The sequence below is a fragment of the Ctenopharyngodon idella genome, chromosome 12 (genome assembly GCF_019924925.1).
Source record: "Ctenopharyngodon idella isolate HZGC_01 chromosome 12, HZGC01, whole genome shotgun sequence".
NCBI lineage: Eukaryota > Metazoa > Chordata > Actinopteri > Cypriniformes > Xenocyprididae > Ctenopharyngodon > Ctenopharyngodon idella.
Genome location: NC_067231.1, coordinates 3664394 through 3877500, shown reverse-complemented (window position 1 = coordinate 3877500; position 213107 = coordinate 3664394). Strand labels below are relative to the sequence as shown.

General features: G+C 36.9%; 10 protein-coding genes across 41 annotated transcripts; 7 read left to right on the top strand and 3 right to left on the bottom strand.

The window, feature by feature from the left end:
* Positions 1 to 4441: 4441 nt before the first annotated feature.
* zgc:92313 (uncharacterized protein LOC436869 homolog) lies at positions 4442 to 14220 on the top strand. Of its 2 annotated transcripts, XM_051914759.1 has the most exons (8): positions 4442 to 4721; positions 4825 to 4985; positions 5098 to 5121; positions 5206 to 5291; positions 7013 to 7092; positions 7218 to 7489; positions 13203 to 13363; positions 13467 to 14220. In XM_051914759.1, exons 2-8 carry the CDS (start codon positions 4940 to 4942, stop codon positions 13722 to 13724), a joined length of 927 nt encoding a protein of 308 aa, XP_051770719.1. In that variant the 5' UTR covers positions 4442 to 4721; positions 4825 to 4939; the 3' UTR covers positions 13725 to 14220. The 2 variants fall into 2 exon arrangements, with proteins under 2 accessions (XP_051770719.1, XP_051770718.1); XM_051914758.1 differs by lacking the exon at positions 4442 to 4721 and having other exon boundaries at positions 4728 to 4985.
* Positions 14221 to 15473: 1253 nt separating this feature from the next.
* mapk7 (mitogen-activated protein kinase 7) lies at positions 15474 to 25444 on the bottom strand. The gene is made up of 7 exons (XM_051914752.1): positions 25337 to 25444; positions 24431 to 24744; positions 23117 to 23282; positions 21622 to 23036; positions 18810 to 19906; positions 17375 to 17508; positions 15474 to 16300 (listed from the first exon to the last, which is right to left on the bottom strand). Exons 2-7 carry the CDS (start codon positions 24741 to 24743, stop codon positions 16147 to 16149), a joined length of 3279 nt encoding a protein of 1092 aa, XP_051770712.1. The 5' UTR covers position 24744; positions 25337 to 25444; the 3' UTR covers positions 15474 to 16146.
* An 846-nt stretch (positions 25445 to 26290) lies between these two features.
* vkorc1 (vitamin K epoxide reductase complex, subunit 1) lies at positions 26291 to 29918 on the top strand. Its single transcript, XM_051914761.1, has 3 exons — positions 26291 to 26895; positions 28050 to 28159; positions 29278 to 29918. The coding sequence occupies exons 1-3, from the start codon at positions 26705 to 26707 to the stop codon at positions 29493 to 29495; spliced, it is 519 nt and encodes a 172-aa protein (XP_051770721.1). The 5' UTR covers positions 26291 to 26704; the 3' UTR covers positions 29496 to 29918.
* Positions 29919 to 35040: 5122 nt separating this feature from the next.
* On the top strand, positions 35041 to 45966 carry LOC127523714 (chymotrypsin-like protease CTRL-1). The gene is made up of 6 exons (XM_051914757.1): positions 35041 to 35104; positions 40314 to 40485; positions 40594 to 40868; positions 41753 to 41904; positions 42193 to 42427; positions 45677 to 45966. The coding sequence occupies exons 1-6, from the start codon at positions 35065 to 35067 to the stop codon at positions 45811 to 45813; spliced, it is 1011 nt and encodes a 336-aa protein (XP_051770717.1). The 5' UTR covers positions 35041 to 35064; the 3' UTR covers positions 45814 to 45966.
* A 3154-nt stretch (positions 45967 to 49120) lies between these two features.
* On the top strand, positions 49121 to 118481 carry LOC127523711 (uncharacterized). The gene is made up of 11 exons (XM_051914753.1): positions 49121 to 49499; positions 49582 to 49677; positions 49867 to 50002; positions 50102 to 50223; positions 50316 to 50594; positions 116651 to 116746; positions 116884 to 117016; positions 117154 to 117278; positions 117372 to 117650; positions 117762 to 117854; positions 117955 to 118481. Exons 1-11 carry the CDS (start codon positions 49308 to 49310, stop codon positions 118105 to 118107), a joined length of 1704 nt encoding a protein of 567 aa, XP_051770713.1. The 5' UTR covers positions 49121 to 49307; the 3' UTR covers positions 118108 to 118481.
* Positions 50779 to 58331, top strand: si:dkey-32n7.7 (transmembrane protease serine 9). Its single transcript, XM_051914754.1, has 11 exons — positions 50779 to 50850; positions 50979 to 51111; positions 51233 to 51357; positions 51449 to 51727; positions 51841 to 51933; positions 52032 to 52167; positions 52320 to 52346; positions 52757 to 52952; positions 53438 to 53706; positions 53833 to 53978; positions 57045 to 58331. The coding sequence occupies exons 1-11, from the start codon at positions 50809 to 50811 to the stop codon at positions 57405 to 57407; spliced, it is 1809 nt and encodes a 602-aa protein (XP_051770714.1). The 5' UTR covers positions 50779 to 50808; the 3' UTR covers positions 57408 to 58331.
* LOC127523702 (integrin alpha-X-like) lies at positions 59354 to 172946 on the bottom strand. Of its 30 annotated transcripts, none has more exons than XM_051914714.1 (31): positions 172239 to 172257; positions 169920 to 170037; positions 164069 to 164172; positions 163888 to 163958; positions 163473 to 163587; positions 163223 to 163359; positions 162981 to 163126; positions 162396 to 162546; positions 161110 to 161260; positions 160891 to 160964; positions 159988 to 160105; positions 159761 to 159894; positions 158897 to 159043; positions 158575 to 158775; positions 158271 to 158404; positions 158044 to 158180; positions 157059 to 157210; positions 156841 to 156861; positions 133510 to 133620; positions 132749 to 132822; positions 132476 to 132617; positions 132210 to 132308; positions 132055 to 132134; positions 131824 to 131910; positions 130516 to 130594; positions 130272 to 130367; positions 130094 to 130174; positions 60722 to 60832; positions 60407 to 60520; positions 59722 to 59844; positions 59354 to 59633 (listed from the first exon to the last, which is right to left on the bottom strand). In XM_051914714.1, the coding sequence occupies exons 2-31, from the start codon at positions 170021 to 170023 to the stop codon at positions 59544 to 59546; spliced, it is 3384 nt and encodes a 1127-aa protein (XP_051770674.1). In that variant the 5' UTR covers positions 170024 to 170037; positions 172239 to 172257; the 3' UTR covers positions 59354 to 59543. The 30 variants fall into 30 exon arrangements, 28 of the variants coding, with proteins under 28 accessions (XP_051770674.1, XP_051770675.1, XP_051770678.1 ...); XM_051914715.1 differs by lacking the exons at positions 130094 to 130174; positions 130272 to 130367 and adding exons at positions 61009 to 61089; positions 61183 to 61278; XM_051914718.1 differs by lacking the exons at positions 130094 to 130174; positions 130272 to 130367; positions 130516 to 130594 and adding exons at positions 61009 to 61089; positions 61183 to 61278; positions 61404 to 61482.
* On the top strand, positions 110331 to 116455 carry LOC127523713 (uncharacterized). Of its 2 annotated transcripts, XM_051914755.1 has the most exons (11): positions 110331 to 110663; positions 110950 to 111071; positions 111214 to 111492; positions 111609 to 111704; positions 111796 to 111931; positions 114839 to 114969; positions 115081 to 115350; positions 115436 to 115531; positions 115744 to 115879; positions 115967 to 116089; positions 116182 to 116455. In XM_051914755.1, the coding sequence occupies exons 1-11, from the start codon at positions 110501 to 110503 to the stop codon at positions 116190 to 116192; spliced, it is 1563 nt and encodes a 520-aa protein (XP_051770715.1). In that variant the 5' UTR covers positions 110331 to 110500; the 3' UTR covers positions 116193 to 116455. The 2 variants fall into 2 exon arrangements, with proteins under 2 accessions (XP_051770715.1, XP_051770716.1); XM_051914756.1 differs by lacking the exons at positions 115744 to 115879; positions 115967 to 116089; positions 116182 to 116455 and having other exon boundaries at positions 115436 to 115601.
* On the top strand, positions 120295 to 128764 carry LOC127523717 (trypsin-3-like). Its single transcript, XM_051914760.1, has 3 exons — positions 120295 to 121402; positions 121493 to 121638; positions 126930 to 128764. Exons 1-3 carry the CDS (start codon positions 121072 to 121074, stop codon positions 127281 to 127283), a joined length of 831 nt encoding a protein of 276 aa, XP_051770720.1. The 5' UTR covers positions 120295 to 121071; the 3' UTR covers positions 127284 to 128764.
* A 1737-nt stretch (positions 172947 to 174683) lies between the features above and the next one.
* Positions 174684 to 197070, bottom strand: LOC127523708 (integrin alpha-X-like). The gene is made up of 30 exons (XM_051914749.1): positions 196954 to 197070; positions 195511 to 195622; positions 191909 to 192012; positions 189610 to 189680; positions 188920 to 189034; positions 188680 to 188807; positions 188380 to 188531; positions 187452 to 187602; positions 186074 to 186224; positions 185850 to 185923; positions 184602 to 184719; positions 184379 to 184512; positions 182899 to 183039; positions 182581 to 182781; positions 181509 to 181642; positions 181276 to 181421; positions 180971 to 181119; positions 180366 to 180497; positions 180203 to 180276; positions 179944 to 180085; positions 179586 to 179684; positions 178657 to 178736; positions 178419 to 178505; positions 178240 to 178318; positions 177978 to 178073; positions 176739 to 176825; positions 176485 to 176595; positions 176266 to 176379; positions 175766 to 175876; positions 174684 to 175656 (listed from the first exon to the last, which is right to left on the bottom strand). Exons 1-30 carry the CDS (start codon positions 196991 to 196993, stop codon positions 175573 to 175575), a joined length of 3417 nt encoding a protein of 1138 aa, XP_051770709.1. The 5' UTR covers positions 196994 to 197070; the 3' UTR covers positions 174684 to 175572.
* Between the last annotated feature and the right edge of the window lie 16037 nt (positions 197071 to 213107).

Here is a 213107-nt window from a genome sequence, read left to right as displayed (position 1 = left end):
AGACCTTCGTAAATCTTTGGAACGCAAATTGAGATATTTTTGTTTAAATCCGATGGCTCCGTGAGGCCTGCATAGGGAGCAATGACATTTCCTCTCTCAAGATCCATAAAGGTGCTAAAAACATATTTAAATCAGTTCATGTGAGTACAGTGGTTCAATGTTAATATTATTAAGCAAAGAGAATATTTTTGGTGCACCAAAAAAAAAAAAAAAAAAAAACGACTTATATTGATGGCCGATTTTAAAACACTGCTTCAGGAAGCTTCAGAGCGTTATGAATCAGCGTGTGGAATCAGCGGTTCGGAGCGCCAAAGTCACGTGATTTCAGCAGTTTGGCGGTTTGACACGCAATCCGAATCATGATTTGATACGCTGATTCATTATGCTCCGAAGCTTCCTGAAGCAGTGTTTTGAAATCGGCCATCACTAAATAAGTCGTTATTTTGTTTTTTTGGCACACCAAAAATATTCTCGATGCTTTATAATATTAATATTGAACCACTGTACTCACATGAACTGATTTAAATATGTTTTTAGTACATTAATGGATCTTGAGAGAGGAAATGTCATTGCTGGCTATGGAGGCCTCACTGAGTCATCAGATTTCAACAAAAATATCTTAATTTGTGTTCCGAAGATTAACGAAGGTCTTACGGGTGTAGAACGGCATGAGGGTGAGTAATAAATGACATTATTTTCATTTTTGGGTGAACTGACCTTTTAAGAAAGACCTGTGAGCTTCGAGGTTGGTAAAGCTTTTTTTTTTTTTAAAGCCATCAGCCCGCATTATTTCAACTAATTTTTTAAAATAAAAATGTGTGTAACAGCGGAATTCCTGGTGAAAAACTACATTACCCATGATTCTGCAAAGAATCTCCACCAATCAGAGAATTGAAACAAGAAATTTGCGCCAAAAGAACTCTTTAGTATTAAAGGGTTAGTTCACCCAAAAATGAAAAATCTGTCATTAATTACTCACCCTCATGTCGTTCCACACCTGTAAGACCTTCATTCATCTTCGGAACACAAATTAAGATATTTTTGATGAAGTCCGAGAGGTATATGACTCGTCTATAGACGGCAATTTAATCAACACTTTCAAGGTCCAGAAAGGTACTAAAGACATTGTTAAAATAGTCCACATGACTGCAGTGGTTCAACCTTAATTTTATGAAGCGACGAGAATACTTTTTGTGCGCAAAAACAAAACAAAAATTTATTCAACAATATTCTCTCTTCTGTGTCATTTTCATACGTTGTTTACATCAATCGCTTCCAGGTTCTGCGGCTACTCATTAACTTCACTGTGCTAACTGCGGCACCTACGTAAGGATAATGACAGGGAAGAGAAGAGATTATTGAATAAAGTTGTTATTTTTGTTTTGTTTTTGCGCACAAAAAGTATTCTCGTCACTTCATAACATTAAGGTTGAAACACTGCAGTCATGTGGACTGTTTTAACGATGTCTTTAGTACCTTTCTGGACCTTGAAAGTGTTGATAAAAATTGCTGTCTATGGAGGAGTCTCAGATTTCATCAAAAATATCTTAATTTGTGTTCTGAAGATGAACGAAGGTCTTACGGGTGTGGAACGACATGATGGTAAGTAATTAATGACAGAATTTTCATTTTTGGGTGAACTAACCCTTTAAAAATCTGCCCATTCCCATGAAGCACTGCAAATGATATGATTGGCTGCTTCAGAAAGCTTAGTTAAATAACTTGTTGCATAAACTGCTGAAACTGATTTCGGACAGACTTCTGAGGCAGAATTTATGATCAAGAAAGAGCTTTGATAATAACCCTCTACTGCACACGTTGATGGCACATGAAAAAAAAATATTCCACATCATTTTTTGGTTCATTTGGGAACATTTTATTGATAAAAAATTGGCAACGTTGTGCAACAATGGTACAGAATCATAGAGAAAATTATCATCAAAATCAAATTAAAAAAAAAAAATGTCAAGAAATCATTAAGTAAAAAGGGGAAAACACTTGAAAGACATTGATATATTGAATTTGATACATGCATCTGTATCATGTACTGTGTCATGCCATATAATGTACTTCATGTAATAAGATTTCACTCCGTGCGAAAACTTCAAAAAGCACTTCTTCTCTGCTGTGAAATAGTGGTGTATGTTACAATTTTTTCACATCACTTTGTGTGTTTCTGCACACCCAGGAACCCTGCATCTTCACACATTGTGGCCAATGTGAGGTATTGTCCAAAACATCCTCAAAAAGTACCCCTTATCGCACAACGTTGCCCTGAGGCAACGAAAAGAAAAACTGAATATCTGAACAAGCAAAATAAAAAAAACTTCATAAAACCTGACAAAAGTCTTCTCTACACCTTCATACACACACACATATTTTTTTATGTACAGTTCGTGTCATTTTAAATAAGATTACTAAAGCAAATAATCTTGCCTTCTTCTCACACCATGTGCTCCTGTGACCATGTGTCAGAACAGGACGTCCCACCTTTAAATGGTGTTTGATAGTGACACCCACACCTTACTGGACTGTTCTTTGGTACTTTCTCGACCTTTCTAATTGGTTGTAATCATTTAAAGAAAAAATCACTAAACATAGGGCTTAAGAAAACTTTCCATTGCCTGAGGGCAACGCTGTGCTGTAGAGGGTTAACTAAGCAAATATTTCATATTTAATATTTACTACAATATTGATGTAGATAGATAGATACTTTATTAATCCATTGCAGGAAATTATGTTTGTTACAATAGCAGCAATCACTTAGTCCTTGCTCACAGACAAACAACCAACGATCTATCTACAGAATACAAACTAAAAAAAAAAAAAAAAAAATTATAATCAAGCACACAGTACCCCCTAATATATAAGCTAAAAACATAATATTCCCTAAGATAAAAAAAAAAAAAAAATACACAGATAAATAGCAGCAAAATATTATTATTGCACATTATAAAGTCTGATTGCAGCAGGCAGGAATGACTTAAAATAACATTCAGTCCTACATTGAGGTGGAATCACTAGACATGACATTAAAAGTGGAAAAAAATTGGTCAAAAACATAGGCTATTTATACACAAACTGAACACCAACCACACTTTCAGATGACATGGGGAATTGGGGAATATCATAAGGATACATCTATGGTGCCTTCAGTAATCGATTAGATGAAGGTATCTCAGTAGACAGGATGTGACATGATCATGATTCGGACATGCTTTGTTGCTTTTCTACCTCCTTATTCTGGCTGGGGAGGCAGCATTTTTCAGCTTTCAGACATAACCAAAAGGTCAGTCTTAAAGGGATAGTTGACCCAAAAATGAAAATTCTCTCATCATCTACTCACCCTCAAGTTGTTACAAACCTGTATGAATTTCTTTCTTCTGTTGAACACAAAATAAGTTATTTGAAGAACATGGGTAACCAAACAGTTGATGGACCCCATTGACTTTTTCATAATGGGGTCCATCAACTGCTTTGGTTACCCATATTCTTCAAAATATCTTCTTTTGTGTTCAACAGATACATTTGCGTTGTAAGAATGTACAGGGAGATTTCAGATATAAAAATGCTGACTCGTTGTTTTCTAATGAAAATCACATGATTTCCTATTAATTCAATAGATTGTGAGGGAATACCCATATGGCAACGTGGCGACTTTACTTTTTTATGATGTCATGAGCAATCCAGATTTCTATATAGATCACTGATTGCATGCTTATTTATACTTTTCGTTAGTGCATACATAGCCATGTCATAAAGTGGGATAATGTACAGTCAACTGGTTATTATTGCAGCCCTTCAGTGCTTCAGTGGTCCTGATCACCCTGTGAGGGTTTATTTTAAATAATAAAGAAACAGTAATATCATAAATTATTCTTACTAAATTGAAATAACAGTTTTTTTTGCTTGCATACTTTGTAGAATTTATAATAATAATAATCATTTATAATTGCTTTTTCAGCTGTGAAGTCCTGACTGATTTTAACACTTTAACATGTTCCCACTACAAAATTACAAAGTCATGAACGCCAAATAAATATAATGGTTCTTTGTTGTTGATAACTTCCTTTGCATTACGTGTGGAGGACAAGATATTTAAACCTGTTATACCTGTTTCTCAGTCATGTGATAAGGGACTGACTGCAAAACTCGTTTACAGTGTCCCTTCAACCCACACAGCCATATTAAATGACATGACAAAGTCTAAAATGGAAGTAATCTAGTAGCTTTTATATGGAAAATGATTAAATCAAGGATTTAAAGCCACCGCAAGGCAGAACTGTAGACCTTGAAGCTTTACTACATTGGTCTCAAACTCAATTCCTGGAGGGCCACAGCTCTGCACAGTTTTGCTCCAACCCTAATCAAACACACCCGATCCAGCTGATCAAGGTCTTCAGGATTACTAAACTTTCAAGCAGGTGTGAGTTGGAGCTGGTTGGAGCTAAACTGTGCAGAGCTGTGGCCCTCTAGGAATTGAGTTTGAGACCACTGCTTTACTGATACTTTGTTGTTTAGATTAAACACATTGTGTTTACTGAGGACCTACATTTGAAACTTGTACTCATTAGTCACTACTGACACCTTGCCCTACCGCATTCTCGGACAAATTCCCGAAACAAAACAGAGAAACCAAAACTGCTAGAACTTAACATGTGGGCGGGATCTATACGCACTCTTTGAGGAACGGACGCTCCTGATTGGGCATTGTGGGACAGGTAGGCAGACCATTTGAAGAAATAAGCTCGGTTAATGTTTTTTTTCGTAAGCGAAACTTCAGACGTCTCCGTATTCACTATTCTTCCGACCTCTTCGACCAAGGCAGTGAATATTTCTAGAAAGATCCGCGTTTTAAAGAGTTGCGTCGATCGCCTCTGAATTATCAACAAAGTTGAGCTCTTCTGAAGGCGCCGCGGAATACAGGTATTTTGATAAGATGCGGTACACCTCATGTTATTGGACTGTCTTCGGCATATTGATTGGTAGGTGCACATCTTCTAAAAATAATAGGCTAAATGTTTCTAATGGATATATAGGCCTAATTAATGTTGAATTGTAACCTCGTTGTTTTGATTTCTGTTGGGCGCCATTCAGGGTTATGGATGGGCGAGGCTCAAGGTAAGATAAATTGACCTAATTTGTACTAGAGTGGTTTTGTGAGAGGAAAGCAAACAAGTCACCAGAATCATGTCTCTGTCTCAGAATGTGGTCGACCAATAATGACGAACAGGATTGTTGGAGGTTCTTCTGCGTCAGAAGGCGCTTGGCCTTGGCAGGTGGATATTCAGGTAATAATGGCAGGCATTATGAAAGTAAAGTTTTGAAGAACTGAGGCAGAGTTCACAGGCTTTCGTTACATAATTTATTTTGGTCCTCATACACAATTCTATAAAAAAAATATACATAATTTGACACATTAATAGGATAGTTCACTCAAAAATGAAAATTGTCATTTACTCTCTCAAACTGTTCCAAACCTGTATGACTTTCTTTATTCTGCTGAACACAGAAGTAAATATTTTGAAGAACGTCAGCAAACAAACGGTTGATGGGCGCCATTGACTTCCTTTAGTATTTTTCCATGCGTATTATGAAAAAAGTGTAGATAAAATAAGGCTTCAGTTCTACAGCTAAATTTAAACCGTACAAAAGATACAAAAACAAAACAGTTACTTAAACTTTTCATAAATTTATACAAATACAAATTTGCAAAGTGAACTACATGTTTTAAATTCCCTGTCACAGTTATTCCACAATTCCACCTCTTTGACAAATATAAATCTATTTTCTTTTTATTTGTCCTTGCCCTATGGATCTTGACTGAATCCAAATATCAGTCAAACCAGTTTTCTTAAATTACTTAATAGGTAAGGTTTAGGATACATTTTGAATAGACCTTAGTCAGGTTAGGCGGAATATTGAATTGAACGCGGATTAAAAACAAGGCTGTGAGGGATAGACTTACAGTGTTTACGGCAAGCACTGCATAAAGGTCCTATATCACATAATTTTTACAACTCACACCTTTCAAAACTCTTTTATGGAGTTTTTGTCTACTGAATTTATTTCAGCTGTTTTGTCATCAGTATGTTGTTAAATAAAAGCACAGTACTTCTATCCCTCGCAGCCTTGTTTTCATTCCTGTCAAAAATTAAAGGATTAGTTCACTTCAGAATTAAAATTTCCTGATAATTTACTCACCCCCATGTCATCCAAGATGTTTATGTCTTTCTTTTGTCAGTCGAAAAGTAATTATGGTTTTTGAGGAAAACATTCCAGGATTTTTCTCCATATAGTGGACTTCAACGGCTACCAATGGGTTGAAGGTCTGAATGTCAAAGTTGCATGTTGCAAAGTTGAATGTTTTAGTGCAGCTTCAAAGGGCTCTACACGATCCCAGCTGAGGAATAAGGGTCTTATCTTGTGAAATGATTGGTCATTTACTAAAAAAAAAATTTTATATACTTTTTAACCACAAATGCTCGTCGTACACTGCTCTGCGATACGCTACACATTACGTAATCAAGTTGGAAAGTTCACGCGCGACGTAGGTAGAAGTTCCGATCCAGTGTCTACAAAGTGAACGTGCAAAGTCAAACGCCCTTTACAAAAAAAGGTAAAACAAAAATGTTGGATGATTTTGAAAAATGAGATGGAGTTTTTCGCTCTACTGCGGTACTTCCGCCTACGTCACGCGTGGCCTTTCCGACGTGATTACGTAATGCCTTTTGAAGCTGCATTGAAACTGCAATTTATACCTTCAACCCAGTTGTACCCCAGTGAAGTCCACTATATGGAGAAAATCCTGGAATGTTTTCCTCAAAAACCTTAATTTCTTTTCGACTGAAGAAAGAAAGACATTAACATTTTGGAGTAAATTATCAGGAAATTTGAATTCTGAAGCGAACTAATCCTTTAAATATGGCGCTACATTGTTTAAGGTCTATTGTCTGTCGAATCTGGTTTCTTATCGATATCCCCCTGATCGCTGGCTGATTTATACATTTAGTCTGACAGTCAAGGACATGTGTGTGGAGGAACTGTCATCTCGGAGAGCTGGGTCTTGTCTGCTGCACACTGTTTTCCCAAGTAAGTTTGGATGCACCTTTTTTTTTTTTTTTAACACCCATATAATCCTTGTTTGTTTATTTTTTGGCTTTACATATATATTTAAACAATTATATACATATAAACAATTTCTCCTTTCTGTCCAGCCCTAACGACATCTCCTCCTACATCATTTACGCGGGCCGACAGCAGCTGAATGGCTGGAATCCGGACCAGACGAGCCATAGGATCCGTCACGTGGTGGTTCCACTGGGTTACACAGACCCTCAGTTGGGTCAGGATATTGCTCTAGTAGAGCTAGCCACACCTATTGTGTGGTCTGACCGCATTCAGCCTGTCTGCTTGCCAAATGCCAATGCGGAGTTTAACAGCGACATGAAGTGCATGATCACTGGATGGGGTAACATCAGAGATGGAGGTGAGTGAGTTAACTTATTTAAGGGTGCTTTCACACTTGGTTTGATCGCCTGGTCCAAACCCAAGTTCATTTGCTCCCCTCTGGATTGTATTATTTGGGTTCAAACTGCATTGTGTTTGCATCTTCAAAGCAGCTGTTGCTTGGTATCGAGGACGCAGGAGAAGGCGGCAAAATGCATAGCATTACTCACCTTGCTTTTATATTTTGGTTTTTGCACCTTTGTTTTTTTTTTTTTTTTTTTTTTTTTTTTTTTCCAAAAGCGTCAGCAGCACATAATGCCAGTTCCGTCTATCTGCCATGAAAGTACCGCAACTGTTCTAAAGAATGCATAAGTTACATTCTCCATTCTCTCTCTTCTTGCAGTGCGTCAATCACACTTGTCAGGAAAGTGAGTGAGAACACAGACAAAAACACCGTTTTATCACAGAATCATACGTCATCAATAGCTGTTCACTTCCGTGATTTAGTACACATGAACCGTACTCCAGACCACCATTTTTAAATGGACTTAGTTACAGTTTGTGTGTGTGCACCCAAGTTCCAAAAACAGCGTTCACATCATCCAAACAAACCGAACTCATCAAACTGTCAATTGAACACGGGTGCGCACCAAAAGTGTTTAGTGCACCCTAAAATTACCATTGTGCACATAGGGGTGTGCGATATACAGTGCATTCAGAAAGTATTCAGACCCCCTTCACTTGGAGTCCACCTGTGGTAAATTAAATTGATTGGACACCTCTCTATGGGCCTGTTTACACCTGGTCACTTCATACATTTTTACAGATCAGATTTGGATCTGATTTATCAAAATGATTCTATTTACACTTGGCCACATAAATGTGTCTCTGCAAAACGGATACAAATCCGATCTTCGATTTCCATGCTATATGCAAATTTAATGGATTACACGTCAATTACTACCTTTACATGTGCACCGATAATGCGATTATTTCTCATAATCGGAGTAAGGTCTTAATCGCAGTAAGAACATTTTCATTACTCTGATTATTCGCTAATAGGTGAAACACTCAGGCATACAGTATGCATGTTACTGGCCATTGTTTTAATCTACTTACATAAAATTCAAAATACATTTTATGGACGTACTGGATATTATTTGGCGCCGTAGTGAACATCGCAATGCCGGGTATGCCTAAGCTGCCGTCGCTTTCTTCGCACCTTGTGGATGAAGATACAGTGCAGAGACTTCAGAGAGTTTAGCGATTTTGGTGGTGAAGAGAAAACTTCAGAATAACGTCACGGAGTTCATTCACGGCATCTGTCTACGTCCAAGCACATGCGCACTTTGGTTAGTGCGGGAATAATGCGATTAAGATGTTTACATGCCTGTATATTGAGATTTTAAAATTGCCATACACCACCTAGTTTAATGCGATTATGGTTACTATGATTATGAGCTTAATCGCATTACTTTAATTGAAGTATTGCATTTACATGAGGTAAAGTTTAATTGCAATAGTGCCAAAATCCCATTATAATCACATTATGAGGGTGCATGTAAATGCACTGAATAAAAGCAACAGATATGAGCTGCATTTAATTTATCATGAGCTAATTTCAAAATCAAAGGCCGCAAAAGTAGAGAGAGTGGCATCAGCATGGGTAAGATCATTTAGTTTCATTACTTTTAATGAAGATGATTGGTTTGAGCATCTGCGACTTAAAGTTTAGTTTGCAGCAGTTTGTGCGTCTGCTTGCTGAAGAGATACTTGGCTGCTCATCTGCGGCAATGCGTGTTGCAGTAGTGCCGTCATATCTGGCTGTAACATGTTATTAAGCCTATTACACTCTCTCACGCGTTAATTTTTTAGCATTTTTGGAGGAGTAAAATTTACATATGTGGTTTCAACAGCCAGATGCATTTAGACTTGTTCAGTTTCATCTGACATGTGTCCCAGACCACCTCCTAGGGTGGTTTGAACGATCGGGTTTAAATCAGTCTTGAATGCATTTCGGAGGGCATTTCACGATCGGATAGCTGTCCAATGACAGAAAATGCATGAAATGACCAGGTGTAAACAGGCCCTATAAAAGGCCTCATAGCTGACAATGCATATCAGAGCAAAAACTAAACCATGAGGTCAAAGGAACTGCCTGCAGAGCTCAGAGCTTGTTGCAAGGCACAGATCTGGGGAAAGGTACAAAAAAAAACTGCTGCACTGAAGGTTCCCAAGAGCACAGTGGCCTCCATAATTCTCAAATGGAATTAGTTTGGCACAACTGGGACTCTTCCAAGAGCTGGTCGCCCAGCCTGACTGAGCAATCGGGGCAGAAGGGCCTTAGTAAGAGAGGTGACCAAGAACCTGATGGTCACTCTGACTGAGCTCCAGAGATCCTGTGTGGAGATGTGACAAAGTTCCGGAAGGACAACCATCACAGCAATCCTCCACCATTCTGGGCTTTATGGCAGAGTGGCTAGACAGAAGCCTCTCATCTGCTTGGAGATTACAAAAAAAAGCACATGAAGGACTCTCAGACTGTGAGGAACAAGATTCTCTGCTCTGATTAACTGTTTGGCCTCAGTTTTAGACGTTATGTCTGGAGGAAACCAGGCACCGCTCTTCACCTGCCCGAAACCATCCCAACAGTGAAGCATGGTGGTGGCAGCATCATGCTGTGGGGATGTTTTCAGCAGCAGGGACTGGGAGACTGGTCAGGGTTGAGGGAAAGCTGAATGGAGCAAAGTACAGAGATACCGTCAATTATAACCTGTTCCACTGCGCTCAGGACCTCAGACTAGGCCGAAGTTTCACCTTCCAACATGACAATGACCCTAAGCACACAACCAAGACAACACAGGAGTGGAATGAATGTCTATGAATGTCCTAGAGTGGCCCAGCCAGAGCCCTGACTTGAACCCGATTGAACATCTCTGAAGAGACCTGAAAATGGCTGTCCACTGATGGTCCCCATCCAACCTGACCGAGCTTGAGAGGATTTGCAAAGAAGAATGGCAGAAAATCCCCCAATCCAGGTGTGCAAAGCTTGTTGTGTCATACCCAAAAAGACTTGAGGCTGTAATTGTTGCCAAAGGTGCGTCAACTAAGTAATGAGTAAAAGGATCTGAATACATATATAAATGTAATTTCAGTTTTTTTTTTTTTTTTTTTTTTTAAATAAATAAATTCAGACAGTTCTAAAATTTTCACTTTGACATTATGGGGTACTGAGTGTAAATTAATGAGAAAAAAATGAATTTAAATGATTGTAGTAACAGGCTGCAACATAACAAATTTGAAAAAAGTGAAGGGGGTCTGAATACCTTCTGAATGCACTGTATATCATCTGCAATAATATCGTAATTGTTGTTTTAACGATGTACGATCTGACATTATCAAGTATATCCCTCACACACACCCAGAGAGTGCATACAAAAACGTGAAACTGTTCATAACTTGTTTGACGTAGACTCAAGTACCTTATATCGTTGGAATCCTTAGCTTCATATTTATATTTAATTTTCATCTGGACAAAATTTTCCACCATTTTGAATTTGTCCAAAACCGACTTTTGTAAACTGTCCTAGGTTTTTCGCCTGATCAGAACCAAACAAGTGCAGAAATGTTCTCTGGAGACTGAATATCAAAAATTATCAAAAAAAAATAAAAAATTTGATTTATGGTCGTTAAGCGGTGCCAAAAGGTTAGAAATGGGTGGGGCCACTTTTACTAAAATGGCTATAACTCTTGAACGGAATGAGATATTTTCACCAAACTTGGTATGCTTGTGTATGGGCTCAATCTGTGGTCACAGTAAAGAAATGGCGGCGTTTGGACACTTGGCGGCGCTATAATATGAAAAAAACAACAACCCTGAAAACAGCTATAACTATGCAACCGTTAGTCTGATTGACTTGAAAATTGGCATGCAGTGTCTTGGTCCAAGGAGCCATGATTGTCTCTGAGGATATTGGCGTATCTCGAAAAACATGTCCGCCATTGGCCAATGAAGTTTGAGCACCTATTAGACAAGTTTAACAGAGGCCGATCGGAACGAAACTTGGTGGGTATGTTCGGCTCATGGTCCTAGAGGTCTGTGAGAATTTTGAGGGGGGGAAAAAAAAAAAAAAAAAAAAATTGGCCACTAGATGCCGCTAATGAGTTTTACGCCTCTGTAATCATGTGGTGTTTCACACATCTACACAATATTCATATCATTTGATATGAATATTGTGAACTCCTCATACTGAACAACCTCAAGATCCACTGCTGTCAATCAAATTGTTCATTAAATATTCGCAATTATGTAAAAAAAACTACTTTTGCGAACTAGTCCTAGGTTTTTCACCTGATCAGAAGTGCAGTACAATTTTCTAATCAAAAAAAAAAAAGTTGAACTTTACCCTTTAGGTAGCTATAACAGGATCATTTAGAAAAGGGGCGTGGCAAAATATACTCAAAAGCCTATGTTGGTGCACATTATTACACAGAAAATTCATAATCTCTTATTAAATTTCACTACTGTTCAAAAGTTTGGGGTCTTTTTTTTTTTTTTTTTTTTATGTTTTTGAAAGGCTCTTCTGACCAAGGCTGCATTTATTTGAACAAAAATGACAGTAAAAGCAGTAATATTGTGAAATATTTTTTACAATTTTTAAATTACCTGTTTGCAATGTGATTGTAAAACAATGTAATTTATTCCTGTGATCAAAGCTGAATTTTTTTAGCATCACTACTCCAGTCTTCAGTGTCACATGATCCTTCAGAAATCATTCTAATATGCTGATTTGACGCTCAAGAAACTTCTGATTATTATCAGTGTCGAAAACGGTTGTGCTGCTTCATATTTTTGTGGAAACCATGATACATTTTTTTTATTTTTTTTTTTTTCAGGATTCTTTAATGAATAAAAAGTTTAAAGGCCGTGACACACCAAGCCAATGTCAAAGAACTAACGCGACAAAGCCAATTGTGTTGCCGCCTTGTGTCGGCAGCGTCTGGGACAGAAAGCTGCATGTGAACACACCGCAAAGGCGACAGCTGACTGGCAACTAGAATGTGTGTTCTGCGCCTGTGTGTAAGGAAATAACTATCTATATCAGCAAGTATCAATAGTTTATATTTGTAATTCAAAAAGAGAAAACCAACCTAGGACTGCAGATAAACAAAGCATAATCAAAGCAGTGCTTGCTTACCATTTTGAATATCAATCATGCTTATCACTTTCTTGGCTCATGTTATTATGTAAATATTTGCAAATTGGAATTTTCAGGTAAGATGACGTAAATTAGAACAGCGTTCTGTCTGTACTGTCTTGATTTCTTTGCTCGCTTTCATCACTTTTGCTTTCATTCTCGTGCACGGATTCATTTGCTTAACATGAACAGCCATGAGACGGCCCTGACGATGTGTGAAACACAGCAAAAATGAACTCGACAGATGCGTACCGGTGGCTTGGTGTGTCACGGCTCTGAAAAAAGAACAGCATTTATAAGAAAGAAAATTATAAATGTATTTAGTGTCACTTTTGCTCAATTTAATGCATCTTTGCTGAATGAAAATATCCAATTCTTTCAAGGTCAGTATCTATGTATTGCGTGCGTAGCGTGTTGACAATTTACCACAGACAATAAATAAATAAATTCTCATCCCCTCAGTGTGTATAAAAAGAGGAGACAAAAGCAATTTCAAACATTTTTTTTTTTTTTTCCCTCTCAGTGCTTAGTCTTATCTTTTCTCGTCTCTTTTAGTTGCTCTACAGGGGGTTGGGCCATTGCAGGAAGTCCAAGTGCCAATCATTGACTCCAAGACTTGTCAGGATATGTTTCTGATAAACCCCACAGAGAATATTGACATCCGCTTTGACATGATGTGTGCTGGCTACCAAGAAGGGGGCAAAGACTCCTGCCAGGTGAGGAGCACTGAGTGCTGGTGTATGAAATGCAAATGCACATTATTTGTGCATTGTTTATGGTCATAATACCTGTCTGTTCTCTGCATGCATGCTTTTTCAGGGTGACTCCGGTGGCCCTCTGGTGTGTCAGATCAGTGATGGTAGTTGGGTGCAAGCTGGAATTGTGAGCTTCGGTCTCGGCTGCGCTAAAGCAAACCGCCCAGGAGTCTATGCCAAAGTGTCCAGCTTTAGTAACTTCATCCAAAACCATGTTGGAGGAGTCCAGCTCAAGAGCGCATCGAGTCACAACTGGGCTGACCGGGTCATGGTGCTCATCAGGACTCTAACTCTGCTGGTATTGGTACAGCTGCTGAGATAGACGCACAGAGAAGCAGAAAGCCCACCCCAAAATACCGTCCTACATAAACAGGGATTATAATGCCATAAGAGGCTTTTTAATCATTTTTTAAACAACTTTATATTATGTAGTTTCCTACTTTGTTTGTACCAAAGTTACACAAACAGACACAAGACACATGAATGATATCACTTGATTGTTATAATCATCTTTTAACTATCTGAAATTTGTGCAAGTGTAATGATTAAAAATGCAATTTTTTTCAACTGGAACAACTCGTCCACATAATGACATAATAAAATATTGAGCCAACCTTTTGCACAGTAATTATAAATGTTATTTACCTTTATATCAGGACGTGTAAAAGTTTTAGCTCTTGAACAATTAAATGTTTAAAGAATTAGTACTTTTCTAGAGTCAGCCAGTTGTATTTTGGTATCTCTTGGTGACTGTTTCTCTTGAAATAATATTGTAAATAGATCTTTGTAATAAAGTGATTTGTTTTTTTTGTATTTGATATTTTGTATGCTTATTTATGGTAGAGGTAAACATTACTGACCAATCCTATCATAGTAACTTTTGCCGTCTGGCCTTTTCTCAGACAAGCTTCTGTGTTGTCTAATGCAAGTCTATGGAAGATATGTGTTTTAAACATAATTAGAAATTATCCAAAAATATGATCCAAATTATAACAGTGACACAAGGTACCCAGAGAGGATACAAGCAGTATTTGTTTCCCAAATCTCAAAAATTGAATGATGCAACAGAAGAGAAAACACCTACATTTGCTCCAAGGTACTTACTAATTTAAAGGGTTAGTTCACCCAAAATTGAAAATTCTGTCATTAATTACTCACCCTCATGTCGTTCCAAACCCGAAAGACTTTCGTTCATCTTTGCAACACAAATGAAGGTCTTTTTGATGAAATCTGACAATGACAGCTATGCAACTGAAACTTTGACGCTTCAAAAAGTTAAAGAGATCGTAAAACTAATCCATATGAATTGAGCGGCTTATATGATGAACGGATTGAATTTAGACTTTTTCACATAAACATTTATCAACTCACACATCAGTTGTGGTAAACTGAAGCTCAAGCATGCGTGCTTGATGCGTGAGAGAACCACTGAGGTTCATTCTCGTGTTACGCAGCACGTTTGAGCTTCCGCAAAAGGTTTGTTCTCACGCGTCAAGCAGGTTCGGTTGAGCTTCAGCTTATGTTCACTGATCAATGCTTATATGTGAATAAAAGCCTAAATTCAATCTGTTCATATAAAGCAATCGTGTCTCTTCAGAAAATTCTCAATTCATATTAGTTTTACAATCTCTTTATGAACTTTTTGAAGCTTCAAATTTAAATTGTCTGTCAATGGAGGGACAGAAATCTCTCAAGATTTCATCAAAAATATCTTAATTTGTGTTCCGAAGATGAATGAAGGTCTTACGGGTTTGGAACGACATGAGGGTGAGAAAATAATCACAGAATTTTCATTTTTGCATGAACTAGCCCTTTAACATAATTGAATTTATGTATTGATTCGGTGACTTTCAAATGAGGCTTCTCATTTTTTATTTTACAGAGAAGCTTTTGACTTTTTCATCACGTTATTGCATAACCACTTTTTAAAACGAAAAACAACAGACAGAAATGCTTTGAATTATGCAAGAATTTTTGCAAGAATAACAAGGGTGTGACTTAGTATTAATATGCAAATTCACCTTGACTAAGTGCCTTCTGTGTAAAAAAACAACAGAACATTGCAAAGGAATGCGACAAAATCCCTTTGAGAGCTTTATTCAAGACAACAATACTTTTTCCGTTGCTGGTGTAAAACTGAACAAATCTGCATGTTGGTGCAGCAAGTGTCACTATTTTCTACAAGGCATTCATGCAACATCAAATGAAATGTTTTTCTACTCTGCACTACTTTCTACAGTCTCCATTGTGCTCTGCTGCCCTTATTGTGTTTCATCACAGTAATACTGCTGCCCTGGTGGCGACTCCTACTGTAGTGTACTAAAAAATAGCTTTAAACACTGGTCTGCTAAACAACAGCTGTTATTTCAATGCTGTCGGCTTGAATGTTCTTTAAAATCAGCTGAATAATTCCAGGGTGAATCAATGGCACTAGCACAGCTGAACTCTTCTTCCCTGGATCTGAATTGCTTTACGATGGCACTGAAATTCCAAGAATGGAAGCACCCTTAAGAACCGAACAGCATCATACTTTAATGTTGGCACAAGTAAATAATGTATGTGAACCCATTAAAGATAAAGGCACTTTTCTGGGTAAGACCTTAATAATTTGGAGCCTCAAAGATATTCTTTCTACCCACGCTAGGTCTAGTACACTGGTAGACAATATAGCTATCAAGTTCCTCTGTTCACGGACCTCAACCGGTTCTACGAGGGGATGGAGATGAAATGCATGTACTGGTGTATCAGGTATCAGGAAGCGTTGAGTTGTCGGAGAGGATCATGGGAGATCCGAGCTGGAGCTCCTGCTGAAGTGACTCCATGTCAGCGGGGGTCATGCGGTGTACCTCGAGCCAATCAGAGAGCAGGGATGCAGACAGGGGGGCCAAGTCATTGTGGCTAGTGAAAACAAGAAAGGAGACCATTGAAATGTACATTTATTTACTTTAATACAATAAGTAAACGCTTTTATCCTAAGTGACCTACAATAGAGGAGCATTAGCAATTCATCACAGAGCCAATTATATTCCCAATATGTACAGTACCGGTCAAAAGTTTGGAAACATTACTATTTTTACTGTTTTTGAAAGAAGTCTCTTATGCTCATTATACTTTAAAATATAATTTATTTCTGTGATCAAAGCTGAACTACTACTATTAATTAAATAGTAAAGACTTATATTGTTAGAAAAGATTTCTATTTTGGATAAATGCTGATCTTGTTAACTTTTAATTCATCAATGAACTATGAAAAAAGTATCACAGGTTCCATAAATATATTAAGAAGCACAACTGTTTCCAACATTGATAATAACGGAGTATCAAATCAGCATATTAGAATGATTTCTGAAGGGTCATGTGACACTGAAGACTGGAGTAATGATGCTGAAAATTCAGCTTTTGTATCACAGAAATAAATTATATTTCAAAGTATATTATAATATAAAACTATTATTTTAAATTGTAATAATATTTCACAATATTACTGTTTTTTTCTGTATTTTTGATCAAATAAATGCAGGCTTGATGAGTATGGAAGCTTGTTTCTGCCACTAAATAAAAAAATGAAAAATGTAATTGCGACCTTTTTCCTCACAATTCTTTTTTCTCGCAACTGCAAGATTTAAACTCAGAATTGCGTGTTATAAATTCAGAATTGTGAGATATAAAGTCGCAATTCTGACTTTTTTCTCGCAATTGCGAGTTCATATTGCACAATTGTGACTTTATATCTCACAATTCTGACTTTATATCTCGCAATTCTGACTTTATAACTCGCAATTGTGAGAAAAAAGTCAGAACTGTGAGATAAAAGTCGCAATTACCTTTTTTATTTTTTATCTCACGGGGGAAACAAGCTTGTTTCCAAATTTTTGACCGGTACTGTTCACAAGAGTCAAGCATTGTAATTTGCAGTGACTTACAGTTCAAAAATAGAGTGTGCACTTTGCGGTCACTGAGAATTGAACTGACCTTTCCCTGAGGTCGGAGTGCTGGAGTTCAGTAAGAGACTGAGTGAGGAGGTCATCGAGGTCGAAGCCTACACCGTATCCAGCTCCACTGCCTTTTGGGGTCACTGAGAAAACCGGAGGCAAAATGTCTTCAACCTGGCAGGGAAAAGGACAAAGTTGAGATTAAAGAGAAGAATGAAACAAATGAAAGAGTTTAAAATCAAATATAAATATATAAGGAATATATAGTGTGCAAAGTAGTGATTATGTTTTCCAAACATAATAAAGGTCACATAAATATGGAAGCCAATTTCAATCACAAAGTAAAAATAAAAGGTAACTGCAACTTTATTTCTCCCAATTCTGACTTTATATATCACAATGTGAATTATTATTTTTAACTTTATCTCAAAATTACATTTTTCTTCATTACCCTGAGATAGAAACAGGCCTCCATACATTTGTGAGAGCAAATAATAAAATTACATGGCATGACTTCTAGGGGCTACAGGTTTAAAAAATAAATAAATAGTATATATTAATAAAATAAAAACTAGATAAAAATGTTTGTAGACAAACTTTAAGTTGGCTTGAAAAAGCCGGTCCAGAAAGTTTGAAATAGTTTTAAAAGCCTTTCAGTTTGAAATAGTTTAAGTTTTAGTTTAGTAGTTTTAAAAGATAGATAGATAGATAGAAATTGATAGATAGATTGATAGATAGATAGATAAAAAGAAATATAATAATGCATGGCATAACCTCTGGGTGCTACAGGTTTAAAAATAAACAAATAAATAAAATTCACTAAATATATAAATTATAGTAAAAAATAAAAATAATAATGCATTGCATGGCCTCTTGAGGGGTATAGGTTTTTTCAATAAAGTAATAATAATAATAATAATAATTATATATATATATATATATATATATATATAAAAATGGATTAATGTCCATAACCTTACTGGTTATTTGTGTTTACTGGATAAAGGTTTTTTAGATTAAGTTTAATTGTTGTTGGTCTTGATTTCCATTTCTTTGTCATATAATGGCCTTTGGAATTAATAGTTTTAAATGATTATATTTATTTGTGTACAATAACACCATCAATTATGGCTTGCGGTCACTGTTTACTTTATATCTTGCTCATGTAATATTTTGGAGCAGAAAACGACTAGAAACTACAGAAATGTCCATGACATTTTAAGATTTGACTCCTTTCCATTTATTTTTTAGGCCTAGAAATATCCATTTTAAATTTTCCTAATGGTTCCAGGTTATCCATGACCACGATAACTCAATAACTCAAATTAAGTGTCGTGTTGAGATCAGGTGTCACTTTTCTAAGGGATCAGAGTTGATTTTCATCCGGCGGACAATGAAACTCTATAAAAATAAATGAATTCATATGCTCGCATTGAAAGAAGGCTCACAGTCATATATTATAGATAAATCTTCACCTGTGACTTTGAGAGCTGCTGCGTGACGGTGTGGATATCAGGAATGCTGTTTGTTGACTGTCCCGTGTCCGTGAGACTAAGGCAGGGTTGAGCTGCAGCTCCTGGAGGCTGTTTTGAAGGGCCCTGTGAATGAGAGCCATTCTGTCGGTCCCCCAAAATGCAAAGTTTGTCCAGGGTTTGAGGACCATCGCCGGTCTCTGGATTCGTGCTGGTGTCCGAAATACCAATGCTGGGGTTCAGGGCTGGTGGTTTAGTCATAAAAGGTTCCAGCGGCAGCAGCTGGATGTGAGCGTTGGACTGTGGGACGGGCTTCTGCTGGGGTTGCAAATGCGCAAAGCCTGTGTGAGCGGGATTGTTCAGTTCTGGTGGAGTCTGGTGGGTTTTGTGTTGAGGTGTCCCTGTCCAGTTCTCAAGACCAGTGAACATTGTTCCAACACTCAGAAACTGAGGTTTTAATATGTTGTTTTTGGCAAAGGCACATGGGGCCGTTACCACACCTAAACCGCCAACATTTCCGCCTCCTCCTACTGCAACTATGCCAACGTCTCCATTCTGAGCTGGCCCTAAAGAGACAGGTGCTGCATCATGGGTCGGAGTTGGATGGAATATTCCAGCTGTGACACACTGTCCCATTTGAGGCAGCATTTGTGGCACTTCGTTGGGTTGTTTTGGCGGCAATGATTCCCCTCCGACTGAGTTTGTTTTTACGAGGTTGCTTCCTGTTGCTGGCTGGATTTGGACCGTCTTGCTCTCACTGGTTTTGGCACCATTGGTTTCTGCGGTCTGCGATTTGTCCACTCGGTTGTCCATCATTCGTCCCCAGCGCTCCAACAGCTTCTTGTCATTGTCGCTGAGTAAAACGCCACCCAAAGATTCTCCTCGTTTCCCCTCCTTTTTCTCCTTCTCTTTCAGCTTCCTCTTTCGCTCCATAGCACGCTCTTGCCTCTTCCTCCGCTTCTCTTCCCTCTCTCGTTGTCTCTCCTGGGCCGTGACTGGCTTCTTATGCTCTGGACCAGAGTTACAGGAGGAGAGCGACGAGGATAAACTTCCGGCAGCTTCTCTAAGTAAATCTATACCATGAGCTGCAGAGCCTCCATCTGGGGAAGAAAAAAATCAGTACAATGTTATCATGACCATTTTCTTGGATAAGAGAAAAATAAATTAATATCATAAAACTAGGCAAGTAAAAAAAAAAAACCCCGTTTTTTTTAATGTTGTTTAAATGTCTATGTGGTGTTTTTAATATGATAAAATACATCGACTTTGTAGATGAGCCTGTATAATTCACTCTTCCACTTCTTCTGAATCAGTTTCTGGTTCAAACATATATGGCTGAATTAAAGGGTTAGTTCACCCAAAAATGAAAATTCTGTCATTTATTACTCACCCACATCCATAAGACCTTAGTTCATCTTTGGAACACAAATGAAGATCTTTTTGATGAAGTTTGAGAGGTTTCTGTCTCTCCATAGAGATCCAACGCAACTTCCACTCCAAGGTCCAGAAAGGTAGGAAAAAGACATCATTAAAGTACTCCATGTGACTCCAGTGGCTTAAACTCAATTTTATGAAGCAACATGAGTGCTTTGTTTTTTGCACAAACAAAAAACAACAAAAAAAAAACATATTTTACCACTTTATTCACAAAATAATATTATCCAAAGCGTGTTCATGCAACAGTGCCAGCTCTCGCGTGAACACAAAACACATGAGTCTCACAATTGGCTCTCGCGAACGCGCATTCCAGATCAATATTTTGAAAGTAAAGTGGTAAATTATGTTTTTTTGCGCAAACAAAGCACTCACGTTGCTTCATAAAATTGAACACATGGAGTACTTTTACGATGTCTTTTTCCTACCTTTCTGGACCTTGGAGTGGTTGTTGCGTTTGATCTCTATGGAGAGACAGAAACCTCTCAGACTCAGCGATCTTAATTTGTGTTCCGAAGATGAACGAAGGTCTTACTAATGTGGAACGACGATCAGGGTGAATAAAAAATGACAGAATTTTAATTTTTGGGTGAACTAACCCTTTAAACCAGTATTTCCACTTGCCACTGTGCAGTGTTTACTACAGAAAAGTGGATCTCTGAACTTGTGTGAGTGAGTGGGGGCGGGGCTAATTTGCATATTCATGCTTCCATGTATACTAACTGAAACAAGGGTGTAGAGTTACATTCAAGCTATTTTAAGGCATGAAAGGCATGTAATTTATTTCTGTATATATATATATATATATATATATATATGTGTGTGCGTGTGTGTGTGTGTGTGTGTGTGTGCGTTGGCTCAACATCATCAAAAGTGACAATGGCTTAGGCATAGAACAGCTGAAAAAGAAAGTGAAAGTCCTGAAAGTATGGCGAGAGCCAGCCCATCGGATCACCAAGAGTCGGATACGACTGAATGGCTAATCATCATTATCATATGTGTGTGTGTGTGTGTGTGTGTGTTAAATATAAAATATGTGTGTTTAAATACAAAAAAAATAATTTTATACATGAATTAGTTAGATTTTATATTTTAGGAAGAGGCATCCTCACATGGGGATCATCATATCTGGAGTCTGTAGCATCAAAGTTTGAAAAACTCTTAGGCCCGGTTTCACAGACAGGGCTTAGATTAAGCCAGGATTAGGCCTTGGTTCAATTAGGACATTTAAGTAGCTTTTTTAAACGTGCCTTAGAAAAAAACATTACTGGTGTTCATCTTGAGACAAAACAATGGCAGCGACATATTTTAAGATATGTAAAGTATTTATAAATATTAAGTAGTCTATGGCCACACACACACACACTGCAAACTCTCTCACCTCGAGCCTTCTGCCTTAGTGCTGATTTGAGCAAAGCAGCTTTGAGAGCTGCTTTTGTGTTATCTGAAATTGCTCCCTCTTTTTTTGTGCCTTCCCCGGTTGCCGCTTTCCCTCCTTTTCCAAGGGAACGAGAGAGGTTTTCAGAGAGCGACTGAGCTTGGGACTGTGTGAGCGAGAGTGAAGGCATAGACTGCGGAAGACTTGAAGTGGGCGGAGTCTGAGAGATGGGATGGGACGGAGGCATTTGTTTGGGAAGAGTGTGATTGGACGAGACAAGCTCCTTTTTTGTGCAGTCCGTCACTGGTTCAGTAAAAGACGTGTCCTTGTCTGTGGGAGTGGTCAGATCTATGGTTTCAGGCTGGCCGTCAGAGTTCGCGCTGAGCATGTCTACATCCTGGCAGCTTAGCGACTGAGCCAAATGTGGCAAAATGTGAGTGAGATGATGTCGGGCTTGAAGCTGAGTTTGTGTACCGTCTGTTGGTTTGTAGTTGAGATTGTGCTGTTGGCAAGTTTGTGCTGTATCATTCAGGTTTTGAGACTGTGGAGCCGTGCAAAGGGTGTTACTGGAGACGCCGACCACCGCTGAACCAGAAGAATGGAGCGGCTTAAACTGGATCCTCTTCCTGACACCCAGCTTCTTCTTATGGAAGTCCCCGATTTCTGTTAGTATAGCTTCTTTGATTTGTTCTTTGCCCATGGGCTGCCGGTCGAACTCGAAATCGAAGGCGGGAACGCACACTGGCTCGTCGTCAGGGTCATGGTACTTAGCGAGGTAGGGGTGTTCTAGCGCCTGACATGCACTGATCCTTTCACGAGGGTCAAAGCGGAGCATCGCGGCCAACAAGTCCAGCGCACTGGGCTCGGCCTGTGGATACAGTGCTGCAAGCGGTTCTGCCGTTTTTGAAGGGAGGCTCCGTACGTAAGAGCGCACCCGGTCCGACCCTATCGTGCTGATGATGCTCTCGGGCGGCGTGCCCAAAACCGAAAGAATCAGCTGCAGCTGATGCACATAGTTTTTCCCCGGAAACATCTGCCTCCTGCCGAGCATCTCGCCGAAGATGCAGCCCACAGACCAGAGGTCGATGGCCAAGCTGTAGTGGTGCAGGGACAACATGAGCTCAGGCGCGCGGTACCAGCGGGTGGCCACGTACTCAGTCATAAAGGAACGGGACTCTTCGGAATGGGACGCGCTCAATCCACGTGCCATGCCGAAGTCACCGATCTTCAGCTCGCAGTTTTCATTGACCAGCAGGTTGGACGGCTTGAGATCGCGGTGAATGACGTTGGCCGAATGAATGTATTTCAGGCCTCTTAACAGCTGGTACAGGAAGTAGCGTGTGTGTTCTGGAGTCAGAGGTTGCCGGGAGTGAATGATCTGATGTAGGTCGCTCTCCATGAGGTCAAGAACCACGTACCTAAAGAACGAGAGACACTTTTAGAACATCATATATGAAGAGAGAAAATGTAGTGCATGCCATTTCATAGTCAAGCTTACACTGATTTGAAAGCCGAGTGAGGGACCACAGGCTGGAGAATATCTTTAATGGCGATGATGTTGTCGTGTTTGAAGTGCTTCAGAATCTTCAGCTCTCTCAACGTGCGTTTGGCATTCGTCACAACCTCAAAGGCATTAGGGATCTTCTTTATTGCCACCTGCTGGCCTGAATGCATAAATAACATTAGATTCCTGTGAACTGGCATCGCGTCAGTTACACTTTTTCCGTAAGTTGAATAGGCAAGGCGTAGGATGTATCGTAAGCTTTCTGAACTGCAAGTGTTTTACACTTTCTTTGTATGTTGAATACGGAAAACGGTCTAGCGAAAGCTAGATATTTTACTTCATAACTTGTTAAATATGGATTTTTTTAATTATTTTTTTTTACACAAACGCATCGCTTCACTTCAGAAGGCCTTTATTAACCCCCCGGAGCCGTGTGGAATATGTTTATGATGGATGGATGTGGATGGATGCACTTTCTTCAGCTCATACTCGTGAACCCTGTTCACTGCCATAATAAAGCTCGGATGCATCAGGATATTTATTAATATTTCTTCGATTGTATTAATCAGAAAGAAGAAAGTCATATACACCTAGGATGGCTTGAGGGTGAGAAAAGCTTGGGCTAATTTTTATTTGAAAATGAACTAATCCTTTAAGTGTGTTCATTCACCCCAAAATGAAAAACCTAAATTTAATCTGTTCATCATATAAAGCGATCGTGTTTTTTCAGAACATTTGGACTAAACTGCTCAATTCATGAGGATTAATTTTACAATCTCTTTATGAACTTTTTGAAGCATCAGAGTGGTAGTTGCGTGGACTCTCAATGGAGGGTCAGAAATTGCTAAGATTTCATAAAAAATATCTTTATTTGTGTTCCGAAGATGAACGAAGGTCTTACGCATGTGGAACGACATGAGGGTGAGTAATTATTGACAGAATTTTCATTTTTGAAATTTCACTAGTTTAACATGATCAATTCACAGCCCTAATTATAATACATTATCTTAAAAATATAATACTTGCATAAAATAAGTATACAAAATATACATATTGCATTTTAATAAACAGCAAATAATGTCCCTGGTAATAATAATAACAATAATTATTATCATTATTACTACAGCATTATTAGTATATTATTATTATTATTACAATACGTAATAATCATATATTAATAATGCTGTAGTAATAATACTAATAACAATAATATATTAATAATGATGTAATAATAATAATAGTGGATTCTAACGTCAGAGATTTAGTCAGATTATTTTAAATCATAGACATGCATCTTGGCACCCTTACCATTGTCTCGTCTTCGGGCTGATGAGACGACACCATAAGCACCTGTGCCAATGGTCTCAATAACGTCATATTCTTCGCCAACTTCAAACTTCACATCTAAGGAGTGGGCTTTGAGCAGAGCCAAGTTCTTATCTGCAACAGTAGTTGTATCTGTTACAATGGACGTGTCATCGCTAGGTTGAGGGGGTCCTTCTGTAACGCTTCTGTGATGGTTGTTGTCAGTGTCACCCTCTCTCCTGCTGTTGCCCTCTGAGGCTTTACGGGCCGGCACTGCTTGAGTGTCATTTGTCTCGTCCCTCTCATTGGATGCCATTCTGAAACAAAACAGTCAGAGATCAGTTCTAGGGTCAAGATTGTGATTTTTGCTTTCTGTTCACCTTATTTTAATGGACTCTAAACGTCTCTTGGACAATATCGAAGTTCCAGACAGTTAATGCACAATCTAACTAACCTTTCCTTTTAATCAGTAACAAAACAGACAGTAATTTACAGTAGCCTATTTCAAAAGCAGCACCACTTTCATGGAGCACATTTTTAACCCTTTGTTTGAAATAATAATAATAAAAAAAATCCCCTTATCCTCTGTGTATTTAATGTTTTAAGAAATACAACAATGCAAGGTGCACACAGAGGTGTGAGTAGCTTAGACGTGAAGCCATAAAATAACAGAAACACACATTGCTAATCACTTCTTTGTAATTGCTCATTACAACATACTACAGGTCCAGCAGGGCGTATCTGTCGTTTGTGAGCAATTAATCCTGTTTATTTGCCGCAGGGACGTGAGAGCCTACTGGCCCCAAAATATCTTTAAAGATAATATATTCACCCTTTCTTTCTTTCTTTTCATGTTATAACAAAGACAAATAAAAGCATATGTTGGGTTATGAAAGCGGTAATAATTACCTGTAAATATATAGAAGCAGTGGGAATTCGGAGCGGTTCTTTCAAAGCATGTCTATTCTTCGCTATCACGAACCAATGTTTTACTTCCTTGTATTCTTCCGTATTGTGTTTGAACGGCAGCAAAGCTACCAATCGTCTCTATGCTTGCAAGTGGATTAACCAATGGGATTCGAGAACATGCTCGAGGGGCGGGCTCTTTTGAAGTGTGGAATAGGGTCATTCTTTGGGCGGCGTCGACACTGATGAATCGAGTGTAAATAAGAAAGACGCGCACTTGCTTTAGCATGTTAAACTACTATATAGTAATTTCTAAACACAAAAAATGGAGACCCAAACCTGCAGAAATTAAACACAAACAAATAAATAAATAGGCTAAATAAATAATAGTAATATAAATTAATAAACAAAGAGTCCTGACTGAACTTTATTTATCGATTTAATATAGAATATATTGTATAAATATAAAACTATTTTTTTTTACACGTATACATGAGTAAATTCAAGGAATAAATGTAATTAAAAAGGAATTGTCTTTGTTTTATCAAGTCATATATTCCTATTCCTTTAATTAATTCCCTATTATTGCATTTATTTATTTATTTACTTATTTGTTTTTAATTTCTTCACATTTGGTGTCACCATACAACAAAAATACATTTGTTCACAATATTCGAATATTTAACAAACACGTGGAATGAATCATCCAAACCGGATAGGGCCAGTGTTTACATCATTGTTTACATTGCCAAACGTATTAATCTAACTGGACACTGACCGTCCGCGCGCGAACCTTCTGCACCATCCGTCCAATCAAAGCGCTCGCGTCGGTACATACAAAGCAAAAGGGCTGGATTTAAATATTTACTTTACTAGTCAGTGCATGTTATCTCCCATCAGTCGGACTTTCCATCATACTTTTCTCAGCACTGATCAGTACAGATGATTGGGCATGTATTAGAGTGTTGTGGTAAATTTAAATTCAAATGTCAGGTACAAATATTTGCACGTAATAGATTAAAACGATTATATTTTTATCCGTTGAATGTTTATGGATTTACTGGGATATGAATGGGGCTTTAGACAATCTGAGCCGCGAAGCGCCCCCTGGAGGACAAAACGCATCACCCCATTGGAAACCGTTATAGTCAGTAAAATCGGTTGTCACGCGTTTGACTTCTTTGGACCAATCACAGCTCTTGCCTCAGGCTTTTCCACGTTGCAGTATATTGTGACAAGGTGGGAGTCGAACTTACATATTCTACAGTTACACGTTGCACGTAAGAGTAGCAACTTTAGTCTACAAGTCTACAAAACAGGCTTTTGTAAATTAGGTAATTCGTTATAAAACCTCTTGACACTGTCACTGCAATGTCCTCGAGCCATTCAGCTACTGGAGTTCCTAAATGGGAATATAGCGTTCGCCTCATCCTCTGTTTTCTGGGTTTAGTTCTGTCGGTTTACGCGCTATACGTCGAACTTTCCCGGGAGAATGATCCCGAATATCGCGCGATGTGCGACCTGGGCCATTCCGTGAGCTGCTCTAAGGTCTTCACCTCCAGGTAAATGCGTTCATTTCAGTCGTGGCAGTTTTCATGCATCTAACTTAGGCTATAATTAATGTGAATACAGTAGCCTACACCATATTTCCATATTTCCCCAGTTGACTGATAACATTAAGAGTCACAAAATTTTTTTTCTGTTTCACCTTTTCTAAAATGGTATGTTTAAATATGCAAATAAGGCGTTATCTAATTAAATCTGCACATATTTGAATACAGACAGAAAAAAAAAAAAAAAAAAATCACCATGTTTTTAGGAATAAAATGTTGCATAAAATTAGTCAAATGATATATGAACAAACCCCCGTGTGAAAATCTATAGGTATAAAAATGCAGTGTTTGGTGTTGCTGCTGCTTAAGTGGAGATTTCTAACTTAGTTCATAAGAAAAAGACTAATTTTGAAAACAAAAACATATATGTAGGCCTATTGTAATTGAAAATACAATAAATCAAACACTTCAAAGTTTAATTTGTGTTTTCTTTCCAGAAAAACGTTATGAAAAGCTAAATAGGCCAAAATGTACCAGTCCATGATTATTTTTAGAAATGCACTGATACTACATTTCTCCACCGATATCGATAGCCGATAATTCAGAGTGATATCGGTCAGTACCGATAATTTGGAGTTCTGCCTTTTATACCACCTTGTAAATTAATGATAATTTCATTATGATTCTTAATTAATCATTATATTTTTAATTATTATATTTTGAAAGAAATGCAAATAAAAACTTTATTTTCTCCATTTCTTCAGCTTGTTTCAGAGTAACTGGTATCAGTTATAAACAAACACATTACTCAAATTAATATTAACACATTAACTAAATTCTGATGATTAAATTAATATTTCTTAACTTTCTGAATGTTATTAATTCATATAATTTCTGTTAATATTGATTAACAAACTGGTTTCTTAGCACTTTCTTTACACAAAACACAAATTCAGTGCATTTTCCTGCCCTCTTCTTATTGACAGGATATATCGGCCCTGACTATCGGCTGTTTTTAAAGTATTGGCCGATAGTGTGAAAATTTGCTTTTATCAGCCAATACTGATTATCTATAATTATTTTGATTTTATGGAACCTGCAAATAGTGAATATTTACAGGCAAATGATGTTATCAACCCCTGAAACTTTGATCCTTCTTTCAGATGGGGACGTGGATTTGGGCTCGTCCAGATCTTTACTTCCAAAGACAGTGTGTTGAATCAGCCAAACAGTGTGCTGGGAATCATTTTCTATATGCTGCAGCTGGGTTTGGGTAAGTGCTGTTAGGACACTAATGATTTATACAGGGTCAACAATAACAAAATATCAAACCAAGTGACACCTGCAAATAAATTCTAATTTTGCAATTATTGTATATACACCGATCAGGCATGACATTATGAGCACTGACAGGTGAGGTGAATAACACTGATTATCTCTTCATCACGGCACCTGTTAGTGGGTGCATATATATTAGGCAGCAAGTGAACATTTTGTCCTCTAAGTTGATGTGTTAGAAGCAGGAAAAATGGGCAAGCGTAAGGATTTGAGCGAGTTTGACAAGGGCCAAATTGTGATGGCTAGACGACTGGGTCAGAGCATCTCCAAAACTGCAGACCAGTCAGGGTGCCCATGCTGACCCGTGTCCACCACCGAAAGCGTCAACAGTGGGCACGTGAGCATCAGAACTGGACCACGGAGCAATGGAAGAAGGTGGCCTGGTCTGATGAATCACGTTTTCTTTTACATCACGTGGATGGCCGGGTGCGTGTGCGTCGCTTACCTGGGGAACACATGACACCAGGATGCACTATGGGAAGAAGGTAAGCCGGCGGAGGCAGTGTGATACTTTGGGCAATGTTCTGCTGGTAAACCTTGGGTCCTGCCATCCATGTGGATGTTCTTTGACACGTACCACCTACCTAAGCATTGTTGCAGACCATGTACACCCTTTCATGGAAATGGTGTTCCCTGGTGGCTGTAGACACTTTCAGCAGGATAATGCGCCCTGCCATAAAGCAAAAATGGTTAAGGAAGGGTTTGAGGAGCACAACATTGAGTTTGAGGTGTTGACTCTGGCCTCCAAATTCACCAGATCTCAATCCAATCGAGCATCTGTGGGATGTGCTGAAAAACAAGTCCGATCCATGGAGGCCCCACCTCACAACTTACAGGACTTAAAGGATCTGCTGCTAACATCTTGGTCCAGATACCACAGCACACCTTCAGGGGTCTAGTGGAGTCCATGCCTCGACGGGTCAGGGCTGTTTTGGCAGCAAAATTGGGACAAACCCAATATTAAGAAGGTGGTCATAATGTTTTGCCTGATCGGTGTATGAATTATTGTCTGAAGGGGACGTGCAAATGTAATTTTGGTCTTTTTGGTTACAGGTCAGCTAGTGTCCAGCAGATCAGTGTTCTTCCTCGTCATGTCCTCTTGGGTGTCAGTGGCCGGATCAGTGTATCTAGCTGCCATTCTTGCATTCGTCTTGGGTGATTTCTGTGTGGTGTGTGTCTCGACCTACATCATAAACTTTGCACTTCTCTACACAAACCTAAAGAGAAGGACGGGACTGGAGGGACACCTGAAGAAAGCGAAGAGCAAATAAAATCAGTGCTTGTTTTTGAGTTTGAAAGATATTAAGGATTAAGCTGCCTCTAACATCTGGGGGAAAAAGAGAAACATGCAATAAAATAAAACATTTTACAGATGATTGAAAATCCTGGCAATTTGCAAGCTGGTAGGAGTAAAAACAAAAAAAGTATATGGTAACAATAATCCAGATGTCACATGTTCATGAACACAAATAAAGGAGGAAACTTCAATTTTATTATTTATCAGAATGATGAAAGAACATCTTCACAGAGGCGATGATACAGTTACCAGACAGTATGTTTTATGATCATGTGATTTATATCCAGGTCAGACTGTTATGTGCACAAGTAGCCTAATGTGAAACTGAGATCTGATCAACATTTGATTAAAGCTCTGTGATGAACAGATTTTCTATTAAATGTTAAGTGTATTTGAATTTATGTTGTTTCCAATTAATGCTGCTGCCTTCAGGTTTTTAAAGAGATACAGATAATTTTACAGATAATAATATTATTTTCAGCATCTGGTCCACTTTGTGACCTTAAATAAACATAAATAAAATGAAAATTATAATAAAAACAATGGTATTATAACATAATTTATTTCCCTTGTGTATTGTACTATATAATTTAAGATGTAGTCATACTGTATATATATATATATATATATATAATCTGATGATTTCTGAAGAAAATGTACCAGCCATGAAAGAAATACAATGCAATACACTTCATTTTATATGCTTTATTATTATTATTATTATTAAATATTAAATCCTTTATTTATTGTTTTCCTTAAAGGGTGACTTAAATGATGTACGATCATCCTAAATATTCTAATATACTGTTTTGTAAATATTGCACATGCACTTTGACCTGATGCCTGTCATTTCAGTCTATATAGTTAGTGATCGAATAGCGACATCTTGTGGTCAGAATATGTCATGTGCTTACAGCATGATTTTGTCACATGGATATTATTATTAAATATATATTAAAATATCATTAACCTGACATAAAATCAGTGGAAGTCTATGGAATATCTTCACTAATATAGTCAAACAAACGTGTGTGTGTGTGTGTGTGTGTGTGTTTTATGTAAATAACAGTACCACTGTTATAAAGATCTCATTAATTTACAGTACATTACAAGCAGAATTTCTTTTTACTTTTTGGCCATATAAATATCAGCATCTGCACCAAATTCCATATTTTTGCCCAATTTAGGCCTCCTTGAGTGTCGCTTCTCACTATATCACACTATATGAGCCATAAAACCCTGATGTATAAAATTTGATACAAAAGATAAAACACATATGCAAACTTTTTAAAGATTTTTTTAAAAAAAATATGTTAAATACATTCTAAAGATATAAACAACAACAACAACAACACAAATACTTATTTCATATATCAGGTTTTACAGGGTTAATGAATTCAGGGTTTGTTACTGAATTACACACAGAGAGAGAAAGAGAGAGAGTCTTGTGAATGACGTCACAATGAGAGTGACGCACCGCGTCATAAACATGCAAAGAATGTTTGGAATCTGCGTGACGTCAGCTGCAGGACTGCTATTTAAAGGACGGATTTCTCTCTCAAGCTCACAGTTTCTCATCGATCGGACTCATCAGTGTTTCTTCAGTACTAGAGCCCCCTGCAGGGTTGTGGTGGCGGGTGCAGGGGGCTCGATAGCGCCGCAGATGGTGGATGTGGTGTAGTGTGTTGTGTGGTGGGGGGTGTGACACAGTGATTGACAAAAGGAGGACGGGGTGCTTATTCTCTCTAATTAAATGAGCATTAATGGTTTATAGCACCCCACCCCACCCCGCCCTTCAGATTAATGCTTGTTAATCACTGTTTACACCTGCTATAAACCGTATTAATAAAGGAATTGTTGTTTAATAATAATAAATGGTGTTGATTTTGTTTTTAAATGTCATTAATTGGTAATTTGGATTTCTCTTTTTATCACTCCATAAATCTGAAAATATTGCCAACAGCCAGGAAAAAAATCACCATGTTTCTAGGCATAAAATGTTGCATACAATTAGTCAAATGATATACAAACTCCTGTGGGAAAACCTCCAGAATATTATTGTTCCAAATTATTGTATCAAAGATGACCTTGAATATAATATGTATATAAATATATACATATAAATATAAAAGGATTTTAGAAGACCAAATCTTGTCTTTTATAAAGAAAATGCTTTATTTGAAAATAATTTTCATATTGCATATTTTTTCATATTTTAATTTTTGTTTTGAAAGTATGGTAAATACTGATAAAATGTACTGACAATCACATTCAGAAATAAACACTTTACAGGCATATACCATAAAAATATACATAGATATTTACATACCAATACCAATGAAACTGGTATTGTCTATAATATTGTTTTATGGTAATATTTACCAATTACCATAAAAAAAATGTATAATAGATATTTCTGCTGATTTCTGAAGAAAACTTAACAACTCAAAATATTATAAAACCCACAATTTTAGCATTGTGCACAGCACAACCACAATTTGAAAGGCAAACAAGGTGTGAGTCCTAAAAAAAAAAAGAAAAAAAAAGCCAGAACTGTCTGTGGTCTAGTCACGTCTCACAGAAGCTAAACAGGGCAGTCAGTAGGCCTGGTGTCCCTACAAAATATATTTGAAATCAATGGTATCATAAAACAAAACAGTGCACATGCCAATTCATTCAGATTACAGCCTAACAAGATGAAATCTGAGTACGTTTTGTGGAAGTTTTAATAGATATGAAGGATAATTAAGTGAATATACATTTGAGAGAATTTTTTTAAAGCTTTGATGCCATTAACCTTGCAAGCTTTTGCAAATCTACCGACTATTTTTCCTTAAAAACCCAGGACTCATTGTACCACAATGTCTGGATGAAATGAGCGGAACTTGCCTGTAGTGCATCTACCTTGTACTTCAAAAAATGATAGATAGCAGTGCTGTGCATCATTCAGTAAGTATGCTTTTAAATTACAATTCAGTTTCAGAATTTTGCATGGTGTATTTTCGTACCTTGCAACTGACAAAAAAAAGCACACCTAATCATGATTGATTGGGATGTATTTAAAACTACAGATATCCAGTGATGTTTTCTCATCGTTTATTTTAAACCCAGGAGAAGAAAATTATACAAAACTTCCCTATTTGAAGCACTATATGCAGGGCCGTAGCTGGAGTATCTGGCTACCCTAATGAGCTAAACTTAATTTTCTCTTGAAGTAATTAAAGACCCCCTGTGGTGAAAATCAAGTTTTTAATGTTGTTTATATGTCTGTGTGGTGTTTTTATATGTTCATCTCTGAGATGCGTGAGCAAGTGGAAGAGCGGGGCTAATTTGCATATTCATTGATCCATGTATACTAAGTGAGGCAAGGGTGTAGAGTTACATTAAAGCTATTTTAAGGCATGAAGAATTTTGTTTTTCACAGGAAAAAACGTTTGTGTGTACTCAAAGATGAGTTTTAAGTGATAAAATTATTGACTACAGGGGGACTTTAACAAAAAAGATAATTTAAGGTGACATTGCTGAGACTTAAAGATGCTGAAGCCCTCTTTTAAACTGTTGGTTTTGTTCTAAAACACCAATAAATTAATGAATTGTCATAACACAGGCTGAACATTAGACCTCTGCCAAAAGTGTCGGTCCCCAAAGGTCTGGCGACCCCTAGAAATGTCACCACCTTTCGCCCCGCTAGCGATGACCCTGACTATATGCAGTCCTAATTGCTATTTATGAATATTTTCATCATTAAAAATGTATAAATTTAGCAAATGCTTTTGTCCAAGGTGATTTAAACGATCTCCTTTTACCAGTGAACACAAATATTCCATTTAAAATCACCTCATATCAAATATAGTTGACAAAAGTTAAAGGGCCTTTGTGTCATTGCAGTATTCTATATTTGACAAGAATAAACAAATGACTAATGAAAATACTTTAAACTTGTTTTTTTTGCATCATTTAGTGTGTAACAAGTACTTTTTTCCCTTATGGCATCATGTACCACAGTTGCCAATATATGTAAATTAAATACAAATACCAGTAAACAGTTAAGGATCAAAATGCAGAAACAGCTGTTGGGCTGAGGAAATATAGGGAAGTTATCTGAGTTCCTGGATGGAAAAGAAGGGAAAATGAGAGGGAACAAGTGCTGCTTTTTCCATGTATGAAATAACCTTGTTTTTGACTGAACAGCAGAGTCATTAGTTAACTGATACTAAAAGTAAAACTAAAACAAACAATAAATAAATAAATAAAATGGTGCTTGAAATAAAATATTAACTAAAATAAAATAAATATAAAAAATTTACTTATTTTATTTCAGCTAGTTGCATTTCTTATTTTAATGGTTTAACTTGATTTACTGAAACAACTAAAACTAAAAGAATAAAAACAATATAGACGTAAAAAAAAACTTGTAATTGTAAAATTACAAAAGATACAACAAAATCACTAATTAAATGAATTTAAATTAATGAAAATGAAAATGTAGACCTTCTGTAGAGCTGCTTATAGCTGAAATTAAAAGGAAACAGTGGAAGATATGATTATTTTAACCTTCAATCTGCTGTTCGCTGTTTAGTTATGAGATCATGAGAGATGGTGCACATCTGCAAAAGTTTATTTCAATAACACTGTGAGAGGTTTCAGTTAGTAAATAAGGTCTGCATTAGCTAACATGAATTAACAATGAGCAATATAAAGCATTTATTAATCTTTCTTAATGTTTAGTTATTAAAATATAAAAGTTCATTGCTTGTTTGTTAGTTTACAGTACATTAACTAATGTTAACAAATGCAAGCTTTGATTTCAAAAATGTATTAAATGTTGAAATTAACTAAGATTAATAACTTAGAAGTATTGTTTATTGTTAATTCATGTTGACTAATGCTATTAATGTTAACGAATGAAACCTTTTTGTAAAGTGTTGCTAGTAAGGTTTTAACTTCATCCTTATAATTTTTAATTAATCATGTATTACATCAGTCAAGACCACGTACATTATTTTAGCATAGCACTGACTGTATTTGTTCTGTGTAAACTCTTTTTAAATATATATATTTCTAGCCTAATACTAAGAAATTTCTATCCAGGAACAGATCATTTGCTTATATGCTGTAATATGTCCTTAGTATTCAGAGGACAGGTACACAGAGACCTTCTGTATAGCAAAAGTTTTGCATGCTAATATGTATATTCATATAATGCCATGGAACAGTGTATAAGTTGTACAGTGTATATTCAAATTCTTGTATCAGTGATGTACATGATGTAATTCTACATAGTAGATTTGTTTAGATGTCATTAGCGGATAGAGGACAGAAGTGACAAAAACAGCTGTGTAAATACTGCAAGGTATGTAAGGGATTTTCAGAGATTATTTGACTTCATTCAGTACATATGATTTATCAGTGTTCATAACTTTTTCATAATTTTTTTGCTGTGCATTTTATATAATAATTAATGTTTGTATATTTCTATATTTATTTCCTCCTCTGCTCCTCTCCAGTTTTAGACCAAACCAACTGAATCTGCTTTCATTACAATGGAGTATCTGAAGTATCTGACGCTGATATTTCTCATCAGTAAGTGTTTCTCAGTTTTTGTCAGTATTTAAAACAAGTCTGTTTTAAATAAGTTTGTCAATTTCATGGCATTTTTACAGTAGAAATGAATGCAAATAATTCAGTTCAATGACAATACAACAGGTGTTTAAAAAAAGAATTAGGTGGCAAAAATGTGTTACCGTTTTTAAATTGCTTTGGTGCAATTTTCACAAGCAAGCAATTTTCAAAACTCTTAGTACTAATATCACAACAGATCATCAACAGTGCACTTTTTTCAAACGTTTCAGCATATTTTCAATTGTGTTAGTACAATACACAAAATCACAAAGTTTCCTTTTCACAACACAAAATAAGTGATTCACCTATATAAATATTTCATTCACAGTAACTGCCTTTCATAATGCTATTACTATCAAACTTTTGATTTGCATCTCTTCTCGTTCAGTTTAATACATTTGTCTATTATTTAATCCAACTGAACTTAATGGTTAATCAATGGATCATTTGGTACACCTATAGATTTCTATAGATATTGATTCTTTAGGCATAGTTTCTATAGAACTTGTTTGCATTTTCCGAAATGGATAACCAAATGTAATGAATTCTTTTTATATTATAAGCAATTTATCTTAGATGATTACCACAATTGTCAAAGTGAGTGTGTGGGGTCATGGTAAACCCTGCGTTGTGAACCAAATGTCCCCACTAGGTCTAAAATTACTGGTATTACCATCCTTTTGGTTTGGACATTTGGTTCACAACGCAGGGTTTTTTTTTTTTTTTTTTTTTGGTCCCCATGAGGGACAGCTTATAAATCATACGAAATTATATTTTTATAAAATGTAAAAATGCAGAAAGTTTTCTGTGATGGGTAGGTTTAGAGTTAGGGGATGTAATATATAGTTTATACATTATAAAAATCATTATGTGGAAACCCAACGTGTGTGTGTGAGAATGAGAGAGGGGGGTGGGGGTGTTGAAATTTGTGAACACAGAGCAGGATAGAGTGACTGTATAACTGACTGTAAGGACTGATTGTATAACATCAGACTGATTAGAGGCATTACCATGGTATAGAGAGACTGCCACAATATTGTAACTCACCCTTCATCTGTAAAGATCAACTACAGTATATATTCAGTCATATGGTACAGTGAGAACATTTACTGTATTGGCAGCACTCTCTATTCTACACAAAACCTCACGACTGTCATACTTCACACCTTTTGATAACACACTGAATAGATATTGTTACAAACATTATGGATTTTATGTCAATTATGTAATTTAGGTAATGTAAGTGCATTTTCTAATGTGGCATCTGTAGCCTGTGTAACTGTAATTATTTCAGCATCAAGGGTGATTTGAAACATGTATCTTGCATTGTTTGCTATTGAATTAACTGAATGTTAAAAGTACTAAACTGAAAGAAGATCATACTGTTGTGTTTCTGTGATTAAACCAAGTGTTCTCATTACATATCACAATGATCTTGTGTTTTGAAACAATGATTATGTAGAATGAAAATATGTACAACTAGAATGAAAGCTTGAGATGAGGTTTTGAAAGAATGACTAGCTGTGTTAGAAGTGTGATCAGTTTGGAGTTTTGTACTAAGAGTTTTGAAAATGTACACCTTACTTGTGAAAATAGTACCAAAGCAAATAAAAAAACTGTAATTCAAGTTCAAAATGAGTTCAAAGGGCAACTAACTAAGCACAAAGAAAAAAAAAAACAATTTCAGGTATTATTAAAAAATCAAATGATCTCAGATTATTTATTCATTCATACACATGACTTTTAAACATACTTTCAAACAGGTAGCCTATAATCATCTGGTTGTAGAGTTCATCAGTTGTCTTCATAGCATTATTGGTGTTTTATTGGTGTGTTATAGGTGTGAATTTTTGGAACAAAACACTAGGAATGGCCAATCAGGATTTTTACAGCCAACACTGATCACAGATTTCTTGTCATCTTGATTGGCCAACATTATCAATTTATAAAGTTTTATGCAAGTTTTCTGCTAGTTCCTTGAATATTTGCACCCCCTGTTGCTACATATTGCATAAAACTGGGATGGTTTTAGAGCAGGTGTTTTGTTTGCAGTGATGTTTGGCAACACTGCTCTGGAACCTTGATTAGGTTGCACTGCATTTCCATTTTTCACCACAGGTATACATTGGAAAAATGTGGGGCACAATTGAGCTCATAGTAAGATCGTTACATACATAGCCCATGTGTTTTCAATCTTTTTTTTTTTGATGAACTTTTTATTAATTTTCAAATTTTATCACATTCAAAACCATAAACATATAACATAGACACAACAAGAAACTTCCCCACTCGCACTTAAAATCCTAAAATAACATACAACATAAGCAGATAAGTACTCATAGAAGTGTAGGCAAAAGGTACCCAGATGACCTACTTCTTCCTACAACAACGGACGCTTTACTATGAGGCCACGGTTAAGTTAAGGTAAATTTGCAACTTTGGATGGAAACATAGCTAGCGGTAATTCCATAAACGCAGTGTCCAAGAACACCCTCACAAGACCATGCCATACGTAAAAATGTGCCAATTGACTATTGAGAACATTGACAGTTTTTGGTGAAGAGGATCTTTTCATTTGAAAAAGTTTCAGTGGGGTACAATGTAATCGATGAACAAAACTAAAATGAATAATTTGATTCCTATAAGCTAACATTGGGTTATGACAAACAGTATCCCAGTCAATATGTGTGTAATCTTAAGAACATTACTCCACATGCATCTGATTAAAATGGGTTTATTAGATCCTTTCAATATCTTTTTACATAATTTAGAGACCACAGAGTTGTAGTCAAGACCACCTAAACCGAGACCAAGTCAAGACGAAAACCATGTTTGTTGAGACCAAAACAAGACCCAGACCAAGGCAGGGCCAGGGTGAGACCGAGTCAAGAACAAGACCAGACCACAGCACTCCTTAAATTCATTGTAAAGATCCACATGTACTGCCTGAGAAATGTCTTATATTTAATCAATAAATACTATTAGGCAAGTTTATTTATATAGCACACTTCATACACAGTGGTAATTCAAAAAATTGCATAAAAGTACGGAGCCCCGGACATGACATGCAGGAAAAAAATAGTTGGCCAAATCATGCGCACGATTTATTAATTAGTTTCCCTCGATTTGCTAAAACGTGCGCACGCTTTACTATTTCGTTCCCTCGATTTATAAATCATGCGCATGATTTATACATCGAGGGAAAGAAATAGTAAATCTGGAACATGATTTGTTCCAGTTTATTTTGTAACCAGAGATCTTACCAAAATTGTTAAAATTGATAAAGTCCCTGGCAAACCAACACTCACATTACCCAAATACAACATCAGAAAGTCCCCCTGTACTCAATAATTTTATCCCTTAAAACTCATCTTTGATCACCAAACTTTCTGTGAAAAAAATTTCTTCATGCCTTAAAGGCACAATATGTAAGATTTTTATATTTCCGCTTGTACTGCCATAGTAACCATGGCAACAGACGTAGATAACTGCGTAATGTCTAGCTGCACGCTGTTGTTGTTTCGTTCAAACATTACATGGCAAGCAAACTTTGGGGCAAAAGGAGAAATAAAATGAGGATCAATATCAGCGTGGCATTTTCGAGATGGCGAGAGCTTTGCGACACTTCGACTTGACAGAGACGCCACTCTTTCACGTTATTAGACAAGTGAGCAAATGTAAGTTACATAAGATGAATCAATGTTATATAGCTCAACACGATTAAATGTTCGAATATCATCAGTATGACATTCTAATGTTGATCTAGCTTGCTGTTAGTCTCATACAGTCAACAAACTAATACATAGAATAACATTACAACTTTCAACACACTCAAATGCAGTTTAGTATGATAGTGTACTGTAGACCAAGTCAAACAGCGCTGCGTTACCTCACAATTTCAAATAAACTGAACTGTATGACTAGTATTTCAGCACTTCCAAATAGTTCGGTAGAACGAAATGTCCTCATTCTTTTATATCCCCCGGGACTCGTGTGTGGCACTGATATCTGTCTCTCTTCAGCAATCGCGCCCGATTCTCGGCCACGCCCTTATGTCTTCATAAAGGACATGCATTCACTCATCCATAAACATTATTTCCCCATAAACATTATTAGATCCATCGGCATGACGACAAGTTCTATGATTCCACGCTCATTCACTGCGTCATCAATCTACGCCTTTGTTATGGTTTTAAAGAGAGGTTAGCGACCCCTAGAAAACACAGATTGTGCCTGTAAAATAGCGTAACTCTACACCAGGGATTCCCAAAGTGTGGTACGCGCACCCCCAGGGGTACGCGAGCTGCCACCAGGGGGTGCGCGAGAGGAAAAATGTAATGGCGGTCTGTTTTTTTTTAAGTGGGATTTTTCCATAGAATAAAAAAAACATGAACAGTAAACATTTCCTTTGTAATCGCTTTTATTTTAAATAAAAAACTATAATTTATGTGCGCAGGAAAAAAAGTACCGCTGCTCTACACCCTTGCTTCATATAGTAGGCTATACGCGGATCCATCAATATGCAAATTAGCCCCGTCTCCACTCACACCAGCACCAGCTTGCACAGGTTAATTGTTCACCACAAGACTAGTAATGTGCACTATCAAAGTAAATAGTGTCAGTTTTGTAGACTTTAAAGGGATAGTTCACCTAAAAAAGAAGATATTTTGACGAATCTCTGTAACCAAACTTCACTGACTTCCATAGTATTTTTTTTCCCATACTATGGAAGTCAGTGGCACCCATCAACTGTTTGGTTACCCATATTCTTCAAAATATCTTCTTTTGTGTTCAGCAGAAGAAAGAAATTCATACAGGTTTGGAACAACTTGAGAGTGAGTAAATGATGACAGAATTTTTGGGTGAACTATCCCTTTAATTTGAGCTGTGTTTATGATCTTTATGATATTGTGGTTTTCAGTTTGCATAACGACGACTGTAAAATATGTATTTTTATTTTAGGTATCGTAGTGGCATTTTGAGTTTTGATATCTGGAATATGGCTACTTTTGGGCTATTTTTGATTGGCCATTGCATGGGCTAGTTTTGTTACACAGATGGCAACCCTAAAATATACACCAGTATCTAAAATACTGAAATGAGCAAAGATTCTGTAACAGCTAGATCTCAAATTTGGAGAATTATTTACAGTTTTTACTATTCTCTTCAGCACAGCGCTGTGGGGTTTCCTCACTGAGCACTGGTATTGTGGGAGGTGAGGATGCACCTGCAGGGAACTGGCCTTGGCATGTCAGTCTACACTTTTTTGACTATCACATCTGTGGAGGATCCCTCATCAGCCATGAATGGGTGCTCACTGCAGCTCACTGTGTTTCCTTCTCGTAAGAACACAAAATAGATGTATAAAGCAAATAATCTGTGATTTAATGTGAATGTGCAATTGTTAATCTCAGAGCAAACCAACTGAGAGTCTTTGCTTCCACATTCAGACCCCCAGACAGTTACTGGACTGTTTATCTGGGCAGACAGAGCCAAAACATTTCAGTCTCTAACCCAAACGAGGTCAGTCGAGGAGTCCAATCCATCATTAAACATCCAGACTACGACCCGTATCAGTTCACCAATGACATCGCCTTGCTGAGATTGAGTGAGCCAGTGAACTTTACCAGCTACATCAGCCCAATCCGCCTGGCTGCTAATGACAGTGTCTTTCACAACGGCACCACCTGCTGGTCCACTGGTTGGGAAGAAACTGGCTTTGTAGGTAAGGATAATCAATTTGATGCATTGGACTACATGTAATCTGGATTATGTAACCAGATGGGAAAAAAATAAAGAAGGACTTCTTATTGTACAACATTATATTTTAAACCTTAGTTATTATTGGTAAAGTGACACTTTTGCCGATTTATTTTCCTTATACTTTTAATTAATACACATAATAAAAAATTAGGTAACACTTTATTTGACAGTGTCCTTGTTCCATATGTTAGTTACTATAGTAATAACTACTATGACGCATAACTACCAGACCTAATCCTGAACCTAACCCTATAGTAAGCACTTGTAATTAATTTATATTTCTCAGTACTTAAATGTATAATTACACTGTAACACGTACACCTTCAAATAAAGTGTAACCAAAAATTGTACGTAACATTTACAAATATTAAGGAGACTTTTATTTTTTCTTTTAACTAATTTAATTATTTAATTTATTCATAATTTTCCTTAACATTGCTTTTCCCACCGTGGTTGTTAATTGAGCTCTGCCACATCCCTCGATCTGACTTCATCAGCTTAAAAACACAAAAGCTCTGAATTTTCGCATGAATCTTATTGATCTTGACTAATTTCATAGAATGTAATTGGTATTGACAGTCAAATATTTCACGCTTTTCATAAGACAAAAGTCGTATTTTGTTAACAGATATATAAAGTCAGCACTTCATGAATGACATTTGTGACATTTTGAGATTATTGTTCATGGAAGCTGTTTTCTATTATCCTTGAAATAAAAAAAGTTCTTAATGGCAAGAGAATAAAAAGAACATTTATTAATATTATTATTATTTAATCTGTATCATACATCGATCCATATTTTCATTAGAATGTCTCAAAAGCCTGTTTTCTTGATTTGACAATTAGGCACTCAGTCTGGAACTCTGCAGGAAGTGCAGGTAAATGTGGTGGGGAATAAGGAGTGTGACTGCAGGTTTCAAGACATCCAATTTTGGGACATACCAATCACTCCGACAATGATCTGTGCTAGAGGAGAGATGGGCAAAGGAACATGTTTTGTAAGTTACAACAGGTTATGCCACAACATTATTGAATTCTTGACTGTGATTGAGTGACATATGTTCCAAGGAGTTTTCTTTAACATGCACGGCTATGAAGCAGTTCCAGCATGACCATATTGTACCTTAATATCACTTAATATTGCAACTTAAATAACACTTGTACATGTATTATCATCATATAAGTTAAAGCTTTCTTCAACAACATCTATTCCATATTGCTCATGTAGTATCTTTTTAGATTAATATTTTATATGAATTCAGGTTCCTCTCTTTCATTATTTTTAGAGAGATTCTGGTGGTCCATTACAGTGTGAGCAGGATTCTGTATGGATCTTAGCCGGTGTCACTAATTTTGGGATTTCTTGCTACAATAATATTACACCTGACAGTTATGCCAGAGTATCCGAATTCCAAAACTGGATCTTGAAAAATGTTAATGGATCAGACATTGGATTTGTGACGTTTAAATCTGATGGGGAAGATAAGGACAGCAGCTTCCTGTGCAATGGAGAAGAGACAGGTAAGAGTGAAAACTGGGAACAATTAGGCCTAATAGTAACCAGGGCTGGATTTCCCGATAACGGTGTCTCTTAGCGCGCTACAAAGACTCTAAAGGTAGGCTATACCTTAACTAAAGTTATACCTTTTCTAGGCGTGTTCCCCAAACTGTACCTTTGGAGGTTGCTTCACATATACCTTCTTAAGTGCAGCATTACCAGGTGCTGTCTATGGCGGTGGTGCTGAATTGGTTGATATTGATGGCTTGAGAATCAATAATTCACTCTATGCAGGGGCTGCTTCACCGCATTATGTAAGAAAGCGGTGTTCTTTATAAAAGAAGCACTTCAGAAGTAGAAATTGCATTTATCAGGACTCATGGGATCTTATAAAAATCATCCAAATTGCAAACTAAATCTATATTCTAATTTATCTATATTCTGGGGGCCCCTCGAGCCCCTAGTCTCGCGTAGCCAGACCTTCAGACTGACGGCAGAAGGTCTGGACTCTGGCCCTGTCCCAAATGGCACACTTCTATGCACTTTCGGTCTTGTGGACTTACAGTGGCTGCCGCGTGCGTGTGTCCGTTAAGTCCATGAGACCGTAGTGTGTCCCATTTGTCAATTTTAGGCTTCAGAAGGGTGCTTGCGAGCGCCCCCTTTGCGGCCAATATGCGCCCTCGATGCGCACTTTTGCTGAACCCGCACTGGTGCGAGCTCTGCGGCAGACTTCTTCCCGACAGTCAAAGCGAAGTTACATCATGAAAGTGCGGGCTCGTAGGAAGGCTGTGAGTGTTTAGGGTGCCATTTGGGACAGGGCCTCTATCGCAGCTTCATTGGCCAAGGACCACCCAAGAGGACGTTTGATTGACATGTAATGCAACCAATCACAGTTTGTTTTGTTCCGCGTCATGTTTAGGGGTGTGAAAGGTAAAAGACTGACGTGCATTTAATAAATTATTCATTTAAGAACGTTGTGCAAGTTTACTGCAACAATGGAGAATGTCACATAAACTCCAGCGTTTAGTTGATCCTGGTAAGTGCTCATAGTCACAGTTGTAAACATGACGGCGTTCTTCTTTCATGAGGGGGTTTGGCGTCACGGCATTTGTTTCCAGGCGGACCATTAAAGAACACGACACACACGTCTCCCGGAAATCCTGTACAATTTAACCAACCAGATGACGACTTCGAAACTCCTGAAGTGTTTCTTTGGGTGCTTCTCAATATCCCTCCTCGTTTCGCTCCTCCGTCCTCCGTCCTCCATCCTATGACCCGGAAACCGATCGAACTCAGCCATCTTGAAGGACATCCCTCGAGCACGCTGATTCATTTTTTTTTTTGGTTTTCACGCTGATTCATTACGCTTCGAATCTTCCTGAACGGATTTAAACAAAAATATCTTAATTTGTGTTCCGAAGATCAACGAAGGTCTTACGGGTGTAAAATGGCACAAGGGTGAGTAATTAATGACAGAATTTTTTTGGGTGAACTAACCCTTTAACTAAGAACGTTTCTGGAAAAACGTATTGATGTTAAGGTACAGCTTAAGGTATAATTTAAGAATGACATAGAGTTAAGAATGTTTTGGGAAATCCAGCCCTGGTTGTATATGTATAAGTGAATGTAATCACTAGCATGAAATAAAAAAAAAAATACTTCCACAACATTTATTTAACTCTATTTATATCCTTGGTTACTGATTATGTTACGCACCTGTTTCAGTTTCTGTTGATTATCCTCCCTTGTGTATTTAAGACTTCAGATCTCACAGTTATTTGTTTGGTATTGCATACGTCTTTGTTTTATGTGGTTGTGGATTATTATTACTCCTGAGATTTCCTACAGGTTCCTGTTGGATTTATTTATTAAAGACATTGTGTTGTGTGATTATTGAACATGACAGAGCACTGAACTAAAACAAAGTAAAATGGACTATGTCTGCCTATTGTAATGTCTATTATACACCGATGAGCCATTACATTATGACCACCTATCTAATAACACGTAAGACCTCCTTTAGCCTGCAAAACAGTGGCCACATGGCAAGGCATTGATTCGACAAGGTGGTGATGGGTCTCCTGGGGTGTCTGGTACCATAATGTCAACAGCATGTCCTCCATTTCCCATACATGGGGATGATGTAGCGCGAACCCACTTTTCCAAGTCGAACCACAGATGTTCGATTGGGTTCATGTCAGGCCAAGGCATTAACAGAAATACACCATCATGTTCCTTGAACCACTCCTTGATGATTCTGGCAGTGAGGCATTGCACATTATCCTGTTGGTAATGGCCATCGCCGGCAGGGAACGTAGTTGCCATGAATGGGTGCACTTGGTCCGTAACAATGTTCAGATACCTGACAGCTGTCAGGGATTGTGCTATTGGGATAATGGGGCCTAAAGTGTTCCGAGAAAACCGCTGCCAACCTGTGTCCACCCAACAGTGCATCCAGGTGCCATGGCCTCTGTTGGTAATTGGTGTATCCATGCTTGGCCTTCGATGTGATGCACCAGGAATCTTGATTCTTCAGACCAGGCCACTTTCTTCCAATTATCCATGGTCCAATCTTGGTGATCTTGTGCCCATTTCATGCGTTGTTGGCGATGGCGTGTGGTTAGCATGGGGACCCGGCTGGGTCATCGGCTACGCAGGCCCATACGCAGAAGGCTGCGATGAACTGTGTGCTGTCACACATTTCCCTGGTCACCACTGTGGTTGCTGCTGGTGATTTGTCGCACTGTGGCCCTACAGTTGCTGTGAACAATGCACGACAGTCTCCGCTCCCCTCTGGCATCAGTGAGCTGCGGACGACACACGGCGGGATGACAGTTCGTCTTTTGGCCATCCGTGCACCACTTTTGATACGTACTCACTACAGCAGCACGTGAACAACCTACAAGGCGCACCGTTTCTGAGATCGAAGTTCTGGAGCACCGTGCCATCACAATTTGTCCTTTATCAAACTCTGATAACTCGGCAGCTTTTCCCATTCTGATAACGAACACTCAACTGATCGAAAGCCGGTCCTTGGGTGGTAAATATACTGCTCTATGAACTGCACCTGTGACAACGTTCGGTTGCCAGGCTTGCTCAATGCTCTAGGCTGGGGGTGGTCATAATGTAATGGCTCATCGGTGTATAGTATATACTGTAGCATCAGGTCCATGGGAATGCTGTAAGAGGCTGAGACCAAGTGACACATATCAATACGGGAACATTACATTTGCTACATAAACACTGATTTATGTTTTTTTTTTTTTTAATAGTTTCAAGCCTTTTCTACCCATTTGGAAATGGAGACCTGGAGAATCCCTCTCAAGATGGAGTAGTATTCTTGGAAAAGCCCTTTGTATATTTTGGACATGTTTATCAACACATTTATGTAAGCACATTGTTTTCATAAATTCTGTGTATGCATGTGTGTATGTATAGAGCATTCAGAAGGTATTCAGAATACCCCAAACCCCACAAAGACAAAGCAAAAATCAGATTTGTGATTTATTTAAAAGAAAACACTGAAATATTACACTGACATAAGTATTGTACCTTAACTCAGTTGAAGCACACCTGACAGTGGTTACAGACTTTTTGGGTGTGACACCTGGATTTGTGTGCAAAGCTTGTATAATAATAATAATAATAATAATAATAATAAAATATTTTTATTGTAAAAAAAAAAAAAATGCTGTAACCACTGTCAGAGGTGCTTCAACTGAGTTAAGGCTCTGAATACTTATAAATATATGCATTATGTGTATATATGTATTATAATATATATGATAAATCTTATATATATATTTTTTTCAATGATTCTTATTTTAAAAAAAAGTTTTAAACTACATTGAATTCTTGTCCCACAGTTGTAAAATTTCAAACCTCATATAAAATGAATGTGAAATGAAACAGATCATACACTATCCATTTGTTGAAAGAAAATGACCTTGGCTTTTTAAGAGTTTCAGTCCCTGTTTTATACTGCCAAATCTCTTTATAATGTTGTTTATCTCTGCTTCAGGTTAATATCAACGGGCATTTGACATTTGATGGGCCTCTTTCAGAGCCGGTACCCAATTATTTACTGTCGCAAGTCAACAGAGACATTATTGCTCCACTTTGGACAAACATGGACAACACTGTGAATGGAACCATCTCCTATCGTCAGGTCACCAGAGGCGGACTCTTACTAGCAGCCTCAAACCACATAAAGCAGTATTTTCCCAATCTGAACTTCACTGCCTCATTGCTATTCATTGCCACCTGGGATAAAGTACCATACTTTAACAACTCACAATCGGTAAGCTAGCCTATCTCTCAATGGAAAAAGTCTTTTTGAATTTTTGTGTTCTACACTTTATTCAAGTAATATGATTGGAAATATTGATTTGCAGGTTAATCAATGTTTGGCCAACATAACTATCAAAATTGCTCCAAACCAAGATCACTTTTAACTATAGACGTAAAACTGACAGACGAAAGGTGTGGTCACATTTACCATTGCTTTGTGAAATTTCACGGATGAAACAGTCATTTTAGTAGGATTCCATGCGATCTAGAGTGAAGCTGCTCGCAACTGATAGCTGATTGGTTTGAAAATGAATTATGTGTGAGCAGTGCTTGACAGTAGACAATGAACCTTATTTGTCGCTCAGATAATCTGGGTAAAAGAAATAGGAACACTGTTTATGAATATTAATAATGGTAAGATAAATTGCTTTTAGTTTACGGCACTGCAGAATTAATCAAGCATAAAGGCAGAATTACTCTGTCTATGTGTTATTAGGATAATTTTCTGTTTCTGTAACAGAGTTCATCTTTTCAAGTTGTTTTGGTCTCTGGTGGTTCTCTGTCTTTTGTCATGATGAACTATGGAAATATCTCCTCTACCGATCAACACTTTCAGGTTAGAAAGAATTAGAACTCTGATTGATACTAAGATAATTCTAGAGAACTTGTAAATATCTTGTACTGCAAAGAATTTTTGATTATGATTGTTTTTTTTTTGTTTGTTTTTTTTAACTTAGGCTGGCTATGGCACAGTTAACTCAACAAATAACTTTTCAATCCCTGTGCCTGATGAAAATACACTGTCCAACTCCAGCAATGTCAATGTCCCGGGACGCTGGGTATTCCGTGTTGATGGTGGACCTGAAGAGGGTAATCCTTTGACTCGGTTTAATACTGTGCAGTGACTTTTTTTAAAACCAAGTTCCACATGTGATCAAATCAGACCAATTACAACTTACAAAATAAGTAGAAAATCTTCATGACAAGTGTAATAAGTATGAATTTAAAGTCGTTGTAAGATGTACATGTAAAATGTCCCTGGTATATTTTGTACAGTTTACTTTTTGCACAAAAGTAAACTCTAAAGCATTTAAACATGCAGGATATCTAATATTAAGATGTTCCTTTTACAATGGCAGGAATTTTCTACCCATATGGAGATGACGATATAAAGAACCCCGCAGAGGATTTTGGAAGTTCTCCACTGATCACCCTGGAGCAGCCATTTGTCTACTTTGGGCTTGTTTATAATCAACTATATGTAAGCAGCATCGTCACAATCATGACACTGTACACTATCTTAGTTTTATTGAAACAACATCAGTAGCTTTTTTTTCTCCACATGAAGAATGTTAATTGAATGTCCAGATGACTGAGCTTTCACATTTTTGGTCTCAAAACAGGTGAATAACAAGGGTTACTTGACTTTTGAAGGACAGTTTTACCAGCCGTATCCCGGTTATTATTATATGTACTCGTCTGTAGATGGCATCGCCCCACTGTGGACAGACATTGACATTACACGCAAAGGAATCATCTCTTACAGACAAGTAACAGATGGTCATCTCTTGAATCGGGCCTCTAGAGACATAAACCAATATTACCCCAACCTGAACTTCTCTGCATCGTGGGTTTTCATTGCAACGTGGGATAAAGTACCGTACTATGGATTTCATAGGAGGACAGTAAGTCTCTTGTTAGTTAAATTGAACTATGACAGAAATTTGTGATAAGGAAACATTATCCCATGTTCTCTGTATTTATGTAGTAATTCCCTTTATCTTCCAGGAGTCGACCTTTCAAGTGGTTTTGGTGTCTGGCAAAAACATGTCATTCACACTCATGCATTATGGTCCGATTTCCCCGGCCATATATCCTATTAAGGTAAAGTAATTTGAAAAAGACACTGAAACTAAAATATATTATTTTCATCACTATATAATAACTGTTGATTTTAAATGAACTTTTCATCATGTTGTTATTGATTGACAGTCTGGATATGACACAAGTGAGTCAACTGATTTCTTTGAAATTCCTGTCTCTGACACCACAAACCTGCCATACACAAGCAATGTCAACGTCAAGGGTCGATGGGTATTTCGAACTGACACTACATCAGAACACAATGGTAAAGTAATTTAATAATTTAAAATACATGGTATTTATTGCATATCATGTTTAATTGTTGTTTATCATTCAAAATGTACAATAATTAATTGGTAAAATTGGTAAATTCTGTGCTGAAAAATAAACTTGTTTGCTTTCAGGACTGTTCTATCCATTTGGGAATGGGCACACACTTCAACAGTATTATGGATTTGGATTTTTTGAATTTCCGTATGGTCTTTATTTGCAAACACCATTTTCTTACTTCGGGCACACATACAACTATGTTTATGTGAGGACACTAATTAATACAACAATTTTATTTTAACAATTATTATTATTTTTTTTTTTTTTTTAGCAATTTTTACTTATACTAATCACTAAAACTATTTGTCTGTTTTATTATCTGATGTTTCAAACTCCTTTTAGGTTTACAAAAATGGATTTCTTACTTTTAATCGGCGATATTTTCCTTCAAGTCCACAAACTCTTCCAGCTTACACAAATATGGACATTGTTGCTCCACTATGGACAGATATTGACAACAGTGACTTTTACTTCCAAGAATTCAGTGGCGTCCGAGTACTACAGCGAGCTACAAATGATATACGTCAATATTTTCCTCAAACGAATTTTACTGCCGACTCAGTTTTTGTTTGTACTTGGGATAATGTGAGATATTATAACACTTCAGCAGAGGTAAGATTTGTTTTGTTATTTGTTTTCAGTTTTCTTGTGACAGTGTGATAATTTGATGTTGTCTGTTTTGTTTCCCCCCCAGAATTCCTCTTTTCAAGTACTGCTGATCTCAGGATCTGGTTTGTCATTTATTGTATTTAATTATGGCAATATTCCACAAACTGAGCATACTGCAGTGGTGAGAAACCTTTTCAAAGCCCTGTATTTTTTTATTTTCAAATTTAATAATTGCAATATTCTGGACTGTTCAAATGTATTTGTAGAGATACAATAGAATTGTTTTACAGTAATGAGAGATTTTTCTTTGTAGAATTAGCTGAATCTTATCCACAGACATGTAACAAACATATTTGTAATCATTATTTAGGCTGGATATGACACTATTGATTCAACCAGTTATTATACAATTCCTGTGTCTAACATCACTAACCTGACCCACTCCACAAATGTCAATGTTATGGGCCGTTGGGCTTTTCGTGTTGACACTTTGCCAACAAACATTGGTAATACTTTTTTTTTTCCCTTCTCCTGAACTTCATTAACGTTTAATTATTGTATATTCTGTACCAAGGCTATAGCATATGATGACCTGCTTTTTCCAGGTTTGTTTTATCCAACTGGCTCTTCGGTTTCTCAGAATCCCTGTCAAAGTAATGCAAGCTCATCAGCTCTTCACTTGCAGTATCCTTTCTTGTACTTTGGACGCAAATACCAGAACATATATGTGAGATGTTATGTTAAACACATTTCATTTAAAGTACATTGATGTATTACAAGTCATGTTGCTTCAGTTTAATCTTCAAATCTTCACTATAGGTCAACAATAATGGACATTTGACATTTGATGAACCATTTTATGAAAGACTGCCCAAGGCTTTCCCTGCCAACTCTACTAGAGACATTATAGCTCCACTCTGGGCAATGTTTGACTGTAGTGTCACTGGAAGAATCTCATACCGGTTAGTAACTCAAGGCCGTATTCTGGACCGGGCGAGAAATGATGTCCAACAGTATTTCCCTCAGTTTGGGTTCTCAGTACATACAGTCCTCATTGCTACTTGGGATAGAGTGCCCTACGTGAACAACTCTTTGACGGTGTGTAGATTGAATGGTTACGGTAATCTTCTTAAACCTAAGTTTAATTTTAAAAGGTTTGCATACATTTAGCATAGCTTTGTTAAATGAGTTTTGTTGTAGACAATTTAAAGCTGTGTTTTCTTATTGAAACTTTTTTTTTTAACCTGAATTTTCCTAGGAATCCTCCTTCCAAGTCGTTTTAGTCATTTGCAGGACTCTTTCCTTTGTCATAATGAACTACAGAAATATCTCCTCAACTGATCAAAGTTTTCAGGTTGGACAGAATAAGAATACTGTTACAAATGAAATCTCAGATAATAATAACAGGATCTTAAATAAATGTTTTTGGTGACTGGCCTATTAATTTTCTTTTATTATTATCATTATTATTTCTTTACTCAGGCTGGATATGACACAATAAACTCAAGTAATTATTTTTCAATTCCTGTGCCTGATGAAAATAAACTCTCCAACTCCAGCAATGTCAATGTGACGGGACGATGGGTATTCCGTGTTGATGGCGGGCCTGAGGAGGGTAATGTCACTGTTTAAAATAAAGAATATGACATGAAATATAACATGAAAGAAAAATGTAGGCATTATAAAATTTCCTCCTTCCTTTAAAACACTCATAATGATACTATTGGGAATATTAGGAATATTCTACCCATATGGAGATGTAGAGGATGAGAAAAACCCACAGTCGGATGATGGAAGTTCTCCACTGATCCCCTTGCTGCAGCCATTTGTGTACTTTGGCCGTGTATATGACAAAATATTTGTAAGAAGCATTTATTGATGGCAATCATTAATATATATTCCACATAGATGATGTCACTTGAAAATCCAGATAACATATTTTGGTCCTACAGGTGAATAATAATGGAGACCTGACCTTTGATGAGCCACTCTACCAATATTATCCCTATTATTTTCCTGCATACTCAACTAGAGACATCATCGCTCCACTGTGGACAGACATTTATAATAGTGGAGGAGGAACCATCTCTTCCCGACAAGTATCAGATGGTCCTCTCTTGAATCGGGCTTCAAGAGACATAAACCAATATTTTCCCAACTTGAACTTCTCTGCCTCGTGGGTTTTTATTGCTACATGGGATAAAGTACCGTATTATGGAAACAGTGAATCAGTAAGTTTTTCTTTCAATTAGCACACACATTTATTGCATAGTATTTTCATTTAACTGAACTTTGTCATATCCAATGTTGCTTGTATTAATGAGTAAATCCCTGTCTCTTCCAGGAGTCGACCTTCCAAGTGGTTTTGGTGTCTGGAAAAAACCTGTCATTTACACTCATGCATTATGATTACATTACCCCCACCTATGCTGTAGAGGTAAAGCAGTGTGGAAAATGTATAATAGTATATGATCTTTAGTAATGTGAAATGTTTTTGGATTTAATGAAGTTTTTCTTTGTTTTCTTCATTAACAGTCCGGCTATGACACAATTTACTCTACTAATTTCTTTTCAATTCCTGTTTCTGACATCACAAACCTGCTATACACAAGCAATGTCGACGTCATGGGTAGATGGGTATTTCGTGTCGACAATTCATCAGAAAGAAATGGTATATATGTGTGTTAATGAAATGTACCATCAGTTTCTAATTTTATAATTATTGTCTCAATATTGTCTCATTTGTTTGTTTCTTCAAATAGTGTGTGTAACGGAGTTGTAAGATATACTGTATGTAACATCTGTCACTGTTGTGTTTTGCAGGATTTTGTGACAGAACTAACCTTCAAGGTACAACAATTTAGTTTCTTGTTACGTAGTAAAATAATTGATACCACTGCTTTTGGTTGATAATCACTGTGCAAATAACCTAACTACAGCAGAATGTACATTCAATCTGGCACGTGTCCCTTCAGATTTTGAGGCAACTTTCAAAACAACAAATAATATTTTTACATTTAATAATTTTTTAAATGTCAACCTTATGTAAAAGTGTTATTTTTCTTGGCTGTCTTGACTACAGCAGACCGAGCTTATAGGAATTAATAATATTTATCAATATTTTATGTTGGTTTGAAAGGATTACTTTTTCATCATGCCTTTTTTTTTTTTTTTTTCTCTCGATAATTTGATAATGAGTTTCATGATGCCATCTGCAGCAATACTTGGGTAAAACAACATTGTGTCTTCTGTGTTTGCAGCCTCAGATAATCTTCCCAGCGCTCAGGTGTGTGGAAGAACCACATTTACCACCAGCAGCAGGATAGTAGGAGGTCAGAACGCTTCAGCTGGACGCTGGCCGTGGCAGGCTAGCCTTCTTCTGTACGGCAATCACTTCTGTGGAGGTTCTCTCATCAACAAAGAGTGGGTGCTGACTGCTGCCCATTGTGTTGAGGGGTAAACTCATTCAACTAAATACTTCAGCTTTCATAGATGGTTTGAGTAGATTACATTTTTCAATTGAGGAATTGATTTAACCCGGTATCATATGTGATGTGCACATTTCTAAGGCTTCTAAATTATCAACATGATCAAAACTTTGCCGAAAAATCTGTTCACAGAACACAATCTACTACATGCCTTGTAAAATGTCCACCTTCAAGTCATGGTTTACGTGTCTTTTTGCTGAATTTTTTACTGATTTTTATAAAGTAAACAAGAATAACTTTTAAATTGTTAATATTTCAAGATGAACACTGGACTGAAGCAGCTTAGGTTAACTTGATTATTCATACTTATTTTCTTTTCATGTTAAATTGTTCAATAAACTGTTCTATTGAAAAAAAAAATAGATTTTTCTTATTATTATTTCATGCGTCAGGCTTTACACATTTAACACTCTTCTTGACTACTTTCTCTGTCTATTTCTTTATCTTCCTCAGCTATCCCACCTTTTCTTTAATGGTGGTTTTGGGGCAACAGACCCAGGAAGGCTTCAACCCTAACGTAGTGTACAGAAATGTCAGGACAGTCATCAAACATCCCAGTTACAACTATCTTAAAAATGACAATGATATCGCTCTGCTCAAATTGAGCTCTCCTGTCACCTTCACTGATTACATCAGCCCCGTGTGTCTAGCAGCTGATGGCAGTGTGTTTAACAGCGGCACAGAGAGCTGGATCACTGGATGGGGAAACATTAATGAAGAAGGTGAGAATTCATTCCTGCTTCACTTAGTTACATTAAACTCAACAAGAAACACCTTTCACAATCCCATTTGAAACAAGATAGTTAGTGACAATGTAGAGTGAATAACTTCTCATGTCTTTCCTACAGTGTCCCTCCCGTCCCCTAATGTTCTACAGGAAGTGGAGGTTCCTGTAATTGGTAACAGACAGTGCAACTGCCTCTATGGAGTTGGAAATATAACAGACAACATGATCTGTGCTGGTCTACTGGAGGGAGGCAAGGACTCATGTCAGGTACACAAACCCTGTTAAAGTCACTTAGTCTCCCAAAACGTCTTGGTTGCTATTGTAACCTCCATTCCTCATGGAGGGAACGAGACGTTGTGTTGATGTAGTGACACTACGGGTACTTTGGGAACCCTAAACTCTGATACTTCATGAAAGGCCAATGAGAATTGGTGAGTGGAATTTGCATGCCACTCCCCCGGACATTCGGGTATAAAAGGTTTGTGCTGAGGATCCGAGAGAGTGTCACGACAATTTCAGCGGTTAGTTCAACATTGTGTCTATGTAGTGACAAGGGTCCCTATAAAAAACACCACAACCTGAGCTATGTTATGAGGTTGAAACTCAGGCCTAGCCGTAACCTTCCCAACACCTAGTAAGTTGCTGTAGTACCTCGTGCCACAAGGGTGTGGTAAGGATTGCACTTACGATGGGAATAGGTTGATTCAGCCGTATCTTGACTGTTTTATTTTGTTTGTTTTTTTAAATAAAAGATAAAACTAAGACCAGGGGCCTGATTTATAAACGTTGCACATCTAGAGTGTCTGTACAGTGCACACATATTTATGCCAAGTTTACAGTAGGTAGTCAACCAAAATGTCTATTACCACCTATTACGTTAAGGCTTCGGCGAGATTTTGTTCCGTCCTCTACGCGGTGTCAACTCACACTAGACGCATTTCAGAAGCGAAGTGGCTGGATTCGTGAGACCACGAGATTTGCCTGTCCGACATTGTTTCCCTTGATTTTTCGTGTTTTTAATGGCTAAATTGTTATATTTTGTCTGGTTTAATTGTGTTTATTGCTATGCCATACTTCATTTTGCTGTAGCCTACAGACGAAGTTAATACAATTAAAAGTCCAGTTATGGACGATAGACAAAGAAATTTCAAGTTGTTCAACTTCAAATCTCTTGTCGTCAATTTCTGGCCTCCTAGTGATGTGAAATATGAGCAGGCTTCTGAAACATGCCGCTGCGCAGCTGGTGTAAACACAAGCATTGACTAGAGTGACCGCGGATCAGCTCCGGTAGTCGTAACGCGCAGCAGACCTGTGCAGTGTAAATAAGGGGTGAGAGACCGTGGCGTCAAATACGACCCAGTCACATGTGGCACTCGTTCGTTAGATCAACACCAGGTGGCGCAAAGGGATGGTTTGCAACATTTCTCAGTAATGTTGGGGAATTAATTAAGATTTGTGTCTTCTGCTGTTCTAAAACACATTGATTTATGTTACACCAAAATGTTGTTTTTTGCTTACATTTTTATAGGCTATAAAATTACCACGCATCTCCATTTTACACTCAGCAACAACTATTATCCAACAGTATGACTGAATTTACATTTATGTAATATGTTTATGATGGATGGATGTGGATGGAAGCACTTAATTCCAATTGGAACAAACAAACAGTGATTTAAAGGTTTTGCATAAAAATGTTTAATCAATTAAAGTGTTCAATCCAAGCGTTTCATTTGGTTTTGTAAGTTTTATAATGTTTGAGCAGTGTGCTATGATTGTCAACCAATGGCATTATTACCAAAACATGAACTGCTGAGGAACGCATCAACGAATGCAATTGGAGCAGGGAATACAGAGCTCTTTTATTCGCAATCAACCATCTTGGCAAATATATTATTTATTTTAGTACACAATTTAATTTTAATTTAAAGGAATAGTTCACTTTCAAATAAAAATTTCCTGATAATTTACTCACCCCCATGTCATCCAAGATGTCCATGTCCTTCTTTCTTCAGTCCAAAAGAAATTAAGGTTTTTAATGAAAACATTCCAGGATTATTCTCCTTATAGTGGACTTCAATGGTCTCCAAATGGTTGAAGGTCAAAATTACAGTTTCAGTGCAGCTTCAAAGGGCTTTAAACGATACCAGACGAGGAATAAGCGTCTTATCTAGCGAAACGATCGGTCATTTTCGAAAAAAATCAAAATGTATATGCTTTATAGGCACAAATGATCGCATCACAAGTGCTTCCACCAGAACGCGATTCCATATTCTTCAAAAAGCTTACGCTGAATGTCCTACGCCTTCCCTATTCAACTTACGGAAAAAGTGTAACTGTCTGGCAGAAGCTCGATATTTTACTTAATAACTTGTTAAATATAGATATATTTTTTTACACAAACACATCGCTTCACTTCACACAGAATGCCTTTATTAAGCCCCTGGAGCCGTGTGGAGTACGTTTATGATGGATGGATGTGGGTGAAAGCACTTTATTCAGCTCATACTCGTTGATCTCGTTCACTGCCATTATAAAGCTCAGATGCGTCAGGATATTTATTAATATTTCTCAGGTTGTGTTCATCAGAAAGAAGAAAGTCATATACACCTAGGCTAGGATGGCTTGAGGGTGAGTAAAGCTTGGGGTAATTTTCATTTGAAAGAGAACTAATCCTTTAACAAGTGAAGTCTGAAGATTTCCAATTTAAGAGTATTTTTGTTTTTGTTGTTGTTGCAAGCATCATACCCAGTAATAATCAGGTTTAACAACCTTTAAAAAAAGGTTAAAGGTTAAAACCTTAAAAAAAAAAATGGGGGAAAAAACAAATATACTACTCCAAAAGTTTAACAGGTCTGTACAAAACCAGAACAAATGAGACAGAGATCTGACTGCCATATATTTGAATGATTTTGAAGTGTCTTATGCTGCATTTACCTAAGACTGCAGTTATTTGATTAAAAATGCAGTAAAAACAGTAATATTGTGAAATATTATTACAGTTCAAAATAACTTTTTCATTTGAATATATTTTAAAATGTATTTTATTACTGTGATGGCAAAGCTGAATTTTCAGCATTACTCCAGTCTTCAGTGTCACATGATGAATATGCTGATTTGCAAGAAACATTTTATTATTATCAATGTTAATAAAAGTTGATCTGCTTAATATTTTTGTGGAAACCATGATACATTTTTAAGGATACTTTGATGAATTGAAAGTTCAAAAGAACAAATCTATTTGAAATAGAAATAATTTATTTAATCTTACTTACCCAAACTCTTGAACAGCATGTCTCTTTCTACAATGATTGCATTGATTTGTATTTTCAGGGAGATTCAGGAGGTCCGATGGTGAGCAGGCAGAGCTCTGTATGGGTCCAGTCTGGTATCGTTAGCTTTGGGATTGGCTGTGCTCGACCTGAATATCCCGGTGTTTACACCAGAGTATCCCGCTATCAGGAATGGATCACCTCCTTCATGTGCAGCGATCCTCCAGGTTTTGTGCAGTTTACCTCCACTGGAGATGATTCTGACAACAGTTACACCTGTCCGGGTCTTCCTCCTCCTCTTCCTCTTTCCTCATCAATAAATACAGAACCTAAAATTCCATCTTCTGCAACATCTCTTCCACAAATGTTTTTGCTATTATATTTTCTTTTGCTTATAGCAATACTTTTCTTTTGTTGTATGTAAAGATACACTACTAAAGATAAATTCAAAAGTTTAGGGTCAGTAATCTTTTTTTCAAAGAAATAATTTTATTTAGCAAGAATGCATCAAAACTGACAGTAAAGACAGTTATAATGTTACAAAAAAAAATCTAATTAAAAAAAATGCTGTTCTTTACTTCTTTCTATTCATCAAAGAATGACTGCTGAAAATTCAGCTGTGCATCACAGGAATAAATTACATTTTAAAACATATTACAAAAGAAATCAGTTATTTTAAATTGTAATAATAAACAATGCTGCTGTTTTTACTGCATTTTTGATTAAATAAAAACGTTAAAAATAATATTGACCCCAAAATTTGAACTGTAGTGTACAAAAATAGACAACGATGTGATGCTAACATAAGTGGGGTTTGTGCTTAGTCAATTACACTGATGTAAAGAGTCTTGATCTTGCAATATTTAGTTGTTTTCTTGAATAATTTTACATAATTTTAATTATTCACTGACTTTTAAATAGTCCCGTCCCCCCCCCCATATCCTGCATTCTTTTTCTATACATTTGGAAATAATATTTTTACTGTTGAAATTACTATATAGGTGTATATAGGTATATAGGTGCATTTTGTGTTTCACAAATCACAAAAAAAATTTTACTGGATATTGATGTAGCAACATAATTTGTCACAATCAGTTGCGTAATCTGTTGATGTTTTATATGTCTTTACACCTTCTGATTTAACTTTTTTTCCAAAGGAAATAGTAAAAAGTACTTTCCGCATACAGTATGACTTCACATATGGACAGTAGGATCAATAGCATTTCAGCTGATTAAGTGTTTCTATTTTAAATAAATTATTGTTATCTTTATCTTCTGTCTATATCCTTTCATTGGGTGTAAATATTAAATACAATTTGTAATACATTTACAACACGTTTTAAAGGATATGTACAATAAAAAATATACAAAACACTTTTTAGACAATTTCATTGTGGTTGTGATGATATACTGCCTATAACTGGCATTATTTCTTTTCTTTTTTCTTTTTTTTTTTTAAATGAAAGGTGTGACTTGGATTTCTAACATTAAGATCTTAAGGAAGATCTCATAATGGAAATTTATTTATTCTTTTTTTTTTAAGTTATATTTTATGGGCTTTTTATGCCTTTATTCAGAGAGGACAGTAGAGAGCAGACAGGAAAGCATTGGGCAGAATCAGCAAAGGACTTCGAGACGGGAATTGAACTCGGGTCGCCGAGAATGCATTTACACCATATGTCGCCACATTAACCACTAGGCTATCGGCGTTGGAGAGACGTGTATTGGATGACATAGCCAGTCCATCGAAGTTGGTTCTGCATTATTGTAGTGGTGATGCTGGTCATGTTAGCTTCCTCTCAGCTGATCCTCAGAATCTTTCGTAAGGATCTTTGATGGTATTGCTCCATGGCTTTCAGGTGCCTGCTGTAGGTGGTCCATGACTCGGCACCATACAGCAGGGTGGGGAGGACAACAGCTCTGTAGACCAGGAGTTTTGTTTGGGCTGATAGGTCTCGGTCTTTGAAGACTCTTTTCCTGAGCCCGGTGTAGGCTCCACTGGCACAACTCGGGCGATGGTTAACCTCAGAGTCTTTACTGCATGTCGTCTGGCTTATAAATAAAGTTGCTGACTTGCACTGCCTTCACTTCTCATTTCAAATAGTTCTCCTCACACTTCCTGGGATGTTGATGTTACAATAACTGTTAAGTCTACTGAAAAGTGGAACCCCCCACCCCCCACCCCCAAAACCAGTTAAGCAGAAACCCGCTCGCAGTTGATTTCGTTATTATTAGGTAAATATTATACTGACTTTACCTTAACCCTAATTCTAATGAAATTATATGTGATTCAACAGACCAGTTTGGAAGCACACACTTCAGCTGTCAGTGACTGATTGTAGTTGTTTCTTCATTTAAAGCATCAGCGCATTTAACTGTACAGCAGGCCCTTTTATTTGATAAACACATTACAGAATTTGTTAATAAAAAAAGCTTATGATAATCATGCAAGCAGTATATCAATAATATTTGCATACATACACATACTATATTCTACACATTTGCATGTAAAGCCATATTTGATTCTTTAATATACCGCTATTGTGGTTGGTTGTTTTTGTTAACCTAACATTGCATTGATTGGCTCATCTTCAGCAATTTCTTCTGCGTTTTCTAGCAACTGCTTGTATTGGCTTTTAAAGAATCCAGCCTGAAAGGAAATGATAATTAAGGCATATGCATTATAACATTGAAGTTAGACAGCTGAAAATGGAAGGTTCAAAGTTGAACATACACACCTTATAGAGGGGTGCTGTGATGAGAGCCAGTAGCAGCAGTCCTCCTATCACCCCTCCACTCACCCCTCCAGTGATCACATTGGTCAGGTTCGCCTCCTCATACACCTCCACTTGAGTGTTAATCTACATACACACACATGAATACAATATAACCTCTGACAATCCACCTTCACATATAAGCATAATATCATTAACACCTGAAACATGCAAGGATTTTTCTAGATATGCATGGGTTGAAAAATGTAAGATCTAGTATATGTAAATTTACAGTGCATAACAATACAGGTTAAAACTTTATTTTTAATGTAGTTCCAAATGTAGGTTGGCGAGGAGCCTAAACATTCAGTCCTGTCAATCATCATTACGAGTCATCCCAGTGACAATATTCTTCCAGCATCCCCCCTCCTACCCATCTCCTCCTCTATTTCTCTTATTCTCCCTCTGCGCATTACTGTTATAGGGGGGTTTAACTCGGAGCTCGAGCCGAGCCTCAGGTTCGAGCCGACTTCGAGGACAGCAAGCCAAGTTTGTTTTACCATTAAGCATTCAGACTGAATGGCCAGGCGAACTTGTGAAATAAGTGTTTTCGGTTTAAATTTTATAAAATTTTATTTAAATCTTTTATATTATTTTTTTATTTTATTAAAATTTTATTTTTGGTTAATTTGTGAAGAAAATGCATTACCTGGAGAGATGGTTCAGTGTATTGAGAATCAGAGGAAAAGAAAATATATTTGCTCTCGTCATATTCCAGAGACGCTGAACTGACCAACTCAAACACAGCAGCTCTGAGTCCAGTCTAAAAGAGACACAGATCATGACAATAAGAAATGATCAAACAATTATGAATATATATATATATATATATATATATATATATATATATATCATATATATCATATATATATATATATCATATATATCATATATATATATATATATATATATATATATATATATATATGTTCTGTGATATGAATTTGCTTTAAAAGTCAGATACCTGCTCTATCCATCCAGAGCTCACGTTGCCAGATATATAATAGAGTTTCCTTTCATTCTTTATGAGAGTGATGTCACAGCTGAACACGGCACACACCGCCACAGAGCAGTTCTGACACACACACACACACACACACACACACACACACACACACACACACACACACACACACACACATAGACACAGACACACAGACAGAGCAATGTGGTCAATGCACAAAGAAGTTGAAACATGATATTTTATGGATTTGTTTTGGTTATATCAGGGAATGAAACTCAAACACTCACCACCACATGATCTTTTTTAATTACTTCCACAAAATCTGTTACAAACGGCCGCTCATCCCTCTGTTTCACACAGTCTGGGATCTAAAAAGCACAAACTCTAGTGTTTGGTTGTTTAATTTGACAAATGTGATCTACAGTAGATGGTCTTTTCCTAACGGATTCATATATACTTACCTGTAGGTTTTTGTCAGTCCAGATGAATTTATCTCCCAGAATCACTGGTACTCTGATGGAAACTTTGAATGTTAATTCTCTAAAGTCATTTTCAACCTGAAAGAGAGAAGGACATTAAAATACCATTTTTGCAATGAAAAGACACTGAAATTCAGGTTTCGATCTGATAATGTTTAATTAATGTTTATGTTCATTGAAGTGTGTGAATTTCATTCCAGTACCTTTAGGATCTGTTTGACTGGTCTATCAAGATCATTTTTCTGCGCAGTAAAATTAATATTGAGGCTTGAATCTTCATGTCTTATTTAAAATAAAGAGAAAAATGTATCAGACATTTTGGATTTCTTTACTGTGGGACAACCATTAATTCCTCAAGTTGTCTGATGAGATTGATCTGTTTGAACCGTTTACTCATCAACACAATGACATCTGGCTTTTAAGTGAAGTTGCTGACTTGCACTGCTTTCACTTCTCATTTCAAATAGTTCAAACATGAAGGAGCACAACTGTTTTCAACACTGACAATAAAAATAAGTGTTTCTTGAACAGCAAATCAGCATATTAGAATGATTTCTGAAGGATCATGTGACACTGAAGACTAGAGTAATGATGCTGAAAATTCAGCTTTGCATCAATAGAGAAATTTTTTTTTTTTTTTTTTTTTTTTTTTAAAGAATACAGCTGTGATCTCCACTCAAAAATCTTTAGGCTCTTTATTTCATATTTCTTTACATTATTCACAGGGGAACAAAACAGATGTTTCGGCTCACAGGCCGTCCTTAGTTGAATGCTCTAATCCCTCCACCGACTATTTAAACAATTACTTATTAATCTCATCCAAATTGAAGAATGTTACAAATCACTGACTTGATTGTGTTAAACAACAATTATCCCCACACAATGTGATCCTAGTAAATGCATCCACTAACAATTTACATGCAACACAAGACACAATACTCATGAAGTTCAAAATACAAAGCATGATTTCATATCTTACAAGATATGAGATGAGAGAGCGCAGTGTAAACGACTCTGTGGAATGTTTTTTTTTTTTATTAAATTGTAATATTTCACATTATAAAATGGTTAGTTCCTGTCCTTGATTCTGATTGGTCAATAGCTGTGTTTTATTCACGATAGAACACGTCTATGACCGCTTCACCCAACGGTTCTGTGTATCACTACACAACACCCTTAGCAACCACTCTTAGCAACGTATGTTCTCAATTGATATTGTTCATTGAAGCTTACTGTATTATGTAGAAGAGTGTTGTGAGAAAGAGATCGACTGAGCAACTTTATTACCTGCATTTAGATTTAGCATTTTCCTTCAGGTCAGTCCTATGTTCATAATAAAAAAATCTGTTTAAATGTCTGATGTATTATCTTGTCCTTTTAACAGTTAAGGGGTTTTCCCGTGACTGACAGCGCTAGTCAAAGCATTTGTCAGTTGCGTCTTGTTCCGTGTTCACAACAATTCAGTCTTTTCAAAATAAAAGTCTTCGCTACTGACTGACACACTCATAAAGACATTCTTTGCCGCCATCTAATGGCGTGATAACTTTTGAACTATTGCTGTTCACAGTCAGGGACAAATTTTTCCGGCGGAAGGAAGACTTTTAGAAAAAGTTTACTTCATGAAAGTTGCATTGATACATATTTCTGGCTTGAATATTTGTATTGTGTGGTAACCATTTTATAAAAGCAATAAGGTACTCGAGGCTAGTAGTGCTGTATCTTGAATAAGTCACGGCTGAAGTGGTTGCTAACAACGGCCTTCAGCCGTGACTTATTCACGATACAGCACAGCCTCTCGTACCTTATTGCTTACATATTACTGTTTTACTGTATTTTTGATTAAATAAATGCAGCCTTGAGCAGAAGAGACTTCTTTCGAAAACATTACAAAATCTTAATGATTCTTTTAAAGCAAAACCAACTGCAATTTATATATGAATTGCGGTTATTTTTGCTTTAGAACCCCAGAATTTTTACACTGAACATCAAGTGGAAATAATGTTTATTGTCAATTCTTGGTGCTGAAGCAAAACCAGTTGAGAATGACTGTTGAAAAACAAGAGCACTAACCTTATTAAGGCAATGTTAATGGCATATTTGACACCAATGCATTTCTGTCTGAATAACTGACTGGTTTGAGAGTGTTGGTCATTCCCACTGTAAGTGATGGAAGGTTTTGGTTAGCAGTAGCATTTTCAGTTATCAGTCATAGTTAAGCGATGTATTTGTACACTGAGTGCACTCAAACAGCTCACAGAAAATATATAATACCTGTTGATCTGAGCGGTGAATGCCACACTTTGATCAAAGGTGCTTTCTTTATCGATGCTGTATGTAATATAAAACACATCCTAGAAGTGGACACAGAGGAAACGATGAGTGCTTGAACAGAAAAACACAGTTGAAAAAGTGAGCTCACCTGAGCGTTGCCCTTGAGGATGGGTTTACTGATGTGGCAGGTGGTTTCTCCAAATGAACCTCTTTGCTCACTGTCCAGAGATTCACACTCCACTCTGCCCTGCTCATACAGAAAATCATGTGTAAATATTCATTCAATAATAAACTCATAGCAAATTCAATGGCAATAAACATTCCAGTTGCTTAAAAAACTGCCTTTCAGAAAAACTGTACTTGATTCGTGGACAAATTGTGAGTCTCTTTAATAAAATCATCCTGGTGTCACCTGTTTAGATGTGAATCTCCTGTAGGAAAGTCCAAAGGGGTATTTGAGGGTGAAGAGAGTGTTGTATGAGTTTTCTCCTCTGTTCTCTACAAACACTGTCACATTGATCTCCTGCATTATTCCAACCTCTATGTTTGTAGCCCTGGATCACAGAAACCAAAGAGAGATTCTCACAGTATAACAAGGATGAAAGTAATTGCTGCATCTCCATTCTTAAACTATTTGCTGATCTTTAATGTAATACAGAATAACTAATCACAAGTATTTGCTCACCCAGAGAAATTGAAATCCATCCTGAGGTCATCAACACAAATATCATCATGTCCACAGTTTATCTCAAAATCCAGCTGTGGAATGAGGTGAGATATTTAGATATACAGTACATTCTTAAATCATATATAACTGCATCACTGTATTACACTAGCCCCTGGTTTCTCAGACAAGGCTAGTCCCAGACTAAAATGCATGTTTGACCTGTTTTAACTGAACATGTAAAACATATAAAAATGAGCATAGTAAATGAGTTCTGAGTTAGATAAAAAACAACAATACATTAAAAAAAAAAAAAAAGAAAGTCAAGTCTAAGAAAGAAAGTCATACAATGCAGTAGACCTAAATGATGACAGAGGTTTCATTTTTAGTTTAGCTTTCCCTTTAATGTTACATCTGAATGATTCATACTTCTCTTACATTGTAGTCTGTGGTGGTCTTTATCTCTGGCAGCAGTATTGGCTTTATGTTTTGCAGTGTGGCAATTGGTAGACCCTCAAAAGTGAACATCAACTGATTGGACACTGGGTTCAGATCATCTTCTGAGAAAGCCTGAGTGGGCAAGAATAGATAAATGACAATAATTTACAGTAAAATCAGTATTTTCAGTTTGTATTGCCACCTTACTAGAAGGAACAAGATTTAATTAAAGCTGCAAGCAGCGATGAAAGGGCCCTCGCACCTGGGCCCACCGCCACCTGGTGGCCTTAGGAAAACAGTGAACAGTGGGTGGTATTCATTTAAGTGTATAAATAGAGGAAAACATATGGCAAAGTCATTTTGATGCACCACACTTTCTGCTGCCAACAAGTGCTGCTTTGACTATAACTGAATTTTGCCATGTAGATGCGTTCAGGTCAGGACTATTATCAAACAACATTGTATGCCTGAGTTACAGTAACTTCCTGTTTCGTGGCGTTCATCGCATACTTTAGCACTTAGCCAAGTGTTGCATGATTTAACGTGTTTCTAGCATGTTTGGTACTTCGTGGCATATTTAAATGTGTTTCTGAGAGTGAATTACAGTGTAAAGCATGCCGTTTCCTGTTGCCAGAAGGTGGCGCTATGACTAACTGAATATTGGCATATAGATGTCTTTAGGCCAGGACTCTTATCAAACATGTGAAGTTTGGGGCAGATCGGACATTGTATGCCTGACTTACAACAACTTCCTGTTTCATGGCAAAACATTGAACTTTGTCAGGCCGCCACAGACAAGCCCATCAGTGAAAACTCAAGATCTTCGCAATTTAACATCGCAAAGATCTTAAGATTAGACAGACCAAATATGATGTTGTTCTGGTTAAATCTCAATGAGGAGTTAATCACAGTGTAAAACATGACATTTCCTGTTGCCGAAACATTGAATTTTGTCAGGCCGCCACGGACACGCCCTTCAGTGAAAACTCTAGATCTTCGCAATTTAACATCGCAAAAGCCTTTAGATTAGACTGATGAAATATGATATTGATCTGATTAAAGCTCTAGGAGGAGTTTGTTAAAATTACAATGTCTGGAAATGGCAAAAGCTGCAAAAATTTTGCAGAGAAAATTCAAAATATCTCAATTCCTGTTGGGTTTTAAGATTTTGCACCCAGAGACTTTTTTGTAGGTGTTGTGCTGTTACATGTGTCTACCAAATTTCATAGCTGTACGCGAAACATAGCACAAAGGGAGCTTAATTGAAATTTTGTAGGTGGCGCTATCGAGCCATTTTGCCACACCCAATTCTGAAACCCATATCTGACATAAATTTTCACCACTTCTGATGCGTGTGCAAAGTTTCATGAGTTTTCGAGCATGTTTAAGCCCTCGCAAATGCAATTCATTTCGGAGAAGAAGAATAATTGACTGAGCAATTACAATAGGGTCCTCACACCATCGATGCTTGGGCCCTAAATATTCCCATTGAGATTTCATTCTTACAGCCAGAATAACTGACTCAGTTAATCAAAAGAGTGCGATAAGAAAAAAAGTATTGTCAAAAAGTGGTTCAGACTTACGTCTATAAAGAAACGATGACTTCTGCAAGTTTCTGCATTCAATCCAATGTTCAGCACATCACTGAGGAGCCGGTTTTTGGGTGAGAAGTTTGCTCGATATTTCTCTCGCTTGGCATCCAGCGTTATGGTGTAATTAATATTTGCAGATAGGTCTAGATAATGAACATAAAACAGTCTTACAGACATATAAAAAATAAATGGAAGACAATTTTTTACATTTCAAAAGTTTTATTTTTTCTTTAAGTGTAGTACTCTGTAAATCAAAGATAGAATATTTATATATTTCTAGCATATTTATATCAACATTGACATTCAAAAGTTTAAGAGCGGTAACTTTTTCAAGATTTAAATTATTGAAAGAAGTAAATTATGCTCACTAAGGCTGCATTTGTTTGATCAAAAATAACAGTAAATATTATTACAATTTAAAATTATTGTTTCATATTTAAATATATTTCATTTATATTTTAAATATAAAATGTAATTTGTTCTTGTGTCACATTGTCCTTCAGAAATCATTCTAAGATGCTGATTTGCTGCTCAAGAAACATTTCCTATTATTATCAATGTTAAAAAAAATGTTTTCATGTGGAATAAAAAAATACCTTACAACACATTTAACTGAATTTACATGAATTCTCTCTCAGAGAAAAAAAAGAAAAGCTTTTAAAGCTATAGTTTGTGTTACCAGCAACATTAAACAGTACTTGAAATATAAGGCTATTTTCAGACAGGTTTCCTGAACACTCCCCCTGGCTGCTATTGGTTGATCCAACAGACCCCTACCCCCAAACTAACGCTATTAGTTCAACCAATGCTGCTGAGTCGGTTGGTTGTGATTCTCAGAGAAAGGTTTTGATAGCACCACAGTGATAAAGACAGTAACCTTGTTTATAGTCGTCTCTGCAGTTTGATGACATTGGAGAAACTAGATACACATTGAAAAATGTACACACTTCAACATTTAACTACAACATAAAGGAATATTTCTAATTTTGGATAAACCTCTTATGCGGTGTCCGTATGGACGCATGGTGAAACACACTTTCATGGTGTTTTCCAGTGACTGGTCTGTTTCACTGGTTGGTATTTTGGTTGGGTTGTAAGTTACTTTGGTTTCCAAGAGCACGATGGGTCTGGACCTGAATGATCCACATATAACACATATGAATGATTATGGCTGAAACTGTGTATTTGTATATATTTTTAGTTCTTTATAGAAGAAAACAGACCTGAGAAGCAGAACTGCTCCCTTGGACCCAACAGCAATGTCAGGAAGGTTGTCTTGACTCTGGTCTAGAGAAGACTGACTCAATGAAATCCCAAAGAACCGCAAACCTGGTCGCACAGACGATCCAACAATCCTCTGTTTCATTCAAGAGGGAATGAAAGAGATAACAAAAATATTAGAATAATAGAGTCTATGAAGTGAGTCAGGGAAAAGTAATGCAAGAAAGGTGACACTCGAGGTTGAATAAATGATGACAGAATTAATTTTTATGTGAACTATCGCTTTAAACCGCCATCAACCCACATCTTTTTCACCTGTGAGTATTTTGGAATGATAACTCCATCTCTCCCATTGAAGATGTAGATGCTGCCCTGTCCATCCTCCTCTAAAGGAGCTCCAATCAGCACATCCATGAAACCATCACCATTCAGATCTGCTGGACTGGCCAGAGAAGAGCCAAACCGACCCCTCTGACCTGCCATGCCCACCAGTGTATCCGAAAAAATGAAGTTTGCCTATTAAGATAAAACAGAGAGACACAAATGTACATTTATTCAATCTTGATGAACTCTTTTTAAAAATGTTAGTCTTAATTGAATCTCCAAATAATCACTGACCCGATGTGTGAAGATGTAAACAAACACTATGCCCTCCCGGTCAGACTCCATGTATGTTGGTGCCGATACCAAAAGTAGGTCTGTATTGGAGTCACGGTTCAAATCCACCACACACACCTCAGCTCCAAAATATGAGCCAATCTGAGGCTGAGAAAAGAGGAAGGGAAGTAATATAGTTACAGTATGTATTTTGAGCTGACTTACTTTCACTCGCTTATACATTAATGTGTGAAGTCCTAGTATTTTACACAAATATGAGTGTTACAACCTTAGGAGGATCCAGCTGCTTTGGGTCCTCTCCACCAATTCTTGAAACAGTTACTTGTCCCTTATGCTCGTGTCTTGGTGCTCCCATTACTGCATACTTTGCTTCTGACATTGTTGCTATTGCCAAGGAATAACCTGTGAAGAAAATAGACTTGAAAATATTCTTCTTTTTTTTTTTGACTGGTTTATTTTGATTTACACAGTCAAAGAAGAGATCTCACCTAAATAACTGTCATGCTCACTTCCAGCTTGAAAGTCTGAATCTGAATCATTATTTGGTTTGTACAGCTGATATCCACCCTTCGACTGGAAAGCTCCCACTGCAGTCATTATCATATCTGTCTGAATGCAGATAATATTATAGGAATAAATAGAAATATTTAAGAAAGATATATTTCCAGATATGCTTACAAGCATGCGAAATCTGTGTTTTTCATTTAGTTGGAAGAGTAGTTAAACATGAGTCAAAACAGCAAACCTCGTGGATATCTATAGTTGCAAATAATGTAAATAATAATAATAATAATAACTTGATTCATTAATGCAAACACCTAGATTTGGCCTGATGCAAGTGCACTTCCAGGTTACTTTTTTCTTGCACATAAAACTTACGATTTCGAAGCAGCTTTACAAAGAATCTTACAATCTCACAAGATCTAGCAGTTAATTTGACCTGATGTAAGATTGTATTAATGATAACATTACGTGAATTGTTGTTCAATTAAATAGAAAACTGAAAATAAATGTCAACTTAAAAACTAAAATGACTATATATTATAGTGTATATATTATAGTGTAAAAAGCATGGATAGCATGCAAAGAAAATAATGCACACCCAAGGTGGTAATGTGGCCACGACGCGAAGCCTCCTCAGGTGTGCATTATTTTCTAAGAATTCAACGGCCCCGAGTCAATTATTCCACTTATACTACGGTTACCACACCTCAAGACACTGTTCCAATGTCGTATTTCAAGACATTTGTCAGGTTTTTGTAGTTAAAACACTCTTGTGTGTGGGACTAATTTCTTACGCATCTCATCCCAAGCCTCCGTTGCTAATTCCAAAACGTAATTTCAGAACTAGTAACGCAGGCTTGAGCCTTGATAGCAGAATACCATTGATACAGTTATTAACTCTCTTAAGAGGGAGAGAGAGAGAATAAGCAGCATATGTGAATTAGCCTACCTGAGTCTGTGCATCTCTAACGGCAGCAGTGTCTCTACTAATAGCGAAACTATAAGTTTATCTCAAGAACCGCACAGTTATTACCTCGCTGGTGAGTCATGTATCAAGTTGCTAAACTATTTTACTGATTAATTCACCAGAGTAGCGCTGACCAAATGTTTCTGTGCGAGCGTGTGCCCGTACTATACAGTAAGTGTGTATGTTTGAAAGAGAGAGAGAGCGTGAGAGAGTATGCACTTTCAGGACACAATAAAACGTATTTTGTGGCAAAAACCATGACAATAATTCGTCATTTTCATCGTATTGTTTACTATATTTATTTGCTTGGTCGGTGTCATTGTGGGTTTTGGTTCTTTTGCGGTTGTAGGCTGTAAGAAACTATTGAAATAACTGAAATCATTTGGCAAAGTGGTATGGAACTGCAATGCAGTCAAGACCTACTAGAACTACTTTAGCCATGCGCTTCCCTGAAAATAACTGCACACCTTAGAACGTTGGTCAACCAATCAGATTCGAGCATTCAACAGCCCCGTAGTATAAATTAAATTAAATAGAACAGTAAAGAGAGCAATTCAATGGCTTCTAATTCATTCAAGTAAAAGTATTTATAACCCACATATTTCATCTTTTTCATTTCCATACAATGTCTCTTTCATTAGTTTGGTGTGAAATAAGTTAAATACATAGAATTACATTTGATGTAAATGCTGCACTAAACCCGTCCTGTGCAAACTCCATTCGAGATGAATCTCCAGAGGTCTGGGTTCCTGTAGTAAAGAAGCAACAACACAGTTAACTATAAATTTAATATTATTTTAAATCAACCCAATGAACAAAGTAACTGTGCTTGCATGACAAATGTAATAATTGTAAAATGTAAACATTCTGTCTGTCATTTTTCATTCCCTCTGCAAACATACCTTCAATGGCAATAATGTTCTCTTTGAGTTTTTCACGAATGCTTTCCAGAGCGTCAAAATCAGTTACGTTGAACACATGATTATTGGAGGGTGAAGATGCAATAATTTCCAGCTCCCTTCTTGCTCTGTCACTATTAAAAGCATTGCCAACCTAAGAAAAAAAAAAAAAAAATCAATTTAGTTAACTAATATAGTTCAGTCTTTTTTTTTTTTTTTTTTCAACCTAGCAGAAACAAAATATAAATGTAAATCAAATCTTACCCCAATAGCATATCGTATTATATTTTTAGCTTGTGCTTGTTGAACAGCTGCAGTCAAATAACCTGGATCAGTTGATTCACCATCCGTGATAACAACGAAAATTTTACTGGCTGATGGTCTTGCACCTCCACTACTTACAAATAGCTCATTCCTATTGAAAAAGTAAATAGTACAAAATATTTAATGAACAATACAATTATGCTACTGTATAGGAGACACTGCTTGTCTTTGGAAACTTTTAAAAAAAAATCAAAAGACTTGTAGTAGTATGTGTATCCATTCATTCATGCATTTAATTCCGTATACTTTTTGCATGGTTGCTCCTATCAGTTTTTTTTTTTTTTTTTTCAATTCAACTTCACTCCAAGTCTTTCTGTCAGAAGTAATATTACTTTTAATACCATAGATAAAAGAAATCCAGTGAAATATCAGCAGACATGTCTTACACAAGTTTTCTTATAGCTCTTGCGGTGTAGGTCATTCCTCCCTGTTGAGATATCTGATTCACTGCATCTTGCCACCAGGTGGCGTTTTTGACTTGTTGAAAATTATAATGAATGACACATTCTGTAGAAAACTGTGCAATGGCAAACTGTAGACAGACAGATAGATTTAGTGCCTCATGCTATGAAAATTTGGGGTTAAAAAACATGCATAAGATAGATTATAATAAATGCATGGATTGTCATACCTGTGTATCATTGTCTATAAAACTTTTGATCATTTCAATAACAAAAGCCTTCGTCTTATTAAACTCCGAAGAATTTACACTTCCAGATCCATCCAGTAAAAAAGCAATTTGTGATATTGGGCATTCTGAAGTTGGAGATATTAATAATGGCATCATATTTTCATTTAATCTGAATAATCATGTCATACAGTATATACAGGGTTTGGTAGAATGCCATAAATGTACCTCTCAGAGTCTCTGGCACAGATCTGCTCACAACATTATCTGGACTGATTTCAAAGCACATGCCATTGTAAGTGGTTACTGCATCACAGTTCTTAGGTATGGTTGGACCACAAACCTGAGAGAAATTAAGATTTTATTTTCAACATGACAAACTCTGTGTCACAGGTGTTTGCAGGAATGCAGATGAAGATGATAAATAAAGTTTCAAAACACAAAGTTTAATAATAAATACACAAGGCAGGTGAATATGGAAGTTTATTAATGCCAAATGTTTTTGAAATAAAAAAAAGCTTGTTGAATTGCACTAATTGAAAAAAAAAAAAAAAAAAATGCATTGCATTAACCATGCTTGCACTTTAATGCATTGTATTTTTAGGGCTTGCATCTTTATGGGCTGAAATTCAACATGGACATATACTTAAGCTGTGAAAAATGCATCGGCAATCTACTGCTTTTCCTGCAGTTCCCGGATGTGTTGATATTACACTTTATTTTTACAGTGCCGTAGTTACATTGTAATTACTCAAATAAGTACTGAGTACTATTAATTAACTACATGTACTTACTATAGAGTTACAGTTAAGGTTAGGGTTTGGATTAGGGTTAGTTACTTGTAATTATGCATAATTTACTGTTATTACTATAGTAAGTACATGTAGTAACGTGTAACTACGTCACTGTAAAATAAAGTGTTACCGAATTTTCTGTCGAATGTGAACCATTGAATTTGTGGAAGCAAATTTGTAAAGCAAAATAAAATGGACTGAAAATTGCCTGTTGAATATTTTAGGTTGTATTTTTAAACAGACTGAATATGTTGGAAGTGAAATCTGAAAGGTGAATATGAATCTTCAAATTTTTAATAATAAAAATGTGTGTGAAATGTTTTGAATTGAAATATTCACAGCTTAAGTATACGACCATGTTAAATTTCAGCCCATAAAAAAATGCAAGCCCTAAAAATATAATGCATTAAAATGCAAGCACAATTAACACAATGCATTTTTTTTTTTTAAATGAGTGCAATTCAACAAGCTTTTTATTTAAAAAAATAATTGGCATTAATAAACTTCCATAGGCGAACAGGCAGGAACAAACACACTTAATGTAATGGTGACCAGACAAAGACTAAATGAACAGCAGGAACTTAAAGGGGTGGTTGATTATGATTTCACTTTTTTAACTTTAGTTAGTGTGTAATGTTGCTGTTTGTGCTTAAACAACATCTGCAAAGTTACAACGCTCAAAGTTCAAAGCAAAGGGAGATATTTTCTTTTAAAGAATTCTCTGTTTAAGGACTACAACAAACGGCTGGTAGGGACTACAACGAGCTTCTTCCCGGGATGGTGACATCATTAACCCTAAAATTTACATAAACCCCGCCCCCGAGAACATGCAACAAAGGGGTGAGGCTATGTTATTGCAATACAGTACGTAACACAAATGCAATAGCATGTCATAAAAGCAAGAAGACAACATAAGTTATAAATGTAATTCAACTAAACTATACCTGTTCTATCTTCATGAAGCATATATTGTCTGGTTCTGTAGGCATCTTACAACAGTTCCCACACGAGCGATTTATAGATTATCATGACAGAATATGCTAATCAATGACTTTAAGATAGGTAACTCCACATCAGCTACATAAATTAAGCAACTAACCATTCAGAAACGTCCTGCATTCTACATGTTGTCACTTCTTCTTGAGTCTCTCCATCATTGTCCGACTCCAGTTTGAATATAAAAGGCTGAACAGTTTCTGACATTTTCTGTGAGTCTTCGTGAGGTAATCGGTGCTGCTAACACTATGTGCTACCACAAGCTCTTGAAACCCTGCCCTCTTCTTAGGAGCACCAGTTCATTTGCATTTAAAGGGACACACACAAAAACAGAGCATTTTTGCTCACCCTCAAAAAGCGACAAATTTAACATGCTATAAAAATTATCTGTGGGGTATTTTGAGCTAAAACTTCACATGCACACTCTAGGGACATCAGAGAGTTATTTTATATCTTGTAAAAATGGCATTATATGACCCTTTTAAATACACAATGGTGATGAGATTAATGACAAACAGCTGTGATGATAGTTAGTGTCCATGGTTACAGATTAGTGGCGGGAAAATCAAACAAAGGAACAGGAACTGAAGAAATACAAACTAAAAGTTAAATAAACTAAACATAATTGTTACACTCTAATCTGGTCATTAGCATAAAATTTGGAGGTGCAAATATTATTCTTAATTATTTTGGACACCTTTTAGAATGACAGCAAATTGTATCATAAATCAATTTCTCTAAGCATTATTAAAAATGTAGAAAAACAGCACTAAGATTTATATACTCAAAAATTAACAAAAATAACATTTTTTTCCCTTGATCTTTTGACATGTAGGAGGTCATTGTACTATAAAAACATATTGTGAGTTTCAGAACTCAAAAGTTCCTTGTTAGTCCAAAAACAGCATTTATTGAAACCAATATTTTATTGAAACCTGTTTCGGATTTTGTCACATTATGACGTAATAGTGTGACGAAAGACCGCCTCTGCAGAATCAGATCGACGCCTACTTCTACGACGCGTCTTTGCCCTGCCCACTGGTGCGTTAGTGAGATGAGAAGGAGAGGAGTCAATGAATGCACAATGAATCTCTTATTTATAGTGTTTGCACTGTTAGTTATTATGAAACCATTCGTGAGAGAGCAGAAATTGAGCTGCAATGATGATCACTGCATTCACGCGATCAACAGCCTTTCTGAGGCTACAGTGCTCATCGCTGCAACCTTTCATGTGAAAGGAGCAGATATACTTTTTCCTATTAGTTAATTTTGACAGCTGTGATAGCAAAAACATAGTAAAAGATTTCGAGAGAGTTCCACATGTAGCTTAATTCTTATTTCATATGCAAAGATGTTAGCCAATCACAGCAGTGGGCGTTTACATTGAATTCTCACAGCAGACACGCCCCTTCAAACGGAGCGTTCAAATCATAGGGTAAAACCATGGTAGAAAATAGACTTTTATTTCTAAATTATGACAATTTTTGATGTAAAAATCATGCTAACATTATAAGTGCATATCAGGAAATGTTATAAAATAATAATAAAAATATGCAGTTCATGATCCCTTTAAAATATGAAACTTACCACTGCTCTTGAAGACTGAGGATCAATAGACATTGAAAGTCCAAGTGACATGTTGACAGCCTCATTGGTGACTGTTGAATAAAAAGTGGATTTTCTTTTTCTTTTTTTAAAGAGATACTATCATGGATAATAAAACTAGTGTCTTATATTACATATTTGAAAGCATCATATAAAAACTAAGTACCAGTAATGGGCAGTGGCATGCAGTTTCCTTCAGTGACAGTACAGCGATATATTTGTCCTCTTTGAGTTTGACTGAGTTGTATTAAAGGATCACTCACAAGTAGACTATGAAAGAAGACAGGAGGAATATGAGAACATGTTAAAAAAGGAGAAATCTGGTTTGGTGTGCTGTTTGGGTGTGATGCAAAAATCTATGACGTTTTATGGGAAAAAAAAGTATGGACATCAGCATAGTTTTAAGTTATTTTTAGTTAGTGTTGCAAAATATTTTTATATTAAGGAAAATCACAGAAAGGGGAAATACAGGCAAAGCATTACGTGGAATTCAAAAGCCTTACTCTTTAACCCTTTCAACTGGACCAGAACAGTCAGCAATGGCTCTCAAATGTTTTAATTGAGCTACTGTATAACAGTGACGATAGTTGGAAATTTAATTTGCTTTGCAGTTCCTTCTGACTTAAATGAAAAAAGAAACTACATTGCATAGCTCAAGTGTACAAAAATTATCCTAGAAATTCAAACAAAGGCCTTCTGTTATGTACATCGTCTGAGCTTTGTTAACTTAAAGTGCCCCTATTATGGATTTTTGAAAATTACCTTTCATGTAGTGTATAACATAGCTCTAAGTGAATGAAAACATCCTGCAAAGTTTTAAATCTGAAAGTGCACCGTATATAAAGTTATTGTCTCTCAAAAGTAAGAGTCGACTCTGAGTCAATTAAAGGAGTCATTTGTAAAATGAATCCCAAGCCGTTTCGTTGTGGCGTCACAATGAAACATTAGCATATTGCCTGCCCACTGATTACGCCAGGGAAAATTCATTTTTTTAACAATACCACAGCAGTACAATCTTTTGTTGTGTTCCCGTCATTTTACTGACTGTTTCTCAAACCTCGGGGAGTTTAACGCAGGATTCACAAAATGCTTGGTCTTAAAATATGGATCAATGCCCAGTTTATTTGGACCAGCTTGCTCCTCTGAATCTCAACCTGTAAGTATGATTAATAATTGATGTTTATATTTTCTAGCGATCGTTCAAAATTCGTAGTTTTGTAGGCTATGTTATGTTGTGTAACGTACACCCTAGTCTGTCTCCTGCTAACTGGCTAACTCACGTTTCTGTAGTTCTGCTATTCAGATGTGGGTCCAATGTTGTCTAAAAATGTGTCGATTAATACAGCTTGTCTTATTACTTGGAGTACTGATCAAGGATGGAGCACGACTTTTGTTTACAAAGTCTAATGCATTATCAGCTATTCACGTTTGTGCTTGGCCAACGTGGGAGTTTACAACATAGCTATGGGCTCGGTTCGCTTACATAACTGTAAAACAAACTGTTTTTTTCCACTGCGTTTTTATTATTACAGTAGAGTGGAGCTCTATCTGTATAGTAATAGGATGTTAAGATGCTAGTCCACGCTAACTACTTGAAGTATTCTCTCTGTAAACAGTAAACACCCATTGTATTGTCAAACAATGATATAGCCATTTTTTACTTTGTTAATAGTTAAGCTGAAAAAGTTTGTATACACATCTGGCCTAAATGTTTATCTTATGTTAGAGGTTTTCAGCTTCGCTTGGCATTCTGATACAGTTCCCACAGGTGCACTTACATAAAGTATAACAGTGACGTTACTATCACGTCTTATACATAACTAAGGTGACACTTACCATATAGAAACGTAGTGATTGCAAATCAGTTTTTGGTAAATCGCCTGAAATAAGGTCTGTGGTTAACAAAGCCTCTAAATATTTTCACGTTTTGATCTATGACATCAGTTATAACCCGCTTGTAATTTTTTTTAAACGGCGGTTGCTAACAAATTGCTAAAAGGGACTACTTCCTTTGGCGGGGACTTTAGACGTCATCATGACAAACAGGACATTTGGACAGCATTTCTCATGAAAAAGTGGATAAGTATTCATACACAGCGCAGATCATAATCAGCGAGCATGTTTTTAAATAAAGTTGTTTTTTAAATAAAGTTTGAGGAAGCTTGGTGGTGGTGACGTTGATCCGCGACCATGGTGTGCTATAGTCCGTTTATAGCCTACTGTTAGCTTTTTATATCTGACGACTTTATTTAGGCTTCAAAATGTATAAATGTTGTGTTAACTTGTAAAGATTATCTTGATAGACAAAACGTGTAAGTGTCATAACCTTTTGTTAAACACAGAGCTTATTTTTTTGCGATTTTCCAAAAGTCTATGGGAAAAATGCATAGGCTTTCGATCGAGGGAACCCGTGCGCCGCTAACTTCCGGGTTGGCCTACAAAAACACATCATCCCTGAGGTACTCTATGGGAGCGCGGTGCATGCAGTAGACCAATCACAAAGGATTGGGCCATCTGACCAATCAGAGCAGTGTAAGCTCACGGAAAGGAGGGGTTTACAGAGACTGATTCATTGAACTGCTTCAAACGAGTCGTTTACAAAAGACTGAAAACTCAGGTGAAATTAAAAGTATAAAAACAATATTAGGAACCTTAAAAAAGACATAATAGGAGCACTTTAAGAAATGTGCTTAATTGTATTGAATGTGCACTTGTCGTGTACTTCAAATCTTAAAATTATATTTAAAAAAACTTGCAGATAATATAATATTATGAAATATGATTACGAAATAATCATGATTATGAAATAATAAAGTATACTTAAAGCAAGTACTTTCATGACTATGTTTTTTTTTTTTTAAGGTGTCCTTGTTGCAGTGTAACTATATACATTTAAGTACAAAGTCATTTTAATTAACAACATGTACTTTATATATAGAGTTTGGGTTTGGTTTAAGGTTAGTTGTATGAAAATAAAGTGTTATATGTTTCTTGTTAACACTTATAAGGTTCATTAGTTAACATTAGTTAACTACATTAGTTAACATGAACTGCACTTATACAGCATTTATTAATTTTTGTTAATGTTAATTTCAACATTTACTAATACATTATTAAACTTTTGTTAACATTAGTTAATGCACTGTGAACTAACATGAACAAACAATGAACAACTTCATTTTCATTAACTAACATTAACGAAGATTCGTAAATACAGTAACAAATGTATTGCTCATGGTTAGTTCATGTTAGTTAATACATTAATATATTAAAACACATGTAAAGTACTTCATTATGATTTTAACTTTAACTTTAGTGTGTTATTTATTGTTACTTCTAAAGTTAATATATTTTAAATGTACTAAACTGCAACTTCATATAACAATTCTTTAATATTACAGCTATTAAGTCTTTTGATTAGTGGCATTAATAGCCACGCCGGTCCTGGATTTAAATATTCTGTAATTCTAAAAGTAATTCTTAAAGTATTTGTTTTCAACAGCATCAGTTTAAATGGTCAACGGTTGAGTGATCTGTGGTAACACTGGGTGAGCTCACCTTTCACCTTTCTGTATCACTTTATAGCCAAAGCCACTATTTGCATTGTTTGTGAAGTACTTCCAGGTCACAGGGTCAATGTTGAAGGCCATTATTGACTGACATACTAACAAAAGAAAAGAACATGACAAGTCTTTAAATGCTTTAAATGTAGAAACATAATGCAATGCAATACAATGATGATCGACAGACAAATAAATGTTCTTGATGAATCATATTTGATCCTCATATTTTAGCATACATGGATAATCAAGTAAACCTAAGGTTCTTCAGTACAGTAAATGTTCATCTTGAAATAGCACTGACGATATAAAATTCATTATTGCATATACTTTCTAAAAACTTTCTGAAGATTTCACAGCAAAAAGACAGGTGTGCAACAACCTGAAGGTGGAGATTTTTACAAATATTCTAAAACTACAGATCATTTAGATGGCAGAAGGCACGTAGCTGAAAGAGATGTAATGGTTAAAAGATGTGTATATGAGTTCCTAATATTCATATTGTGTTGATATTGAACGAATGGTTTTATGTTTAAGTAGCGTAATGTTATCTAACCTGTCGAATTATGATGGAAATGTAAGTAGAAACATGTAAGTAGTAACAAGTTTACAAGTCCGCTCGCCAAATGTTAGCCTAGTCCTAGATAAATGTGCGCTATTATTTGGTGCATATCCATGCTTGTGTGGAGAGCGTGCTTACTGCATGACATGAAGGCGCCGGTGCAATCACTAGCATTTAACTTAAAATACTCTGTCATTTTGGTCATACAGACAAGAGTAATGTGAACTGTAAAGGGTCCACTTTTATTTCTGGGAACTCACAATAACAGCAAAACGTTGTGCTTTTGTAAAATAATGAAAACAATCGGGATGCGATATCAGCTGTCTCGGTCTCAGTGAACTTGAGCACGTAACAAACATGAACATGAAACTCAGCATATACTTTGCTATGTATTGTATAGGCAATTAAAGGCTCACTATAATGATTTATTATGATTTTCAATTTCCCATTTTACCTATGTGGTGTGGTGGTAATCTTACTGTGGTAGTCCACCATTTGAAGGGATGTAGAGAAAACATTGTAGTATTGCACTATGTATGGCACTAAATACATTTTTCCAGTAAAGCCTAATGATTAAGGGGGGGCCTAACACAAAGAGCAGCCTAGGGGCCCCTGACCACCTTAATCCGCCCCTGTGTACAACATGATTATTGCAATGCATTTTTCACAGCTTTAAATTTGAACAAATTTAGACTATAAAGAGAATGTAAAGCTAATTTTACCTGGTGAGATCATGTAACTAGATAAAATCTTACTGCTACTCACTGTTTTTGTTACGGTTGGTTGCAGGAAGGAGCACAGACGAGAAGAATAAGTCCAAATACTAGTTTAATGACGTAATCCACAGGTTAACAGGCATAGAGATGCAACACAACTTACTCAAACGGTGAACGGACAAAGACTGAGTGAACAGGGGAAAACTAAATAGCAAACATAACAAGGTTGATTAATGAGACACAGGTGATAAAGATGAACTAATGATGAAGGCGGGAAACGGAACATGTGACCATAGAATGCAAACAGAAAGTCCATAAACTGAAACTGAAACTAAACAGACTGTGACATTACGCCCCCCTCCCAGCCAAGGCAATGATCCAAGGTGACGTCAACGGTGGTAGGAGCCTTGATGGTGATGGACTCGTGGAGATGACCAACGGTGACGGAGCCTTGGAAGGTGGAATCTCCAGCGTAGACGGAAGTCCGAGGCGGTGATGGGATGCCAATGACCTGGGCGGCCGCGACGAAGCCGCAGCGACGACTCTCCGAGGCAGAGGTGGAGATCCGGAGAGCAGAGGACGAGCTGGAGCAACCGAGGGCAGAGGTGGAGCCTGAGGGAGGGCGGAGCTTGCCGAAGCTGAAGGAGTGGAGGGCCGGAGAGCAGCGTACGGCCCGCAAGTCCGCAGTGGAGGCTTGGCGACGTCCGACCCAGGGGGAGCCGACGTTCCGAGGGAGCCCGGCGAGTCTGAATGCTCGATGGTCGAAGCCGGAGTCGAGGGGAGGAGGAGTGTAGGCGCAGGAGCCAGGTCGACGGGTCGAGGCAGGACAGAGCACGACGAGGCAGGAGGCGGAGCCACGGACTCCTGACGCCCAGAAAGAGTGACCTCCCAGCAGAACCATGATGAAGCCTCGCCACTGAGAGGAGGATGAGGTGAGTCAACGGGAATGATGGGAGGAGACGATGGCTGGGTGACAGGCTTGGCAATGCTCTGGAAATGAGGAGTGGCACAGGAACCCAAAGATGAAGTGTCCTTAATGGTAGTTATTTGAGGTGGTGGGAGAGGGAGGTTGGGTGGGGATGATAGAACTGTCGAAGAATCAGAATCATTAGAAATGCAGGGACACAAAGTATTTCTCTCACCACTCTCTATAAAACAGTCCAATAAGTCCAACTGTTGCTTGCTCTCAGTGGCGGGTGTTTGGGCGGGGCTCGCATCCATCCCCTCAAACTCCACTAGGACTCCCACGGCGATGGACGATGACGCCAGCTCACATCCCTGGTCAGACTCATGGCGGTGCTTCGGCTCCTGGGCGATGTTGAGCTCCACCTCTTCATCCTCGGGTGTTGGCTCTAGGGTCGCGGCAGGCGGAAGCTTCCAGTCTATAGGGGGCTCAGGCATCGTCAATCGCGGTGGTGACGGGCTGGGCTCTGGGTCTGGCCGGGTTCTGAATCGGGATCGCACGCTTTCCAGACACCAAAATACGGCTTCCCTCCAACTAAGACCGGTGGTGTCTGGAAGGTGGGTGGCATGGTAGAGGTTGGCCCCGATCCAGAACAGGTCCTTGAGGTTTTCATCCTCCAATGAAGTCTAGCCAAACAACAAAAGTTTGTGGCAAAATGGAAAAAATCGTGGCTTTCCCGGGCCACGGTGATGAACTTAGCCCGTTCATCAAAGTTGGGCGGTCCGTTCATCTGTTACGGTTGGTTGCAGGAAGGAGCACAGACGAGGAGAATAAATCCAAATACTAGTTTAATGACGTAATCCACAGGGTAACAGGCATAGAGATGCAACACAACTTACTCAAACGGTGAACGGACAAAGACTGAGTGAACAGGGGGAAACTAAATAGCAAACATAACAAGGTTGATTAAAGAGACACAGGTGATAAAGATGAACTAATGATGAAGGCGGGAAACAGAACATGTGACCATAGAATGCAAACAGAAAGTCCATAAACTGAAACTGAAACTAAACAGACTGTGACAGTTTTCAGTTGCACAAAAAGGAACAAAAAGGCTTAAGACTTGCAATACAAGAAGGTTTATAGAGAGTGGAAATAGACAGATATTGAGGTAGTGATGGTGTGTACAAAATAACAAATAAGTAATACAAGACAGAGAAGAAAATAAATTAATATCTTACCACAGAAGATGCATAATCTGATACAGAAGTTGTGGTCCATTATAACGTGTCAAATGTAGACGTAGAGAATACATGAGATGAGACAGTCAAGGCAATAAATGAAAGTGAAGAGTCTTAGACAGACGGACTCGAGACTAGTGTGGAATTTTCTCACTCAAACAAACCACTGACTGCCGCTGCTTCTGATTGCTCTTAGAGGAAAAAGCTGCCCATAAGCAGGGAGGGATTATGACTTGCAAAGGTCCTGGGACAATTATCTCCAAGAGCCCCCTCTCCCACAACACAACTCCCTGCCCCCCACGCCCCCTTTTTTCCGTTCTTTCCCTTGAAGGCAGGTTGGGCAATATTTTTATAAACACTTTTTTGTTATTCCTGTTGAAACTCTTTTTACACAAATTCACCAGTTCTGATTCTTAGTCAGAGGGTGCAGAGTTTACTAATGCATTTGAGTCAAACCGCTCCATGCTTGTTCATACAAAAACAGACACACGAGTATTAGGAGTGGTGCTCATCATGTATGTTTTGTTTTGTTAGGTAGTATAGTTTAGTTATAGCATCTTCCACGCTGAAGATGTTTCTTTCTACAGTTTGAAGTCCTCAGTCACCTTCAAGTAGAAGGTTTGGTTTGGCGGGCAGGTCTAATCTCCATAGGTGAAGGATTCATTTCACTGATGACGCTCCATTGCGTGTGAGACACCTAAGCAACTTCTGAATGATCATGCATTATTTGAACACTGATGAATTTGGTGTTATTGTAGATGATAAAAGGGTTGTTGAATAAACACAAGAACACAAAATAACAACACATGATGAACTCATGTCAAAAGTGTGAGTGGTAAATAAGGTCTCCTTTTCAGAGTCCTATATTTAGTGAGCAGGTCTCATTTGATTACCAAATTCTTCAGTATCACTTTCATATGGTAGTGGAATTTAGACTTGGTCTGGATGAATCAAAGGAAAGATAGCAGAGAGTCAATATAACTAATATATTTACCAGTGGTATGTATAATTAAAATATATCACATAATTAAACAGAAATACACAGTTTCATAATTACAATTATAAAACTGTCTATATAATAGTTGTTTTAACTGCAAATCCTTAATACAAACCTTCGGTTTCAATCATGTCAATTAGAGAATGAGATTTACAGAAACAGAGATTTAAAATCTCTAGTTTAGCTTTTACAACCATCATCTGTGCATTTGATGTACAGGCTAAGTCACATTCAATAATGCAGGTTTGACTGGGAATTAAGTAACTGATTGACAGAAATGCCTGCATTTCAGTTCTAATTGTTTACTCTAGATACATTTGTCATTATTCATATGTTGGAAACTGGGGGCCCTCCTAGTTTGCAACAATGCTAAGGACTGGACATAATAAACATTTTGTCCAAAGAGACCAGTTGCATTGCTGAATAGGTCTCATTTAGATTTTGAATGTGGAATTTGAATGATCAGAGATTCAATGAATTGATGTGTGACTATAGCCATGCACATGTCCTATGCATATTACAGTGTTTCCACATAGGAAGTTGACAAGATTGTAAGATGTTACAATTGTCCTATATGTATGAAGGTGAATGATGTATGCTAGATTTGCATGATGTGAATAATTTTAACCTGGATAGTCCTATGATCTATGCCAGGCAGAGATGTTGTGAGGTTGTAGTAGTGAGTGTGTGTGTTCTGTATGTTTGTGTTTAGGAGATGGGTGGGGTCTATCCTACCATAATCTGTGTTGTATAATTTAGTTCCAGTTCTACACTTGGAGGCCATGTATCTATGAGTGCTATGAGGTGTGAATGGCCTCTTGAAGTACCTCCATCCCATCTCCTACATGTCATGTGTGTGTGTCCTGGCTCAATGCAGGTGGGACCAGATACCCTTGAGTCTGGCCCTGATAATGGCAGCCGTCAGTCTGAAAGGGAAACAGACACAGAGAAAAACCCAGTTTAATCTTGAACCTTTACACAAATTGCATTTAGATAGATGGTACTATCTTAATTTTTTTGAATGGTCTCAGCCGGACAGTTGTTGCAGATGGCTTTAACCAAGATTTTATGCCATTAGGAGAAAAATTGTTTCAGTTTACAGAGACATGGATCATTATTATGATCATGTTTCTGCAAAGAAAAATGCCAGATAAACTGAGTGTTAGTGGTCAGATCTGACTGCTGGTGTTTAAGCATTGTCAGAGAATCTTGCACCTTAAGTTGCTGTTGCAGCTGTGCTTGCACAGTCTGCTGTGTTGTGAGCATTATGAAACCCAGGTCTATGCTGTGAGCATTCAATGAACTGCAAGTACTGAGAAAAGGAATCAAATCATTGCTGAATTTAAAGATTTTTGTGAGTACAATATAGAATTGGACACAATTTTCTTGATGTTATCAATTCTTTTTCTTTTGAGAATCTATTTGGATATGAAAAGAGAGGCTGGACAAACACAGTTCAGATGGAGGGCACAAAGATTGTTTTTGGTCTATAAATTTTTTCAGTCTCTTTTGAGACACTGAAAAACATACAAGAGTGCAGCGATTGCAAAGTCTGAAATAAGATCAAGGTAAAAACTATGTTTTATAAGACTGAGCCTCAGTGCTGTTTACACCATACATTGTGACATCAGTTGTGAACCATTTTAGCACTTCTTGAATGATTTCAAAGTATAGTGATTTGATTTGATGTAGTAATTCATTATCTTATTCTTTAGTTAAATTTCTCTCATGAAACAAAGACAAACTGTGCCTGTCCTCTGAATGGGTGAAACCCTCAGGCTTGGCTACAAGCCTCGCAGTGACATCATAATTATCCTTATGTACATCAGTTTTAAAATGTAGTGCATTTTCCTAATTGCAGTCTCTAGGACTTCTGCATGGCAGCAGTTCTTTAGGACTGAGAGTGAATTTTTTAACATATAATGTCTTTTGAAATTGTTTAATTTCACTGCACTGTTTTGTCCAACTTTACATTTCACACACAAAGGATTTCAATGAGAGATTTTTTTCCTTTTTATCTTTTAGTTCATCCAATCACAAGATTTATTCACAAGTTAAAGTGATTATTTGCTTATTTTCAGTGTTGCAACTTTGTCGCAGCAAAGCAAACAAACATGTAGCTGGACATTCTTTACCTCAGAACTTAGGTTTTAATTTATAGCCCTCTGTTGAGTACCAGAATAAAATTTGGATGATGTTATTCCAATTTAGGTTTCATCTCTTGTTGCGTATACAAACAAGGAGATCTTAAAATTTATAGCAAGAGATGTCTTTTCTGATCTACGCTGCCATTATCATGTCCCTGAGAAGTAATGTGGTTATCTAATTATCCAGCCCCACCGGATTTCGGTCTCTGGTCTTAAATCTGGGTATTGCCGACCCATTCTGTGTGACCCATTAAATGTGTTTATATGGGTGCGTCTTTCACTCAACACTTCTAAAAGGCAAATAAGAATTGACTTACAACAACAGCTGAAGAAAGAGAAGAGGATCACGTCTTGCTTGTTGCAAATCCCAATATTTCGCTGAAAAGATGGGAGATCACGTCGGGGTCACCACTTTGTAAGGACCACCCGTCGGCCCAACAGCAGATTCCGACAGCCTAGGCGTCAGTATAATGCGTGTATGTCTTTTCAGCGCCCCTGGGTAGTTCACTTAATTTTTAGAATTTAGTTTCAATAAAATAAAATACAAAGTACAATTCACAACAAAATATTAAAAAGAATTTCAAAGAGTCAGCATACCTGGCAAATAGAGAGATACACACAGCAATTGTGCGGGAAGTTCTGAATGCAGATTCTTCCTTGAGTGGTTTGCCAAATCCCTTTAAATACCCCAAGTCTAACAAAAGGACAGTAAACATTTAGCACCCAAATATTTATGCAGCTTTTGTTAAACCTTTTCTCGTGCCTCAAAGAGTCACACGCCTGGTTTTGGGGATCAAAACAAGTGGTTAATAAAGATCTTTACTGGGGCATCTCCCACACCAGGAGAACAGGTTTTGTTTTCTTTATTCTTGTCTGTTCTATTGATGTGGGAGTGAAACCATCTTACCAGTCGCACCAGAAGTATTTACATTGATGTCACTTAAAACAGATAAGATAACAGATTTGTGAGACTTGCATGGCCTGAGGGGAAGGAGAGGGTGTGAGGAGTCAGGAACTCAGCATGGGGGGGAACAGAGGAGGTCGAGCCAGGTGTTGTCCTGTGCTCTTTCTGGCAGATCCTCTCTTCAGATTAGAGAGTTTTATTGTTTTATTACAGGATAGGAATCTTGAATTCAGTCTTGGTAAAATCCATCCTTACACCATCGAATGTGCACTTCAGAATTTCTGCAGAAGTAGTCGGTCATTTGGGGACTTTTTGCCTACAGATTTTAGAATATGAATTTGGACCTACTACTCTGTAACGTACTGTTTTTGCATGCTATATAGTAGGGAAGTATTTGATTTTGGACGCAGTGGTAAGCAGTCACCGAGCGCCACAAATAAACAGAAGCCGCCTTTTATGGTTCCTCCTGAACCAAAACAATGAGTTTATGCTGCGTTCAAGCCATGTCGTAACTGTAATTACGAGATGGCAACCTGTGAAGTTCTACCCGGAGCTGTTCACATCCTCAGGCTCAGATTTATGCGTTTCTATGTCAACACTATTGTAGCCCCTCAAGATTGCACCGCCCGCTCCAAGCAGGACACGAACCCGGGCCCGTCCACATGGGAAGTGGGCGCTCTAACAAGGAGGCTAAAGACCGCAGTCTCTAGCATCAGTCGCTAGAGCGCCTCTTGAGATCAGGGGAGTGAGGTTTACAAGCACAACTCTTACCAGCCTACGTCTGTTACACTATCAATGCCGAAATGAATGTTCAGCAGTCAGGTGGTACAAGTCAGAACTCTGTAAGTTGTTTGTTTATTATTTTTGTAATGTTATGTGCTTTGAGACATGAGGTAATTTAACGCTGATCGGCTACTGATTGCTATCGGCCAATAATCGCTTTGGGAAGTTTGAGTGGCAGTCTCTATAAAGGCCGATCTCATAAACCGATCTCATGCTGACAATGCATAAAGATGCGCGCCTGCCGTGAGGGGTATGGCATGACATGCAGCGGCACAGTCTCAATCTCTGTCCGGCGTGGGTAAAATAATTATAATGCTAAAGGTGAAGTAAAATTCTTATTTCTTTATTAAATAATTTGAAAGTAATTTGAAAAGTAATTTGTAACTTCAAAAACAGTGTGACTGGGTCTGTGCGCATGCTCTCTTTCCCTCTCAAAATGCACAAATGGCATCACATCACCACATCGTGTCCGCACTATAAGCGAGCTACATGCTGCAGCATTGACACAGGAATTGTCACGTGCACCCTCTATGCGCACTTTTGCCAAGCTCGCACTGAGGCGAACTCCGCAGCAGACTTCTACCCAATAGTCAAAGTGCCTTTATGTCACAAAAGTGTGGAAAAAAAATGGCAGGTTTTAGGGCACAGTTCTCAAACATACGGCCCACTGGCCGAATACGGCCCACAAAGGTGTCCAATCCGGCCCGGGTGACGATGTGAACAATAACATAACAGTTATGCATGGTCCCCTGGCCATAAATCCAAATGGTTATTAGTTTTATTTTGGCCAATATCTATTCTGAACTTGCAAACAAACTGCTTTGCAATCATTTCCCAAACTGTCATTTGTGTGGAAATATTATGAAGTCTGTAAACAGGACCTTAACACAGCCACATGCTGAATACAGACGAAAAGAGAAGAACACAGATTCGCCAGCAGAGCAAATACTGTACCAGGCCAAGCTCACTGTTTGTAAAATATAGGAAGAAAAATCTAAATATTTAACTGGGGTTTATATTTTTTAATGTAACTTAGAAGGGAACTGTCTTCAGAAAAGTTTCGATCTCCGTATAAGTAGCCTATTTTATAAGCGCATCGCTGCTTTGTGTACAGCGGTAACCAAGGAAATGCTATATCGCTGCTGTTCCACAAGCGCCACCTACTGTTAGAGAGTGAATTTGCATTTTCACTCTTGAAATTATAGAATCTAATTTAAATAAAAAACAACTGCTCATGCTCAAAATGCAGTGGTGCATGTATACCAAATGGCTGCTATTTTTTTGTTGAAGGCCAGTTTGGCCTGTTATAGAACAAATAAACAGCAAAAAATTAAAATAAATAAATAAATAAATAAAAGAAAAAAAAGGCAACCGGTATCAAATTTGCTCCAAAAAAATTGGAATTGGCCATAAAAAAAATATAATAATAAATAAATAAATAAATAAATAAATAAATAAATAAATAAATAAAATAATAATAATAATAATAATAATAATAATAATAATAATAATAATAAACAATATTAAATAAAACATTATTTTAAAAATCTAATAAAGTCTTTTCACAGTAAAAACAAATGCAGATTTCAAAGGAGCAGTGTGTTTTTTTCTTGCAAATTAATGTATAGTTTGTATGTTAATATTATTGTAACTGTCAGCTTACTAAAGTTTTTTTTTTTTTTTTTTAATTCAGCCCGCACTTGGTTACATTTTTTCCCATCCGGCCCTCAACCTAAAATGAGTTTGACACCCCTGTCTTAGGGTTTAATTTGGAACAGAGCCTTAATCCATTTTTATGCACTTCCCTCGCTAAATTCCCTTTGTTTTCTAAACTGGAATCGATGTCATTGTTTATGTTGGATGAGTGCCCATTACCAGAGGAAGCTAAACAGTGGGTTTAACGAAACACCCTAAGCCAGGAATGCAAAACATCCGGCATGTCAGTGGCAAAATGACCATCTAGAGCACCAGGAGTTTTCTCGGTGAGCCGCTGTACAACGTGGGATAAATTTATGTAGCTTATCCTTCCATCAGCCCAGGCATGAATTACCTGCTGGACCCACTTTAGTCAAAATCTATTTAGTGTGGTCATGCTCAGTGCAGTGGTCTAACTTGAAATTAGGTTCTATCTGACATTTTTGTCAAAATTGAGTTATTCACATATTCTTATTATTTACATTATGTGGTGTTTGTGTGTGTGTGTGTGTGTGTGCGTGGGTGTGTACATTTTGGGACTTTCTATTTAGAAAACAAAAAGGTTCTATCTACAAAGTTGAATGAAATGCAAAAACTTTGAAGCTCACAAAACCGCTCAGAATGCAGATAGAACCTTATAATTCCAAGGTGGCGATTTGTCAATGGCAAAAGATAGCCAATCAAATCAATGGAGACAGGGTTTACAGTTCACAGAAATGAACTTTTAGTTATCCAATCATATCTGTTGAGGCAAAGTCACATGAGTTTTTTTGTTGCGCAAATGTGTTTCCATTGTAGTTTATGTGTATGTCAATTGAGCACATACATTTTTTATGAGCATTTTTAGAATTTATGTGCATCTTGGTGTTTCCAGACACTGTTTTTTATGTGATAACCCAAAATGCACATAAAAATATGTGGATGGAAACATAGCTATTGAATGCTTTTTTTTCCGTCGAGTCACCAATTAAATCGTCCAGTCAATATACATTATATAAAAACTTTGAGGACAGATGTTCATGAATAGACCCTTTAAAACCCTGATAGGACTGAGGCTTGTGAGTGCGGAGTAACTTAAGGAATAATCTTTGCATCTTTCCAAGCTAAAGGAAAAATTCCTTTTTCAATACTGATATTAAAGATGTCGCAAACAGGTTTCGCTGAACAGCTGGCTGCTAATTTCACAAAGCGACCATCCAAATCATCCATCCCCGCTGGTTTTTCTGTGTTTATAGTTAACAATTTTTGTTCCACTTGTTTTATATTTACGTTATTCAATTCAAAACATAGGGATGGCTTATCACTTATAATTTTTTCAATCAAACTTTCATTTAATGGAATATTAACAGACAACTGTCACGTCTAGTTTTGGATTTGTTCATGTTTTGATTTGCCAAGCCATGTAGCAAAGTCATGCCACATCTTTGTTTTGTACTTTGTTCATGTTTGGATTAATGTTAAATAAGCAAAGAGACATGAACATGAAACTACAAAATAAGACATGAAACATGAACAAAACCAAAACTAGGCGTGACAACAACATTTCTTCTCTTAATTTATCAACTTTATTTATAAAAAAAATCATTAAAATAATTTACAATTTCATATGATTTAGTTAAAAATTAATCACCTATATCAACAAAAGAAGGAGTTTTACTTGATTTCCTACCTATATTATTTCATTGAGTGTGCTCCACAATTTTTTACCATCATATTTACATTCACTTATTTTGCATGTAATAATCTTTCAAATGCTGCCAACGCATCATCAGGATGATCTTCCTTGTAAACATCAATCCAACATACTTTATTTACTTCCGTACAAAATGATTCTTCACAGAATCTCTTATATGGTCTTTCATAAATTACTTTTGGTTTCCCTTTAGGGACCTTTGCTTTCCTAATAATAGCTATTATGTTATGATCACTACACCCTTAAAGCACATTTCCGCAGCATAAAAATGTGGTCTATACACGTAGATGTTTTCCCACCAGAACTATTTATATTGACTCTTGTTGGTTGGTTAATAACTTGTCTTAAATTACATGCATTAATCACATTCACAACTTTACTCTTTAGTAGACAATCCTGAGACATCCAGTTATTATTTAAATCACCCATCAAATAAATTTCATTTCTAGTATCACAAACATTGTCAATCGTATCACACAGTTCATTTAAATAACAGCTTTTTGCACATGGTGGTCTACAAACCCGATTCCAAAAAAGTTAGGACACTGTACAAATTGTGAATAGAAAAGGAATGCAATAATTTACAAATCTCATAAACTTATATTTTATTCACAATAGAATATAGATAACGTATCAAATGTTGAAAGTGAGACATTTTGAAATGTCATGCCAAATATTGGCTCATTTTGGATTTCATGAGAGCTACACATTCCAAAAAAGTTGGGACAGGTAGCAATAAGAGGCCGGAAAAGTTAAATGTACATATAAGGAACAGCTGGAGGACCAATTTGCAACTTATTAGGTCAATTGGCAACATGATTGGGTATAAAAAGAGCCTCTCAGAGTGGCAGTGTCTCTCAGAAGTCAAGATGGGCAGAGGATCACCAATTCCCCCAATGCTGTGGCGAAAAATAGTGGAGCAATATCAGAAAGGAGTTTCTCAGAGAAAAATTGCAAAGAGTTTGAAGTTATCATCATCTACAGTGCATAATATCATCCAAAGATTCTGAGAATCTGGAACAATCTCTGTGCATAAGGGTCAAGGCCGGAAAACCATACTGGATGCCCGTGATCTTCGGGCCCTTAGACGGCACTGCATCACATACAGGAATGCTACTGTAATGGAAATCACAACATGGGCTCAGGAATACTTCTAGAAAACATTGTCGGTGAACACAATCCACCGTGCCATTCGCCGTTGCCGGCTAAAACTCTATAGGTCAAAAAAGAAGCCATATCTAAACATGATCCAGAAGCGCAGGCATTTTCTCTGGGCCAAGGCTCATTTAAAATGGACTGTGGCAAAGTGGAAAACTGTTCTGTGGTCAGACGAATCAAAATTTGAAGTTCTTTTTGGAAAACTGGGACACCATGTCATCCGGACTAAAGAGGACAAGGACAACCCAAGTTGTTATCAGCGCTCAGTTCAGAAGCCTGCATCTCTGATGGTATGGGGTTGCATGAGTGCGTGTGGCATGGGCAGCTTACACATCTGGAAAGGCACCATCAGTGCTGAAAGGTATATCCAACATATGCTCCCATCCAGACGCCGTCTCTTTCAGGGAAGACCTTGCATTTTCCAACATGACAATGCCAGACCACATACTGCATCAATTACAACATCATGGCTGCGTAGAAGAAGGATCTGGGTACTGAAATGGCCAACCTGCAGTCCAGATCTTTCACCCATAGAAAACATTTGGCGCATCATAAAGAGGAAGATGCGACAAAGAAGACCTAAGACAGTTGAGCAACTAGAAGCCTGTATTAGACAAGAATGGGACAACATTTCTATTCCTAAACTTGAGGAACTTGTCTCCTCAGTCCCCAGACGTTTGCAGGCTGTTATAAAAAGAAGAGGGGATGCCACACAGTGGTAAACATGGCCTTGTCCCAACTTTTTTGAGATGTGTTGATGCCATAAAATTTAAAATCAACTTATTTTTCCCTTAAAATGATACATTTTCTCAGTTTAAACATTTGATATGTCATCTATGTTGTATTCTGAATAAAATATTGAAATTTGAAACTTCCACATCATTGCATTCCTTTTTTATTCACAATTTGTACAGTGTCCCAACTTTTTTGGAATCGGGTTTGTATAACAGCAATCAACAAATAATGATTTAACAAATGGTAGCTGTACCTGTAGCCACAAAGCCTCTACATCTACAGGCATTAAATCTTGTCTTATCTTTACTGGAATATGACTTTGAATATATATGGCAATCCCTCCACCATACCTATTCCTATCCTAAATATTGTAACCATCATCTGTAAATGTCTGAACAAGATGTATTTCTGTTACTGCTAAAACATGAATATTATTTGTAATCAATACATCTGTTATTTCAGCAAGTTTATTCCTAAGGCTACAAATATTAATATGAGCTAATTTGAATCCTTTCCTAGGTAACTTAAAGCTGCAGTCCGGCATTTTTCCTCTTTGTCGCCATCTCTGTTTGAAACATGTGATTGCAGTCATATGCGGAATTGTTATCGTTACGTGCGTTGTGCATCGGCACGACTCCTCAGCGTATGAATCTAATGTTTGCTGTCAATCACTACACCGGTGTGGATACTGTACTTCAGAATCACAGATTCTAAACCTTGAAAGTATGACCAATATAAGAATTTTCACTGGAAAATATCATCTGAACAAGTAAGTAACATTTCTGCTACTTTTGTTCTGACCAACTGAGGAAAAAAGCATTAGGCCTACAATAAATCGTGCTGACAATGATGATTAAATCTAATAATCGCTTAGCTCGGATCACGCCAAACCGTGCAAATTATTATTACTGTTATACTTTGTTCTCAAATTGTTAACAATATCAGCATTGCGTGACTATGTGTATTTAGCGTGTATTAGTGTTAACTGTAGATTTCGATTTCTGTAGCCACTCCACAGTCTGAAGTCTTTTGCTTTTTGACTACGGGTAAATCTCCAGTTGTCACTGGTGATTGTCATTTGGACCTTTCTGGATTACAATCCGCCATCAAAATGATAAGTTCAATTATTTCAGCTGCTGTGAGAACAAGCTATAAATGATCCGCTACAAACAGCATCCTCACATAATAAAGCTGACTAGCCTGGACTCCTTCCTTTCTGTTTACAGACGTGACGTAATAACGCAAAGACGAACTGCTGCATGCTCGAATTTCCCGCGGAAATCCACCAGTATCAATATATTAGAAAACATTATTACAAGCTTACCGTTGTGAATCCAGCTAAGATAAGGAGATAGTTTTGAACACTGGCTGGATATGTACTTGCTCAAAAATTGATTTTGGATCATTTTTAATGAAAAAAAGTTACGGACTGCAGCTTTAAGTAATGCTGACATAATTTATAATAATTCATAATTTCATCCAATTTCCTCAAACTCACTGAAGAAAAAAAGCCTACTTTGATTTCTCATTGCTTCCATTTTTGGCATTTGATGGTGGATGTGTGATTAATTTATCATAACGAAGATAGGCTATCTCTCCTCATTCTCTAGCAGCTCTCAATTCTGGCAAAAGCTCCTTCCTTTTTAGACGCACAGACTCTGGAAAATCTTCATTCAAGTATATATTTGTGCCTTTGAGGTATTTAGCCCTCTCCAGCACTGCTTCCTTGTCTTTAAACCTAAGAAATTTGACCACAATGGGTCTAGGTCGGTTAGAATTTTCATTTTTCAACCTCCCTACACTTGGTGCTTTCTCCAGTGTAATTTTATTTTGATCAAGTTGTAACTTCTCTTCGATCAGTTGTTTTACTTTCTCTTCAGAGTCACACCATTTCTCGTTTGGAGACTCGGGAATACCCTCCACCACTATGTTGTTCTGCTTACACTGACTTTCTAAATGATTGGATTTAGCAAGACCAAAAGGGATTCAGCCAGTTTATGTATGTCATCTGTATTTGATTTACATTCAATTGAAAACTCCTTACAATTAACTTTATGTTCATCTACCTCCTTTTGAGTAAACTGGAGACTTGTCTTAAAATCCTTTAAGTCCTCCTTCATAAGTTCATCTACTTTTTGATTCATAGTAGTCATGATCATTTGTGTAAAAGTTTTATAACTATGTTCTTTTTGCAACATTAATTCTTCAAAATGTACTCTCTCTCTTGTTCTAGCAACTCCCGTACCTGAGTCAGGGAGATGCTGTCTTCACTGCTGTTATTCGCGTTCCTTGGCATGATGCAGTAACAGCTAGGCCTATGTGTACTGCGTCTTTTCCTGCACACGTCCACCCCTGGATTTCTGAAATTAGATTCAAGGCGACACGGCCTCCTGTATAGATGTTCGGCGGTCCTCTGCTCCTTGGTCAGCGGGAAAGCAATGCGGCCTCCCTGTAGATATCTGACGATCTCCGTTCAGATATCCCGCAATCCTTCGCCCCGATGCAGTCAGAGACGCTACGTCCCACAATCCGCTCTCCGGAGCCAGCCAGAAAGCAACTCAGCCTTCCCTCAGATTCCCAATTCCCTCCGATCCTCCGTCCTTAGTCACCTGGAACACGTTGCGGCCTCCCCGCAAACGTCCAGCGGCACTTCATCACAGAGTTGGATCCATTCAGCTCTCCTCGCCTGATTCTGAACGTCTTCACAGGCTTGATTTGTAATAAGTCTTTTCCTATTTTGTGTATCTTGTTGCAATAATAAAACTGTTGCAATAGTAGACGAATGATGAGTAGAAACGCAAGATAAAACACAAGATGTGGTGATCACACGCGATCACATGCTCGTCATGTCTAAGACGACTGTTCGTGTCCTCAGCATGTTCATGTCCTCAGCATGTTATATGTTTGGTAACTTTTTATGTTTGGTAAGTTTATATGTTTGGTAGGTTGGGGGTGGGGGTGGAAGCCCGTTTATTAGTAGATACAGGAGCATAAGTGTCAGAACGAACAATCAGCAGTTTTGTTGGAGGTAACTGGTGGGGGGAGGATTTAGTAGAGTAGCCTTGTTGTATTCCAGTTTGGGAAATGCTTCTTTGTTTTCAACTCTCGATTTAGCAAGTGTTGTTTAATTAAAGCATTTTTTTTTTTTTTTTTTTTTTTTTACCAAAACCACACATGAAAACCTGTAACAAGGTAGGTTGAGATTGATCCGAAAGATTGAGGTTGAGGTTGATCCAAAAGATTAACCCAAAACTGCTTTTAATACACAACAGGACCTTTTTGAGTTTAATGTTCTAGGTTATGGCCTGTGTAACTCCAGATTTTCCAAAGGTTGACAGATTTGGCTTTGGCTGATCTTGTCAAAGTGTGTTTTTAAGACTCATATCATGTCTCATATCAGCCTCAGTTTTACAGAAATGCAGTGGACAGCTAGTTGTCTGTCATGTCATAGAGTGCAAGAGAGCCACTCTTCGCTACACAAACCAGTGTCTACCATTTGTTGCAGGTTTTCATGTGTGGTTTTGGTAACTTACAGCGACAGAGGTGGGAGCTGTGCCATCTGCAGGTTTTAGATCACTGTTCTCCATTGGAGCTGCTCCCGTCAATTTTGTGTTCTACACGTGACTCTCTGGTAATGCTCCACTCTCCATCCAGATATAAAAGCTGATGTCAGTAGACAAGGGAGACGCGTACCCGTTTACACCTGGTGTTTTAATCCCTCTGTTTTGTCCACTTTCAACCACTTCTGTCCTGATTTCTTTGAAGGGAGGATCTATGGGTGGGTTTTTTTTAATATAATGGACAAAATAAGCTTGCACAGTTTACATAATGCACCCAGAGGCAATGGAAAAACATACAGATACCATCAGCTTTCATTTTTGCTCTGAGTGCATGTTGGAAATCAGGAATGGTGAGAGATCATGCTTGGTATGTTTTTGTGTTCAAACCAAACTTGGGTCTTCAGGTAACAAAGTTTAAATCCTGCCTTGCTAGCGATCTGGTGAAAAGTTGGAAGATGACAAGTTACAGAGGGAGGATAATGAGTTATTGTTTCAGTTGCTAACCAGATCTCTAGAGAAGTGTGGAGCGTAGAACCATCCAGAGTTATGGAAATTTGCAGTAGTGTGGGATCAGAGTCTAAATCTGTATCATCCCAAAAACAACAACAAAGGATACAGCAGCCTGTTTAATATAACTAAAAAAGACCAAAGTTAGCACACTCTCAAATACCCTAAGCCATAAATATCACAGTGATCTGCAGATGACACACTAGGATGAAACTGGATACACTGTCAGATCGTAACAATTGCAGTATGTTGCATGACGAGGTGCCGCCCCTTTTTACTAATGTTGATATCCTATTGAAATTCTTCTGAAGTAGTTTGCAACCATCAAGAGCAGCACAAAGTTTACTGAGCTCCCCTTATCATCTACATGGCCATTCACATGCATTTTTGCATGTTCTTCACATCTTGAAGAAAATGTGAAGTTCCTTAATTTGTCTTAAGGAACTGTTTTTTTTTTTTCCCAGTACAGATTTCCAAAGTTGTGAGAGATTTATTTATTCTGTCATCAAGTAAACTGTAACAATAGTTTAGAGTTTCCTTTCATTCTTTATGAGAGTGATGTCACAGCTGAACACGGCACACACCGCAGCAGGGCAGTTCTGACACACACACACACACACACACACACACACACACACACACACACACACACACACACACACACACACACACACACACACACACACACACACACACACACACACACACACAAAACAGTTGTGGATAATGATACTATTAAAAATCAAGTGTATCAGCTATTATTTTGTCTTATGGACTATAAACATCTTTTATGTAAAATATCCAGGACAGTACTAAATAAAAAAGTAACATGCATTTTTGTTTTTATGATCCCTCTGCTTAAGTTAAAATAGGGGGAGACCGGGGATGGTTGTAACATTTTTGACATTTCTGTCTGTATCTTGGGAGTTCTTTAAAGCTAATGCATTCAAATGTGATTAAAACACAGACACACAATTAACATAACTTAACTTTGATGAGTTTAACTACAAAGCAGTAATTGCCATTACAAAAAGATCACAAGAGATGATGCACTCCTGCAAAAGTTCATTTCAATAACACTGTGAGAGGTTTCAGTTAGTAAATAAGGTCTGCATTAGCTAACATGAATTAACAATGAGCATTTATAAATCTTTCTTAATTTTAAATTAGTTATTAAAATATAAAAGTTCATTGCTTGTTTATGTTAGTTCACAGTACATTAACTAATGTTAACAAATGCAAGCTTTTATTTCAAAAATGTATTAAATGTTGAAATTAACTAAGATTAATAACTTAGAAGTATTGTTTATTGTTAGTTCATGTTGACTAATGCTATTAATGTTAACGAATGAAACCTTTTTGTAAAGTGTTGCTAGTAAGGTTTTAACTTCATCATTCTAATCTTTAATTAATCATGTATTACATCAGTCAAGACCACGTACATTATTTTAGCATAGCACTGACTGTACTTGTTCTGTGTAAACTCTTTTTAAATATATATTTTTTTCAATTAATACCAAGTCATTTTCATCCAGGAATAGATCATTTGCTTATATGTGCTGTAATATTTCCTAAGGTACAGATACACAGAGACCTTCTGTATAGCAAAAGTTTTGCATGCTAATATGTATTCATATAATACAATGGAAAACAGTTGGAGTGTACATTCAAATTCTAGATTTGTTTAGATATCATTAGCAGACAGAGGACAGAAGTGTGTTTGTACACAAAAACATCTGTGAACATACTGCAAGGTATGCAAGGGTTTTTCAGAAATTATTTGACTTCGTTTGGTACATATGAATGATCAGTGTTTGTAACTTTTTCACAATTTATTGCTGTGCATATTTTATATAATAATTAATGTTTGTATATTTCTATATTTATTTCCTCCTCTGCTCCTCTCCAGTTTTAGACCAAACCAACTGAATCTGCTTTCATTACAATGGAGTATCTGAAGTATCTGATGCTGATATTTCTTATCAGTAAGTGTTTCTCAGTTTTTGTCAGTATTTAAAACAAGTCTGTTTTAAATAAGTTTGTCAATTTCATGGCATTTTTACAGTAGAAATGAATGCAAAGAATTTAGTATTCTCTACAATAAAACAACAGGTGTTTAAAAAAGCATTAGGTAACAAAAATGTGTTAATTCAGGGAGTTCAAAGGGCAACTAACTAAGCACAAAGAAAATAACAATTATAGGAATTATTTAAAAAAAAAAAAAAAAAAAAGATCTCAGATGATATATTTTAATACATGACAGCCTAAAGTTTCTAAACAAATACACATGATTTTTAGAAGTTGTAAATAAAACAATGATTATGGCAGTATGTTTTACAAGAAAATACTATTTCAGTCTTCCTAGTTTAAACTTTCACGTTTAACTTACGTTTTCACGTTGTGTTACTTGCTGTTTCCTTGTAACTGTTTGTGAAATTGGCTAGAAATGTCGGAGTGGAAACTTTTTTTTTTTTTTTTTTCAGTTGCCTAATAGGTCATCTGGTTGTACAGTTCATCAGTTGTATTCTAAGCATTATTGGTGTTGAGGCTGATAATATATGTATATTTCTAGATCAGACAGGACCACTTTGGCAAGTTACTTGAGTTTATTGAACACAATTTATCTTTGGCGGTATGGTTCCTTATGGGGGTTCTTGCTTCAAAATTAATTGAACATACAAGAGCTTTGACATTAACCCCACGGAACCATCAGCTTAGAAATTCATAGACAATTAAGACACTTAGTAATGTCTTTAAAAGCGAACATGGTAATCATGTAGATATGGCAGTGGGACGTCTATACTGTAGCTTGGTTATGAGGATGAGTGACTCTCAGCAGTGAGGTCCATGCCAGCCAGGACTTGAAAGCCGTAGTGATCTGAAACAAAGGAAGACGACAACCAGAAGGTGCACAATAATATGCTCATGCTTATAATGGGGAGGGAGGGAGGGAGGGTTGCGAGCAGTTTGAGCATACTTACCGAGCAGTAATGCCACGTATATATGTCCCGTGTCTAATAGGAGAATGGTAGTGATTGGAGCGATTTGACAGCTGACCGCATCAGCTGGTTGCAGCACTATGCCTATGTGGCCTGACTGAACTAACGCTGTGCTCGATTTGTATTACGGATAACTAACAATGTAAACATCAATAATCAATTTATCAATAATGGCAGCATTATTATCAGTGATTAAGGCTATCCAACAATTAGAAATAGTTGAAATAGTTATAATGCACAGCATTGAAGTATTTTGCATCGGTATGGTGAGCATTTTTTTCTCCCACTGAATAAATGTCATGCAATTCTAAGGAAACAATATAGCTGCAAGCAGCGATGGCGGGCCCGAGCCCGGTGGCACCGCCACCCCGGTGGCTTCACGGCAACTGTGCACGGCGGGCAATAGGCATTTAAAACGGGTAAACATAAAAGGACTAGAGTGAGAGAGAGAGACTGAGGGAGGAGGGGGGAGGGGGGGTAGGACAGAGAGAGAGTGTGAAAAATCCACATTCAAACCAAAATATCTGACTTCCTGTTTGTCGGAGCTAATGACTTCAAATAAGAAAGTTGTCCGGCTTAAAGAGAACAATATGTGTACCGAGTTTGGTGACTGTAGGTAAAAATACCCCCCCACTTTTGTCAAAAGGTCGCGCTACTGAGCCCCTCCACCACGCTCATTTCTAAGGCTTTGTCCATGTCTACTGGTCGACAATGTTGATGTGTGTGTTGAGTTTAATGCAATTTGAAGCATGTTAAGAGCCTCAAAAACACTGAAGAATATTATTAAAGTTTGACATGTTGCCATGGCAACAATATTTAAGATATCACAAATACATCAGGTCTACATCTGCCATGTTTTGAAATTATTGTGATGAAGTTTGAAGCAAATTGGGTAAAAAAAAAAGAGGGTGATCTCAAAGCATTTTCAAAGTGACACACTTCCTGCTGCCAGTTGGTGGCGCTATAACTTTGACTCACAATAGTCACATCCATGTGATTGGACTCCTACAACGAACACACAGCTGAAGTTTCATAAAAATCAATCAATGTATGCCGACGTTATAACACATTCCGTGTTTCCCTTTTCTCGCCATAAATCCGTTGCCTCGCCACGGCCAAACCGTTCGAGATATCAAAAATCCGCTGGCAATTTTTCATCATCAATGTCTTGACTTCATGCTGACTGAGTTTGCTGGTGATCGGATTAATCACCTAGGAGGAGTATATCAAATTCCAGAGCATGCGTTTTTCAAACAAACTCATAAAACTTTGCACACGCATCAGAAGTGGTGAAAATTTGTCTAATATGGGTTGCAGAATTAGGTGTGGCAAAATGGCTCGATAGCACCACCTACAAAGTTTCAATTAAGCGCCCTTCGCGCTACGTTTCATGGACAAGTATGAAATTCGGTACATACATGTAACAGCCCAATACCTACAAAAAAGTCCCACGTGCAAAATCTGAAAACCCAACAGGAAGTGAGATATTTTGAATTTTCTCTGCAAAAGTTTTGCAGTTTTTGCCATTTCCACACGTTGTACTTTAACGAACTCCTCCTAGAGCTTTAATCAGATCAACATCATATTTGGTCAGTCTAATCTAAAGGCCTTTGCAAAGTTAAATTGCGAAGCTCTTGAGTTTTTGCTGAAGGGCGTGTCCGTGGCGGCCTGACAAATTTCAGTGTTTCATCATGAAACAGGAAGTTGTTGTAACTCGGGCATGCAGTGTCCGATCTGCCCCAAACTTCACATGTTTTATTAGAGTCTTGGCCAGAAGACATCTACATGCCAATATTCAGTTACAGTCATAGCGCCACATACGGGCAACAGGAAATTACATGTTTTACACTGTGATTAATTCCTCATAGAGAGTTAACCAGATCAATATCATATTTGGTCTGTCTAATCTTAAGGCCTTAGTGATGTTAAATTGAAAAGATCTTGAGTTTTCGTTGAAGAATGTGTCTGTGGCAGCCTGACAAAGTCTGATGTTTCGCCATGAAAGAGGAAGCTGTTGTAACTCAGGCATACAGTGTCCAATCTGCCCCAAACTTCACATGTGTGATAAGAGTCCTGGCCTAAAGACATCCATATGCCAATATTCAGTTAGTCATAGTGCCACCTGCTGGCAACAGGGAATGGCATGCTTTGCACTGTAATTCACTCCCAGAAACACATTTAAACATGCCATGAAGTACCAAACATGTTAGAAACACGTTAAATCATGCAACACTTGGCTAAGTGCTAAAGTATGCGATGAACGCCACAAAACAGGAAGTTGTTGTAACTCAGTCAGCTTTAATTCAATGTGTTCTTCAATCCATAGCAGCACAGCGCCAGCATGAAAAGCAGAGGACAACGTGTGTGCATTTATTGTTAAGATTGTTATGATATCTGCATCTGTGTAGTTCTTTGTCATACATTCAGTTTACATAATATGATGAGGGAGCAATTCAAGACAGTTTCCTGTCCACTGTAAAATGTTTATTATTTATTTAATGAAATTCCTTTCATCTAAATAGCATGAGACTTTGTGATTTTCCTACTCTTGCTGTACTTCATACTTAAGTGCAGTAAGTATTGCTAAAATTTGTTATATTATTCATTTTATCATTAATCAAAAGCAAAACAAGTGAAAAGAAATAAAAAAGGGAGATGAAATGGCAAATGAGCTAATGAGTGGTCCTCTGCAGCCATCTACTGGTTATAGTGGTAATTTCATGTCATTTTCATCAGCCGCGGCTCATCTGTATGGGCAAAATATTTATCCAAGCATAGACCTCTATATACACTGAATTAATAATAAATTATAAATGTGTTCAGCATTCTGCAGCAAATATTTTTCAGATTTTCTAGACAAGTCATAAAGTGAGCAGGATATATTAAAATGAAGTGCATGAATTCGGCAAGCATGTATTCATGATATTAAGTGGGGCAGCCAGTCCCAGAGCCCTCCCAAGATCTACAGCGCCCCACAAATTTCCAATGTAAATCTGTGGTGAAAAATGGAACTGCAGCGTGCTCTCATAGAGAGCTGTTGGGGCAGATTTGAAGTGAAAGTGAAATAAATGCAATATTTGACTAATAGACAAATGTCTCAGAGACATTTTCATTCAATACTTTATGTACTGCTTACAGCATCTGTTTTTACAAGAATAAAGTTCAACATAAGCATATATTATTTAAATACCAATGTAGTGGGGTCTACGTTTTTTATCAGTTTTATTTTGATAAACATGACACAATACAACCCTCCACAGATACAAATACATTAACTGTTATAAAAATACAGATTTTTGAGCATTAGTGGAACTGAAGGTGTGAGAATAAACACGAAACACATATGATCGTTGTCATGCGGTGAATCCGGCTATTTGCCTGTGTTCCTGTTCCCTTTGTCGATTCTCATTTACGTTTAGTTTGAGTATGGTTATGGTACATTTTCTGTTAATAAAGTCTTCTTGCATTTATCCTCTTCGTCTGCCGTCTACCTACACCACATGTTTGCTAAAACGTATGTGACACTGATTTAATTCATAAAGTGAAGTCTATGTAGTGTTTTACTTTTACATTTTTTTTCAATTTCTTACTTGAATGCTACTGTTAAATACACCTACTATAGCTGAAATTTAAGCACTGTTTATTTCATTTGCATCTTTGTTCTTATTTTTAATAACAAAGATAAAATAATGAAATAAAATAAAGTGAAATAAGATTTTGGCCCACCTCTACTTTGGCCAAAATGGTCTATCATTCTTTTTTCTTTTATATTTTGTTACCTTGTATCACTAAATTTTTAAGATTTTTAAGGGAAATTTTTAATTTTTAAGGGAAATTAGTTTGGCTATATTACTATATCGAAATAGTCTTAAAAACTAACCCAAAAAGGAATCATGATAAAATCGTGGATCGTGATCCTGCCTGAAAAAAAAAATGATATGATATTTTTGCCATATCCCTCACCCCTAGTTTGAATCTCTCCTTTTACTTTTTAGGTGACACAAGAAAAGCTGTAAAAGGTAATATGTTTAAACTATATATATATATATATAATGAGAACTGTAAATAATTCACCAAATTTGATATATATATATCAAATTTGGTGAATTATTTACAGTTCTCATTATTCCCTTCAGCACAGCACTGTGGGGTTTCCTCACTGAGCACTGGTATTGTGGGAGGTGATGATGCACCTACAGGGAACTGGCCTTGGCATGTCAGTCTACACTTTTTTGACTATTACATCTGTGGAGGATCCCTCATCAGCTACGAATGGGTGCTCACTGCGGCTCATTGCGTTTCCTTCTCGTAAGAACACAAAATAGATGTATAAATCAAATAATTTCTGATTTAATGTGAATGTGCAGTTGTTATTCTCAAAGCAAACACACTGAGAGTCTTTGCTTCCACATTCAGGCCCTCAGCCAGTTATTGGACTGTTTATTTGGGCAGACAGAGCCAAAATATTTCAGTCTCTAACCCAAACGAGGTCAGTCGAGGAGTCCAATCCATTATTCCACATCCAGAATATGACCCTTCACAGTTGACCAATGACATCGCCTTGCTGAGATTGAGTGAGCCAGTGAACTTTACCAGCTACATCAACCCAATCTGCCTGGCTGCTAATGACAGTGTCTTTCACAACGGCACCACCTGCTGGTCCACTGGATGGGGAGAAACCGGCTTTGAAGGTAATGATGTTGAGTAGTTGTATTGGTGAAGTGTGACACTTATTTTCTTTATACTTTTAATTAGGACCCAAATGCTGTAACCTGACATTATACCTTAATGGAAAGCATAGAATGTTTCTTATCTTAGTCAAAAACAAGAGATTAAAGAGATGCAAGATTAAGAAGTGCTGTACTAAAATTAAAGTCCAGATTGTCCATTATCCATTTTTCTTTACTATGTTATTGCTATGTTATTGTAAATCATAAAGTAATCCATATTTTCATCAGATTGTCTCAAAATCCTGTTTTCTTGATATGACAATTAGGCGCTGAGCCCAATTCTGGAACTCTGCAGGAACTGCAGATAAATGTGGTGGGCAATAAGGAGTGTGACTGCAGGATTCAAGATGTCCCATTTTGGGACATACCAATCACTCCGACAATGATCTGTGCTGGAGGAGAAACAGGCAAAGGAACATGTTTTGTAAGTTACAACAGTTCCCACAACATTGTTGAATTCTTGATTGTGATTGAGTGACATATCAGCCTGTGGCACTGCTGAGGCACTATTGAGCCTTCAGATCATCTGTATATTGTTGGATCGACTGTTTCTCATCTTTCTCTTGAAAATATCCCATAGATTCAGGTCAGGCATATTGGCTGGCCAATAAAGCACAGTAATATCATGGTCAGCAAACCACTTGGAAGTGGTTTTTGCACTGTGGGCAGGTGCTAAAGTTCTGCTGGAAAAGGAAATCAGCATCTCCATAAAGCTTGTCAGCAGATGGAAGCATAAAGTGCTCCAAAATCTCCTGGAAGATGGCTGCATTGACTTTGCACTTGATAAAACACAATGGACCAACACCAGCAGACGTCACGCCCCCCCCCCCCAAATCATTATTGATTTCAGAAACTTCACACTAGACTTCAAGCAGCTTGGATTCTGTGCCTCTCCAGTCTTCCTTCAGACTCTGGGACCATGATTTCAACATGAAATGCAAAATTTACTTTTTTCTGAAAAGAGGACTTTCGACCACTGTTCAATTGAGTGACATATATTCCAAGGGGTTTTCTTTAACATGTACGGCTATGAAGCAGTTCCAGCATGACCATATTGTACTTTAATATATTAAATAACATGTACATGTATTATTATCATATAAGTTTTCTTCAGACAACATCTGTTCCATATTTTAATATTATGAATTCAAGATCCTCTCTTTCATTTTTAGGGAGGTTCTGGTGGTCCATTACAGTGTAAGCAGGGTTCTGTATGGATCTTAGCTGGTGTCACTAATTTAGGTATTTCTTGCTTCACTGGAATTACAGCTGACAGTCATGCTAGAGTATCTCAATTCCAAAACTGGATCTTAAAGAATGTTAATGGATCAGACATTGGATTTGTGACTTTTAAATCTGATGGTGAAGATAAGGACAGCAGATTCCTGTGCTATGGAGACGAGACAGGTAAAAGTGAAACGTCTCTGGTTATGCATGTAACCATGGTTCCCTGAGAACAGGGAAAGAGACGCTGCGTCCAAAGTGCTAGGAGAACGCCTTCATGTGAACCGGTGTCTGAAACACTTATTCAGTCTCGGCAATATCATATTGACCGGCGACAGCCCATGACATCATAACAATGTGACCCCCACGTATATAAGGGGCGCCCAAATAACATGTCATCTGCTTATCGTCTGAAGGGACTGTAAGCAGTCGGGCCCTGAGGCATGGCTACAATACGCAACTGACCTGTCTTCTAGCTAAACTAGTAGCCTAATCTGCCAACAACCTGTCTGTTTCCTCAGAAACAGAGTCTCTAGACACAGAAGTCTCTTGAAGAGACATCCAGAACAAGGGGCTGCAGAAAGGGCAGTAAACCAACTCAAACCGGACCTTAGAGATGGGCATCCTGGAGAGCAGGACTCAGCAAATTGCTATCGACCCTTGCAAGAGAGGGGAGTTACTCTGCTCAATCCTAGAATCTACAAAGCACCTATTTTTCAAGGCACTAAGGAGTCCGTGCACTCTAAAAAGGAACCCTTGTGAGGGGAATGCTCACAGCCTAAGGGCTGATCTAACTGGGAAGCTTTGAGGGAAGCCTTCAACCTCTGACCAGACTTAGGAAGCTAAGTACTCAAACCCATCTTCAGAGTGAGGAGAGTACCAGCTCCATCTATTAGGTCGACCAGGCTATAGGCTAGAAAAGGAGGGTGAACAAGGTTAGCCAAGCCAACAACACATAGTAGTGTGCGGTCTCAGGGAGGCCAGAGCGGCCAACCACCTGACCTTAACAAGACCTTGCTGACCGATACCCAGCTGCTGGGGATTTGCATCAGGGAGGCCAACAGTGGCCAACTACCTGGTATCGAGTCCTGACTGGATTCTGTAGGAAATTCTCCTTCAGAGGGGCCTACTAAGGCCAAACATCTTGATGGCAAATGTTCACTGGCTGAATGTAGTCATTGCTAACTGCCATGCACCCACTTGTTAGGGGCTGGCTCTCAGGAAGGCCTGCTAAGGCCAGCTACCTGATAGCAAGTCTAGCTAGCTGTCTAAAGCCTGCAACCTTGGGCTCGCCCACAGGGAGGCCTGCTAACTCTCAGAGCATCCTGCTAAGGCCAACAAACTGAAAAACAAGCAATAGCTGGTTGCAAGATACCCACGCTGCTGGGGACTCGCCCTCAGAGAGGCCTGCTAAGGTCTGCAATCTGAAGCAAACTCATGCACCTCTACCAGCAAACCTGATACTCCTGGGGACTAGCCTCCAGGGTGGCCTATTAAGGCCAGCTGCCTGGTAGCCAGTTCTAGGTGGCTAAATACAGCACCCACAATGCTCGCCTTCTGAGAGGCCTGTTAAGTAACTGATAACGAGTCTAGCTAGCAGTACCCAACCAAAGGGGGACTAGTTCACAGGGAGGCCTGCTAAGGCCATAACCTACTTATCTACTACTTAACTACTTATCCAGAAGCAAGTCATTGCTAGCTGCTAAGAACCCCAAACCATAGAGGCTTTGCCCACAGGGAGGCCTGTCAAGGCCTGCTACCTGACAGCAAACTTCTGCTAGCTGTCACATACCCAAAGTGCTGGGGACTTGCTCACAGGGAGGCCTGCTAAGGCCTACTACCTTATAGCAAGTCTAGTAGCTGAGTTAGTTTTACTATTCAAACAACGCCTGGGACCTATTACATCGCCAATGAGCAGTGTACGCAGTAAAAGCACTTTTTACCCTTTAAGCAAGGGGAGTACAAACATACACCTACATGCCCTGGAGGAGGTCCATCTGGGCCTACTACTCCAGATGAACACGGGCATCAGCTCGTGGCAATGCTGAGCTACAAGGGAGCATGCTAATTGACCAGCCTGCGGTGAAGGTCAAATACCGCTCGACCTGAGCCACAATGGTGCAGGGCAGATAAAAACAGAACTATAAGCGAAGCACTCAGATAACACCTTGTTTTACAAGGGAGTACTATCCGCCTGACCCTGAGAAAGCTACAGGGTGGAGGCCAACCACAAAGACTCTATCATGACAGAAACGATATCTGGGCCTAGAGGAGCCTAGCGAGGGCCTAACGGTAGCTCAGCTTCTGAAATGCAGGCCACAGCACAAAGCATTTACTCTTCACAAATCGAAAAGGGGGAACCCGTTTATTCTGCCTCTACACCAACCTGCATAATGCCCCAATGCAGAAGGGGGCAGGCCTTGGCCATACGACTTTCTACTGAGAGGAGGCCAGTACTAGGGATGCAAAAGGGGACTTTCACTCACCTAATGAGGGGTCAGAGGCAGGAATGCTTAGCAGACCGCCTTAACTATCCCTAGCACTTAGCCTAGGCCAGCTGTCAGGGCGGCCCTGGTGAGGGCCAGCCCAGAAAGCATAGATCTACCTGGCGCTCCTCAGAGCAGCGGCCATCAGAATCATTATCATTATCGGCCCAGCCACAGGTCTGATGTAAGAAGTGCCTGGGGTTAAAGAAGAACGGAGCCTTCTGGTCCCGTTTTTTTTTTTTTTTTTTTTTGGAAATGGGTTCTTTCATGCCCCCTCAACCTCAGTATGCAGGTCAAGAAGAAATGGAAGGCTCACTTGAGCTGTAGGATTATGGCCAGATAGAAACCGATTGTCATTCTTTTTGAATGCACGTGGTCTCTCTCCTAACGCGCTGCCATGGCAACTGTAATCTGCCAGCAGCGCGTTCCATAATCTCCAACAGCTCAGCGTACACGGGACAGGGTGGCTGAGAGGATTCAGTAAACTCACTCTCTCTATCCTCCTCAGTCATCTCCTGCTTGGCTGGAAGTGCACTCGCCGCTGGACCTGAGGATGCAGATGAAAATGCATCCTCTCGCGAGCCGCAGAACAGCGTGTGTGGTCACAACCCTCTCAAACTGTTCGGCGAGCTCCATCTGAGAGCCCCGTGATCTGAGTCTCCGCTCTGCCTCAGCACGAGCGGGACCCGAACCACCAAGGCCAGATGCTGAACTCTCTTCCCTCGAGAAGAGACCCAGACGAGAACAGAGCGTTCTTAAAGGAAAGCACTCACAGTTTGCATAGGCCGTTCCCTCGAGAACTTACCATGTGTGCTCTTCCCCCAGACAGAGAACGCACAGCTTGTGTGTGTCATCTAGTGTAAGATAGTGAGGACACGGATCCACACACTTAGTAAACCTCTCTGTGCTTTTCATTTTGCCAGATAGTGTTTCACACATGACAGTCCCTGAAGATGATGAGAGGATGACATGTTATTTGGGCGCCCCTAATATACGTACGGGTTGCATTGTTGTGATGTCATGGGCTGTCGCCGGTCAATATGATATTGGCGAGATTGGATAAGTGTTTCAGACACCGGTTCACGCAAAGGCGTTCCCCTAGCGCTTTGGATGCAGTGTGAGTTCCCTTTCGAAAGGGAAACATGGTTCTGTACGTAAGTGAATATAATTGCTTGCATGAAATAACAATGAACAATAATTTTACAGCATTTATTAAACGTGGGTAGTGTTTATTTCTACATATACTAATATATTTAATTTTTTAAACATGATATTTAGGAACAGGTAAACTTAAAAATCAGACATATTAAACAGGTGCACTTAAAAAATATTTATTTACTTCTTAGTATCTCATTTTATCAGCCAAGTATTTTTTGCAAGCACATTGTTTCCTGGCAGACTGATTAAACTTGTGCACCTCAACCTCTGAAAAATGTGTAGTAGCCAGTTAACAGACTGAAAGTGCCAATTCCAGCCAGTTCATGCCATGTAACAAAATGTGACATTACATTACATTATAATCATTACATTATATCATACATTATAAATACTGTTGGAGATTATTGTAGTTTTTTTCCGCAATATTTTGTAGTTTCAGGCATCTTCTACCCATTTGGAAATCAAGACATAGAGAGTCCCTCTGAAGATGATGGAAGCTCTCCAATAGTATTCTTGGAAAAACGCTTTGTGTATTTTGGACGTGTTTATCAACAGACTTATGTAAGAACATTGTCTTTATAAATTCTGTGCATGGATGAGTGTACATACAGTGCAATTATAAGATAGTCAGACTTCAATCCATACTCCATAATGACAAAACAAAAATCATGTAAAACCGTAAAGAAATATAATCAACATGTAATTTGTGTAAAAGCTGAATAAAAGGGATTATTATCGTATTATTATATATTATTACCTTTTGAGGAATCATTTAAGCTCAACCATTTTTAATGTTATATATTTTTTATGTTATTTCATTTTTTGTAATTATTAAAAACTGCATTTAAAATTGGATTTTATACACGTACCAAACACAGTTGTAAAAATGTTAAACCTCATATAATAAAGTGAATGTAAAATAAAACAGATCATGCACTGTACATTTGTTGAAAGAAAACAAACTTGGCTTTTTAAGAGTTTCAGTCCCTGTTTTATGCTGCCAAATCTCTTTATAATGTTGTTTATCTCTGCTTCAGGTTAATATCAACGGGCATTTGACATTTGATGGGCCTCTTTCAGAGCCGGTACCCAATTATTTACTGTCGCAAGTCAACAGAGACATCATTGCTCCACTTTGGACAGACATGGACAACACTGTGAATGGAGCCATCTCCTATCATCAGGTCACCAGAGGCGGACTCTTACTAGCAGCCTCAAACCACATAAACCAGTATTTTCCCAATCTGAACTTCACTGCCTCATTGCTATTCATTGCCACCTGGGATAAAGTACCATACTTTAACAACTCACAATCGGTAAGCTAGCCTACTTCTCAGTGGAAAAAGTCTTGTTGAATTTTTGTGTTCCAAGCATTTGAGCAAGTAATTTGATGGGTTCGATTGACATGTCTAATTCCAATATCTTTTGGTGTCTCTAAACACAAACAGATGACATCTATCTTTTTTAAGTTGATTGATTTGAAAGATAAAGTTTTGTTTTCTCTTCTAGAGTCTAGAGTGATTTTGCTCAATTTCAAGTTGGTCATGCAAATTTGCTGTGACATTGGTTTGAAAGTGACTTCTGTATGAACAGTGATTTATCCATTGCTACGCTACTGACAATAGACAATTAAACTTTTTTGCCCGCTAATTTCGCTGAAATGTCGCTACCCATAATTTGGGTGAAAGAAAGAGGAAAGCTGTTTATTAAATGATTATTTATGATCAATGAAGCACGTAAATGGGAAGATAAATTGCTTTTATTTAAGTCACTGCAGAATTAATCAAGCATAAAGACAGAATTACTCTATGAGCTAATAGGATAATTTTCTGTTTCTGTAACAGAGTTCATCTTTTCAAGTTGTTTTGGTCTCTGGTGGCTCTCTGTCTTTTGTCATGATGAACTATGGAAATATCTCCTCTGCTGATCAATGGTTTCAGGTTTGAAAGAATTAGAACCGTATCTCTGAACTCTGACACTTAAATAACATTAGAGAACTTTGCACCGCAAAGCTTTTTTAATGATGATGGTTTTTTTTTTTTTCACTCAGGCTGGCTATAACACAATAGACTCAACAAATAATTTTTCAATCCCTGTGCCTGATGAAAATACGCTGTCCAACTCCAGCAATGTCAATGTCCCGGGACGCTGGGTATTCCGCGTTGATGGTGGACCTGAAGAGGGTAATCCTTTGACTCTGTGCAGTGATTTTTTTATATTTTTTTATTTTTTTTTATACCACATCTGAACAAGTCAGACCAATTAAGTACATAATCTTTGTGAGCAGTGTAATAAGTATGAATTTAAAGTCGCTGTAAGCTGTTGGAATACAATGTATAAAATGTCTCTGATACTTTTTGTGCAATTATAATTTAGGGATTTTTGACTTGGTTAGTTAAATCACTCAACAATTATAAACACTAAATTGTTTAATCATTTAATATTAGGATGGTCCTTTTTCAATTGCAGGAATTTTTTACCCATATGGAGATGAGGATATAAAGAATCCTGCAGAGGATTTTGGAAGTTCTCCACTGATCACCCTGGAGCAGCCATTTGTCTACTTTGGGCTTGTTTATAATCAACTATATGTAAGCAGCATCGTCACAATCATGACACTGTACACTATCTTAGTTTTATTGAAACAACATCAGTAGCTTTTTTTTCTCCACATGAAGAATGTTAATTGAATGTCCAGATGACTGAGCTTTCACTGTTTTGGTCTCAAAACAGGTGAATAACAAGGGGTACTTGACTTTTGAAGGACCTTTTCACCAGTGGTATCCCGATAATTTTCCTGCATACTCGACTAGAGACATCATCGCTCCACTGTGGACAGACATTGACATTACACACAAAGGAATCATCTCTTACCGACAAGTAACAGATGGTCATCTCTTGAATCGGGCCTCTAGAGACATAAACCAATATTACCCCAACTTGAACTTCTCTGCCTCGTGGGCTTTCATTGTAACATGGGATAGAGTACCGTACTATGGATACAGGTGGACAGTAAGTGTCTTTTTGTTTAGATTGAAATAGCAGCAGTTTCTTGCATAGAAATTTGTGATAAGGAAACGATATCCCATGTTCTCTGTATTTATGTAGTAATTCCCTTTATCTTCCAGGAGTCGACCTTTCAAGTGGTTTTGGTGTCTGGCAAAAACATGTCATTCACACTCATGCACTTTGGTAATATTGCCCCAGCCATACATCCTGTTATGGTAAAGTAATTTGAAAAAGACACTGAAATCAATATTTCTATCACTATGATAAGTGTTAACTAAACTTTTTGTCTTGTTATTTGATTGACAGTCTGGATATGACACAAGTGATTCAACTGATTTCTTTACAATTCCCGTCTCTGACACCACAAACCTGTCATACACAAGCAATGTCAACGTCATGGGTCGATGGATATTTCGAACTGACACTGCATCAGAACACAATGGTACTATAATTTAATAATTACAAATACATGGCATGTATTGCATATCTTACTTAATTTTCATTTACATTTATGCATTTAGCAGACGCTTTTATCCAAAGCGAATTACAAAAGAGGAACAAAGAATTCATCAAAGAGCCAACAATCGTTGTAGTACACAATGCTAGGTTTATTAGACAACTAGATTAGGTAACCAGCTACAGAAGAGAAGAAATGCAGAGAAGATTTTTTTTTTTTTTAATTTGTGTGAGTGCATTGGTTTAAGAGTGTGGGGTGGTTACGGAAAAGCTTGCAGAAAAGGTGTGTCTTCAGCTGCTTCTTGAAAGATGTGAGTTCGGGTGGAGGTTGGCAGCTCATTCTACCAGAGAGGAACAGAGAGGGTGAAAGTTTTGGAGAGATACTTTTTTTTCTCATTGTGAGGGAACAATAAGGCATCGCTCATTCAGTGACCTGAGCTGGCTGGAGGGAGCACACACTTGTAGTAGTGGATTGAGGTAGGGAGGAGCTCTTCCAATGGTATTCAGCATTAAAACATTACATTTGATTCTGGCCACAACTGAAAGCCAGTGGATTGAGATCAAGAGTGGTGTGAAGTGGGTTCTCTGTGGCTGTTTGAAGACTAGTGGAGCTTTTCCACTGCATGGTATAGCTCGGTATGGCACAGTACGGCTCACTTAAATAGTACCACCTCGGTTGAGGTTCCAAGCGTGCCGTACCGATACTAAAATGTAACGTGTAAACACTGCAGATCACTAGAGTTGAGAGGAGAATGTCCTGAATAGTCTCCAGGTGTCTGTTTTGGTAGTAGGATATCTTGGCAGCAGAAACACTAAAGGAGAAAAAGGACAGGGGGCATAATTACAGAAACTTAGGTCTATCTTAGGTCTTAACTTAAGATATGATAAATTGATTTAGGATTTTTCACAAATTCGTATAACAGAAGCAAATCTTAACTTGATTTAGGATTCTTGACTCTATTTTACAAAATCTCATCTTATCTGTAGTTAGGAAATCTTAAACTGCTCCATCGAGGTTATCCAATCAACTGTCAGGTCTGTTACCAAGCAACCAACAATGCCCAAGCTACTGCAGTGAAGTAAACGCTACTAGAGATTAAAATGGTGTGCTTTTAATTAAGTGCTGCAGAAAGAGGAGTTTTCATAAGCTTGGTAGAAAAAGGCAGAGCCTATCACTATATTTCATGAGAGTCTGTAATTATTTCTCAGTGTTTTGTAATCAAAGTGCAGCACATCATTTGAGTGTTCAAAAAGTCTTTCCACCATCAAACATCGCTGTTCTTCATCTTGTATCATCAATAAATGTGACGCCATTCTCAGACAGGGCTATTGTTATTTGATTTTTACGGTTGGCTTTCAAATGATTTTGAAGTTAGGAAATCAGTGGAGTTGTCCTAAAGCTAAAACAGTTTTTAGGATTTTTTTTTTTCTCGAGTTAGGATGCTTCTTTTCCTATCCGTAATTAAGATAGTGCACTTAAGAAATGTCATTCTGTAATAGCTTTTGTCCTACATGAGGTTCTAACTGAAATTGCCATGGTTGCCAAACAGATCAGATAGGAAGTTAGGATCTTTCTGTAATATGCCCCCAGGAGAGAATGGTATTGCTCAGGTCAGCAGGGTGTTTAATCTTGCGGCATTTCAGCAGCTCTGAGATTGGTTCGATGGTCACGGAGGAGAGATTACAGATATTATCAAAGCAGGATGTTAATGTGAAGCATAGAGTCCGTTGCTTTGTTGATGTCAAGAGTAGAGAAGTGGTTAGTGGGGACGGGAGGGGGAGAGATGCCGAGACCACAGAGGAAAAGCATGTAGTGGACAGAAAGCGGAAGTTAGAATGAAAGGAGACCAGAGGATAGTTGGGTCACTCCGTTTCAAATCAACCAGAGGTCCCCAGCTCAAATTTTTTATTTTGTTAATATATTTTTCTGTAGAAAGACAAACATAAATAGTGATGAAAGCCAAAATATTAAATGTCACAGATGTATATTTACTGAGTAATCCACTATTTTGTAGAAGTGGGGTCAAAATGACAGTTTTCACCTGAGATTTGGAGCCAAATTAGAGGGGTGTAAAAATGACTTTAGAAAGATGGCAGCATCATTATTTTATTTTTACACTGAGATTGGTAGGTCTATTAATAAAATCCGTCGACTTTAGCAATCTTTGTTTCATTATATGCCAACAGTGACAGTTCAAAAATGGCAAAAAGCACTTGTGGGTTTTTTTTTTTTTTTTGCCTCAAGTTTGCATGCCTGTAACTGAAGAAGTATTAAATATATCTTAAAATCGTTTTAGATTCTGGTTCTTAACAAACTTAGTTACAGGCATGCAAACTTGCAGCAAAAAACACAAGAACTGTTTTTTGCCATTTTTGAACTGTCACCGTTGGCATATAATGAAACAAAGATTGCTAAAGTCAACAGATTTTAATAATAGACCTAACAATCTCTGTGTAAAAAGAAAATAATGATGCTGCCATCTTTCTAAAGTCATTTTTACTATAGCCATTCGTGTAAATTAGCTCCAAATCTCAGGTGAAAATTGTCATTTGTCAGTCAATCAATCAATCAATCAATCAATCAATCTATCTATCTATTAATCAATCAATAAATAGTGGATTACTCAGTAAATATACATCTGTGACATTTCATATTTTGGTATTCATCACTATTTATGTTTGTCTTTCTACAGAAAAAATATTAACAAAATCAAATATTTGAGCCGAGGAAGTTTCTGAAATTTGTTTGATTTGAAACGGAATGACCCAGTTGTTTAATAGTTGTTTATTGTTCAAAACATGTAGAACAATTTATTGAGTAATTAATATGTTGTGTACTGTTGAGAGTTGCAAATAAATTAAAATGCTGAAAAATAAATGTGTTTTCTTTCAGGACTGTTCTATCCATTTAGGAATGGGCACAAACTTCAACAGTATTATGGATTTGGATTTTTTGGATTTCCCATCAGTCTCTATTTGCAGACACCATTTACTTACTTCGGGATCACATACAACTATATTTATGTGAGGACACTCATTAATGCAACTGTATTTGGACTTTTTCAAAGTATTTTATCACTAGCCATTAAAAGTATTTGTCTGTTTACATTATCTGTTACTTCAAACTCCTTTTAGGTTTACAAAAATGGATTTCTTACCTTCAAATGGCCATTGTTTCCATCAAGTCCACAAACTCTTCCAGCTTACACAAATAGAAACATTGTTGCTCCACTATGGACAGATATTGACAACAGTGACTTTTACTTCCAAGAATTCAGTGGCGTCCGAGTACTACAACAAGCTACAAATGATATACGTCAATATTTTCCTCAAACAAATTTCACTGCCGACTCAGTTTTTGTTTGTACTTGGGATAATGTGAGATATTATAACACTTCAGCAGAGGTAAGATTTGTTTTGTTATTTGTTTTCAGTTGTCTTGTGACAGTGTGATAATTTGATGTTGTTGTTGTGTTTTTTTTTTCTTCAGAATTCCTCTTTTCAAGTACTGCTGATCTCAGGATCTGGTTTGTCATTTATTGTATTTAATTATGGCAGTATTCCACAAACTGAGCATACTGCAGTGGTGAGAAAGCTTTTCAAAGCTCTGTATTTTTATTCTAAAATGTAATAACTTTTGCAATATTCTGGACAGTTCAAATGTATTTGTAAATATACTATATATATATATATATATATATATTTATTTATTTATTTATTTATTTTTTTTGGTAGAAATTAACTACAGCTCCTCTTATCCATAGACATGTAACAAACATATTTGTAATCATTATTTAGGCTGGATATGACACTGTTGATTCGACCAGCTATTATACAATTCCTGTGTCTAACATCGCTAATCTGACCCACTCCACGAATGTTAATGTTATGGGCCGTTGGGCTTTTCGTGTTGACACTTTGCCAACAAAACTTGGTAATACATTTTTTTTATTTTCCTGAACTTGATTAAATTTGAATCTTTGTACCAAGGCCATAACATGCAATGACATGTTTTTTCCAGGTTTGTTTTATCCAGCTGGCTCTTCGGTCTCTCAGAATCTCTGTCAAAGTAATGCAAGCTCACCAGCTCGTGAACTTGCAGTATCCTTTCTTGTACTTTGGACGCAAATACCAGAACATATATGTGAGATGTTATGTTAAACACATTTCATTTGAAGTACATTGATGTATTACAAGTCATGTTGCTTCAGTTAAAACATCAAATCTTTACTATAGGTCAACAATAATGGACATTTGACTTTTGATGGACCATTTTATGAAAGACTGCCCAAGGCTTTCCCTGCCAACTCTACTAGAGACATTATAGCTCCACTCTGGGCAATGTTTGACTGTAGTGTCAGTGGAAGAATCTCCTACCGGTTAGTAACTCAGGGCCGTATTCTGGACCAGGCGAGAAATGATGTCCAACAGTATTTCCCTCAGTTTGGGTTCTCAGTACATACAGTCCTCATTGCTACTTGGGATAGAGTGCCCTACGTGCAACAGCTCTTTGACGGTGTGTAGATTGAATGGTTACACTAATAAATAAATGTAGTCAGGGATTGAAATAGTTTTGAAAGGACTGCATACATTTAGCATCATTTTGTTAAATTAATTTATTTGAATGAATGAATTTATTGTTTATAGACAATTTATAGCTGTGTTTTCTCATTGGAACCCAATGTTTTTACTTAACTTTTCCTAGGAATCCTCCTTCCAAGTCGTTCTAGTCATTTGCAGGACTCTTTCCTTTGTCATAATGAACTATGGAAATATCTCCTCAACTTATCAAAGTTTTCAGGTTGGACAGAATAAGAGTCTTGTTACAAATCTTTAAGACTAAGATAATAATAATAATAATAATAATAATAATGGTACCTTAAATAAATATCTTGGTCTACTGGCTGATTAATTGTTATTATTTTTTTGTTTACTCAGGCTGGATATGACACAATAAACTCAACAAATTATTTTTCAATTCCTGTGCCTGATGAAAATAAACTCTCCAACTCCAGCAATGTCAATGTGACGGGACGATGGGTATTCCGTGTTGATGGCGGGCCTGAGGAGGGTAATGTCACTGTTTAATTCAAAGAATATCATATTGTTTGATAAATAGAATGGATCTGGAAACATGGAAACAATGTAGGCATTTAAAAAAATCCTCCTTCAAAACTTTGCACACTAATAATACTATTGGAATATTAGGAATATTCTACCCATATGGAGGTGTAGAGGATGAGAAAAACCCACAGTCGGATGATGGAAGTTCTCCACTGATCCCCTTGCGGCAGCCATTTGTGTATTTTGGCCATGTATATGACAAAATATTTGTAAGAAGCATTCATTAATGACATTCATTAATATATATTTCACAGATAGATAATGTTACTTGAAAATCCACATAACATATTTTGATCCTACAGGTGAATAATAATGGAGACCTGACCTTTGATGAGTCATTTGACCAGTGGTATCCCAGTTATTTTCCTGCATGCTCAACTAGAGACATCATCGCTCCACTGTGGACAGACATTAATAATAGTAGGAAAGGAACCATCTCTTCCCGACAAGTATCAGATGGTCCTCTCTTGAATCGGGCTTCAAGAGACATAAACCAATATTTTCCCAACTTGAACTTCTCTGCCTCGTGGGTTTTTATTGCTACATGGGATAAAGTACCGTATTATGGAAACAGAGAGGCAGTACGTTTTTCTTTCAGTTAGCATGCATTTGCATAATATTTTCATGAAATGAAATTTATGGCATATCAAGAATGTTGCTTGTATTAATGAGTAAATCCCTGTCTCTTCCAGGAGTCGACCTTCCAGGTGGTTTTGGTGTCTGGAAAAAACCTGTCGTTTACACTCATGCATTATGATTACATTACCCCCACCTATGGTGTAGAGGTAAAGCAGTGTGAAAATGTATAATAGTATATGATCTTTAGTAATGTGAAATGTTTTTGGATTTAATGGATTTTTTTCTGTCTGTTTTCTTCATTAACAGTCCGGCTATGACACAATTTGCTCTACTAATTTCTTTCTGATTCCTGTTTCTGACATCACAAACTTGTCATACACAAGCAATGTCGACGTCATGGGTAGATGGGTATTTCGTGTTGACAATTCATCAGAAAGAAATGGTATATATGTGTGTTAATGAAAATTGATGTCTCAAAACATGCATTTGTTTGTTTCTTTTAATAGTGTGTGTAATATAGATATATATGGGACATCTGCCTCTGTTTTGTTTTTCAGGACTTTGTGATGTCACTCAAGGTACATAATTTTACATTGACACTTTGGTTTCTAGTTAAATACAGTAAAATAATTGATATCTCTGTTTTTCCTGAAATCATTGTGCAAATAAGATATCTATAGCAGAATGTACATTCAATCTGGCTTGTGTCCCCTCAGATTTCTTAGGCAGCTGAATTTTGAATACAACTTCTAAAACATCTTTTTTTTTTTCCTTTTAATGGTGAAATATCAGTGCTGAAAACTCGCTGTTTTGAATTTTTAGTATTTACATCATTCAAGTAGAAGTATTGTTGGTGGGGTTTTCCATTTAAAATTTCAAAAGATTAACTTATCAATCACTTGATATGCTTATCAATAACATAAAGTTTTATAATTTAGTTGAGTTTTATAAATTATTGAGATATTTATTAAATATAAGTTTAAAGTCAGACTTATAGTGCCTTTCAGTTGGCTGCTTTAATACAGCAGTACGATCTCAGGAATTACTAATATTTATCTTTTATATAATATTTATATTTTATGTGGGGTTGGGAAGGATAATTTGGTAACACTTTCTATGAAAACCATGCTTTTAATGAATTATAGCTTAATTTATACTTATTTATAAGCAAGTATTACTATTTTATAAACATATTTATAAAGGCTTATTAAGACCCATACCACATTATAAGAACAGTTATAGTTACATTTATATTATTTTTATGATTACTTATAACTCATGCATTTTCCTTTTCAATGCATGTTCATAATTCATTATACACTGATTTATAAGTATTAATTAGCCTGTCGTATGGTTCCATGAATGTATTTATAAAGATGCAGCTTGCATTGCTATAATGTTATATTATAGTTACAATGACTTTATATTCAGATTTATTTGTCAAATTAGTTAATATATTGTTATTAATAGCCGTGTTGTGTTCTTATAAATACTTATTGTGAGTAACAATAGTTACTAATTTCTATAAATGCATCATTATTGGCTTTAAGTGAAAACATAGGATGCAATTTTTCTAAATCAAGGAAATCACGAACTAAGAAATCACGAATATGTGCTCATTTTACATTTTAAGTTGCTTACTTGTAAATGTAACTAATGAACAACAATTCCTTTAATGAAATAAAAAAACAGAAATACAAACAGTTGAAAAAAGTATGTTTTTTTTAATGTTACATACTAGCAAAACACTGCAACAATATTTTTTAAGTATAATTCCAAACTGCTATAAGCAATACCATGCAAATGGCTGAGGAGATATAGTTTTTAACAAATCAAAATTACCATTCATTACCTCTAATGCAAACTTTAGCCATTAAAGACATAATAACTAGTTGATACAGCAAACAAATGTCTCTGGAACTATTTTATATGTGATCATTTATAAATCAGTGTATAAATCAATGGCTTATGAGCATGCACATTGAAAAAGCAAATGCATGGCTTATAAGTAATTATAAAAAATAAAATAAATGTATCTATAACTGTTCTTATAATGCAGTATAGATCTTAATGAGTCTTTATAAATCTATTTATAGAATAGTAATACTTATAAATAAGTATAAATGTGGCTATAAATCATTATAAGCATGGTCTTCATAGAAAGTGTTACTGATAATATTTTCATCATAGCCAACTTTCTTTTTTTTGAGAATTTTACTTGAGTAATCACATAAAATGTACATGTTGAATCAGGATTTCCCCTTCAAAAAATGATGTGCATGACATCGTCTGCTGCTGTACCTCTTGAGAAGTTTTTGGGTAAAACATCAGCGTGTCTTCTGTGTTTGCAGCCTCAGATAATCTTCCCAGCGCTCAGGTGTGTGGAAGAACCACATTTACCACCAGCAGCAGCATAGTAGGAGGTCAGAACGCTTCAGCTGGACGCTGGCCATGGCAGGCTAGCATTCTTCTGGACCGCAGTCACTTCTGTGGAGGTTCTCTCATCAACAAAGAGTGGGTGCTGACCGCTGCCCACTGTGTTAATAGGTAAACTCATTCAACTAAATACTTCAGCTTTCATAGATGCTTTCAGTAGATTACATTTGAATTGAGGAATGTATTTACGGTTTGTATATACGGTAGACTACTTTATCATATCTGATATGCAAATTTCTAAGACCTCTAAATTATTAACATGATCAAACTTTGGTAAAAATCTGTTGCACACAATCTACTACATGCCTTTTGCATTCTGACTTTTTGTTTTAGCAAGTAAAACACCTTTTAGTATAATTGTAAAAATTGGGGTATACACGTCTTTTTGCTGCAAAAAATTTACTGATTTTTATGAAGTAAATGTAAGAATAACTATTGTTAGTAATATAAATGTAAATAGATGAACATTAACTGGACTGAAGCTACTTAGATTTACTTGATTTTACTTGATTAATTTGATTTACTTGAAAAATCATTTAAAATGTGAGTATCAAACGTGATTCATCAGGCTTTTAAGGAATGTTTATGTTAATTTTTGTCAAATAAATAATCGATCAATTGCATTATACTGTATGTTTTGCCCCACAATAAATCTAAGCATTTAAATATCATCTTACTTAAGAAATATTATTGGAGGATATAGAGTGACAACTGATACGTATGTGCATTTTATGTAAGTAGTCTGTTATGAAGATCTCATTGATTAAAATTACTAGCTATCAGAGTTTAATCCTATATTTGGCCATATGATATAACATCAGCAACTACTCCAAATTTCAGATTATTTCAGAGTATTCCTCAGTTTTTCCCTCCTCACATATGAGGTTCATGTTCTCACTATATCATATGAGCCATAAACGCCTGATGTTTCAAATATGATGCTAAACAAACACACACACACATTTTTTTTGCCGACTATTATTTCATATGTCAGGCTTTACAGGGTTAAAACACTTCTTGACTACTTTCTCTGTCTCTTTCTTTATCTTCCTCAGTTATTCCATCTATTCTGTGGTTTTGGGGCGTCAGACCCAGCAAGGCGACAACCCCAGTGAAGAGTTCAGAGATGTGATAGCAGTTGTCAAACATCCTAGTTACAACAATATTACGAATGACAATGATATCGCTCTGCTCAAATTGAGCTCTCCTGTCACCTTCACTGATTACATCAGCCCCGTGTGTCTAGCAGCTGATGGCAGTGTGTTTAACAACGGCACAGAGAGCTGGATCACTGGATGGGGAAACATTGGCAAAGGAGGTGAGAATTCATTCCTGCTTCACTTAGTTACAGTAAACTCAACAAGACAGAAATAACTTCTCAAAATAACTTCTCATTTCTTTCCTACAGAGTCCCTCCCGTCCTCTAATGTTCTACAGGAAGTGGAGGTTCCTGTAATTGGTAACAGACAGTGCAACTGCCTCTATGGAGTTGGAGAGATAACAGACAACATGATCTGTGCTGGTCTACTGGAGGGAGGCAAGGACTCATGTCAGGTACACAAACCCTGTTCAGCTCCCTTAGCGTCACAAAACGTCTTGGTTACTGTTGTAACCTCTGTTCCCTGATGGAGGAAATGACAGTAGGGGTCGCAAATACCTCTTCACTCATTCAGGTTTGTACTGAAGTGTCTCAGCCATTTCAGCGGGTAGTTCAGTGTTGTGGCAGGAGGGACACAATGTCTCATTCCCTCCATCAGGGAGCGGAGGCTACAACAGTAGCACACTTCTGCATCAATAAAGTCTGAAGAGTGCAAAAAAATAAAAATAAATAAAAAATAAAATAAAAAAATTATGGTAAATTAGGAGTTAACTGAGGCAAAAGTTGTAGATAATAGTGAATATGTGTTCCCTATACTGAAGTGTTACCATATATATTACTACTTTAGTGTAGCTTAATAACCCCAGTTACATCTTTTTATTTATAACAACAACATTAATATTAACAACCGGCAAAATAAATGTACAAAGTCTAATGTTATCATATGGAGAACATAAATAAATTAAGGGGATCCTATCAACTCAAAAATAAATATAAGCATAAATATAAGCATTTGTATTAAAAACTACTGTTTTAAAAGGTTTATGTGCTGTTTAATTGGCTAAAGAGTGAAGAGAATGGAATACGCTGGAATATTCACTGGAATACACAAACATTATGCATTCACTGGAATAGGCAAACGTTGTCAGAAAAATAAACAAAACAGCTAATACATCATTGCAATTACCAGGCATGTTATCAGAATTATTAATAATGTTTTTGTCGGTCTCAATCAGTGGTTCCCAAACATTTTAGAGTAGCATACCCCCTGAGGCATTTAACATCATTCTCTCCCACTTAGACTGCAGTCACACCTTTTCCATAAGGGACAATATTTGAACTGATTTTACCTTAAACACCTTAAACTGATTTTCCAGTGCATTTTTACTTTTATAAATGCATTATAAATTAATGATTTAAATAAGAAAATGTTAGAAAAAATATGCAATGACGTTAAAAATGAAGTGACACTTTTAAATATTTAACTAAAACCACCAGTAGATGGCGGTAAGTCACTGTCTTAATGAGTGAGTCATCGAGTCATTCATTTATTCAGTAACAAAGTGGCTATATTTATGAGAAAGGTAAAGCTGCAGCCTGGAGATCTCAAAATGGGGATGGGAACTCCAAAACGGGGTGGGAGCTCCAAAATGGGCTTCCTTCCATTGACAGACAGGCATGACAGGCATGCCTGATTTTTTTCCCCCCAACCAGTTTGGCACAAACTCTGCACTACAGCCAATTCTAAAGATTGTCGACCACAGTGCTGATTTCCTACACAATGTTACAACAAATGCTAACCCCTAAACCTAACCTTCACCCTATGAAATTGACTGCAGGGCAGGATTTGCGCTAAATTGCATGCTAAAGAAAATGGCAGTTCAGGAGATAAGGAGTTAATAAGATTATTCGATATGAGATCGCCCAGCCTGCCCGTCTGTAACTCCCAGAATAGACCTCACTGGACAATGAGACCTTTTTAGTTCCACCCAGCGTCACTGCCCCCTCCTGCCCTGCGAATTTCAAGCCCCGGACGCCGCCGTCGCTTAGAACAAAGCAATACAGTAAAAGCAGTGCTGGAAGGGCTCACGGGAGAGCTCGTAGGGGATTCCTGCTTATATCCTTGAACGGAGGTTGAAAATCCAGTCTGAACTCTGGCCACGAGCTCTGGGCTCCTCTCTCACAGAGCATAATTGTTTATATAGGCATATTTTTTTTATAGCATATTTTATAACTTTTTATTTTAGATCAGAGAAACGATGTTTAATTTTCAAACTTTATTTTTAAATGTAAGCCAATGACAATTGGCTGAAGCCAGAGCCAATGGTGAAAGTCTTTGCCCGTGGACACCCCGCCCCCTTTTGGAGGTTCTGCCTACATTTGGAGTTTACGCCCCATTTTGGAGATCACTGGTCTGCAGCTGTACCTATTTGGAGATTTATGAATGGGTCACTGAATACTCTGCATGCAACCTTTCATATGCACACTGCTTCTGTGGATGCAGTCAGTTTTGACCGCAAAAGATGAGGTAGGTTAGATTGGATGTCATGTTTTTTATGGCATTAATACATACTCAGTTTTAATGTTATTTGAAGGTAGGATGGAATGAAAAGAATGGCAAAACTCATTTTGTTCGCGTACCCCCTCTGTCACCTCACGTACCCCCAGGGGTACGCGTACTCCAGTTTGGGAACTACTGGTCTAGATTATGGAAATATCTCTGACAGAGCACTGTTTTTATCTATGCGTTTACACAGAACGTCTCTCACAGTGATAATTAATTTCCACAGACCTGTAATTATTTAAATGTTTATTAATCAAATAAAGGTTATATAGTAGATGTTAAGTAGTTTTAAACAAGTGGATCATGTTAAAAGCTGCATACAGTGGCCATGCTGGAGCATTCCTGAACATCAACCCGGTGAGTGAATGGCACTGTGAACGTGACTTCCCAAGACTAATGATGAGCGTAGACAACTGAAAGAGAATTAAATTCAGCGATTTTATTTTCAACATGCACCTATTCATGCTCCTCTTTTTTTTGGGAAAGGCGCTGAGTGCAAGCAATTGCCCGAAAATTACTTATTTGTATTCATTAACGCTTGTAGCCCAGCCTGCTGCTCTGCAAATATCTGTAAGGGAGGCACTGTTCGCCAGTACTCAGTGGAGTGTGCTTGCACTCCAAGGGTGCACGGTGGGCCCTGGGATTGATATGCTAATGAAATGACATCCACAACTCAGTAGCGATCCTTTGCTTGGAGACAGCTTTCCCTTTCTGCTGTCCTCCAAAACAGACAAAGAGCTGTTCAGAGAGTCAAAAAAATTTTATACGGTCCAGAGAGATGCGCAAAGTGTGCACTGGACATAGTAAGGATAGGACTGGGTCTGCTTCGTCATGAAGAAGCACTTGCAAATTCACCACTTGATCCCTAAAGGAGGTACTAGGAACTTTGGGCACATAGCTGGGCTGGGGTCTCAGGACAACGTGAGAGTATTCCTGGCCGAACTCAAGGCACACTTTGCTAACAGAGAGCACTTGTAGGTCTCCAACCCTCTGAATGGAGGTGAGCACGGTCAGGAGGGCCATCTTCAAAGAGAAGGCGCCGAGCTCAAGTGATTGTAAGGGCTCAAACTGAGCACTCTGTAGAACTTTTAGCACCATGGAGATAATGCGTGGAATAATGCATGGTCTCTGAGGATTTAGCCTCCTTGCACCTCTGAGGAATGTAACAACTAGGTTGTGCTTCCTTAAGGACTTACCTTCCACTGTATACACCATCAAAATGGAGGGGGATAACCGCATCTTCAGCTTTTCCTGCAGAAAAGAAAACACTGAACCAATAGTGCATCTCTGTGTATTTTTTCCTCTGGAAGAACACCAATTAGTGAAAAGATGCCACTTCAAAGCATACAGCTCCCTCATAGAGAGGGCTCTAGCTTGAGTGATGGTGTCTATCACCTCTGTCCAGGGGCCAGGCATGGAGTTCCAGAGGTCTTGGAGTGGGTGCCAGATTGTGCCCTGCTCCTGAGAAAGAAGGTCCTTCCTCAGGGAATTATGCCAGGGATGGGCTGTAAAGAGTAGCGTGAGCCCCAAGAACCAAGTTCTGGGTGGGCCAATGAGGTGTAACCAACCAGATTTATGCCCTAGGAGACTCTAAAATTGTTGCAGTGGAACCATGGTTTTCTGCCTGAATGAATTCAGGTAGTTCAGCACTGACTCTATGTGTCTTGCCATGAGTCTAGCTCCATACCAAGAAAAGGGATGCTTTGCACCGGGGAGAGCTTGATCTTTTCCCAGTTGACCTGGAGCCCCAACTGGCTGAGGTGCTTGAGCACCAGGTCCCTGTGTGCAAACAACAGATCTTGAGAGTGTGCTAGAATTAGCCAGTTGAGGATGAGAATGCCTTCTTCCCTTAGTGGGGCAGGGCCAGCCTCTGTGATTTTAATAAAGATGAGAGGTGACAGGGACAGCCCAAAGGGGAGGACCTTGTGCCGATATGCTTGTCCCATGAAGGCAAACTGTAGGAACGGTTTGAGTTGAGGGAGAATCGAGACATGAAAGTAGGCATCTTTCAGGTCTATTGTTGGACACATCTTGATGTTGGACACATGTCAAAATGTGTTTTTGTGTCAGTTTATGAATGGGAGTTTGTGGAGGGCCAGATTCAATATTTGCAGATCTTGCAACCCACCAACTTTCTTCAGTACGATGAAGTAAAGGCTATAAAACCCTTTCTTTATCTCGGCTGGAGGGACAGGCTTTATGGTATCCTTTTCAAACCCAAGGAAGTGCTAAAGTTCTTTGATGATAGTGGGTTCTGGCCAGGATTTGATGGCTTCCACCTTCCCCTGGTCCATCTTGATGTCCTCTGCACTAATGATGTAACCAAGAAACTGGGTGGAGCGCTGGTGGAATGAACACTTCTCAGCCTTGAGGTAGAGATGGTATTCCCTCAGCTTGGAGAGAACTATTTGAATGTGGTGGCGATGTTTAGCCTCATTCCAGGATGTATACCAGGATGTGATCAGTGAAGACCAGGACAAAAAAATGGAGGTACTCCCGGAACACCTTGTTCATAAATCCCTCGAACACGGAGTAGGCACTGACCAGGCCATATGGCATGACCCGGTATTCATAGTGGCCAGTAAAGGTCACAAAAGAGGTCTTCTATTCGTCCCCACTCATGATCCGGTTATGCAGAAAAGAGGAATTCCAGAAAGGGCTGCCACACAGTATGAAATCAATGATATGAGTTAAATGAACGTATATTCTCCAATCGTTTAGCGTGAAGCAATTCATTTAAGCATTCAGTATTGAAGCAAGTGGAGTCTGAAGATTTCCAGTTTAAGAGTACTATTTTTTTTCAAGGATCATATCTATCAGTAATTGCCAAGTCATGATCAGGCTCAACAACCTTTAAAAAAAACTTTGGGAAAAAAGAAAAATTCTAAGATACTCAAAAAAATTAAACAGTTCTGGACAAAGCCAAACCAACTTAAATTTAATTTATGTTATGAAAAGCTGAATTTTCAGCATCATTACTCCAGTCTCCAGTGTCACATGATCCTTCAGAAATCCTTCTCATATGCTAATTAGCTGCACAAGAAACATTTTGTAATATTATCAATATTAAAAAAACAGTTGTGCTGCTTGATGAAAGTATTAATTTCTTTAAATAAATCTTAATGACCCCAAACAGTACTGCATGTCTCTTTCTACAATGATTGTATTGATTTGTATTTTCAGGGAGATTCAGGAGGTCCGATGGTGAGCAATCAGAGCTCTATATGGGTCCAGTCTGGTATCGTTAGCTTTGGCTGTGCTCGACCTGAATATCCCGGTGTTTACACCAGAGTATCCCACTATCAGGAATGGATCACCTCCTTCATATGCAGCGATCCTCCAGGTTTTGTGCAGTTTACATCCACTGGAAATGATTCTGACAACAGTTACACCTGTCCTGATCCTCCTCCTCCCCCTTCTTATTCATCCGTGAATATAGAATCTAAAATTCTATTTTCTGCAGCATCTCTTCCACAAAATTCTTTGCTACCATGTTTTCTGTTGCTTATAGCAATACTTTTCTTATTCTATGTGTAACAATACACCACTAAAGATAAACTCAAAAGTTTGGGGTCAGTAAGTTTTTTTTTTTTTTTTTTTTTGAAAGAAATTAATACCTTTATTAAAACTTTTACTTTTATTAAAATGTTACAAAAAAATATATATATATTTCTATCCATCAATCCATGTGGTCACAGGAATAAAGGACATTTTAAAATATATTACAATAGAAAGCAATTAATTTAAATTGAAATAATATTTCACAATATTACTGTTTTTACTGTATTTTTAATAAAAAATTGAAATACTAATAGATTATTTAGATTACATATATTATAATCTATAATCTAAAAATCATCAACCCCAAACTTTTGAACTGTAGCGTTTGTACAAAAATAGACAACGAAGCGATGATAACATAAGTGGGGACTGTGCTCAATCAATTGCACCGATGTAAAGAATTTTGATCTCACAATATTTTGTTGTTTTCTTCATCAATCTAACACAATTTTAATAGGTCCCTGACTTTTAAATGGTTAATTCATTACTTCCATATCCCATCCCATCAATTTCTATATATCGTCAAATGATAATTTGTTATCTTTTATTGCTGTAAATAGGCTACTATATATGTATGTTCACAAATCACAAATATATATATATTTATTTTACTGGATATTGAGGTAGCAACATAATTTGTCACAATCTGTTTTGTAATCTGATGTTTTATATATCTTTACACCCCATAATTTACCCTTTTTTCCAAAGGAAATAGTCAAAAGTACTTATGTCATATGACATCACATATGGACAGTAGGATCAATGCCATTTCAGCTGATTAAGTGTTGTACTGTTAGACTGACTGGGTTGATAAGACTTTTGTTGCATTTTGGCACAAACTTATTATCTTTATCTTCTGTCTGTATCCTTTCATTGGGTGTGAATATTAAATACAATTTGTAATACATTTACAATACATTTTAAAGGATATGTACAATGAAAATATTTTTAGAAATAATAATTTCATTGTGGTTGTGGTGCCTATTGCATAAACATTAAGATTTTTAACATTAAGATCTTGAGGAAGATCTCAGAACTGAAAGTTGTTTCTAAAAATGTATCTTTATGCAATGATTGGCAAAGAAAAAAAAGTATCACTTTATTTTAGGGTCTTTCAACTAGTTGCTTATTAGCATGCATATTACTAGAATATTAGCTGTTTATTAGTATTTATGAAGCACATATTAATGCCTTATTCTGCATGACCTTATTCTACATTCTTAATCCTACCCCATACCTAAGCTTAACAACTAACTTAAGTCTTTAGAAAATGCAAAGAAAGGCAATCAGTAATTTCAGAAGTTGTCTAATGAGATTGATCTGTTTGAGCCAAAATAAAAAAAAATAAAAAAAAATCCTCATTGACACAATGCATGTTGTCTGGCTTTTGAGTGAAGTTGCTGACTTGCACTGCCTTCACTTCTCATTTCAAATAGTTCCCCTCACACTTCCTGGGATGTTGATGTTCCAGTAATTGTTAAAATCTACTGAGAAATGGAGCCCATATATGTGATTCAGCAGACCAGTTTGAAAGCACACACTTCAGCTGTCAGTGACTGATTGTAGTTGTTTCTTCATTTAAAGCATCAGCACATTTAACTGTACAGCAGGCCCTTTTATTTGATAAACACATTACAGAATTTGATAATGAAAAGCTTATGATGATCGTACAAGCAGTATATCAATAATATTTGCATACATACACATACTATATTCTACACATTTGCATGTAAAGCCATATTTGATTCTTTAATATACCGCTATTGTGGTTGGTTATTATTGTTAACCTAATTTTTCAGTGATTGGCTCATCTTCAGCACTTTGTTCTGCATTTTCTAGCAACTGCTTGTATTGGCTTTTAAAGAATCCAGCCTGAAAGGAAATGATAATTGAGGCATATGCATTATAACATTGAAGTTAGACAGCTGAAAATGGAAGGTTCAAAGTTGAACATACACACCTTATAGAGGGCCGCTGTGATGAGAGCCAGTAGCAGCAGTCCTCCAATCACCCCTCCAATGATCACTTTGGTCAGGTTCGCCTCCTCATACACCTCCACTTGAGTGTTAATCTACATACACACACATGAATACAATATAACCTCTGACAATCCACCTTCACATATAAACATAATAAGGCCTGAAACATGCAAGGATTTCTAGATATGCATGGGTTGAAAAATGTAAGCTTTAGTATATGTAAATTTACAGTGCATAACTTTATTTTTAATAACTGTTTTAGGTTTAATTTTATAAAATTTCATTTAAATCTTTTATATTATTTTTTATTTTATTAAAATTTTGAAGAAAATTAATCACCTGGAGAGATGGTGCAGTGTGTTGAGAATCAGAGGAAAAGAAAATATATTTGCTCTCGTCATATTCCAGAGATGTTGAACTGACCAGCTCAAACACAGCAGCTCTGAGTCCAGTCTAAGAGAGACACAGATCATGACAATAAGAAATGATCAAACAATTATGAATATATATGGTCTGTTCTGTGATATGAATTTGCTTTAAAAGTCAGATACCTGCTCAATCCATCCAGAGCTCACGTTGCCAGATATATTATAGAGTTTCCTTTCATTCTTTATGAGAGTGACGTCACAGCTGAACACGGCACACACCGCCACAGAGCAGTTCTGACACACACACACACACACACACACAAACATCCAGAGAGATGGAGCAATGCGGTCAATGCATAAAGAAGATGAAACACGAATGAAACATGGTATTTTACGGGTTTGTTTTAATTAGATCAGGAAATGAAACTCAAACACTCACCACCATTCGATCCTTTTTGATTACTTCCACAAAATCGGTTACAATCGGCCGCTCATCCCTCTGTTTCACACAGTCTGGAATCTAAAAGCACAAATAATAATAAAAGCACTCTAGTGTTTGGTAGTTTTTTAATTTGACAAATTAAAAGGGTTTTTCTAACACATTCATATATCCATACCTGTATGTTTTTGTCAGTCCAGATGAATTTATCTCCCAGAATCACTGGTACTCTGATGAAAACTTTGAAAGTTAATTCTCTAAAGTCATTTTCAACCTGAAAGAGAGAAGGACATTAAAATACCATTTTTTTGCCATAAGATGTTGATATAGAGAATTAGACACTGAAATCCAGTTTTCAATCAGATAATGCTTATTTAATTATTTTTTATGTTCATGGAAGTGTGTGAATTTCATTCCAGTACCTTTAGGATCTGTTTGACTGGTCTGTCAAGATCATTTTTCTGTGCAGTAAAATTAATGTGCAGGCTTGAATCTTCATGTCTTATTTAAAATAAAGGGAAAATGTTTCAGACAGTAATTCAAATCTTTTATAGTCCTCATATCTGAAAGTTATTTATATACATGCAACTTTATACAATAATAGTTCTGTCATGACATGAGTGTTTGGCATGGTAATGGGTATGACAATGTTGATATGTTTGGCCTTGGCGGAATAGATCTGCTACACTGCTGCTACTTTTATTGCTGCTGCTGCTGTTGATTATTGCTGCTGCTGCTGCAGAGCAAGTACGGGACTTGCTACTGCCAATACATACACGACACGCTGCTGTGAGCAAGTAAGACATGCTGCTGCTGTACAATATAGCGTACATGAATTACCCGTAGCAGATCTATACAGGTGGAGCTGGGGAAGGTGGAGGGCTTTTGAAGCGCACTGCACTGATAAGCAAATGCTACTCATGAATTTGAAGATTGAGCACGCAAGCTCATTGGCTACTAATACAGCAGGAACCAATCATCTGTGTTCTATAGATAATGATGTGATTACAAGCAGGTGAGTTAAAGGACCTATTAGCCTGCCCATTAGAGTTTCATGCCAGAACTTTGTATTGCTTTATATTTTGAACTTCATGAGTATTGTGTCTTGTGTTGAATGTAAACTGTTGCATTTACTAGGATCGTATTGTGTGGGGATAATTGTTGTTTAACACAATCAAGTAAGTGATTTGTAACATTCTTCAATTTTGATGAGATTGATAATTAATTAATTGTTTAAATAGTCGGTGGAGGGATTAGAGCATTCAACACACTAAGGAAGGCCTGTGAGCCGAAACGTCTGTGTTTTATTGCCCTGTGAATAATGTGATAAAATATGAAATAAAGTGCCTAAAAGATGTTTGAGTGTGGATCACAGCTGTATTCTATAAATAATTAAATAGATTTATGCACCAAAACAAGATACAAGATATGAGACGAGAGAGCACGGTGTGGACTCTGTGGAATAATTTTTTTTATTTATTTATTTAAATTTTAATAATATTTCACAATATTACTGTTTTACTGTATTTTTGATTAAATAAATGCAGCCTTGGTGAACTGAAGAGACTTCTTTCGAAAACATTACAAAATCTTAATGATTCTTCTAAAGCAAAACCATCTGCGATTTATATATAAATTGTGATTATCAAGTGGAAATAATGTTTATTGTCAAATCTGTAAGCTAAAGCAAAACCAGTTGAGAATGACTGTTGAAAAACAAGAGCACTAACCTTATTAAGGCAATGTTAATGGCATATTTGACACCAATGCTCTTCCACCCGAATAATTCACTGGTTTGAGAGTGTTGGTCATTCCCACTGTAAGTGATGGAGGGTTTTGGTTAGTAGTAGCATTTTCAGTTATCAGTTTCTCATATGTGATCAACTACTTAACAGCTCATAGTTAAGCGATGTATTTGTACACTGAGTGCACTCAAACATCTCACAGAAAATATGTACTACCTGTTGATCTGAGCTGTGAAATTCACATTTTGATCAAAGGTGCTTTCTTTATCGATGCTGTACGTAATAAGAAACACAGCCTAGAAGTGGACACAGAGGAAACAATGAGTGCTTGAACAGAAAAACACACAGGACAGTTGAAAAAGTGAGCTCACCTGAACGTTGCCCTTGAGGATGGGTTTACTGATGTGGCAGGTGGTTTCTCCAAATGAACCTCTTTGCTCACTGTCCAGAGATTCACACTCCACTCTGCCCTGCTCATACAGAAAATCATGTGTAAATATTCATTCAATAATAAACTCATAGCAAATTCAATGGCAATAAAGATTCAAATTGCCTAAAAAAAAATGCCTTTCAGAAAAACTGAACTTGATTCGTGGACAAATTGTGAATCTCTTTAATAAAATCCTCCTGGTGTCACCTGTTTAGATGTGATTCTCCTGTAGGAAAGTCCAAAGGGGTATTTGAGGGTGAAGAGAGTGTTGTATGAGTTTTCTCCTCTGTTCTCTACAAACACTGTCACATTGATCTCCTGCATTATTCCAACCTCTATGTTTGTAGATCTGAATCACAGAAACCAAAGAGAGATTCTCACAGTATAACAAGGATGAATGTCATTGTTGAATCTCCATTCTTACTCTATTTGCTGATCTTTAATGTAATACAGAATAACTAATCGAAAATATTTGCTCACCCAGAGAAATTGAAATCCATCCTGAGGTCATCAACACAAATATCATCATGTCCACAGTTTATCTCAAAATCCAGCTGTGGAATGAAGTGAGATATTCAGATATACAGTACATTCTTAGATTCTGTCATTATTTACTCACACTTGACTTTCTTTCTATGGAAGAACCTAAAAGAAGATATTTTGAAAAATGTTTCAACTTGTCCTATGAAAGTCAGTGAGGTCCAAAACAACACTGAACTACTTTGACTTTCATTGTATGGACAAGCATAGACATTTTGCAAAATATCTACTTATGTGTTCAACAAAAGAAAGGGTCCCACTTTATATTAAGTGGCCTTTACTATGTACTTACATCAAAGAAATAAGTACAATGTACTTATTGGGTTCATATTGAATTGCAAAACACTTTTGCTGCTATTGAGGTGGGATACAGGTAAGGTTAGGGAAAGCTTTGGTGGTATGGGTAGGTTTAAGGGTAGGGGTAAGGTTTAAGGGATGGGTCAGCAGTGTAATTATAAATGTAATTACAGAAATTAATTACAGATGTAATTACTTGCAGGTGTTTTTAAAATATAAGTACAATGTAAAAACATGTATGTACACAATAAGTGCATTGTATCAAATGATTAATTTAAATGTAAGTACATTTAACCAAAGAAAGTAAGTAATACAAGTGACACGCAGTAAATGATGACAGAGGTTTCATTTTTAGTTTAGCTTTCTCTTTAATGTTACATCTGAATGATTCATACTTCTCTTACATTGTGGTCTGTGGTGGTCTTTATCTCTGGCAGCAGTACTGGCTTTATGTTTTGCATTGTTCTAGATGGTAGACCCTCAAATGTGAATGTTAACTGATTGGACACTGGGTTCAAGAGCATCTTCTGAGAAAGCCTGAGTGGGCAAGAATAGATAAATGACAATAATTTACAGTAAAATCAGGATTTTCAGTTTGTATTGCCACATTGTTGCATCTTAGAAGGTACAAGATTTAAATATTCGCATTGAGATTTCATTCTTACAGCCAGAATAACTGACTCAGATATATTCAAAAGAGTGAGATAAGAAAAATGGGTAACACTTTACAATAAGTTTCATTAGTTAAACATTAATGTATTAATTAACATGAACTAACCATGAGCAATACATTTGTTACTGTATATACTAATCTTCGTTAATGTTAGTTAATGAAAATACAGTTGTTCATTGTTTATTCATGTTAGTTCACAGTGCATTAACTAATGTTAACAAGATTTTAATAATGTATTAGTAAATGCTGAAATTAACATTAACAAAGATTAATAAATGCTGTATAAGCGTAGTTCATTATTAGTTCAACTAATGTTAACTAATGAACCTTATTGTAAAGTGTTACCTGAAAAATGTATTGTCAAAAAGTGGTTCAGACTTACGTCTATAAAGAAACGATGACTTCTGCAAGTTTCTGCATTCCATCCAATGTTCATCACATCACTGTGGAGCCGGTTTTTGGGTGAGAAGTTTGCTCGATATTTCTGTCGCTTGGCATCCAGCATTATGGTGTAATTAATATTTGCAGATAGGTCTAGATAATGAACATAAAACAGATATATAAAAAGTAATGGAAGACAATTTTTTACATTTCAAAAGTTTTATTTTTCCTTTAAGTGTAGTACTCTGTAAATCAAAGATGGAATATTTATATATTTCTAGCATATTTATATCAATACACTGGCATTCAAAAGTTTAAGAGCGGTAAGTTTTTCAAGATTTAAATTATTGAAAGAAGTCAATTATGCTCACAAAGGCTGCAGTTATTTGATCAAAAATACAGTTAATATTGTAAAATATTATTACAATTTAAAGTTATTGTTATATTTTATTTATATTTTAAATATAAAATATAATTTGTTCCTGTGTCATATTATCCTTCAGAAATCATTCTAATATGCTGATTTGCTGCTCAAGAAACATTTCCTCTTATTATCAATGTTGAAAATATTTTTTCATGTGGAATAAAAAATACCTTACAGCATTCAGAATTCCCTCTCAGAGACAAAAAAAAAAAAAAAACTTTTAAAGCTGTAGTTTGTGTTACCAGCAACATCAAACAGAATTTAAAAAATAAAGCTGTTTTCAGACAGGTTTCCTGAACATTCCCCCTGGCTGCTATTGGTTGGTCCAACAGATAGTTCCACCCCCAAACTCACACCATAGGTTCAGCCAATGCTGCGGAGTTGGGCTGGTTGTGATTCTCAGAGAAAGGTTTTGATAGCACCACAGTGATAAAGACAGTAACCACAGTTTGATGGCATTGGAGAAACTAGATACACACTGAAAAATTTACACACTTCAACATTTAACTACAACATAAAGGAATATTTCTAATTTTGGATAAACCTCTTATGTGGTGTCCGTATGGGCGCATGGTGAAACACACTTTCATGGTGTTTTCCAGTGACTGGTCTGTTTCACTGGTTGGTATTTTGGTTGGGTTGTAAGTTACTTTGGTTTCCAAGAGCACGATGGGTCTGGACCTGAATGATCCACATATAACACATATGAATGATTATGGCTCAAACTGTGTATTTGTTTAGATTTCTAGTTCTTTATAGAAGAAAACAGACCTGAGAAGCAGAACTGCTCCCTTGGACCCAACAGCAATGTCAGGAAGGTTGTCTCGACTCTGGTCTAGAGAAGACTGACTCAATGAAATCCCAAAGAACCGCAAACCTGGTCTCACAGATGACCCAACAATCCTCTGTTTCATTCAAGAGGGTTCAACAGATAACAAAAATATTAGAATATTAGAGTCTAAGAAGTGAGTCAGGGAAAAGTAATGCAAGGAAGGTGACACTCGAGGTTGAATAAATGATGACAGAATTCATTTTTATGTGAACTATTGCTTTAAACTGCCATCAACCCACATCTTTTTCACCTGTGAGTATTTTGAAGTGATAACTCCATCTCTCCCATTGAAGATGTAGATGCTGCCCTGTCCATCATCCTCTAAAGGAGCTCCAATCAGCACATCCATGAAACCATCACCATTCAGATCTGCTGGACTGGCCAGAGAAGAGCCAAACCGACCCCTCTGACCTGCCATGCCCACCAGTGTATCCGAAAAAAATGAAGTCTGCCTATTAAGATAAAACAGAGAGAGGAGAAACAGTTAAATAGACACAAATGTACATTTATTCAATCTTGATGAACTCTTTTTAAAAATGTTAGTCTTAATTGAATCTCCAAATAATCACTGACTCGACGTGTGAAGATGTAAACAAACACTATGCCCTCCCGGTCAGACTCCATGTATGTTGGTGCCGATACCAAAAGTAGGTCTGTAATGGAGTCACGGTTCAAATCCACCACACACACCTCAGCTCCAAAATATGAGCCAATCTGAGGCTGAGAAGAGAGGAAGGGAAGCAATATAATTTATTTTGAGCTCACTTTCACTCACTTATACATTAATGTGTGAAGTCCTAATATTTTACACAAATATGAGTGTTACAACCTTAGGAGGATCCAGCTGCTTTAAGTCCTTTCCATCAATTTTTGAAACAGTTACTTGTCCCTTATGTTTGTGTCTTGGCGCTCCCATGACTGCATACTTTCCTCTGTACATTGTTGCTATTGCCAAAGAATAACCTGTGAAGAAAATCAACTTGAAAATATTCGGATGTATTTTGACTGATTTATTTTGATTTACACAGACGAAGAAGAGATCTCACCTAAATAACTGTCATGCTCACTTCCAGCTTGAAAGTCATCTGACTTATCATTTGGTTTGTACAATTGATATCCACCCTTCCACTGGAAAGCTCCCACTGCAGTCATTATCATATCTGTCTGAATGCAGATAATATTATAAGAATAAATAGAAATATTTAAGAAATAATCTTTCCACATAAGCTTACAAGCAAAATAAGCAAAATATTGCAAATAATGTAAAAAAAAAATAAAATAATAACTTGATTCATTAATGCAAACAGCTAGATTTGGCCTGATGCAAGTGCACTTCCAGGTTGTTTTTAAAGCACTTTGCAGAATACTTATGGTTTCAAAGCAACTTTAAAAAGAATAGCACCTTACAAACTCTAGCAGTTAATTTGACCCGATGTAAGATTTTATTAACCCTCTGGAGTCTGAGGATGATAACATTAAGTGAATTTTTGTTCAATTAAATCTAAAATTGAAAATAAATGTCAACTTACAAATCTAAAATGACTATAATATATTATAGTGTGAAAAGCATGGATAGCATGCAAAGGCATAAATTAAATTAAATTAAATACAACAGTAAAGAGAGCAATTAAATGGCTCCTAATTCATTCAAGTAAAAGTATTTCTAACCCATATATTTCATCTTTTTCATTTCCATACAATGTCTCTTTCATTAGTTTGGTGTGAAATAAGTTAAATACATAGAATTACATTTGATGTAAATGCTGCACTAAACCCGTCCTGTGCAAACTCCATTCGAGATGAATCTCCAGAGGTCTGGGTTCCTGTAGTAAAGAAGCAACAACACAGTTAACTATAAATTTAATATTATTTTAAATCAACCCAATGAACAAAGTAACTGTGCTTGCATGACAAATGTAATAATTGTAAAATGTAAACATTCTGTCTGTCATTTTTCATTCCCTCTGCAAACATACCTTCAATGGCAATAATGTTCTCTTTGAGTTTTTCACGAATGCTTTCCAGCGCGTCGAAATCATTTACTTTGAACACATGATTATTGGAGGGTAAAGATGCAATCCTTTCCAGCTCCCTTCTTGCACTGTAACTATTAAAAGCATTGCCAACCTAAGAAAAAAAAAATAAAAATCAATTTAGTTAACTAATATAGTTCAGTCTTTTTTTTTTTTTTCAACCTAGCAGAAGCAAAATAAAAGTGTAAATTAAATCTTACCCCAATAGCATATCGTACTATATTTTTAGCTTGTGCTTGTTGAACAGCTGCAGTCAAATAAAATGGATCAGTTGATTCACCATCCGTGATGACAACCAAAATTTTACTGGCTGATGGTCTTGCACCTCCACTACTTACAAATAGCTCATTCCTATTGGAAAAAAAAAATATATATATATATATTTGATCAATAATACAATTATGCAATGGTTTAGGATACATTTCTTATTAAGTTTACGTTGTTTGTCTTTGAAACCTTCTTCAAGTTATTAAGTGCTGTAAAACCTTTATTTCACCCTCAAAAAAGCAAAAGACTTATAGTAGTATGTGTATCCATTCATTCATGCATTTAATTTTGTGTACTTTCTGCATGTTTGCTCAGACACTTATCAGTTTTTTTAGTTGCATTATCCATCATCTTAGTTAGGATGTGCTCCTCAGCCCTCACTAAATATCCTGCCAAATTAATCTTCACTCCAAGTCTTATTACATTTAATGGCATAGTTGAAAGAATTCCAATGAAATATCAGCAGATGTCTTACACAAGTTTTCTTATAGCTGTTGCGGTGTAGGTCCCTCCTCTCTGTTGAGATATCCGATTCACTGCATCTTGCCACGCCATTGCGTTTTTGACTTGTTGAAACTTGTAATGAATGACACATTCTGTAGAAAACTGTGCAATGGCAAACTGTAAAAAAGACAGACAGATTTAGTGCCTCATGCTCTGAAAATTTGCGGTTAAAAAACATGCTTAAGATAGATTATAATAAATGAATGAATTATCATACCTGTGTATCATGGTCTACAAAACTTTTGATCATTTCTATAACAAACGCCTTCATCTTATTAAAATCCACATTGTCTACACTTCCAGATCCATCCAATAAAAAAGCAATATCAATTTGTGATGTTGGGCATTCTGAAGTTGGAGAAATTAATAACTGCATCATATGTTCATTTAATCATGTCATACAGCATATACAGTATGAAGAATATTTGCTTTGGTTTGGTAGAATGCCATAAATGTACCTCTCAGAGTCTTTGGCACAGATCTGCTCACAACATTATCTGGACTGATTTTAAAGCACATGCCATTGTAAGTGGTCACTGCATCACAGTTCTTAGGTATGGTTGGACCACAAACCTGAGAGAAATTAAGATTTTATTTTCAACATGACAAACTCTGTGTCACAGGTGTTTGCAGGAATGCAGATGAAGATGATAAAGTTTCAAAACACAAAGTTTAATAATAAATACTCAAGGCAGGCAAACAGGCAGAAACAAATACACGTAACATAATGGTGACCAGACAAAGACTAAGTGAACAGCAGGAACGTAAATACACAATGGTGATGAGATTAATGACAAACAGCTGTGATGATAGTTAGTGTCCATGGTTACAGATTAGTGGCGGGAAAATCAAACAAAGGAACAGGAACTGAAGAAATACAAACTAAAAGTTAAATAAACTAAACATAATTGTTACACTCTAATCTGGTTATTAGTGTATAATTTGGGGGTGCAAATATTATTCTTAATTATTTTGGACACCTTTTAGATTGACAGCAAATTGTAGGTTCAAATCTAACAAGTCAAATTACACAAATACATACATGTACCAAATCTCACATTTTTCTTCCATGCTTCTGCAGTAAAATTGGTAGTATAATATTTTTAGGATATGATAGCATTATTAGGATATCATAACTCAATTTCTCTAAGCATTATTAAAAATGTAGAAAAACAGCACTAAGATTTATATTCTCACAAAAATAGGGATTATTAATGGGTCATGAATTGATAAATCAGTTTTTCCTTGATCTTTTGACATGTAGGAGTTCATTGTTCTATAAAAACATACTGTGAGTTTGAGAACTCAAAAGTTCCTTGTTAGTCCAAAAACAGCATTTATTGAAACCAATATTTTATTGAAACCTGTTTCGGATTTTGTCACATTATGACGTAATAGTGTGACGAAAGACCGCCTCTGCAGAATCAGATCGACGCCTACTTCTACAACGCGTCTTGGCCCCGCCCACTGGTGCGTTAGTGAGATGAGAAGGAGAGGAGTCAATGAATGCACAATGAATCTCTTATTTATAGTGTTTGCACTGTTAGTTATTATGAAACCATTCGTGAGAGAGCAGAAATTGAGCTGCAATGATGATCACTGCATTCACGCGATCAACAGCCTTTCTGAGGCTACAGTGCTCATCGCTGCAACCTTTCATGTGAAAGGAGCAGATATACTTTTTCCTATTAGTTAATCTTGACAGCTGTGATAGCAAAAACATAGTAAAAGATTTCGAGAGAGTTCCACATGTAGCTTAATTCTTATTTCATATGCAAAGATGTTAGCCAATCAGAGCAGTGGGCGTTTACATTGAATTCTCACAGCAGACACGCCCCTTCAAACGGAGCGTTCAAATCATAGGTAAAATCATGGTAGAAAATAGCCCTTTGTTTCTGAATTATGACCATTTTTGATGTAAACATCACACTAACATTATAAGTGCATCTCAGGAAACGTTATAAAATAATAATAATAAAAATCCAGTTTATGACCCCTTTAAAATATGAAACTTACCACTGCTCTTGAAGACTGAGGATCAATAGACATTGAAAGTCCAAGTGACATGTTGACAGCCTCACTGGTGACTTTTGAATAAAAAGTGGATTTTTTTAAATGAAATATGATTGTGGATAATACAACTATCTTATATTACATATTTGAAAGCATCATATGAAAACTAAGTACCGGAAATGGACAGTGGCATGCAGTTTCCTTCAGAGACAGTACAGTGATATATTTGTCCTCTTTGAGTTTGACTGAGTTGTATTAAAGGATCACTCACAAGTAGACTGAAAGAAGACAGGAGGAATATGAGAACATGTTAAAAAAGGAGAAATCTGGTTGGGTGTGCTGTTTGAGTATGATGCAATAATCTCTGAACGTTTTACGAAAAAACAATGTGGGCGTCAGCATAGTTTTAAGTTATTTTTGGTTATTGTTGCAATTTTTTTATATATAATCCCAGAAAGAGGAAATTAAATATCCGGCAAAGCATTAGGTGGAATTCAGAACCTTTACTCTGTAATGAAACTGTATTACATTTCAAACAATATTTTCAACTGGACAAAAACAGTCAACAGTGCATGGCTCTCAAAAATGTTTTAATTTAGAAGTTATCAAAAAGACATGGACAAACGCACACTGTCCAAGGTGCACGTCAAGAGAGATAAATCTATATGTATCATCACTGTAATGTACTGTAGGTCATGCTATAGACATTTGACAACTTCTAAATTAAATATGTATGAGATCTAACCGCACACTCACTTGCAAAAATTTTTTTTTTATTATCCAAAAGTTTCAGCACAAAGCCTTTGTCAAGGAATGATCATACCTATTTTAAATCATTATGTCTTAATCATTTTTTGGTCATGCTTTGAAGAACATATATTTTCATGTGTCGACTCACATACTAAAGCACATGTAAAGTACTTGATTATGATTTTAACTTTAACTTTAGTGTATTATTTAATATTGCTTTTAAAGTTAATACATTTTAAATAAACTGCAACTTCATATAATGATTCTTTAATGTTACAGCTATTTAAGATTTTGATTAGTGGCATTGATATCCACATCGGTTCTGGATTTAAATATTCTGTAATTCTTTAAGTATTTGTTTTCAACAGCATCAGTTTAAATGGTCAACGGTTGAGTGACCTGTAGTAACACTGGGTGAGCTCACCTTTCACCTTTCTGTATCACTTTATAGCCAAAGCCACTGTTTGCATTGTTTGTGAAGTACTTCCAGGTCACAGGGTCAATGTTGAAAGCCATTATTGACTGACATACTAACAAAAGAAAAGAACATGACAAGTCTTTAAATGCTTTAAATGTAGAAACATACAGTATAATGCAATGCAATGATGATTGACAGATTTACAAATAAATGTTCCTCAAAAGCCTAAGATCAGACAAAACTGCTTGCAATAATGACTGGTAACACTTTAGTATAGGGAACACGTATTCACTATTAACTGCAACTTTTCCCTCAATACACTCTTAATTTACTGCTTATTAATAGCTAGTAAGTTAGTTGTTAAATTTAGGTTTTGGGTAGGATTAAGAATGTAGTATAAGGTCATATAGAATAAGGCATTAATATGTGCTTAATAAATACTAATAAACAGCCAATAATCTAGTAATATGCATGCTAATAAGCAACTAGGTAAAAGACACTAAAATAAAGTGTTACCTAATGATGATATATTTGACATTATCAAGCTATTACGTTTAATCAAGAAAAAGACCACATGGAATCCACAATTTGTTCACTTTACAGTAAGTATATAATTAAGGAGTTGTCTCTTGTATAATTATTTTCTTTATAAAATTAGATAAGGTCATTTAGTATAGCTTATGCCACGTTTAATTAGAGAAAAACTTGATCTTACCACAAAACAAACACAAGAGCAACCGTAAATTCCAGTCCATTTCTGCATACAGACAGTGGTACAAACAGTGAACAACAGGGACCAGTACTTGATTGAGTGAAAAGTGTTTGATGGGAATGAGAAATAAATCAAGCGAAAATAGATTGACGCATGTGACTGAAGAGGAACTCCCACAGGGGAAAGAACCTCTTTTTCCTCAATCTCCTTTTTAAAACCATTGCTATGTTTCAAAAATAAATGACAACTAGTTTTCAGTATATCACAAGTACTATTTTGTGGAATCAACACATTTGGTTTGAGGTTTAAAACTGCTATATACCCAAAATAACTTGAAATCAAAACAGCTATTCTGACATACAAACAGGCAAAAATGAAATGTCCAAAATAATGTTGTGACTGTCTCTTTCATGTGTGAATGCTTTTGTAAAGTGAGCAGCCAATCGTTTGTGGAGCACTTTTCATACTAGTAGCTACAGTGTTGTAATAGTAAAATAATAGCAAAATTAAGTAAATACCAGGGATGTACCGAAACTTTCATGCCTGTTGTGGATAAACCTTGCGGTTAGAGGTAATGAGGTAACCAGGACAGCAGGAAATCCGTTTGATGCAAAAATTTATTTTACCAAAAGAGTAGAAAAAATCCCATGATGCAGAAAAAAAATAAATAAATAGTGCTACAAACCAAAAATAAACCCAAAAAAAAAAAAAAAAAATACAAAACACATGTTCGTGACAACAGTCTATTGCTGCACCAAACAGACTAAAAGTGGCGGTACTCCGACCACGCTCACGCCACTCTCACCACACTTGCCTACTGAATGTTCTGGTGGCCATCTTAAAGTCGTGGCCCCGCCTATGGAACATATCATGATGCAGGCAAGTCTAACATAACACATTCGCATTCACCACAAATAGTCACATGTTTACACAAGCCACACATAAACACAATAAATATAGTTCTCCTATAAGCAAAACAAATCATCAACATAATCAGATATATATACACAAGGGTTTAAACCAATAATGCTGCTAACTGGTACTGTGATACTTATATCAATAAAATGTCTTAACCTGTATTACTGTGTCTTGTAATTATTTATAGACTTCAAAATGAGCAACTTGTGAAACATTAACAAAAGATACAACACTGCACACAATACACACAATAACTCCACATATATTGCACTCAACATATATCTTTCCAGAATCCCCAAAGTCAATGTAAATGTATGATATGTGTGTGTACATGTGAAATGAGGGAACGTGCCCCATAGTCCATATGTCACGGAGTATCTTCATGACAATGCCCATTAAAATGTATTAGACCCGCTTCTGTTACTATTCTGTTCCGTTCACTGTTCATTATTTTGCTCTATCGTACTATTTCATCTACAGCGCACATTTAGAGCCACTCAGCGGCACGGTAATTAAGCTACACAATGTTTTCCTGTAATAACCACGTTGTATATTAAATCACGTAACAGTTCATGTTTTAGGCTATGTAGCCTACAATTTGATTTTAATCCAACTGACGCATGTGCTGAGTTAGCGATCAGCAATGAAGCGCGCAACAAAACTGTGTCTCTATCCCTCTCTCCTTAACGTCAGTAAAGTTAGTAATAGGAGCATCATTTTACTTCCTTTGCTATTGACATATCCAACCAAACTACTAACTTTTCAGCGATGTCTGTGAGAAAGGAATGTACGTTCGACACGCTTGTGCGTCTATGTCGCTGCACGCTCAATCCACTTGCGTGCTTCACTTATCAGCTAGTGCACAGCAGGCGTAAATATTGAATTAATGCTTAATCTTCTATTACTTTTAATACATTTACTTCATAGACAACTTTAATCTCCATATCTCTGTTTGTTCTGTTGTTTCGGTTTCTCTTTGTCTGGACACAAACACTGTAGGCTACTGTACAGATGGTGCGTGGCATTGGTTTTTGGTATCGGAGCATTTTAATGAGTACGAGTAGGCTATGAATCCCTAGTAAATACAAAACACTAACAAAAAAGTTTAAATATTTCAATTTTTTAGATAGGTTTTTAGATTGGTCATAAGTAACATACATAATTTTTTCATTTTACTGTTTTGGTTGAGGTAATAATTTTGTAACATTTGCTAATAAACCATTTCTGTCAAAATCACTATCATCAAAGATGACTGGCAGTTAGCATACAGTTTGGATTGTCGGAATGGTTCTGTTCTGGGCAAGAGCTCCCTGCCCATCCATGCAGCCTAGCATGGATAAGAGCAGGGAGAGCAGCGATAACCCCCATAGGGTAAACAGAACAGAACCAAAGTATTACAATATCATTCATTTTCTTAATGACAATAATTAAATGTAACAACATAATTGAAGAAATGAATCTGATCAAGAGGAATATCAGAAGGGCAAGTCCTGACTGGACAAAGGAGGAGCTGGGGATGGAGGAGGGAAATTAGTTCCTGAGCAACACCATAAAGCTGCTGATAATACTGAATGGACCATATATACTGTAGGAATGCAGTGATAGGCGTTGAATTCCTATTGGTCAATGTGGATCAGCTGAGTATCAGCTGATACGAGCTTGACTAATGCTATGCTTGATTTCTCTCTGTCCCTGATCATCTGTTTGAAACGCATTTGTTGCTAATTCTAAGACGTCAGTAAACACCCACTGTTTTGATGTGCAAATGAAAAACGCCCTTGTCGCATGTAGAAATGTTTTGAAAACTCCATGGTGAATAATAGCAACCAGTCAAATTCAGCCAAATGTTTGACCAAGAGTCTGATTCTGAATCATTCCAAGAACCACAAAGAATACAGCAGCCTGTTTAAAAATAACTCTATAGAAGACCAAAGTTAGCACACTCTCAAATACCCTACGCCATAAATATCGCAATCATCCACAGATGACGCACTAGGATGAAACTGGTAACACAGACTGTAACAGCTGCAGTAACTTGCATGACTATTCACTTTTCCTATAATGTTGATGTGCTGTTGAAGTTCTTTTGAAGTTTCCACTCCTAGGAGCAGCACAAAGTTTAGTGAACTTCCACATTATCATGGTTACATGGCAACAGGAGCTGTTCACACACATTCAGGACACAGGACACAAAACTGTGTCTTAAAGTCATCGTGAAATCAAAACTGACAATTCCTATTTTCTATGGAATATTGCAGTACTTATTGTAAATGATTTATCCGTTCACATCATTATTTTTCCCCACTCACATGCCCTCATAATCTTTAATCAAAATAACTTCCCCAGCACTTGCAGTGACATCTCTCTTCTCTGGAGTGAGGGCAGTGCAAACCACCACAGTCCAACCATCCAATCAATTCCCCATGGACAAAATCAAGTCTACACACACTCAAAAAAATGATATGTTGGATTTACTCAACAGGTTCCACTAACTGGGTTATTGCATTTAATTAACATTGTTTATTTCAGTAAACTTAAGTTTATTACATAAGGTTAATTCAATGCCATTTAGTTGAGTCAGGTTAACATTCTTAATTTTGTCCAAAACTATTAAATCCAATTATCCTAAAATTAATATCAAACAAACATTAAAACAAGTAATCCAGTTTAATTGATTAGTTTATTTAGCGAATGCATTCAAGAACAATTTTCACAACTTTTACAAACATAATCTAACAAGAAAACCTTTTACAAAATCTATACTCTGTAAAGACTCTACTGTTAGTTATTGCAGAAGATGGTTTTGTCATATCCATGGCATGCCAAAAGTAGTTGTTTTTTTATTATTAAAACAACTTAAATTGTTGTTAGCCGGTCCTCAACCCAAGCATATGCTCTACACTTCACCAAAATGGTAACCCCCAAAAACACTAACATACCAGAAACTCTTTTAAATACAGTGAAAAAATTGCGAGACTTGTTAATGGTTTTTTTTTTATTTATTTATTTTTTTATATGTTGTTATGTTTGTACAGACTTCAGAGTTCAGAATAAAGTTACTCTGAACTCTGTACAAACATAAAAAAAACATTAAACATTAACAAGTCTCGCAATTTTTTCATCTTGATGAAAAAACACATATAATAACACTTTATTTCAACATTTACTCTCCCTATCCAGCCCTGTGCAAATCATGATGGGAAGGGGAAATCCTGTTCCTAGTTTCTAAAAAAAAGCTATTTTAACACAACTAAAATCATTGATGTACTCTCAGCTCAAATAGATTAAGTAAAGTGGTTGAAAAGAATTGTGTTGGATTAACTACATTTACTTAAGTAAATGGAACAAGCATTAAATGTTATTTTGGCCTACTTAACTGAAACATGCTCTTTTAAAAAGAAAATATTGAGTTGAACCAAAACGCAACTGTTTCAAGTCAGTTTAACACAATGCAATTGTGTTTGAATGAGAAACCTAATACAATGATGTTAAATCAAAATTATTTTTTAAATAAACTGTACAGTATCGTAAAATCTTTTTTTTTTTTTTTTTTTTTGAGTGCAGACTATGAATAGTGTTTTAGACCCGATGTGGGAATCCAAACCCATTTGGCAAATTCGCTGAAAAGAAAGAACTGACTCTCAAGAATGATTAATTCACAAATGATTGGAATCTCACCTGAACAAAAACACACAAAATAACTGCTGAAATATTTGCACAGAAAACGTTTTTTAGGTTAGTCGGAGCGTTCATGGCAGTTGCAGGCACCACTATTCATAAAGTAAACTGTAACAATAGTTTATTTGTATAGTTAATTAACTTCTATATTGTAATTTCCTTTATGTTTGTTACAGAGATTGATGGTCCCAGATTAGGTTCTGTATTCATGGTGTTGTTGATTTAGGTTTAGGCTATAAAATATAAGGAAATATGGGACTTTGGAAAGTGTTCCAAGTTATAGATATATCTAACAGGGACGTGCACAGGGGGGTGGCCTGGTGTCTAGAGCCACTGCCCCTCTGTCCTCATTGGCTGAGATGACCCTCTAGGCCCGAACTTCCCTCTCCCTGTGCTGAACGTGAATTCGGCAGAGTGATCTCCCCTCAGTGAAAATGTGCTAAAACGCTAACAAGGGAAAATAGCTATATTTAGGGATGCCAAAGTAAAGCAGACCAGATAAATGAACCAATAAAGGACAGGGTCAAAGCCAAGAGGATGCCCCCACCCTGATAACAGTACTTTTGATGCTCAGATCTCACATCAGAAATAGCTGCTGGAATGTACAAACTCTGTAACCATCAAGAAGGAATAGCCATCATCATAAGCAAAAACAAGGTCAAGTCAGTATTACAATGGAAAGTAATTAATGAATGTTTACTGTAGGTAAGAATAAACGCCAAGTGCCCATTATCGTTACATATGCACCAACCAATGATGTATATGAAAAAATAAAGAGGGATTCTACAGCCAATTCCAATCTTATCCCCAGACATGATATACTACTCATCATAGGGGATTTCGATGCAAGAGTTGGCAACAACAATAAAGACACAGAAAGAACAATGGTAAAGCATGCCCTGGCAAATGCACAGATAATGGCTAGCACCTCATCAACTTCTGTTTAGGAAATAACTTATTAACAAGGAAATAAACAATTGTTTAGATATATTAAAATAAATAAGAGTAAAATAGATCCCGTCATTGTCATTGGCAAATGGAGGCATTCCCTGAAAGATACGGGTACAGGTGATGTGAAACGCATTGACCACAACCTCCTTATGGCGAAGCTGACTCTCAAGCTGAGAAAGGTGATAACTGGAGTAGGTGAAAAATGGTTTGACATATCAAAGCTTAAAGACCCCCTGATAAAGAGAGAATTTGGCATCGCTCTGAGGAACTGCTTTGCCATTCTTGAAGACAAAACAACAGCAATAACCATCAATACTTTAAATCAAGTGATAAGTGAAACCAGAAAAGCCATTTTAGTTCCCAGAAAAAAAGCAGAATGGATCTCAGAAACAATAAGGCTGAAAGAAAAAAAAAAAAATCACAGCACAATTCAGAGAAAAAGATAAGAAAGTAAAATCTTCTACCAGACCACTGGAAGACTAAAAGGTGATTATAGACCAGGGATGGGCAAACTCGGTCCTGGATGGCCACTGTCCTGCAGAGTTTAGCTCTAAACCTTATAAAACTCACCTGACTGTAGTCTTCTACTAACCCTAAAGACATTTGATTAGTTGGTTCAGGTGTGTTTGATTAGGGTAGGAGCAAATTTCTGCAGTACAGAGGCCCTCCAGGACTGAGTTTGCCCATCCCTGCTATAGACAGATCCATGATCTCCCTGTAAAATCAGAAGACGGAACAATTATCACAGAAGAATAAGCTGAACTAGGCCATTGGAAACAACATTTCACTGTTTGGGAAAGGGAACAGGTATCAGATTACGTGATATACATGGTGCATGTGGTGTTTGAGTGTTCACACATTAGGTAAGGAGGAAAGGAGTGTGCCTCACCCCTTGAAAAAAAACAGGGGGATGCAGTGGACACTCACATCTACTTTGGAAAACCTGGTCTATGCTGATGACACCGGGCTACTTTCAAGCAGGATCAGCATGAGCAAAGCAAACCAAGTGTACGCTACGCTCTAACCCATAATAAGGTCCAACATTTTAAACCAATGCTACGATCAAGGTTTTCAAGAGCAAAGTGCTCAGCGTACTCTTGTGTGGCTCAAAATTTTGGAAAACTACTACTGCCATGGAAAGTAAGCTTAACATCTTTCTTTCGGGCGCTTATTAAAGATTTTTTGTCCCAATACTATTACCAACAAAGACCTACTGAGCAGAGCAGGGATGATAACTATCTCAAATTATACATCTGCGCTGCTGGAGATGGCTCTGTCACGTCTGCAGAAAGTCACCCAAGTCTTTGCTCAGGAGTCAGGACAGCACACTGGACACCACAGGGAAAAAGAAACCATGGCAGACCAAAAGAAACTCGGACAGTTGAAAAACATTTGAAAGCAAAGACACAGACAGCTCCCAACTTAAAAACAATTTGGTGAGCTTGCTGCAATTGAATCAGACACCCTGACTTACTTTCATACTCAAATGTTTATTCCATACACAAATTAAGTTATGCATAATAATTATTGGTAACACTTTATTTAATGTATCCTTGTTACACGTTACTTGTATTTACTATAGTAATAACCATATATTAGGCATAATTACATGAAACTAACCCTAAACCAAACCCTAATCCTACCCTAACCCTAAATTAAGTACATGTACTTAATTAATATTACTCAGTACTTATATGTATAATTACACAGTAATAGGGACACATTAAAAAAAAGTGTAACCAAATAATGGGACAAAAATAAGTATAATGGATAATGACAAAATTATTTTATTTTTATTTTTTTGTTGCTTTCCTTGACAATAAGTGCCATAATGTATATATATAACGCAACAATATCTGCTAAGCAAAATAAACAATATCTTTATATTAAGCAATAAAACATTTTCAAAATACACCCAGAGTAAATCTGAAGAAACCTAGTAATAAAAAAAAAAATCTCAAAAACCGTGTGCATGTGAGGAAAAGAGTTTATACTCAGTCATTAGAAGAGATATGTGTCAGAGTTATGTTCAGTTTTGTCATTCTTAAGTTTGTCTGATTATCATTGTGTTATCATTGAACATTCATAAAGTGTTCTAAATTAGGCTGAAATATTTTGCTACACTGAGGTGTTAAATATATTCACGTTTCATTCTCAAGCCCACAAAACACAATCAGTACATATATCTTATGAGATATTTGAGTGCACATTATTGTGTCATGTTTGGCTCTCCTCCTGCATCCCGCTGCACCTCCAGCAGTATCTGCTTGTACTGGCTTTTGAAGAACCCAGCCTTGTAAAGAGAGAAAATATGCTGTAATATGCTGTAAGCATTAAAAAATCTAGATTATATAGCAAAAAAGGTGAAAGTGTCAGGGACTGAAACTGATAATGGCTGTATACCTTATAGAAGGCCGCTGTGAGGACAGCCAGTCCTCCTATCACCCCTCCAAGGATCTCTTTGGTCAGGTTCGCCTCCTCATACACCTCCACTTGAGTGTTAATCTACATACACACACATGAATACAATATAACCTCTGACAATCCACCTTCACATATAAACATTAAGGCCTGAAATGTGCAAGGGTTTCTTAGTATTGATTGAAAAATGTAAGATTTAGTATATGTATATTTTCATATCATAATCTTATAGGTTAAAAAAAAAAAAGTTTATAATTTGTATAATTAATCATCTGAGTTTTAGTGTTTCAGGTTCAAAGTGTTTAAGGTTTACATTTTAAAATGTTATTTCAATGTAGTTTTTATTACATTTTGGTTAATCTGTGAAGAAAATGCATTACCTGGAGAGACGGTGCAGTGTGTTGAGGATCAGAGGAAAAGAAAACGTATTTGCTCTCGTCATAATCCAGAGACGCTGAACTGACCAACTGAAACACAGCAGCTCTGAGTCCAGTCTAAGAGAGACACAGATCATGACAATAAGAAATGATCAAACAATTATGAATATATATGGTCTATTCTGTAAATTGAATTAGCTTTAAAAGTCAGATACCTGCTCTATCCATCCAGAGCTCACGTTGCCAGATATATTATAGAGTTTCCTTTTATTCTTTATGAGAGTGCCGTCACAGCTGAACACGGCACACACCGCCACAGAGCAGTTCTGACACACACACACACACACACACACACACACACACACACACACACACACACCCAGAAAGACGGAGCAATGCGGTCAATGCACAAAGAAGATGAAACATGATATTTTATGGATTTGTTTTAGTTAGATCAGGGAATGAAACTCAAACACTCACCACCACACGATCCTTTTTAATTACTTCCACAAAATCTGTTACAAGCGGCCGCTCATCCCTCTGTTTCACACTCTGGGATCTAAAAAGCACATAATTTACTGTTTAGATGTTTTTGTATTTGAAAAATGTGAATCATTGGGTAGATGATCTTTTCCTAACGGATTCATATATACTTACCTGTAGGTTTTTGTCAGTCCAGATGAATTTATCTCCCAGAATCACTGGTACTCTGATGGAAACTTTGAATGTTAATTCTCTAAAGTCATTTTCAACCTGAAAGAGAGAAGGACATTAAAATACCATTTTTGCCATGAAAAGACATTGATATAGAGAATAAGACATTGAATTCCAGTTTTGGATTAGATAAGGCTTATTGAATTTATTTTTATGTTCATGGAGGTGTGTGAATTTCATTCCAGTACCTTTAGGATCTGTTTGACTGGTTTATCAGAATCATTTTTCTGTGCAGTAAAATTAATGTGCAGGCTTGAATCTTCATGTCTAATTTAAAATAAAGGAAAAGTATATGTCAGTAATTCAAATCTTTTGTGTGTGTGTGTGTGTGTGTGTGTGTGTGTGTGTGTGTGTGTGTTTGTGTAAAGTTTGGAATAATTTACAATGTATAAACAATAGAGATCTTACAGTAAAAATAATAATATTATGAAATATATTATGAAGATCTCAGAAATGAAAGTTATTTATAAATGCATCTTTATATAACAATTGTCAAATAAAATAAACATTTTGGAATCCTTTGGAAAATGCAAATAAAGACATTTTGGATTTATTTACTGCAGGACAGCCATTAATTCCTCATGTTGCCTAATGAGATTTTGTCATCTTCACCCTTGAAACATGCCAAATTGTGCAGACATAATTTTTGGTGAGGCTGTTATAAAGAAATTATGAAAACATGCAAAAACAAAAGAAACCAACAAAATATTAATAATTGATTGTGTTGTAGGTAATGTATGCTTTACCTGTGAGCTTCTTCATTTTTTTTTATTTTATTATTATTTTATATATATATATATATATATATATATATATATATATATATATATATATAGTTAAATAAAAAAAATAAACTGTAGTTTGCCTTTTTTTGTCAAATAAATACCTTAAACATGTTTGGTAACACATTATTTTACAGAGTCCTTGTCACACATTTTACATATAGTTACTATAGTAATAGCTACAAACCCTATTCCTGCACCTAACCCTATTTTAAGTACATGTTAATTAATATTACTCAGTACTTATAATTACACTGTATACTGTATAATTACACTTAACCCCATATTTAGTGTTTTGTTCTTCCCTTATATTTAAAATATTTAAAAATAATATTAATATTTTTTTGTATTATATTTACTGTAAAAGAAAATACAACCCTGACTATATTTAGGGCCCGAGCACTGATGGTGTGAGGACCCTATTGTAACTGCTCAGTCAATTCTTCTTCTTCTCCTAAATGAATCGCATTTTTGAGGGCCTAAACATGCTCGAAAACCCATGAAACTTTGCACATGTGTCAGAAGTGGTGAAAATTTACATCTGACATGGGTTTCAGAATTAGGTGTGGCAAAATGGCTCGATAGCGCCACCTACAAAATTTCAATTAAGCACCCTTCGCTCTACATTTCACATACAGGTATGAGATTCATTAGACACATGTAACAGCCCAACACCTACAAAAAAGCCCTTTACTTTAACAAAAGTTAAAGAGATTTAATCAGATCAACATCATATTTGGTCAGTATAATCTAAAGGCCTTTGCGATGTTAAATTGCGAAGATCTAGAGTTTTCGCCAGAGGGCGTGTCTGTGGCGGCCTGACAATTTTCGATGTTTCGCCATGAAACAGGAAGCTGTTGTAACTCGGGCATCAGTGTCCGATCTGCCCCAAACTTCACACGATTGATAATAGTCCTCGCCTGAAGACATCTACATAGCAATATTTGTTTATAGTCAAAGCACCACCTGCTGGCAGCAGGAACTGTGGTGCATCAAAATGACTTTTGATGCACCATATTTCTCCTCAATTTATCCGCTTAAATGACTATCACCCAGTGTTCACAGTTTTCCTAAGGCCACCGGATGGCGGTAAGCCCGGGTGTGAGGGCCCTTTTATCGCTGCTTGCAAATTTAATAAACATTGCAATTGGTTTTGCTTCAGAATGATCGATTTTTACACTGAACATCAAGTGGAAATAATGTTTATTGTCAATTCTTGGTGCTGAAGCAAAACCAGTTGAGAATGACTGTTGAAAAACAAGAGCACTAACCTTATTAAGGCAATGTTAATGGCATATTTGACACCAATGCTCTTCCACCTGAATAATTCACTGGTTTGAGAGTGTTGGTCATTCCCACTGTAAGTGATGGAGGGTTTTGGTTAGCAGTAGCATTTTCAATTATCAGTTTCTCATATGTGAGCAACTACTTAACAGCTCATAGTTAAGCGATGTATTTGTACACTGAGTGCACTCAAACATCTCACAGAAAATATGTACTACCTGTTGATCTGAGCGGTGAAATTCACATTTTGATCGAAGGTGCTTTCCTTATCGATGCTGTATGTAATATAAAACACATCCTAGAAGTGGACACAGAGGAAACGATGAGTGCTTGAACAGAAAAACACACAGGACAGTTGAAAAAGTGCGCTCACCTGAGCGTTGCCCTTGAGGATGGGTTTACTGATGTGGCAGGTGGTTTCTCCAAATGAACCTCTTTGCTCACTGTCCAGAGATACACACTCCACTCTGCCCTGCTCATACAGAAAATCATGTGTAAATATTCATTCAATAATAAACTCATAGCAAATTCAATGACAATTACCTTTCCAATTGCCTAAAAAACTGCCTTTCAGAAAAACTGAACTTGATTTGTGGACAAATTGTGAATCTCTTTAATAAAATCATCCTGGTGTCACCTGTTTAGATGTGATTCTCCTGTAGGAAAGTCCAAAGGGGTATTTGAGGGTGAAGAGAGTGTTGTATGAGTTTCCTCCTCTGTTCTCTACAAACACTGTCACATTGATCTCCTGCATTAACCCAACCTCTATGTTTGTAGCCCTGAATCACAGAAACCAAAGAGAGATTCTCACAGTATAACAAGGATGAAAGTAATTTCTGCATCTCTTTATTATTACTCTGTTTTCACGTATTCACGTGTGCTGATCTTTAATGTAATACAGGATAACTAATAATAAATATTCAGCCCAGGCTCATTAGAAAAACGTACCTCTGTCAACATTTTTGCAAAACACAAAATATGTTGCGTCGTGCACGTTTCGAGACAGTTTCAAAGTGAAATGTGTGAGTGGCGATAAAAGCGTGTTTAGTTTTTTCCAGAACAGATGAACGTGAATATGGCAACGTTTTGCTGCATTCACGCCACCTTGTATTTACTGGAATCTTGAGATGACAACACGTTATATTCGGAGCTATTAGGCTTGTTCGACTTGATGCAGCGCCGTACAGACCGATCGGCGGCTGACTTGAAGCAGTGCATGCCGGTAAGAAATTTTGTCCGACTTGAGACAGCGCCGACGCCATGTGACTGTGACGTATGGCTTCAAAGTACCGCGAGAGCGATTTGAGATCAGCCACCTGAGTCAGCCAGTGCAGTTTCTGGCCCTGTCCCAAATGGCACCCTAAACACTCACGGCCTTCCTACGAGTCCGCACTTTCGTGAGGTAACGTCACTTTGACTGTCGGGAAGAAGTCTGCTGTGGAGCTCGCACCAGTGCGGGTTCAGCAAAAGTGCGCATCGAGGGTGCATATCGGCTGCAAAGGGAGCGCTCGCAAGCACCCTTCTGAAGCCTAAAATTGACCAATGGGACACCCTACGGTCTTGTGGACTTAACGGACACGAGCACGTGACAGCCATTGTAAGTCCACAAGACCGAAAGTGCATAGAAGTGTGCCATTTGGGTCAGGGCCTCTCAAGAGGAGCTGCACAAGCTCTGATAATGACACAGCTGTTTCATGATTGGCCGGATTCACCGCATGACAGCGATCATGTGTGTTTCGTGTTTATTGTCACACCTTCAGTTCAACTAATGCGCACAAATCTGTATTTTTATAACAGTTAAAGCTCTTTTCATGTAGTCGCGATGTTATATTGTGTCATATTTATCAAAAATAATACTGATTAAAAACTTAAGACCCCACTACATTAGTTTTTATATAGTATATGCTTATATTGAACTTTATCCTTGTAAAAACAGATGCTGTAAGCAGTACATAAAGTATTGAATGAAAATGTCTCTGAAACATCAGTGTATTAGTCAAATATTGCATTTATTTCACTTCAGCTGTGATAAAGTATGCTAGCGCAGCGTGAGCGTCACTAGGAGAAGCAGAAAGTGTCCGACTTCACGTCTCCGTTTTCAGCTCCTCCCCGCCTGCACGCGGCTACTCTTGCCGATCGGTTACATCGCGCCGCAGCCGATGTCGAACACACCTGTTAACGTCCTTTGACTGGGAAATATGCCTTTCTATGGCACCACTACTATCAACGCCTAAATGAATCTACAGCGGTCAGGTGGTACAGCGGCCATGTGGTACATGTGGGAGCTTTCAGAAAACTCCCAGCTTACAAGCTGTAATTACGAGCTCTACGAGGACGTGAACACTTCTTACGAGCCAGAATCTTGTAGTTACAGGATTTACGATATGGGGTGAACGCACTTGAATCTACAGCGGTCACGTGGTACAGGTGGGAGCTTTCAGAAAACTCCCAGCTTACAAGCTGTAATTACAACCTCTACGAGGACGTGAACGCTTTTTACGAGCCCTTTTTATTACGTTGGAGTTCTGAGTTTTTATTACGCAGTTCTGAATTGAAATGTCCGGTGAATGGCGCTAAAATCATAATGCTCCATCACGTTTAATAACATACACATACACTAAACCCTAAATCTACCCGATAGTGTTAACAAAAGCAAATGTGACATAAAAACGCAATCGTAACCATGGCATTTTTGCTTGTCTCTCTTGTCTTTGAGCTCTTTTACCGTGACTCGTCTTTCACAGGATTAGTACCTTAGCTTTTCACATTGCAAGTAAATTTCTGTGCCAGCTGAGCTACCGAGCAAGCTTGTTGCGTCAGTAAATCTGAACATCTGGAGCTGGGTTAGTGATGCAATCTCCAAAATATATTCGTTTACAAATCATGCACTATGGTAAAAAGTATTTTGAAGTCATATTAATCTGGCCCTTGTAATCATAATTGTGTGTAAACATGATTAAACGTGTTGCAAAAATGTTGACACAGGTACATTTTCCAATGAGCCTGTCTTGCAAATATTTGCTCACCCAGAGAAATTGAAATCCATCCTGAGGTCATCAACACAAATATCATCATGTCCACAGTTTATCTCAAAATCCAGCTGTGGAATGAGGTGAGATATTTAGATATACAGTACATTCTTAAATCATATAAAACTGTATCACTGTAAATTAAAATAATACTATGTGTTATGAGTCGGATAGTTCACCAAAAGAATTCAAAATTACTTTCTGTATGACTCTTTCTTTAGCAGAAGGGGTAGGGATAAAGAAAAGTATTTTGAAGAACGTTCCAACTTGTCCAGTGACAGTCCATACGATGACAGACTTCCATTGTATGGACAAGCATAGACATTTTTCAAAATATCTACATTTGTGTTCAACAAAAGAAAGAAAGCCATACAATGCAGTAGGCCTAAATGATGACAGAGGTTTCATTTTTAGTTTAGCTTTCCCTTTAATGTTACATCTGAATGATTCATACTTCTCTTACATTGTAGTCTGTGGTGGTCTTTATCTCTGGCAGCAGTATTGGCTTTATGTTTTGCATTGTTCTAGATGGTAGACCCTCAAAAGTGAATGTTAACTGAGTGGACACTGGGTTTAGAGCATCTTCTGAGAAAGCCTGAGTGGGCAAGAATAGATAAATGACAATAATTTACAGTAAAATCAGGATTTTCAGATTGCATTGCCATCTTACTAGAAGGTACAAGATTTATATATTCTTATTGAGATTTCATTCTTACAGCCAGAATAACTGACTCAGATATTCAAAAGAGTGAGATAGGAAAAAAGTATTGTCAAAAAGTGGTTCAGACTTACGTCTATAAAGAAATGATGACTTCTGCAAGTTTCTGCATTCAATCCAATGTTCAGCACATCACTGAGAAGCCGGTTTTTGGGTGGGAAGTTTGCTCGATATTTCTGTCGCTTGGCATCCAGCATTATGGTGTAATTAATATTTGCGGATAGGTCTAGATAATGAACATAAAACATTCTTTTAGATATGTATATTGTCACGATTGAGTCACCTGCACCAGATCTCCTGAACCGCCAGAGGGAGCCGTCACCGGAGTATTAGTTTACATTGGACTTCATTTCCCATGCACCCACATACCTGGGACTGATTACGCTTGCACCTGCCACCAATCATCTCCACGCACACTCTCTATAAAGCTCACACTCACACTCAGTCCTTTGCAAAGTCTTGATTAGCCACGGTTTTCATTTCTGAGCGTTTATTCCTGATTGTTGCTGACTTGGACTATACTTTGAATTGTGATTCTTGCTGCCTGTCCTGACCTCTGCCTGTTCATTGTTTATCCCTGCCTGCCGCCTGCCTCGACCCTTTGCCTGTTACTGTTTATGCTGTCTGCCGCCTGCCATGACCCTCTGCCTGTTTCCTGGTTTATGTCATCTGTATTGTCTGAGTTACTGAATAAACTGCAAATGGATCAATACACTTCTGACTCGTCACATATATATATATATATATATATATATATAATGTGTGTGTGTGTAATACATGGACAATTTTTTACATTTCAAAAGTTTTAATTTTCTTTTAAGTGTAGTACTCTGTAAATCAAAGATAAAATATTTATATATTTCTAGCATATTTATATAATTACATTGGATTTAAAAGTTTTGAGAGCGGTAAAAATAAAAACTTTTAAAGTTATAGTTTGTGCCACTAGTGACATCAAACGGTATTTGAAAAATAAGGCATGAGAAAATAGCTACACATTGAAAAATTTGCAGACTTCAACATTAACTACAACATGAATATTTCTAATTTTGGATAAACCTCTTATGCGGTGTCCGTATGGACGCATGGTGAAACACACTTTCATGGTGTTTTCCAGTGACTGGTCTGTTTCACCGGTTGGTATCTTGGTTGGGTTGTAAGTTACTTTGGTTTCCAAGAGCATGATGGGTCTGGACCTGAATGATCCACATATAACACATATGAATGATTATGGCTCAAACTGTGTATTTGTATATATTTTTAGTTCTTTATAGAAGAAAGCAGACCTGAGAAGCAGAACTGCTCCCTTGGACCCAACAGCAATGTCAGGAAGGTTGTCTTGACTCTGGTCTAGAGAAGACTGACTCAATGAAATCCCAAAGAACCGCAAACCTGGTCGCACAGATGATCCAACAATCCTCTGTTTCATTCAAGAGGGAATGAAAGAGATAACAAAAATATTAGAATATTAGAGTCTATGAAGTGAGTCAGGGAAAAGTAATGCAAGAAAGGAGACACTCGAGATTGAATAAATGATGACAGAATGGTGCACTATTCCTTTAAACTGCCATCAACCCACATCTTTTTCACCTGTGAGAATTTTGAAGTGATAACTCCATCTCTCCCATTGAAGATGTAGATGCTGCCCTGTCCATCATCCTCTAAAGGAGCTCCAATCAGCACATCCATGAAACCATCACCATTCAGATCTGCTGGACTGGCCAGAGAAGAGCCAAACCGACCCCTCTGACCTGCCATGCCCACCAGTGTATCCGAAAAAATGATGTTTGCCTATTAAGATAAAACAGAGAGAGGAGAAACGGTTAAATAGACACAAATGTACATTTATTCAATCTTGATGAACTCTTTTTAAAAATGTTAGTCTTAATTGAATCTCCAAATAATCACTGACCCGATGTGTGAAGATGTAAACAAACACTATGCCCTCCCGGTCAGACTCCATGTATGTTGGTGCCGATACCAAAAGTAGGTCTGTATTGGAGTCACGGTTCAAATCCACCACACACACCTCAGCTCCAAAATATGAGCCAATCTGAGGCTGAGAAGAGAGGAAGGGAAGCAATACATAAATTTTGTGCTTTGCAAAGTTTACTGCTTCAGTTGTTTGTCGATTCACATTGTTTCTAGATTATTGTGCAGAGCGATCAGATGCATTTTAAATAATTGCAGAAGCTTAATTGACAAAAAAGAAAGAAAAAAAAGAGCGCACCTTTTCACAAAAACCCAAATCTCTCTGTTTTTTGGCCCTGGCACAAAATGACCAGCTAACATCATTTCACTAATCATATCATCAGCACATCGGAAAGTGTGAACAAGTACTAGTCAGCAGAAATCACTCTATCATTCTGACGGGATTATAAGAGCAGACTGATTGTGATAAAAGGTGTATTGGTTACCATTCTTGGCCTTCACGTGTCACTTTCACTTTCACTATCCATCTTGCCAGAGCGAATTGCAGAGGTTATGAATAAGGGTCAACATTGTAAATATTGACTCTCTGGATATATCGAATGTTTTTGCCAATAAAAACCTTTAAAACCTATGAAATGCTTATCATCGTTTTCCAGTATAACAAGTGAAAAAATAATCTGCAATTACTGAAGCAGCAAACTTTGTGAAACACAAAATTTGTCACTGTCAATACTTTTGGCCGTGACTGTAGTTTACCATACATCAATTTTGACGTCACTTACTTTCATTCACTTACATTAATGTGTGAAGTCCTAATATTTTACACAAATATGAGTGTTACAACCTTAGGAGGATCCAGCTGCTTTAAGTCCTTTCCATCAATTCTTGAAACAGTTACTTGTCCCTTATGCTCGTTTCTTGGTGCTCCCATTACTGCATACTTTCCTCTGTACGTTGTTGCTATTGCCAAAGAATAACCTGTGAAGAAAATACTTGAAAATATTCTGGGTTTTTTTTTTTTTTTTTTTGACTGATTTATTTTGATTTACACAGTCAAAGAAGAGATCTCACCTAAATAACTGTCATGCCCACTTCCAGCTTGAAAGTCAACTGACGTATCATTTGGTTTGTACAATTGATATCCACCCTTCCACTGGAAAGCTCCCACTGCAGTCATTATCATATCTGTCTGAATGCAGATAATATTACAGGAATTTTGCACTTCTACAGCATTTTTTAATCTTTATCAATGTTAATTTTAACATTTACTAATGCATTATTAAAATCAAGAGTCGTATGATTTGTTAACATTAGTTAATGCACTGAACTAACATGAACAAACTATGAACAGCTGGATTTACATTAACATTAACGAAGATAATCGTTAACAAATACAGTATTGCTCATGGTTAGTTCATGTTAGTTAATACATTAAGTAATGTTAACAAAAGAACCTTATTGTAAAGTGTTACCAGAATAGTTCAACATGAGTCAAACATCATGAATATCTGTCATTGCAAATAATGACTATAAAAAAGCCTTGATAAATAAACACAAACAGCTAGATTTGGCCTGATGCAAGTGCACTTCCAAGTTTGTTTTTTTTAAAGCACTTTGCAGAATACTTAAGGTTTCGAAGCAGTTTTACAAAAAATGGCACCTTACAAGGTCTAGCAGTTAATTTGAACGGTGTAATTCAGTTAAATTGTATTAATGATAAAATTAAGTAAATTGTTGTTCAAACAAATAGAATACTAACAATAAAATTAAAATTAACTTAAAAATTGAAAATTGCTATGTTAAAGAGGAAAAAAGCATGGATAGCATGCAAAGGCATGAATTAAATTAAACAGTAGGAAAGCAATTCAACAGCTCCAAATTATTTTAAGTCTTTCATTTAAGTCATCTTTTTCATTTCTGTACAATGTCTCTTTCATTAGTTTGGTGTGAAATAAGTTAAATACATAGAATTACATTTGATGTAAATGCTGCACTAAACCCGTCCTGTGCAAACTCCATTCGAGATGAATCTCCAGAGGTCTGGGTTCCTATAACAAATAAAAGAAGCAACAACACAGTTAACTATTATTTTAAATCAACACAATGAACAAAGTAACTGTGCTCACATGACAGCTGATGAATGTAAAATGTAAACATTCTGTCTATTATTTTTCATTCCCTCTGCAAACATACCTTCAATGGCAATAATGTTCTCTTTGAGTTTTTCACGAATGCTTTCCAGCGCATCAAAATCAGTTACTTGGAACACATGATTATTGGAGGGTGAAGATGCAATAATTTCCAGCTCCCTTCTTGCTCTGTCACTATTAAAAGCATTGCCAACCTAAGAAAAATTCAATGGAGATAACTGTAACACTTCATAAATCTAACAATTTAATAACATTTTTGTTTTTAAATAAAATGTTTTTATAATACCCTTCTTTTTTTTTGATTAATGATTTTTATTAATAAAGTAGATAGATCACAAAAAAAAAGTTAATTATGTCATCTTTTACTCACCGCCATGTCGTTCCAAAATTGTATGGCTTTCTTTCTTCTATTAAAGGGTTAGTTCACCCAAAAATGAAAATTCTGTCATTAATTACTCACCCTCATGTTGTTCCAAACCTGTAAGACCTTCGTTCATCTTCAGAACACAAATTTTTCTTGAAATCCAAGATTTTTTTTTTTATTCCCCATAGAAAGCAACATAATTACTGTCATTATAGGTCCAGAAAAGTAGTAAAGACATTGTTAAAATCCATGTGACTGCAGTGGTTCAACCTTAATGTTATGAAGCGACGAGAATACTTTTTGTGCGCAAAAACAAAACAAAAATAATGACTTTATACAACAAATTCGTATCTCCCCTGTCATTCTCCTACGCTGTTTGCATTGCAGACAGTGCAACGCTTCTGTGCTCTACATCAGAATGTCGGCTCATTATTGGCCGGCTCCTGCGTCAGCATCACGCGCATGCGTCGTGCTGCTCACGTGATCAGCTTTGGCCAATACTGAGTCGGTGACGTAGAACCTGGAAGTGCTAAACATAAACAGCATAGGAGCATGACAGCGGAGTAATACATGACAGAAATTTCATTTTTGGGTGAACTAACCCTTTAAATGCAAAGGAAGATATTTTGAAGAATGTTTCTGTTGTTTTTGTCCATACAATGACAAGACAACATTGGACAACATTGACTCTTATTGTAAGGACAAAACAAGACATTCTTCTTGTCAAGTTTGGAATGACATGATGGTGAGTAGATGAATGAATTGACATTTTAAGAGGAACAGTAATTTTTATGCACAATACTTTCACAATGGCTATCATATCAGACAAATCATATCAGGAGCATCTAGATCTGAATCAGTATAAATTAAAGCAGTTTTTCCTGGTTTTTGCATAACTAATATAGTTAAGTCTTCTTTTTTTTTTATCTAAAAGAGGCAAAATATAAATGTAAATCAAATCTTACCCCAATAGCATATCGTGTTATATTTTTAGCTTGTGCTTGTTGAACAGCTGCAGTCAAATCATCTGGATCAGTTGATTCACCATCCGTGATAACAACCAAAATTTTACTGGCTGATGGTCTTGCACCTCCGTTACTTTCGAATAACTCTTTACTATTGAAAAAAAAAAAAAAGAAGTAAAAAATATTTAATCAATAATACAATAATACAATACAATACAATACAATACAATAATAATGCAACTGTTTAGGATACATTTCTTATTAAGTTTACATTGTTTGTCTTTGAAACCTTCTTCAAATTATTAAGTGCTGTAAAACCTTTATTTCACACTCAAAAAAACAAAAGACTTGTAGTAGTATGTGTATCCAGTCATTCATGCATTTAATTTTGTGTACTTTTTGCATGTTTGCTCAGACACATCAGTTTTTTTTTATTTGTTTTATCCATCATCTTAGTTAGGATGTGCTCCTCAGCCCTCACTAAACATCCTGTTAAATTCATCTTCACTCCAAGTCTTTTTGTCAGAAGTAATATTACTTTTAATGCCATAGATAAAAGAATTGAAATATCAGCAGATGTCTCACACAAGTTGTCCTATAGCTCTTGCGGTGTAGGTCCATCCTCTCTGTTGAGATATCTGATTCACTGCATCTTGCCACCACATGGCATTTTTTACTTGTTGAAACTTGTAATGAATGACAGATTGTGTAGAAAACTGTGCAATGGCAAACTGTAAAAAAGACAGATAGATTTAGTGCCTCTTGCTATGAACGTTAAGGGGTAAAAAATCATGCATAAGCTAAATCATAATAAATGCATTGATTACCTGTGTATCACGGTCTATACAACTTTTGATCATTTCTATAACAAAATCCTTCATCTTAATAAACTCCAGAGGTTTTACACTTCCAGATCCATCCAGTAAAAAAGCAATATCAATTTGTGATGTTGGGCATTCTGAAGCTGGAGAAATGAATAATTGCATCATATTTTCATTTAATCTGAATAACCATTTCATACAGTATATACAGTATGAGGAAGACTTGCTTTGATTTGGTAGAATGCCATAAATGTACCTCTCAGAGTCTCTGGCACAGATCTGCTCACAACATTATCTGGACTGATTTTAAAGCACATGCCATTGTAAGTGGTTATTTCATCACAGTTCTTAGGTATGGTTGGACCACAAACCTGAGAGAAATTAAGATTTTATTTTCAACATGACAAACTGTAATATGAACATTAGTGTAAAATTTGGAGAAGCCAAAATTTTAATTATTTTGGACATCTTTTAGACTGACTGCAAATGGAAGGTTCAACTCTAGCAAATTATAATCTAATTAAAATTATCTAAATATAGACAAGCACCAAATCTAGCATGTTTTTGCAGTAAAATTGGTAGCATTTTTAGAATATCATAACATAATTTCTCTTAGCATTAAGATTTTATATTCTCACAAAAACAGAGATTATTTAAAATATGACACTTACCACTGCTCTTGAAGACTGAGGATCAATAGACATTGAAAGTCCAAGGGACATGTTGACAGCCTCATTGGTGACTGTTGAATTAAAAAAAAAAATGTGGATTTTTATTTTTATTTTTTAGAAATACTAATATGAAACTAGTGTCTTATATTACATACTTAAGCATAATTTAAAAGCTAAGTACCGGTAATGGGCAGTGGCATGCAGTTTCCTTCAGTGACAGCACAGCGATATATTTGTCCTCTCAGAGTTTGACTGAGTTGTATTAAAGGATCACTCACAAATAGACTGAAAGAAGACAGGAGGAATATGAGAACATGTTAAAAAATTTGGTTGGTTGGGTCTGCTGTTTGAGCATGATGCAAAGACCTCTGAGCGTATTTGTTACGTCCCTCTGCCCTGTTTTTTTTTTTCTTTCTGTTGCTCTCTTTCACTTGTGCAGATGCAAGCTGATTGGTTGTCTTGGCTGCCAATCATTCGGGACAAAACAGGCGATTTTTAGGTATGGTCGGATATTACAGGAATTTCTGCAAGAATTTTTCCACCGTGGTATCTCCTCTTACTAATCTTCTTAGTCCTAAACAAACATTTGTATGGACTAAAGAGTGTCAACTTGGTTTTGATCCAGTGTGTTAATTCTTTTTTGTGTGTGTTTGTGTGTTTTAATTTTTGCTTTAATTTTTCTGTACAGCACTCCGGTTGCAACCTCCGTTGTTTTGAAATGTGCTTTATAAATCAATAAACTAAACTAAGTTTTTTTTTTTTTTTTTCTCTCTCTCTGGTACAGAAAAAAAAAAAAAAAAAAAAAAAAAAAACACATACATCGGAAAAACATCAGTTCACCAATTGCCAGACACTTTCATGACTGTAATCATGATATAAAACAGTTAATTCGTATAGGAATTGAAAAAGTAGCAAAGAAGAGGTGGACATGTAGAAAAAAAAATGTTTACAATGAATACTGGATGCATCGGTTGAAGTATACGTTTCCTCTGGGTCTTAATGAAGACCTTTTGCGATGATACTTATCCGAGACTCGAGGATTGAGGATCCACGCGCAGTAGTTTATTAGAAGGGTAATCCAAAAACACAGTCAAAAACAGGCAAGAGGTCCAAACACAAGCAAGCAGTCCAAAACAGATACCAAGGCTAAGGGACAAAACAGGATTTTGAAAAGTGGGGGGACATGTCACCCCTGTCCCCAGTGGAAATTACACCCCTGACCAAGTCAGGATAACAGAGAAACAGAGACAGATCCAGAACACAGGCAACAGGGTCAAAACCAACAAACAGATAAACACAAGAATGCTCAGAAATGCAGTTGACACTTACAAAACCCCACAGAGAATGATAGAGTGAACCAGGCTTATATAGGGTGAGGTAATGAGCTAATGAAACACAGCAGTAAACAATCATGGAAGATAAGACTAGGCAATGAACTATGGGAAATGAAGTCCTTGATGGTGTGGCAAAAGTCCAGGGTGGAGTGCCCTCTGGTGGCAATTACGGGCACTCTCACAGGTGATCGTGACATAGCCCTCCTCCCAAGGAGCGGCTTCCAGGTGCTCCCATTATGGCTAGAAAAGTCCAGGAGGGAGGCGGAGCGGCAGCGGACTAGGGGACGGGATGGAGGGCCAGGTCCATAAAGTGGAAGAGGGCATGAAGACTGAGACAGAGCAGGCAGCCAGGGCGGAGCAGGCTGTGCAGGCGACCAGGGCAGCGCAGGAGACATCGAGACACCTCTCCTGTCTCCTTTAACCTTACTTTTTATAAATCACGATCTGATCAGTCATTTGTATACTTTATTTATTTCAAATTATGTTGTCCTGGTATTGTATCTTACTCTAATCATTGTCTGGAGATTTGTGTAGGAGTTAGATTAAATGATTTACTGAAGAAGGTAAATATCCGAAATGTCTGTTATGTAGGCTATGTCGCATTGCTTAAAAGGAGTGCAGATCATTTTGTTCTTTTGAAATAAATCTCCAGCTTTTTACGGATCTACACACCCTGAGTCGGTGGAACACTGTGGTTTTATCTTTTTTTTTGTTTCTCATTAATTGTCATTAATTGTCGAGTGATACACAGTGTCTTCCACAGATTACGGTGAATGTTGTCAAAGGAATTGTGGGGTTGGCATCTGTCACACCCTCTAATAAGAAGGAGAAGGGCTTTAAATTAGATGTTTCAATATTGACAACTTTGAGGGTAAGTATTCTCAAACTAACAAGCTAGCTAGCTTTGTGTAACATAGTCCACTGTAGGCAAGTTTGCAGAACCCAGGTGCAATTTATTGAAACTTGGGCCCGGTTTCACAGACAGGGCTTAGCCTAAGCCAGGAATAGGTCTTAGTTCAGTTAGGATATTTAAGTAGCTTTTATAAATATACACTAGAAAAAAACATTACAGACATTTGTCTTGAGACAAAACAATGGCAGTGACATATTTTAAGATATGTCAGTACAAGTTTTTTTTTTTTCAGTTAAAACAGCTCAAACATGCATTTTACTCTAAAACTAGCTTAAGCCTTGTCTGTAGAACCGGGGGAAAGTGACATAAAAAAATATTCCAAAACAGGTTTGGCATAGACTTGACACAAGACAGCATGAACATGAATACACTCACCAAACAATGGGTTAACAAAGCTAGACAAAGGAACAATGAAATATGAGGGCTATTTATACACAAAACTAATGAGCAAACAAGGGACATCTGTGCACAATCAAACAATGAACCAATGAGAACAGAGCAGAATAATACATGACGACAGAAGATAAGACAAGAGGCTTGTTCAAGTTGCATCCGCGCTGCGCAGACCGGTCGGAGTATGACATCAAAGTACCGTGAGAGCGATTCAAAAGCATAAGGAGTCGTATGCTCTCCAAATGCACTCACGGTACTTTGATGTCTTACGACGATCGTTCTGCGCAGCCCAGATGCATCTCGAACAAGCCTCTTGGAAGCACAAGACATGATCACATGAGGGCAAGGAAGTCACATGAAAGGAACATGAAACATGGCTAAGGCAAACTACAAAATAAAAGTCATGAAAACAAACAAAACCCAAACCCGCACAAACCCAGCTAGAAGATTATTAGAAGATCATTGGGAGTTTCAGATAAGGGGTGGACGGGAAGGGAAGATTAGAGAGGAGGGATAGTGTGATATTCACAAGATTAAGATTGGGACATTGTGCACTGAATTATCGGCTGGCAATGGTTGGCAAGCATCCAGATGGCAGATGTTTGTGTGGAGAGTTGGAATCTGTGAAGCATGTAGTAATGGAGTGTGTAATTCATAGTGATGCAAGAATCCACATGTTTTCTGAGCTGTTGGAGTCTGGATTCCCATCTATATCTTTGAAATCAATTCTTGAAAATAAGGATTTTGAGACCACAAAGATTGTTATAAATGTTTTACTTCACACTGGACTTTATAAGAGGATTTAATATATAAGATGGAGTTCATCAGATGACCTGAGGAGGGCAGCAATACGCCTTTGAAGCGTCTGAGCTGCCGCAAATCGCACAAGAAGAAGAAGAAGAAGAAGAAAACCCAAACCCAACGTTATACTTTGTTGGTGATAGTTCATATTCTTATACTTTCAGTTTTCTATCTATTAAACCTTTTTTCGATCTTCTGGTTCACTAATGTTATTATGTTAATACAATATGTATGATTCTTTAGGACTGTGAATGTCACTAATTTTGTGCATTTTTTTTCAGTTTATGATAAGGATGACAGGATAGGTCAGCTTGAGGGCGAATTGTTTCAGATCTATGAGGAAGTCAGAGAAGCCACATAGCTGGAGAATAGGCAGACAAAACTAGAACTGAAGGATGGATTTATTGTTCATATTTTAAGTTTCTATAAATTTCTACATTTAAATGTAGGCAGGACAAATCTATTCAGTGGAAAAGTTTAGCACTTTAAAAGGAAATATTTCTTGTCTTGTTTATGCATATATCCTATCATTTGGGGTTATTCATTTATTATTTTGTCATCAGTTAATCTTTACAGATTGTGTTAAGGGACTTCAATCCTGTCACATTCTCCCAGTGAAGCTGTTGCTGTGTTGCTGCTGCAACCACATGTGTAACCACATTGTTGCACAACTTTACCAGATGGCAGTCTACTCTGAGCTCGGCATCAGTTCAGTTCCTCCAGCTCACAGCAGTACTGAAACTGAGCAGAGCTGCCACAAACCCAGAACAACGGTAAATTTAAGTTGGTAAATTCATGTTCCTTGAAACACATAAACAGTACATGTTTTAAATTTAAATTTTTTTGTTACTAAACAAAAACCTAAAATTGGTGTGTTAGATAAGTGAACTGTCCAAGAAATGTACTGTTGGTATGCCCTTTAGGAAAAGGGTTGGCTAACACTGGCTCATCCTAATACGCCCACTTGGTATTCTTAGGGAGTCCAGCAAAGTCCTATCAGTGTCTGCTAATGGCTTAAGGTGCAAACTGTAATCAATTACAAATTTAATGTAGTATAATAATAATAATAATAATAATAATAATAATATGTGATTTTTCACCATTTGGACAAAGAGATAGTTCACCATTTATTTATTTATTTAATTATTTATTGATTGATTGTCTGTCTGTCTGTCTCTGACCCTCATGTTGTTCCAAACCTGTATGACTGACTTTCTTCTGTGGAACACAAAAGGAGATGTTAAGCAGAATAACAGGCTTAGTAACCAGTCACTTTCATTACATCTTTTTTTCCATACAATAAAGATAATGGTGACTGTGTTTGTCTTACATCTTCTTTTGTGTTCCACAGCAGATGGAATATTGGTCTAGAATGGCATGAGGTAGAGTAAAAGATGACATTAATGTTTGAATGAACGTTTTTTAAATGGCAATGAGAAATTGTTTTAAAGGGCAGGGTGTAAAGTTTGTCGTCATCTGAGACAGAAGAGAGTGGCCAGTCAAGCAAACGCGCTCTGTAGAGCAGTTTGTCCTTTTAGGGCTACTGTAGAAACATGCCAGCACAAAATGGTGACGTAACATGTAAGGGGACCTGCGGTGTATGAGATAAAAATGGCTCATTCTAAGGTAACAAAAACATAATAGTTCATTATATAAGCTCTTTTTACACCACAAACATAGTTATGTATATTATATTGCATTTCTGTCAATAGATCCTCCTAAAATTTTCACATTGCACCTTTAAGGTAAAAATGGGCAACATTTTTGATACTACTTTTCATTTCAAGAGAACCCATGGATGCTGGAACCATTACATGTGGGTGGGACAAGGCCATGTTATACTGTGAATATAGTCATTATGCCTAAACAAAAGCTTTAGTCTGTTTGGTTTCCTCTTAAGTGTAATTGTTTTTCATTATGAATATATTAATATGCGAAATGCTGTCATGTGCATTTTTATTTTTATTTTTTGCAGTGCTTCTCTCGTAGATGCATGTTTGAATGTGAGCAATGTGTGAAAGCAGAAAGCTCATATGAGACAGAATTAGACCAAGAGGGCATTTAAAGGAAGTTCACACTTGTTGAAGTTTGAAATTGCCTTAAAAGGACATTTTGCATCGTCATCCATATCATACTGGTCACAATATTACATACTCTATAACAATAGAAAGATTGTGAATGTTTTTACCTTATGAGGCTGTCTAATATTAGTGTAAATCTGTAAGTTCAGTGTTTGTCAACATGGGGTGCTGCATTCAAAGAGACAATTCGACAATGATGATTCAGAAATCACACAAACTAAACATTTTGATAACTAGTGTAATTTTTCAGTATGGACAATGGAGCACAAAATCTATAATCTGGGTTTTTCTATGTCAATGTAGTAGCATCTATTTCTTACTTACACCTAAATGTCACTTTAAAACAAAACAAACTATGGTGGTTGACTGACTGTTAGTCAGACGGTTTCTTTCATGTCTCATTGGACAGTTGATGGCAGTGTGGTGAGTACTGGAAGTGGTAATGTGCTTTCCTAACAATGCAGGGGTTTTTTTTCTCCCCCCCATCATCAGTGGTTATGTTGCTCTCACCTCAATTCATCTTTCTGTATCACCTTATAGCCAAAGGCAACATTTTGACTCTGTGAAGACGCAGTGAAAGTTTTCCAGGTAACAGGATCAATGTTAAAAGCCATCACCGACTGAGATGCTAAAGTGTTCAGAAGTGATAAAAAAGACTGAATTAGTAAACTGTAATTTGACAATTGAAACATAAAATTGATATTTCCATTCCTGTTTGCTGATTGGTCAATACAACATTGCAGCCATGCTAAAATACATTCTATAGTAACAGATGCCAGTTCAGCAGCTGCTGGTGATTTCACTGTGTAGCACCAATAAAGTAATTATGTAATACGTTTTTTTTTTTTTTTTCTCTCTATTTTCTCAAGTAAGGTGTATATTTTCAAATCTCTTAGTACAAAACTCCAAACTGATCACACTTGTAACACAGCTAGTCATTCTTTCAAAACCTTTGGTTTTGGGGTTACCATTATGGTGAAGTGTTGAGCTTGTGCTTGGGTTGAGGACCTGCTAACAAGAATTCATATCACTTTAATAATAAAGTAATGACTATGGTAGTGCTCTGGGTAGCGTTTCCCAAAAGCATCTCTGTCAAGGAGTCACAGCCTGCACCCTCCAATTACAACACATCGTCACCAGATCTTCACGCTCCACCCACTCGTTCACAATCCCCTGAGTTCTGATCACCGGCACTGCACCTCATCACCAGTGACACTTTAAAAGACTCTCACTCCCTGCACTCAGTGTCTGATCTCGTCAGACTCATGGACTACTCACCCGCTACTTACCAGAGTCTTCTTGTGCCTCCCTCCTCTCAACTAAAACTCATTCTGTGGGTACAGTAAATGTTCTCACTGTACCATATGACTGAATCTATACTGTAGTTGACCTTTTCAGATGAAGGATGAGTTACAATAACGTGGCAGTCTCTACCATAGTAATCTGTTTACAGTATCACATGACATATATACTATAATGTAAAATGATGCCATCTGTCTCCCTTCTTCTAATGCATCTTTGATCAATCTGATGTTATACTGTACAGTCATTGACTGTTTCTTTTCCCTTGTACTCTGTCCTGCTCTGTGTTCACAAATTTCAAATCCCTCTCTCTGTCTCTCTCTTTCTCACACACACCCACACACCCACACCCACACCCACACCCCCACCCCCACACACACACCCCACACAAAAAAACAATGTCTAAAATTACTGGTATTACCATCCTTGTTGGGACATTTGATTCACAATGCAGTGTTGCAGGTCCACACACCCACACTTTGAAAATTGTGGTCATCATCTAAGATAAATTGCTTATAATTCATTACATTTGGTTATCCATATCAGAAATTGCAAATAGGTTTTATAGAAACTATGCCTATAGAATATATATCGAAATCTATAGGTGTACCAAATGATTCATTGATTAACCATTAAGTTCAGTTGGATTAAATAATAGACAAATGTATTAAACTGAATGAAAAGAGATGCAAATCAAAAGTTTGATAGTAATAGAATTATGAAAGGCAGTTACTGTGAATGAAACATTTATATAGAAGAATCACTTATTTTGTGTTGTGAAAAGGAAACTTTGTGATTTTGTGTATTGTACTAACACATTTGAAAATATGCTAAAATGTGTGAAATAAGTGCACTTTTGATGATCTGTTGTGATATTAGTACTGAGATTTTTGAAAATGTACCAATTGCTTGTGAAAATTGCACCAAAGCAATTAAAAAAAAAAAAAACCTGTAAGATAACATAAAAAAAGGTTTTGAAAAAACTTAAAAAAAAGGTTAAAAAAAGCTGTCAGTTGCATTTGAGTTGAGTTTGACTTGAGTTTGAGTCTTTGCAGTGCTTTTCTTGTAGATGCATGTTTGAATCCGTGCAACATATGTGTGAACATGAGTCAGAATTAGATGAAAGGGCATTTTAAAAAGTTTAGACTTATTGATGTTTGTTCTTGCCTAAAAAGGACATTTTTCATCTTCATCCCTATCATATGTCTGTTCATAATATAACATATGCTACAACATTTGAAAGATTGTCAAGATTTTTAACTCAAGAGGCTGTCTAAAATTCGATGTGTCTAATGTCTTATGATCAACAGTGTTTCTGAATGTTGAGTAACTAAATCTACAGTAAAACAAAACTGTAAAAGCTTTAAACATAATTCCTATGACAGTTTTGTTTTTCAATCACTCATTCATCTATTCACGTACAACATTATTGCAATGCATTTTTCACAGCTTTAGTTTTTAACAAATATAAAGAGTATGAAAGAGTTAGTTCACCCAGAAACAAAAATAATGTAATCTATTACTCACCCTCATGCCGTTCCACACCCGTAAGACCTTCGTTAATCTTCAGAACACAAATTAAGATATTTTTGTTGAAATCCGATGGCTCAGTGAGGAGTGCATAGCCAGCAATGACATTTCCTCTCTCAAGATCCATTAATGTACTAAAAACATATTTAAATCAGTTCATGTGAGTACAAAATAACGACTTATATACGATTATATCATTGCTGGCTATGCAGGCCTCATTGAGCCATCGTATTTCAACAAAAATATCTTAATTTGTGTTCTGAAGATGAACAAAGGTCTTATGGGTGTGGAACTGCATGAGCGTGAGTAATAAATGACATCATTTTCATTTTTGGGTGAACTAACCCTTTAAGAGAATGTAAGGCAACTTTTACCTGGCTAGATCATGTAACTAGTTAAATTTAAAGTATCTGTACAAGAAGGGGAAAAAAGGCTTAAGACTTGCAACACAAGAAGGCTTACAGAGAGAGGAAATAGACAGCTATTGAGGCAGTAATGGTGTGTTACATAATAACAAATAAGTAATAAAAGAAAGAGAAGAATATAAATTAATATCTTACCACAAAAGATGTACAATCTGATACAGAAGTTGTGGTCCATTGTAACCAGTCAAATGTAGATATGGAGGACGCATGTGGTGAGACAGTCAAGGCAATAAATGAAAGAGAAGAGTACTAGAGGTGGTTCAGATATAAAAGGGGTAGAAGCATCTTACTAAAGAGGAAAACAGTTTGAAAAAGAGGAAATGAGTGCATATTCAGTAAAGATGAAGCATAAGAGAATACGCAGAATACATTTTTGCTTATTGAATTAAATGAATTTAAAAAACAAAAAAAAATCACCCACATTGTCGTTTACGAACTCATTAAATAGTCAATAAACAGATGTCAATAGAGCTATCCAAGAAAAGTATCTGAGAAGAGAAATTTGCTATGTGGCGTATGGTTTTGGATTTTTAACCTCTGTTTCTAGGTTTCAGAAGGGTGCTCGCAAGCGCCCCCTTTGAGGCCAATATACACCCTCGAGGTGCACTTTTGCCGAGCCCGCACTGAGGCGAGCTCGACAGCAGACTTCTACCCGACAGTCAAAGTGCCATTACATCACAAAAGTCTGAATTCAGAAGAAAAAAATTGCAGGTCTTAAGCCTTAATTTTTTTTATGCATTTCCCTCGCTAACTTTCCTCCCTCTTCTGGACTGCGATGTATGTCATTGCTTATGTTAGATGTATGCCCATTACTGGCGGAATCTGAACAATGGGTTTAATGAAACACCCTAAGCCAGGAATACCAAATATCAAGCATGCCAGTCGTAGACTGACCATCTGGAGCACCAGGAGTTTTCCCGGTGGGCCGCTGTACAATGTGGGATGACTCATTGCTACATAAAATATAAAAGAATGAATGATAGTAAATTTATGTAGCCTATCCTTCCATCCTCATAACACCACATTGTGACTCCACAAAGCTATCTTGGACTACGGGCTCGATTCTGCCCCTGTTGGACTCCAGGAGAGAGACTGTGTCTTTTCCCATGTAATGAGTAATGAGATAATCAGTCATGGTCTCAGACACATGGTCACGGATCTGAGTGGACTGCTCTCAATGTTTTGATGGTGCCTCTGAGGCTCAATGTTTACACTTTTGGCAGAGATAAACCCATGAATGGCATTCTAATAGTTGTCAATGGGCAAAAAACTGGGTTAACTGAATGTATTTTAAAATTAAAAAAAAAAAAAAATCTTACATTACCTTTAATTTCAGGTTGGGATTATATGCCTGATCAAGCAGTACTCAAGTTAGAGTATTGCAGGTGACTAGTTCGAGTTCAGGGTCACAATCTAGAGAAAGGTTGGAAGATGACTTAAGTTACAGAGGGAGGATAATGAGTTACAGCAATTGTTTCAGTTGCTAACCAGATCTCTAGAGAAGTGTGGAGCGTAGGAGGCCATCCAGAGTTATGGAAATTTGCAGTAGTGTGGGATCAGAGTCTGAATCTGAATCATCCCAACAACCACAAAGAATACAGCAGCCTACATATTTTCAAAGTTGTAAGTGATTTATTCTGTCACCAAGTAAACTGTAACAATAATTTAATAATTCACTTCTATTTTCACTTTTATATTGTTCATGGTGTTGATTTTATTCTATAAATTATAAGGAAATATGGGACTTTGCATTGAGTGTTTATCTATTTCAAGTATTCCAGTGTGTCTTTCTACATTGATTTATAAAAAAAAAAAAAAGTAAATAAATAAACCAGCAAAAGGTTTTAGGTATCTGTTGGGTTTGCTGCAATTGAATCTGACATCTCAGCCTCACAAACACCCCAAATCACAGAATGTCCTGACTTATGTTCATATTCAAATTTTTATTACAAATACAAATTAAGGTATGCATATAAATAATGACACAAAAATAAGTGTAATGGATAATGCCAAAATTATTTAAATTTATTTTAATTTCCTTACCAACAAGTGCCATTTTTAAATATACCAATATTGCAAAAAAAAAAAAAAAGGCAAATTAAACAATATCTTTATATAAAGCAGAAAACATTAAACATCTACACCCAGTGCAAATCCCTATTATGAAAACCTGAAGAAACGTGATGAAAATATAAAATAAAAATAAAAAATAATAAACTATGTAAGCTTGTTTCTGCCACTCAGTAAAAAATAAAAAAGGTAACTGCGAACTTTTATGCCTCACAGTTATGTCTTTTTTTCCTCCGAATTGCGAGTTTATATCTAACAATTATGACTTTTTTTCTCTGAATTGCGAGATATAAACTTGCAATTGCAAATTATAAAGTCAGAATTATGATACAATTGCAATTTTTCCTCAGAACTGGATTTTGTATCTCGCAATTGTAACTTTTTTCTCTGACTTGCAAGTTTGTATTTTGCAATTCAGAGAAAAAAGTTACAAAGTTACAAAAGTCGAAATTACCTTTTGTATTTTTTTATTCCGTGGTGGAAACAAGCTTCCATAGAAAACATCTCAAAAACAATGTGCATGTTAGAAAAAGATCCTCCAATATTTCTAATATTTCTGCTACAGTTCATACTCAGTCATTATCAGAAGAAGGAAGTCAAATATTTGTAAGGCTATAAATACTTTCATTGTGGTAACTCGTTGTGCTCACTGATAAGATGATGAGTAGTAATCTTAAGTAACTTCAAAATTGTCCATTTATCATTTAAATAAAGTGTTCTAAATCAGTATGAAATATTTTGCTACAATGAGGTGTTAAATATATTCATGTTTCATTCTCAAACCCACAAAACACAATCAGTACATATACTGTATCTTATAACTGTTTGAGTGCACATTATTGTGTCATGTTTGGCTCTTCTCCTGCATCGCCCTGCGCATCCTGCAGCATCTGCTTGTACTGGCTTTTGAAGAACCCAGCCTTGTAAAGGGAGAAAATGCAGTAATATGCTGTAAGCATTAAAAAAAATAGATTGTGTAGAAAGGTGAAAGTGTCAGGGACTGAAACTGATTTTATGAAGGCGATATACCTTATAGAGGGCCGCTGTGATGAGAGCCAGTAGCAGCAGTCCTCCTATCACCCCTCCAATGATCTCTTTGGTCAGGTTCGCCTCCTCATACACCTCCACTTGAGTGTTAATCTACAAAGTGGACAAATGTGAGCAAGTGAATTTTTAGTGCAGTCAGAAGTGATCTCATTGTAACTCATTTGTCTCTGTGGCATTTCTTTAATAAAAATACTGTGACTTCCTTATTATGAAAACACACTTGTACAAAGTAAAGCACACACACATATGCACAGGAAGTATATGTGTGAAAAACATTGTAAGTGCAATTGTCAAGATATTTGCAAGAAGCAAAAAGAGAAAAAGTATGTGGTGTGAAAAAATAAGAATAAAACACAGAACAAATGAACAAATCATAAGCTATAAAAACAGTAGACTGCAGTTATTGATTCCCTCAAACAGAGCAGTGTTTTGAGAGCTCTTTTTACAGTCATGAGACTTGACGTGAACGATCACTGAATCACCTGGAGAGACGGTGCAGTGTGTTGAGGATCAGAGGAAAAGAAAATGTATTTGCTCTTGTCATAATCCAGAGATGTTGAACTGACCAACTCAAACACAGCAGCTCTGAGTCCAGTCTAAAAGAGACACAGATCATGACAATAAGAAATGATCAAACAATTCTGTGTATATATATATATATATATATTCTGCGATTTGAATTAGCTTTAAAAGTCAGATACCTGCTCTATCCATCCAGAGCTCACATTGCCAGATATATTATAGAGTTTCCTTTCATTCTTTATGAGAGTGACGTCACAGCTGAACACGGCACACACCGCCACAGAGCAGTTCTGACACACACACACACACACACACACACACACACACACCCACACAGAGAGACAAAGTTTCATTGATGTATGTATAACATGTACTACTAATAAATTGTGGAAAACTAATGAGGTAAAACAAAACATTCAAAAAGTGTCCTCACCACCACACGATGATTTTTAATAACGTCCAACAATGTAAAATTGGTGGTAACAGGCTTCTCCATGTTCTCGCTTTTACAGTCTGAAATCTTTAAAAAGAAAGAAACAAAATCTCACTTTCTGACAGCGAATGTCAGTTTAAAACAGTAGTTCTCAAACTCTTTAACTCGTAGGCCCCTGTTATCCGACCCCCTGTATTTGCTAACTATAGTTCTCATAAGATGCTTGTTCACAATCTTTTTTTTTTTTTTTAATGATATACTGAATTAACATTAATTAATAAAGGTGCAATGTGTAATTTTAAGCAACATCTAGTGGTGAGGTTGAGAACTGCAACTAACTATTATGGGTGAAGGATGGGATGCCATTTTAAACAAATTATTTAAAGGTGGGATAAGTAAATTTTGAAAAATGCTGTTGGACATTGTTGATAATTGAAATCAACCCAAACAAACCCATCCCTCTCTTCATTGCTCCGCCTCCAAAACTCACCCTCCAATCCTAACCACCCTGCTCTGAGTTGGTCTCGAACCCCGATCGCTGCTGGCAGGCGAGGCAAGAGCACTAACAATGACGCTAAGCACCTCATTCTCTAACGGTCGTCAGTGTGCAGTGGTTTAACTGCAGAACTCTTACTATCTGGCCACTGTTACACACGCAATGTGAGTGGATGTCTGTTTATCACAGCTGACGCGCAACAAAATGCTTCACAAAAAATAAAGCGCAGTTGATGAACAAACGACAAAGAAGCACAAAAAATGAACGTACAGTACACAAGAGTAAATAGAACATATTCGTTGTTAGTCTCCAACAGCACAGCAGCTCCAGACAATCAAAACCCAGTGTTACTCACATAAGAAGCGGGATCAAAGCAGCCCCTGTGTCTGTTTTCAGACTGTTTTCAGCGCTGGAAAGCTTTTCTAATGTCAACGCGGGTCCTAAAGTGATTGCCCAGTCATAAACCTTCATTCCAGTGATATTCTTTTGAGCTCTTTTGTATTGTCTCATCTCTCGTTCTGCAGTTTTTCTTTTTTCTTTTTCTTTTTTCAAATCTCCCTCTTGCTCGTTCTCTCTCCTCGACCGTCATACGCCCCCTAATGATGATTGGTTAGATGTTTGTTGTTGGTGTCGGCCCGACTAACTTCCAAACAGTGTTTTTGAAATTCTACTTACTCAACTTTTAATTAAAATAATCAGTATACCTGTATGGCTTATGAGATGAGAAATAAATTCACACACACTTGCAAATTTGAATTAGTCCAGATGTCAATATCACCAAGTTTCACTGGTACTCTGATGAACACTTTGAAAGTTAATTCTCTGAGGTCATTCTGAACCTGAAAGAGGAAAAAGAAAGTAAGAAAGAGTTATGTACAGTATGAGCATTTGAGCGTTATTAAAATAAATCCTGTTAAAATCTGTCATTCAGCCTTTCTGAAACATTAGATATTACTATAAAATAATATAATACACTTTAAGATAAATAAAAAAATTAACTAATACCCTTATTATCTGCTGGACGGGTTTCATAAGATCCCTTTTCCCTGAAGTAAAATTAATGTGGATGGTGGAATTTTCATGCCTTTTATTTAAAATGAAGAAAGAAAAAGACAATATTGCAGTATAGGATAAATAAAAATGTGGTATTATTTTTATACAGAAACATGGAGCAGAGCACTAACCTTATCAAGGCAATATAGATGGCATATTTGACATCGATGGTTTTCTGTTTTTTAAATTCACTGTCGATTGAGTGTTTGTCATTTCCACTGTGAGAGATGGAGGTTTTGATTATTAGTATGATTTATCCATTTCTGATAAAATGATCATGTGAGAGTCCTCCTAGAGCTCATGGTCAAAGGCTGTTTCACACTTTGAGTTCACTCAAACAACTTCTAGCGCACAAAGATGATGTCATACCTTGTGACCTCAGCAGTAAACGTCACATTTTGGCCCGGTGTACTTTCTTTATTAATACTGTATGTAATCTCAAACACAACCTAGAATTTGAATGAAAAAAGCCAGAATAAGACTACATTTTGGACTAATTCAAGTTTTTGTAAGTTATATGACAACGTAACATCTTGAACAGTCACACACCCATGAAAGTCTCTGGATAAAAGTGTTTGTTAACTGCTTTGAGTTTAAAAGTAATCAAGTCAGTAAATGAGCGTGTATATGCAAATGAGTAGAGCTGGACAATTTATAGTATATTAATCGTGATCATGATTCCTGCTTCTCTAGATCAATTAAACATAATCGTTGCAATATTGGCCCACTGGTTATTTTTCCTGAAAAAGGGTTTTTTTTTTTTTTTTTTTTTTGACATTTCTGTTTTCTTGTATCAGTAACAAGCCTCCGTGAGCTTTCATGCTTGGTTGCCAGACGTCAAGAGTTTAAATACCCGAATCAGAGCTTTCCTCTTAAATAGATAAATTATTGTACTGTTATTCTTTCCAACTTGACACCCATGCGCTGATCTGAAAAGAACAAGCAGACGTGTATGTTGTGATCTCCATTGTGATATTCTGCTCAAATGAATAAGTATTTGTACTGCCCATCTGTGACTAAATCAGTGAGCAAACCTTCTAGATTTATTAAAATTGAGACTAATTGTAATAAATCTAAACATGAATCTTGACTATAAAATAAACCCTGTCTATGACTTGATGTTCTCTTGATTTGTGCTTATGTGAAAGTGCAATACATTTCCTGAAATGTAAAAAGAAATGTCTCAAATGAGAATAATTGTTATTAATAATTTTAGCAAAATAATGATTATCAGTTTAACCATTAACATGCATTCCTCCACATTAGCAAATATTCATGTCAGCGGTGTGATTATTGACCTGAGTGTTTCCCTTGAGGATGGGTTTACTGATTTGGCAAGAGGTTTCTCCCAGTGTAACTCCTCGCTCAGCATCCAGAGACACACACTCCACTCTGCCCTGCTCATACAGAATGTTTATCATATATTTCAAAATATATACACACACATATATAAAACATGCTAACTAACATTCCATTTGATACATGTTTTGAAAATATTTGTTAAATAAACTCTAACACTCAATATTTTTTTATGTGGCTCTGTTATTTTAAGTTTCATTCAAAAATTCATTGTATCTTCATAGCTATTTTGCTTTAGAAATGTCATTGTTATCATTATTAACTAGTATCAGTTTCAGCATATGTGCCTATGTTTACCTGTTTAGATGTGAATCTCCTGTAGGAAAGTCCAAAGGGGTATTTGAGGGTGAAGAGAGTGTTGTATGAGTTTTCTCCTCTGTTTTCTACAAACACTGTCACATTGAGCTCCTGCATTATCCCAACCTCTATGTTTGTAGCCCTGGATCACAGAAACCAAAGAGAGATTCATAAATACTTTCATAAGCATCAATATGATTTGGAATTATTTATTTCTTTTCATACTTCAGTTCAGAAATAGAGCAAATGGTTTGCTCACCCAGAGAAATTGAAATCCATTCTGAGGTCGTCAACACATAAATTATCAGTTCCACAGTTTATCTCAAAATCTAGCTATAAAAAGTGAGGGCACAGAAAAATTCATGAAATGTTCATATGTGAAGTTCTGCTAGCTTCTGCTCTTAACACAAATGAACTCTTACATTGTGGTCTGTGGAGGTCTTTATCTCTGGCAGCAGTATTGGTCTCAAGTTTTGCATATTTGCTGATGGAAGACCCTCAAATGTGAAATTTAACTGATTGGACAACGGGTTCAGAGCATCTTCTGAACAAGCCTTATGGAAACGAGAAATAATAAGAGATGTTATTAACAAAACACTCTATGGTTATACTTGGGTCACTCTTGCTTTGCATTTGATTTTTGTTATGTCCCCATCATATTTCTTAAAATGTTGAACATAATATTAAACATTTGTAGTTTTATCACAGTTAAGAAGACTTAACATCCTCTTTGACATCCTGTTAATTTTCTTGCTGCTGTGTAAATAATCAAGTTATAATTAATAGTTTTTGTTGTGTTTAAATGTTTTTATGTGGAATTTCAGCAGAAGATCATTTGTAACACTTTTAATGCAAGCACATATAAGTTACATTATAACAAAAATGTATAAAAAAAGGGATAATTAATGAAGTTTGAATACCTGAGTTTTAAGTATAAGAAGCAGGAATTACCCTTTTAGTCCCAAATTATAGCCTAGAATCATCAGATTCACTGAAAATCTGTTTATAAATGACATTTGGTGCTTACCTCTATGAGGAAAGCATGACTTTTGCATGCTTCCTGCAGCCCAATGTTCATCACATCACTGTGGAGCCGGTTTTTGGGTGGGAAGTATGCTCTATATTTCTGTCGCTTGACATCCAGCGTTATGGTGTAATTAATATTTGCAGTCAAATCTAGGAAATGTGTTAGATTATAAAAGCCCAAAAATATTAGCAATACAACAATACCAGATTTCAAGAGCACACCAGAATACTACAAACCTCAAGCAGGACATATGAACTTATGAGATGTAAGAACACAATAACTATGTAATTATATTATGAATAAACCTGTTATGCCATGTTTGTATCTGCTCATGGTGAAGCACACAGTCAGGGTGTTTTGCAATGGCTTTGTACAGTCTGTTTGGTCACCGGTTGGTATTTTGGTTGGGTTGTAAGTTACTTTGGTTTCCAAGAGCATGATGGGTCTGGACCTGAATGATCCACATATAACACATATGAATGATTATGGCTGAAACTGTATTTGTATATATTTTATTTCTTTATAACAGAAAACAGACCTGAGAAGCAGAACTGCTCCCTTGGACCCAACAGCAATGTCAGGAAGCTTGTCTTTAGTCTGGTCTAGAGAAGACTGACTCAATGAAATCCCAAAGAACCGCAAACCTGGTCGCACAGACGATCCAACAATCCTCTGTTTCATTCAAGAAATGAAATGCAACAAAAATGTTACCAGTGTTGGGAAAAGTTACTTTTAAAAGTAATGCATTACTCCCTAAAAAGTAACTAATTGCGTTACTTAGTTACTTTGTATGAAACGTGATATATTACATTACTTTTGCGTTACTTTTCTCACCTGGGCTAGGCTTGCTTGATTGTTTCTTAATAACAAAAAAAAAAGTTCTATTTTTGCAAATGTAAAGGCCCTTTCACACCAAAAGTGAAATGAATAAGCCTCAGGTTGAAGGAAATGCATATCTACACCTGTTCATACTAGGATAGGATACAGGAGAAGGAAGTTCAACACTCTTATTTCTAAATCTAATCTAAAGTCATTTTTGCTTATTAGTATGGTTAAATTAGATAATTGAAGGTCAGCAGCAAAGACACTGGTTAATGAAGTGAGATTAAATACAATTACAGGTTTGTGTACATTTCTGAGATTACATTTTACTGTTTTTATTGAGGAATTTGAGGAATACTGAATGTTTTGTGTGAGTCAGATGAGTAAATGCATGTTCACATTTAGTCTAGAACTACAATAACCATCATGTTCACACAGCGAACACAACACCTCTGCACTTTATTTCTCTTAACATGGGGACAGGAGAGCTGTCGGTCAATAAATATAAAAGTAACTTGTGTTACTTATTTGAAAAAGTAACTTAGATATTTTGTTGTAAATTGAAAAAGTAATGCATTACTTTATTAGTTATTTAAAAAAGTAATCTGATTACATAACTCAAGTTACTTGTAATGCATTACCCCCAACACTGGATGTTACAATGAGTTTATGAAGTGAGAAAACAAAAGTAAAGTAATGCAAGAAACCAGGGTGAATAAATGATGGGAGAATTAATTTTTATGTGAACTATCCCTTTAAACTGCCATCAACCCATGTCTTTTTTTCACCTGTGAGTATTTTGGAATGATAACTCCATTTCTCCCATTGAAGATGTAGATGCTGCCCTGTCCATCCTCCTCTAAAGGAGCTCCAATCAGCACATCCATGAAACCATCACCATTCAGATCTGCTGGACTGGCCAGAGAAGAGCCAAACCGACCCCTCTGACCTGCCATGCCCACCAGTGTACCCGAAAAAATGAAGTTTGACTGTGAAGATATAACAGAGAGAGGAGAAACAGGGTTAAACATATGGAAAGGTATATTTATTCAATCTTTTCTGATGAAAATGTTCATTTTAAATGAATTTTAATTGAAATCACTGACCTGAGGCGTGAAGACAAACACTATGCCCTCCCGGTCAGACTCCATGTATGTTGGTGCCGATACCAAAAGTAGATCTGTAATGGAGTCACGGTTCAAATCCACCACACACACCTCAGCTCCAAAATATGAGCCAATCTGAGGCTGAGAAAAGAGGAAGAGAAGCAATATACATTCATGGCCAAATGTTTTGGCAGTGACAAATTTTGTGCTTCACAAAGTTTGCTGCTTCAGTTGTTGTGGTGTCGATTCACATTGTTTCTAGATTATTGTGCAGAGTGATCAGATGGATTTTAAATAATTACAAAAAGCTTAATTGACCAACAACAAACAACAAAAACCCACAAAAACCCAAATCTCTCTGTTTTTTGGCCCTGGCACAAAATGATCAGCTAATATAATTTCACTAATCATATCACCACATGGAAAAGTGTGAACAAGTACTAGTCAGGAGAAATCACTCTATCATTCTGACAGAATTATAAGAGTGATTGCTATAAAAAGAGGAAGGAAGTGCTTCCAATCATTGTGTTCTTGTCTTAGCAATGGTTACCTCCAAAGAAAGATGTGCAACCATCATGTGTGGAGAGATGCATCTGCATCTGTGAGGCCAAGACTTTGGGTCAAGAAAGGCTACAAAAGAGCCAATTTTTCTCCAAGAAAAACATCAAGGACAGACTGAAATTCTGCAAAAGTACAAGGATTGGACAGCAGAAAACTTGTGCAGAGTTATTTTCTCTGATGAATCCCCCTTCTGACTGTTTGGGACATCTGGAAAATCAATTGTCTGGAGAAGAAAAGGTGAACGCTACCATGAGTCCCGTGTCGTGCCAACAGTGAAGCATCCTGAGACCATCCATGTGTGAGGTTGCTTTTCATCCAAGGGTTGTGGCTCTCTAACAATTCTGCCCAAAAACACTGCCTAGAATAAATTATTGGAATCGAAATGTCCTGCAAGAGCAACTTCTCCCAACAACCTAGGAGCAATTTGGTGATGATCCATGCGTTTTCCAGCATGATGGAGCACCATGTCACAAGGCAAGAATGATAATGAAGTGCATAGAGAAGCTGTGGCCAATCCTCAAAAGGCGAATGGACAAGTAGACACCAACAAATTGTGATAAACTCAAGCACTAATAAGGCAAGGATTTGACCCAGAAGCTGCTGATGGGGGCAGTCGTAGAGGTTATGAAGAAGAAGGGTCAACACAGTAAAGACTGACTCTTTGCATATATTAAATGTTTTTGCCAATAAAAGCCTTTAAAACATATTAAATTCGTATCGTTGTTTTCCAGTATAGCAAGTGAAAAAATGATCTGCAAATACTGAAGCAGCAAACTTTGCGAAACAAAGTTTATGTCACTGTCAATACTTTTGGCCGTGACTGTAGTTTACCATACATCAATTTTGAGCTCACTTTCTTTCATTCACTTACATTAATGTGTGAAGTCCTAATATTTTACACAAATATGAGTGTTACAACCTTAGGAGGATCCAACTTCTTAAAGTCCTTTCCATCAATTCTTGAAACAGTTACTTGTCCCTTATGCTTGTGTCTTGGTGCTCCCATTACTGCATACTTTGCTCCCCACAGTGTTGCTATTGCCAAGGAATAACCTGTGAAGAAAATACTTGAAAATATTCAGATGTTTTTTTTTTTTTTTTTGACTAGTTTATTTTGATTTACACAGTTGAAGAGATCTCACCTAAATAACTGTCATGCTCACTTCCAGCTTGAAAGTCATCTGACTTATCATTTGGTTTGTACAGCCGATATCCACCCTTCCACTGGAAAGCTCCCACTGCAGTCATTATCAAATCTGCCTGAATGCAGATAATATTACAGGAATTTTGGTAACACATGAACTAATAATGAACTGCACTTCTACAGCATGTATTAATCTTTGTTAATGTTAATTTTAGCATTTACTAATGCATTATTAAAATCCAGAGTTGTGTTTGTTAACATTAGTTAAAGGATTAGTTCGCTTTCCAATTAAAATTTCATAATAATTTACTCACCCCCATGTCATCCAAGATATTTATGTATTTCTTTCTTCAGTCGAAAAGAAATGAAGGTTTTTGAGGAAAACATTCCAGGATTTTTTGACCGATCGTTTTGCTAGATAAGACCCTTATTCCTTGTCTGGTATATTTTAAAGCCCTTTGAAGCTGCACTGAAATTGTAATTTTTACCTTCAACTGTTTGGAGACCATTGAAGTCCACTATATGGAGAAAAATCCTGGAATGTTTTCCTCAAAAACCTTAATTTCTTTTCGACTGAAGAAAGAAATACATAAATATCTTGGATGACATGGGGGTGAGTAAATTATTATGAAATTTTAATCGGAAAGCGAACTAATCCTTTAACTAATGTTAAATAGAAATGCTTAAGAACAATCTTTCCAGATAAGTTTAAAGGCATACAAATTCAATGGTGTGTTTTTCATTGAAGTTGAAGAGTAGTTCAACATGAGTCAAACATCATGAATATCTGTCATTGCAAATAATGTCTGTCTATAAAAAAAGCCATGGTAAACACAAACAGCTAGATTTGGCCTGATGCAAGTGCACTTCCAGGTTGTTTTTAAAGTACTTTCCAGAATACTTATGGTTTTAAAGCAGTTTTACAAAGAATGGCACCTTACAAGGTCTAGCAGTTAATTTGAACGGTGTAATTCAGTTAAATTGTATTAATGGTAAAATTAAGTAAATTGTTGTTCAAACAATATAATACTGACAATAAAATTAAAATCAACTTGAAAATTGCTATGTTAAATTGGGAAAAAGCATGCAAAGGCATGAATTAAATTAAACAGAAAGAAAGCAATTCAACAGCTCCAAATCTATTTAAGTAAAAACTATTTCTAACCCATGTATTTCTTCTTTTTCATTTCTGTGCAATGTCTCTTTCATTAGTTTGGTGTTAAATAAGTTAAATACATAGAATTACATTTGATGTAAATGCTGCACTAAACCCGTCCTGTGCAAACTCCATTCGAGATGAATCTCCAGAGGTCTGGGTTCCTGTACAAATAAAAAAAAGCAACAACACAGTTAACTATAAATTTATTATTTTAAATCAACACAATGAACAAAGTAACTGTGCTCACATGACAGCTGATGAATGTAAAATGTAACATTGTCTATTATTTTTCATTCCCTCTGCAAACATACCTTCAATGGCAATAATGTTCTCTTTGAGTTTTTCATGAATATTTTCCAGCGCGTCGAAATCAGTTACTTTGAACACATGATTATTGGAGGGTAAAGAAGCAATAGTTTCCAGCTCCCATTTTGCTTCGTCACTATTAAAAGCATTGCCAACCTAAGAAAAATTCAATGGAGATAACTGTAACACTTCATAAATGTAATGATGTAATAACATTTTTGTTTTTAAATAAAATGTTTTTAATACCCTTCTTTCTTTGATGAATGATTTTTATTAATAAAGTGGATCGATCACAAAAAAAGTTAATTATGTCATCTTTTACTCACCGCCATGTCATAGCTTTCTTTCTTCTATTAAAGAGTTAGTTCAACCAAAAAAAAAAAAAAAATTCTGCCATTAATTATTCACCCTCATGTCGTTCCAAACCCGTAAGACCTTCATTCATCTTTTGAACACAAATTAAGATTTTTTTAATAAAATCTAAGAGTTTTTTTTTTTATTCCCCATAGAAAGCAACATAATTACCGTCATTATAGGTCCAGAAAAGTAGTAAAGACATTGTTAAAATCCATGTGACTGCAGTGGTTCAACCTTAATGTTATGAAGCGACGAGAATACTTTTTATGCGCAAAAACAAAACAAAAATAACGACTTTATTCAACAAATTCATATCTCCCCTGTCATTCTCCTACGCTGTTTGCATTGCATTGCTTTGACCTGGAAACGCTGAATGTAAACAGCGTAGGAGAATGACAGGGGAGATGAATTTGTTGAATAAAGTCGTTATTTTTTATTTGTTTTTGCACACAAAAAGTATTCTCGTCTCTTCATAACATTAAGGTTGAACCACTGTAGTCACATGAACTATTTTAATGATGTCTTTAGTACCTTTCTGGACCTTAAGTGTGGTAATTACTTTGCTTTCAATTGAGGATAAAAAAACCTCTTGGATTTCATAAAAAATTTCTGTTCTGAAGATGAACAAAGGTCTTACCAGTTTGGAACGACATGAGGGTGAGTAAAAAAAAAAAAAAATAATAATAATAACAAATTTCATTTTTGGGTGAACTAACCCTTTAAATGCAAAGGAAGATATTTTGAAGAATGTTTCTGTTGTTTTTGTCCATACAATGACAAGACAACACTGGACAACATTGACTTTTATTGTAAGGACAAAATAAGAAGACATTCTTCAGAAGAAAGAAAGTCAGGTTTGGAATGACATGATGGTGAGTAGATGACTGAATTGACATTTTAAGAGGAACAGTAAAACAGTTAAACCTAGCTTTTTGCATTATTTCAACATTTGACTACACATAATTCAACATTTAATGTTCTGATGCCAGAGATTATAATGTTGCAGTATGTGAAGAACAAACCTACCCCGATTGCAAATCGTTTTATGTTCTTTGCGTTTGCCTCTGATGATGCCTGTGTCAATATGCTCCTGTCATGTGACTGTCCATCAGTAATAACAAGCAATATTTTATTTGCTGATGGTCTTACCCCTCCATTTGGTGTAAATAGATCTCTCCTGGGTATTTGAAGAGAGATTTAATTTTCAGAAGTTTGTTGAAAAGTAGTTTTCTATTTCTTTTAAACAAAAAGACATTCTATTTTAGCTGGACAGTGAATAAAACGGGTGATAAAGACCCACAGACTTACAAGGAGGAGGGACCCGAGAACTATCTATAGATTTGGGGGTTGGCACTATTGACTTAGCCAGTAAGTAACCCACCAAAACACCCTAGAAACTGCATAGCAATATGTTAGCAAGGTGTTAGTATCTCAGTTGGCTCCCTAGTGAATCTGTATATCTGTATTTATTGAATTAGTTTATATAATTGGTATGTTTTGTGTCATTGGTTTATGTATTACTGTGAGCGACTTCACAACTTTACTACAGCCTTAATGACATCATTTCTGATAAAAGAACATTAATACAGCCCTTATAATGGCTGACTTCAGTGCCCTGACTATTGAACTAGGAAACTGATCGATACACACCATCAAAACGCTTTAACAACCTCATATCAAAGCCCAGACAAACACCCACATCACCCTAGTTTTGTAGGAGATTACTGTTTTTCTTTCATTTTTTTTTTTTTAAATGTAATAATCTATATGAAATTGTACATGATAGTTGTGTTCTTTTTTACTTCAATTCAGACTGTATCCTAATGCTTTATTTGAACTTCTGTACATAAGCAAGCAAACGAGCTACATAATATATGAAATGGGCCACACTAAATCTAGTTTAACAAAGTGTTTCCAATTATTGCAGTAAAAAAATAAATAACACATATCTTACACAAGCTTTGAGATGGCTGTCGCAGTGTAAGTGCTACCTCCATTTTGGTACGGTATATTTGTCACTTTAGATTCCCATGTGCTGTCCTGAGTTTTGAGTTGATTGAAACTGTAGTGAATTACACAACCACTGGAGTATTGTGCTATGGCAAACTGTAAACCAACAACAATCATTATGTGGTCAATAATGTCACTCTTCTGACAAAAGACAATTTCAGGTATTTTGCTTTTTATATGTATAAAAACATAGGCTATAGCTAGTAATTAAATTTATTAAAGTGACATTGAGGGCTATTCCTACCTGTGCATCTCGCTCAGTAAAACGCTTGATCACGTTTGTAACAAAAGTCTTCATCGTAATGAAATTCCAACTCCGCACACTCCCAGATCCATCTAATAGAAAAGCTATGTCAATCTGACCAAGACAGTCTGTAAATGAAGAGAAGCAGAAGTGTGAACATATGTAGTTAAAACTGCAGTTACATCAAAAGAGAAAAAACTTCTTTGACTGAAAAAACCCTTTGACGACAATCATATTTACCTCTGTATTTAGAGCTGGGTCTCGGTGTTATAAGCAAACTGTTTTCTCTAATGAAGCACATGCCTCTGTAGTTGGTAACTGATACACATTTCTTTGGAATGGTTGGACCACAAATCTGAATGAGATGGAATTTAAACAGATTTCACTTTAATAAAAGGAACACTAAATCAAATGCTAATTATAGACCACAATACCAATCACTTTTATTGCTCTGCTCCAACACATATGCCTCAGTACAATAAATTGTATCAAAAGCACTATTTTTTACTCTTAAAAATGTAGGTATGAGAATAAAACATTGTGTCTTTCAAAATTTATAATACCTTGAAATTCAGATTAGTTTTACTGAGCCAATTTAATTTGACTTTTCAACCCGATCTCTTGGGGGGAAAAAAATATTTTATGCAGTGGCGATTTTGTATGAATTTGTACAATGCAATTTATAAGGAAACATCCAAATTTATTTTTAGAAAAATAAAAATAAGCACAAAGATCCACCCCTAAACGTAACCGTCAGTGGTGCATAAGCCTACACAAAAATGTACGAACGAGATTGGAATTAGCCACCAATTTGCCAGAACTAAAATAGTTACAAATTGCCATGAGTGTGTGTGAAATAATGCATGTGTGAAATAGTTATAATATGTACTTCATTTGTAACTGATTCAAAAAGTGTTCTGAAAAACTTACCGCCAGCTTTGAAGACTGAGAATCTTGAACCATGGAAAGTCCAAGAGACATGTTGACAGCTTCTGAAGGCACTTCATTAACACACAGACGTTTTTTGTTTTTGTTTTTTTTCAAAAAAAAAAAAAAAGAAAGAAAGAAAGAAAAAAGAAAATAAATTCTCACAACTTTGGTGTTCTCAAAAACAAATCTGAAGTACCAGCAAGGGCAGCCCAGAGGTCTTGATATTCTTGATTTCATATAATAATTAAAATGATGACCGATTGCTGTAATTGATTATCACAATAAATGTTACATTTCCTAATATCTTTAGTGCAGTGGCATGATTTTCTCAACTTTAACAATACTGCATTTGAACAAGCTCCACCATTTAATCCTGTTATCCAAGTCATTTAAAATATTTATTTTTTTTCTTTAATGAATAGTGAACATGTCACAGAAAGAATGCAGATGAGTGCAAATTCACAATAATAAACAGGGTTTAATTCAACAAGCAGGCAGAAACTCAACAATATGCTCCAATACAAACAATAACCGGCAATGAACACAGAACTGGGGTGTGTTCCCCGAAAGCATCATTAGCCAACTATTGTCGTAAGTCCCACTGAACTCTATTGGTAATGATGGCACTTGCAACCATAGTTCGCTTTGGGAAACGCACCCCAGGCAGGAACTTAAATAAGCCCTGTCCAAATACCCACACTTGAGGTGCGTCCGAAAACTGGAAAATGCTACCTTCGGACGATACATTTCAAGGTAGGAAGGCATCAAGGCACGTCCGAATCCAATGTTAGCTTCACTTTCTCTTTTCTGAGATACCTTCATCTGATCGATTTTTCAAGGCAGCATAGATGTATCCTTAGTTGCCTTTGATATCCCACAATCTTGTGCTTTCCAGACAGTTGAGCTAGAAAAATAAAGATGGCGTCCGAAAGTTGTGTTTGCTGGCCAGTTTGTGAGTAAATGTACATTTTTGACCAACATTTTCCACTTTTGATGTCATTTCTAGCAAGAAACTCTTACGCTGCCTCAGAAGTCTGTCCAAAATCCGTTTCATGAAGTGCCTTCATGCACAAACGCTGACTCAGTCATTGCTTGATAAAGCAGCAAGTCAGCTACCTAGGTTTTCGGACGCAGCCTTGTGGTCTTGGCCACTTGAGAGCGCGTGCACGCGACAGGAAGTAAGTGCACAAGACTGTCCCATGTCTTAAAAATGCCCAAGTGCATTGCCCTTAATGCACACTAAACCCACACTATCTTGAATACCGCTTCAGAGCGCTATTCGAGGCTAAGCGTATCCCATCATGCATTATGTTCGGGGACTCACATGCCCCGAAATCGCGAGATGTCAAGGAAAACATTTGACTCTAAGTTAAATTAATTATATATTACATATAATTTGGTAGTAAAATATAAAGTGTTGGACATTTTATTGATGCAAAGATGGGTAGGCTGTGTGTATTTTGTACATCATTTGCAACGGCTTTTTATCACTGAAAGAAGCACCACAATTTTAATATTATGTCTTCTGTTAGTTACATGGCGACCACTGAACAGACATTTAGAAGTGTATTTTAAAATGCAAAGCATTGAAAATAATATTAAAAAAAAAAAAAAAAAAAAAAAAAAAAGCTCTGTAAGCACTTGCATTTTTTTTTTTTTTTTGCAAGACTATAAGTGTCTCATCAGTAATCAAAAGGTCTACACACACTTGCAGTCTTCACACCTACTTGAACACTTGAGCCAAATACAGGAAATATGTCATGTAAGTAGACAAATGGTCAAGTGCAAGTGTGGGTATATGGACAGGGCAATACACAGATGATGACTACTAAACGGAAACCGCTAACAAGACTTAACTAAATTAGAAATTATAGTGACTAACGAGTACTAATGCAGACAAGACAAAACTAAACTAAACTGAACATACATGTGACAGAACATCTAAATGATCAATAACTGCACACCAACATCTGGCCCCAAACTGGCTAAAAACAATGCAATTTAATTGCTTTTCATTTGGAACATTTATTTAATGTTAATCACTAGAAAAATACAAATCAAATCAAAGTTTTAAACTGCATGTCCTAAATTTGGTAACAAGGTAATGGGAAATAAAACAGCTCATATAATATTTAGTATAACCTTCTAAATTTTATATTTTTTCCAAAAGTTAAGCACCTCTGTTCATTTGTTCAAAAAGAGAATAACTCTCATATACAGTATTACTAGACCATAGTATATTCCCTACTTGAAAAGTGGCAAAGCACATTTCAATACTGTAATACAAAACCCCAAATACCATCAATCTTCAGTGATGAGCAGGTTCCTTGAGTGACAGCACAGTTATAAATCAATCCTCTTTCAGCTTGATTGACTTGAATTAAAGGATCGCTCACGATCAGACTATAAGAAAAAGGGAAAGAATAAATACATAAATTACATCTAAACAAACAAACAAATAAAATAATGGTTAGGTACAATTATTGTGTTCATGTTCTATTGCAAAACACTTTTGCTGCTATTGAGGTGTGATACGGGTCGGGTTAAGGACAGGTTTGGTATGGGTAGGTTAAGGGGTCATTGTACAAGGCTCATTTTGATTATTATAAGGGAACACTGTTTCGCGGTCTATATTACATTGTTTTGATAAATGAACAAGTGTTTTCTTGAAAAATGTATTTGTTTTCTCTTGGTGATGTATGATTCAATGTTCATAAAGGAACTAAATGATTGATAACACTTACAAATGATGAATAGTTTCAACTTTAGATTGGGTACTGCAAAAACATTTCAATTCATATTTGACCTAATGTAATGAGATTTGTTAGCATTTTATTTGCATTAAATAATCTGTGAACCATTATGTAATGCTTAACAAGTTTGTTAATGATTCAATAATGAAGCTTTTGATAATTGTAACCCATGTGTCAAAATGTAACAAAGATCTTGGCTTGGCTTGGCTTGGCTTGGGAACTTAAACAAGACACTCACCAATAGTGGTACATGGACAATACATGACAAGGATGCAGGGCAAACGTAAGGGCTTAAATGACCAGGGACTAATGAACAAACAAGGAACACCTGTGAACAATTAACCAATGAACCAACTGAAAGCAAACACATGAACAGGGGAGTACATGGAAGGATCACATGAGGACAAGGGAATCACATGACAAAAGGGAGCACATGGCAAAACATAAACATAGCAACAAGACATGAACTACAAAATAAGACATGAAACATGAACAAAACCAAAACTAGACATGACAAAAAACCATTTGTAGATTTTTAAAAAGTGATTGATCATATGATTTGAAAGTTTAATGATATTTCTAAGCATTTCAGTTAACATTAACTAATGATCTGTTAAGCATTATATAATGTTTGTTAATGATTTATTAATGAAAGTTAATAAAAAGTATTACCCAGTTCTGTATGCTTCTTGGTACTTTCTCTGTCTACAGCCAATTAAAGGGTTAGTTCAACCAAAACGACATTTCTATTATTAAGTACTCACCCTGATGTCGTTCCCAAACCCCTAAGACATTCATTCAACTTCGGAACACAAATTAAGTTATTTTTGATGAAATCCGAGAGTTTTTTTTTAATCTCACATAGAAAGCAACGGAATTACAGTCATTCAAAATCCAGAAAAGTAGTAAAGACATCATTAAAATAGTCCATTGTGACCACAGGGGTTCAACCTTAATGCAATGAAGTGATGAGAATACCTTTTGTGCGCAAAGACAAAACAAAAATAACTACTTTATTTAACAAATTCATCTCTCCCCTGTCATTCTCATACGCTGTTTACAGTATGTCCTACGCTTCTAGGTTCTATGTCAGAACGGCGACTCATTGGGCCCTATTTTAAAGATCTAAGCACATGGTCTAAAGCGCACAACGCAAGTGCACTTAGGGCGTGTCCAAATCCACTTTTGCTAGTTTAACGACGGGATAAATGGTCGGCACGCCCGGCGCATGGTCTAAAAGGGCTGTCCCTATTCTCTTAATGAGTAATGGGTTTGTTTTGGGCGTAACGCGCAATACACCACTCAGAGTCTCATCTCCCATTCCCTTTAAAAGCCAGTTGTTCTCGCACCATAGCGGATTCGCTATTTACAATGGCGGAATTTGCAAGCAGAAAAACTTAATGCTTAAATCACGCGAGCCGACCATCTACAGGACAAGCCGGATTCCACCAAAGCATTTTTATCTTTATGCACACAATAATAATCTTTTACATTGTAATTCTTTTATTTTTTTAATATTTGGCATGTTTGTGTACTGCTGCGCGTCCCTGTGTGTGTAACAAGCAGAGTGTACGTGCATTGTGCACCCACCTATAGGCGCATATTACTAACACACTCTTTAAATAACAAAAAAAATACTGTGCCATTGACTTTAGACCAGGTTTCAGTTGGTCAGTGGTGCAGTCTATTTTTGTTGCCTCAAAATAGCAACACACCAACAATGCGCCTGAACACACCTTGTTTTCAAACCAGCACACCCATGGGTGAACAAATGGGCACAAATACATCACATGTATGCGTCATTAAGGTTGAACCACTGTAGTCACATTGACTGTTTTAACGATGTCTTTACTACTTTTCTGAACCTTGAATGATGGTAATTGCGTTGCTTTGTATGGTGGATAAAAAAACTCATGGATTTCATCAAAAATATCATAATTGATGTCCTGAGTCAGCATACATGTGATGCTGATTTATGAGCTGGCCAATACACAGTTATCATTTTCATGTCCTGCGCATTTGCACCCATTTGTTCACCCATGGGTGTGCTGGTCTGAAAACAAGGTTCAGGCGCATTGTTGGCGTGTTGCTATTTTGAGGCAACTGAAATAGACTGCGTCACTGACCAACTGAATTGCGTAATTGCGTTGCTTTGTATGGGGGATAAAAAAAAACTATCAAAAATATCATAATTTGTGTTCCGAAGATGAACGAAGGTCTTCGAGGTTCAGAACAACTTGAGGGTGAGTAATCAATGACAGAAAATTCATTTTTGGGTGAACTAACCCTTTAAAGCATGGCATATCTCAAACTATAATGCTGTAAATTCAGTAAATTCAACAGGGGATGCTGCATTCAAAGAGCCATTTGGGACTTTTGGACTGGCAAATTGTTTAGAAGTCACACAAACTTTAAATAAACATTTTAATAACGAGTCAAATTCTTCACTATGTGCAGTGTGTCACGGTGGTTGCAGCAGAGATGAAGCAGGATCAAGATGCAGCAGTCTTTATTCTGAATCAAACTCAAATATGACAGATCAGGAACAAAACAACCAACTTAACGCAATGTAAAACTGACAATGAACTTAAAGAAACACAGGGCTTAAATAGACAGGACAAACAAAGAGAGAACCTAACTAAACACACCTGAACTGATCAAATCAGTTACCATAGAAACAAACAGGCCGGGGACAGAACTAGCAAACTAGAAAGCAAACCTAGAAACTCAGACATGAACAGAAAAGCAGATCAAAACTAAAAACTATAGTGACACGATGAAGCACAAAATCTATAGTCTGAGTTTTTTTCATGTCCATCTATTGAAGTAGCATCTATTTTAGATTCACCCCTAAAGGCCATATAAAAACAAAACCAACTGTGGTGGTTGATTGATGTTGGTAAGCCAGTCTCTTCCTGTTTCAGTGTTCAGCTCATAGCTATAATAAGCTACAGAGTGAAGGAGACTTTATGCTTATAAAACTGCTCTCCACAGGTTGCTCATTATTAAATAAATGCTGATCAAAATTCTAGGAGAAACCTGTGCAGTGTGGTGAGTACTGGCTTCCAAACAATGTAGGGTTTTTGTTGTTGTTGTTGTTTTTGTTTTTGTTTGTTTGTTTCACTATCAGTGGTTATGTTGCGCTCACCTTGTGTCTTTCTGTATCACCTTATAGCCAAAGGCAACATTTTGACGTGAAGGCGCATTGAAGGTTTTCCAGGAAACAGGATCGATGTTAAAAGCCATCACTGACTGAGATACTAATATGTTTAGAAGTGATAAAAAAAGAGACTGAATTAGAAACTAGAAACTGTAATCTGACATAATTAAAATGTATAAAATTGATATTTCCATTTCTGTTTGCTGCTGATTGGTCAATACAACATTGCAGTCATGCTAAAATACATTCTATAGTAACAAACACCAGTTCAGCAGCTGCTGGAGATTTCACTGTCTAGCACCAATATAGACAAATATGTAATGAGAATACACTCAAATGTTTTGTCACCATTTAAAAGGAAAAGAAAAACTCAAGGCTATGTTTGCTACACTGTGAATATAATCATTGTGCCTAAAAAAAAAAAGCTTTAGTTTGATCAGTTTCCTCTGAAGTGTAATGTTTTTCATACAAATATATAAATATGTGAAAAGCTGTCTTGTGCATTTAATTTTTTTTTTTTTTTTTTTTTTTTTCTCCAGTTCTTTTCTGTTAGATTCGGTTTTTGAATGTGTGCAATGTGTGAAAGCAGAAAGCTTATATGAGAAGGGCATGTAGAGAAGGAAGTTCACACTTGTTGCAATTTGTTCTTGCCTTAAAAGGGTATTTGGTAACACTTTATTTTAGGGTATTTTAACTAGTTGCTTATTAGCATGCATATTAATAGAATATTGGCTATCTAATTAGTACTTATTAAGCACATATTAATGCCTTATTCTGCATGATCTTATTCTACATTCTTAATCCTACCCAATACCTAAACTTAACAACTACCTTACTAACTATTAATAAGCAGTAAATTAGGAGTTTATTTAGGGAAAAGTCGTAGTTAATAGTTCATACGTGTTCCCTATACTGAAGTGTTACCGGATATTTTTTACCTTCATCATTGTCATATGTCTGGTCATGATATTATGCTATTACTTTAGGTTTAGAATTTATGGTGTTGTCTAAAATTAGATGTTTAATATCTTGTGATCAACAATAAATCAATCTACAGTAAAAATTAAAACTGTAAGAGCTTTAAACTTAATTCCTACAATGATACACTGTTTTCTTTTTAAATCACTCATTCATCTATTCATGTTCAACATGATTGTTGCAATGCCTTTCATACAGCTTTAAATTTTAACAAATTTAGACTATAAAGAGAATGTAAAGCCAATTTTACCAGGAGAGATCATGAAACTGGTTAAAATCTTATCTTATTAAATCTTATTTTATTGGTTTCAATCGTACAAAAGGGAACAAAATGGTTTTCGATAACACAAGAAGGCTTATAGAGAGTGGAAATAGACAGCTATTGAGGTAGTGATGGTGTGTACAAAATAACAAATAAGTAATAAAAGATAGAGTAGAAAATAAATATCTTACCACAAAAGATGCATAATCTGATATAGAAGTTGTGGTCCATTGTAACTTGTCAAATGTAGATATGGAGGACGCATGAGGTGAGACAGTCAAGCCAATAAATGAAAGTGAAGATGAGACCTAGAGTGGTTCATATATATAAAAAGGGGTGGAAGCATCTTACTAAAGAGGAACAACTATTTTGATAAAAAGGGAAATGAGTGCATATTCAAGAAAGATGAAGCTTAAAAGGTACAATATGTAAGAGTTTTGGATTAAAATATCCAAAAACCACTAGAACAGTGTTATATATTTTGTTGACTTGTGTACTTACATTATCCCAAATGATTCCAAGAATGTTTAAATCCAGAGAAATAAGCAATTTTAACCAGGACACAGACCGTTTCTGTGCGTTGCCTATCAATGACATCATACCCGCGTTACCCTCGAGTTCCAGTTTTATTTTGTAGAAACCAGGGACACACCAAAGATGCTTTAATATATTATGTGTTTTATTAGACAGGTGAGCAAATGTGTAGACACATTCATCGACAGAAAATGTATCCTAACAGTTGGGTAGATTTGTATTGTCTACTAGGCCTACTTATATGAAAAAATGTATCATGTACTGGATACAAGTAGTGTCCATGTCTAATCATTGTTATCCAAGAAAATGTTATAACATGCTTTTTCAGTTAGATGAAGTAGGTAGAAAAACATGGGTCTCCTGCATTAGAGTTCTGTTGTATTTTTATGGTTTTTCAAGTTTCTGGGAGGCTCAAAGTATAGGTGATTTAAGAACGTTCACATATATTCTGGATCAGCGATTGAGAGAAAAAGCATAATGCATGGTACACATCAGTTCTAGAAAACAATAAGTTGAATATATATTCACGGTGCAAGTTCACAATGAGAGCTACATTGCATCTGTATATAACATACAGGTACTGGTACGATAACAGATGTTTTCTCTAGTAGGAGTTTAGCTGAACTGAAGCAGTTTCATGGTGTTTATAAAGGGAGCACACTTTGCTCGCTTTCTGTATTCATAGACAATTGAATAAATGTTATGTTTCCATGCTGCTATTTCGGGTGCTGTACGGGATGCAATCTTTATGTTAAAGGGGTTGGATTGAGTACAGAATTAAATTAGTGCTGCTGTCGAATAACAAGTCAAACCTTGCTGTGTACGAACCTTTTATACAGGTGCTGGTCATATAATTAGAATATCATCAAAAAGTTGATTTATTTCACTAATTCCATTCAAAAAGTGAAACTTGTATATTATATTCATTCATTACACACAGACTGATATATTTCAAATGTTTATTTCTTTTAATTTTGATGATTATAACTGACAACTAAGGAAAATCCCAAATTCAGTATCTCAGAAAATTAGAATATTGTGAAAAGGTTCAATATTGAAGACACCTGGTGCTACACTCTAATCAGCTAATTAACTCAAAACACCTGCAAAGGCCTTTAAATGGTCTCTCAGTCTAGTTCTGTAGGCTACACAATCATGGGGAAGACTGCTGACTTGACAGTTGTCCAAAAGACGACCATTGACACCTTGAACAAGGAGGGCAAGACACAAAAGGTCATTGCAAAAGAGGCTGGCTGTTCACAGAGCTCTGTGTCCAAGCACATTAATAGAGAGGCGAAGGGAAGGAAAAGATGTGGTAGAAAAAGTGTACAAGCAATAGGGATAACCGCACCCTGGAGAGGATTGTGAAACAAAACCCATTCAAAAATGTGGGGGAGATTCACAAAGAGTGGACTGCAGCTGGAGTCAGTGCTTCAAGAACCACTACGCACAGACGTATGCAAGACATGGGTTTCAGCTGTCGCATTCCTTGTGTCAAGCCACTCTTGAACAACAGACAGGGTCATAAGCGTCTCGCCTGGGCTAAAGACAAAACGGACAGGACTGCTGCTGAGTGGTCCAAAGTTATGTTTTCTGATGAAAGTAAATTTTGAAAATCAGGGTCCCAGAGTCTGGAGGAAGAGAGGAGAGGCACACAATCCACGTTGCTTGAGGTCCAGTGTAAAGTTTCCACAGTCAGTGATGGTTTGGGGTGCCATGTCATCTGCTTGTGTTGGTCCACTGTGTTTTCTGAGGTCCAAGGTCAACGCAGCCGTATACCAGGAAGTTTTAGAGCACTTCATGCTTCCTGCTGCTGACTAACTTTATGGAGATGCAGATTTCATTTTCCAACAGGACTTGGCACCTGCACACAGTGCCAAAGCTACCAGTACCTGGTTTAAGGATCATGGTATCCCTGTTCTTAATTGGCCAGCAAACTCGCCTGACCTTAACCCCATAGAAAATCTATGGGGTATTGTGAAGAGGAAGATGCGATATGCCAGACCCAACAATGCAGAAGAGCTGAAGGCCACTATCAGAGCAACCTGGGCTCTTATAACACCTGAGCAGTGCCACAGACTGATCGACTCCATGCCACGCCGCATTGCTGCAGTAATTCAGGCAAAAGGAGCCCCAAATAAGCATTGAGTGCTGTACATGCTCATACTTTTCATGTTCATACTTTTCAGTTGGCCAAGATTTCTAAAAATCCTTTCTTTCTCTAATTTTCTGAGATACTGAAATTGGGATTTTCCTTAGTTGTCAGTTATAATCATCAAAATTAAAAGAAATAAACATTTAAAATATCTCTGTCTGTGTGTAATGAATGAATATAATATACAAGTTTCACTTTTTGAATGGAATTAGTGAAATAAATCAACTTTTTGATGATATTCTAATTATATGACCAGCACCTGTATACCCGAAATATGGTGTTGAAAAATTAAAATCGAGTAGTTAATGCAACAGCTTAATTAACATTCGGGATGACAGGGTGACATGGACTTAGAAGCACCACTGTGGCATTTTCCATTGTTGAAATCATAAACATTTTTACATCGTAGTAGGACAATCAAACGGCCACTAGCATTTCCTGTGGGATTATTTCCTTACACAAAAAATATAGCGTGCATCACGGAAGAGACATCGTTTACACAATCGTTCACAGAAGCTTGATTTTAAATTAAAATATGTCAGTTAATTTAATTGACTACGATCAAGTCAGGCTAAAATTTAAGTGAGCTATTTCCCACGCTGGGTAGGGAACGTCAGCGTCAACAACTGTGAACGTGAAACAGAGAATTCAGTGCTTTTATACTCCAGGTGTCAAGCAGTGATTGGCCAGACCTATTATTATGAATGAATGATGTGGCATTAATATCTTCCTGGTAGAACCTACACTGGTGTTTTTTATTGATAACATGTTTTATTTCTCTTAACCATATTTATTTGCAAATTTTTGCACATCTGTTTGTAATAAACATCTTTTGGATGCCAACATCGCCAACATTCTCCTTGTGACTGCTTGGGTCCCTATCACAGTAACCATTAAAAGAAAAGAAAAGAAAAGAAAAGAAAAGAAAAGAAAAGAAAAGAAAGAAAAAAAAGGCCATGTTATACTGTGAATATAATCATTGTGCTTAACCAAAAGCTTTAGTTTGTTTGGTTTCCTCTTAAGTGTAATTGTTTTTCATTATGAATATATTAATATGCAAAAAGCTGTCTCGTGCATTTAAGTTATTTTTTTGCAGTGCTTTTCTCGTAGATGCATGTTTGAATGTGAGCAATGTGTGAAAGCAGAAAGCGCATATGAGACAGAATTAGACCAAGAAAAGGAAGTTCACACTTGTTGAAGTTTGCTCTTGCCTTAAAAGGACATTTTTCATCTTTATCCATATCATATGTCTGGTCACAATATTACATATGCTATAACATTAGAAAGATTGTGAATGTTTTTACCTTGTGAGGCTGTCTAAAATTAAATGTGTCTAATGCAGGAGTTTTCAGACTGTGGGCCTCGACCCATTTGTAGGTCATAGGAGAAGGTGGGTTGTTCAAAGTCACTTGGCTGCAACTAAATTTGCGTTTCAGTAAATGACACACTCACACACACACACACACACACACACACACACACACAAACAGTTTAGTCTTGGGCTGCACGATATGCCAACATTAAATAGAAATCACAGTATTGCTTAGGGCAACTTTCTAATCGCAAATGCTGATTTAATTATATAAATATATGCGCTAGCTGCGTGTTTTATATTGACGCTTGTTTCATTATTAAGCGGCTCAGTGCACATTATTAGTGTAAAGAAATTACACTGCATTAAACCGGAGAATTAAAATGTCATGAAAGGCTGTTTCTGGTCTGTTCATTTATCTGTCTTTTGCTCAACTCAGCACTGTTGCCTTTCATAGACATGGTAGTAAGAGTGTGTTCAGGCTCAGTATAAAATATGCCCTTTCAGACCAGCCCGTACTTGGGCTGGGTATACCATTTGTACACTGTAAACCCGAATAAGTTGGTAAAACTTAAAAATTTTAAGGGAAACTGCTGAAGTTTAAGCAGAACTGGCAGATTTTTTATTTTTTTTTTAAACATTTTAATTGTTATTAACTTGAAAATATTTGAGTACATAAATTCATTCATTTAACTTAAAATTTCCATGTAACCTCAATGTGAACATTTTTATTAGTGTAAACTTAGCTAGCTATAACAAGCTAATTCAGAAAATGCTAACTTGCTAATTTGCTAACATGTTAACAATAGCATGGTATAGCACTTGCTGAATGAGTGCAGCAATATAAAGCATTTAACATACTTGCTTTCAAACTGTCTCTAAGCACCTTTACCTTATTTTTATTATTCTCAGGTTAGGTAAGCAAGTCAAATCTGATCTCAATTATAAGCATTTTAAAATACTTACAATCAGACAGAAGACTTCTCCGTGGTCTGTTCAGGCTCAACGACTTAAATTAATGCCACATGAGGCCGCGTTTAGTTATAAAGTTATAAGTTAATTTATTTATTACATTAGTATTTCCAGCATTACATATATTCTACAAACATTCTATACAAGTAATTAAATAAAGTATAAGTATTAAAAAGTTCTTCAGTCAAGGCAATATCAGCGATGTAGGCATCATCAGCGTTTGGTTCTGGTGTCGGAGAAGCAGCCTCAGGTGCGAAGCAGGCCCTCCTGTTCTCTTCTCGTTCCAGCCTTTTATAGACTATCTGACCTCTTGATGTCATCTTCTTTGGAATTCCCCTCATCTGTCTATATATAGAGGCCTTGTCTCTTTGTTCTCTGACTTTTCTCCTCTGCTGCGTCCTGCGCTTCTGATCAAGACATCCTTCAACGGTAATGATTACCTTTCTTACTAATACATGTTATGTCTGTACTGTTCTACTAGCATGCTTTATTAAAATCTTAAAACAACAGTTGTAGTGTCTTCCTTTATAAACATATTCTTAATAAAGCTTTACAACAATTGTGTTTTGTCTCTTTTCTTTATAAACTACATTCTTATTACTTTCTTACAATCTTATTTACTTTTAGTAATATTACTCTTATTACTTACTAAGTACTTTTACAATAACAGTTGTCTTGTCTTCTTTAATAAGTAATTAATATATGTTTTAATAAAGGTGTTACAATACCAGTTGTCTTTCATTCTTTAATACAAACATCTGTTGTTGGGGTTTTTCTTTTTTCTACATTCTTTTATATGAAAAATTTCTTCTGTTTTTCTTACAAATCATTTCCAACAAGCTATCTCTGTTATAATTTTTCTTTTATAAACAGATATCACTTAATTCACATAATTTCCAACAAGCTATCTCTGTTATAATTTTTCTTTTATAAACAGATATCACTTATGACAGCTGTATTTCATAAACAGCTAACATCTTTTCACTTGTTTACACACAAACAAGTTATCTAACATGTCTCTTCCTCCAATATATCGCTTTTCACAGTTTTTTTTATATAAAAAGTTATCTCTCATAACTCTCTTTCACAGTTTACACACAAGTTGTCAAACATGTCTCTTCTTCCAATATATTTCTTATGACAGCTGTCCTTCATAAACAGCTATCTCTTGTTTTTCTCTGCAAGTCAAACATCTGTTTTTTTTTTTTTTCTTTTTCTTCAAATTACAGTTGTGTTGTCATTATTATTGCTTATAAATCACTTATTTCAATAAATGTTTTTTCTTCTTAAATCTCAGTTGTGTTGTCATTATTACTCTTTATAAGCAGAAAAGGTACAAGTAGCATAGAAAAGTTGCATTCCCTAATGAAGCAGGGTGTGGCTGATATCAACAAAACCAAGCTGCATTCACCACTTGTCACCATGATGGTAACTCTCCAAAAACCCACATTAACAGAAACTCTTCTAAATCAGCATAACAAAACATTAATCACTACTAAATCTCCCACTTAAAATTAATTTTGTGCAAAAAAAATAAATAAATAAAAATAAAAAAAAATATATATATATATAACACTTAATTTTAGCATTTACTCTCCCTTTCAAGTGCCATGGGCAAAGCATGCTGGGAAATAGAAATCCCAGCCCAGTTTCACTTAAACTTAAGTTTGTCTAAATTAAATAAAATAAGTTCAGAAAACGTAAAAAATTGGAACAGTTCAGTTTACTTGAAATATGTCTGTTCTGTGAACGTGAAAGTAAAAAAGTGCTAAATACTCATAAAAGTTAATTTGAATGAACTAATTTGTTTGATTTAAATTTGTCCTACTCAAACCAATGAATTATTTTGAGCATATACAATGTAGTGATTCCCTCTCAGTAATCCCATATGATGTATTTTGGGTATTTTTGGGTGTCGCCAAGCCCGCTACTCTACAGATGTTTGTTAGATGGGTGCCATTTGCTAGAGCTCAGGAGGATGTGACACTCCTTGTGGAGTGTGCTCGTACTCCTAGGGGGGGCGCAGCACGCCCTGGGCCATGGTTTCCCTGATGGTAAACCTGTGTCTTCCGCCCTGAGCAGAGCTCTGCTCTGCCACCAGTCGCTGCATTTGTAGCTCTTCCCTTCCTCTTTCCTTTTTTCCATGTGTAGTACATCCCAGTTCATGTGATGTACTCTCCACATGTTCCCTTCCACATGTTGTCTGCATAGGGAAAACAGCACTTCCCCAGCACTACTTTCTTTATAAAAAAAGAAGAAAAGGTCAAAGCACAGGCTGTAGCGACCCGTTTTCACGGTAAGTACAGTCCTTACTGCCCCCTCGTGGTATAGGGGATGACGCTGCTTACGCGGGTCATTGGGTAGGTTACGACATTGCAAATGCACTTGTTACCCGTCACGCAGTAGCTTGCCGACATTTGTACCACCAAAACCTCATAAAAGGTTTCATTTAGTTGTGGCATTTTCCCTAGGGACCCCTAATGTCAGTCCATCGACACGACGTCGAAGTGACTGACAGATAGGGAACGTCTTGGTTACTTTTGTAACCTTTGTTCCCTAATGGAGGGAATGAGATGTTGTGTCCCTCCTGCCACGACACTCAACTACCCGCTGAAAATGCCGGGACACTCTCTCTGCTCCTCATCACAAACCCGAATGAGTGGATCCACACAATCTCCTTTTATACCCATATGTCTGGGGGAGTGTTGTATGCTAATTCCACTCGCCAATTCTCATTGACCTTTTCTCAATGTATCAGAGGTGTCTGGGGCTCCCAAGTGCAACCCTTAATGTCAGTCCATCAACACAACATCTCATTCACTCAATCATGGAATGGAGGTTACAATAGTAACCAAGACGTGTAAATCTGTAAGTTCAATGTTTGTCAACATGGGGTGCTGCATTCAAATAGACTGAGATTATGAGAGAATGGATTTAGAAGGGCATGTGAGAGAAAGTTGAACTTTTAGTTTTACTTTTGCCCCAGAGTATTGTTTGTTTGGCATTACACCATATTGTGACTCCATAAAGGGGCAGCTGTGGCCTAATGGTCAGAGAGTCGGACTTGTTGCCCGAAGGTCGTAGGTACAAGTCTTGGTACCAGCAGGAAACTGAGTGAATGAACTGCTCTCTTCCACCCTGATTACCCACAACTGAGGTGCCCTTGAGCAAGGCACCTAACCCCCAATTACCCCCCAGGTGCTACAGCAAAAATGGATGCCTACTGCTCCGGGTGTGTGTGTTCACGGTGTGAGGTGAGGGCTTAAAAATATTTTTCTCTACAAAAGGGGGGCCGGCAGAAAAAGTTTAGTTTTCAGTATAAGATTGTTTATAGGTCAGGTAGGCAACAAGGCAAGGCAAAGCATTTTTATTTCTAAAGCACATTTAAAACAAAGTGCTATACAAATATAACAACACAAGAGAATACAATACAATAAAACATATAAACTGAGAGGAAAACACACTGATTAACAAAATTACATTGATCCAAAAGCCAGAGAAAAAAGATGTGTCTTCAGTGAGGATTTAAAACTATCAACATCGGAAGACAGCCTAATGTGTACCGGCAAATCATTCCACAGTCATTGAGCAGGAACCAAAAAGGCACAATCTACTTTTAACTTCAAACGAGACTGTGGCACAGTCAGCATCAACCTGTCTGAAGACCTTAAGGGCCTAGAACATTTCCAGTGGAGAAGAAGATCTGTAATGTATTGTGGAGCCAGGCCATTTAACCCCTTATATGCATACAATAAAACCTTGAATTTAACATGGTATTCAACCGGCAACCAATGAAGTGAAGCCAGAACAGGCGAAATATGTTACCTCTTTCTAGTTCCAGTAAGAAGCCTGGCGGCAGTGTTTTGTACCAGTTGAAGGTGGAATAGAGAGGACTTAGCCACACCAAGGTATAGTGAGTTACCGTAAACCAGCCTGGAGGAGATAAAAGCATGGATAACAGTCTCCAAGTCATTTACTGATAAAAACACTTTCAATTTTGCAATGGGTCTGAGATGATAAAAGCTATTCTTCACCAGTGAATTTATTTGTTTGTCGAATTTAAGGCCGTTATCAAAAATCACTCCCAATTTTTTTACATAAAGATGAGAATTCACAGATAAAGGACCCAGGTGGTTATTTATCTGTGTAATAGAAGCGGGTTGTCCAAAGACTACAATTTCAGTTTTATAGTCATTCAATGTTAGAAAATTGGCTTCCAGCCAGAATCTTACCTCCGCAAGACAGTTCAATAATTATCCCCATGTTTCAAAGGAAGGTACACCTGAGTATCATCCACATAAAAATGATAGGGAATGTTATGCTTCTGAAAAATCAAGCCTAAGGGGAGCAAATAGAGCAAAAACAAAAGCAGGGTTAAAATTGATCCCTGAGGTACACCACAAGTTAATGGTACAGAAGAGGAAGAAAAATTCCCAACCTTCACTGAAAATGTTCTATCACAAAGATAGGATTTAAACCAATTCAATGCGGTACCTTGAATTCCTACACATTTACTCAACCGTTCAAGCAAGATAGCATGGTCAATGGTATCAAAAGCCGCACTGTGCAATTCTGGTCCTCTTGGACCTCAGTTACCTGAATCCACAGCTAACAAAAGATCTTTCAATACCTTCAGCAAAGCTGACTCTGTACTATGATGTCTAAAACCAGACTGAAACTTGTCTAATAAGTTATTCTCACTTAAAAATACAGTCAATTGATGAAAGACAACATTTTCCATTACTTTCGATAAAAATGGTAATTTTGAAATGAGGCAATAGTTATCCAAAATATAAGGATCTGAACAGTGTGAGTGGCAGACAAAAAGTGCCTTGAAGAAACTCAACAGCAGTGCAAAATATGAAATGTGTGAAATTCAAATTAACTTTTATGTGTGAAGTGCCTTTTCTGTTATCATTGTTTCCGTGTTTCCATATTAGTTGTTATAGTTACCATCATTGAACACACCTGCAGTTAATTATCTACTCATTGTTCTGTGTATTTAAGACCATGGTTTTCAGTTATGTTTTGTTAGCTGTTGTATGCTGTTTTCTGTGGTGGGGCATGTTTGTATTTTGGGTCTTATGTTCCTGTTTGTTGTGGAGATTTGTCATTAAACGTGCGTGCAAGTGGATTCTCTCTCTGCTCCATCTCTCAGAATCATAACAGAACGACTAACCAACTATGAATCCAGCCACACAGATTATGTGCCTCTGTCAGGGGAAACGGACGATTGAGGAATATACCATGGAGTTTATTGAACTGGCAGACTTAACTTCAATGGACACGGTATGTCTTATGATTTTTTTTGTGGCGGTCTATTTGAGCCGCTCAACTCGTTTATGCCATTACATGACTCTAATTGGACTCTGGAACATTATATCAATTTGGCATTACAACTAAACGGCTCTGATTTTACTGTGGGTGTTGTGGAAGAGGAATGTGACATCCACTCTGTACCCGCTACACCAAAGTCTCCAATCGTCACAGTGACCACGTCAAAGTCTTGTCCCGTCACAGCCGCCATTCCAGAGTATCATCTCATCACGACCAACATTCTAGAGTCTTCAGCCATCACGGACACCACACCAGAGTCTCCAGCCTTCACGGGTGCCTCATCGGAGTCTTCAGCTGCGATGGATGCCACGTCAGTATTCCCGGTCATCATGAGCTTTGCATATGAAGCCATTAAAACAGCCCCCAGGTGTTTGAGACTGGATTCAAGTCTGCAGGACACCCCTCTGATGTCTGTGCGAGCAGCTGGTATCTCTACAGTGGTATCCACTCTGGGAGTCGCAGAGGTGGTCCCACTGACAACCGCACTCAGTTACAGCGATTGCTATCTGGTGTGTTTGGGCCGTGCACTGTGCTACAGTTGAAGAGTTCGCTCCAAAGCCCGCTCCAGTCCATGAATCCACTCCAGAGCCCACTCCAGTCCATGAGTCCACTCCTTAGTCCACCTCTGTCCATGAGTCCACTCCAGAGTTTGCCCCAGTCCCAGAACCCAGCCTCGTGACTTATGAACTTCTTGTCTGTCCTGACACGACCATGCAGGCCGTCCCCGAGTTTCCTGTGTGCTCTGAGCTTCCTGTCTATCTAGATATGACCACGGAGGTCATCTCTGAGTTTCGTGTCTGCCCAGAGTTTTCTGTCTATCCTGAGTTTCCTGACTGCCTAGATACGACCACTGAGGTCACCCTTGAACTTCCTGTCTGTCTCATCACGGCCAAAGAAGTCACGATTAAAGACTCTGCCTACCTTGTTATAGACATTACCCCTGGATGTCCCGCCTGCCTTGTTATGGCCACAGAGGCCATTACTGAACTCTCTGCATGTTCTGACATGGCCCCAGAGGCCAACCCTAAGCTCTCTATGCTCTGTTTCAGTTGTACCTGATCAGCTGTGGTGGTCATCTGCTCCACCGTGGAGGTCTCCAAGCCCATCTCCACTGCTGTGGTGGTCGTCTGCTCTGCCGTGGAGGTCTTCAGCCCTGATTGCACTGCTGTGGTGGTCATCTACGCCACCATGGGGGTCTTCAGCCCCGATTGCACTACTGTGGTGGTCATCTGCTCCGCCGTGGAGGTCTTAAGCCCCGACTACACTGCTGTGGTGGTCATTTACTCCACCGTGGGGGTCTTCAAGCCCGTCTGCAAGGCCCCCTGCTGGTTAACTGCTCTGGCCTAGTCTCCAGGCCCTCTTCTGCTCCACAGGCCTTCTACTGAGCCAAATAATGAGAAAGAACCAAACTGCATATCACAGCTATGCAGATGACAACTCAGATTTACCTGGCCCTATCACCTAACGACTACAGCCCCATTGACTTTCTGTGCCAATGCATTGATAAAATTAAACAATTGGATGTGCCTAAACTTCCGTCAGTTAAACAAAGACATAACTGAAGTCATTGCGTTTGGAAACAAAGATGTTCTCAAAGTGAACACATACTTTCACTCTAGGGGTCAACAAACTAAAAATGATGTCAGGAAACTTAGTGTGATTTTGGAGTCAGACCTGAGTTTCAGTAGCCATGTAAAAACAATAACTAAATCAGCATATTAACTCAAATATTGCAAGAATTAGATGCTTTGTCTCCAGTCAAGACTTAGAGAAACTTGTTCATGCTTTCATCACCAGCAGGGTGGATTATTGTAATGGACTCCTCACTGGCCTTCCAAAAAAAGACCATAAGACAGCTGCAGCTCATACAGATTCTGAACAGAACCAGAAAATATGAACACATCACACCAGTCCTCAGGTCCTTGTACTGGCTTCCAGTTGCATTTAGAATTGATTTTAAAGTACTGTTCCTTGTTTATAAATATAAACAGATCACTAAGATCATCAGGATCAAGTCACTTACCAAGGTTTCACTCAAAGCAAGGAGAGTCTGCTTTTAGCTGTTATGCCAGCAGCAGCTAGAACCAGCTTCCTGAAGAGATCAGATGTGCTCCAACAGTAGTCACATTCAAATCCAGACTCAAAACATATCTTTTTAGCTATGCATTTACTAAGTGAGCACTGTGCTACGTCCGAGCTGATTGCACTTTATTTTATATTTATCATCTTTTTATTCTTTTAATTCTTTTTCTTGTTTTTATTTCATTTTTAATGCACTTTATATCAATCTTTTATGCATCATCTTTTTATTTCTGACTGTTTTAATGCATTTTAAATCTTGCTGTCTGTTTGAAAGAGCTGGGAGAATTAGGAAGTAAGCATTTGTTATCCCTGGATGGAGCTCGACAGAATTAGTCCAGGAAGATTTGTCTGTAAGGGTACTGTTTAAATGCACAGCTACTGGACAAATATAAATATTTTTACAGTTATCCCTCCAGCGTGAGGAAGATCCATTTAGATCCTCTCTGATGGATAGATCCGTTTAGATCCACTCTGACGGACAACAAAGTTGAGTTGGCCTGGTGGCTACAAATATTCTGACTAAAACTTTTCCATCCAGATAGTGGTATTCTCTGTTTTTACTGTTATTTTTTTATTTCTTATGCATTCCATTTTTATTCTTATGTATTTGTTTCCTCTTTATGTAAAGCACTTTGAATTACCATTGTGTATAAAATGTGCTGTACAATTGCCTTGCCCTGCCTAACATCAGGAAATGAAAGCATGGTAGGATTTAGAACATTATGTATTGTACTAAACAGAGTCTTTGGGCTGTGCGCATGTTTTGCTATCAAGTTAGAAAAATATTTTTCCATAGCAGCCCTAACTGAGTGCTGGTGGCTCATTAGCAATCTCTCATGATTTCATAGAAAACTTGGAGCTTATCTTTTTCCACTTTCTTTCAGCTTCCCTCCATTCCTGTCTGGAGGCACAAGTATATTTGTTGAGTCAAGGTTGTGTCTGTAATTTGAAGAAGACACAATAGGGCAAGCACCCCTAACAAAAGCATCTTCGAACTGTTTAGATGTAGCAGAATTTACAGATCGTATTGGACGATCACAGAACTTAACATGCACCATTGAAGTATTAAGCACAGTGTTAAACAATAAAACTGACTTATGATCTGATAGACAGAAATCATCAATCTCTATATCACTGACAGAGAGACCTAATGAAATAACCAAGTCAAGAGTATGACCTTGTTTATGCGTAGTCTCTGTGACAGACAAAGTGAGATTAAAAGAGTCAATAATTTGTAGAAACTTGTTTGCCGAAGGTCGAGAGGGACCACACACATGTATATTAAAATCAGCAAGAATTAACAGTTTGTCATTAGAAGATGATAGTGGGGTGGGTGATAAATCAGGGCACAGAAAAGGGCATTCTCTGTACATATCTTAAACAATTGAACTTCAAAACTGCTAGGATTATCCACTGATAATGAACGACACTTAAAACTGTTCCTAAAAATTGTGGCTATGACCATCATTAGAGATGTAGGCGAGCAGTAGCAGAGATAGATTCCAATGGCTCCACACATTTGCAAAGAACTCACCTTAAATGCACTATGGTGCCACCACGCTTACCGCATCTTCTCGCCCGTCTCATTCTGCGCAAAGAACAGCCTGGGACTCGGCAAATATCCAGTGGAAGCCATTGGAACGGAGGATCAGAAGATCCGTGTTCTCGTTCATCATAACCCCCGCAGCAGTAATCCACAGCCAAAGTTTGAATGTTAAGAAGAAACTGGCGATCATATGTAATTAAAGATGGAGATTTATGTGCTGACAGGCACATAAACTGTACAGTAACAAACAGAAACAGAAGAATACACTGAACAAACAGAGAATGATGGCCTGCCGATGAACACACTGGTGCCATCTTGTTCCAATGCTAATGCGGATGCTGTTTCTAGGCTTTCTGTTTTAAACGGTTAGTACACCCAAAAATTAAATTTCTGTCATTAATTACTCACCATCATGTCGTTCCACACCCGTAAGACCTTCGTTCATCTTTGTAACACAAATTAAGATATTTTTGATGAAATCCGAGGGTATCTGATCCACACATAGGCAGCAACGACATTGCACCGTTTGACATCCAGAAGGGTAGTTAAAAACATGGTTAAAATAGTCAATGTGACTACAGTGGTTCAACCTTAACGTTATGAAGCGACAAGAATACTTTTTGTGCGCTAAAACAAAACAAAAATAATGACTTTATTCAAGAATTTGAACCATTGTCATACCTAGTGAACCCAGTGCAGGCTTCCTTGTTTACATCCGAACGCCAACTCAGTATTGGTCGAAGCTGAACAGGTGAGCAGCACAACGCACGCATGCCTTGTACACTTGGTACAGGGCATTACACTTGGTATTAAGATGTGTTTTGGTCGATCGGATCACAAGTAGACAAGGGAGAAATGTACCCATTTACACCTGGTGATTTAATCTGTCTCTTTTGTCCATTAGATCAGTGGTTTGCACTGCCTAATGTCTTTTCCCATGTAATGAATCAGTCATGGTCTCAGACACATGGTCACGGATCTGAGTGGACTGCTCTCAATGTTTTGATGGTGCCTCTGAGGCTCAATGTTTACACTTTTGGCAGAGATAAACCCATGAATGGCATTCTAATAGTAGTCAATATGCAAATAACTGGGTTAACTGAATGTATTTTAAAATAAAAAAATAAAAAAAACTTTTTTTAACATAACTTTTATTTAGGGCCCGAACACCCTATTGTAATTACTCAGTCAATTATTCTTCTTCTCCGAAATGAATCGCATTTTTGAGAGCCTAAAGATGCTCGAAAACCCATGAAACTTTGCACACGCATCAGAAGTGGTGAAAATTTATGTCTGAGATGGGTTGCAGAATTAGGTGTGGCAAGATGTCTTGATAGCGCCACCTACAAAATTTCAATTAAGCGTCCTTTGTGCTACGTTTCACGTACAAGTATGAAATTCAGTAGACACATGTAACAGCCCAATACCTACAAAAAAGTCTCTGGGTGCAAAATCTGAAAACCCAACAGGAAGTGAGATATTTTGAATTTTCTCTGCAAAATTTGTGCAGTTTTTGCCATTTCCAGACGTTGTACTTTAATGAACTCCTCCTAGAGCTTTAATCAGATCAACGTCATATTTGGTCAGTCTAATCTAAAGGCTTTTGCGACGTTATATTGCGAAGTTCTAGAGTTTTCGCTGAAGGGCGTGTCCGTGGCGGCCTGACAAATTTCGATGTTTCGCCATGAAACAGGATGTTGTTGTAACTTGGGCATACAGTGTCCGATCTGCCTCAAACTTCACATGTGTGATAAGAGCCCTGGCCTAAAGACATCTATATGCCAATATTCAGTTATAGCGCCACCTCTTGGCAACAGGAAACGTTTACAGTTTAAACGGCTTTAAACTCTAATTCACTCCCAGAAACACATTTAAATATGCCACGATGTACCGAACATGTTAGAAACACGTTGAATTATGCAACACTTGGCTGAGTGCTAATGTATGCAATTAATGCCACGGAAACAGGAAGTTATTGTAACTCATACAATGTCCGATCTGCTCCAAACTTCACATGTTTGATAATAGTCCTGACCTGAACACATCTACATGGCAAAATTCAGTAATAGTCAAAGCGCCACCTGTTGGCAGCAGAAAGTGTGGTGCATCAAAATGACTTTGCTATATTTATCCGCTTAAATGAATATCGCCCGCTGTTCACTCTTTTCCTAAGGCCACAGGGTGCGAGGGTGCGAGGGCCCTTTCATCGCCACTTGCAGCTTTAATTTCAGGTTGGAATTATATGCCTGATCAAGCAGTGGGCGTTGCCAGTGAGGGGACTTCCTGTTAGAGTATTGCAGGTGACTAGTTTGAGTTCAGGGTCACAATCTATAGAAAGGTTGGAAGATGACTTAAGTTACAGAGGGAGGTTAATGAGTTACAGCAATTGTTTCAGTTGCTAACCAGA

Coding starts and splice junctions, on each gene's coding strand:
- zgc:92313 (XM_051914759.1), top strand. CDS start 4,940: ATGCGGTACACCTCATGTTATTGGACTGTCTTCGGCATATTGATTG. Junction 7,093..7,217: donor GCTGCACACTGTTTTCCCAA/GTAAGTTTGGAT, acceptor CTTTCTGTCCAG/CCCTAACGACATCTCCTCCT. Junction 7,490..13,202: donor GGGTAACATCAGAGATGGAG/GTGAGTGAGTTA, acceptor CGTCTCTTTTAG/TTGCTCTACAGGGGGTTGGG.
- mapk7 (XM_051914752.1), bottom strand. CDS start 24,743: ATGGCATCCAATGAGAGGGACGAGACAAATGACACTCAAGCAGTGCCG. Junction 23,283..24,430: donor AGCCCGAAGACGAGACAATG/GTAAGGGTGCCA, acceptor TTATGCATTCAG/GCCAGCAGGTGGCAATAAAG. Junction 16,301..17,374: donor CACTCCGACCTCAGGGAAAG/GTCAGTTCAATT, acceptor TGTTTTCACTAG/CCACAATGACTTGGCCCCCC.
- vkorc1 (XM_051914761.1), top strand. CDS start 26,705: ATGTCCTCGAGCCATTCAGCTACTGGAGTTCCTAAATGGGAATATAGC. Junction 26,896..28,049: donor TCTAAGGTCTTCACCTCCAG/GTAAATGCGTTC, acceptor TCCTTCTTTCAG/ATGGGGACGTGGATTTGGGC. Junction 28,160..29,277: donor TATGCTGCAGCTGGGTTTGG/GTAAGTGCTGTT, acceptor TTTTGGTTACAG/GTCAGCTAGTGTCCAGCAGA.
- LOC127523714 (XM_051914757.1), top strand. CDS start 35,065: ATGGAGTATCTGAAGTATCTGACGCTGATATTTCTCATCA. Junction 41,905..42,192: donor TGGGCAAAGGAACATGTTTT/GTAAGTTACAAC, acceptor CATTATTTTTAG/AGAGATTCTGGTGGTCCATT. Junction 42,428..45,676: donor GTGCAATGGAGAAGAGACAG/GTAAGAGTGAAA, acceptor TTTTTTTAATAG/TTTCAAGCCTTTTCTACCCA.
- LOC127523711 (XM_051914753.1), top strand. CDS start 49,308: ATGGACATTGTTGCTCCACTATGGACAGATATTGACAACAGTGACTTT. Junction 117,279..117,371: donor ATGTATATGACAAAATATTT/GTAAGAAGCATT, acceptor TTGATCCTACAG/GTGAATAATAATGGAGACCT. Junction 117,651..117,761: donor ATTATGGAAACAGAGAGGCA/GTACGTTTTTCT, acceptor TGTCTCTTCCAG/GAGTCGACCTTCCAGGTGGT.
- si:dkey-32n7.7 (XM_051914754.1), top strand. CDS start 50,809: ATGAACTACAGAAATATCTCCTCAACTGATCAAAGTTTTCAG. Junction 51,728..51,840: donor ATTATGGAAACAGTGAATCA/GTAAGTTTTTCT, acceptor TGTCTCTTCCAG/GAGTCGACCTTCCAAGTGGT. Junction 51,934..52,031: donor CCCCCACCTATGCTGTAGAG/GTAAAGCAGTGT, acceptor CTTCATTAACAG/TCCGGCTATGACACAATTTA.
- LOC127523713 (XM_051914755.1), top strand. CDS start 110,501: ATGATGATGGTTTTTTTTTTTTTCACTCAGGCTGGCTATAACACAATA. Junction 111,493..111,608: donor ACTATGGATACAGGTGGACA/GTAAGTGTCTTT, acceptor TTTATCTTCCAG/GAGTCGACCTTTCAAGTGGT. Junction 114,970..115,080: donor TCACATACAACTATATTTAT/GTGAGGACACTC, acceptor AACTCCTTTTAG/GTTTACAAAAATGGATTTCT.
- LOC127523717 (XM_051914760.1), top strand. CDS start 121,072: ATGTCAGGCTTTACAGGGTTAAAACACTTCTTGACTACTTTCTCTGTC. Junction 121,403..121,492: donor GGGAAACATTGGCAAAGGAG/GTGAGAATTCAT, acceptor TCTTTCCTACAG/AGTCCCTCCCGTCCTCTAAT. Junction 121,639..126,929: donor GAGGCAAGGACTCATGTCAG/GTACACAAACCC, acceptor TTGTATTTTCAG/GGAGATTCAGGAGGTCCGAT.
- LOC127523702 (XM_051914729.1), bottom strand. CDS start 172,841: ATGGACCACAACTTCTGTATCAGATTGTACATCTTTTGTG. Junction 67,903..68,004: donor TTTACATCTTCACACATCGG/GTCAGTGATTAT, acceptor TTATCTTAATAG/GCAAACTTCATTTTTTCGGA. Junction 67,299..67,388: donor GGAGCAGTTCTGCTTCTCAG/GTCTGTTTTCTT, acceptor TGGATCATTCAG/GTCCAGACCCATCGTGCTCT.
- LOC127523708 (XM_051914749.1), bottom strand. CDS start 196,993: ATGGACCACAACTTCTATATCAGATTATGCATCTTTTGTG. Junction 178,319..178,418: donor ATCTATATTGCCTTGATAAG/GTTAGTGCTCTG, acceptor TTTAAATAAAAG/GCATGAAAATTCCACCATCC. Junction 176,596..176,738: donor TTAAAAATCATCGTGTGGTG/GTGAGGACACTT, acceptor TGTGTGTGTCAG/AACTGCTCTGTGGCGGTGTG.